The following is a 288,358-nucleotide window of genomic DNA, read 5'->3' as shown; positions in this document are numbered from 1 at the left end:
TAGAAAATGTGATCTCAGTGATTTTGACTGTGGCATAGGTTTGAGTATTCCTATAACTACTGATCTCCAGGGATTTTCACATAACAGTCTCTAGTGTTTACTCAGAATGGGGCAATAAAGAAAAAAACTCCAGTAAGCAGCAGGTCTTTGGATGGAAATGCCTTGATGATGAGAGGTTCAACTGTCCAATGGCCAGACTGTTTCAAGCTGACAGAAAGGGTACAGTAACTCAGATATCCACTCTGTACAATCAGCAAACACTTCAAATTTTGCTGCGGACAGTAGAAGAAGATGTTGAGTTTCACTTCTGCCAGCCAAAAACAAAAAAGCTGAGGCTGCAGTGGGCACAGACTCACCCAAACTGGACAGTCAAAAACTTCAAAAACATAGCATGGGCTGATGAATCGTGATTTCTGCTGAAGCACACAGATGGCACGGTCACAATTTGCTGCCAATGGCATAAATCCATGGATTCAACCTGTCTTGTGTAAACAGTCCAGGCTGATGGAGGTGGTGAAAGGATCTGAGATATCTTGGCACAGTTTGGGTCTGTTAATTCCAATCCATCGTTGCTTGATTGCCACAGTGTTCTTTGAGTTGCTGACTATGTGCATCTCTTCATGGCCACAATTTAGGCATTTTCTAATGGCTACGTCCAGCATTATATTGTGCACCATGTCACATAGAAAAATTATTCTCAAACTGGTTTCATGAACATCACAATGAATTTGTTGTTCTTCAGTAACATTCTCAGTAGCTTTACCAGATCTACATCCAAGAGTACACCTTTGGGATGCGGTAGACCAGATGACTCACACCATAAAGTGCACCTGAAACATCTGTAGAAAATTCCATGATGCAATTATGTTAACATGGAGCGGACTCCAAAAGGACTTTTTTTTTTTCAGAATCCATACCATCTTTTTTTTTACAGAATCCATACCATAAAGAATTCAGGCTGTTTGAGAGCAAATTGAGGCCCTAGCCATTATTAGTGTAGCATTTTTAATAAAGTATTCAGTGAGTGTAGATCTAAAAAGTATTGCTGTACCAGAGATGTTAACCAGATGTTATAGTTTTCTCCTCTGTGTTGCCAAGAACTACATTGCTAGGTTTCCTGTTAGCTTACAACTCGCTCGCTAGCTAGTAAAAGTTAATGATAACAATGAAGTATGTTTTGTGTAAAATATTTGAAATTGTGTAAAATATTTGAAACCGCATTTGAATGAATTTTCTGTCAAAGTGTTTTCCTATAACAGGAGATCGAACAGTATTTGGCTAAAAGGAGAATTGTATGTTTATATTAATGTGCTCTTCTAATATTTTACAGGAGGTTATATAAGACATAAGCACTGACCAGGGTTGCTTAATTCCACCTTAAATATAAACTGTTGGGAAAGGAAATTATTTAGATTTATATTATTTACTGTCCAGTGTCACCCAAATGAGGATGAGGTTCCCTTCTGAGTCTTTTTCATCTTAAGGTTTGTTCCTCATATCATCTCAGGGAGTTTTTACTTGCCATCATCACCTCAGGCTTTCTCATTATGGATAGAAGTTAGAGATAAATATCCATTTAATTTTAAACTTCTGTTTTTATACTTCTATGTAAAGCTCCTTTGAGACAATGTGGAATGGTAAAACCACTATACAAATAAATTGAACTAAACTGAATAATCTAAACCTCATAATAAACATATTAAAACTCATGCTGATATTCAGAAGCAGAAATAACCTTTTTCCATGTAAGAAGTTGTCTTACAAAATTGAAAAACAGCTAAGGCAACAATCATTTATAAAAGTTCTAAGTACTGGGCCTTGCTTACACTGAAAAACTATAAACTAATAAAAAAAAAGAAGTATGTGCATTTAATTTAATTACTGGAAATCTGCTGTTGTGTAATCCACTTCAGTTCAGTAATCACATCTTGTTGTTGATTATTCTCCTATAACAGCACATCCCAAGATGTTTTATTAATTAAACTTTAGCAACACCATGTTAACAGTCTGGATAAATCTGAGTCAGTCCGTCAGTCTGTACATCCTTCCTGATGAGTCCTGGAATTTGGATATTTTTGCATTGTTCATGATAGGATTTGATGATTGCAAAGAATTCATCTACAGATAATATTTAGTCTGAGTGAGTGCTCAAAAATGTACCAGAATCTCATAATGTGGAATATTTTAGATATACAAAAATACAGGGGGGGGAAATAACACTACATACCCAAGACAGTATCTGTATTTAAATAACATTAACTGTATTTTAAATTCGTTTATCAAATAGATTAGAATTACTTCTCATACTCGTTAGCTTATACTCGTACTCATACTCGTTATCACTGGACCTTGCGTATTTTAATAGCTTAACAACATGATTACATCTTAAAAGAAATCCTAGCAAATTTTACCACTAGGCTCATGGACCAGCCATTAGCGTTGAAAAAATGTCAGTTTTACTAAACACAGGTTGTTTCGTGCCCCTCTGTTCCCATGTGCATGTCATTTCCGCTCTTCTAAATACAGACCATCTGTTTTCTGCAGTCGCTCTCTCACTTTCTCTTTCTCAGTCTCACTGTCTGCACTGTCTGAAATCATTGTCCAAGCGGGAACGTGTCTAGGGTAGTAAGGCCTTGCTTTCAAGACACTACTCTGAGAATTATTAAAGGCTTAAGGGTTGCAGCTGGATGAATATTTAATGTGCTGGACCCAGAGTCTTTGCCCAAGCCCAGAACAAATACTTCGGAGGCAGTCCACTACAATGAGACAGACATATACACACACACCTCAAGTCACATGCACATTGAAATACAGCTGTTCACACACAGTACCTCACTAAGGATAGAGAAGAGAGAGAGAGAGAGAGAGAGAGAGAGAGAGAGAGAGAGAGAGAGAGAGAGAGAGAGAGAGAGAGAGAGAGAGAGAGAGAGATTGGCAACATCAGAATTGCTTTGTCTTCCACAAGCAGTCATCCATCTAAACATGTATCCAGACTATTTTGGTATATTGAATGTAATAGGCTTGAATTTGGGGGAGTTTTGACATGATTCTATTTGATCTGTGTCCACTATTGTCTGTGGTGTTTCTTCTTATAAAAGAAACATTCCCAGTCCATCCACGAGAAGGAGCCTTTGTAGCACCATGCTGCCTAATCGTCCAGTTCTGACCAGAGTCTTGTGCCAGAATTGTGCTCATCTCTTCAAACAGGTCTTAGAGTTCCATCTAGTGGTGTCTCCAAGAGTGAGAACACCATGGTAATGTGATAAGGTCTGGGTCCTGTACTCATTCTGACACGTCTAGTTCTCATGATTATACAGAGCCACATTTCAACACTGTAATGTTTGCCTTCTACACGTCTACAGATCTGATTATTTAGAATTGATATCCAGCCTTAGAGTTCTCTTTTGGTTACGGTTTTTCTTTCAAAGTTTCTTCCTTGTTTCATCTCAGGAGCTTAGTTATTAGAGGACTATATCCAAAATGCTGTAAAATTGAAATAATATCAGACAATAACACTGAAATGATTTCAACTGAATTATGTTACTGTACTGATTGGCTGTACTTACTGTATTCACTGGTAAAAGCTCTAGTCTACTGATTTGAGGAGTGCAAAACTGTGCACTGTGAGCTTTGGGTCACTGAGCAATTCTTTATCCTTCATCTGCTCCCACAGTTCTGCAGCACTGATGACCCTGCATGCTTTCTTCCAAGTTAAAATATACCGAGGAAAAAAATTGCCTTCTTTTCTTTTAAGGTAAGAAATCTTCTTGTGAATATAATACGATCCATTTTTTTTTTAATCCATAAAAAGAACTGATTCTTTGAGAACAAATGCCAAAGAAAAACAACAGACTATTGTCTCTAAAATTAAGCATATATTAAGATTATAAAAAATTCATAAATGTTATTCATCCATTATTCTGTTCCATTAATGAATTGTTTTTCCAATGTGTTCATATGACAATCTGTTTTAGACAACCTGGCCTAGGTGAGTACCCACAGTTGGACTCTACACTGTGCACTAAAAGAATAAATACATCGGGTGGAAAAACCGTTATTGTTTCTGTGCCATTTTCACCTTTGTTTCATTTTGGTTTTCATTTTTTTAGCAGCATTTGAAGCATTTGTATTTTATTGTCTAAGAAGCAGGTTTACAGAATCATAAAAATTCAAAATAAAGATTTAAGATAAAAATTACATTTACAGCATTTGGCAGACAACCTTATCCAGAGCCTCTTACATTTAAACTAATTTTATACAAGTAATTAATGGAGATTTAAGAGCCTTGCTCAGGGGCCCATCAGAGGCAGTTTGGTGGACCAGGGATTTGAACTTACAACCTTCTAATCTGTAGTCCAGTATACAGTATATATATACAGTAATAAGAAAGAGGCTCTCTATGAGAGAGACGATATGAGCAAGAAATCTTGAGAGGAACCAGATTCTGAAGGAATCAGATCCCATCCATATCTGTGTGACACAAGCGAGTGTGATTATAAATAATGTCCTTTCTACAACTGTATACAGTCAAAAACAAAATACATCAATATTTTGACCTAATTGTTTGATTTTAAGAGATTCAGGAGTTAAATATGAGCAAATATGAGCAAAGATCAATGTGAGCACTGTATTTATTGAGATACTGTACATCATTCAGGATTAGTCCACACAATGATACACATTTTTCAATAGAGGGAGCTATAACCTAGATACACTGTTTCTGTGTGTGCATGTGAACTCTGGACAGTTTGTCTAAACAAATTGACATTACCTGCCAATTACTAGCTGTAAAGCAGATTATTTGTGTAAAGTAAGGTGTTATTTACATTGCAGTAATATGCTAGCATGGTGCCAAATCGTCTTGCTCTCGGACATGCTCTGTAGTTTATGTTAATCTTAGATAGGATTCTAAATCTTGTTATATCCTGTATCTGTGAGGAATATCTGCCAAGCCTTGTAACTAGAACCATACTGAACCTTGGTTCTGGATTGTTTGTCAAAACGTGGAGAAAAGCATTCATATTAAATTTTCGAAAGGAAAAAAAGTACTAAAACGAATCATGTTGACTGTGTGTGCGTGATTGAATGGAAATCATGATCATGTTTTGAACTAGTTAGATCAACAATGACATCCCACTTCTGATGCCTGCTTCCTAAAAGCACACAAAATATTAAACCGCTGAAAAATGTTTTTCTGAAATTCAGATCACCTCACTGGATGAGCTCTGCTTTTCGTTCATCATTGCATTTTCAATTATATTCTTATCTGTACTTCCTATTCATGCCTGTGCATTTGTAAGGTTTATGTTTGCTCATTTCAGTATGTTTTATGCTCTTGGGGTCATAATGGTTCAGAACTTTGTTCAATATGAGGTATATTTTGTCTCTTAGACTTTTGGGGTTACAGTATGTGCTGTGTAGGGTGTGGTGGGGTTCGGTTTATTAGCATTCAGAGTTTTTCCCACTTGAGACAGCTGCTAAAGTGAAACATCTGTATCGACTCTGGAACAGACTGCAGACAATAAGGGTTGTGGGAAGGAAAGAAGGAGGCCTGATAAATATGATTTTGTATAGACAGTGAAAGTGACATTGGTGTTTTTTTTTAAAATAAAAGTCATCATAAGGGAATCTTTAGAAGTCTTTCTGAAACTCCTTTGAATTGCGGATTTACTATCACTGGAGTTTCTGTTATCTATAATGACAATCACTGGCAATCTGTGGGGGAAAAGGGGCAAAGTAAAGAAAAGCTGTGTGACATAATTAAGCTAGAGAAAATGATCTTGTTATTAAAAAATCTTGCATTGTGTTTTCATATGAACAGAGCTTTTTACATTAATATAACTCATAGTCCATGACCTAGTGAATCAGTATCAGAATGATTTTACGAATAGACTTCAAAACACTTCTGTAAGTCACTCTGGATAAGGGCATCTGCCAAATGCCATATGTAAATGTCAAAAATGAGAAAAGCTTTGTGATCATCTTTTCTGCCCTTCTGTGTTGCTTCTCACCAATCTATTACAAAATGAAGCCTTACAATACGATATTCAGCAGTACATAGAGTACATAGAGGATAGAGGAGTACATAGAGGATCAATCAGGAGACCGGAATTTCAATGAAGATTAATTTCTTTTTTGCAGAAGATCTTCTGACAGAGAAATACAGACATGTTATGCTATAGCATATTTGTTGAGGCTTGGCTGATACAACGTGTATCTTATGGTGGGACTAATTTTGGGTTCAGTACATTATTCTGTGGTACAGAATACAGTCAAAAATAATAAGAATCAGCATGGAGAGAATAAATAATATCACAATACCAACACGCAACATTCATTCACAAAATAATTAATCATGCCTACAATTACTACACGAAGAGCATGTGTCAGGACGCCCTTGTGTCTGTGTTACTTACTAGCTTTGACATTTATTTATACTGTCATAGCTAGTTTTGCTGCAGTCCCTGCTTTCACTCCGCACACAATGTACACTATCCTTAAGCATTATACGACACTAAACATCACTCTCTCTCTCTCTCTCTCTCTCTCTCTCTCTCTCTCTCTCTCTCTCTCTCTCTCTCTCTGTCTCTGTCTCTAGTCACACATGCTACTCCTGATAGGCCAGTGATCCTGACCCCTTCTGTTCTCCGGGCCTGCCTGATCCATCCAAATGCCCTACTTCTGATTGGAGTTGGAAACACTCACTGCTGCTGAGGTCGGCCTCACACGGACAGCCTAAAGATACAGTGACACTCACAAATCATGAAGAAGGATTTGGACCATTAACACTTTTGCACTCAAGTGTACGTCAGTGAAAAATTGACAAAATAGATTTCATGTTAAAACTAGAATGAATCTCCTGCTTATGGAATTGCACATTTTTAGCATATAGTGCATAGTTATAGAAGGGAAATTATTTATAATCACACTACCTGATGTCACTGGAGTCTGGTTCCTCTTGAATGTTTCTACTTAATGTCATCTCAGGGAGTTTTTCCTTACTTTATTACCTCTGATAGAAAATGTAGATGCTTCTTTAAAACTGTTTTGTGATAATTATCATTGTTAAAAGTGCTATAAAATTTTAATGAATTGAATTTTGACTAATCAAATTCCGAAATGCAGCTGTGCACCCTGCTCCTTCTTCTTTCTATTACTCTTTTCCTTCCTTTATGAGTTTTGTAAAAAAAAATCTTTGTTATTTTTTTTCCAAGGAGAGGACAAGCTGAGCTGTTTCTGTGTGTAACAGGAAGTATCCCACTTTTGGCACACTCTCTTCTCTCTCTCTCTGTGTGTGTGTGTGTGTGTGTGTGTGTGTGTGTGTGTGTGTGTGTGTGTGTGTGTGTGTGTGTGTGTGTGTGTGTGTGTGTGTGTGTGTGTGTGTGTGTGTGTGTGTGTGTGTGTGTGTGTGAGTTCCTCTGCCCAAACACACATTGTTCTGTGATTAGTATAAATAACAGAAGACTACACATAGGGTTTTTTAAAGCACGCACAGATGATGAATACTCGGAACTAAGTGTGGTGGCATTTAGGGTGGGTTACATATTGAGCATTAGGCGCTTCCTGGCACTTCTTCCTCACACGGTTTTGCATGACATTCATTTAACTTGAACCCTGGCCAAACTCTAATGACTGCGTGCTGCATAATTTTCCTTCAATTACACCTCCAACCTTTAATCAGTTCTCTGACTATGGAGTGTATTTACTGGCATTCTTCCTTTCAATACAGTACTCAATACAGCATTTGTCAAACGTTCTTATATGAAGTGTTTTGTAGATTCTGTCAATAATATCCGCATGCTAGTACAAAGTACACTCCAGGTCATGGTGTAAGAATATACTGTTGGAGGAAAAGAGGCTGGAAGGTCAAGCCGAGCCATGCTTGCGGATTAAAGTGAACAGAGAACCTTGCAAGGTTTAATCACTGTTGGTAGCTGGAGGTGAGGATCAGTGTTGTGAGGCTGGCAGCTTATAAGCATACAGTAGTATTGTGGTGATGTCGAAGTTGACTGTTTATTGCACACTATCCTGATTTTTAATTGGTGATGGCAGTAGGTGGTCAGTGATGCCACCTCACATCTCCAGGTTCACCATTTCTCTGAGCGACTTTTTCTCCCGATTCTGGACTCTGCATACGATTTGTGTTCCTCGTGCTTTCTCAGTGTTAATGTGAGTTTCTCTAGGTTCACTGTTTTCCTCCCTCTGACCACAAAAATATGATATTGAAAAGCGAGTTCACAAAGTGTACTGAACTGGATGAGGGTTCCATTCAAGGTGTATTCTTACCCCCAGAGTGTATGGTAGTGCTGCTGTTTATAAGATCTAGATTGCCAAACTCTGGCAATATAACAATGTTTCAGTCATTGTTCATGTGTGTGGCAAGCCTGTAACTGCCTATTAAAGATTTACAACTGAGCATTCGCTATTCATTATTGTTGAAATTATTAAAGCGCTTTTATGTAGGATGGTTTCAAGTTGCTAGTAGAAACATGTACACAAAGCACTGCAGTATTTACAAGACCCATCACCAAAACAAAACCTAAAATCCCATGTTCCCAAAAGGTTCAGAGATTAACTACACTCTATAATGCTGCTTCAGGGATTTTTCATGCTACAAACAGCACATCCCTGTTCTAAGATCAAATATGTAATCCTGAATTATGAAAGTTGAACAGATGTACAGAAGTTTAGTGGGAGTGCATCTACAAACAAACCTCCATGTGTCTGCCCCACCCTCCTCTTCCCTGCTGGAGTTTAGAGAAGTCTCAAGCTGCTCTTATGCAAAAGGGAATAAAAAAAACACTTATTCTGAAACAGCAATGCACACTGTAAGATACAGATTGTGTATTATATAATAGATCATGAGATCATGAAAAAACATCACCAAAATCACTGAACTTCCCTCTGAAATACAATATTCTGTTTCAGTGGCAATTAAAACCATGTGTGTGCATGTATTCAATTATTTGTGGAATCAAATGTCCACACAGTGATTGTGCAGACCCTTCAATGATAATGCTTTTTTATTTATTGGGTTTTTCCTTGAATTACAAAAAAGTTTCAGTTATCTTATATAACTATGATGTGAGTAAATATGTGTGTGTGCAGTCCTGCATGCATGTGTGCATGTGTGTGTGTGTGGCTGTCTGTGTGCACATGTATGATTTAGTGTGTAAACAAACTGACAAAATAACATTCATTAACGTAATGCTGTAGAACTGGTCTCAAATAAGAGATGATAGTGTGCCAGGGCAATTCCAATTTCCCTCCCACAAACAGGACAAAATCTTCCCAAAGCTAAAGGCTGCTATTACCATCTGCCCATTTAGACAAACGATACATTCATTTTTTTATAAAATTAATTTTGTGTGAAGTAGTGCCCAAAGGCATATTACAAATCATGAACAAGAATGTTGTTCATGCATCTGGCACTAAAAAAAGGTTTTACTGGAATTCTATACACATATTCATTTGTGACTGTCTTGGAAGCAAAACAAAGTTTTATACTATACATCAGAATATATATATTTTGCAGTAACGTGACTGAGATGCAGAAAAGGTGACCTACAAATGGATACCACGATTCAATTAGTTAGTTAGATAGATAGATAGATAGATAGATAGATAGATAGATAGATAGATAGATAGATAGATAGATAGATAGATAGATAGATAGATAGATAGATAGATAGATAGATAGATAGATAGATCAGACAGTTTTATTCTGTACCGCTCTATTGAGCTGCATAGTTGAGCTGCCTGTTTGCATTGTTTACCAAGTGTCTCTCAATGCTAGATAACATGACCTACCAATGAGATTACTTAATTCATCCCAGAGGGAATTTCACATATTACAGCACCACAGAGCATTAGAGAATATGCGTAAAGTGACATCCATGGATTTTATACTGTCCCTCAGAACAGTATGTAAGGGAACATGAATTGCACTGGTAGGTTAAAAGCTATGCTCCACCTCATGTCATGAGGTAGTGGTGGCTCAAGTGGTTAAGGCTCTGTATTGTTGGTCAGAGAATTGGGTTTCAAGCCAGTACTGCCAAGCTGCCACTGTTGAGCTCTTCGGCAAGACCCTTAACCCTCCCTGTTCCATGAACCTGTGCTCTGACCCCAACCTCCAACGTTGGGATATGCAAAGAAAGAATTTCACTGTGCTGTAATATATACGTGACAAGCAAATGCTTCTGCCTCTCTAAGTTATTGGTCTATAGAGCTGCATGACTAGAAAAGCTCTATGTGACATCTCTACTCATGGGTTCTATTCATATCACTCATATACACATATAATTTACCATACATATTTCAACATTGTATTAAGTAGATAAGCAAGATAAAACAACAGCAGTGACTCTAACAAGCAGCAAATTATGTCCTTTAGTCCTCAGACATTTAAATTCTCATTGTTTACTGGGTTTATCATAACTCAAATGGGACAATACTGCTTTACTGTACTTTAGATAATTATGACTTCTTTGAGCAAGTTTCTGGATGGAGAAATGACACCCTGGAAAGGTTTTCTGTCATGTAATCAGTGTTGTCCAGATGAATAACTTGATGTAAATTTTAATTTGCACTTACAAGCTTCCGCATAGGTAGGAGGGTCTGGTTATTGTGGCCTTCTATAAAACAAATGAGGAAAGAAAATGAGCATTATTGGAGATTCATGTGCTTTGCTCTGGGCTCCCATTGCACCCATCTGGCCAAAGTGTTTAACAAGCCATTTTGTGAGTAGTCCCCAAGAAAACATAAAGCACAGCCCTGCTTCCAGATGCTCGCTAGCCTGAGACACACACACACACACACACACACACACACACACACACACACACACACACACACACACACACACACACACACACACACACTTCATGTGAAAAATCCCTTTCCTGTGTTGGCGGAAACCAACAGAGGTTTACGATGACTAATTGGAATACACATTTTGCATTCTGGTGTTAAAGGGTTAAAGATGAAAAATGGTATTAAAATGCATCACAGAAGAGTTTGAATTCCTACACGTCTCTGCTTCTCACACATTAAAATAATAAAAATATATTCTGGATATGAACAATATAATTCTAACAAGTATATGGCATGCAGATATTTTGACAACATAGCTGAAAAATGACTGTTTAAATTCTATTATCCTTTGTGAGTCAATTTAAGGTCTATACAGATTTAGGGTGTGGTGAGAAGGTAAGGTGATAATGATCGTATGATGATATGTTTCATGCCACAGCTCAAATATGGCACCAAATAAGAAAGAAAAAGGTCTGTTTCACATTTCAACACAAACCACACTTACAGACATGCACCTCTTTATTGTAAAATCTCAAAAATACGGTGGCGGTTGTGCTTGTTTACAGAGAGGGGGACGGGGAGAACTTACACAAGCCAGTGAAAAAGTGGGTGTGGAGCATGAGAGAACATGAGAGAAAGAGAGAAGGGGTGGTGGGGGTGGAGTGGTGTAGTAGTGGGGCCATATAAAACCACCAGAGCACAAACCATGCTTTATCCTGCCAGTGTGTCCTGCACAGAACAAACTTAGTCACAGGAAACCCCTAAGCTCTCCACCAGCGCTCTAACATACACTCTCTCTCACACACACACACACACACACACACACACACACACACTGCAGCATGCTCACAGAAAGGATGGCCATGAGGAAAATGAATGAGATGTGCACAAGGATGGCTCTAACTTTAGTCTTCTATGTTCTGCTATTCCACAGTAAGTACTTGCCAAACTCTTTAGTAGATACTGATAATTAATGTTTTTTTGTTGTTGTTGTTGTTGTTGTTGTTGTTTTAAATAATTAATATTCTCACATGCTAACTTTGGGACCAGTCCCTGATCAAGGTATTTTCTAATTATTTCTCTATTTTGAGATCATTTACAACCATAGTTTTACAAACATTTTAACTCAACCCCCCATTTAAACAAAAATGATCAGAATAGCTGAATTAAGGCAGAATAGTTGTTAAAAACTCAAAATAATAAATGACAAGACATATTGATTCAATTTCACTAGGATGGTCTATAACTTCATATAAGGTTGTAAAATGTACATTCGTTATGGAAAGGAAGTAGCTTGAAAATATTTTACAGGAGGAGGCTGGTTTAAAAAAGTAGCGGGAAGTTGAAACAAAGAGGGCTGGATCAGAGTGGAAACTTGCCGTTGAACATAATTATGGAGTTTATCCTACTCGTGGACTGGGTGGAGCCGGACAGGCGCATGTGTAGAAAAAGGTGTGTGTGTATGATGGAAATATAGAAGGCAGCGGGCAGTAAGCAGCCATTTTCTACTCATATTAGCAAGCCATTTCAGAAGAATGACTTCTTAGTGTCTTTGTTTTTGCTGCACAATGAATGCGGCCATTCTTGTGTTTACTTTAAGCTCATCCAAAGGAAATGAGTGTTTACCTTACCGGTCGCTGTGATGGACGAGGTTGTGTGTTTGTTTTGCAATGCATGTCGGTTGATTGATTGATTCAATTAGACTAAGTGTCACTTACATTTAATATAAGGCATGCTTTTTTATTCCTACTGAAGGTGAGAACAGGAGAGCTAGCAGTGCTACTGGTAATTGCAGGGTGAGGTCTGACTTGGATGCTACTCTACATGTGGGAGCCCAAGTTAGTTTTTTTTTTCTTTTCTAAGTTTTTCTCGTAACTGCCTCTTGAAGCTTGGTGAAAGATTGAAGTAACCTTTATCAGAAAAGTAGACCTGGCAACAACAGGTTCATGGAACCACAACACTACACTGACATTAGTGAGGAAAACACTCACTACAATGGGTTGAAGTAGGACACACACACACACACTCACACTCACACACACACACACACACACACACACGCTTACAAAGCATGCACCAATTTGATGTTCATGTTAAAAAGGAAATGAAACTACCAAATCTGGCTCATTCAGAGTTCATATTTAGGTCATACATGTTCTGTCATTTAAAGATAACAAAATAAAAAGAAGGAGGTGCTAAATGTGTTTAGTCCATAGCACTAAACCTAATGAATTTTTAAACTGTTAGAGTTTACCAGTGAATTAAACATCAAAAAAATGTTGAACTGCCCCTCCCTTGCTCGAACCACAGCCTTTATCTCAACACATACAGTCATTCACACCAGTGTGTTACATTGTTGGCAGTGGTTTCCAATTGGCACTAATGTGAGGGAAGCTGCTTGGGGGTTTTCAATATTCACTTTCCAGTGAAACATGGAAAGATCATTAAATTAGTTAACTTGGCTCAACTTCAAAGATCTGTAGTCATTTCTTTAAACTGATTTTCCATCAAAAGTGCAATATTTGCCATATTTGATTATATCTACTAAACTTTAATCTCTGATCGGTGTATCCTACGTGGGTGAACTTATAGGTCTTAAAAGAGCAGTTCCTGGAAGTATTTCTGGAAGGTCATGACAGAAATCAGGTTCATCAAAGTTTGCATACATCCTAAAGATGATGGCAGGAGAATATGGGGCAGTCCGGTCCACTGCTGAATTAGCTAATAAAAAATAAAGGCAGAACTATTCTTTAAGTTTAAATTTCTCTATTGACTGTTTAATAACCTGTATTAGAGAGGCATTAATAATGGCTCTATGTCTCTAAATTTGTTTAAAATCAACAGATGCAATTCTTCTCACTCTTGCATCAATACAATTATTCAATAGTTAATTTTGTCATGGACTGGAATAGAACCTGAACCTCAGTTTTCTCAGTCAGGTGGCAGAGTAGTGGTCGTCAGAGTTTCTATAAAAAAGGGTTTCTAATAATCACTGCTTGGAGAAAATATGATGTTACTTTTTTGTTTGGTTGTGTTAGTTTGTTTTTTCATTGTATATTTAGTTTTGGTTAATTTATTATTTTTTCCTAGTTGGTTTCTGAAGATAATACCCACACCCAGTATGATCAGGAAGTAGCATGTTTCCATTGCTAATGTTGTTATTGCAACACATGTGGAAAAGGCCCAGTCCAGAGCGCCAATTACACACACAACACCCTTGGCAACAGCTGGGCCAGTCTGGAAAACATGGAGAAGCACAGCACTTAATCCACACCCAAGCAACCAGCTTTCCTGAAGTTTATTAGCCAGATTAGGATTGGGAAAATAGAGATTAGTCCTAACTGACATTTTTACAGCCCCCACCAATACCGTTCAGCTATTCACTGAAGAGCAGATGCTAAATTTCACATGCTTTTTGCCACACAAATGCACAAAATCTTGGCACAAATGAAAGGGAAGTCCTTGGATGCAAGTGTCCATGGACATTATTGTCACCTTACAATAATGAAAGCAAGACATATGGCAAATTTCAATATAAAATCCATCCCATGAGGAGCAGCGAGATCATTATGCTGCCTCATATCACTCGCATCTGGAGCATTCTATCTGACAGACAGTGAAGTCCCTAGCCAACATAAATATGAGCCAAAAATTGACATTCACTTTCTCATGGACTTTAGCTATTCATTTGAGTCTCAACTGCTCTGGCAAAATACAGTTCACTTCACATACATTCTGTGGTAGCACATTTATGTAAAAATGAAGTAGATACCCGTTAGTGTTGTGCTTTATCTCAAGGGATGAGAGGTGATGGCAAGTTGAATTCACACCAGCAGACATGTTCATTCCTTCATTTATTCAATTTCCTTCACTAATCACTGTATGGAAGTTGTGGATCTTGAGTCTATCCAGGGAGAACCCACCATAAGGTGGGAACACACCGCTCTACCACAGGGCTCCATGTACAGTACACACACTCACTCACTCTGCCGATGTGCTTCTGAAGACCTTATTAATTATTATCAGATTATTAGTAGTAGTAGTAGTAGTAGCAGTAGTAGTAGCAGTAGCAGTAGTAGTAGTAGTAGTAGTAGTAGAGCTCTGGATAAAAGGAAGATTGATAAATGAGTTCTGGATTTTTATATATTAAAACAAACACCACACCCTACATTGAACATTGCATCACTTCAAATACTGATACAGAACACACAACTTAACCCTAGTTTGCTAAAGATTTGGAAATACCATGGCACAGATATTAAAGCCCATATCATAAATTTGTGTTTTTCTGTAACAACATCATGTGGTAGTAAGAGAAAACATGCATCTGTACTTATTTCTTGTGTCTCAGTAATTGCTGTTCTCGTAATACTTTGTTCCCTTTTTTGTTGGCATAGTTATACAATTTTACAGTTGCTAGGCACTTAACTGAACACATGCTTCCTTCCAACACAGCACATTCATTTTGAATGAGAAATTCTGGCAACACACACATCCAAAGGCCTAAGTCAAAACATTAGAGGGTAATTAGCCCAAAGATACACACAACTCTGCTAACAATGAAAAATTTTAAACCATCAGAGTCTAGTGCTTGCATCAGATGCAGAACTTCCACAGCTATGGAAATTTAGGAAAGATTTGCCTAAGTTAATCCCAAAAAACATTACAACTAGCTTATGTAACAAGTAAATGATGTGTTTTTCTGAGGAAAATTAAAAGCACAAGAATATACTAATCACATATATTTTTTCTTTGCTTGTCATCACATTTGTATTTTTTCTTCTTAATGACTGCCTTGTGCTTTTTAATAAAGAAAGCTGACTAAACAATGTTGTACAAGCATTATGTTTGCAAGAGAAATAAACAAATAAAGACCCTTTAAGTTCTGTAGTAATTGCCCCAGGTAGTTTCTGTGGAGCAAGCAACACTGGTGCTATTTGATCTAATGTTCCCTAATTGAAAACATAAGATTGCATCCTTTTCCTGCCTCTGAGAGCACCAGGCTTTCTCATGGCTGCTTTCCCCATAACCACCATTTTTAAAGATCCCAAGGGATTTGTTATGGTTAGCCAAAAGTACGGGTGCAAACCCCAATCTCAGTTTTTTCTTTGTTTTCTTGAAGCCCCACAAATTGTCTGCTATGCCTTTTCCCAAAAGCATTGTGTAGATTCAGCTTGCAGTAAACCGAGGTTTTAGATACGCAGTTAGCCGATGGCTAGATGAATCTGTTGCATATGTCAAAGAACGAGAACTTGGATGCAAACCATGCACATGAGTGTGTGTTGTTAAGAGCAAATGGGGTGTGGGGTGTTGGTGGTTGTGGCTAGTTTTCTGACCAAAAGTAAGCCTTTATCTCAATTATAAATGAGGTCCTCCACAGGAAAGGGGGAAAAAAGGATTGGAGGTACAATTTTGAAATTTTTGAAGAAAAAAAAAACCCATATATATTGTATTTCATACTAGATGCTTAAACGAATCTTTGTATTTTGCATAACATTTCACAACAATCTAAAAAATACTAAAATCTGCATGTCTGAGGGTTTACAATTGCATGTGCTGTATAAAGACAATGTATTTGGTGGTTGATTTTAGGGGGTTGTGGTGGAATATGCGGCGTCCTCCCACATGGCATGGTCTGAGCATAACTAAAAGCATTGATGTCATAGCTTGTTTGAGGTCTCAAGGGGCTTAGATAACATTTCTCGACCAATGGTAATGTAATTCCTTTACTCTTGTTTTATTTTGTTAAAAAACAATTTGAGTATAGACTCCATATCTTCACAGTTAGTCTGCCCAGGTATATAAATAGGTCTGTGGTGGAGAGAATAACCAATGGGTTGACAACATTTCAAAAAGTCAAAAAGCAGCTATGTAGATAAATTTCACCTTACTTTATTGAATTTGAGCTGGCATTTTAAACCAGTGGTTCTTGATGGGACAAAAGGAAGCTGCTACACTGCTGCACAAACATCTGGAAGTCGGGGTTGACAGCAAGGATGAGGAAAGCTGATGTTCTTTCTCAGATCCTGGGTGGAGCAGCTGTGTGAGCCCTAGGCTTAGGGCCAAGACCGGGATTTTAGTGCAGAGTACACAAGGAGGAGAAAAGCTCCATGGAGACCTCCACATCTGCCGCAATGTAGAAACCCCTCCCTGCCAGATGCCACATGTTTAGTTCTGAGTGAAACATAGGGCTGATTACAAGACTAGTCTTCCTAATGATTCACCATGACCTTTCATTCCTCTCTAGCCTAGGTCATTTGTTTGTTTGGCTTTCACAATTAGACTACTGAAACTGGACACCAAAGGAATGGTGGGTAGAGAGAGATTGTGATTAGAAGCCAATCTTAAACATTTCATGACAGATAGAAAGAGAGAAAGAGAGTGTGTGTGAGAGAGAGAGAGAGAGAGAGAGAGAGAGAGAGAGAGAGAGAGAGAGAGAGAGAGAAAGAGAGAGAGAGTATGCAAAAGTAGTTGCCTTAATAACTAATATAATATTATTTATAAATGAGGAATTCACATGCAAATGTATCTCAAAGCATATTATTCTTTAAAGATTTATGATTTAGCAGCTTAGTGTACATTAAAATGGCTTGACTTTTTAAATATATTTGGTGGTTTGAAGGCTTAGGCTTGACTTTTTAATCACTATATTAATAGACTTTTAATTATAACTATATTACACCTACTGTGAGATTCTGTAGTTTAAATCTTTGTATTCTTTCGAAAGGCTAATTAAACTATATGCTTAACTGAATTTTTTTGAGGCCCGAGTACATGTTTTTTAATCCGAGTTGTCTTCATTCGGTTGTCTACTTGATGATAAGTCTGGCTAATATCAGCCATTATTTTAAATTCTACTGGGATTGCTGTAAATTCCTGGGAATAGTTTGGGTACTTTCAAGGGACCTCCTCACATCTTCTGTGGGATATATAATAAGATGGATGGAACGAGTATATTTTTCATCATCACACTGACTCCCTGTGTGTGCTGTTTCCAATCTGGAAAACACATTTAGACGTTACATCTCTCAGGACTTCTGAAGAACAGTGAATATTGTTGCGTAGTGTCATTATGTCACATAATAGACATGGAATAATGCACACTATAGTGAGTACAGTTGTACTTGAACTCGCAAAATGATCTTTTTGGGATGTTAGCTGATTTTTAAAATCAGGAGATTTTAAATCAGGAGGTTATGTGATGTATAAAATGACAAAAGCTTAATTTTAATTCAAAACATCTTGTCTGGACATTCTAGGGCACATAATGCCTTTCAGTCTTTTAGATAATATACAATATACAAACTATACTTTGGTGTGAGAACCACAGCTAGTTTCTATCTTACTTTGTATGTTCATCTCTTTTACGCTCAGGGTGTGGTTAGAAAGCTAGAGACCAAGTTTTATAAATGAAATTTGATTATTTCATTCACAAGACCACACAAAGACCCCAAATTGGGAGGGAATTTTTCCCAAATATTCAACTGACCAAGAGGATGTACCAAATTAAAGGAAAAACAGAAGGGTCATTTGTACTGTGCATAACATTTTCTGAAACCACTTCTTCCCTTGGAAGGAAAGGTATAAAATATTCTTCATTATACAAGTGAATACAGTACACAACTGAATCATCACATATCCTGATGGGAGTGGTGTCTTCCAGGATGGCAATGACCCTGACCTGCATTGTGATGCCTACTGAATGATTTGTTAAAAAATAAAAATATTTAATCATATCCTTTAGCTGGAGACATGGTTTGTACAATGACCTCATAGCTCTGGGGTTGGGGGTTTGGTTCCTACCGCCGGCTTGTGTTCCCTCTTTGCTTCAGGGGTTTCCTCTGGGTTTCCTCTTCCAGTCTAAGGACACATATTGTAGGCTGATCGGCATCTCTAAATTGTCTGTGGTGTGAGTGTAAATTGGTGTGAGTGTGTGTGATTGTCCTCCACTTTGTGCCCCTAGTCTCCAGAGATAGGGTCTCTGTGATCATTTGAAAGATAAGCAGTAAAGAACATAGCCCTTATAGTCACCAGATGTTAACCCATTGGACATGTTTGACAGAGGAGAGAAAATCTTTTGGAGAAATTATATTCTTCTCTCCAGTACAGGTCCAGAGATCCACAGAATCAAAGACAAAGCACATTAAAGCTAATATACTGTAGCAACTTCCAAAATCCTAAGACCCTTTATGTTGTTTTTTCCCTTTAATTTGCCAAATCTTTTTTCACACTGTATATATATTGTATATATCTTAAAATTTTGTAGACATGCTAATGACATTTGATGCATCAAAGATATACTAAGACATATGCTGTGCTGTTAAAAGAAGCACTCACTCATTTGTCAGAGGTTTGAGCAAGAGTTTTCTTAAAAAGTTATAGCTTCAATAAACTTGCCAGCATCTGGCCTACATGAGTTAGTGTGCTGTGTTAGAAACAGTAGGAATTAGGTTTAGTCCAGCCAGCATCGCACAGTGTGATTTTTCCATGAGTTATATTTAACAAGATGCCAGAATGAGGCCTCATTTGTATACAAGGGGTACATGTAGATAAACATACTGAGAAAGTTCATTCAATTTTTTAAACCTATCGATTTTTTTTATTCTTGAAGTATGATCTATAGTTTATTAAAGATGTTTTGGCAACTGCAATGTGAGGTCTAAAATTAAGGTCATACAATCAACATGGCCAGCAGCAAGGTTAAATTTTTTCACTTTACATCAAATCATAGATTTATATAGATGTTTGGGTTGATAAACACACTTAATATGGATCTAGTAAGCCTAACTGATTTTGATCAGTAAAGATTTTAAGATCTGTAAAGCTATAGTAGTGGCGGTATGTTCACTGATATTTGTAAGAGAATGGCAAGCCACCCTTAGTGTGTCTTGGTCAGCATTCTGAAGCTTAGGTGAAAATGAGTTTGTGGATTAGGGAATGTGGTCAGGAATGTCTTCAGCAAGGCTTTTCCTTTCAGAAGGCTCGGTGTCAGAACTGCACATACAGTAATGATGAATACATTGCATATCTGTATCATTTGATCAATAATTATTAGATACATCTCGACCTCATTATTATATGGATCATAGAAAACATTTACACTGCAGCTTATTTTAATATTTAACGTTCATGTCCTCATTTTGGAAAAGGTTTAATATATTAGACTTCTGTTACAGTTTCTCATGTTGACAAATGCAGCAAATATATCACAAAAAACTAACAGGATAATCCCAGAGCAATGCAGTCATCACAAACATGACAGCTTTACTACATTCATGTTTTAGTGATCAACTTGCCAAGACAATGTACAAGGCTTAGTTAAGAGAATCTGTTTTATTGCAACCAGGTGTCACAAAAGTGTGTAATTCTACACAATCCTCATTTCATTTAATATCAGTCTTTCAGCATTTAACCAGTCTCCAGATTTCTTTAGAAAAAAAAAAAACAAAAACAAAAATGAACCCAATTCTAATTTCTGTCCCACTCTGAGTTTTTCATTATATGCACCCTTGTAGTTTGAGCTAAACAGGAAAATCTTGCCCAAAGGAACTTTATTGGGGTTGGCAAAGCTAAAGGTCATGTCCTTTTTGGGCTAACATTGATTTCCCCAGGTCATGATGAAAATGTTAGCCTTACACATTGCACATTACTGAGGGTTCTTGAACAAAAAAAAAAAAAACATGGCACATTGTTTTCTTTCACCCAACCACAAAGTAAACATGCCACCCTTGTGAAAGAAACACTATAGAGACATTTTAGAAGTGCTGCAGCTCGTTAGCCTGCTTTGTTTGCAAATCCTTTACATGTGGTGCCAAATTTCTATTTGAGTTAGATTTTAAAGATCGTGTTGCAAGAAAGAAGATGAGGTCATCCCTTGTCCCCTATGAGACACTTATGTTAAGGAAGATGAGCTAATTTAATGAAAACTATTTAATCGTAGTAATTATCTCCCGCAGTCAAGTAATAAGGTTGATTAATATTTTAAATAAATCAGAATTGTTTTACTTAACTGAGATTACTTTATATAACAGTTAACACAAAAAAACTATAACCTTCAGCATTAATATACATTAAAAGCAAAGTAACTAATGTTTCATTAAAGAATCAATGTGTTTCCAGAATAAATTAAATAATAAAAATCTGCATTAATATGGAAATCACCAACACAGTATGTTAATACACTAATGTACATAATTGTCTTTTTGTTAACTGGAAAAACTCAAGTGAGACTGAAAAGCAAGATTTAACATTTAAGTTATAGACCTATAGGCTTTGTATTCCATAATGCGTCTCATTTTTTATATGTTCCAATCACAATCTTATATGCATTAGTGATTATTTGTGCAACATTTGCATATTATAATGGAAACTTTGCCTTGTTTCAGCTTTACAAATTCAACATTTTCTGTTTAGATTGTCAGGGACAGACTGACCCAACACTGGCAGGACCTACAATTCAAACAAAGGGGACAGATCCAAATGATTTCACTAAGGTTTTGAATGAAGATACATCTGTTACAAATTCCCCAATCTCCACAGGTATCTCATTTGCTTATGGTAAGATCTCTTCTAAATACACTTTCCATTTAACTGTGCTCATAAAAATTCAGTCATATTATTGTAGTGTGAGCATTTTAATAAACCATACATACTATACATAACATTAGTTCAGCAATTATGGATATAATTTTTAATTGAGTTTAATGAAAAACTGTATATTAAATCTAGAAAAGATGGAGCAAATACTGTTTATTTCACCTCTATGTACCTTTTTTACATAAAGTCGTCTAGTCTTGTCTCAGAGCATACAGTAAGATTGGGATTATTAATTCCATTTGCTCATTGCTAATCATAATATAGGATACTTTCTAATATCATTATTCATAATCACAACAATTATATCTTTTCACAGCTAATCAAGCTACTGATCACTCTGACCCTCCAATCAGCAATTCTGCACTTCCAGACAACAATGTTCAACAAACTTTTACAGATCTATTTTCTTCTGCGGCAACAACATCAAACTCTGTTGTGTCCACCGCTGTGACAGAATCACAAAGCACCACAGAATCGGCAGAAGAATTGGCAGAAGAATCACACAACAGCCCTGATAATGAAACATCCTACACTTTCGGAAATAACTTACAGGTTGGTTTGTTGATAACTCTAAAATTAATTTAAAAAGATGAATCGGCAAAAAACAAAAATCTGTATGTATATATATATATATATATATATATATATATATATATATATATATATATATATATATATATATAATGCAAAATATGCTTTCATTTAACAATTCATTTTGAAGGCCAGCTGTAATCTTCATCCAGTTGTGTGAATATCACACAGTAACGCTTTACAATGCTGTTTACATCATAGTTAACTATGCAGGAACTAAACAGGAACTAATGAGTTGTTCTTCATTAACACATTTTAATCCTATTTACTAAGAACTACTAGTTAGTTACTCATTTTAATTTTGATTTACTACCTACTAACAGTAGTCATGTTGGCAGGTCATAAATCACTATTAACTATTTATTTAAGTTCATGAGTTTTACATTTCTCCTGTAGAACTACTAACTAACTAGAACCCCTATAATAACAACAAATGTATTACTGATCACAGTACCATTTATTCCTAATAGCTAAGTCTAACCTTCCTCCTGGAGATCTCCTACCTAATATACAATAACCTATTCCAATACCTCACCGTCTAAAATGTAAATGTTTTAGAAATGAATAATATAGATCTCCTCTGAGGAGCAGAAAGTCAGATTACTGTTTTCATTTCTATTTATTTAAAAAATAGAAAAAAAAAATCTACATTTTGTTGACAATATCATATGTCCACAATATCATTTGTGATGTTAAACGACACAGTAAAACTTTAGTCAGTACTAATGAGTTTTACTGTGTTGTTTAAAATCACATGCAAAAAAGTGATTCATATTTGAAATGTATGATTCATCATTTAACTCAGTGATCATTTAAAAGATTGATTTAAAAGAAAAAACTAGCCCCCTCCCCCCAATTTATTGTATAATAATTGAAATTGTATAATGATTTTTTTATTACAAGAATTTAATTATTCTGGTAAAGATTTCAGAATCTCACATGGGTTTCTCTTTCTTAACCATTCTCACTACGTAGTTTTTGTTTAATTACAACATATATATAGTGCTCTAATTGATTACTAAATGGTTGTGTAATCAGAACTGTAATTACTCAGTCGTTATTTTAGGAATAAAGGGGAAAAAATATAGCTCCTGCATAGTGAACTAGTAGGATTATGAACACTGCACATTTTGGACAAATGTTCCCACTCTTATTAAAAGAAACAAGAAAGCCTTCATATCACACCGTTATTCCACAAGCACAGCTGAATTCCTAAATAAGAAGGTTGTCCTTAATTTTCTATAAACAGCATGGTCCTGACCGTATCTACCCCTCTACATAATTTCAGGTAGTGATATATTACTGAAATAAACTCAGCGTTACTTCTTTTAATCACCAGCAGCATAGTGTTAGGCAATAGGAAGTAGATGAATCATTTTAATCTCTTGCCAGCTAAAATGGATGTAAGCATGGGTTATTTTCAGCTGCAGTAGTCTCTATCTATGTCTTGCACATTGTCAGGGAAGGAAGCTTCAGTTAGGAAAGATTAATATGTGGCCCAGGGCAGTTTGTGGTGATTTTGAGCCAAACTATGGAGATCCTGTTCCACATGCCAGTACTAAATTTTCTTTTAACTGTTTAACCAGTGAAGGAACAGGTGATTTCAGTCCTAGTGGGTTATGGCCACCAAGATTCAGGAACTGGAGTGAAGGTCTGTGGAGTAGGGTGTTGAATCTGAAAAATACATTGTTCTATTGGTAGGGATGGTGAGAGTAAACTCTTACTTTTTAGGACAAATTTGGCCAATATACTATGGGAAAACTTTCACTCTGTTCTACTATGAGTTTTTTTACTGTTTCAAAAATAGATCTTTCCGCTGACCACTTTGAAAGCCACACTTGTGTCCGTGTGGAAGACTGCCAGAGGCTCCTCATATGGGAATGTAACAGTTGCTTACTAGAGAAAGGAATCAGCACTAATTTCTATTATTGTATCTCATACTTCATTCGCCATAGGAACCACATTACAGGCAAACATACATTAAACAGATGTTTGGAAAGAAGATAATTCACACAAAGGGGTGAACTGTTTGAATAGTCTAATGAAACCTTTATTTAAACAGGGAATGTGTGCACTATTCAGCAAGAACTGGAAGTACTGTAACTGTAGAAGAAAAGGAAAGGTGGCTGGTCAAAAGTATTCTGATGGTAGGACTATATCAGGCTGTGCCACCAAAGTTATCCTTATCCTAGTCAAACATTAAAAAGAAAACGCATAAGGTGCATGAATGTATCAATGCATCATAGGGTGACCAGCTAAAAAAAAACTCATGGTCTGTTATGCTGTAAGATGCATCTTCCTGCCGTTGTTTGGATCCACTTGTTCTCTTAGATTGAAAAGTCAATGCGATCGATACAAGGTCAAGACTGTCACAGTCAATACACAGTTGTTCTGTCTGCTTAAATTTATCCTATGATTATACATTTCTATCCTGAAATAGTCCAAGAGAACCTTATCCACATTCACAGAACAGGAGACCCCAGTGTATGAATTGAGGAAAATGAAACTGATATAAAAACCAAAAGCTATAGTTTTCATACTACATACTACTGGGTTCTACCCAGTTGAACACTTGAACGTTCGAACTGACATTTTGGTCTCTTTGGCTCTCCCTAACAACAACATATAGAGCCAGTATGAGGGACTATCTTTTTCCAGAATGGTGTTCATCACTCTGGTAGTGATAGTTAGAGTTTGAGAGAAACTTTACTATGGCACTTTATGTTCTTTGGAAATTATGTGATATTTTTTAAAGCCTCCCAGCTTTCAAATGATTACTTACTTTAGCGATGTTTAACTTTTTATATTAACTTTTATATAACATTTTAAATATGGTTTGTATGAGTCTAATGGCTTTTATGCATTAAAGCATAAAATAATTATGCTTTATGCTTCCAAGAATTAAAAAAAATCACTACCATGCCTACGATCCTACTGGAGGTACCATGATAAAAACACATTTGATTAAGCTAACAAATTTATATGAGACATAAAACTTGAACATTAAATAAGTCATCAGTATCCCAATGTGTAGTGAGACAGGGTCCGTATAATTATTGTCCAGAATATGTAATAATCCAAGCACAAATCACAATTATTTCAAAGTAGGGAATGGGTTTGGACTAGTTTAAGACTAGAGGGATATGTGTCAAAAATGGATTCAATTTGAAGCTCTAGAAATGATCACAGTGTTTTCATCCAGGCTTAAGAATATACTGTTTCTCAGGACATATTTTCTTGATCATAGCCCTGGGAGTATAAGTGAGATAAAAAAACAAAAAATGCTAATCTATCTCCACTAGCCCTATAATCCTCGACCCTTATGGTTTCAAAATGAGGGAGTGATTCATAAACGCTTCCAGAGGCATGTCAGCACTAATATCCAAATCTGGATCATATTCTCCCTTATACCACATTTTTTTGCCACATTAAATTAACTAATCCATATTAAATAACGAAACTGGACTTACTATACAAAAAAAAAAATAAAAAGCACTGTTCTTTATTACTATACTGTTTGCACCATAAAACAATAACTGAAAACTGCAAACAAATTAATTTAACATCTACCATGTAAATATGTTTGCAATGATAAACATTATTGATTATACTATATATATTGCAGCAATGTATTGTATATATATATATATATATATATATATATATATATATATATATATATATATATATATATATATATATATACACATATACAGTATGCAGCAATGATGAAGGTGTTATATAATTGAAAATATATTAATAGTGTTACATATTATTATTAACCATCAAGAAGCAACAATTAAAAAAAAAAACAATGACTACGTTTCTCTAAAACTGCGTAAAAATGAGAAAAATTCTCCTAGTTACAAAGCAAAGACACACGTTATCTTAACCTCATCTTCTCAGGTAAGAATGTGAAGCAAATGCCAAATCCAAGACAATACTGACAATAGAGAGACAAGTATTATACAGCCGTCATATAACCCCTGCTTTAGTGCAATGTGAAGCTTTGAAGGAAGAATTACATGATGTGTGAATTCACTGGGGTGAGGATTATATGTATTATTTTGTATTAAGAGCTGCGTGTTGAACTTTCTCCACCCAGCGGCCCGATATTGATATCAAACCCACCGAATAAGCTTGTTGCATGCAACCATCCCTACTTTATCCATTTCTCTCATCAAATTCGCTTTCACTCTTGTCCTTGTTTTCTTTCTTTCAGAATTTAAAGACATCTTCTGAGGCAAACTAGCCTATACTCTCATGCAAGCACGTTTGCACACAGTGGGCCTCGTTTCTCAATATTTTAGTCAAATATTTGTGCAAACCAAACTAAACTAAGAGTAAAACCTAAAAAAATTAAGTGGAATATAATTTGACTCACTACTGTGCTAATAAAGATATTTATTAATATATAATATTAATAATAAACGGCAAGCACAAAGTCCGGAGGTATGTTACGGCTCATGACTAATGATTAGTTTTATTTGTTTTATTTGTTTTATTTAAATTTTTGTTTGTTGGCTCGCTAACTTTATTTTTTAAGGCCAATAATATAAAATAACTGTTTTTTACCAAATGTTCTTGATTATATTCTTAGTCCCTGACCTAGCAGGAGGAAATGTTTTTGGTAAAGAATACAGAATACACTTCTGCTAAATGCTGTAAATATTATAAAAATAAACAAACTTAACAGTATATTCTATATACAAAAGTGCAGAAATCCATGTAAATGATGTGATTTTAAGTTAGTCTGCACACTGCGAATCCAAACGTTTCTCCAAATTTATAGAATTTCCTTCAATATCAAATTTCTTGTGTAAACACCAGTAATAACAACTTATGAATAAAGCTGTTCATATCCAGTTTGATAAATGAGGCCCAGTGTTTTGCAAGCAATATGGGTTCTAGATGCGCTTCATGCCCAGTCCTCGTGCCTGGTGTTAAACTTTAAGAGAAACTACAAAGAGAACAGAACGGTGGTTAATGAGCTTTCTGTACAACTCAGCGGCTTTAACAGTCCTCCTGCAGGCTCTAGCCTTGAAGGCATACTTACAGCGGCATAAAAGCTATCTGTGATCATGTATACTGTTACGAGCAACAGCAAAGCATCACTAATTACATTTCTAAAACTGCTATAAATAACTGTGGCTAATTCATTTGTCATTTTGTGTGCAATAGCAAACAAACATGGATTCCACTACGCAGGCGAATGTGTTCGTGCCCGTACTGGTGACTGGGTTAATCCTCGCTACTCTCATGATCGGAATATATGGTTGGAAGAACCACTGTCACACAAAGAAAAGTGCCATGAAACTAGTAAGTACAAATGACACAGAAACACAGAAACAAAAAATCTTCTTTTAACTCCAATAAATCAAATCCTTTCTTCACTCTAATAACCATATAACATAGTAATGGTCTATGTTTCACTTTCACAGTGTGTGTTGTATGTTTATCGGGTACAAAAATTTCATTTAAATCTCACGCCATGTGTGAATGACTGAAAGAAACTGTGATAATTAGACACACTAGCATATCACCAATTGCCAGTGTCTCTGGCATGCAGAGACGTCTAGAGTGCACAGTAATCAACGTTAAATGATTCTAACTGAATATATCTGTACTCAAAGACATAAAAAATTTGAGTGACACTTGTTAATTCATTAGAATGTCTATATAATAATTCAGAAGGCATTGAAGGCATTTTCAAGTGGATTTTGGTGTAAAAGCGATGTTTCCTGTAGAAGGCTTGTGATTAAGTGGCGAGAGAGCATCACCATATCAGAGCATCTGACACCATAAGAAAAGTTGCTGTGGTTTTTTTTTTTCAGCACAGATATCAGAGTGAATGCATTATCAAAGTGAAATATTTCCCACTGTATTGCATTGGTACTCTGTACATGGTTTCCCCTTCCTTTTGCACATAGTTCCCTGTAATCAGGCTCCTCAACCCTGAATAGGATAAAAGACACAGAAAATGGATGGATGGGAAATTATATACATGTCAAATTCCTTTTTTATATACATGTCAAATTGGTACACATGTATTTCAAGCTTTGAAACTCATTTTATAAAGTGCAAGGCTCTTAACTTCTAAAAAGACACTGAAGATAGTGGACATATTATTGCAATACAATACTGTACATGTACTGAAACATACCCATATTTATCATGTTGCCCAGTTAAGAAAAATTCTTTACACAGTGCTTGGTATTTGTTTTCCCCCAGGCAGAGGATTCCTACATGGCCGATGAAGAAAACCAGGGCAACACTCTGGTGTCTGTGGCTCCTCTAAACCCACCTGAGAACCAGGAGAAGCCAAGCCTGAATGGTGAGTCCCTAGAAGTCGTGAAGACCCAGAATCCTCCTACCTCCACTAATGGTCACTCTACTGCCAAAGCCGACACTGAGCTGTGAGAGTCCTTCTCAACTAGACAGGCTCTGGGTCAATGCTCACCGACCCACCCCTACAAACAACACTAGGGAACAGACAAAACAAATAAACATACTCCCTTTTTTCTCTCATTATCTCAAAACAATTAATACATAATAAGGTGTTATTGAATACATTATTGTGGTGACTATTATTATTATTATTATTATTATTATTATTATTATTATTATTATTATTATTATTATTATTATTATTATTATTATTATTTGGAAATGGCTCTTAAGCTGATGTTGACCAGGGGTGGGTTTCCCAAAATGTTTATAATGCTAAATACTATCTTGTTCCTAGGAATGTCCATTAATTAATGAGATCTTTCCAAAATCCTTTATGTGTAACATAGTATATGAACTTAATTAACAGAAATAATGATGAACCTAATCCATTTGTTTTCATTATACTTATTTATCATCATACATTACTAAGTACTTTATTAATTGGAGCTTGCATGCAGTTCTACCTCAAAAAGGCAGAGGCTGCTCATTTCTATACAAAAAAGCCTCACAGTTTTATGAAGTGTCTATGATCAATTGCCCTAAAGTTAACATTCTTAATTACCATCTGTGATGTAATGGGTAGCTTTGCTGACTGTGTGGGGTTACACATTGTTCATTATCAATCAGGTTAGCTACTCAAAACCAAATGAAGCAAACTGCATTTAAAACTGTGTTCATGTAAATCACTTCACATGAAACCAACAAGTACAAGAGATGAACATCAAGTTCATTTCATTTAATAAGGAAGTCTATATTCAAAACCATGGAATAAAATACAGTATAACACAGTTTCCCGAGCTCACGACAGAACCCAGGACTCTAGATTTGAGAGGCAATGATGTTACCCTACTACCACACATTAATTTAAATACTAGTCAGTATAGATATAATAATGAGACTCATACCACATATGTTAAAAGATTACATTAAACTTAGCAGCATTTCTAAACATCCTTGAGCAGCTACAGGGAAACCCACCCTACAATATCTGGTTATATCCCTTACCCTCCTTAAACACAATCAATCCATTTAAATATATCTAGTTGTTAACTTTGAAATAAAATAATAGGTTGTTTGGGTAATAATAAACAGTTAGCATTAAATTTGATATACTGTTAATATTTGATCGTATTATATAATGTCAGTCTGTTATAATGTGAAGGGTGTGAGTGTTGTGGTTTTCTGAGCAGATGAATACTGGGTGGGTGTCCTTCAATATGATCGGTGTCTGGCTTCCTCAAGTGTATACACTTATGGAAGCCAGACTCCTGGTTCTCCTGGACAGACTGGACAGAGTTTGTAATTTGTCCCTGTTCATGTCCCAGTGTTCCACAGGGTCCTAACCCTCCACATGGCTCTTTTTGGGTCATTCAAAGAACAAATGATTCAATTGACACATGTGGGAGCTCTGCTTGTTTGTATTTTTTTTATGTCCATGTATGAATTGTATTTCTAAAGATTGGGATGTTATGTGTGAATTAAAAATATGACTGATGCCATATTTCATTGTGTTGATATAAGCTTGTGTGCCCATGATAACAGTACTGGCCAACCTTTGTTTATAAAACAATGTGACAATGTGATGACTTGCAGAGTTAAGGTAATTGTACAGCACTTGTTCAGTGCTGGACTTCATTAGATAGCAATTACCATGAACTTCTTTTCATCACTGCAAACCACAGCTGACACCAGACTTGAAAACCCTGTAAAACAGCTACGGCTTTTAGGTGATTAATGACGGTGACCTCTTCAGTGGACCAAGACACACTATGGAATTGTATTTTTGTCCTAAACCAGTATTATGGGTTTTTTCTTTCTTTTTTTTTTTTTTGTAATATGTCTGGAATTGCATAATTGTTTTGTGGTCTATCCTGAAAATTCCCTACTTCTGTTATTTACATGCAATAATTAATTTTAAATTGCGGATCAGCCAAAGGTAAACACTGAACAATGCAGAGTCCAGCAGTTGGCTAAAGGTGTACATAGACTCCCACAGCAATAGTTTTAGCATGGCAGACATGATTATTAGTTCTCTGTCTTATTCTTTTCTGTCTTATTTAATTTATCCTCTTTCTATTTTTAACAATCCTCTTTTCTGGGTCTGTGTACTACAATTCGTATAAACTGAAGAACTTCTTTTGTTTTAAGTTTGGAATATGAATAAAGTTTTGGAAACTAAATGAGAATGGATTTTTTTTAAGCTATATAAGTTTAAACTGCTTGAAGCAAAACATTTTTTATGAAAACATATAGTTTTATATAGATTTCCTGAACACAGACATCAAAACATTAAGAATGTATGCTTATTCAAAATAAAATGTAAGAAAATAAAATAGCTTGCAGATCTGGAAAGGCTTAAGTGCAAACAGCTGGCCTGTATAAGTATGAGAAATGACATCATGATGGAGGGATTTGTCTCTGCAATGAACCCTAGTAAGATGTCCTCAGTAGGATCAGCTATCCAAGTGTGTTTTTATCTGAATTGACCTCTGAAATCTCTCCACTTTCAGAAACAGGGTGGGGTGAAACATTCAGTATCATTCATAAGCTTTTCACTAATAATTTTCCCAACATCCATAAATTTCACCCATTTGAAGACAGAATAAAGATCATTTACTGATATGTAAGACAAACTGCTACACCCAAGCTGAAAAGAAAAATCATTAATCATCTAAGTCTCTTTATTTCTATTGATAAAAATCTCTCCTCCGCAATCACAGGATGCTCACATGATCTCTGGATCCTCCCATGCCATCCACCATAAATCTGGCATGCTCACCAACAAGAACACATCATAAAATCCTCCTTAAGGCTTTAGATACATTGGGAGGCAAAAATTTGATCAAACTCACAGAACTCACAAGAAAAGTCAATAGAGGTGTCTAATAGGACCTGAGGCAATTATGTTAACATAAAATAAAAAAAAAATAAAATTAAAATGCAATATGAAAAGATTTGTGTGTGTGTGTGTGTGTGTGTGTGTGTGTGTGTGTGTGTGTGTGTGTGTGTGTGTGTGTGTGTGTGTGTGTGTGTGTGTGTGTGTGTGTTGGCAATAAAACCATTGATAACATCGCGGATATACTATCGTTGTAGGGATAGAAAGACGTGGAAGTTTGGTGCTGTGTGTGTGAGTGCAGATCACACACACACTCACACTCACACACACCAGGAGGGAGTTTTCCCATTGGGTGGGGGCCATTGTATGTTGTTGCAGCTGCAAGACCTGTCCTGCCACAGGAATGGAAGGCGCAAACTGGGAAAGAAAAACAGAAGAAAGGGATGTTTCAAGGTTCAGAAGAGCCTGGAACACCCCGGTAGTAGTAGTGTCCTATAGGTTTTCATGACATCATATAAATAAAAGAATAAAAGCCTGTCCTTGCTTTATACTTGCCATATTTGACCATGTTTTGTAAGGTACATGGCTCATACTGTAGATAGACAGACAGATAGACAGATAGATAGATAGATAGATAGATAGATAGATAGATAGATAGATAGATAGATAGATAGATAGATAGATAGATAGATAGATAGATAGATAGATAGATAGATAGATAGATAGATAGATAGATGGTGCATTGAATAATATTAAGGTACTGAGGGTCTCCTATGTATATTCTATGGTACACTGTAATCCTAGAGGGATAATATTGTATTCAACTAAACCTATTTTATTTACAGTTGACTTCTCAAATGGTGATTCATTTTCTGTCGATAATGTTGACTATACTTCACACCACAGGTTGCTATTAATATGATCAAATATATTGTAGTCATTTCTATCGTAAAGAAGAATTCACATGGAATTGTATGCAAAAAAAAAATCAATGACATAGAGTATTGTTTATTTCTAAAGTTCATGAAAGGTTCATGTGATCAGGCGCTGTTCAGGTCAGTAGGTTTTCCTGAGTGGACAGTAGACTGCCCTAAGACTGATCTTATTTGTTGACTTATTAACAATAAGTGAGAGAAGAAAAAAACTGAAAAGCTGGATAGGAAACAGCTTTTTATATCTCTTACAACACACAATATAACGGAATATATGCTAACAGGAACTGACTTGTCAGTGATCACTGACAATCACTGGTTAGCACGTTTGCCTCACACCTACAAGGTTGGGGGGTCGATTCCCGCCTCCGCCTTGTGTGTGTGGAGTTTGCATGTTCTCCCCATGCCTCAGGGGTCCAAAGACATGCGTGGTAGGTTGATTGGTATCTCTGGAAAATTGTCCGTAGTGTGTAAGTGAATGAGAGTGTGTGTCCTGCGTTGGTTTGGCACTCCGTTCAGGGTGTATCCTGCCTTGATGTATACGCCTGAGATAGGCACAGGCTCCCCGTGACCCGAGAAGTTCGGATAAGCGGTAGAAAATGAATGAATGAATGATTATTTTCCTAAAACAGCACAGCCTGTCATGTTCTATTTGTTAAAATTTTATATTTGCCATAAATAAGAACAACAATTGGACACTAACTCAAAATCTAGGGTTAACATACATATTTTATAGCACATTTGCAAAGCAGTGCAGTCTGTATGCCTTGAGCATTTACTTTCATTGCTGTAGAATTAATTTGCCAGTTCTAAACTTAGATAGAGTTACATGGATGGGTTAAACTAACATAAATTTCCCACTGATCTCAAAGCAATTACAAGCTTCCTGTGTATGCCTAGCATTCCATCTGCCATATTGACATAGTCCTTATCTGTGCAACCAGGAAAGGTTAAATATCAAGCCTGAGACACATGAGGAGCAAAGTGTCTGGGAGGCTGGTTTCCTCTCCCCTGGGTCAAAAGTTATCTCAAGTGAATACTCACATTTTGAATAACATGGAAGTAACTACTCCCAAAGTTAGAATTCAGTTTGGCTGTAAGAATCTGATGACACAATTAAGAGGGCAAAGAAATAACCAAGAAACTACTGAAAAGACTAGGAATGATAACAGTACTGGCTTGGAATCTCCATGAGTTGAGACCCATGGGCTGAAACCCATGAATAATTTTCCTTCTAAATGGCAAAAGCATTGAATCAAATATAAGTATTCCTTGTCTTTAACAGAAGTAACTAAAATTTTCATATCACAATATCACCGCTTTGTCAATACATGTTCATTTTACATGTTCTCTAATTTAAACAATGTGATCTGATGAATCTGATGAACTGAACTGAAACACACACATGACACACACACTTTTGTGACTCTTGACAGGGATATTGAAAAAACCAAAGGCACGTGGGGGGGGGGGGGGGCATGAAGAGGCACTTGGGGAGGGAGTGAGGAACACGGTGAGGCACAAATCTTTAAATCTAGCCATGAAAAATCCTCAGACAAAAAAGATAGATACAGGTCTGTAACATTCTCCACAGGCAAGAAGTGAGGTTGTGTCCCATGTTCCTCCATGGGAAACCAGGAAGTGAAGCAGCATCCCCCTCCGGAACAGATGCGAAGCGATGTTGCAGGTCACAAAGGAAAAAAACAAAAAAAATGACAAATCTGTCTGGTGACATCCACGTGTTTTGAGCTTGTCTACCTACTATGGTTGTTAAAAGTGTTTATTGTATAAAGTTTTTTTTTTGCATTGTGCCCCATTTTGTGTAAATGCTAGAGAAATCCCAGGAGATCAGCAGTTTATGAAACACTCAAACCAGTCCATTTGGCCCCAAGAACCAAGCCATGGTTTAAATCACAAAGATCACTTTTTCTTTATTCTAATGTTGATATGATCTGAAGCTCTTGCCCTGTATCTGCATGATTTTTTTTTATTTGCATTGTGCAAGGATTCAAAACTGATAGATGATGTAGTGAAATTTGAGCATAGTATATGTAAGTTTGCAGTGAAAGGGAAAGCCTTGGACAGATATCTTTAATCAGCTGTGCAAGCAAAGTGCTTCACTCCTTGATGACGATAGATTTCATAGCTGATGGCCAGACAAGGCTAGAGGCAGACAAGATTCGGCCCCTCCATAAATTCAGATAAGACAAAAGTCGGTTCTTCTGATTTGACTCGTTATCAAGAACAGGAATGTTATTTTGTTTTTCCACAATATTCTTTGTAAATTGTACACTGTTTTATGTGAAAATCCCAGGAGATCAGTGGTTACTGAATCACTCAAATCAACACTCTGGCATCAACAAACAAGCCATAGTAAAAGTCACTGAAATCACGTTTTCCACTGTTCTGTGGTATGATTGAATATTAACTGAAAATTCTGTATCCAAATGTATTTATTGATTCTATTCCTGTGATCATTGGCTGATTTGAGTATAGCTGATGATTTTTATTATCCCTAGTTTCTAAGACTCCTGTTATTCTTTTTTCTTCAGAGGCAAAAAGCACAGTAGTCTCACATTCGTCTCACATCTTACAGTTTGCTCAAATCAACTCAAATTTCGATGTATTTAATAAGGTTACTACAACTTCTACATATAAATACTAGTTTATTTTGGGGACATGTGCAGTTTATTTTTCATTGTCTATCATGGTTCTGAATACTTAATTTTTAGGAGTACATTAATCTATTTTTATATGCTCATCAAAGTATAACACTAATGTATTTTTAAATACATTGGTAACTATACTTGAAGAGAAGTAGTAGGTGTTAAATACTGTATTATTGTAGTTTTTAAAACACAGATATGATGAAATAAAAGTATAATCAACTTTCACATTTAGTTGCTATTTAGATCTTATCAACCGCCATTTGTATTTGGGTCCCTGGTGTTCCACAGTGGCCTGGGTTTATTTACTGGGCAGGGAACCGACCCAGACACTTAGAAGGTTACACAAGCCAGTACACTTGCAGTACTGGCCCATTGCCCAGATAAAAATGGGTTGTTGCGTCAGGAAAGGCATCTGGCATAAAACCGATGCCAAATCAAATATGCAGAGCAATGGTCCATTGTGGCGACCCCTAATGGGACCAGAGGAAAAAAAATAATTAATTGTTATATTGTATTTGAATCCAATGCCAAGTATGGCTTTTCTATGCAGCATGACTGATGAAATCTCATGTATTTTTTCACTTTGTTATTTTCCTACAGTATGTTAAAGCATCCATCCATTTATTTTCTCTATCGCTTATCCTATACAAGGTCAATGGTGCTGGATCTTATCTCTGGGGACTTTTTTTACAATAAATAGCTGAGAAAGATGAAGGACAAGGACAGTCCTGAATAGTTCCAGTAGTACTTTAAGTAGCAGAAGCATATTTAACTTATAGGCAATAGATGCTAAAGTATGCATGCAGTGGAATACCGCCATCTGTGGTAGCCCATAGCCTGGATGCTCCTTCTTCACAAATATGCATGTAAGAATCCACGTGTCATTACACACACACACACAGAAACAGACACAGACAGACACAGACACACACAGACAGACACACACAGACAGACACATACAGACAAACACACAGACACACACACATTCACAGTGGATGCTGATGTCCCTACTGGCACATTAAAGGAAGGCATGAGCAGAATTCTATCCTTCCTACGCCATTACTTTTACAGACATATCAGACATGATGATCTCAGTGTACATGGGTGTGTCTTTAACAAGAACTGGTTAAATACAAATACGCACACACACACAAACACACACACAAACACATCTGATCCAGTCTGACATCTGCGGGTCCACTCTGGGCTTGTAAAATTTGACATGGCTAGTTTAAAAGACATACATTGCTACATAGACGTCAAAGACATACATTCCATACCACATCTTTCATGATTTTTTAAAAACAATCACATAATACTTTCATCTTGTCTAAGTTAAATCATTCCTTGTAGCTTCTTAGCAGGATGATTAAATCTTTGCATGTTGCACTTCGTTCTTGTACCAATAACACTGAAGTAAAATATTAGTGATGGATATTTGTTGTTGGGCGTTCCCTTTCAGTTAGTCTCTGTTATTGTGTACAGAGAAAACACTGCTATTTCAGTTAAATGTATTTTAGAGCAGCAGTACTGAGAGATTGAGTTTGTAGAGGTTGTCATAATACTGTTGCCCAAGAGTATAGTTTAAGTTCGCTGCAAGGCATTCTCCATTGCTGTTCCACTTTTTGAATACAAAATGTCTGATGTCATTAAAATAACAGAAAGTACAGCCAAGTGTGTGTGCACCAAATGTGGGAGCCAGAGGAATCTGGAAAACAAGGTCTCTCCCACATTTTCACCATGACGCAATGTGCTTTAATTTCCTGTACGCTGAAGTCAAACGTCACTTCAGACAAGTCCTCCACTGCTCCCAATTCTATTTACGCAATCCAAGTTGTTTATGCTTTTTAGACATTATTAATCATATCAGATGTTACAATGTGTATTATTTACTCATGGAACATGGACATTTCAGCTGCCAAGCTGACAAATTGTAAATAGACATATGAGTGGGTAAAATATCTGTAACTGAATATGTTTATTCTTAACACTAGATCAAAATGAACCATTTTCATTCAACTTGAATCCTGAAGGATTCAGTGAAATATTGGTTAGACATGCATTTGCTGAATGTCGCCCTCTACAGAAGGACATTTTTCTGGCTGTCAGAAAAGTCACATGGGAACCATGTACATTCCCTTTGAATGAAGTTGAATTATTTAAGCTGTATTTGTCTAACAAGGAGCCATGGTGGTGGTGTTAGAAGCATTACTATCTCAGAGCTTTAGTGTCCCCAGTTTGACCCTGAGGTTGGATTACTAACTGTGCAGTTTTGCATGTTATCCATGTAGTTAAAGTCAAAGTAAATGATGTTAACAGACAGGGGAAGCAGTTCTGTGAGAAAAAACAGTCCAACAAAACGACTATCATTATAAAATGTACTGGAATATTTATGAGAAACATCATGCATTTTTAATAAAGCAATATTAAAACACATATATTCAACATTTATTCAAATACTTTCATATATTATTAATATATTATTGTCAAATGTAAAGATTACCTTTAAGAGTACTAACACTTAGTAGACCGTCTTAGCGTAAGAGGCTTCCCCTGAAACACAAGAGTTTCTGGTGAATACAGTGGAGTAAAAAAAAGTGTTGGCCCCCTTCCTGATTTTATCTTTATGCATCTTTGTCCCACTTTAATGTATCAGATCAAACAAATTTAAATATTAGTCAAAGATAACACAAGTAAACACTGTTTTTAAATGAAGATTTTTATTATTAAGGGAAAACTAAATCAAAAACCTACATGGCCCTGTGTAAAAAAAAGTGCTTGCCCACTAAACCTAATAACTGGTTGGGCCACCCTTAGCAGCAAGAACTGTAATCAAGCGTTTGCGATAACTTGCAATGAGTTTTGGATCATTGTCCTGCTGCAGAAGTCTGCTTCAGCTTGAGGTCACGAACAGATGGCTGCACATAGTCCTTCAGGATTTTGGTAGACAGTAGAATTCATGGTTCCATTTATCACAGCACGTCTTCCAGGTCCTGAAGCAGCAAAACAGCCCCAGACCATCACACTACCACCACCATATTTTACTGTTGGTATGATGGTCTTTTTCTGAAATGCAGTGTTACTTTTACACCAGATGTAATGGGACACACCTTTCAAAAAGTTAAACTTTTGTCTTATCAGTCCACAGTATTTTCCCAAAAGTCTTGGGGATCATCAAGATTCAATTCAAGTTTTCAATTCAAGTTTATTTGTATAGCGCTTTTTACAATAGACATTGTCTCAAAGCAGCTTTACAGAACATAAACATAGAGCAGAAGGTAAACATAATTAATGATAGGAAATAACGAATAATAAAAGTAAAAGAATTGACAGAAGAAAAAATTCTAGATTATTATTAGATATATATATAGTTCACAATTTGTATGTATTTATCCCCCTTTGAGCAAGTCTGAGATGACTCAGACAGCAGTGGCAAGGAAAAACTCCCTTAAATTGGTAAAGGAAGAAACCTTGAGAGGAACCGGACTCAAGGGGGACCCATCCTCATATGGGTGACACTGGGGGTGTGATTGTAATATACAGTCAGATAAAAGATGTTTCCTGACAAATCTGATACGAGCCTTTATGTTTCTTTTTGCACAGCAGCGGGTTTCATCTTGGAACTCTGCCATGCAGGCCATTTTTGCCCAGTCTCTTATGGTGGAGTCATGAACACTGACCTTAACTGAGGAAAGTGGGGCCTGCAGTTTTTAGGATGTTGTTGTGGGGTCTTTTGTGACATCTTGGATGAGTCTTTGCTGCGCTCTTGGGTTAATTATGGTCGGCCGGACACTCCTGGTAAGGTTCACCACTGTTCCATGTTTTCGCCATATGTGGATAATGGCTCTCACTGTGGTTCACTGGAGTCCCAAAGCTTTAGTAATGGCTTTATAACCGTTTCCATACTAATAGATCTCAATTACTTTCTTTCTCATTTGTTCCTGAATTTATTTAGATCTTATCATGATGTGTAACTTTTGAGGATCTTTTGGTCTACTCCACTTTGTCAGTCAGGTCTTATTTAAGTGATTTCTTGATTGCGAACAGGTGTGGCAGTAATCAGGCCTGGGTGTGGCCAGAGAAATTGAACTCAGGTGTGATAAACCACAGATAAGTTACTTTTTAACGGGGAAACAAACCCTTTTTCACACAGGGCCATGTGGGTTTGGATTTTGTTTTCCCTTAATAATAAAAACTTGCATTCAAAAACTGCATGTTGTGTATTACTTGTGTTTTAAATTTGTTTGATGATATAAAACATTAAAGTGTGAGAAACGTGCAAAAAAAAAATACTGTAAGGTATGATTTAGGGAATAGAATACAGCTAATATCTTGTTCTGTTATAAGTTATGCCTAATAAATCTTGATAAATTAGAATGTTCTAAAAACTAAATCAAATTAAATTGACTACATTAATTAATTGATTGTAAATAAAACATAAACAAACAAATGAATTCAATTCAATTCTCTGATTATAAATTGTTATAAACACCAAGTGGGTTATTATGAATAATGTCCTATCTAGAGTCACATACAGTCCTACTATTGTGTATTGATTAGGATAAAAGATAAATGCATACATACAGTACATTTGCAAACATCTTTTTGTATGATTATCCACTCCACAATTACACCTTTAGATAGATAGATAGATAGATAGATAGATAGATAGATAGATAGATAGATAGATAGATAGATAGATAGATAGATAAAATAATATAGTTAATATTGTGCAAATGTGCATTATGTGCATTGTATGTACAAGAGTTACCAAAAAATAAAAACATTGTATGTACAGATAATATACATAAATATAAATGGAGGTAAGCAATGAATTTACAGTTATAAACAATTGAAATTGGTAGAAAATATGTAACAGAATGTACAGGGTGGATTACATGGAGTGATATTATGATGTCACAATGTTTCTTATTGGGCTATAGTTAGTGTTTAAACATTTATGGGCTATAGTTAGTGTTTAAACCTTTTACATATATTTTAAAAATGCAGAGCTCAAAACTTTCCCTGCATATTGTTTTATTTTCAGTTACTCATTATTAATATATAGTTATTTCAGTTATATTCAGTTTAGAATTTATGGTTCAGTTTTCTTTAGCCAGAATCAGAAATCAATAGCAAAAGTGCTGTAACTGTACTAATCTGTTTTATATATTACACATTTTATATCTGAAAATCATAATGATGTGCTTCTTGTTTTCTTTCAGTTGTTAAGCCATGGATAGGGTGAGAGAATTGCTTTAGTTAAGATGGTTACGATTGATTAGGTATCAGATCACTTGTTACCATCCATCGATGTAAACATATAAACTCATTATGAGTATGTAAAATGATAAGAATTGGTTTGTGGTGTTAGTGATATAGTACTCAATACTTTTAAACGTCCACCTCGTATCTTAACAGGATGGACGAGGAAATTTAACATGTCAAAATTAGTCATTTTATCTTAGCTTTGTGTGTGTGTGTGTGTGTGTGTGTGTGTGTGTGTGTGTGTGTGTGTGTGTGTGTGTGTGTGTGTAATGGTAACTTCTTCCTGTAATGGCTAATCTCATATTCTTTGCCTTTGTTATGTGACTTTGAATCATTCTAAGTACAAATGTTAAACAACTGATTTTATGGCGACGCCATTAATAAGGTAAGACTGGTTAATTGTAGCTCAGACCTTACATAATTAAAATAACGTATTAACACTATTTTGGCATCGATAGAAACTACATGAACGCCTCAAACATTTCAACTGAATTGTACAGCTTGCTCGGTGTTTCGATGTAATGTGCAAACAACCCCCCCCCCCCCAATCACACACACACACACACACACACACACACACACACACACACACACACCCTCTGAATATTGGTATCGCCCATTTATAGACATTACAGGCCTTTCCGAATGCATCTATAGATAAAAACTACTCACTCGCCATCTGCTGGCCAAAGTATAAAAGCGCAGAGAATGTGAAATACAGAATATTCAAGAAAAGCAATAATAATGACGAATAAATTCAACGTTTATGAACTAATTTTATTGGACAGTTGTGTTATTTGCTTTCTTTAGTAGATTCTTTAGTAGATTCATTTGATAATGATGTTTTTGTGTATTTATTTTCTGGGCTAAGCTAATTGTTAGGTAAATTGTGAGGTAAATTGCAAATGTCTGTAGAAATTTTCCTTGTTTAAATTCGGATTTTCTGATGTAGAAGAGAAAGCAGTAGCAAAACTTCCTCCTAACATACTCCTGAAAATAACTCTTGAACCATACAATTAATTCAAATCAAAAACAGTATAAAAGTACACAAAAAATATCCAAAAACATTGGTTTCGTGGTTAGCATATTTTTATTTAATTGTTTTTGTTTATGTGAAAGCAAGTGATGCTCAATGCAGGTGAGAGATTAATTGTTTTGTTGTATTATAAAATTGTATTGCTTAAATAAATTTAAAAGGAATTCTTTATTACATCCCAATCAGTACAATGAATACAACATACACTAAGCAATATGGGTTTGACAACTTGAACAAACAGATAAATAGAATACACTTTATCGGTGGTTCTCAAAGCAGAGGTTCCAGGGTGTTAGGATTAGGCACAGAAATTGGAGAGACAAAGCTAAAAAAAAAAAAAAAAAAAAGACAGATGATCCATAACTAAAAATGCAAAAAAAAAAAAAAAAAAAAAAAAAATAGCAAAAAAAAACAATAAAACAATTATTTTGTGATCAATCGATTTCAACAAATCATGTGACAGCATCACAATTCATACATTTTGTGAATGAGTTACCTTGTTCACCTTAATGAACCTGAGATATAGTGAGTGAGTGAGTTATAACTAGTTATGGTACAATAAGTACAGTACTGTATGTTTCTAAAGAGAAAACAACTAAGACTGCAACCTGAAAATACACCACAGAAAAGCTAAGTAAAATTCTCAACTATGATTCAACATACAATATACAACATAGGGATGCAAACTGTGAAAGAGTATTCAATCCCACTCTGCCCACTAGTGAGACAATGAAATATACACACACACACACACACACACACACACACACACACACACACACACACACACACACACATATTTGAACATATAGTGCCCACATCTAAGGGAGTTTTCTACTCCACCATCTAATCTAATCTAATCTACCATTTAAGGGAGTTTTTCCCTTAACTGAGGTGACTCAGACTTGCTCATTGGGGATAAATACATACACATTGTGAACTAAATATATCTAATATTAATCTTGAATTTTGTATTTTATTAATCTTTATATTATTCTTTATAATAACATTTTGTTCTATGTTTATGTTCTGTAAAGCTGCTTTGAGACAATGTCAATTGGAAAAAGCGCTATACAAAATAAACTTGAATTGAATTGAATTGAATTGACAGTACTGTCAAGTTTTGTGAGGGAGTCTGGGCCGGTGGCAAGAGTGGGCAGGGGTCTTGCCCACCTAATTAAAGTTTGATCTTTAATTTTTTTTAGCCAAAGGGAAAAAACACAGAAAATATCAGCATGATTTATAACCTCTGATTGGGTTGGCAGACTACAGCTAATGGAAAATGATCTTTCTGCACTAGCCCAACATAAAAAAAGCCCCAGCCACACAGCACACAATAGTTTTTTCCACTCGCCTTATGCTAATTTCAGTTCATCACGCTTACAGGTTCTAGATAAGTAATGACTTTTCACCTTCTTTCCTCAATTCATGATTGCCGTGCAACAGATAATAAATGCTCATAATTTGACCGACATTAATGTAAGCCTATAAAGCAATACTAGTGATGCCTGCTTCTATGTTGCTAGCACATCAGAGGATACAGCTAATTCCAGTTTATCCTCCACACTGGTACTAAAAAGTTCTCAACAAGTTCCCCAAAGCAAACAGATATCTCGGGGATAGGGTGCATTGTAAATATCACTTATGGGGAGAACTGGATTTGGTGATGGGGCTACTATTTGCACCATCCCAAACCAATATAACTGGCTGGAACCGGCCCTGGGGGGAGGAAAAATGGTATAGGTCTGTTTTTCATGGTTGGACGAGGCCGATTGGTTCCATCAAAGGTTAATTGTTGCTTCCAACTTAATTGTTGCTTCCAACTTTTGAAATAATTCTAATTCAAATTAAAATTCATTTGTATAGTGCTTTTAACAATTCCCATTGTAAAAAAAAAATAAAAGAAAGGACATTATTTGCATTTACATTATTTACTGTAGAGTGTCACCCAAATGAGGATGGGTTCCCTTCTGAGTCTGGTTCCTCTCAAGGTTTCTTCCTCATTTCATCTCAGGGAGTTTTTCCTTGCCACAGTTGCCTCTGGCTTGCTCATTAGGGATAGGATAGATATATAGTATATTAAAATTTAATTGTACATATTTATGTGCCTATCTCAGGCGTCATAACATAGAACATGACAGGCTGTGCTGTTTTAGGAAAAATAATCATTCACTCATTCATTCTCTACCGCTTATCCGAACTTCTCGGGTCACGGGGAGCCTCCATCTCAGGCGTCATCCGGCATCAAGGCAGGATACACCCTGGACGGAGTGCCAACCCATCGCAGGGCACACACACTCTCATTCACTCACACAATACGGACAATTTTCCAGAGATGCCAATCACCCTACCATGCATGTCTTTGGACCGGGGGAGGAGACCAGAGTACTCGGAGGAAACCCCCGAGGCACGGGGAGAACATGCAAACTCCACTATAAGGTGTGAGGCGAATGTGCTAACCACTAAGCCACCGTGCCCTCTACATACTTATTTATTTATTTATTTATTTATTTATTTGTTTGTTTGTTTGTTTGTTTGTTTGTTTGTTTGTTTTCTTTTTATTGTTATTATGTATTTATTTCTTTTTTCTCTTTCTACTGTTTCCATACTTCTGTAAAGCTGAATTGAATAATAGTGCAACAAAGGATTTACGAAGTAGCTCCGTAAGAAGAGACGATAAGACTAGGAACTCGGAACACTGGGAGCGTGGGAGTGGAGAGAGAGAGAGAGAGAGGAGAGAGGAGAAAATTGTTAGGTATGATTTTAATCACATGATATGTAAATATAACAATGTAAATTTTGTGTAAAGGCAGAAAAAAGTGCTATGACAGCATAACTAAAAGGCTAGATCTAGAAGGTGACACAGACATGGGGGCTTCCTGGATGTAAAACGTCCCACCACTCCTCAGTCTGCAAACCTTGTGAGGGTGTTAAGCCAAAAGCATCCAGACATCCCAGTTCAGCAAACACTCTATGCCCATGAACCCTTCAGATCTACTATCTAAGAAAAGCTATTCATAAAAAAGCTAGACTAAACAAATGCGTTTTTTGTCTGGACTTAAACACTGAGACTGTGTCTGAGACCCGAACACTAATTGGAAGTCTGTTCCATTGAGTGCTTTATAGACCATTGAGTGCTTTATAGATTAATAATATTATTTTATAATCAATGCAAAACTTGACTCAGAGCCAATAAAATGAGAACAAGATAGGGATGACATGTTCATATCTTCTGGTTCTAGTTTGGACTCTGGTTGGAGCTTGTTTATGCTCCTACTGGAACCTCTAGACACTAAAGCATTACAATAATCCAAACTAGAGGTAATAAATGCATGACCTAGTGTTTCTGTCATGTAATGACATCATATTTCTTATCTTAGCAATATTTCTGAGATGAAAGAAGGCTACCCTTGTAATATTATATTATGTGAGTTTCAAATGAGAGACCGGTATCAATAATCACACCAAGGTATTTTACTGCTGCACATGATGTAATAGAAAGACCATCCTGAATTACTCTGTAATCAGAAAGCTTACTTCTGGCAGCCTGTGGACTTAGTAAAACACTTCTGTCTTGTCAGAGTTAAGCAGGAGGAAGTTAGTCTTATTAAGCTGGTGACACATCTGACATATAGCTGCGCATCATCAGCATAACAGTGGAAGCCAATACCATGTTTATGAATAATTGCACCAAGGGGTAGCATATATAGGGAGAAAAGAAATGGGCCTAAAACAGAACTTAGCAGAACACTGAACATTACATCAGTTTGTCACCATGATATTGATCCGATAAATAAGACCTGAGCCAGGAGAGGCCTGTCCCTTTAACACCAATATGTTCTATCCTATCAAGTAAAATAGCATGCTCAATGGTATCAAAAGCTGCACTAAGATTAAGCAAAACCAGCAAAGAGAGACAACCCTGATCAGAGGCCAGTAACAGGCCATTTACCACTTTAATCAGCACTGTCTCTGTGCTATGATGAGACCTAAACCCTGACTGATACATTTCATGAATATTATTACTATGTAGACATGAGCATATCTGCTGGGCTACAACCTTTTATAGGATCTTGGAGATAAAGAGGAGGTTTGATATTGACCTATAGTTGGACAGCTGGCTTGGGTCGAGGTCAGGTTTTTTAGTCTAAGGTTTGATAACCGCTAGCTTAAAAGATTTCGGCACATAGCCAGTGCTAAAGGGAAGAATGTATTATCTTTACATTGGGTTGGATAGCTACCGGTATCTGTTTAAAGAAAGATGTGGGTAAGGGATTCAGTATGCAGGTTGATAATTTTAAAGAAGAAATCACTGAAAATAATTCCCCTCTTGAAGGGGATTGAAACAGTCTTAAGTACTGACCAAAAACAGAAATATTATCCACAGCATTAACAGCTGTTATCAATTTTTCCATTGAAATAATTGAAGTCATTACTGCTACAAATAGATGGTGTGTTTTATTTCTAGTTAATTTTACTACAGTATTAAATAAAAATTTAGGATTATTTTTATCTTCAGTAAGGCTAAAGAAGTACACCGATCTAGCAACACTAAGAGATTTTTTGTAGCTCTGAAGGCTTTCCTTCCATGCAAAACATGGTAATAATTTAGTTTGACACATTTACGTTCTAATTTCCTAGCTGATTGTTTTAAAGTTTGTGTGTTGTCATTGTACCAGGGTGCAAGTTTTTCCTCTCTAATTGCTTTGCCTTTTAAGTTACAATATCTAGGGTGTAGCAAAACACTGACTCTAAATAGTCAGTCACAACCTTTCTTGTTTAAGCAAAGTTGTGCCTCGATAAACAATTCAGTTCAATTAAATTTTATTTGTATAGTACTGTTTACAATTGACATTGTCTCAAAGCATCTTTAAAGAACAAACGGTTATTATAAAGAATAATATAAAGATTAATAGAATACAAAATTCAAGATTAATATTAGATATATTTAAATGTGTTTGTATTTATCCCCAATGAGCAAGTCTGAGGTGACTGAGGCAGCAGTGGCAAGGAAAAACTGAATGGTAAAGGAAGGAACCAGACTCAAAGGGGAACCCATCCACAAAGTGAATTCCATAAAGATATGGATTTGAAGGTATGGAGGAACTCTTGGTGTGTTGATTGCAAGCCAGGACCGTTAAGGTGTTGGCTTACTGACCAGAAGGTCATGAGTTTGAATCCCAGGTCCAGCTACCACTGCTAGGCCCCTAGCCACTCATCCCTAAATTGTATACAGATGTTCGTTTAGCTATGTAGTGTATGTTCGATTATCAAAAAGCTGGATCCAATAGGTCCTTACAGAGGTAACAACTGATTTTTTTTGTTGTTGTTATTTTTAAGGATCATAAACGTTTTTAGAGACCGTTCTCGATTTAGGAGCTCAAAACGGTTTTATGGCGAGGTCTATTATTAAAATATTATATAAGTGATATAAAATAAAATTGAGTTTAACTGAACTTTGTGATCTTAACTATGCACTTTATCATAAAGCGGAAACTGCAGCTGCACGGTAGAACATTCTGGAGCTGCTCACTAGAATATTCACGCATGTCAAAATGGCTCCGCGACACGTGATCAAGTCGAGTGTTTGTAAACACGCGTCCAAAGCATGTGATAGTGATGACGAGGGAAGTCAGCGACCAATAGGAAGCTGGGGGTGTGTGAAAGCGGGGCGGGGTTCAAATGTGGCGCTGTGGAAATTGTGATGCGCTTCGCACAAGGTGTTTCGGACATCTCGGAAACGCTGGACGGACACCACTCTGTCCAGGGTGTATCCTGCCTTGATGCCCGATGACGCCTGAGATAGGCACAGGCTCCCGTGACCTGAGGTAGTTCGGATAAGCGTTAGAAAATGAGAGAGAATGAGAGAGGTGAGTGAACGGACACCGAACGGACACCGAACCAGTGGCGCACAAACAAAAAGCGAAACGATCCTGGAAGTGATCCACGATCATACGAATAACTTGATCTAGGTGAGTGACATGTTGATATGAGAAACCAGACACGATATTATAATATCTGTAGTGTCCACATGTGGATAAAGTTTTGCTCGTCCGGTATCCTAGGTATCGTTTATTTATTGATATTATATATGATTTTGCAGGAAAACTTTTGCTTTATAAGTTATACAGGGTTTACAGTTAAACGTTTTACCCTCTATATATCCTACTAACAAATGCCGCATCAAAGTCAGTGCGGTGCCCAAATCCTCCAGGCGCAATGGGATGGAATGATGTTTTAAAGAACGCCACTGATTCAGTTTGGGTTTTTACATTTTTTTTCTGTATAGAGGGGAAAAACAAGCCTATAGGTGGGGTTTGCCTCTGCGACATAGGTGTGTGTGTGTGTGTGTGTGTGTGTGTGTGTGTGTGTGTGTGTGTGTGTGTGTGTGTGTGTGTGTGTGTGTGTGTCGCGCATTTGATGGCGCGTTACGCAGTTCATATTTCCTCTTCTCCTATCCTTATGGACCATTTTACTCCAATGCATCTTTTATGAATCCAACAGTGAAAACAAAGCTACCTAAAAACCCTGTAAAGTGTTGATGTCCATTTTCCAGTATAATGCGAATAGAATTGATTTAGTTACATGTAGATAGCCTTAAACATGTAACATGATAACGTAGGTTTTATGTAATCTGTTTGTGCGTACTTAATGTGTTACGAGCTTGCTTTTCAGGCACCGTATGATATATGAGATGAGATGAGATGTGATTTATACATCGGGTTGTTAAACGCTCAGCTGAGTCAAGGCCAAATTGTTAGCCAAGTGCGCACCTTGTATTTCCGATGTAAACAAACCCGGTGTTAAGGACGACGCGTCGCTAGGTGTCGCTGCTGTGCGTAACCTCTGACACACATTGCGTTTACGTCAGCTTTCATGTGATAAGTTGAGGACAGTACAAAACATCCCAAGATAAATGGTATGGATGAGAGACAGGACTCAGTATTCTGACATCGAAGGTGTACTTTGAAAAGTATATGTGGTGGATGTGGTGGCCTAGTGGTTAAGGTGTTGGACTGCTTAACAGTTCAAATCCCAGGTCTACGAGCATCACTGCTGTGCCCCTGAACAAAGCCCTCAATTGCTCAGTTGTGTGAGTTGAAATAAATTGTGTCACTCTGTATAAGGGTGTCTTTTAAATGACATGGAGAAAGAGTAAAAGGTTTTTCCTATTCTTCTTATTTTTCTTCATATGTTCATTCATATGTTTTTTTTTCAATGGTTAAACAGTATTATAACTTCTTGTTACAAAGGCTAAACAATCAGTGTAAATATTTATTGCTTACAGAGGTCTTTATTGAGTGTGACTTGAGAAGTGATCACTGGACCACAGATAATAATAATAATACCTACAGTCTAAAACTCTGAATGTAATATAGCAAGATTTTTTGAGACAACTGAATGAAAAAGTTTTCTGCCTCCCAGATTTATGAGAAAAACAATTCTCTAGTGTCTATCAAACCTGTAACAAGATTGATCTAAACATTAGGACAATATCCATCCACCCACCCATGTTCTGTACCGTTTTCCTACACAGGGTTACAGGGAACCTGAAGCTTTTCCCAGGGGACTCCCTGGACAGGGTGCCAAGCCATCACAGGGCAGGCTCGCACACACACTCACTTGCACACTATGGGTAATATAGAGATGCCAATCAGCCTACAACACATGTCATTGGACTGAGGGAGGAAAGCAGATTACCCTGAGGAATCCCCCAAAGCACAGGGAGAACATGCAAACTCTGCACACAGAGCAGAGTCAAGAACCAAATCCCCAACTCCAGAGGTATGAGGAAAACATTCTAACCATGAATCCACCATGCCCTCAGGGAAATATCGGCCAAGTTATAAATCCTTGAAAATCGATTTATTCTGTATTAAAACCTAAACAACTTTATATTACTTCTGATAATGAGAGAACTAAATAAACTAAAATGGTTGTTGGTTAACACCTAAACACTTCTACATTTCTAAACACCTTCTTCCATGTTTTTTTCCAGGGCCTTTGGACTCATCGGCCCTTCTGCCAGAGACGTCTTCAGTTTCTGTGCTGTTGTTGAAAACCAGGTGGGAATGTACAAAAAGGATGCAGGTTAATGTAATGACCTCATCAGATTTGGACTCAATCCAATAGTCAAATAAGTTTAATATTTCAAGGAACCTGGATAGTTATTCATTGTGTTTAAGAAAGTAGTCAGTGAGTGAAATATTGTTGCCCTAGACAATGTCATTTATTAGCTTCAGTAGTGAAATATTGATGATAGAATGTGCTAAGAAAAAATGCATGAAAAATGTCTGTTAATCAATTACTGAATTAGTCAGGTGAAAATCTTAAATTCATATGTTTCGAATTAAATTAACAGGAAAGTACGAGCTACAATGTTCAATCATATGTCTTATGAAAGTTTGCTGGTCCCTCTGTTTGTTGACGTATTTCATGTTTTACAGTTAATCAAGAGTGGCGAGAGCTTCCAGGAAACCTTGGGGTAAGTGTGCCTTTACAATACCCATTTAAGAAGACATCCAGTAGATTTTATTAGGGCAGAAACAATTCCTGGAATTAACTGAATACTTGTTTTGCAAAATCTTACTAAATAAAAGTCTGCTTCAAAGCTTCTTCTTGTAAGATATGTATACACTTGATCCATAGAACAGAGCACACATACTTTAATTACTGTTGTACTTGACTAAGAGCTTGATGCTTTTTACTGGACTTCTTGAAGTACAAAGCATATGAACAATAAGGAAGCAACCACAGAATCATTCACTAAATAAGACAGATGACATTAGTTATTTGGACTCCTTTCAAACTAATACAAAAATATAAAGTGTTGATACACTAAATTTTGCAAACTGGAGCTAGAAATGTTCAGCTATTAAGCAGAAAACACAAACTTATATTGTAGACCAACAATGAGTTGACAAAGTAAAACAATGCAAAAGCTTGGGGAAGATACAATATTGAGCAGCCAATCAACAGTGCAGCGTTACGACTTATTAGCCTGCTATTCCCTAAGCAAGATTGCCACCCGATGCTGCCATGATCCTATATCTGTTACACCGTGAGCCACAGCAAGAAAGTTCGCTACAGCTGTTGCCTACATGGAGAGATAAACTGGCATGAGATTTTTCATCCCGTACTTTTGATCTGTATGTGGCGTGAGATGGAATTGAAATCCTTTCATCAGTCTGCGTTCCACGGCTTGAAATGGAGTACAAACGCATGGCAAGATTCATGCCGAAACCCCGGAGAGAAATTCTAATCCCAATACTTCTTAGTTATTATGACAACACAGAACTCACATTTATTCACTGTCTCATACACAGTCAGCCTGGCTACACCTGTGCACACAAACATACACACACTCCATGATACACACATTTACACAAACACATAATCCAAAGTCCAAAGTAGAAACACGATGTATGGTGGTGTAAGTCATGAAATCCAAATGAAGAAGGAAACAAAGTCATTTATACGTTGTTGTTTTGCTTACCATGTTACGCAAAATCTTGTTTCCAGTTACCTATTTGAACAGATAACCAGTTAAATACGTGCTTGGATTAATGAAGTTCAGAGCAATTAAGCTTTGCATTATAAACCTTTGAGTTTTCCTTTATATTTCCCCAGATTCTCCATTTTAGTGTTTGTTTTTTTAAAAATGCAGCCTTCGGTGGCTTTTGTGAATGGCCGAGGCAGAGGAAGTTCATGTGCGTCATTTGGGGCCTGGGTTGTTAGTGAGGCCATTCTGCTTTTCTTTCACCAGGCCCTGAGGCTCTTCTACTGCTGACGAATTGTGCTACAGGAAGTGGAACTCGCAGGAGAGATGACACAGCTAAAATTAACCAGCCTGTCACCTTCTGCTGAATGACAGAGTATAGAAATAGTAAAAAAGAAAAGAAGGACCTGGGTTAACATGCCTTATCAGCTAGTATGAGCTGCACATATTACGCACGTAATGAGTGTTTTATTGACAAGGCACTCAATAGAGGAAATAATGGTCAGTGTGTGAACTCATTATTATAAATGTTTGTTATTTCAGATGGAGGGTAAATTTCCTGTTTCTAAATAGCTTTGATGGAAGAAAGCCCATTGAAGTTGGCTCTCCATTGTTTGAAATAAACAGTTGTGTGTCTTTATGGTCAGTGATGGAAGTAAATGAGACTGGTTTTAATCTTCCATTTTTTTTTTATTTCCTACAGCACTGGCCAGTTGTTCATTAACTCTCATGAATTAATCCATAAACCTGTGCCAACAACTCCTTTATTGCTAAATTTTATTCTGCTCTGGTGCAGTGAAACAGCCTCTCATAAGCATATCAGAAACGTCTCCCGATCAACACTGCATCTGTTGCAGTATGCCAAGTTCACTATGGCAATTAATCCCATATCCTGCTACTGCGTTAAGCATGTCTGAGCACGTTTTCCACATAAGCCTTGCCATTCTTTCAACTAGACTGGAATTTATGCCATGCTACGTACCTTTTGAGATTCAGTATTATGAAATGTTTGGTCATAAAGTAAGTTGATTTCAATTCTCACTTCCTTATGTCTTACGTCTGTAATATTCTAACCCCATCTCCACCCACTTGTCAGGGCTCTGGTTACTTTAACCTTGTTGTTTATCTCATCTTCTGATAATATTATGTTACGCCAGCACTTTATGTCCGAAACTTCTGGGTGGTTTATGTAAACAGTATTATACCCATGCTGATCTTGTGATAATCCAGTTAAATGCTTTGTAGAACGTGCACTCATTATCCACTTTACTGGGAAGTTTAATAACTTTTATTATTCTCTAGCAAGGGTGGCAGGAAGAGGTAAAAGTGTGTGAACAAACACAGAGACAGCAGAAAAACACAGAAATGAACATTGATACTGCTAACAAGCTGATACTGTAGAGTAGAAGAGCAAGACTTATCCCCAGGGGCTGGACATACAGTATACACTCACAAGACACGTACACCTGCTCATTTCCATTTCCAGGAAAAATAATTATAGTTTCTGAGTTTTGAAGAGGGCTTCTCGAGTTCACAGGGCAGTCAGGCTTCTCTATCATTAAATAATATCATTTTAGCAAGTACGGTAACATTTAAAATGAATTAAAATCCTATGGTTTCAATGCATGAGATGCCTCCTGCTGACTGCAGCTCAACGTGTCTGGCATGTCCAGCTTTAAGCCACATGGCATCTCATCATCTACTGTAGTATATCATCCTCAATAATGAACGCACAAGGGAAAATCTGTTCCCTAGTTCCAAATGATTTTTGCTGTTCCATACTTATTAAGTTTAGTTTATCAGATTTATAATTCAGGGGGAAAAAATATTTCATTTTGAGCCCTAAAAACGTCTAACTCTTAAAGTGAGCTCCTGAGGAACTAGGAACAAATGTGGTGTAACAGACTAGTTTACAGTAACTTTGTTTAATAAAATGTTCTTCTAGGCACCGCGTAAATAAATCACAACAAAGGGGCAGCATTACAGCAGAGAAGGCAGAGTTTTGAAGTTGTCTGATCTGATAAACACAGCCCTAGCACCACACTTCTGGCAGTGTTGCTATATCCTTGGCCCAAGTTATTTCTCAATTCACTGATGTGACATTGTGGTAATGAGCCCTCAGTGTGCTGCATGCAGTGCCATACTTAAACTGAGCACTAAGAGGCTTATTGGTGTGCGATCAGCCTGCTCCTGTTAGCAGTGTCTCTTTCCTGAGCATAATGTCACAGAGAGTAGCATGCTGGGAGAAGTAGTCATGCCAAAAGTGATGGCATCAGAATTAGGAAAGGTTTGTTTTTATTATGCCTACATTTAAACTGCATTTCTTCTTTAGATTTCATTCAATGGTTTACCAAGGCTTAATCTTCCACTAAACAAACCGTTTGCTGTTTTTAACTGTTTAACAAATGAACATACTCAGCATCTGAGCATACTCAGCAACAAAAACCGTGAAATAACTCTCTGTACTTCCTACTAGCTGACAGCTTATATGATTAATCACACCAACTATACGCTTTGTCCATAAGTCAGCCATTACTTCAGGAAAACAACACTAACATGGCTATAATGTAAACATCATTATATTTACTTAGTAAAATGACTAATATTCTAACACGTTCTTTGCTATGCAAAACCTGTGCCTGTTCATGGGCTCATTACAAGAAGAGGAAGTGTGTGTAAAGTTCACAGGATGTTCCATGGTAGCAGAGCTTCCCTGTATTCACTCTCCGTGACCTCTCTTTTTCTCTGCCTGTGGCAAAAATGTCAAAACTGATACCTCTCATGTCTCATCTCATTTCATTTAATACACATCTATTTCCTGTTCTTTTTTTTTTTTTTTTGGCACATACACAAAGCAAGACATTTTCCTCAACAGGAGGTTCATTACTTGGTACTGACGTGTGCAGTTGTGCACTAACTTATTTCTATGTTTGCATTTGCTAAAGTGAACATTTGTTATCAACTTTTATTCATACCCTAATAGCAGGGATAGGCACCTTCCCTGTCTCCTCTGAGGGTTAGTTATTAATGACAAATGGCAGGTCTGTTATTAACAGACTGTGTCTGTCCTTCAAGGATGTGACCCAAGAGAGGGAACAAAATAAACAGAGCAGCCTGTTACGTAATGGCTGTTCCGCTAAGCTATGTGCCTTTAAAAGCTGTGGGATGTCAGGTGATCAGGCAAGCGCAGTCATCTCAGTTCACTGAGACGTGAGTGTGTAATCACACAAAAAGATGAGACACTGGAGTGCAGGAGGAAGAGCGGGAAGAAGAGAGAAAGAGGCAGCTAGATGGGCAGAGACCCAATTAAAGGAGGGCAGAGGCAAAGAAGGACAAGAAAGCAGAAGGAAGAAAGAGTGCAAGTAGCGAGAGGAAGATGGCCATGTCCGTTTAATTGTACAAGCGACTGCTCTCTCTTTTTATCTCCCTCATTTCTGACACTGTAGCACGAATGCCGTTGTGATGATGCTGGGTTGAGTTTCCCATGAAGAACGGCTTGCGTAGCCATAACAGAGAGACGGGAGAAAAGCCTGGAGAATTAAATGCTGCGTCACACTGTGCGCTAAAAAGAGGGAAAGCGTATGAGAGAAAGAGACGTAGAGCAGGAGAGAGAGGCATCGTGGAAGCATGGGTGTTTACAGCAGATATCCAATTGTTTGCTTGCAAAGTCTTTTGACATCTATTTGTATGGATGTGTATAAAAAAAAAACACAGCAAGTTATTCTGCTGTTACAAGCCAATGAAATCAGAGTGAGCAGGAGAGGGAGGAGTGATTGTGGAAGGAGGGAGGGTGATCAGGAGAGCAAGAGAGAGAGAGAGAGAGAGAGAGAGAGACCGAGACAGGGAGGGCAAGATTTTTGGATTAGTTGCTACGTCACTTTTTCACATCGAAAGGAAAGCAGCAGCTAGGAAGACAGGAGTCCGAGTCGCATGCTTCCAAGAGCGGCCGTGAGTGAGCCTCAGCCCTCTGTCTACTCGTTCGCCTCTCATCCTTCTCTTTTTCCTCTCCATCCTCATTCTCAACCACCCTTTTCTCTCTCTGCCTCTGACGCCCGAGTCCGCACTTTCGGAATCGCAGCTCTGGGTTCCAACACCGATGCCGAGGAAGCCGACATACTTTTTCTTATATCTATACATATTTATATAAATATATATATTTATAAATATATATCTATTTACGTCTGTATGTGATGGCGTCGAACGCGTTTCAGCAAGCAGGCGGGCACGTGAAGGGTTAAAGACAGAGCTCTTGTTCTAGAAGGTTCCTACTGTATATTCGAGGAGAAAGGTGATGGATATCCTTCACAGTGTACTAAATAGTATCGCAACACCCACAACATTATTTGGACCAATGAGGAAACAAGTGCTTACACCATGAGTACTGTGTGTAATTCTGTTGTAGGTGTGTGGGCTATTAGAGAAACGTATATATATATATATATATATATATATATATATATATATATATATATATAAAAAAGATATTCTTAGTAACATCTGAGCTGTACTTCATCACAGCCCAGTGACAGTTCAAGCCTGTTGAGGAAGAAGTGCATTTGGCCTGCTCATGCGAATAATGCATGTTTTGGGCTGTGGCATGAATATCTTGGCTGGGGATCAGGTACAGGTTGGTGATGATGATGTATGGGTTAAACTACTGTGAACAAGAGCTAAGCTTGTGAGGGCTACATTTGTGATCTTCTGGCACACACAGCAAAGTGGAATGTGCTGGTAAATTGGGGCGTTTTTGTTAGAATTGGACTGCGGCTCGTCCCTGTTAGCGTGTCCCTCAGCTGCACTCGCTTCTGCATAGCTACTGGAAGTAGTGCATCTGATGTGACTCAGCCATATCTGCTGCTTTCAGACTCCCGAGCATGGTATCTATTTTCTTCTGTCAGTCTCTCTATCTCTTGCTCTTTCCTGAATTGCAAGGATGTCTTGAAAATACGAGACTGTGCTGAAAAGGCTCTAAATGTCACGCAGGCAGATCAAGAGGAGAGAAAGAAAGAGAGAGAGAAATTGTTTACCTTGCTCTCTTGGTTACTGTGTTCTGGCTGGCGGCCAGTTCACATGCGCTAAACCTCCGAAAGCAGCCACGTCAGGCACCTGAGTGACAGCTCTCTCACCCTGTAAGGTTGTCTAAGCGCTTTTGAGACAGAATTCTATTGGACCAGCTCAAACAAACAGGTAGAGAAGTCCCTGTTGTTGGCCACAAGGTAATATTGTCCCTTTTTTTCTTTTAGGTTCTTGATTAACGATTAGACGGTGAGTTAAACCGACTTCATACTGACTAAACTATTTTAAAACATTAAAATCAGAAGGATAGCTGTTTTTTTTTTTTTTGTGGTATTACTTGATAAATGTCTGTATGTCTTATGATTGGTTTGATAAGAGCACAAGCGTGAAGCAATACTGTTGTTGTGTTGTCAGGCGCATGGCTGTGTGTGTCTCTGTGTGTGTGTATGAGAGTGAGAAGTGTGACGCAGTTGATCTGTGCTTGTTGCTCTGGTGTTTATCAGCTCCATTCTTCCCTATGCTAGCTGACCACTGCGTATCCAGTTTAGAGCGTTGAATCACTTTGCCTATTAGTTTCGCAGAGTTTTAGAGCATCCCTGTGTCATCTTAGATTATGAAGGAAAGCCGAGCGATTCTCCTCTCCCTTCACCCTTGACCAAAGGAGTTTCTATAAGCTTATTTGAGTCTTGGTCTTCTGACCACTTTCTTCCAACCATGGTGAAGTCCGTGATTATAATAAAAACGAGCTGGGATTGTAACAAAGCCTTTAGCTGTCAAGAAGCCGAGTGTTCCTTCAGAAAAGCCGTAATGCCACGTACAACTCTGTCTGCAGGTAGGACACGGGTCTGCGTGGACACCAGTGGCCCGCAGTGCAGCTGTTACTGCAGTCAACGCCACAGCCTGGCATGCTGGCTTGTCGTGGTGGGCACCACGGGCAACAAAATCATACCTTAGTCATGCCTTATAGATGAGGCAGGCCACGGAAGAGAATTACCCTGTGGGTGGTTTGCAAAGGGTTTTGGCCTCTGATGTATATAGGAATGAAAGCTGGTAATTTTCACTAATCTGCACAGGTTGTTCATCAAACCCATGGCATGTGTGTGCTTGTGTGCTTTTTTCGGCATTTTGCATTTGCCTTTAATTGTTTAGAGATTATAGGTGACATGGGAACTTGAAGTAGGAAAGACAAACTGTATCAGGCTTAATATTAAGTATTTGATAAATGAGCTTGGTAAATTCCATTCTATAATTTTCTTGATCTCTCGTAAGAACTCTATGTTTACACTAGTTTAAAGTAATAAATGTTATCTACTTTGTTTAGACATATTACATATTTAGTACAGAATAAATTTGTTGTATTTCAGCTCAATGTTTTATCTATTTAACGAGCTGTTATGTTTTCCACATCCTGGTCCCGTTGATTTGAATTTTTTTTTCCAGAGGAAAAAAAAAACAACACTGTTCCTTTAAATCCTTTATAAACATTACATAACACACTGAGGGCCAGGCTACAACAAACAAGCCCAGCAGCGCGAGAGAAAGAGGGGGGCTAAGCTCCAGAAGCAACCAGATACCTCCAAACAGCAACTGTCACCAAGATCCTCTGTGCTCCGAGCCCAGGAAACTCCCTTGAACATTGTCCCATCCTGAAGATAAAGCCTTCAGTGTGCCTCTCTGTCCTTCCTCCTATTGTAATGTCCAAATCAAACATGTAGTGTTTGAGCAGATCAGAGAAGGGAAGGGAAATGTTTTTTGGTAACTTATACCAATTCCTTCAATCTTCTTTAAGCATAAACTGTGTTCAAAGCAGACACTTTACTGAGGGAACGGGAAAAAAACAAGCTATAGGAGAAAAATCAGTGGGTTAGGGTGTGGTAGGACAAGTGTCCTTTTACCTGCCAGAATATTTGCCACGATTGGACGTGCTGTATCGTGAGTTTTGGCATTCCAAAGCATTCAGGTAAATGATTCAATCTCAGGTGTGTTAGGCAGTACCTGTCACCACACCTCTGCAGCGTCCTTACAGAATTCTCCATTTTCCCTAGTTCACTCCATTTTAGGAAAAACACATTCAACATATAACCAGCAGCAAATACATAAAAGCCAGAAAGCAACATCTTTTAGTACTCAGTGCCTCAGGTGAGCTAAACTAATCTTTTCACCTGCTAGGGTTAGCATTCTTTTGTAATCTGATATGTAGGACATTTTGCAGGTAGCATGCTGAAACACACTTGAATTCAGCGTTGCGATGTCACCTAGGAGCCAAAGGCACTGCCGTAGTACAGCCTTGCATTTCAGGCCTTGCCACAAGGTTGTCGGATTTTGCTGCCATAGTGATACAGATTATAACATTGATTGCTGATGCTGTTGTGTGTATGATGTTGCTGCTGTTGAATTTCTTAAAGAAGCAGATGTTGCTGTCATGTACAGATTTTTATAATATGTCGAATTAGGACCTGGTAAAGACCTGGATTGAATAGTATTATATCTCATAAATGATCTTTATTTGGTGATGTTTTAGGCCCCTGATCATATAATTCTGATCCGTTGATAAAAGTCATGGTAAGATCATGTTCTCACAGGAATTCTGTTGTTTGGGTTATTAACTCTATGGTGATTTTGGTTGGAATTTTTTTATTGTTTACAACTCGGGGCACGGTGGCTTAGTGGATAGCACGTTCGCCTCACACCTCCAGGGTCGGGGTTCGATTCCCGCCTCCGCCTTGTGTGTGCGGAGTTTGCATGTTCTCCCTGTGCCTCGGAGGTTTCCTCCAGGTACTCCGGTTTCCTCCCGGTACTCCGGTTTCCTCCCCCAGTCCAAAGACATGTAGGTTGATTGGCATCTCTGGAAAATTGTCCGTAGTGTGTGAATGCGTGAGTGAATGAGAGTGTGTGTGTGTCCTGCGATGGGTTGGCACTCCGTCCAGGGTGTATCCTGCCTTGCTGCCCGATGACGCCTGAGATAGGCACAGGCTCCCCGTGACCGGAGGTAGTTCGGATAAAGAGGTAGAAAATGAGTGAGTGAGTTTACAACTCGCAAATTCAAGCTGCATTTCTGAGCCTCCATGATCCAGTTCTGTTTTCATATTCATTGAATGCTCAGTAGTGAAAAGGGATGCACTGCTGGAATGTATTCACTTTCGTATGAACTATATGGCCTTTGATCAAGTAGATGAATACTTATAAACCTGGAATGAATCAGAAAGATTTATCTCTAAGAAAGACTACCTGAAGAGAATTTTTGGGGCTTTCATGTGGCCTGAGAGAAAAGCGTTTTATATTCCAACAATTTTTTTTCAGAGAAATTTTGTATTAAATGCTTGTAGTGCAGTTCATCTTTATTTAAGCTTGCCCATGTTAAATTAAATAAATGAGCTGTCAGCCCGTACAGTATTTTTGGCTATCTGCCTTTGTTATTGTTCCTCGTCACGTGTCTGCCCCGCCTTCGTCTGCTCCTCCCTGTCTCCACACCTGTTCCTAATCGTATCTCATTGTCTTTTGTATTTAAGTGAGTCGCGTTGCTGAATGCAGCGCGGGATCATTAGCTAGGTTTACCCTTAGTTACTTTTAGTCCCTGTTAAGTGTCGTCGTTTGTATTATTTTAGTCCTCGTCTTTTTACTGTATTTGTCTTTATCATTTATTAAACCCCATTCCTTTGAAGCTATCCTGTGTACGGGTCTGTCTCCTTCCGTCCCTGGTTGTGACAGAATGATTCCGCCCAAAACTAAGACCCGGCAGGATAGCTTCCAGCTCGGACCGGCTTTTTTTCCTTCTCCTTCTGGACTGTTCCGTCAGTCCTTCTGGCCCTTTTTTTCTTTTTTCGGTGACATTCGGGGGTGCTGCAGGCCTGTGGTGGTGAATCTTTCCTGCCCTCCCTCCCTTCTTCCTTCTCTGGTCATCAGGACATGGGTCTGGCCGCGGTGTGTCGAGGGTTATGTGCGGCCCTTCAGCTCGGCTGTGGACGTCACTCGATCCTTCAGCTCGGCTGTGGAAGTCGCTCGGCCCTTCTGTTCGGCTGTGGACGTCGCTCGGCCCTCGCTGGCTGCGCCGCCGTGTGCCTTGCTCCCCTCACCGGCTTCGCCGTGTGCCTTGCTCCCCTCACCGGCTTCGCCGTGTGCCTTGCTCCCCTCACCGGCCTCGACGTGTGCCTTACTCCCCCCATCTGCCTTCGCCGTGTTCCTCGCTCCCCCTATCTGACTTCATCCTGTTCCTCGCTCCCCCCATCTACCTTACCGTGTTCCTGGCTCCCCCTATCTGCCTTCGCCGTGTGCCTCGCCCCTCCTCCTGGACCTTGTCGGGCTTTGGCGCTTCGGGAGCCACTCCTCCAGGGGGGGAGACTGTCAGGACTCAGCCAGGACTTTTGGCCATGTGCCTTTTTTTACGTTCCTCGTCACGTGTCTGCCCTGCCTTCGTCTGCTCCTCCCTGTTTACACACCTGTTCCTAATCGTATCTCATTGTCTTTTGTATTTAAGTGAGCCACGTTGCTGAATGCAGCGCGGGATCATTAGCTACGCTTACCCTTAGTTACTTTTAGTCCCTGTTAAGTGTCGTCGTTTGTATTATTTTAGTCCTCGTCATTTTACTGTATTTGTCTTTATCATTTATTAAACCCCATTCCTTTGAAGCTATCCTGTGTATGGGTCTGTCTCCTTCCGTCCCTGGTTGTGACATGAGCTAATGAAGATTTTGGCTAAATTAGTATATAGTGTTTTGCATCACAGAGAATAATCATTCCTGAAAGACACTTTAAAGTATTCCCTTTTATCCTGTGCACATTTTAAACCTGCCTCTCAGCTCTTGTGGGAGGCCATTTTCGACGTCTGGTAAGGGAGAAGAATAAGATTAATCTGCTCTGTATTTGCTTTTCCTAGGTTCTCTAGAGTTGTTAGACTGATAACCATAATAGTCCTTTGAGGAAGGTCTGGTGTTTGGTTTCCTTGTGAAAAGGGGTGGTCTGTGTGTTTGGGGTGTTTTTTTTTCTTCTGTGTTGTCTCAGTCAGCTCACTTATTTCAGGACATGGGTTTGAGGTTGAGCTTCAGTTTAGTCAGGCGTACACATAATACATCCTATAGTATCATGCACTAGTACATCAGACCGGCACATTTTTATGAACAGCAGATATGTTAATCCCTTTCCACTGCTTCTCTCTTTGTACCCATCCCGAGGCATCCAGACATTGTACCAGCTCCCAACGTCCTCTGGGGGACGAAGCCTTTGGACGTCCGCTGAGCCGAGGCCGACTCTAAGAATCCTGAGACATCTCCAGTTAGACTCTGTTATACTAAGGAGATCCGAAGTCCTTGATCCTTACACCAATACAACATTTAACTGACTGTATATTACAATCACACCCCCAGTGACACCCATATGAGGATGGGGTTCCCCTTGAGTCCGGTTCCTCTCAAGGTTTCTTCCTTTACCAATTTAAGGGAGTTTTTCCTTGCCACTGCTGCCTGAGTCACCTCAGACTTGCTCATAGGGGGATAAATACATACACATTGTGAACTATATATATCTAATAATAATCTAGAATTTTTTATTCTGTTAATTCTTATTTCTTTTATTATTCGTTATTTCCTTTATCATTAATTATGTTTACCTTCTGCTCTATGTTTATGTTCTGTAAAGCTGCTTTGAGACAATGTCTATTGTAAAAAGTGCTATACAAATAAACTTGAATTGAATTGAATTTAAAAGTAACATCTCTGAGCGAGAAATCAGGGCATGATTGGAAATAAAACCTATAATGGAAAAAGATGATTGACAACATCTAACCATATATATATATATATATATATATATATATATATATATATATATATATATATATATATATATATATACACACACAATTGACATTGTCTCAAAGCAGCTTTACAGAACAAAACATAGAACAAAGGGTTAATATAAAGATTAATAGAATACAAAATTCAAGATTAATATTAGATAGATTTAGTTCACAATGTGTATGTATATATCCCCAAACTGTATTCTGATAAAGAGTAAACACAATTATTGGGCCACATGTATAAGTATTCCAAGTAATTATTAATTGTGATTTATAGTGAGTTATCGAGAGTAAAAGACCTGTGAAAGCCCTTTCTTTAAATGATTGAATATTTTTGCATTTATTTAGAATTATTGGGCTGAATTGGATTAACTGATTTTCAGCATTTAGTATTCCAGTGCATTCATAAAGCTTTTCACAACATCTGGTTCTATGTATGTGACATAACAATTTAATTGAATAAAATTTCCTATAATTTTATGATCAACATTAGCACTACAGTAGTTCTACATCGCTTATGCTTTTGTATTGCATAAAAAATCGCAAACAGTAAACACATGATATTGGCCAAGAGTGATTGTTAGTAATCGGCAAATGTAACACGGGTTAATGCTATCTTAAACATTAATTGCAAACTGTGGCCTTAGCATATGTCACGGGGAAGGCCCTAGGATCTTTTGAGCCGACGGGCTCATGTCCAAACTAGGCTAAAGGCTAACCCAAACACACTGGCCAACCTTAGCAGTCTACTTGCCAATATCTATTCACTGAACAACAAAATGGATCGTCTCAGACCAGGACAAGCTATCGAGCACAGATTAAGGGGCTACTGCTTATTAATTTTCTCAGAAATGTGGTACATTTGATTGTACATTCACAATTGTATGATATAATGTCAAAGTGTAGTAGCTCTAATACAAACACATGTAGCTTTTTTTTTTCAATTTGTTTCTGTATAAATTTTGCCAAAACATAAAGTTTACAACCAGAGGAGAAATAAGTTGGACCCATTTCAGCACTAGAAGACTGTTTTGATTTTACAAACTGTTCTATCTTCAAATAAGCAACTCCATATGTCAATACCATTGACTTTGACGAGTGCACAACGGCAAAGCATTCTGTGCCATGCACTTGTGATGTTGCATTAAGTTTGGTTGACATGGCAAGACTTAGGAGTTGTAACCTGCCACGTGCCATCATTGTGGCTCAAAAGATTTTTGTCCACTTTCAAAACAGCAGGGGTACAAGGTGTATGTGGCCGAGCATTTAAGCCATCATGTACTGTACCACGAGGTCAGTGTACACACCTGCTGCAGTGAGGGATCCCTCACTGGTGTGTTGAATAAATTTTAATCATTATTTGAGGCACAGAGCAGTGTACCTACAAGAAAGACTACCACCTGTACTGGGGACCAGGAACTACAGCTGATCTTTATCCAGGCTCAGTAATATAGTTCCTGGATCTAACAACATACCATTGTCATAATGTCCTCTGGCATATTCATACATCATTTCATATTCACACTATCACATTCATGATCATATCAAATTTATAGACCATATATTTGAGACAGTCCAGAAAAAAATGTTAGCAGTTGCTACAGCTAAATTCTGGAAATGATGTATTTTCTGCTATTGATATATTCTGATGTCTCCCTGCACAGGTCATGTCAAGTAAGGAGCCAGTTTAGTAAATGCCAGGGTAAATGCAATTGATCTATCTAAAGATGTCTTAGCTCTTGTTATATAGTCCCCTACAAAACTAGATTTAAGGATTTCAGTTTTTATTTTCTTGTAATTACATCTAGATGTGTTACACAGCATAAACCGTGTAACATTTTGTATTACACAATTTTTACACGAGCAGAAATATAGGGACAGATGCATCTTAAAGTAAATAACATTTAATATTTGCTTGCATGGCACTTTTTTTTTGCAATAGCAAGATCAAGCCTTTGACTCATTGGCATCACCAAATTGATGGGTTTACTGCAGCCTTTTCAGTTGTTGCTTATTGAGTCGTTTGTTTAGTTGGATCATTGTCTGGCTGCTAGTTCCTCTCAATTGATTTGGATGCATTTCTTTGCAGTCTGCCAGACAAAATGTTCCTGTAAACTTTTGAATTCATTCTGCAGCTATCATCATGTGTTACATCATCAATAATGATTAGTGAGCTTGTTCCAGAAGTAGCCATGCAAGCCCAAGACAGGACACAGGACACTACCACCACCATGTTTCACAGATGAGCTTGTGTGTTATGGATCGTGAGCAGATTCTTTCTTAATCCACGTTTTGGACTTTACATCACTTTCTTAGAGGTTAATATTGGTTCTAGAACATCTCATCTCTGGACCTCTTTGTGAAATCCAGTCTGGGCTTAAGTTTCTTACTGCTGATGAGTGCTTTGCATCTGGTGGTATGGTCTCTATATTCCTGCTCTCAAAGTCTTCCAACAGTGGATTGTGATATCTTCACCCCTGTTTTGAGGAGGCTGTTGGTGATGTCACTGGCTATTGTTTTCGGGTTTTTCTTCACAGCTCTCACAATGTTTCTGTCATCAGCTGTTGTTGTTTTCCTTGGCCAACCTGTTAGTTGTCTGTTACTCAGTACACCAGTGATTTCTTTCCAAATTACTCTATTGGCTATGTCGATTATTTCCCTCTTGTCTCCATCAAAATGGCTTGTTTTTCTTACATAGATTATTATGTTGGCTCATCTTTTTAACAACAAATGTAGACTTCACAGGTGAAACTGAAGGCTAAAACCAAGAGTAGATGTTCAGTGCTATTTATTGTTTAAACAGTCAATGTTACAGGACATGCCTGGGTAACAAGAAACACCTGTCAGTCGCATGTTGAGTGGTTTGGTACAAAGTGGTTATTCTATATTATTTGCACCTCCATTATCAGGTACTGTACAGTTGAGAGTTCTCAATAATATATTGTACCAAGATCTTGGAGAGTGCAATTTTGGTATACTGTATATACTGTAGCATGACTGGAAATGAGGCTCTCTAATTTACTCTATGCTACTGTACATTCGAACTAAACAAAGTCTTTCAGTATTTTTTTAACAGGGACTTAATGGGATTTATGTGTAATTCTGTCATCCACATTATTATAGTGTTTTCATAAATGTTTAGATTCAGGCCTGTATATGTGTGCACTGCAAAAAATGTTTATTTTTTTATTGATGACCACAGACAGCATATAGAGAAATCGCTGTAAATCTGTTTTGAGTTTGGATCTGTTTCGTAAAAGGAAACCATGAGAATTTTTTATTTACTTATCCTTTAAGTCCTGGCAACAACTGACTGGTTAGGTGCCTCCTGCTTGACTTGTATTGTGTCATTCCTGTCATATAGGAGCTTAGTGTAAGGAAATCTGTATCTGACTTACCGATTATCAGGGGAAAATCCCCCATAATTTGCCGAACCGGTTTTGTAAATGTAATTTGCAAATCAGCTGCACATCTGAAAATGAATGCATTTATATTTATTACCCCAGTAACAAGGAAGGGTCAAGTTTGGTATCTGTTTAATGAAGATACAGAAAGCATTTTCTTTCCAGCATCATGCAAATCATGTGATTTGTGGTGTGTCACTGTCTCTGGTTCCATGGACAAGCTTTAAGAAAAAGCTTCATTATATGTAATTCCTTTTCACCTATTTTGTAGTCCTGTATGAATTTTTATAACCTGTTGTCTGATTTTAGAGCAAAGCAACAAAAGAAAACTACAGCCAACACATAACCAACCTCCTTTTATTATTATTATTTTATTTTATATAATGGTGTAGCATGTTCATTATGATAATGTGCTACACATAGCCATTCTTTTCCAAACTCAAAGCCACATTAATTGGTGATAGTCGTGGGAACTGAAATTACAACGTCATATTACATAATTTAGAGGAGAAAGCCAAGTTTTGAGCTGACAGCAAGGCTTTGAGAACACAAATAACTACTCTTTACAATCTTTGTACACTGAAAAGCATCTCAGAATGTACAACATATGAAATGTTGAAGCTCCAACAGCAGAAGACCACCCGAGTTGCAGTCCTGTTAGCAAACCGGTACATGGAACCTGGTATAAAGAATCTTGTTTTCTGCTGCAACAGGCAGATAATTGTTTACATTTTGGCCTTAGCAGCTTGCACTTAATCTATGGTCTCAGCTAGTCTTGTGATTGCAGTCTATGCAGCTGGTGGTGGTTAACGGTCCCTACGTCATCGTGTCATTCTCACATTGTTTGGATGGTACAGTGTGTCTGGCTAAAGTTGACTAACCACTTGCACGTCCATTTACTACAATCAACTAATAATGCGTCATGTCACAAAGCAAATAAGTCAGACTCGTTCCATTGGACATGACAGTGAGCTCAATGTAATTCAACATGTGAGCAAAAGTATATTTAAATGTGTGTTATAATGACACTACAATGTCACATAAAGTGAAAATATTATTAATAATACACACCTTTAAGTGGCTGTGGACATCCATATAGAACCTCAATCTGTATGTTTGTTCCTCACATTTACAGTACAGTTGGTGAAATGGACTGTCAATCTATTGGTGTTCACGGACAATAGTATATCTTTTTGTGGTGTCTGTCATTACACTCAAATGAAATGAGTATTTCTTTATATATTGGACTAAGTTCATCAGAAAATATCACACATGTGATTGGTTGAACGTCTTGCTGTAGTGGATAGAATAGTATGCAGGAGTGGGCAGCATTAGTCAGAATTTCTTTGGAAGTGGGTGGGAGGTTAAAAAAATTTGGCTCGCTTGCACCGTTTTATGCCGACAAATCCAAAATACTGCCAATCATGTTTGTTTGTATATTTTAAAATATTGTGAAATGCTTTTTTTAATTAGTTATCCTGACATTACAAAATTTGTTCTTACTACTTAATGAACCTTCTCCCATGTAGCACAAAAGAAAGGCACCCACCCTATCAACTCGTAACTCACGGCAACACCAACCAGTCATGGGTGTCTGTGAGCTTATGCATGCAAGACAGGACAAATATCACCTTCCTCCAAGTGTGTTCCACTGCCCCTTATGTTCTATGGGAGGTAGTCAGCTGGAATCAGAGGAAGCACATGATGGCCTTTGTACTCCCTGGTTGGTTGATGTTGTGTGATAGGGGAGAGCTGCCTGTTGGGACTAAATTGGGGGAAAATCTGCAAAAAGTCAAAATAATATACAGTAATACACCTTCAAAAAATAGTTATTTAAAAAAAATATATTGATACAACAGTAACTATAGTAGTGGTGCCATATTGGTAACTGAGGGTTCTTCTTCATATAATTCCTCTTGTAATTGCCTTAATAAATACTGATGAAGGTCCAGTAATGACTAGTTATTTTAGCCTCTATTTCGTTCATCAGCACTAACATCTGGTAATAAATATTTAGAGTTTAAAGCACAAATGACATTTCAGCAGATATTGGATAGGCTTAGAACTGGATATTTGTTATGAAATTTGCATGGTTTGTATGCATGGTTTGCATCCACCCCTTGATATCAAGAACTCAGTAGCAAGCTACTTGCCAAGGACTGCTTGGACCCCGGTGATTGCCATTTGTAAAGCTGCATAAGTATTATTTCTACATTCCGATTCTGTTTCTCACTATTTTTGTCATTATGTTTTAACAGGGAGGTGAACATTGGGTTGGGGCAGAATGTTTTGCATTTTCCAGAAGGATCATCACTAGCTGGAGGCAAGTGAAATTTAGAGGTTTGTACATAAAAACATTTGCACAAGGTAGGTCTGGTCTGGTGAAAAGTGCAACATTTCAACCTCCTGTAGTTATAATTGTGAGCAGATGAAACATTGTGTAGAAATGTGTCTTACATTTATTTATTCCATTTTCTGTTTCAGCAAACATGAGCAGCAGAAAAAGAAGAAATGGTGAAACGTGACTCCTCTTGGAACCTGGTTTCAGATGGTGGCTTAGAGTGTTTCTGTCAGTGATCTAGCACCATTTGAAATCAGTGTTCTTGGGGTGGCAGAAACGTCCTACAGTTTGTAAAAACCTACAATGTTTTGTCTTTTTTCAATTTTGAAGAGTCGAGTTTAAATTCACTACTATACTACAGATCCTCTGCCTAAACATCAAGATCATGTCCTGTCACCAAGGCTGACCGATTTCTTCTGGTGTTCAGAGTCTTTAGGGGTTTCTAGCACCATTTGAAATCGGTTACAATGAAGGACAGAATCCAGCGTTTGAAGCAGAGACATGAACCTTTCTGCTGCCGCCTACTTAGAAGAAGAGATTTTTATGCGAAGTGGTAAGTTATAAAACCATTATTTAATAAATGCAGCAGAATCAAATCAGATATACATTCATTTACATGCTTTTACAAGAACATGCATCAAACAGAATTGTCAAGCATATCTTTTTATATCATCTCACAGTTTCAGTATTTATCTAATATTTGTCAAGTTCCATAATTAATCTGGATAAATAATTATTGACTCTTGATCATTGAAACTACTTAATAGTCCTACCGCTTTGTGCTTTTTCAAACAGAATGTTTGAATATTCAGTTCAGTTTTATTTGTATAGCACTTTTAACAATAGACAAGGTCTCAAGGTCTCAAAGTATGACATCGGCAAGTTTACATATTCCATTATAATTCCATCAAAAGTATATAGATCACACCAGTTTGAGCTTGATGGACATCTTATTCTATAACCATGGCCATTAACATAGAGTCGGTCCCCAATTTGCCTCTGCAGCAGCTTCAACTCTTCTGAGAACTATTCCATAAGTTTTGAAATATGTCTAAGGGACTTTCAGTTGAAAAAGCATTAGTGAGCTTGGGTACTAATGTTAGACAAGAAGTCTGGCTCTCAGTCAGTGTTACTCCAGTTTGTCCAATAGGTTTTCTGTGGGGTTGAGGTCACACTCTGTGGAGGCCACTTGAGTTTTTCCACTCCACGGTCATCAAACCATGGCTATCAAACCAAGCCATAAATAACTATTTCATGAAGCATTCAAAGCACTGTTCTTAACATGATGTTTACTTTCAGAGGCATTCTGACACTCTCTTGTGAGTGTTGCAACACTCGCAGCAGTCAACACCTCTGTTTTGTGCATTTTCTTGATCTATCGCTTTGTGATACTTTGTGGAGTTGTTGTAAACCTTTAGATGTTTTCATTTCACACTTACAGTTGACTGTGGAAAACAGTTGGCATCCTATGACAGTGTAACCTTCATCATTACTGAACTCTTTGCTCTTTTACTCCCAGTGTCTGTCTATGGAGACATCTAATCATTATGTTCTTGATTACAAAAAAAAGAAAAGCTGCATTTGGCAGTAGTGTTGTGTTGTCCAAGTTAGTTGTGTAATAGGACTAAGAAACATCCCAGAGAGGTCTAATGTTTTAATTTCATGGAGGGTTTAAACTATGTCAAGTGATCTAAGTAGCAGTTACACTGTACACATATCATGTTAAGACAGTTCCTAAAATCTGACACCAAGCTCTAGGAAAATAAGTATTGTATAATACAGTCAATGCAAACTCAGAGTATGTAACTTTTCCTAGATATTGTCTAAAGAGTTTGGGGGAAGGTGAGCCTGGCATTGAATATTAAAATAAAAGTTATTTGTCTATTGCTTAAACAAGATATTAAACGAGAATGCAGCTTTACATAAATCTACATAGAGTTTTGACACTTCCGCTTAGTACAACACAAGCTGTCATGGTTTGCTAAGGTACTGTAGGTGTGCAAGAACACGAATCAACATATCTGAATGGCATGAAATGGAATATCAGAGAGTTCCCTTGTTGCTGATTAGGCACAACATAATGTCCCATCAGCAACATAATAAATTTATTGGAAAGCATTTCCAAAAGAGTTGAGGATAGAATAGATGTTATAGAATCAACAGAAGGACCAACTCCATTTTAATGCCTGTGGCTTTGGTATGGGGTGTTCAGGGACAGATTAAAGTGTCAACAAACTTTTGACCATGTAGTGTAACTGTAGAAGAGAAAAGCCAAACATCACTGGGTGTTGAAAGAATGTTCAGTATGAGGATATTGCAAATAAAGTGTCCTGGAAAAGGCACAGTTTTAATTATTGCAAAATCACACCATCTGGCCATATGTGTCATTAAGGGATATTAACAGTGTCAATGGTGATTCATTCATCCAGTATCCAAGAGTTCTGTTGTAAAGATTAAGTTTCAGATGATGATGAATCTTCATCCAGGAAGGTTTATCTAAAAGAGAGTCTTCTTCCAAAACACTAAGAAGGTGGAAGTAAAACAAAGCAAAACAGTAGTGTGTGACCGTCGTGATCAGGTCACTGACTCCAGACACGTAGCTTATAAGAAGACAGAACAAGAAGATAAGCTTCAGACAAACCATAACCCTAACCAAGCAGAAGAGAAATGAAATGATGTGGGTCACAGTCATGTGATCGGGTCACTGACTCCAGACAAGTAGCTTATAGGAAAAGAGAACAAGAAGATGAGCTTCAGACAGACCATAACCTTAACCAAGCAGAAGAGAAATGATGATTGAGAACAAGTGAAACAAGAACTAACTTCTGGGGTGCTCCAGTAATGAGGCTGTGAGGTAATCATGCCTCTCTATGCTATCTGATAAAGATCCTGCAGATCTATGAAAAAGGAGGTCAGACAAATCTGCTGAAACCAAAGTAATCAAGAGTAGAGATTGGAATTCGGCAACAGGTCTAGAAGGATGAGAAATAGAGGAGTCGAGTTTTGCTTTGCTTTCAGTGGAATCTCAGTGACTAGAATGTGAGTGACCCGGCACTTGGACATGAAGACTGAAGTGAGTGCCTGAATGGTGGTGACCTTCTGTGCAAAGTTTATCGAAAAATTCACCAGAAGAGAAGAAGAAAATTAGGTAATCAGTGCCTGTAATATTTGTAAAGTTGCATTTTCTTTATTTTCTCAGAGAAGACGGTAATATGGAAATGTAATAGAAGATGGCAAAAGGATTTTGACATTACTTATGAATGTTACGGTATCAGTCAGAGGCAGAGAAGTAGCAGTGATGACACAGAGAAATGGTCTGACATATTTAGTGGAATAGTAAATTCCAATAGACAAAAGTGTTTTATGGATTGGTCAAGACAGGATCTAGGATGGTGGATGGCAGTGGTTTCTCTACCTAATGATCTGTAACATTTGGACCCATTAGGGTGTGTCCTGTTTGTTCTTTGTTTCAAGTAACAAAATGTGTGCATGCAAAAGTGAGATTTTTTCGGTTATCAGTCAACTTGACCCCTACCTATCAGTTACCTCATCAGCCTTGGAAAAAAAATCATGTAAAATTCTACAGGCAGCAACTGGACCTTGGGATCAACCTCAGGAGTCTAAAGCAAGGTAAGCCCATAATGAGCAAGGTAAACACTTCCACATTCAATATTTTGATACTTAACCCAAAAGTTATTGACAGTTTATCAGATAATAAAAATAATGTCATATAATAGTCACTGTATAGCAGGAATAGAATAAAAAAGAAGGGGAAAAAAAGGCTACAAAACAAGGACATTTGTAACTTTTAAAAATATCTGTAGTTTAGGCCGAATGGCCATAGGCTTTGGGGCCTATGGTTTATTCCTCCCCCCATTTTCACACATTTAATATGCATCTTGTTTCAAACATCCTGCATTTAATCCATGCCAAAAGACAAGATTATGCTGTCTGCATAATATAATAGAATAATCTAGAAAAGGGAATTAAAAGCGACTAAATAAGGATAAAACCCCAACTGCTTTCTGTAGAGAATTAGTCTCTGCATTTATATTTGTACCTACTATTTATATGCTATGTTTAGGCTGTTTATTAATTGTTGTAGTAATAGTAGTAGAATTATTTAGTAGTGTGGATAAAGACTAATGAACACCAACAAAAAAAACGACTCTGGAGCAGTGGAAGCATGTTTTTCTTTCAGTTATGAATCATGCTTCACAACCTGATCTGGATTTGCCCTGGTGCACAAAGCAATATCTATTAGAACAAGTCTGCTGTGGAGGATTTCCTGTGCCCTGCACAGTGCTCTGACCTCAAATCTGTTTAATACCTTTGGGATGAATTGGAGTATCAATTGCAAGTCAAGCCTGCCTGCTGAAGCACAGTTCCTCAAAAACCTTAATTTGAATGAATGGGCACATTTTCACAATAGATACTCCAAGTCTTGTAAAAAAAAAAAAAAAACTTTTCAGATCGATGAAGGCTGATAGACAATCAAATTGGCCAACTCCTGTTTAACGCCCATAGTTTTGAAATGGGAATCTCTAGCAAGCTCATGTAGGTGTGATGGTCAGGTTTGCGCATGTTTTGGCCATGCTGTCAGCAGAGCAGTCCTTACATGACAAGCCTCCCTTGGATGGAGGATGCTAGCAGCATCTGGGGCATTTTTTCCTGGTTGATTGCCTCAGTAACATCTGAAAAGGAGTCCAGTTCAGCCTCTTCCAATAAGATGATTGTAGAATTAGCTTCTTCTAGTCTGAAATATTTGCATTTCTGCTGTTTTTTCCCCACCATCCCAAATAGTCAAGATCTACCCACTGTTTCAACTAGTATTAAAGTGTGAGCTGAGATAAACCTACAAGATAACGTATCATCTTGCACATCAATAATAATTTCCTTTCAATAAATCTAATGGGCTTGATTTAAAATATTTATAATATTTTTTTAAATATTTAAATATAATACATTTAAATAAATGAATACATTTTTACAATCTCTAGTAGACAGGGAGGAAATAAAAAAAAACCCTTCGATGTGAGCCATTTTTCAAATGAATAAAGGAAACAATTTGAAACATAAAACACATTAATTATTTATTGCTGAATCAGTGCAGATAAATGTGGGACCAAATTTCACAGGTAGTTTTAATACACAGTCACGTTTAAAAACAAATGTATATATTTGAAAGATGTTAAATATATTTATATGTATATAAATAAGTATATGTACATAAATATGTATATATTTATATAAAACGCACACACTTTGTACAATTGACCACCAGATGTCAGCAATAAGCACATTAAGAAAAACTTTCATTAATACATCAAGCCTACTTTGTTTACAGTTAAAAAGAAAAGAAAAGCTGATGATCTGACCCCTGAAATCATGCATACATTAAAAAACAAACCCATTAAAAAAAACACAAAATGCATCAGAGTGGCTGGATGGTTACTTTTACAAGTGTCTGCTTTTTGATATTTGAATATGGAACAACTGAAAGTAGGAAATCAGATAACTAATAGGTCCTGCTGTGAGATGAATGTTTTGTGGAGCTAGTTACATTTATTCAAATAAGTCACATTAACAAATTAGTTTAGTTATTTCTAAACACATGTTGATTAAGAGTTTAGTGTAGTAAGAGTGAAGAAACAACAAGACTATAAAATGACGTTATTGTTCTGCTCTCATGCTTTCTGATTAAACTTCTCCCGATGTACACACTGATCGAAGAGTGATTACATTGCAGCATGGCACAAACGCAACATGAAGGTATCACTTCTGACACACATTCAGCATTTAATTCTATAAAAGCAATTCACTTGTGATTTTTGTTTCAATGAAGTGCTAAAGCAAAACAGGAGTCGTGCATTGAGGGTTTGCCTTTTATCGTGACACGTTGTTTTGCATCACAAATGAACAGCAATACTGCAAATTGTGTATTGTGTTCCATTTCGAGGGAACTCAATGCTGCATCATTGCTGACGCTAAGGGCCTTTTTACACCTGGTCACTTCATGTGTTTTCTCTGATCCGATAGCTATCTCATTTGTTAAAACTGTTCCATTTACATTAGGCCACATAAATGCGTCTTGGCGAATCGAATATCAATCTGATCTTTTTACTCCCGCCCAGTATGCAAATATATTTTACCTCATTTTCGGGGTAATTGAAATGGAGCACGCTTTGGTGTATGTGGTTGCTACAAAACACAGCATTTACTGTTTGCTGCATTTTCGCTGGCGGCAGCAGTGCATTTTAAGACCCAACGAGACACCTGGGTGAAAGATTGGAGCCAGCACTGGTTTTAAAACATATTTGTTTCTGGCACAATGCATGACTCGCGAGTCACCTGCGAGTGACGTACTTCCGTTTGGGAGGGCATTTACACCTGGTCTTTTTACGATCGGATAGCTATCGGATCACAGAAAACGCATGAAGTGACCAGGTGTAAAAACCCCCTAAGAGAATGCTCCTTGCGAAAGCGGTGTCTAAAGCTCTGTGTGAAATCATGCCAATCTATTGGCTAAGGAGGTCATGTGACAAAGCAGTGCACGCTAGCAAGACTGTAAAAGGACAACTACTGTACATCACATTACTCCGGCTTCTTTGTCTTCAGGAAGTGCTCTGTGTATGTTGGTGTAAATTGTCTGTCTCATTGTCTAAGAATAAGAAAGAAGATAGAAAAGGACTAGGGTGTTTTTTTCTTTATCATGGCAAGCTGATTGTGTGAATTGTGAGCGATTGCTCTTCGCAATCTCAACTTTGGCTGCATTACAGGCTAAGTTCTGTGTCTGTCAAGACAGTGCGTCAGCTTCGGTCATGGAGGTCGCAGGTTGAGTTAGTGGAAATGGAACGAGAGACTGTGAGTCTTTTTTTTGTGCTCACTGCTGACTCTAATGTCTCCGCTTCAACTCCTGGAGCTAACTTTGCAATTTTGTCCAACCCGAAGGGGGAATTATTATCGTTTGCATCGGACACTAAGGAACTTGATGTGGACAATGATGGGGCAATCACTGAAACAGCCAGTGGTTTTCATGCTGTTGATTATTAAAAAAAAATGGAGGGATGTGGTACCCTAGTGGTTAATGTGCTGGTCTGCCAATCAGAAGGTTGTGATTTTGAATCCCAGGTCCACCAAGCTGCCACTGCTGGGCCCCTGAGCAAGGCTCTTAACCCACAATTGCTCAGTTGTATAAAATGAGACATAGGTTGCTCTGGATGAATGTACATTTTAAAAAATTGTGTATTGTTGCTAAGCTCAATTCACACTTGTCTGGCTATTCCAGCCAAGCCCCTAACTCCTTCACGTCAGCTCCTGGAGGTAGTTTTGCAATATCTCCTGAACCGAATGTGGAATTATTATTTACTGCATCGGATTCTGAGGAGCTCGATGTGGGCAATGAGGAGCAAGCAGCAGTTGAACAGGTCCGAACACTGATTTGCGACAATAATCCTGAAGGTTGCCTATCTTCACATAGGTGTCTCGCCTGCTCTGGCATCATTGCATCCCAGGGCATCCATGTACTCAATTATCCAAACGACTGGCTCAATCGAGGGATGTGGCAGCCATGTATTGAGATGCTAGGCTTGCCCACATGAGGTCCCTATGCCTAAGGCTCAACCCAGAAATGTGTTTGCTTTCTCCTTCTCATAGAACCACCTTCTTTGGGATAGTTTGGGATTCAGCCATGATGTGGGCATGTCTGTCTCCCACATGGGGATTCCATCTTTTCTGTCATAAAGGACATCCGGCTAGGCTAATGCCTCTCTGCCGTGCAGAGGTTGCTCGGCTCATGGTGGTATAGCCCAAATATATTTCTTTGGGTCTGCTACATATGAGACCATTTCAACTCAGGCTTCATATCCTACTTATGTGGATAGACGCCGGTTCTCACCTTGCGTCACACACTTAGGGCGTCATCGTCGCATTGCTCATCCAAAGGACTCCCTCTAGGGGTGGGGAACGGTCTCCTGTCTTTCATGGCACACAGACTGCCTAAAGATGGGGGCTGTGATTCTACTACTGAAGCACTTCTTAATTAAACTCAGGGGCTACACCAGATTTTGCCATAGGTAGAGACTAGATTTCTCTTGCTGAGAACGATTTAAATTCCAGAGTGTATGATCAGGGAGCAAGCTTCTGCTGAGGCAGGGGCTGAGGCCCGGAGAATGGCTTCTCCAGCTGTGGGTGGTAGAATGCCTGCTGCAATTTTTGCCGTGCCCTTTCATGACCTCAGACATCTTCCTGGGTTTTGGCCTTCCCATAACTTCAGCCATGACCCCGCATCGAGTTCCCTTGAAAGAAAACTACACCAGGTTACGTATGTAACCCGGGTCCCTGAGAGGGAAATGAGAAGACATGTCACTGGCCACACTCCGGCTCTGCATTGATCCTGTACACTTCAGAAGGATCCTCTTTATAACCAGAGTGTCAATTCTCCTCATTGTGTCTTTAACCACTTCTGGGAGTTATTTCCAGGAGGCTCATTTTTAAAAAAGCTGATGACTTCTGTTGACACAACTAACAGTATCCAGTGGCGACTACAGTAGATGTGGGTGTGTTCAGCAATGCAACAAAGTAAAACAAAGAAAAGGTTAACTCCATACAAATATAAAGCAACATGTTGCAGCAAACACCAATGGGAGTGAAGACAGTAGAGCGCATGTTATCCGTGCAAAAAGGGACGATATGCATCTATACACTGCTGAATTTTATATACTGACACCAAATCTCACACCTGAGTGTTTAATTTTATCAGTTAGAAAACTGATTTGTAATACTACTTGTGCCACCCACTGATAAATGTTATTCCCATGGCAACCAGTAGCACGAACGTCCACTGGCAACTTCATAGTACAGCACCTGGTGATTTGCAGTGATAAAATAGGTGTATGTATCGGTATGATAAAGTATTTACTCTATCCGAGGTTTTTGTTTGTTTTCATTTAATTTAATGGTGTGAGAAGCCTCGGCATTTGCATAACACAGTTTTTTACAGCTAAAAAATTCACAAAAGCTTTTATATATACATTATATATACAAGATTCTCGCACAGAAATTAGTAGCTATGATTTAATTAAATCAATATATTGTTAAAGGATCTATGGCTATACATTCTTTCCTTAATTCATGTTTAATTGTCTCAATTTATGCCATTTTATTATAAAGATTGTGTATAAAGATTGTGTATAAAGTTTTGTGCTCATTTCAGCGGTGAACAGAGAATGAGTTATGAGGAGATTGGGGATTGTAGTGACTTCTCTTGGAGGCTGGTTTCACATGGTGGCTTGGAGTGTTTCTGTAACTCATCTAGCACCATTTGAAATCAGTGTTCTTGGGGTAGCAGAAACATCTTCCTGTTTGAAGAATTCTACAATTGCCAGATTTTATGTAAGTTCACGTCTAAATTAATCGTTTCAGATCTAACTCCAGAATTGTATAAAACTTAACCTGAGTGTTTATGAATTATGTTAGCGTGAAGAACAGAAATTCATACTTGAAGGTTATATATAAACCTTAAAGCTGCCTATCTCCTATTTCAAGAGATGCTTATGTGAAGTAAAATGGAAAGTTATAGAAGACTAAACGCTAATTAAATTATGAAATGTATATTGAACAAACGTCTGTTGTTGTTTTTTCTTATACTATATTATATATGTAACTATTCTGTAATGGTTTTCAGATACACATAGATAAATCTTATAGATAAATCATAGATAAAAATGTGTATATATAAATGAATGAAACATATAAATGAATGAAACATATATATGCATAAACAAATATATGCATAAACAAATATATATATATATATATATATATATATATATATATATATATATATATATATATATATATATATATATATCTTTATGTGCTCTTAAGTTTGAACAGATATTTTATAGATATTATACTCTTCAGAACCCTCATTCATCCCTGCAAACATGGACAAGCTACATTTAGAAAGTTATCAACCATACACATGAAAGCATAAGCCATTATGAAAAACATTAAAAAATATATATTTGTGTATTAGATTGAGAAATGAGTCACCTACCTAAACTTATATCAGACACAGCTATAAGTTATATCCATTTGCCATTGGGTTGGTCAGCTTTGTCCTCAGAACATCAGTGAATGTTTGAAAACTTAGATAGGAAGGAATTAGTGTTAAGTCTGTAATGAACTCAGACCTGTTAGTTCCTCAGGAGCTCTTGTTTGCTCAATTCAACTCAACTATAAACCATTGTAGAACGTATATTATTTACATTTACATTGTTTACCATCCAGTGTCACTCAAATAAGGATAAGGTTCCGTTCTGAGTCTGGTTCCTCTTAAAGTCTCTTCCTCTTATCATCTCAGGGAGTTTTTCCTTATCTCCAGCTCTGGCATGCGTGTTCATGGTGTGTGTGTGTGTGTGTGTGTGTGTGTGTGTGTGTGTGTGTGTGTGTGTGTGTGTGTGTGTGTGTGTGTGTGTGTGTGTGTGTGTGTGTGTGTGTGTGTGTGTGTGTGTGTCCACTGCTGTGTGTGTGCACTTTGGATGGGTTAAATGCAGAGAATGAATTCTGAGTATAGCTGCTTGTCACGTCACGTCACGTCACGTCACATCAAGTATTTGGAGACATCCGTGCAAGGATCAGAGAAAATATCATTTGAACTTTTATCTTGCAAGATTCTTTTACCTGCATTTACTAAGCATCACGGACTACATTCATTTTCTACATTTGAGACTGATTGTTCAATTTCCTATCGTTTAAAGGTCTAGCAGTGAAAACAATCAAACATAGTATAGTTTGGTAGTATAGCTTCATATTATATCACATTGCTGCTACAACTCTTTTGCACACCAAACAGGCTGTATACTGTTCTGTGCTATTTTTATGTACCTGTCTTATAGAGTATTGTGGTGTCTGTCTGCTCTGTCTTTTATCTTGCACAAGGTTGCACACATGCACTGTATCAATAGGTTATTTTTTTTATCTTTAGCCCATAGTCCTGTGTCTTTAGGTAGCACCAGAGTTCTGAAGGAAGTCCCCCGTCCCCCCATCAGCCGTGTATTGACTTGACATAACTGATGGATGAATATCAGTCTACTGTCTTTTGTATGAAACACATTACACTTTACAGTATAATAGTAGTAGTAATTTAATTCTGCTTACTTGCTGGCAGTGCTTGGTTATAAGTTACAACCAGATGTTTATTTGTATACAGCTGTGTGACATCATAAAATCTCAATTTTTTATTACAATATTAAGGTTAAGATAAGAAGTATGAGATTAAATATACACATCACAGCTTATTACACACATCTGATCCTCACAGACTACAATTTTCTCTGAATTTCAATAACAGGAGACTTATTGCAATACTGATTAAATGTTACTTTTTTTTTTACTTTTGAAAAAACGTTGTCTAAAGATGTGCAATAAATTCAAAAGTGATGTTTCTGGTTACTGACTTATTGTGTGGGAGGCAGCGATAAGATAACTCCAGGTACTTGTGTGTTTTATCACAGGGATTAGAGAAGATAGAGTTTACAACCCTGTCCAACCAAAAGAAATCATAAAAATATGACCAAGAATCTAAATATAAAACTGGCTTAACATTTCATTGAATTATCCTTGTATATCATCATAGATATAGTATGGTTTATTATTCACAAAGCATCTTAAGTCTGATGTAGCTGCTAGTTATGATGCAATGTCTTTTTATGATTTTGTATAAAATCACTGACATTTTCTGTAGATTAGAATCAATCTTGTGATGTGTATATCCTTTCATTTTCTATACCACATTTCCTACACAGGGTGCCAACCCATCACAAGGTATAATCTCACAAACTCTTTGTCTGTTCACACACTACAGACAATTTGAAGCACTGGGAGAACATGTAAACTCCACACACATGTGGCAGAGACAGCTATTGAACTCCCAAGCCTGGGGGTGTGAAGCAAGCATGCTAATCATAAGCCATCATGTCCTCTCAATCAGCCAATTTTCATTCATTCAAACAATTTGTCATCAGTAGAAGTGAGAGTTTCCTCTCTAACTATTTTAGAGCCACCATGGTAAAAGCTATTACTGGCAATAATTCTACACCAACATGATGCTTGAAGTAATTATACTGATATACTTGCCCCTTAGCGACACATGTTTTCAGATTTTGTAGGAAACCTTACGCGCCCCCACTAAGGAGTGTATCTTAATTTGCACGAGGTCGTGTTGGAAAAACAAGATCAACTATTAAAAGTTGGTCTTACCTTGAACGCAGGTGTCCTTCGAAGTCCCCTCGGTCTTCTAACAAAGGATCCTCTCCAAGGTCTTCTACTTAAACTATTGTTTGAATCTTTAAATGAAGGAGGCAGACTTATACCTTTTTGTCTTTTCAGGATCCTCACAATGGGAGGCCTTGTTTTTATTAAAAGTAGTGTAATACAAATAGGTGTGTGTAATATATGTAAAAGAAAAAGAAAAAGATTACAAATAAAAACTTCCTTCAAATAATCAAACAGTACTAGAATAAGTAAAAGGTATTAAGATGCAAAGATTATAACAAACCAAGAAACACTCTCCAAGTGTAAACTTGCATTTGTTCTATGATGCATCTAAAGTATAACATGCACTAAGGCTGCTTACAATAGAATGCACACTCAATGTGATTCAAGGCAGGCTTTTATACTTTTTTTACTGTGGCCAGATTTGGCTGTCAGGTTTGGTTGGCTTTGTGCCTTTTAGATGGCTACCATCTTATTTCATAAATACTTATCGGTTTCTCAAACATATCTCACCAGCCGACTCTGTGTGCGCTGCTTATTTCTTTTCTTTTCTAACCTCACGGTTAACACTTCTATACATGGTCATACTTCCTGCAACTTCTCAGGCTGTGATTATATAGAACTGAAGCTTTCTTTCGCCATGGAATTTGACAGCAAGCTATAAAACACTGCGCATGCAGGTTACTCCACGCGAATACACAGAAGGCTTTACTTTTAACAGCAGGCCTTGAAACACGTGTGTGCAGATACTCTCAGTGGTACACAGTAGGCTTTATAAGTGTTTACTACTAGAAAGTTTACAGTAAAATACACAAGATTAATCTCCTGTAACTCCATCCCGTACATGCCAGTGTCTGATAACATCTCTTGCATGCCGCTGGCTCACAACATGCTGTAAGATGTTTGCTGAAAGCAGAAAACATTTGAATACTGATCAGAAGGTCACCCTTTGGAACATGTTCTTCTGTATGTGCGTCCATAATTAGCACGGATACTGCTTTTTTTTTTAAGTAGGTATGGGTGAAGTAGACAAACTTGCAACAAAATAGTAGCATATGACTCAGGTTTCTGCAGGAAAAATGTAAGGCCTTAATGCTACAGTAAGCAGAGATTTCTTAATAAAAACTTATAATTTCTTAATAAGAATAAATCATAATAAATAAAAAGCCACTTTATTCATTCTTAATAAGAAAGTATACTTAGAGACCATTTCTGTCAGTAAATGTGTTTATAGAAAACATTGGCTTTTATCTTGAATATCAAATATTTGCTCTTACAAATTAACCAAGACAAGGAAGGTGCACTTAAATTGATAATCTATTAAGGAAATAACTGCACAGTCCTTGAATACTTTGTTATAAATGCAGTCTTTGTCTTTGTGGTAAAATGAAATACTATTTCCTACATATTCATACCACCTTCCCAATCAAGCAAATATACATGCTGCTTATGTGTTATGCACACACACACACACACACGTCATGTACACCCATGTCATGTACGCACACACACACACACGTCATGCACACCGACTTCATGTACACACACACGTTATGTATACCCATTTCATGTACACACCCACCCACACACACACACACACACACACACACACACACACCATTTACACCCATGTCATGCACACATGTGAGTGTGTGTGTGTGAGTGTGTGTGTGTGTGTGTGTGTGTGTGTGTGTGTGTGTGTGTGTGTGTGTGTGTGTGTGTGTGTGTGTGTGTGTGTGTGTGTGTGTTAGATATATGTACACGTACAGATGTGTGTGTATGCGTGTGTGTTTGTGTGTATGGTAAATATATGTACACGTACAGATGTGTGTGTGTGTGGGGGGGGGTGGGTGTGTGTTTGTGTGTATATGTGGTAAATATGTACATGTGTGTGTGTGTGTGTGTGTGTGTGTGTGTGTGTGTGTGTGTGTGTGTGGTAAATATATGTACAAGTACAGATGTGTGTGTGTGTGTGTGTGTGTGTGTGTGTGTGTGTGTTAAATATATGTACAAGTAAAGATGTGTATGTGTGTGTGTGTGTGTGTGTGGTAAATATGTATGTACAGATGTGTGTGTGTGTGTGTGTGTGTGTGTGTGTGTGTGTGTGTGTGTGTGTGTGTGTGTGTGTGTGTGTTAGATATATGTACACGTACAGATGTGTGTGTATGCGTGTGTGTTTGTGTATATGGTAAATATATGTACACGTACAGATGTGTGTGTGTGTGTGTGTGTGTGTGTGTGTGTATGTATGTATGTGTGTGTTTGTGTGTATATGTGGTAAATATGTACATGTACGTGTGTGTGTGTGTGTGTGTGTGTGTGTGTGTGTGTGTGTGTGTGTGTGGTAAATATATGTACAAGTACAGATGTGTGTGTGTGTGTGTTTGTGTGTGTGTGTGTGTGTGTGTGTGTGTGTGTGTGTGTGTGTGTGTGTGTGTGTGTGTGTGTGTGTGTGTGTGTGTGTGTGTGTGTTAAATATATGTACAAGTACAGATGTGTGTGTGTGTGTGTGTGTGTTAAATATATGTACAAGTACAGATGTGTGTGTGTGTGTGTGTGTGTGTGTGTGTGTGTGTGTGTGTGTGTGTGTGTGTGTGTGTGTGTGGTAAATATATGTACAATTACAGATGTGTGTGTGTGTGTTAAATATATGTACAAGTACAGATGTGTGTGTGTGTGTGTGTTAAATATATGTACAAGTACAGATGTGTGTGTGTGTGTGTGTGTTAAATATATGTACAAGTACAGATGTGTGTGTGTGTGTGTGGTAAATATATGTACAATTACAGATGTGTGTGTGTGTGTTAAATATATGTACAAGTACAGATGTGTGTGTGTGTGTGTGTGTGTGTGTGTGTGTGTGTGTGTGTGTGTGTGTGTGTGTGTGTGTGTGTGTGTGTGTGTGTGTGTGTTAAATATATGTACAAGTACAGATGTGTGTGTGTGTGTGTGTGCGGTAAATACACGTACAGAAAGCTCTTGTTTTATACCGAAAGATTATTTTTAATTAATGAAATCAAGAATTGTATTCAAGATGAATTAATTAGATTTATTTATTACTGTCGGATAAAATGCCTCGACGTCCTAAATGCCTTCATACACCTGTTGGTAACTGACCTTGTTACCATGGTTACCATTGTTTTCGCTAAACAGGAAATCAATGGCGGCACGCAATAAAGGTAACACTCGGATGATTTTTTTTTAATTATAAGTTTTAAAATCTTTAATTCAGTAAGATACAATGTTTTCCTTAAAGGGCTAACCGGGCTTTGCTCCGAAACTAGAGCTACGTCGCATTTCACTTATTTAATCAAACTGATGAGGTGTGAAACACTGGCGGTTTTTAGATAAAGCAAAAAAAATCCATATATATCACGATACTTTATTAGGAGCTCCTGTACACACACGCATTCATGTACTTATACAGTCAGCTACCGAATCATGAGGCAGCAGCGTAATGAACACAACCATGCACGTAAGCAGGCCTTTGTTTGTTTGTTTGTTTGTTTGTTTGTTTGTTTGTGGATTTTTATGCCTCAAATGGATGCATTTCTTGAGCCGGATGAGTTTAGACCGTGTCGAGTTTGTCAGGAATATGTAAGTTGTCTCTGAGATCACATTCAGCTCACACCTCTCCTGTTGATGTCAACATTTACTCGAGTTCCTGACTTTTTTATGCATGATCTTTCTTATGCATTGTGTTATTGATTACATAATTATCACCCAAATGAGGATGAGTCTGGTTCCTCTCAAGGCTTCTTCCTCATATCATCTCAGGGAGATTTTCCTTGCCGCTGTCGCCTCAGGCTTGTTCATTAGGGATAGGGACAGATATATAGTAAAATAGTTAAAAACGCTATACAAATAAATTGAATTGAATAATTGTACGTGTGTACAGTGTGCACATGCGTTCCTAATAAAGTGGCCAGTGAGTGTATATTATCCTATTAAACTGTTGCAGGGTCATATATTTTAACTTGTTTCATGTACTTGGTGTTATAATAATAATAATAATTATTATTATTTTTATTTTTTATTTGTGCTCATTCTTGGGTTTAATGGGATCCTGTAGCCACAATTTAATCCCAAAATCTCCCCAAGTTGATTTTTATGTCTTCAAATTCTTTGCAAAAGTTTCTACCGTGACCTTTGGGAGCCGCCAGGAGAGGAAGATATTTCCAACTCACAGTGCACCAAATCGCATGGGGAATGAGATGCTCACATTGCAGAGTTCACCCACGCCTGGCCCTGGCTGCTATGACAACCATGTGGTATGTATAAAAGCTCTTGTCCTTGGTACTAAACTCAATAATCAATGTATTGTTGTTAACAAATGTCATATAAACTAAAACATACAAGATATATTCTAATAATTTGATCTCATATCTGTTATTGCCCCATCAATCTAATGTTGAGGTCATGAGACTTAATATAGAATATATCTTTACGACCATAAATACAATATTGGTTTATTTAAAATTCTATTTAGTAATGTTACTTACAGACAAAGTGTTGTACTTTGTCATTCTACCCACACATTTATTAGCTTTTTACTATCTAAAATCTTGCGAGAACGACCTCTAGAAGACCTTATACAGTATGCAAGGCATTAAGGTTCCAACAACAGATCTGAGATCTTGTCTGAGTACCAAGGACCATGGTGTGCGGACACCTGACCATCACACCCATATGTTTGTCTGCCGTAAAGTTTGAACTATGCAATTGTCTAGGCTTAATTCTCGTGTTATCATATTGTATAATATTAATACCATTTAGAATTTATGGGAACTAAGGGGCCCAAATATGTTCCAGCATGACCGTACATAACCCTGAGCTTCATGAGGAGATAGTTTGTCAAGGATGGAGTGAAACATCTCAAGTGGCCTGCACAGAGACCTGACTCCCAGAGCAAAGTGGTAGCTGAGTGCTTAAGGTGTCAGTCTACTCATCAGAAGGTCCGCCAAGCTTCCATCACTAGACCATTAAGCAAGGACCTTAACCCTCAACCTGCTCAGTTGTATAAATTGCATCTTTAACGTAGACCTCACTAATTCTCTAAAATCTAGTGGAGAGCCTTTCCAGAAGAACAAAGAACTATAAAAGGATGTTGAATAAATGCAGATGGCTGGTACTTTTCAGATTGCCACATACTTTTGACCATATGATGTAACTCAAATGAGATTAGTCCCACCATCTCAGTTTAGGAATTCCTTTCATGTTTTCAAGAATCGGAATCAGAATCAGAAGGAGCTTTATTGCCAAGTGTGCTTGCGCATACAAGGAATTTGTTTTAGTGTCATACACTTCCAGTACACAGAGACATCACCACTACACAGACAAAAACACAATTGAAAAATAAATAAATTGTATGTTTACTTGTGCTATAGGTGATAGAATGGAATAGAATAGAATTGAATGGAATATAATATAATAGAATGAGATGCAGGGATGTATTAGGATGGAGGTGGTAACAAATAAATCTAAGATTATTTTACATTTTTTTGCGTAATGGGGGAACATTTAATTGTTCATGAGGTAGACTGCCTGGAGGAAGAATCTGTTCTTGTGCCTAGTTGTGCTGTATTTGGGGCTCTGTAGCGCCAGCCAGATGGTAAAAGTTCAAAAGTGGATGACTTGGATGTGAGGGATCAAGAGTGATTTTCTGAGCCCTTTTCCTCAATTTTGGATATATTCAGTTCTTCAAGGGTGGGCAGCGGAGCACCAATAATCCTTTCAGCAGTCAAAACTGTTCTCTGTAGTCTTCTGATGACTAATTTTGTATCTTAGCCAAACCAGTTATTAATGTGCACAGAACAAACTCGATGATGGCGGAGTGGAACTGTTTCAGCAGCTCCTGTGGCAGGTTAAACTTCCTCAAATGGCTAAGGAAGTACTTCCTTTGTTGGGCCTTTTTTTTCAATGATGTTGATGTGTGTGTCCTACATCAGGTCTTGGGAGATGGTAGAGCCCATGGTAGAACTTGAATGCCTTCACTGCAGCCAAGTTGCTGTAACTGCACCAGAGCCCCAGCTTTTTAACCCCCTGTCTGTAGACAGACTCGTCTCTGTCCTTGATGAGGCAGATGACTGTGGTGTCGTCCGCAAACTTCTGGAGCTTGACAGCCGGGTCATTAGAGGTTCAGTCGTTGGTGTACAGGGAGAAGAGCAGTGGGGATAGAGCATAACGTTGAGCTGGATTAGTTTCGTCTGGAGGAGTGTTGGAATGATGGTGTTAAAGCTCGAACTGAAGTCTACGAACAGGATCCTTACATAAGTCCCTGATTTATCCAGGTGTTGCAGGATGTAATGCAGTCACAAGTTTACTGTCATCCACAGACCTGTTTGCTCGATAAGCAAACTGCAGGGGGTCCAGTAAGGGTCCAGCGAAGTCTTTCAGATAAGCAAGAACCAGTTTTTCGAACGGCTTGATGATGACAGACGTCAGCGCCACAGGTCTGCAGTCGTTAAGTCCTGTTATCTTGACTGAAGCCTGAAGCACAGTGGCTGCCATGTGCAGCGCCATCACAGACAACATGTAAAATGATGTAAAATAAATAAAGAACTAAATATTTTACAGCCACCTAGGTAAAAATTATTACTGGCAAATTTCACGTTTATTGGCATCTTTTGAAGTTTCACCTATACTTTTTCCTGTTTCATGTGACCGTTTATTGGATAATTTAGATATAAGTCAAGTTTAGCAAATGTTTTTAAGAGACCAGAGTTTATCATGAAAATAAAAAGAAATACTTACTGTGAATAAGACTATTGTATCCTGATCCATTTCTTTGGTCTGGTCGACCATCAAAAGTAAACCTCTTTGTTCTCTGTAGATAGATGGTTTGGTAAGTAATAACATGACCGACATTACTAATGCTCACTAAGAGACTGTTTAGTTCTAATAGGTTTGTATTTCTAGCACTGCTTTATTCCTCAAGGTAATGAGAAACAAAAATGAAACAATTTCTTAATGATAACTAATGGCAATTAATGTTCTACATTTCCTTCCTGATTTCAGGTGGGTACGATTGTTTATAATCTCGAAAGAAGACCGGAGAGTAAGAAAGGCTATACTTTTGCAGCCCGCACTGCTCCTCGCTTCCTCCCCTCTTTCCAGGTATTTAATCCTAAAACATGGAGGTAAACCTGAAATGTATTGAAAAATATTTAGTTAACTTATCTAAATTATTTTGCTTGTTTTTGGTTATTTATATGATGCCTGTATAAAATTTCTATTAAGTTCTATAAACATTCATTTCCATAATCAGTTTATGAACTATACAGTTGGAAGCTTTATATTGTTGGCAATTGTAAGAAATCAGGAAATGAACCTATAGTATGAAAGGCTTTAGCCAAAACTTTGTAGTCCTTGATTTTTTTTTATACTTTAGGTGTGAGATAACGCTAAACGTTTATGCAAATATCTAAATGCCCATATTAAACATAAACAATTAACCAATTAAGATGATAAACAACACTGATCGCTGTAACCTTCAGCGTAGTCATTTGTTACTTGTAACAGACAATGTTAATGCAAGCACTTTCTGCCTACATTCTATGATTTACCAACAAATGGCCTACAATTTAACAGACAGAATGCTAATTGCAAAACCACCACATAGGAACTAGTAAGAATTCCACAACTGTTTCAGTCTAAAGGCCAATTCCGTTAGTTAAATTCAACTTTGTCAATTTATTTATAAATGTGTGTGTAGCAAAAAAAAAAAAAAAGAAATAAAATAAAGGAATTTATACAACGCAGGTTACAGATTCAAAGTTAAAATTCTCTAAATAAAATGTATCAATTGTTGTCAACCAAACCACATAGACCCTTTGTTAGTGGCGATCCTTGATGTCCTGTTGCCGCTCCCATACTAACGTTTTAATCAAGTTTATTCATTTATAGTTCTAATCGTATTACCTTATGATATGTAAGCCTGTTTAGGGATGAGCTCTTTTCGATGTGTATCTTGGAGTGGAATCTGGGTGCATTTATCTGTAATTTCTTACATGTTTTGGAGGAGGGGGTTGCAGTAGTGTATTGACCAGGAGCAAAATCAGTAATGAAAACCAAGGAGTTATTTGCTATTTTAGAGCTCACAAGCAGGGCTCAATTTTGTGATAGTGTAGTAAAGCATTATAATGTACATTGTGGCCAGTCGTGAGTAAAAATCTTCTCCCAGATGGCTGTCCCAGGGTGAACTTTGTCCGTGACCTAGATTAAAGGTTAAGACGTCACCCCAGACCCCAAGGCATGTATGCCATCTCTACAGTGTACAGGTTCTGCCACACGACTGTACAGGCTGGTGTTAAGATTAAATAAGCTTACATTTGCCGAGAGCAGCTCATCAGAGATGAAGAGCAATTTCATACCACTCTGCAGTTCTATAGAGTTGTCTCAATGAACCAAGATCTGCCAATTTCTGCCAAGTTCATTGTTAAGATGAACTTAAGGGCTTTAAGGTGATTTAAGATGCTTTTTTGCATACCAGTTATACAGAGTGGTTATTTGAGCATGTACTGAACTGATCGATTGGTTTATGATCGATTTGTTTATTGTCCTTTGTTCAGGTAGACAGATGGCCTGTGTTGAAATTCAGCCAATGTGGTGGTCAAAGTTTTTGAGTGTAGTAAAAAAATTTCTTGCCATTAGCTAGGACTATTAAAAAAGTTACTGGTTACATAGTAATTCAATATACAAATAAAAACTATAGCATTTTCCCCCCTCAGACTGTCACTCCATCACCTCAGCATTACCAGCAGGACTGGAGTGTGTCACAAATGTGTTGTTCTGAAATAAAAACACCATTTAACTCCACCACACCGAGGTTTATAGCCCAGTCTGCTAGAGTCAGCTGCAACCCTGGGTGAGCTTTTTTGAGTTATACTTAATATATTCAGCTGCTTAGACCGCATAAACCTGCTAAAAAGGCAGACCAAGAGTGATCTTTTAGGTTTATACAGTCTAAGCTGCTGAATCTTTTATTGTTTTGACATAGACTAGTAACAATTCATAACACTGTTAAACGTTTACAAGTTCAAACATTATCATCCAAGATATTATTGGATTTTGAGTTGTCATATACTTAGATTAGGTGCTTGTCAAATATACAATATAGAACTATGAGTAAAGTAGATGAAATGGTGTTACAGACTCACTGTGTTAAATGATGTTTGTTCCAGTGTTTTGACAACAAATTTGAAAAAATGGAGGTTAGACTTAAGTTACATATTAGACTTACTCCTACAAAGCATCACTGTAAGTGATGTATACCCACAACTAAGCTTATAATTGTGTCTATGCACAGTTTTAAATAAAAAAAAAAACAATTAAATAATAAATTGCAGACCTGGTACGTACATGCTTGATGGCCCAGGAAGTAAGAGGGTATCATGGCCGATGAAGTTTGGCTCCCCAGACTGGTCCAGAGTGCCCACGCTTGAAAGAAAAGCACTTCGAACAGAGGTAAAAACCCACAAATGACTGATAACTGATTATGCGCATGTTGTATTGATCATTTACACTTTAGGTACTGTATAGATGTTAATGCTTGGTGACATTTCTGACAATGTTTGTTTCATTGCACACAGCTCCCACGTGACACGGCGTTCCAGAAACATCGCAGCAGACTGGCATATCTACGCTTGTATTACCCCTAAATTTGCTTGAGCAAGTTAATTGTCCAAATCTGAGTTGGGATCTGAGCACATTGAATATTTCAATCAGATACTGGCATTTGTCATACTGTATGCTGTTCTTGTGTATATACATTGCTGTATCAATTGCTTTTATCCATAAAACTGGAAAGGGTTTTTTTCTTGTTGCCATACAAATAATTAAAGAAATAAACTCTGAAGTTTATGCTTTATTAAATTTGGTATGGCCTGCCAACAAAAACTATTTTAGAAACTGTATTGCCACAAATCACCATTTGTAATTTAAGATGCAGACACATTTCTGCATATTTTATATAATTTATGTAATTTTCTTTTGAGTATTGTTTTTGGTGTATTCCTTAAACACAGCAGCCCTCTGTTGTCAGGAAAGTGAATTGCATTGAAATTACAATAATTTCCTTTCCCTCCTCCAAACCACCATTAAATCAGTTCTCTCTGGAAGTGATCACTGCAGGCCTGAGAATGTTTATTTTAGTTCTAAAGTGACAAACTGTACCTTGTAATCAAGGGGAGGCAAAATCATATAAACACTTACAGATGTTTGAGAGTAATTTATTCTCATCCATTTAAACATGACAAAGATACATCATACAAATGTTTTGTTTTTGAAAAATCCAAGCATAAACCAAACAGTGATATATACATGCATATATCCCACCTTTAGGAAACACGCTGCAGTTGTTGAGCATCAGCTTTAGTATTAACCAAAGCCAGCTGTAAATGTCTCAATTAAATGAGAAGATGGATCCTAATTGCCGCAGTGGATGCATTTTTTGCTCTCCTGTTCAGAGGCACAATGCAAGCCATAAAACAGTATCTTTATTCTCACACTATTTCGTTGCATGATTGTCCATATATTTTTGCCGTTCATTTTTTCCGCCTCACTTTTGGTTTCTTGACTGGTCGAAGGTATGGGTTATCAATCATGTTTTCCTCACTGTTCTTCGCTGAAGGCACACTACTACCAGGTGGCAGAACTGAATTCTCCTTATCTGTTCCCGAGTCCTCCTGGATTAAAGAAAACAGATTAGAACATTGTGATGAATACATTTCCTCACAGAATTGGGCCAACATTGAACAACTCTGTACAAAGGCAACACATGTACAAAGAACTGATATCTATAGAATATACTAAACACACTGACGTCGGAAAGACTCATTAATTCAGTGTCAGATGTGCTAAACATCACTGCATGATCTAAACATGCACCGCAGTGCTTGAAAGTGACAGCACAGAGACGAGAGTTGTTATTCTCTTACGCTAATCATGTTGTTGGCATTGTTTTCAGTGTCTGTCTGGTCATCCTGCTCAGACGAGTCCGTCTCCTCCATGGACTGCAGCTCCAGCTCAGATGGCAGTAGAGTGCTCAGGTATGGGATGGCGCTTGGCTTTGCTGCGATCACTGAGAATAAGCAGGCAAGGCGTTACCATATTTTCACACTTTTACCATTTTTCACACAATTTTACATCTGACCACCCAAATGTGCAGGGGGGAAAAAATCGTTAAAAAAAAGAAAGAAAGAAACCAATTGATTTGCTCATTTAGAATTGTATTTAGAAAAATGTAAGCCATGTTCGTCATTAATTACCTTAATAAATCTTTACCTGCAGTTTGGACAATTAGCTGTCCCTAATAAAGTAGCTAGTAAATGTATACAGTATATTCCGCACTATAAGGCGCACCTAAAAGCCTTAAATTTTCTCAAAAATCGGCCGTGCGCCTTATATACTACCGGTATGTCACAAAACAACATTAGTTTCTTCCTAGCCATTATGCGCTCCACACCAGTCCAGTAGGTGGTGGTAAATGCACCTTAAGTTGGTTTGCCATCCGCCAATAAAAATCAGATGCTTACGAGGCACAATTCAAACTACAGGCTATCAGTTACACGGTTGTAAATGGGAATAGAGCAGCTGCGAATGAATTCAACATCAATGTATCTATGGTTCGGAAGTGGAGGAAGCAAGAAAATGTACTGCGCCAAGTTAAGAAAACACAGTAGATAAGGACTTTGATGGATTTGTGGGAGATTGATTAAAAAATAATGTGTGTGTATCGTTAAATAGTAGAATAAAGTTCAACTAAACTCACTGTTTTGCTTCTGTTACCTTTTTTGTAGACCGTATGTATTAGCATGCGCCTTATAATACGGGGTGCCTTATGTATGGGTTAAGTACAGAAATAGACCCTGTAATTGAGACTGTGCCTTATAATCCGGTGTGCCTTATAGTGCGGAAAATACTGTAATATACCTAAAAGCTAGAGTGTAAAAAAATATGACATTTGTCCCTGTACTAGATGAACTCAAAGCAGAGTTCGTGTAGATCTTCACTTCAAATGGACACAATCCCACAGGACCACCCAGCTTACAGATCTTTATCCACACCATTACTTTTAATCATTGTCCTTACACGGAAAAGCAGTGAGGTCATCTTTAAAGAGGCTATGTGTCTCGCCGGTCTTTGCCATGAAACGAGTGAGTGCTCTCTCCACATCTCGTCTCTGGGAAGCTGCCTTCTCCCTCAGCACCTGGTAGTCTGATACAGGCTCACGAAATGTCTGCACACCAGAAAACCAAAACATGGGGGGAGAAAGTCATCGTTTCTGCTCTTAATATCACCTACTACCTAAAAAATAGGGTACTAATTCAATTTCACTTTATCTAGCCCTGCGTTACAGTTAGTCAAATACATGATGTTTCACACATTGTCGTCTTACCGGGGTTTTAATGTAAGTATGAGGATCTGGAAATTCTGGGAAATGGCTAGGGATGTGTGGAGGATGTGTCCGCTTTTGTCCAGCAGCAAGAGACTTAGGAATCACTGGAGAATTTGTCACTGGAGCTGTTGCAAAGCAGACAAAATGACTTAACTGATAGCAGCAATAGAATAAAAATCAATCAAAATATAATTGGTGTTGAGTTTTTTTCTCAATTTGGAATAAGTAAAAGCACCTAAGAGTAAGGATGTGAATAGTTTGTAACTTACGAGCTGTTATGACCATCCTCTGTGATCTTTTGGCATACAAGGGGAGAGAATCTACGTTAAAACCTGTGAATGTTAGATCAGAGAAAAGCCATTTTTAATTGTCCACATTGGGGAGTCATATTAGACTAGACGCAGAGCTAAATTCTCACAAACCCCACATAAATCCACTTCCTTTCAAAATTCCCTGCCCGTTATCCCAAAGTTTTTACTTTGATTCCCTTTTCCCATTGCTCTACCTCAGCAATAACCTAACTGACTTGTACACCGCACATTACATGCATTACATATAGTGCACAGCATTGATGCAACTGGTCATTGCTTACCCATTTCCACCAACGTAATAACCACATCTGAGAGAGTAGGGCTGCTTCTGGCAGTATGCTCGCAGCTTGCTTTTGCACAACGTCCGACCTCAGATATGTCTGCAAATCGTATCATAACAGAACAGAATCTGTATCATTTGAGTGCATGAATACACAATCAGAAACACACAAATTCTCCAGATAAATAATTATACAACTATCCTGATTTTTTTTTTGGTTTGAAGCTAAAACCCCAAGTGTCACTACAGGCCATGGGCATTAAGTTTCTGAGTCAGTCACTTTAGATCATTTTCTCACTTCTGGTCCTGGAATATCACTGCACTGGGTCATGCAAAACACCAAATTGTGCAAGGCAGGGGGTACTCAAAGGACCAAGAGTGAGAAATACAGATTTAGATACTTATCCACATACTTAACTACTGGTTACACTTAACAAGACCATTTAAGATGTACTAAATGTAACCTGGTTATACTGCATTGATCACAAAGGTTCCAGGCAAGTGTACATGTTACGACATTACTATCATCATCAACCCTCATCTTTCACCCTGCCTTCCTACAGGACTCAATTCCAGCAGAGATGCTAGAGCTAATCAGGCAGACTGATGGCGATAAGAGATGTAGAATTTACTCATTGCATACTGTCTGTACTGAGCTTAACTAGATTATCATAATCACACACTGTACCTACACGCATTGTCCCTTTTAATCACACTCACTATACACATGCAGTTGCGTGACTTTGTCCCTTTTGATACATGCTCTGTACAACTTGTCATCCACTAAGAGGCTTTAAACACTGTATATTCTTATTCTTTATCGTACACTTGAATGGTGAGTGCATGAATATGTTACAGGTATATAACTACTTACTGATTACTTAATGCCCATGTTAAAGATGTTAACCATTTTGAATATAACACCAACAACAATGCTCTGGCCTCTGCTTTATAAGTTTTATTATGCAAAGCAACACTCGTGTGATGGAAGTAAGCTCCCCCACAAAACCTGTGCTGTGTTATTCAACTCTTATGAACAACAAAAAAAATCTGTCAAATCCATTCCAAAGTACAGTTTTTGCACAGCAGTTAAAAAAAAATGTAGTCGATAACAGGACTAATCGTGATACTGAAACGGCAGGGATACAAACATTATCCAATTTCCACCCCAATTTTGAAACGATGATTACGATGCAATGATAACACGTCATAGGCCTAATTTGACATTTCTGCTGGTGACTAACATTTCTCTCATTAATACAAATGAGCCCAGCAGTGACAGCTTGTCATTTGAACTCATGGTCTTCTGATCAAATGTCCAGTCCACTGTGCTACCACTGCCCCAGCTAACTTCCCCCTGAAAACAGACTTAATGCTCAAATAAATACGAACACCTGTACATCTCATTTATGCAGTACTCCAAAATCAGCCAATAATGTGACAAGAGCATTAAAATCACACAGATGCATGCCTCACGTACATTCTAGATGCACTACACAACAATGAGGATCGCTCTAATGTAACTCTTAAATCTTTTTATTTATTTATTTTTTGTTGTCCAAACATTTATCCTAACATACAGCGTGTGCATTGTGTAATAAACAATGTAAAATATAAGTGAAAAAAAAGTACATAAAATGGAGTGGAAAAAAAAAACAAAGTTAATAGAGGGTGTGTAGAGAATCCGACATGACAGGAAGTCTACAGTACATCAAATCAGCACAACTGCAGTAAGCAGAAAAGCAGCTCTAAATGCAAAAACACATCACACCTTGAGGTGGATAACAGGTTCTTACCTGAGGCTATTATAGGCACAGGTTCAAGCAAAATAAGCAGATAAAGATTAGGGGGAACCTTTTCCAGTCTTCAGCTGTCCAGTCTGGGCAAAGCTGTGCTCATGATAGCCTGAGTGAAGTGGGACCTAATGGGGGCTTCTAATTTTGTAGTTCATCCACTTCAAGCCTCAATGTTTTGTGCAAGCTGAGCTGCCTTTCTGCTCACCATGTTTATAAAGAGTGACTATTTTAGTCACTATATCTTTTTTTGGCAGCTGAAACTAAGCTACCCTTATCAACAAGTGACCACTCTGACATTGTTTCGGTGTGTTGACACTACTCAAGTTGGCGTGTTGTGTTATAAATGGTGCTGTTTAACCATGAATGTTTTTAGTGTAACTTACAACTCTGCATCATCTCTGTTAAAGTTTCCACAGCCGCTTTCTCAGCGCTTTCGAAGCCGCATTCCGTCAGCAAAGAACTGACCACAACCTGCAGTGTGCGCCGTCGGGCCAGGTAATAATTCTCAGCCGGATTTGTCGTTGGTTTAGTACCACTTGTCCGCTATAAAGCAAACAAAATAATGTCACTTTAGATGTTAATTTTGAACGAGTAGCTTACGTCTTATGAGCTGAATATATTTAGCTTGCTAGCAACCATCATCCAGTTCTCGGCTTCACACCGCTTGCTAGCCCTTAACAAGCTAGCCCTTAACAAGCTAGCCCTTAACAAGCTAGCCCTTAACAAGCTAGCCCTTAACAAGCTAGCCCTTAACAAGCTAGCCCTTAACAAGCTAGCCCTTAACAAGCTAGCCCTTAACAAGCTAGCCCTTAACAAGCTAGCCCTTAACAAGCTAGCCCTTAACAAGCTAGCCCTTAACAAGCTAGCCCTTAACAAGCTAGCCCTTAACAAGCTAGCCCTTAACAAGCTAGCTGATTGACCTGGGGCTAAAACGTGAAGAAAAGCTTACAACTTCGCTGGAGAACATATACAAATTCGATTAATTATTAATTATGTTCGATAAGGGTCAAAAACGTCCCATGCGCGACCAGTATATATCTAGATCTAGCTGAAGTTTGTCTAGCATGCTAAGCTAACTATCTGACAATCACTGGCTCGTTAGGAAACTAAATTACCATTCCGACGTTTAAAGATCCGCCGCTCGCCACCGCAGGGTCTGCCATCTCTATGTAAACTTATTTTTTACTGAACACAACATAAAGAAAGACCGCGCGATCTTATCAAAAAGCTAAAGCATTCTGTTTCTGCAACAGCGTAGCGATAGCGACTTCCGTTATGTACCAATGCGGCTGTGCATAAACAAGAGTCCTTTCCATAATAAAAGTCTTAAAAACATCCGTTTTACTGATGGTCCTAAATATGGTTAATACGTGATAATAAGATTAATAAATACTATGAAGCTGAAAATTAAGGGGTTAAAGCATTTATATTTACAAATCTCAAAAATTACTAAAAAAAAATTCTATGTAGTAAATAGAATAAAGAATAAAATTTCTCCCCCCAAATTGTGGATGTTTAATGCTGCTCTTCTTCACTTATATTTTACATTATTTATTACATAATGCACGCACTGTATGTTAGGATAAATGTTTGGACGACAAAAAATAAATAAATAAAAAGATGTAAGAGTTACATTAGAGCGATCCTCATTGGCTTTATAGCGGCGTTTATCAGCGTTTATCAACAAAATGTTTGAGCTGGCCAATCAAAACTCAAAGTAGGCGGGCTTTAGTGCATCTAGAATCTACGTGACGTTTCCGTTTAAATTGTGAGTTTATGAGTAATCAATTAATTTAATGAACGTACTTACCTGGCTTTACAGTCTGCTTTTCAATATATAAAATGATTTATAAAAATTAATTTAGGAGAGTTATAATATAGAGTAATAATAATCCTTAAAATGTATGTATAGCTGTATAAATATACTTTAGAAGTCTTTATTTGTGTGTAGAACATTAGTATACAGTGTACAGGTTTGAAACAACATGAGGGTGAGTAAAACATTTTGTCTGGCTAACACACGTTGTATCACCCGCAGCCTGTGCGTGCTCGTGCGTGGGCGCGCGTGCGTGTGAGTGTGTTGGTTGGCTGGTTGTGTTTATGGGTGCTCTGTATATGCAATATGAATATTACATACATGGATATTTGTATGAAAAAGTCTCTTTTAGGCATTTTATAAATCAGAATGCATCATGTGATATCTGAGAGAGAGAGAGAGAGAGAGAGAGAGAGAGAGAGAGAGAGATTTAGGCTATAACATTTAAGACAATGATCAGGGTTTTGCACAAACTAGAATTTATTGATCTGCAATCATAGAAAGCTCACTTAATAAAGACTAATAAAGACTTGTTACATCCTTTATAAATAATATTCAGCCAGTAGAAAATCATTACATCGTTTTAACAAACTTACAAAGTAACATTTGAGAACAGGTCACACCCAGAATTCCCAATATAAGCTGTTCAACAGCATTCAACCCCAACAGGCACTTTGCATTTCCTCTCTGTCAGACATACACAACCCTCAGTGCACAGGCAGCACATGCAGTGTGTTAGTGTGTATCTTAAGAGGCATGGGCCCTGAAACTCATACGCCGCTGCCTGGGCATGGGCAGTTCCTTAGTCTTGTCTTCCATCTCAGCTTCCTGTTCATCATCTGCTGGGATGATCGTCTGAGGCTCTTGAGTCTGAGTCGTCACTGTTATGGTCTCTTCCATCAGTGTCTTACGGGTGATTTCTTCCTGCTCTGGAAAGAGTGAACAGGCAGCTTCCACAACTCCACTCATGATGCCCAGGACTGCAAAGGTCCCTCCAATCAGATATACCTTCATGGCACCTTTTGTTGGTCGAAGACTTAGCATCTCCCTCGCAAATGGAATGATCTCCTGCGTCATCACCATTTTGTTTTTAATCGGTCAGTAGTTGTGTCTGTCAGGGAGGAAAATGCTGTTAGAGCTCATTACTTCATCTAAACTACTACTTTTACTATTCAAAATAAACATTAATCTTAGTATATATCCTGCATTTAGTACACAGTTTAGCGCAGTTGAGCACAGATCAGAGAGGTTCAGAATGTTAGTTAGAAAAGATAAGCTTAATAACAAATAAAGGAATAAAAAGTACTTACATTTGAAACAAAAGTGGAATCTTAGTTGATCTCTCTTGATTATTTCCAAGTATCAACAGACAACTAGCTGCTGTCTCGGCTGATATTTAAGGCCAGTGGCTTTTGTAGCCACACCCACTGATCATGAATATTCATTAGAAAAAATAAGCATTGCCAGTATGCTTGTGCAAGTTTTTGTGTGCTTCAGAGATCGGGTTTGCATGTCTAGTCACTTGAGTGACCTCTGTGTAGGCAACTTCATCCCCTGGTCATGTGACGATACACTCTGTTGTACGTGAGTAATGTGGTGAATCTGATGTTCCCTTAAATAAGATAGATAGTGATGTGATTTTCAAGTCACATCAAGAAGCTTTTATTGTCATTTCATCCATATATAGCTCTAGATCTAGCAAACTAGATCAATAAATTCTAGTTTGTGCAAAACACGGATCACTGTCTTAAATGTTTTAAGCATAAAAATCAATATCTCTCTCTCTCTCTCTCTCTCTCTCTCTCTCTCTCTCTCTCTCTCTCTCTCTCTCTCTCTCTCTAAAATGCCTAAGAAGAGACTTATCCATACAAATATCGATGTATGGAATATTCATATATAACCGGATTTTGCCATATCCATAAGCTTTGATGACTCAAAGTTCATTTTTATTGTATTTGTTTTAGTGGAACACACACACACACACACACACACACACACACACACACACACACACACGCACATGCACACAAACAAACTAACAGTCCTACGGTACAATTTAGGAGTCATGGATTTCATACAACATTTTTAATATTATTAAATTAAGGTAAACTTCGGTATACAGTATTTTTTTCTAATGGTAGTATTGTAATATAATATTAGTCAGTACAATACAGATTTGATTAGTGTGGCAGTTATATAAACCCATAATACAAATGTGCTGATGTAGAGTGTATTAAATCTTTAAGTATTAAAAAAAGGCTTAATGACTTTTACACATACAGCTTCTTAATATAAGGAGGCTGCAGTATTCTGTGGTAGTAGCTAAAAAGGTGTAACATAACTAGGTACACTACATTAAGTGTGTGTACTGTATGTAAAAGGAGATATTCCATGCAAAGCGTTGGAGTGAAGGGCAAATTAGGGCAAGATGACAAACTGTTAACCTTACTCTACTGGGTCCTCCGCCAGCAGTTGCAGTGTCAAAGCTGGTAAAATTAAAATGTCAGTAAACTCTGTTTATACTGAGATCAATAAAATTGCATCATCTTGAGTTAATGATCAGTGGCTTACCTGCTGCCTTGCCCTTGTTCTCTTTATATGTTGCCGGGCAATTCATTAGTGTTTAGTTGTATTAGTTCTAATAAAAGTGACATGCAACTCATACACACCGTCCACCAACTATTCATTCAGATTTTAACACAGATGTCACAAAGTCAGAGCTGTACTCTATGGCAGGATACCATTTCAACTGTTCATCTAGCACACACGCATTTCATTTAATTGGTAAAATAATGTTATTGGTCACATACACAGTGTGACTTGTTCTTTAATACCAATGATATAAAACTAGAATAAGAATAGAATTTACAGTCAAAGAGAATTTACCAGGAGGAAAATACGAGTACAGTTAGGGGGAAGAAACCGTATGAATGTACTTTTAATCATTTTTATAGTTGTCATATATATTATATAAATGTCAAATGTGCTGTTGACCTTTTACAACCATTTGGTAAAATCAAGTCTGCCAAAAAACTTTACTCATGTGTAAATGAGTGAGCATTTGTGTGTGAGGTGAAAGAGAAGAGGGACATTGAGCAACGTTATTTATTTGACTTACTCTAGACATGGCTTCTGCTGCACGGACAGCAGCACATCAGTGACTTCTGACCCACAGCACTAAGCCGTGCTATGGCCTGTCTCCCAGAAGCACAGACAGAGTTGAGAAACCTGGCCAAGCATGGTCACAGCATCACAGGCTGCACGTAACAAAATACAAAAGAGCAGCTTCAGCAAAAAAAAAAAAAAAGGCGTCAAATTTATTTCTTTATTTCTTTTTATTTTTTTTTTCATAACCTACTCTGACTTTGTTTCACACTTGCTTGTGTTTAATATGGGTGATTGACAATGATGATAATAGTCTCTTCTTTACTGTGCTATAAAAGCATGTGCCCTGAACAGATGCTAGTAAACTTAAGCTTGGGAAATGATATTGAGGTCAGAGACGTTCATGTGTCTGTGTTTTCATTCTTACCTAATTCTTCTGGAAATGTATCACAACTTTGGCTCATGCTGCCAGAGCTGCTACTGTGAACTAGCCTTCAATTTACCAGACAATGTAATATAATGTTACTATGGCAACATGTTTTTAATCCAAATAAACCAAATACACTTTCATTGCTGTGTTTTCTAATCATTAATTCTCTTCACATGGTACAAATAAAAAAATCCATTGGTCTTTGACCTCAAGGCTTTCCACTGTCAGCATGTCAAATCTAGCTCCACGTACCCCAGAATGTTATAATACAGACGCATTATAGTTGCAATATAAGTTGCATTATATTAGCTATTTTATATTATGGAAACTATGTTAGTCGCCATTTGGATTACTCATGTGTTCTACAATACTTCTCAAGACTTAGCTTAAAATATCTGAATGATTTTGCAGTCTTTGCTTGTTTTAGTCACAACCTCCTTATCAATATCAAAAACTGTGAAACTGTCCAGCTGTGAAATTGATGTCTGGTTTCAGTTTGAGACTCAGATATATCGTAATTGTAAATGATCATACTATTTTTATTTGTGAACATAGAGAGATGCTGCATTATAGAGAGATGCTGCAGTAAGAACTGCAATGTTTTTGCTCAGAGTGTTGAGTGGTTTATCAATTGATTTTGTTTGCATACTGCAGTTTTAGATCATTTCTGCCAGCAGCACACCCCCCACCCCCACCCCCCACCCCACCCCCCTTTGGGAAGGCCAATAAAAACCCTCCAATACAATCCAAATACACACTCAAATGTGTAGGGATTTTGTCTGACAAGCCAGAGGTGGGACTAAACAAGAGAAAGGTCTGACATTTCCCAGCCAACTATGGACTTAATAATAACATGTATTACATGCATTTGTATCACATATTACATTTAACAAAAAATGTTGGGATGTGGTGCGGTAGCTAAGGTGTTGGACTACCAATTTTGAAGGATGTTAGTTCAAATCCCAGGTCCACTGATCTGCCACTGCTGAGCCTCTGACCAAGGCCCTTAACTCTCAGTGGCTCAGGTGCATAAAAATGTAAGTAGCTCTTGTTAAAGGCATCTAGTAAATGCCATAAATGAAAATGTATCTAGCATGTACTAGTCACTTTGGGTTTCCTCATTTGTCTGACATATTTTGTGTGTTACATTTTGCCTGTAGAAGTTTCCTTGTGCTTCTTTGTCGCGTCATAACAATTAAACTGTTTAAATAAAAATAAAAAAAAGCTAGATTTCTATTATGTATACCATTCCATATACCAAGTACATCTGTGTACTTACATTAAGGTCTAATTAGTAAAGGAAAATTGTTTCATTTTCACATAATTATCACAATACATGGAAAGACAGTATTGTATTTATTCGTAAGGGTTGCATTGTATAATGTACAGTAATAGGTAGATGTCAAATATGTCAACACAAACCTGAAATGTTAGGACACTTATTCACTCTTTATGTCTCAAATGATAGAACTATATACAAAAAGCCCAAAAACATTGGCAAATTGTTATTATCAAAAAAAGGAAAGACATTCTGTTATGTTGAAAGGTATAGTGACACAGGTTATTATCAAACAACACGCATAATAATCATAATATACATATATTTCTTATAAAAAATAAACTTTGTCCCTAAGGTACATTAAGTAAATGAAACAAAATCTAAATATTACTTTAATGCAGTGGTTAGTGGGATCTTGCCAACTGCAGTCTCCTCATCTGGGTTGAGCATTTAAACCCTACTGAATAAATTTAGTATTTCCTCCGAGACATAAGCCAGAGGTGGGACTAAACAATTCAGAGTTAAATATCACAGCAAATTACAGACTAGTAGGAAATAAATAATACAAATATCGCATCACCAATACTCTCCATGTAATATGAAGCACACAAGTTATGGATAAAATGGATTGCTCTTTATAGATAGAATACACAGGGCTGGATTTACATCAGCCCCGAGGAACAAGCTATTTGTGCTATAATACCACCAGGTGCCTAAGAACGTTCTTCTGTTCTCAGAGGGTACTGTAGGTCATTGATATGATGATACGGAGGCACTCTTCTCATCTCCAATACATTGGTGAAACCGCAACAAGTCAGCTGTCTAGTTTCACTCCATATCCCAAAGGAGCCAAACCCCAAAGCATGCCAGCTTCAAGTAACCAGTGGCCAAAAGACAGGTCAAAGATCTGAAAACACACAAACACAAAGCTGTCCTTGAGAGAAGTACTTGCTAATATAATTATAGTTTGTTACTATATAATACAGTAAAAATTAATTTGTGTACATGTGACCATTAAACCATGTAATACATATAAATAAATAAAACAACTCATCGAACCACTTCTTACAAGCAGTGAGCAGAAATTCAAGAATATGAATTTGGGTGCAGACTGAAACTGGACAGGTGTAGAGTGGAAAAAGACCAGGGCCCATATTTAGAATATCTAGTGTAGAAATGTTGGTGTTTCCCCTTAAAATTAAAGAGATGATCATAGTAAAGATAAAAGTTTTTCATAAAGCATCTTAACTCTTAAAAGAGTTGTTAAGGTCAAAAAGTGTTAGGAGTAGTGAGGAGGACTTTTAAGAGGTTTAAGAGTTTCTTTGTAAAAGGAGAAAATGGGAGAAGTGTAAGAAATGTATTAAATATACAATATTTAATAATGATAGTGAGTTAATAAAATGAACCAGATTAGATCATGTAGGGATTATTTTTGTGACGAATCACATCAGAGATAACATTTCAGACACTTTTTTTTCCATCTCTTCCCTGCTGCTATGGCATTTATAGATACGCTAACATTTCAGAAACAAAGGCTAAATGCCATATTGGCATGAAAATGTAAACTACATAAAAAATATATATATAATCTCTCTAAGATTTTTTATCTCTAAGTTTTTGTACAGTATTGTCCTTGCTTGTACAGTATTGTACAGCTTTGTCCTTGAGTTGCTATGAGATTTGTCATGAATCACACTTAAGCTAAGATTCCTAGTTAGAAACTTTTAAGCTAAGTTACGAGCTCTCCTTTGAATCTTGGAATCTTTATGAATACGGGCTTCGTATTAATGTGTTTTGATTAAAATGGAGGAGCAGTTTAAAGTGTAGCAGCAGTTTATTCTGGGAAAAAATGAACTCTTGCTGTAATCTTTGACAATGATGCTCATCCTGAACATGTTGACTGTATAGAATACAATTATAGAAGATTAATGATTTATATTCCTACTAGTCCCACAGTTGAATGGGTCCTGCTCATTAGGACTCACCAGAGAGACACTTCTAAAGCATCTACCAAATGGAAAAAGATTATGCAAATGTATTTGCTTTACCTAATTATGTCCACTCATAATGCTGCAAAGGCCAGTCACATGACACAGCAGACACCAGTCTGAATTTTCTCCACACTGCGATTGGTGCCGGTCTTCTCATACCTGTACAAATAGGAGGAGATGATTTCTGAATCGCTAAACAATTCACACTTTCTACTTTGTGTGTAATTGACATGAGCCAATACTCATTTTATATATCATAATTCAGTATATAATGTCGCTATGGGATGGGTGTAGAATGAATTTGATTGGAAAGATCAATCAAATGAAATACAGATTTAGTGATCATTTAAGAATATCAATAAATATTATATAGTAAAAAGAAAAGATATTTTTTCATCAGCATGAACTGGTAAAGCTCAGTACCTATTTAGGTTTCCTGGTTCAGAGTGGTACACATGTTTGGTCTTCTCAGTGACTGTGAGCGTAACACTATGGCTGACCTTCGGCAGCAGGTACTGAGCTTTTGTTTCCAAGGAAACAGATGGCAATGTCATATGACCGCAAGGTATGTTGCCGTTGGGTTCTTGATTGCCATGGATTGGATGGTTGTCTGTTGCTTCAGGGTGAGGCATCGAAGTGACTTTAATGTCAGGCAGCTGAATCTGTTTCAGGCTCTGTTTGGCCGATGCCTCACCGTGCGCAAGCTGTAGCTTCTTCATATGGTTGATGGCCACTGTAGCATTGAATGCTTGCTGGAATACACAAATATAAAACTTGTCACATAACCTTCCTAATCTACAACTAAGAAAAAAAACAGGTCCAGACTGGTAAAAAAAATCACACAGAGGGCATATTTATGAGCGCTTGAGGCATACGAAAGGACCATTGCTGAAGCTGTGTTGTGTAATCAGGCCAGAGATCAGATGAATTGCCCCAGTGCAAATAAAGCAGAGAAGGCAAACTTTAATTAGTCTTAAGAGACTGGGTGCTTTTACCTTCCACTTGGACTTGGCAAAGTTCTTCTGGATCTGCGTGCTGACAGAATGGTAGATATCACGATTTTGGGCGGTTTTCCCGATGATCCTGAGGACAAATCCAGAAACAAATTTCTTGATTTATCACAGTGTTAAACAAATTTATATACATACATGTACACAAATCTAGATATATAACATGGAATAAAAGACAGAGATATAGCTTGTATACAGCTTGCTCTTTTATTAACTTTTATTTGTAAACAAATATGCAAAGAAGCAATTATTATAACCCTAAATGCAAGTGGACAAGTTCATAGATTTGCATGTAGAGATCACAAGAACATGTACAGATGAATAATGATATAACTGATGAAACAAGACTATAAAGTGTGCCGGGAAGCTCAGTGTGCACTGTTTACTCAATAAGTCACTTCCCAGTTGGGATAGAATAAACTGCTATATAATTTTCTATTAAACGCTTGTATCTTACCATGGATGTCTCAGCGCTTGCTCTGTAGTGTAGCGCAAATTAGGATTCTTCTGCATCATGTTGCGGATGAAGTCCTTTGCTGGAAAAAACAAAACAAAAACAGTAAACTCGAAGAATATGTATGTTTGCATATATAAATATAGGCAGTTTCGTTAAATTTCCAAATTGAGAAAAAAGAAAAGACATTCACCAGAATCTGAAATGTCATCCCAGAAGGGAGAGTCAAACTCATACTTGGCTTTCATGATCTTCGAAAAAAGACGAGTCTCCGATTCCTCGTAAAAAGGAGGATATCCACAGAGACTGCAGAGACACATCATTGAACAAGTCAATTACAAACAAATGTTACAAAAAGAAACGTTAATAGGAAATTAGCTGTTTTGCTGTAACACTCCTGTTTAATTTCCTCTTCTTAATTTTCTAGAGCAAATGTATACTGTAGCATGTCTGTGTTAGCATTATCCACTAGAGGGAGGTCTTTCACATGCGACTAAGCAGAGCAAGTTAAGAGCAGATTTTAATCTGGCTAGAGTTCAATGACATGGCAAAAACAGCTTGTTACTTACACTGTATTTAAGTCATTAAACTCTTAACAAGACACGAACCTTCATTTCTATCTTTCAATACCAACATACAATAGAATTGAAGCCTACAGTAATAGGTCCCATGGGGGATATAAACTCTAGTGTGTTTTATGTGTATCGTAGATTTAACAGTAAAAATTGTATTAATAATAGCAAAATTATTAATACTATTATTAGCATAAATAGCAAAATTATAAGATAGACGTCTTACAGTATATAGGTAATGACTCCAATAGACCAGCAGTCCACTGCTTTACTGTAGGGCTTCTGAGCTAATACCTCTGGAGCTAGAAGAAAAGAGAAAAACAATCAATATTCAGCACAAGTTTTACACACTTTTATTTTTGTCTTGTTCTTTGAAAAGAAAAATGTCATATGGCCTACTTACCCACATAGCCTGGGGTACCACAGGCTGTGGACATGATGCCCTTGTCCTCCATTTTTGAAAGTCCAAAATCACTGATCATTATCTTGGACTTCTCATCTGGACTGTAGTACAACAGGTTCTCAGGCTTTAGAGGTAAAAGAGATATTGTGCTTTACAGCAGGAAATGAAGCAGACATGATTCAAAGCTTAGATGAGTTTAAAAAATAAAAAATATGGACATTGTGTGTGTACCTTTAGATCGCGATGTACTATGCCATTCTTATGCAGGTAGTTAACTCCGTCGAGCACCTGCCTTATTACTAAGCTAGCATCCTTCTCTGAGTACACACCTCGGTCCAGGATCCGATCAAAAAGCTCACCACCTGAAACGCTGCCAGAATAAGAAGACAAAATGTTTTAGATAATAGCTGCTATGAGTAGAAGGTATGGGCTGAGATGGGCATTACTTCTGATAAATGCATTATGAAATTCTAATTTATGTTTTATATGTTTATTGATTTATATCTTATTTGTATTTGATGGAAATTGCTTTGTGTTGCAAAATTCTAAAGTCTAGTTTTCATGCAGATCTGGTGGACTGTCTAGCTGCTAGAAATTCTTTGTAGGGTTAAGACTTATAAATCTTATGAATAATGCAACGGTGCTTCTGAACCCTTGGACTCATTAGTCACTTTTGTCCAAGTCTCTCAAATCTCTATGATTTTATAAATTGATTTGGTTTCTTAGTTGAATGATCTTGGATTATAGCTAGCTGTTAAAATACAAATCAATCCAAAATACCGCATTTTATAATTTTTTTATGTTGTACAATATGTTGTAGTATTAACTACATTCACATTTAGTTAAACCATTTAGATTTTTTGCCTTGATTGTAGGCACAAACACGACTTACAGCTGCATGACGAGATAGTAATGAGTGCGGCTTTCGTAGAGATCTTCCAACCCCACAACATTTTCATGTTTAATCCTATAACAGATTCAGAAATAAATTGGTTATTCTGTGACCTTTTTTATATACATTTTTTTACACACAAGTATGTTGTCCAAAAAGTCTCCAAACGTAAGGGAAATGAACACTTTTACCAACAACCATGTCCTCCGAATTTGATTTTTTTTTGCAAGGTTGTCATGGACTTTAACATGGAGACAGACATTGATTGTGGACATCTATGAACATCTACTGCTGCAGCCACAAGCATATAGTGCTGCCATACATCGTCCCCTACGTTTGGAGTCTTTCGTATTACACTTTACCTCCTTAACACAGCAATCTCATTCTCCAAGTTGATGTCCTTTTTATTCTTTTTCTTCACACACTTAATGGCAAACAGCTTTCCTGTTTTCCTTTCCTTCACCATGAACACCTCAGAGAACGCTCCCCTAAGAGACAGAGATGAGCTTATTAAGATTTATCGGTTTAACACCGCTGACAAGAGGAGAATATAATAGAGAATATAATATAAGCATTCTGATATATTTTTGCTTCAAAAAAGGTTAATTTAAACGAGAATGTGCTTATGACCTTTTAATGCCCTTCCTCTTTTGCACTTCAATCAGGCTCAGTATGCATCTGTTACATAACACCTAGCCGTTTGTGACTGGATTTGGAAGTGATTTAAATAAGTGATTATCTTAAGGAAAATGTGAATTGGCTTGTTGACGATATAAGAGCCATAGCAATAGCTTTATTGTTCTCGGTGCCTTCTAACTGTTAAAAGCTGCAACCTGGAATACAGTACATGTCCTGGCAGGGGATTAAGCATCACAATCCCCTACACAACGGAAATAGTAACAGCTCAGGTATCCAAGGTGTGGCGCTTCGAACAGGTCGCTGAGCTCTCAAAGAAAGGATCAAATCCTTCTTGTTTTTTAGTGGTTTGGAAATCTGTACCTGTACCAGTTTCTATACTAACAGATCAGATTCATTTCATTCATTCTGATTCAGTAATTCATCCATATACAGTATATACAGAACTGCTTTAACTGTATACTTACTCTTCTCATTCATTTACAATCCTGATAATACACGTACTTAGTGTAAAAACTATTTTGTTGCATGACCCCCACTTGCAATGGCCTGTCTCACACTGTCGCTCACCCCCACAAACGCACACCTCCACGAATAACTCAGAGCATCACAGAATTGCTTTTAATTGCCGCCTCCGAGCTCCTCTGAGGCCAGCACACTCTCTGTTACTGAAATTCTGCCTCTGCAATTTTATCTTTGAATATAAAAGGTATGAAACCCTGAGACCGTAATTCACTACAGTCAGTAATTATAGCGGTACAATTATAAATGTTGGCATGATAGATTAATACATGCATAGAGTTGACCATTCATTTTGCACAATGCTCAGGGCTTATAAAAGGAGAGCCGATGATGACAATACGTCTCAATCGTAGCTACAAATTTGTTGCGATCTCATGCACCACATTATGCAGTGGCACATCCTCAGTGGTGCTCTGTTGAGGGATATTGGGATTTGGTTCAGGTTGTTTTTCTCACAGGAAATGGTCATCTCCCTCAGGCAAAGCATTTCTCACTGGTCTCATTGCCTTCATTTTTATAGCTCCAGGGATAATTGCAATGGATGCAAACGCTGCTAAGGAAAATTATGTACTGAATATCAGTGCTATGTTGTTCTGAAGGCTTTCATACTAGTTTTATAATCAAGACTGTAATTCACTAATTTAAATTTGTCCCAGCCACTCGATTAAGAGAGCCGATAGATAAAGTAAAACTCTCTCTATACAGTTAAGTGTTCTGAAAGTGATCCTGATTCCACAGAGTTAAATACGCCCAGCTTATCACAGTCTTCCATTTCTCGCAACTTGTCTCTGAGAATAGAGGGAAATGTAGAGGGTGTTGAAAACTGCTGTTTCTTTCTGTGCCAAGAATAAAGAAGTATAATTAGTAATTCTTTGGACGATGCTAATTGGACAAATTTGGACAATTAGTTTCACAACATTCCATTCAAATGCATACACTTTTAATAAAAAGCCTGAATCCTCAGTCTAATTAAGTCCACTCAAGTGCTCAATGCCCTGTTTCTATTAACTTTTGTTAATTTTATTATCATCTGTTCTGTCTATGCCAGTGGGTCCAGTAGGGTTCACAGCCACAGCAGATGTCCATGGTCCATAACCAGGCGGTCAGTGTTTTACTATAATTGTACACATTTAAATAAAAAGTGTCAAATATTTATTATTGATGTTCATTAATAAATCTGTTATGAGAAAAGTCTTTGTTATACAGTTAGCTAATCTTGTGACTAACCACAGCACATACAATCATGCAGATGCAGATTCAAGCCAAATGCTTTAGTAAGGTTTCACATTAAACACCAAACTGAAGAAAAATTTTTATTATTTTGTAAGTGTGGCATGGGTTTTGGGGCCAGATGGTCTGGTTTGAGTATTTCAGAAATTGAGAATAGAGATTTTTAGAAAGTGTTTTTTGAAAAAAAAAAAAAAAAAAAAAAAAAAAAAACAACAACATTACATGAGCATCAGTTGTGTGGGTGGAAATGCCTTGTTGACCCAAGACATCAGAGGAAAATCACTAGTTCAAGCTGACAGGAAAGATATAGTAACTTATAATCACTTATACATCTGTGGTGATCTCAGCATGCACAAAACATTGATCCTTTACATGGATGAGCTCCAGCAGAAGAAGACCACTTCAGGTGAGGCTGTCATGAGCACAGATCCTGGAACTAGACAGCTAAAGACTACCAAACGTCAACTCCCATTCTTGGCTGATCCCATCTAGCTTTGATGTGCTGTGTGTTTTAAGATGCTTTTCTGCTCACCTATTCTGTGTAAATTCTAGAGACTTGTCTAGTTGTGTGTGAAAATCCCAAATGATCAGCCATTTCTAAAATGCTCAAAGCACCCATCTAGTACCTGCATTGTGCATCTGCCAAATGATTGGCTGATTGAATAATAACACACTGTATGTAAGCTGGTGTACAAGTGTTTCTATTAAAGTGGATGGTGAGCATGTATTTTACAGTTAAATGGACCCCTAACTATCAAAAGCTTGAGAACCCATGGTTCTTAAACTACCCGAGGACACGGATCCTTAGCCATAGAATATGATGCTGTATCCTGTATGATACATTTGATCCAAAGAGACATTTGGACAACAAGATGCTAATTAAACATATACTATATTTATATAATGTGTAACAGAACATACTGTGTACATTTAGATCCTAATATATAATATTTTATTTCATTACAAAATTTAATCTAGGTGTGTTTTATAGTTATTTTTTTATTTGAGTTCGAGTCTTATTAGTTTCCTATCATAATATTTAAGCCTGCTATTTTACTGCAACAGAATTTGCAGTATGGATTACTATATTGAGCGTGTGCTAAGCTTGTGAATAAACGACTAATCTTCAAATGTCTGTGTAAGCTGAAGATGGAGAAGCTCGTGCAACTTTCATTCATTCAAAACAAACAGTAATAATACCAGCTGTACTGTTGTTATGGGAATAATTATTAAAACACTGTACTCACGATCCGAGCACCTCTATGAAGTCGAACACATCTTGAATGTTGTCAGTGCTCTTCTTCCAGTCATAGTCAGCCTCTTTGCGACCCATTTCAGTGTAAGCGTCTCCAGGGATTTCTACAACACAGGAAATAGGACACAGAGATCAATACTGTACCAACCTAGTAATCTAAAGGCTAACTTATCCAGTTTGAGAAGATAAACAGAAGTCAGAGATTGAGAGCATCAGAATTATATGTTGGTTGGGACTGGAAACAACTTCTAATATTCCATGAATTTTTTTTTTCTATATAATTTCTTGAGCTCTTCAGCTAGCTGTCCTATCTCTTGGATGTTGGTACTTATTAGCCAATTAGAATTCACATGTACAGAATTGAGCCCAAAGAATAAACAATGAAGAAATCGGCATCTGATTTATGAAGTTGTTATACAGCATCAAACCAAGCAGTGATTTCAGCACAATTATGAATAATCCTCAAAACAAGCTCCCGTTATCAAGCCTTTTATTTTCATTTTGTATAAATATGCCATGCCCAAATTTACATTCATAAGTTGATATTTATATGAAGCACACCCTAAAGAGCAATGCTTAAATCAGATATATGAATGAAGTAGATATTGCACAAACGTCTCTTTTATTTTATCACACCTATTTCTTCTATTTTAGCACAAGAGATAGTATGACGTGCAGAGAAACTAAACTCCTTATGGATGGAAATGGGTTAGCCTATCTACACTTGAAAGAACTGGAAAGGATTAAAAGTCAATTAACAAGCCTGGTGTGTCCAAAGGCTTGGCCTCTTTTCTCTTATATAACAGAGTAAAGAATCTTGATTCACTTAACCCCAAAGGAATTAACCTCCACGGGTCAAGAGGTCAAAGTCAGGACATCAAACAGATAGCTACCGCATAACAGTATGGACACTAAAGGGATGTGATATTATGTGAACACAAAAGTTGTTTCTTTTTTTTTTTAAATTTTGTTTACTCTATTTTAATTCAGTAAGCAAATAGACAGGAACTGGGTTACCTGTAAACAAAAAGAAGGTGTTATTATTTGGAAAACTCTACATGATGTGAGCCAAAGTTAAGCCTAATCGAACACTGCCTATATGTTTTATTTTTTCAGTTTACTTTATGACATGCTGTACAATTTATAGCACCGAACTTCTAGAGCATAAATATATGCTTTTTATATCCCTTTTTTTCTAGGAGAAGGTATGACACGGTTCAGTATGACACCCATGTAGACATACATTCATTCATTCATTCATTCATCCATTCATTCATTCATTCATACATACATACATACATACATACATACATACTTCATTCATTCATTCATACATACATTCATACATACATACATACATACATACATACAGACATACATACATACATACATACATACATACATACATACAAACATTCATTCATTCATTCATTCATACATACATACATACATACATTCATACAGACATACATACATACATACATACATACATACATACATACATACAAACATTCATTCATTCATTCATTCATACATACATACATACATACATACATTCATACATACATACATACATACATGCATACATACATTTGTGTATTAACAGTGCCATAAAAACATAGTTTATTCACTAGATATGTATTCCATATTAGTTTAAACACTACTATTACTTATGTTTGCATACGTAAATTACCCTCACTAAAATATTTTTTTATTTAATCGACCTTACCTTCTGGTATGCAAGATCTCCAGGTGTTAGGGCAGTTTAGTACGGGTAGACAGGGGCAACAGGGACAGCAGGGAGAGAAGACAGCACGAGAAAACCGGAGCAACCGATGCGCTGATCTCAGCGACACGAACATGGGACACGCAGCTGCGTGCAACGGGAGCGCATGACCGTGCAATAGTACCGTACAGTACAGCAGGCGAGACTCACAACTTGTTACCCACAGACTGCGTTTTGTTTAACAATGATAAAGGGACGCGTTTACTCTAACTTGCAGCTCGCACCAGTCTCACTGCTTTATGAATGAAGCGGAAAGAAGCTTATGTGCAGCTTTAACTTACCTACAGCCGAGGGGGGTATGAGATGCTCCGCTCTGCCTCTCCTGCTAAAGGCTTCGGACAGACTGCCTCAGTGGAAGGCAGAGACGTAAACGAGGGCAGAGACTGGATGGGGAGGGGTGGGGGGAAGGGGGAGTGCATCACTCTCTCAGTTGTGTTCACTTGTACCAGGTTAGTGTTTAAGCATGACATGTTCATACCATTCAGAGACAAATGAACTTATTAGAATGAAAGATGTTCCTTATGTCAACTTTCTTTCTTTCTTTCTTTCTTTCTTTCTTTCTTTCTTTCTTTCTTTCTTTCTTTCTTTCTTTCTTTCTTTCTGTCTTTCTTTCTTTCTTTCTTTCTTTCTTTCTTTCTTTCTTTCTTTCTTTCTTTCTTTTTGAATAACTTCTTTATTTAGTTCAGTTTAATTTTATTTGTACTTAAATTCTATACCACTCTGCTGCCCAGATAATTCATTTCTTCAAACGACAAAAATAAATTATTTCCAGGCACTGATGATTTAGGACATAGACTACTGTCAGTAAAGGAAGGTGAACAATGACAAACAGGTGAGTTGGCACAGACTTGGACAGGATATTAACTTATGCAGTCAAAGCATTACTGGATCTTGCCATCTTACTGATATGGCAGTATAAATGTTCCTAATCTTGTTTGTCGCTAGAGACATACAGGTATGCTGACTTTAGGCTTTCACAAAGCATGGTAAAGATTGTTTGGTTCATTGTGATGCTATCTACCCAGAACAGAATCTTTGTGCTGTAATATTCGTTCGTTCATTCATTCATTCATTCATTCATTCATTCATTCATTCATTCATTCATTCATTCATTCATTCATTCTACTGGTCAACATTGTGATGATTCTGAAGCTTATTCTAGAAACCGTGTACATAAGATAGAAATTCACCCAGCAATGCAAAAAGCATCTTAACAAGATCCCAGGAGGTTTCCCATACAAACATAAACATCCTACAGAAGCAGTGTCTCTAGTGAGGTTACTGTAGGGTTAAATGCAATAAACCCATGTGAACATGTTCATTACAAATGTGTATGTTTGATGTTGCTAAGGAAGGGAGATTGGAAACTAAACATAGATCTCTCTAGATACTTCTCATTTAGTGATGTGAATAGAGATGTTTGTTGATGTTCTGTGTGTCTTACACTATCCTATTTAAATTTTCATGAATGAACTTGCAGTTCTCTCCATTACGCATTGAGCTTCGGAAGAAATGGTTAAAATGGGTTACCATTTTACCATTGGATTTGAACTTGCAGCCTACCTACGATAGGGCAAATGCTTTTCTGCCGCACCCCCTGGGAACTGTTTACATTCATGCTTGAATCTCTTTTCTATTCAACAGTCTTGACAGCATCAGTATTTTAATTACAGAGACCTTTTACAAAGACAGAACTCCAAATTCTACTTCCTTTTGTTACAGACAACTAAGACAGTATGGATGAAATGATGAAGTTTTCCACCTTTGTTTAGTACTGATAGCAAAGTTTGTGACCCCACATAGATAGCCTTTAGAAGGTCCCTGTTAAAGTATCTTGCCAGTCTTGTAAAGCAATTGGGGAAGTGGATTCAAGATGTAAGGTGCTCTGACACACAACAAGGAGGATGGTAATACTAGTGTTTTAAGATATTACTCTTCTTGCCATGTTTAAATAAGAACCGGCATGTGTTCTGCTGTTTGTGTCATAAATTAGAAATTCATAACTAATAGTGTATTGTTTAACTTCCTACTATATGGGGAAAAACAGACAGGTTTAGGGAGTAGGGAGAACAGCATTCAATGCTTTTGGAGCCTTCAAGGAAGATAATGTGAAGTTTTCGGCCCCAGGAATAGGAATTGTGACTGCCTTAAAGATTTGGCAGCAGACACGAGACAAATGTAAAAGCTGTTAGCAATGCAACAGTGCAACAAAGTTCAGAATTCAGACATGGTTAGTACTGCTGTCTCACATACAGATGGTCTCAGATGTATTCTCAGTGGCTGCTTCTCATTCTCTATTCACTTGAATGATTAGCTCACACTGGCATGGAGTGTTGATAGCATGCCATTAGCTTGCTCAGATCACCAGAGTGTAAAGCAGGAGTGAGGCTCAGAAGCAGTGCTCATGTTAGAATAGAATAGAATAGAATAGAATAAAATTGAATTGAGTAGAATAGAGTAGAATAGAGTAGAATAGAATAAAAGCGTTTTTGTCAAATATACATTACAGCACAGTGAAATTCAATTTAAATTTATTTGTATAGCACTTTTAACAATGGACATTGCTCAAATTAGCTTTACGGAACATGAGACATATTGCAAAAAGTACAAAAAGGTTAACATTATAAGGGCCTTTTAAGGGCCAAACAGTAGCAGCTTAGCAGTGCTCGGGCTTGAACCCTAATCTTCCAATCAACAACGCAGAGCCTTAACAAGGTTGCCATAGTGAAACTGAGGTTGTATCTTCAACTCAGCAAAGCTGAACAATTGCTTAACACTAGAGTGACAACAATGCTTCTGGTTAAGAGACCAGTGGTCCAGGCTGATGTAGCCATGTAATCATTACCTGCTACAGTGGCTAACGAAATGTGTGGTGCTATAGGGAATGTGGATTCATGAAATATAGATGACAGAACTGCTGATCCAACAACAACACAAGCAGCAGTGCATTCCTGGAAGACTGGGAAATGCATTGAACCTGAATGGGACTGCTCTGGACTACTGCATTAGTTTCACCTCATTGGCTTTCTCATAATGGCTTAGTTGTGTAAAAAAAAAAAAAAAGACATTTATCCAACACGCTGAACAGTGTGACTTGCCATAACTTAGGAACAAATCCAGGGCTATCTATATGTTACATTTCCATTACATAACACTACTGATGCTGGTAGTGGCTGACCCTGTGGTCTAACCCCAACTTCCAAAGCTGGGATATGTGAAAAAGGAATTTCAGTGTGCTGTAATGTATATGTGATCAGACTGGTCAGAGTGTGAGGGGTTCATGTTTACAAGGTGACTTTCTTTGTATTGGTCCTTTTCAAGAAAACAGGAATTACAGTAAAGGGTTTTTTTTTTTATAACATCATAATTTAATATGTAATGTTAGAGATTATGGATCTCGCTGCTGATATAACTAAAAAAAAAATCAAGTGCGGATATTTATTCTTTTTATTCTTACAAGAAAATTCATTCATTCATGTATTGAACTCTGTTTACCTCATAGTCAAATACAATTCATAGGAATGGAGCATATGCCACTGATCTGGAGGATTAGTTGGTGTTGTCCTGTGTTGATAATGTCTTATATAACTAACACATGTAGAGAAAGGGTGGGTGGAAGAGGCAGTGCTGCATAATCCTTTGTGTTTAGTCAACCTTGAAAGAATTTCAGCTCAAAAAAATTGTATTCATTAATTCTCTATATGATTAAATCTTGTTTACAATTAATATTAATATTAATTCTGCGGGGGGCATGATGGCTTAGTGGTTAGCACGTTTGCCTCACACCTACAGGGTTTGGGAGTTCAATTCCTGCCTCCGCCTTGTGTGTGTGGAGTTAACATGTTCTCCCCGTGCCTCGGGGGTTTCCTCCGGGTACTCCAGTTTCCTCCCCCGGTCCAAAGACATGCATGGTAGGTTGATTGGCATCTCTGGAAAATTGTCCATAGTTTGTGATTGTGTGAGTGAATGAGAGTGTGTGTGTGCCCTGCGATGGGTTGGCACTCCGTCCAGGGTGTATTCTGCCTCGTTGCCAGATGAGGCCTGAGATAGGCACAGGCTCCCTGTGACCCGAGGTAGTTCAGTTTAGTGGTGATGTGAGAAGAGTAGTTGTTTGTCCAGGGCAAATCCAGCTTTACAGAAATATAAAAATTCAGAATAAAAATGATATAAATTTCAATTTATCTCTAATGAGCAAGCCAGTGGCAATAGTGTCAAGGAAAAAACACCTGAGAGAATGTTGTTCCTTCTCCATTAGAGATGGTCGGTTCAGATAAGTTAGTGCCTGAGGCTCTGAGGAAGCATGGTGCAAAGTATGTTGTTAGAAGACCTTTACGGTAATTGGATGCTGGCCATTTTTTGGAATTACAAGCATGCATCTGTGTTTTAAATCTGATGTGGAGAAGCTACAGAATGCCAGTGTGAGGAAATATTGTAAAAATAAGTGAAGATTGATGTTGCAGGGCACGGATGGTGTATAGTGGTAGACTTACCAGGATGTAATTGCAGTAGTCTAGTCTCCAAATTGACCCTTAGAGGCCTCTGTGGATAAAAACTGCAAGATCTCATCCTGTAGTTTTAAGGGAGAAACCTGCATGACTGTGTTAGTTTAGTGATGTAAAGTGATCAGAGTGGCTGGCTGTTCAGGACTACACCAAGGTTCCAGGAAGTGACAGATATACAGCAGCTCAGTTTTGCTTGGCTTTAGTCTCAGCTAGTGAGGTGCGATATATTACAGGCTATCTGCCAGACATGCTGAGATTCATGCATAAACATGAATGTCTAAGGGAGGAATGGAAAGCATTGATGTGCGATATCAGACAAGAGTGGACAGACTTGTTAAAGCTGACAGGAAGGCTATAGAAAAATCAATAGCCATTCTTCACAACCAGTGAGCAGAATAGCGTCTCAGATCTCATGTCAGACCTCGAAGTGGCCGGGTTACAGCAGAAGACTGTAAAATACACTGGGTTGAATCTGAGGCTACATCAGGAACCAGGTCACAGAAACTAGCTAGTTGAAGATTGGGAGAAAAACAATATCTGGACCTATAAATACATAAGTATAAAAAAATAGAAAGAATTCTCAGTACATATTTTTTAAAGCAGATTTACTATATCTGCAGAACAGTTGCATATCTCTGAGTACACAAATTAGGATTATAAAATCATACATAAAATGAGAACTTCAAATACACCTTTCAGTGTGTGAATGAATTCTAAATAATGTGATTAAAAAAAACCCCTAAAACTGCAGAAAGTCGTAGGAGGCAGGAAATAAAGGCCTGTTGAATACTAACACCTACCTCCGTTCCAGATTTTTCACAACATGCCACCGTTGCATCTGATTATAATGTTAATCATCCATATTACCACATACTCATTGTCATTTAGTCTATATATTGTATTATTAAATACTCATCATTTAGTCTATACATTGTATAATTACATACCCCTTGTCATTTAGTCTATATATTATATTACTATACATCCCATCCCAGCAATGGACTCTTTTCTTTGTTCCGTTCAGGGAGATGCTGCCGCTTCTTGAAAGCAAACACAGAGTGAATGAGGAGAAGCTTCTTCCTGCAGGCCTTTCGGAGTTTAAACCAAGAAACACCCAGGATCTAGATCTAGTACTGGACGTCTCCCCTTCACTGTTTTTCTGCACACCTTTTCTGCACTATGACACTTTAACTCTGGACTTGCACAGCACAGTGCCACTTTTTACACTTTATACACACTATACTGCACAATACAACGTATTAAAACCATACGTATTTATGTATATATATGTACATTATTTGTCACATATGTTTTCATATTTTCATATTTTATATAGTTTTTATATTGTTTATACTTTTTATTTATCTACCTCCTTTTAGTTTTATTTTTTTATCCCTAATTGCTTTCCTTATGTTTGAATATCGGACAGATGCAAAAAGCATTTCAGTGCATGTCGTACTCTGTATGTACTGTATGTGTATGTGGCAAATAAAATTTGATTTGATTTGATTTGATTTGATATGGACTCATTGTCATTTAGTCTATATATTATATTACTATAGACTCATTGTTATTTAGTCTATATATTATATTACTATAGACTCATTGTCATTTAGTCTATATATTATATTACTATAGACTCATTGTTATTTAGTCTATATATTATATTACTATAGACTCATTGTTATTTAGTCTATATATTATATTACTATAGACTCATTGTCATTTAGTCTATATATTATATTACTATAGATTCATTGTCATTTAGTCTATATATTATATTACTATAGACTCATTGTCATGTAGTCTTTGGGAGGCATCAAAAAGCAGAGCAATAAGAATGTGAGCTACACTGCTAATATTTCATCACAGATTCTGTGATGCAAAACGTGCTTCATTGATACAGACTGTAAATGTCATAGTTGTACATGCTGGTTATTGTGTCCCCTTCATTATAACTGAGCATGGCTTTGCAATTAAAGAATGATGGTAATAGGTCACAGTTTGTACTGGTTCGCTGTTCTCCCAGATGGTCCCACTGATATGTTCAGTCCCGATTATAGTATTTGATAGTGGTTTTTGAGAGACAGTCAAATTCAGTCAATATTATTCTTTCATTAATTCTCTCTCGCTCTCTCTCTCCCCCACCCCACCCCCAGGCGTGACCTGGCCAAGAAGGCAGCAGTTAACACAAAGTTTTTTTTTGTTTTTTTATAGCAGAATCAATGTCCAATATGGCTTCCCCAAAGTTATTTGTAATTGCCATAAATTCAAGTTTTAAGTTCCTGTAAACCTATCTATCTATCTATCTATCTATCTATCTATCTATCTATCTATCTATCTATCTATCTATCAGTGTACTTCACATTGTACAGCATGATTTCAGAAATGTACAGTGTTGAACTTCAGTCTCCATCTTGCATGCTTTCCCTCGTGGTGTCCTCTAGTGGTGTTGTAAAATAATGCAGACATACGTACACTATATCACTGTCCACAGTTACAGACAACAAGCTTTTCATTTCCAATCTTTTAACAGTACAGAACATATGTTAATACTGTTAATACAGTGTGTGCTTAAAACTTTTGTTTGTGTTCAGATGGATACACAATATACAGTATAGATTATACTGTGTGTTAAATTCTGGTGAAATATTACACTATGTTTGCAAGGCCAACAATTCTTTTGGCGAAATTCAAAACGTTTTTCAAAAAGGTTATTGGGGTTGTGGTCATGGCTCTGATTTTTATCTAAACCGTGTCTTCATGACAGAAAGGAAATTATTATCACTGTATCTGGAGTCACTCAGATGAGGATCTGGTTCCTCTCAAGGTTTCTTTTTCATATCGTGTCTGGGAGTTTTTCCCCACCACCATTGCCTCTGGTTTGCTCATTAAGTTTAACTTTTTTTTTAGAATTTTTAAGATGACTTTTCAGATTCCTAAACTAAACCAGACTAAATATCGGTGACAATAGTGCATTTTGAAACCATTACAAACTCCTTAAGACTTGAGTGTTAATCATTTTGAACTTTTTATTTCTGTTATTATATGTATTAGAAAGTGGGACAGTTGGCATCTCTTCAAGGTGCCTGTATTGTCTACCTTATTAATGAGGAATTTAAGGTATATATATCACTGTCTTATCTTTACACTGTTTTACAGGACATACTGGCTATGATATGTTCACACTGGACCTGAGCCTCTGTAAATACAACATGGTCAGGTGTTCATCTGGCATCAGTGTTCCTTGCTGATGGCCAGCTGTTTACTGACATCTGGGATCACGGAGTACTGACTGAAGAACAAAATGGACCATATGAGGCCAGTGTAGGGCATAACAGCGTTTTAGTTCATGGGAATGGAGTTGACATACAGTACACTCCTCCTGTCTGTTATGATGCTGGTGTCATATTGTGACACACTTCTTCTTTGTCTCTTGTCACTCTAAACTGTCAACCATGCAGCATGGATAACCTTTTGCACTTCCAAAACTCGTTCTTGTTTTAGAGCATGTACTCACCTGGTTATTGTAGATTTGTAATGAATATCTGCTGCTGAAATCATGAACAATGACCTTTACTCAGTGTTGGAGTTTAATAATATTGGGAGCCATAATATGATCCGATCACGTACTGTAACATACTATAATAATGAATGTAGTTCCTCTAATGGTTTCTTTCTTATGTTACTTTGAGGTCAGTTAACTGTTCAGAAATAAACAAAAAATGTTTCTGTAATTTCCGTAAAGATGAAGCAATAACTGTTGTTGAAAGCACGCTAGAAAAATTGATATAAATGAAATTTAAGCAGAACTAAACAAGTTCCTCACGGTGGGTGTTAATATAGTCTTTTGCACCACAACAGTAATAATCTTTGTACTAATGTTTTATAATATCAAATTCACATACTACTGTATACACAACATGGCTAAATGTTTGTGTACACCTGACCATCATACTTATTTCTTTTTGAAAATCTTCAAAACATTTGTCAGACTATACAGTATATTTATAGTCACACCCTCCAGTGTCACCTATATGAGGATGGGTTCCCCTTTGAGTCCTGTTCCTCTCATTCAAGGGAGTTTTTCCTTGCCACTGCTGCCTGATTCACCTCAGACTTGCTCATCGGGGATAAATACAAACACATTTAAATATATTTAATATTAATCTTGAATTTTGTATTCTAGTAATCTTTATATTATTCATTTACCAGACACTCTTAGCCAGAGTGACTTGGGCAATTGAGGGTTAAGGGCCTTGCTCAGGGGCCCTGCAGTGGCAACTTGGTTTACATGGGATTCAAACCAATGACCTTCCGATCAGTAGGCGAACACCTTAACCGATGAGCTACCACATCCCACATTATATTAACCTTTTTTTAATAATGAATAACCTTTTTTAAATAATGAATTGAATTTTGATCCTAAAGTTTATTGGGGTTGAGTTTATTGCTCTGTGCAAGACACTTGAGATTTTTCACTGCATCCTTGGCAAACCATGTCTTCATTACAGGAAGGAAATGATCATTAACCTATCTGGTGTCACCCAGATGATAATGGGTTCTTGTTTAAGTCTGGTTCCTTTTCTTTCTTTTTCATATCACAGGGAGTTTTTAATCCCGACCGTTGTCTCTGGTTTGCTCATTAAGGTTCAACGTAAGAATTTTTAAGATCGATTTTTAGATGCTTAGCCACAATGACCATTGTTAAGAGCACTAAACAAAACAATGTAAATGATTTGAATTCATAGTGCTTGCCTTCTGCACAGCGCCATGGTCATGCTGGAACTGGTTTGGGTCTATTAATAGCAGTGAGGGGATATTGTAAAGCTACAGCATACAAATGCATTCAAAACAATCGGTTGCTTCGACCTGTGTGGTAACAAGAAGCAGGTATGGGTGTGATGCCGTACATTTGGCAATCTAGTGTATATTTAATAGGAATTGGTTGCGGAAGAAAAGGCAAAACCCTGCTGGATTCTGGAAACAAGACATTTGCTAGTCTTCATGTTCTGTGTGCACAACTATATATTACTACCGCTTTAACAAAATCAAAAAATAATGAATTATAAAATTTCACATTTTTTCACTGTGCTATCTGCTATAGATACAAACTGGCATTGTGCACTATATAGTGAACACGCTGTAATTTAAAACAAACACGAGTCATAAACTAACTTTCTTATTTTGTATAAACATAAATCATAAACATAGAACAGCAGCCTCCTTTTCTGCCTCCTGACTAATTTCAACCAAAACTCTCTCTCAGCATTTTGTAGCTCTACTTCAGGACATATCAGCAGACAATATTACTACACTATGTATAACAACACGGCGGACATTCAGAGATGATTTCATTTATATGCAGTGTTTATTATGGTGTGAAGGACATGAATAAATTAACTGAAAATGATGAAGAAAACCTAAAGCAACAGTTCCACATTGGACCATTTTACAACTGTATCGGCTATGATTTATAAAGCAACACAACTACAATTCCATTCAGATGAAAATACAATACAGATGGTAGATCATGGCATGTCATATCAGAACAAAAACCCTGAGTCTATGGGTCAAATGGGTTTCTGTGGAAATAAAAATAATAATAATATTAGAAGAAGAAAATGTAGACTCTGTAAAGATGTAGTGAATGTATCAAATACATTCATAAATAATATGAAAGAATACATGAATTATTCATTTAAACCTTTTTTTTTTTTTTTTACAGCTTTTGCATTGACATTTCAGATTATGGCATGTAGTCAATAAGCAGCAAAATGACTAAAATACCATTTCTAACAAACACATTATAAATTTTATTTATTTATTTTTAGAAGTTTTATAATGACACTATGAACATTTAGCTTTCAGAATAGCTATGTGCTTGCCAGACAGCTGGATAAATATGACAGATATAATAGATTAATGCACATTCAGACCCTTTTGGATTAATTACACCATACTGTAATGATGCAATGTTTCAGTTTTACTGTTTGTTCCAGTGTGTGGTATATACTGTGTGTGTGTGTGGGCAAAGTGGTAGTCTAGCTACATTATAGGGCTTCCACTGGTCTGTGATTGGGCAGTAAAGGCTTGGGTGCTCATAATAATAAACGTTCCAGAGTTGTCTTGAATAATCTCTGAATCTCTGGTGTCTTTCATGGTTAGCCTCTGTTTTTGATTTGATAGTGTTAAACCCCTATGCACACACTCTGAATCTCCAGCCATGGATCCCGAGTGTGTCCAAGTGCACACAGTAACAAGTGAAAAGCTCGTACGCTTTTAAGTCTTTGGTTTGTGATGTAAAAGCTGAAGGGCCAAACGTGGTGGCAAGAGTACGTGCTCTGTGAGTACGTGCGTTTGTTCTTTCACGCCCAGTGTACCTGAGCTCCAGCGGTAGATAGTCTTTTGTTTTCCACCAGTGAGGAGCACAGCTGTTCCTCCTCCACCTCTTTAAGTCTCTTCTCCTCCAGGAAGGCCACAAGAGAATTCCTCATGTCCACCACATCCAGCATCTGCTGCAGGATTTGTTCCTCCTCTGCCCGTTGCTCTGCAGTCTTCTCAGAATCTATACACACATTATTTTAAACATGACTTGTATTTTTTTTTTTACCTTTTCTCTATAAAAGTACTCTGTTGATTCACACCACATGTCTAATTAGTGAATAATTGGCACCATGATGTGCAAAACTGTTTAATATACACTGGGTAAATTCTCTTTGTGTAACTGTGTGACAGTTAAAAAAACCTTTAAGTTTAAATACACCCTGCCAGTCCCCATATTCAGCATAATAAGCATTAGTCACTGAAATCTGGGGTTTCCAGGCATAATATCAGAGGACAAATGGTGTCCTGAAAGGATAAGCTATCTTAGCTTAACAACTTCCGTGGATTCCACTGTCACATCCTCTGACTTCACATGGCTATCACTGAACAAGCTACTTAATGGCTATTTTATGGTTACTTTTTCAAGCCTACAGAAAAACTGTTTTAAATGTTAAAATGTGATTTAAAAAGTGGTCTATAATACCTTCTATCTCCATATAGCGACGTAGCTCCAGCTCCAGCATGCCCTGCTTGTCCTCCAGTTCCAGCTGTCGAGATCTGGATAGAAAAAAGACGAAGCGTTGCATGGTGGGAATCAGTAAGGAGGCTGGGGTAGGGAAGTGTTATGGTATGTAAATGTATGCTAAATCTACAGCATGCACAAAGCAGCTTAAATATACCCTATCAGCCCGCATATTCATCTTAATATGCATTAAACGTTTAGAATAAAGGTTGCCAGGAGCAACGACACAGGAGGAACTGTGTCCTGAAAGACTTGTATTAATTAATGTAGAAATGACTATGCTAAATATAGAACAGGAAGGTTTAGAGGTGCTGTAAGCAAGGGCAAGCTTGACTTACGCCACCATGAGATCAGATTCCTCTGAAACCAGTGCATTCTTCTGCTGGACCAAGTCAATCCACTGGTCAATCATGACTGTTGAGACATCAGAGCCTTTGGAAAAAAGAACAAACATTATCTGGATTTGCTAAAATAATATGGATCCCAGTATATAACTTTTTTATATCGTTTAGTCTACTGATTACTTTAGTGAGACAATTAATCCACATGTATTTCCATATGGAGCATATCATGAACCTCAGTGAATGACACTCTGGGCTCCTGTCTTTAATCACATGAGGGCCTGGATGGAGTACTGGTACAGACAGGTGACAAATGAAAGGAAATGGCAGATATGCTTTGGAGGCATCTATCATCCTTAACGTTTGATGAAACATTTCTAGTCCTGATAGGAGTGCTATCTTCCATCATGAGTCCACATCAATCCACAGCACACAAAGACTATCTGTATGCCTTAATGAGTACGAGACTACATCATACTGCAGGTTATGGCTTTCAGTCACCACATCACAGACCGAACCAAGTGAGAAATTCTAGACTAACTCTTTAGACAGCTCTCTCTAACACCATCATCATTTAGCATAACACCGTTTAAGGAAAAAAAATTAGAAATATACAGTACAGTACACTAGGCTTTTCTCCTTCTAATGTGTCACCCGTTTACATCCATCCATCCAACCATCCTCTACACCACTTATCTTACTAGTTCACGGGGTATATCCCAGATGGGGCACAAGGCAAATTGCACCCGAATTCCACTCCAAGGTACACATCTAAAAGATCTCATTCCTAAGAAGTATCATAAGGTAATACGTTTAGGACTCTAAATGTATAAACTTGATTCAATTATAAATATGGGAATGGCAGCAGGACATTAAGGATCACCACGAACAAAGGGTTTACGTGACGGCGATTATCATTTCAAGTGACGCCATGTCAAAGGGTTTCCCAAAGTACGCCATGTATTTTCTCAATGCTATGCTGGAATAAACTTCTTGTTCTTCATTAAGATCTTCAACATCATCGTCTTATTTTTACACTACACATTTTTTTATTTCTTACAGCATTGTACCCCCAGGACAGGATACCAGTCTATCACAGGGCACAAACCACCACACACAAATACTACAGCCAATTTAAAGATGCCAAATCAGCCTACAACGAACTAAGGAAGGAAACCTTCAAGGAATTGGAAGAACATGCAAACTCCACATACACACGGTGGAGACTGGGATCAAAATCCCTGCTGAAGGTGTCAGGCCAAACCTCCATGCTCCCAATGTTCCTCTTCAATTTTCCAAATAATCTACTGTTTCTTACAATAGAGTGACTTTGCTAGATTAAAATTAATCACAATAATTATGCAATGTGTTGTTTTAGGCTAGAACAGTTTCTATTGTATTATCAGTTGATTTCTTTATACAGGCATGTGTTTTATTTAATGGTAGTTAATTGCCAACGGCACGTTATTTAAATTAGTTATTTTTTTAAATAATATTTTTATATTTAACATGTACAGAACAGCACAGTACAATAAATCTATACATAAAAAAGTGCTATTTACATGGAAGCATTCTCGCTTCCACAGCTCCACAATTTCTGAGACCATTTTAGCAAGACAGAGGCGAAGAAAGTATTAGAAGATGAACAGACATACCAGCTTCTCTTCTGAGTGATCTCTCTAGCACTACGCCCTTCTCCTCCAGGTCTTTAAATGTCACTTCAATCTCCTCCAGCCTCCTCTGGATAGACTGCAGATCACACATGATAGATTCCATTGATGATTACATCCCATATTTCTCATCATGATACAATAGTCATGTAAGAGACTGAGTAGAATTAATGTTGCACTTTTGACTGGGGGTGTTTTGACATTTCAGGATTACGGCACGGTATTAATGAGCAGCAGTACAATGTCTGCTTGACTGGATTCTGTTTCAGCTACATATAATGTGAGGACCATTTTAATGCAGGGGCAAGAAGGTTTAAGTAGGGCAACATTTTCCAAACAGACATTTAATACACTGGTGCAGAACAAATCTTAGCATATAGAAAGAAACACTGTATGTTAATAATGAGTGTGTGAAAAAAACAACAAACATTTGAATAATGATCCAGTTAGTGATCGGGTGCTAGTAGAGAGAAAAGATGATGTAATAATGCGCTGTAAATGAAAGCACCATTTTTCTTATGCACCACTGATTTATCCCTCATGATTCTCCATTTTAATAGAGTAATAATTGAATAAATAAATAATTAAATCATCCTTTTAAAAAAAAACCTGTGCAGTCAGGTAGTTTTTTTTTTTCACTTTTCATTAAACCCATTTTCAGGGACCAGAACATGAAAATCGTGTTATGCTGGAAATCACTTTCTATGTATTTTCACCATTAATATTTTCGAGTCATACTTGCAAGAACTGCATATAGCTTATTATGGTACTATATAATGTAATGAGAGTAAAGGTCACTGGATATCACGGCAGTTTAATACCGTGTAGATGATTAAACGCTTATATCGTACAACCTCAGTGCTGAGGCATGTGTTTGTGTTTGTGAAGTGTGATAAACAGAAATAATGAATGTGAGTAGTTTCTCCTGTTGTGATAAATCTCATTTTTATATCACAAAAGCACATTTACTTAGTGTGGCAAAAAATAAAGAAATTACTAAAATGAAACCTGTCCTCTTTCTGGTTGTGGTCAACTGCATGAATTGGATTTCTTAGCATTCATGGTGCATTTTTTTTTCATTAGTAGACATCATGGAAAGGCAGATTTGTAAAAAGCGTAAAGAACAAGAGCTAAATAATGCAGTTTATGATGTTTACACTGCGATTTGTTCAAAGCGATATTGCCAAAGCCTACATCTAAAATCCCTGGCCTGCCACTGTGTTACAATATGTCATGTGCTATTTCTAACCTGAGCTTTACGCAAGCGCTGGAGTTCGCTCATCTTGGCTCTTCGCTCCAGAGTCCTCATCTTCATCAGCTCCTGTTTCTCTGCTTTGGACAGATTCACTGGTACAGCCTGAACAAACAATTTGAGTTAATACTTTTTAGCCCCAAATCAAAAGAAAACTATTTTTTTTTTAACAAGGGCATCTTTCCATTTGGGGAGAAAACAACAGTTTAAATATGCACAAATCATATAAATATGTATTCTTTTCTCAAGGGCAGATCTCCAGCCAGTGCCTGTAGAGTGAGACAAGCATACGACAACTGATTTATTTTCCAGCATCTAACCTGGCTATCCGTGAAATTCTCCAGAGTAAAATCCTCTTCATTCTCTTCATCATCTTCTTCTTCTTCATCATCATCATCACCATTGACATCATCATATGAATCCTCCTGACAGATTGCTAGTGAAACAAACATCAAGAATGAAAGATTTAGGCCACACCATTCAATCCTGGAGAGTTTTAAGGCTTGTTATTTTAGTCAACATACAAAGATACAATCATTTGCTAAACACTAATAGTGCAGTCACAGTTTGTAGCCCACAGTTTGTTTACCCCTTTGACTACTAGCTATTACATTTTTTGTGCTCACAAACACTGTTTAGTTTATTAATTCATATTCATGCATAAAATAAACATCTACATCCAGTATTTTTGTATTCACACCTAGCTTAAAAATGTCCCATTTTACTCCTAGCTTGTAAATTTACTTTGGAAAACGTGTGCTTAATCTAGCCAATCTGTCCATCCATTTCAGCTACTTTTTGCTTGTTTACTGCTGGTCCTGATCATTTGGTAATAAAACATGCATGAGAAAGTGTATTGATGTCTGTGACTTGTAAATGTACTCCTTTGCAGAAGACAGGGGGAAGTTAGTAGAGTTTACAGCATGAGGTTGGAAACATAATATACACACAGCAATCAAACCAATAGGTACAATAATAGTATACACATCCACGAGAGTTCTTATTCACTGAACTGGTCCTCACTTTCTGCACTGAAGAATAAATAGAATAATTCTGATCCTGTACCGATGCTGAGATCAGATATTTAGAACGCCATGAATATGCAACATTTATGTGTTTACTTTACTGAGTATGATTAACAGTAAATGAATGTAAACATTAAGGACGATATTCCCGAATCACTTTTATCAACAGTTGTAACTGATGGTTTCATGTCATTATACATTTTAAAAGCTAAATTTAAATCAGCTAGAAGAGTAAGTTCCATTAAGTCTGTACCTGAAGGATGGATCTGCAGCACACTGAAGCGATGCTGTAGCCGTGGTGAAGACAGGTTCCAGGGGGAGAACTTGGATCGGACTCTTCCCGGGTGAAATTGACACTCTCTCTGAACCTCTTCTTTCCTTCTCAAACCCCGACGAAGCTTTTTCTGTCGAATGTGGCCCCATGATGCTCCCCCACTCGAGTAACCCTCCTCTTCCGCTCCTCCTCTGTCCTGTGGCCTGGAGGATGAGGATGTAGACGACGAGGACGCCGGGGTCTCTGAGTCCGAGTCCTGGCTGAAGGTAAGGTTTATGAGCTCCGTCTTTTCCTCGGCTGTCAACTGGAGTTTCTTAAGCGATAGCTTGGGTTTGGATTCACTGTCCATTTTCAGGCTGTTGTCAGTGGAAGGAGTTTCAGAGTCCTTGTCATTTTCTGGAACGGTGATTGCCTCTGATGTGAAGCCAATGAGGTCTGGGGTCAGATCTCGGTTCGCCTCGGTTTCAGTAGGCAAGGACACTACGTTATGGATGGTGCGAGGTTTAGGGACAGGCACTCGGGAACCGCGGGGTGCTGGCACTGGCACGGGGATAGCAACAGGACAGGAAGACACCTCACTTTTTTGGACATTGTTGTCCTTTGGCTGTGTCTGGCTTACTGGCCCCAATTCTGTAGGCATGCCAGACATATTGGTCACAACATCTTTGGCACGACTCAATACCAGCTGGTCCTCTTGCTCTGTGAACATATTAGACTCTGTGGTTTCATCACAGTCTGGATCGATAGATATTTTATAGGAGCCTTTTCTCTTTACAGAGCGAAACATCCGAGGTGTCACATTAAACACACTCTCTTCCCTGTGCTCGTTTTGACTCGATTCATTTTTCCCATTTTGTTCCTCAATTTGCTCACTGTCTCCGTCCAGTGGCCTGTTAAGATCCTGCAAAGAGGGAAGAAAATTCTATTGCATTTACACTGACATGCGGCCATTTACAATACACTCTCATACAGTGCACCAATAGAGAGCAGTAAAGTGGAGTAAGGGATGGTAGACTGCAGAGCTCATTCCACTCCTAAGCCTGGAGACCAGCAACATCTCATTTCAGGAAAAATTGTTAGTAAGAGTAACATTTAATATGGCACTGATTTGATACCCAGGGTTCCAGGTTAAGATCAGCAGAAAATGCTGCATTGGATAACAAAGGATTAAAATACAGTATGAATGTCTGTGTGTGTGAGTGTATGTTACAAAATGCTGCACATGTTGAAGCTTAGTAGTTGAAGATATGTAACTGATTACTACTGACTTATATTGAAGGTTTTAGCAATGGTATTAGAAAGAGAAAACCTGCATCGTGTCATCTTTAGTTATGATTATATGTTCAGTTTAAAAAACCGTTCTGTGAGGAATAAAGGGGGCGTTGTGTTAATCTGATTCATCTGACAAACAAGACATGTTTTGTAAACTAAGCATAATACTGCTTTAATACTGAAATGTCATAAAACATCTAGAATATGATTCCACAGGCAATAGGTCTACTTTACAGCACTCCTCACATACACACTCAATCTCCTTTATAATCTTTCCTCTCTCTGCAGAAACTACATTACACGATCATCACAGAAATACAAACCAGGCATGCAGAAATGCTTGCGTTTCGCAGTGAAGAGGAAGTAATATTTCATAATGAGGTATGGTAGAGCAAATCTCCCAGAGAAACACAGAACACAGATTTGTATTATTAATCAACTTTGTGACGCTAATGGAGTAGACTGAAAATGATGTGAGCACTAATACATAATTAGTGTAATCATCTGTGATTATTTCCATACCTCTGCACCTGCAGATTGATCTGATTGCTCTCTTTTTTTCTTCTCTTTCTTCTCCTCCTCTGGCTCAGAATGCTGCTCGCAATAAAACCTCCCTGTGGACAGAGCAAAGAGTAAACTGCTGAAGCTGGCACAACACGCTGGCATGCAATCATACTGCTCGACACAGGAGAGAAGATATAGAAATGTAGGAATTAGGCATGCATTTTAAATTGTTTGTGCACATAACACTTGAACACTTGAGCATGTTTATTTAAAAAAATATTTTTTAGCATCTTGTAATCAAAACATTTGAGATCGGTTTACATATTTAATCAAAAATAAAATGAACCTCTGAATATTTGTTCCTTGACAGTCATGTGTGTAGCTCAGTGGCATTTACGTGAAATGCTTAGCATTTAGTGACAAATGATGTACAGTGAAACGGCTGACCTGTGTCGGAGTGAAAGGTGTATCCTCCCTGGCGCAGTGTGGTGCCACATTGCTGGCATGTGAAGCAGCTGCGGTGGAAGAACTTGCCCTCAGCGCTGCCCCTCTCCAGCAAGTAGAGCTGCTGATTGCAGAAGTAACACAGCTCGCTGCTTCCTACGTCTGCCACAGGCACTGTGGGCACGAGCTGCGGCACGAGACAGAAGAAGTATGATGTGAAAAGTGATGTCTACGCACCTACTGTACTGAAGGGTAAAAAAAACAGCATTCCCTGACCACAGAGCTTGAAAAAAATGGGGGAAATAAATCAAAGCAAATGTGAATCTACAGTCTCACAATATACAATTTGTTTTGTACAATTTGTGAAAGGTCATTAGTATACAAACACCATCCATATTCATGAGGCTTATTTTTATCTGTGCTAATCAGCAAGTTAAAAAAAAAGCGAGGAAGAAACTGCTCTTTGAAGATAAAGCTGTAGCACACATACATTGCGATGGCAGGGACTGTCTCACATGCGCTTGACACACACACATACATCCCACATTAAAAAGGCAGTACTCACGGCTGTCTTTTTCTCTTCCTCCCTCATATCTCGTTCCTTTTCTTCTCTCTCAGCAGCCAGACGCTCCTGTGGGACAAGTCACATGACCTCATTTGTTGCTCATGTTATGTAAGTCAACCAGACAAACAATGAATTTAGTGTTAATTTGCAACTGCAGTTTGATGGATGGGAAAGACTGTAGCGTACGATGTGAACGAGGCCAGGTGTTTGGTGCTCACCTTGCGTCTCTGGAGAGAGTTGTGCTTCAGCTTGTTCAGGAAAAAGACGGCGGAGCGGGTTTTAGCTAAGGAAAGAGACTTCCAGCTTGCTTGCTCTGTGAAACACAGGATAACAACAAAGTCAGCAACTTCCCTTAATTCATAAGTATGGAAGAACTTTGAATGCTTTGCTGTGGCAAACAAAGATATAAGAACAATATTGAATAGCAACTTAATGGTTTTCTGTTGCATGGACATTTTTAATGAAATTGATGTAAGCTCCACGGTTTATCATCCAAATGTCTATCACGTCTGTAACGTATTGGCACAAAAATCAGTTCAGTTAATGTGAATCAATATCAGTAACCTAAGGGCAACTGGTTGATTCTGTAATAAATACATAAAAATATGAAATATGATTATATAGTGCAAAAGCAAAACATTAGAAATAGAATATGAGCCAGTAGCTTCTTATTGAGCTGATATGATTTGATTAATTCGATTTTGAATCGATTCTGATTAGGAATAGATTTAATAGCGTCTACACGATATAACCGCTTAGAATCCTTTCGACCCTTAAATTTGATGAACCTGGCTAGCTGTTCAATAATGAACTCGTCAGTATAAAAAGATTCGTTATTTACACATCAGTTGTTTGATACACATCATCTTTTTTCAACAATTACAAAATTCAGTATTGATCAATTTCCATTAGGCATTGATGCATATATCATCAGCAAAGCTGCACTTGGTCAACTTTCCAAACACTGGAGCATTTATTCTTTATTTTTAAATCTATGTGACATCAAACCCATAAAACTTCTTTGGTAGCACAAAAACCACAAGTATGTTTTTTTTTCTTCTGAAGGTCCAATTCAGATGGAGAGCTTAAATAATAAATACTTGACTGCACAATTCATGAAACTGTACAAAAAAAATGCTTTCATAAATCCCCCTGAATTAGTCTCATGAAATATTTCTTTAAATTCCTGTATCTGAATTGGAAAAGAATAGCAATCTAATTGATATCAGGCGAATATAAAGCAAGCAAGTTAAAAAAAAAAAAAATCTGTCCATAGAAGTACATAAAAGTATGGAGAGGCGATACGGTTATTTGAGAAATATAAAATATTGAACAGCAAAAAGAGAACTAGGTAGGAAATAAAAGTTAATAATTCACCTAGTACAAGTTATTGTGTTTGCACCGCACATCATTTCCACATTTCTTGACCTTAATTAATGTTTCCTAATCCTTGCATAATCAAATCATGAATCATCATTTTAGGTGAATACAAAAATCCCCTCCACCCCTCAACCAACTCCACATCCCACCCCCCCAACAGATGCGATTCTGTTCTCCTGAATGCATGCACACTTCAGTACATCCATCATTCTGTTCCAGTGACAGCTCTACCTGCACATCTGGCTGGGATTCCAGATGAACACAGCAAAAATGCTGGACCTAGCCCATTTCCCAGAATGTGAAATCATTCTCCATCCACTAATACCTTTCTTTTCAGCTTAGACGACGCCAGCTTCCCATCTTATGGAATGGACGAGTGTGTGTGTGCGTCTGAGTCAGCTGTAGCAGGGTTGGGAGAATCCCACCCTACCCCTGTCGAGCCATTTCTCATTCGAGTTCTGTGTTTCCTAAATGCTGCGTGTGCTGCTGCAGCAGCACTTGAGATACAGAGCCGCACACAGAACAGCCCATTCAGAGCAGAGCATGCTGGGAAGTGAGCTCTTAAAGTGGTAGTGCATCCACGAAAGGACACACTTGCTTCCACTTAGTTCATCTGCATTAGAAATGGCCAGCTGTCACCACACACCCACTAACACAACCTGCAACATAGCATTTTACTATGATCTTTCTGGACTTACTGTATATGCTGATAACTATGATGATCTACAAGGGGATATCATTAACACCATCCGTCTGCTCATCTTCACATAATGATAGTGTCACGCTTCTGCTGTTCTGTATAATTACTGCATGTAGTTACGCACTATGTATTCATTATATTTTGTGTCGCTTGTCATGTGTTGTACATTCTTTGTACATTTCTTTTCGTTTTGACACCATTATAGTAAGTGTAGTTCTGTTAAAAGAAACAATGCACTGAAAATAATCTTTTGTTTTACTCCATGTAAGGACTTGAATGCATTAATGGAACGTTTTATTATTTTTTTTCAGCTAGACATGGGACGATTAATTCGATTGTATCAAAAACTACTAAATGTTTATTATATGTGTTTATAATTGTGTGTTGCACAAACAACAAAGAGCCATCTTTGTGTGCTAGCCTATTAGCTAAAGTGTTACCGATCGGAAAGTTGTACAGCCGGGTCCCTGAGCGAGGCCCTTAACCTTCAATTCCATAAATGTAAAAAAAATAACAGCAACCAACGTTGATAAAGCATCGCCATTCAAACACAAACACAGATGGGCAGCACAAAACGTACTTTCTATAAATGTATGAAAGGAAAAGATATCCATATTTGGCAGTGGTGTGTATTTGTAATTAAAGAATTACTATCCTAAAGGCTGCCCTGTGCCCATATCTGGATGATTATACTGAACAGGCTATCAACGCATTCGTTAATGATTTATAATCTGTGTCACTTTTGAGAGTCTGGTTCTTCTCAAGGTTTCTTTCTTGCTGCTGGTTTACATTTACATCATTTAGGCAGATGCCCTTATCCAGTGCGAGTTCATTTTTTTCTCAAATAAACAACTGAGCAGTCTGGAGTTATTGGCCTTGTTCAGGACTCCAGCTGTGGCAGCTTGGTGGTGCTGGGATTTGAGCTCACAATCTTACGATCAGTAGTCCAACACATCAAGCACTGAGCTACCACTGACTTGCTTATTAGGGATCCAAATAGAAATCTGGATTTCTATAATGCTGCTATGTGACTATTGTGATTATTGTTAGAAATGCTAAAAATTTGGATTGAATTTGAAATGTAAATAACGAAAGGGAAAAAAAGATCACGTCCTAAATCACATAGTACTTTAATAAGGATTTTGACATGTTCTGTGGTGATTTGGGATTAGCCTTGCTGCCATGTCAATCAATTTATGCATGCAGTGCTATTTCTCTATTTTCGCAAGAAAATAGAGAAATAGGTAATGTGTGTGTGTAAGCTGTGTCATTTGCATGGCTTTGAGGGTTTCCTGCTGCTGCTCCAAGCTGTTTTTCTAAATGGCCTATGAGTGAACTCTCTACTGCTAGCCTCAATAATAGCTTGTTTACTTGATACTACTGAGGGTTGATTAGCTCCAAAAAGGCAGGATAAATCTGTCCATAGGCTCTTAATGATGTGTGATGGATTACAGAGCCCTGGTACTTTTGGACTTATGTTTTGATTAGTGAACGTTGTATGAATATGAGATTTTTTAAGGTTTGTACATCTAATGTTATGCTGGTGCTGATTACGCATCTACCTGCTGGCTTGGGAGCCTGAGTGAAGGCATTGTGGACCTGAGTGAGGTAGAGCACCACAGACAGTTGATCAATCTCCTTGCTAGAGGCAATGTCACTGGAAGACATGATGGGTGTGATGCCGAACTCCTTCTGGAGAATGTCGAAAGCCATCTGGTTGTTGTATGCAGCATTATTTTCATCCAGAGTGGACACGTCTCTGCAAGCGAGAAAAAAGCCTGGTCAATCCATGACAAAATACTGAATCTTAATATCAGGTAGAGTTTCAAAACATGGCATAAATCTCACAGTGCTTGTGTTGTATGAAAAAGATGTGGGTGTGATGTAAAGCGGAGTTACTGTTACCACCTTAAAGGATTATTTTCCTACAACGGCACATCATGAAGAGCTTTATTCTTTTTCTAAATTCTGATTCAAACAACTTTTTATTGATGAAAGAATGAAAGGACACTTTTTAAACAATAACTGTTACGTTTAAGGTTGAGCAACTTCAGTAAAAAAGGCTCATAGTATAGCAACTACTGTACATGCAGTCATTCCTTCACTCTGTTTTTAAGTAAATTTGAAAGAAAAACACAGATTTACATACCAGTAAATCCTTTCCTTCATACTTTACTGAAATCTTCACCACATCAATGAATAGATTCTTTGTCAAATAATTGCAAATCTTTAAAACTCATTTATTATTTGGTGTGAATAAATTGTTACTGTAAAAATATTACAGTACAATACAGTGCATTGATATAAGCCCGTGTTCTGTCAGAACCGCTGTTAAAGAGAATGAATAAACACCAATTACGTTCAAGAACACTGCTATAACCTAATATAATCACTATGTTTTCTGAGAATACTACTTCACTCTGTCCTGTTATGTCAGTTGTGCATGTGTGTGTTTTAAAGACTGGATGGAAAGGATTTCATTTGCTAGAACAAACAGTAGGGTTTCTCCAATGCATTTCATAATAATTTAAAAAAAAATTATACACATATATTATAAATGTTACACCAGGGGTTTGTGTGGCTTGGTGGTTAGCACATGTGTCTCACACCTCCACCACGTGTGTAGTTTGCATGTTCTCCGGAAACTCTGGTTTCCTTCCTGAGTCCAAAAACTTGCGGTGTAGGTTAATTGGCATCTCTAAATTTTGCCCTAGTGTGTGTAACTGTGCCCTGTGATAGACCAGCATCCTGTTCATTGTGTGCTCTGAGACTCTGATGATGGACTCCAGGCTCCCCGCCAACCCATTAGGATAAGCAGTGAAGAGAATGCTTGAATGGATGAATGGATGGATGGATGCATGTGATTCCTTTTTTTTGAATGATAATACTGTATCAACCCACTGCACCAATCATCTGAATCTGTAGTCATAATTTATTTTGTCCTACAAAGAAGCCTTACATGAGTTTGGGTCTGAAGTGCTGGATCAGGGCGCAGAGTGCCAGGCCAGATCTCCATGACTGACTCAGGTCTTTCACCTTGACCCTATCACACCAGGCTGTGTGTTTCTGACACCAGTTCAGCAGGTCCACCACACGTCGCAGGGAAGCTGCACACAGCACAGAAATCTTATCGCTCACTAGGTGCAAATTAAATAAATACCCCAAGAAGGAAACATTGTACTAACCAAAATGTAGCAATACTATATATTACTATAATGGAGTGTGGGTTGATTAGGTCAAAATTTTTTATCATAGGTCATGTAATTTTACGACAAACAGTCTACCTTATGAGTGTGCAGTGTGGTTAGTGTATCGTTTGAGCTTGAGACATATCGAATTCGACCAATACAACACTATAAACCATATCATTATACTAATACTGTTTAGGGAAAAAAGGACAGGTTTAGATTTTAAACAGTCAGTAAAGTGACTGTGGAAGTACAGTGAAATTAGGGGCAAGTGATTGTGTCATTAACGCACCTTGATATTTATTACATAATGAAACTTTTTCCTTTTGGCTGGATTTGTTGCTATCCAAGTAGTCCTCAAAATTATACAGATGCTGCACCTGAAGTACACCAACATACACCATACAGATCACAAACTATTTAACAGGTACTACATATATACAGGTTAATACATATATTTAAAAAAATGTAAGTCAAGCAAAGGTTCAGTGAGCAAAGTAAATATTTCATCTAATTACTTGTGTAGGTTTCATGGAGGACATGTTCACATTGGGGTAACGGGTGCTGGGATTAATGCTGTAGGCAGAGTAGTTCTTGCTCGTGTTCTCAGGTGTGGTCTGTGATAGTAACTGATACACACTTTCCCTGTTTGGTTCAAATAATGGAGATCTGATCAGTCTTTTTTCTAATAAAGCCTGTTTAAGCTACATGTGCTCAGAAGGAGACTATGTGATGCTCCCAGCATATTGACACATTTAGTAGCTGTTGTAAAATCCTGATATTATCCGATCATGTAGCACAAACACAAGATAGAAAACCAAATATTAGCAGAGGATGTATTTATTATAAAGATATTAGAAATATTTGCACGGCTCTCTTTACCTCTCTGCAAGAACCTGCATATGTGGCTTTCCTTTTCCCCAACTCCTCACCATCCATGCAGTGTCAAAAGCAGCCAGGAACCCTCGTGCAATTCCCGTCCCCAAGGGCCAAAAGGGCTACACACATCAAAAACTGGATTAATTCAAGGTGGAAAATTTAGCTGTTTCAACTATAATACTATACTTCAATCTACTAGCACAGTCTCAGTCAGTTACTGCAGTTGTAATTCAGCTAAAGATATAACTGTTAGTAAAAATAAAACTGATGCAGTGTAGGTGTAGATTTGGCTGTCACACCTCCACCAGGCAGTCTCCCACCAGACCAATGAGGAGTTTCTTGCCTCTGCGCTCCATCACCATGCAGGAGTTCTCGGCACGGTGCATGCAGGTGAAGTCGAACATGGCTATGTCGGCTTCTCCCTTGTAATTCTTTGCGAATTCGAGGTTAGGAAGTTTGCGGCCTGTGGAAAATGAGGCAGCCTCATATGCATAGTTCTGTAAAGCTTTACTGTCAACGTTTGCAGGGTCTAACAGCTGCTCCACGTTAGCGTGGTCCTGAGAGAACGAGATAAACCAGAAAATCAAGCACATCATTAAACGTGTCGCTTTGCTTCACAGAGTTTGAGACAGTGTCTGCATACAGATGGGTATGAATTGTCTCAATTCAGGTCACTTTTTTTGAGAGAGATGGTTTATTGACTAACATTAATACTGTGACAGGATTAACTGAAAGGAAATGGTACGACATCAGATGTTTTAATGATATTCATTTTTCATACTATGCTGATGAGCTTGCAGTTTATTCAAGTTTAGCTAAATCTGTGTCATTTTACATGTACTTATTAAGAATTGATGCATAACATAGTACGGTTAAATAACATTGGAGTTTAAGGCATTATTAAAATAACCTGCAGATTAAATCCAATCATGTAAAAAAGTAATACTGGAAAAATTGATAATGAGAACCCACTGAGGCTAATGTGCAAACTAATGTGCTCATTTCAGATCAATGTAATGCTTACTTCCTTGATGACCCCCTTCTTCAGTAGACTGTTTTTCTTGGCAGTCATGACAAAGTAGTGAGTGTCATCTTTATAGTAGACTATGTTCTCCAGATCAATACCTGATCAGTCAAAGGAGAGAAATGAAACAACAGAAGAATTCTTAAAGAAAATTGAAAACCACGTTTATGGTTGCATTTGCTACCAGTCAAAAGTTTGTACACCCCAATCATAGAACGGCTAATTTCCTTTACTTCCCTAATATTTTTCTAATAATTTTGAATAATAATGAAGACAAGGATAAAACATATAAAATTAATTTGGTGACAAAAAATGTAAAAAAAAAATCAAATCTACTAAACTTTCAACACATATTTAAATTATACAATTAAATTTTAAATTCTTAAAAATATTCCAGATGACATTTTGAACATTTCTGCTACATTCCTAACCAAATTTGTAAAGAACTTTACTCAGTTACCAACTAATGTGAGCCCCTACCTGCTTTATAAATAAATACTGAGTTATAAATAAATAAAAACTACATGCTTAGGGGGAAAAAATGGCATGTGCAAAAATGTAAATTAACAATTTTTTAAAGATTTTTTAAATAGTTTATTGCAGAGGTTGTGTTTATTTCTTTCCACTTAAAAAAACCCTAAATATTTCCTTTGTCCAGAAATGACCACAACTTTTCCATACAGCTGGATCTTAAAAATAAATTTCAATCATATTCCATGTACATTTATGGCATTTGGAAATGGCATTACAGAAAGGCTAATTTAAGTACTTCAGTAAGAGCTAGAGGCAAAAACAAGGTAGTTAAAAACAACCAGTGACTCAGCTGTTTGAAAAATCTAGGGGTAGCACATTTCACCACCTAAATACCAGAAAACAGTAGAGATTTGATGCATATCTTCCTTGTACCAAGAGAGAGATGGACCATGAGGCATTATACTAATATTTTACTGATAATTAAAAATACATAGTTTACTGAGTCCTCACCTTTGACTTATATACATATTTCTGTGTACATTACGATTAGCATGTATGTGAAGTATGTATGTGTCAACTATGTGTACACTGTGTGTGTCTGTTCATAAGTCCACTTATTTCCATAATGTCCTGCTTCCATACCCATCTCTGTTTGAAGCTGCTGAAAGAATTTCTGGTTGTAAATGCGTGCCACGCCACTGATCTCTGGCACCTGAGCCTCGGCTGTGGTGAAGTGGTTAATAAAGTTAGCCGTGATACCGATGGCCAGCCTTCCTCTCAGCTCTTTTCTCTTAAACCCTGACGCACACACACACACACACACACACACACACACACACACACACACACACACACACACACACACACACACACACACACACACACACACACACAAATTGACTAATCTAATAATACACACTTGTACATCAGGTAGATCAGTACATCACTTGTACATCAAGTAGATCACAGGCCACATCAGATACAGATGGAACATTCTGGTAATAAGAATTTAGATAGTTCTAACAATTACATCATTTGGCACACTATTAAAACTGTTATAGTGTGTATATTGTTAACAAACGCAAACTTTTAACACCTAGGTGTTTTTTGTCCATTGTCTGTCATAATTTATATATATAAATATAACTTAAATAAATGTAACTTAAAATCAGTTATTCCTCTTTAGTAAGCTCATTATCCTGATCAGGGTTGATCCTGAACTGATACAATCTTTAAAACCTATTCACACTACATAACAATAAACATAAGTACTGCACTGCATGCATGAGAGAAGACTATAGACTATTATTTTATATATAATATTCAAATCACAAAAAGAAGAGTTCAAACGAAGAGTCCAAAAAAGTGTCTTTAGCCAAAAATAATATGACTTTCAGACTATATACTTTTAGAATAAGTTACACACTCGTGTTATTGAAATAAAACAGCTTTACTTACTCTAAAATCTTCTCCTACTTCGATCGGCAACACGAATTAACTCACTTATACTAGGTGACTACATTTAAATGTGGGCTTTTAGCCTTTGAATATGGAAATATTATGAAAAGTACAAGTAGCATTCTCACCCTAGTCTTTACAGACAAATCTTACCATCAGGTACAAATCTTCCTCCTCCAGCTGAAATGAAAACGTCAAACTGATAGGAAGAAGCAGGGTGAGACTCGGGATGCAACAAAGCTCTCCAGCCTGAAGGAGAACCAGTGTTAGAGTTTCCAGCTTTTCTTAAGGTCACACTTTACCACAAACATGCAGTAGAATTAATTTTCTTATTATTTCAGTTTATTCTATTTTAAGGAGTGGCTGGATTTTCATTTCACTGCAAGTCATATACTTTTATAACTGTGTATAAGCCAAAAACAATCATGACTCTTAAAGTGAATGCTTTGTATATAAACTAATGACATGCCTGTTCCTGATGCTTGAGGTTCAACCAAACCATTATAGGTCACTCCAGTGTGAACCTCAACCCCCAAGAGCAGAGCCAGCTTCAGCAAAACCAACTGCAACTGCCGGATACCTGCATATGCGAAATAATTACAAATACAGACAGATAAGTGTTTTTGAATTCCACATTTAAATATATTGCTGTTTTGTGCTTTGTATTGTTTTCATCCAGTAACACTACAGTGATGGACAAATAATACATATATTAGCTATATATGGCGAAAGGATGATCCAGTGTACCCCAGTACCATGGTTTGATTGGTCAAACCATGGTCCTGGGGCTAAATCAGGTTAATCTGACCAGGCTAAAAAAATGCCTGACGTCCTTGTTCCGAGTTTCAGGCACATCACGTTTCTGTAGGTTTCTTTAAATCACCTGTATAGAAAAAAATAATAAAATCTAATCTGTCTAGCTTCTTTACTTTTCTGACTGCATATTGTGCTTGCAAAAGAGTTATACATATATACATATTTCTGTGTACATTACGATTAGCATTAGTATGTGAAGTATGTATGTGTACAAATATTGTGTTCTTTGTTCTTTTTTCAATTTTGGTGGTTTTGCATGTTCTTGTTTCCAAAAAAGTTCATCTGTTATCCATGCATGCTGATTAACTTGTCAGCAAGTGCAGCAAATGGCAGGATTTAGAAATGCATGAAGCACATTAGTTTAAACACATATGCTAAACAAAATGGTTGTTGTGTAAAGTTCACTAAAAAGTATGCTTTTTCCCCTAGTAGACTGGAACAGCAGCATTCCAAGTGTGTCTATACTGTATGTATGCCTACACTTGGATGTTTCACATTTTGGTAGCGCTCCACTTGTCCGTGTACGGCTGGTAAAATTTCAATTCTAGAAATGGTCCCACTGAAACAGTTAGTGATCTCATCAGCAGACACACCAAACTTTTCTATTTAATTTTAATTGTATAGCACTTTTAACTGTCTTAAAGCATTAATGAGCAATCCTGAGACAATGATGGCAAAGAGAAACTCCCTAAGATGCATACATTTTGACTGGAAATATGTACACTTGTCAGATAAAGATAAAAAAGAAAGAAGGGAAGTCTGTTTCAGCAAGATTGCACCTCGATTGTGAGCTAGCTATCACTGACTGTGGCTTCTTCAGGATCTAATTCCAGTGGTGGAGCAAAAATAAACAAAGTTTTTGTTTATATATTTATATACAAGTGTCTGTTGTGGTTGCACTTGAAATCATTCATTGTTATGCTTAAAAAGAACACGGCTATGATTGGGCTGTAGGCATCAGTTTAACCTCACTTTTACCTGGTGGTATATAGCTTAATTCTGCCATGTAAATATGTACTATGAATAAATATGAACAAATTAATAGTCTGGATGTGAAATGTCCATATTCCAGGCAAATTAAGCTACAATATTGTGTGCATTTTTTTTTTTTTTTGCAGATCTGAATAAATTCTATGTGCCCTGCACTCTATATAGAGTTTCTGACTCATAATTAACACGGCATTAATACGATGATGTCCGTGCTACAAAGCTACTAGCTGATTATTAATTAGAATGACAAATATGGTATTTGCAACTTAATAAATTTACAAGAGGTAAAATAAGAACACTCACTAATGTGGTCGAGAGAACCTGAGCAGAATTTGCCATAGAACTTCTTTGCACCAAGATTACGTAAGTCTCGAATGGTATATGGCCACAGATGCAGGACATTATTCCTGGAGAATGATGTTCTCTTTTCCAACAAGACTACTTGTGCACCTAGCAGAGCTAACTCTATTGCTGTCCTCAAGCCACATGGGCCTGCTCCCAGAACTAAACACTGTAACAGAGGAAACATGGGGGAAAAAAAATTAGACAAAAAAAAAAAGAGAATAAAAAACTGAGTACTCAATATTCAGCATTATTTCTTTGAGCAAATGTTCATACCTTTGTATTGGCACAGGATTTGCCCTGCTCATAGTCTGGGTGTGCTGCCCTCTTGTCAATTTTCTGCCAGAGTTCCTTTGCTTTCCAGTAGTTCAGCCTCTCCTTTAGCTTACTGTAAAAGTGGCGGTAGTCCTGGGCGTCCAGCTCTAGATGGCGACATAACTCACCAAATTTCTGCTGCACCTCTTTGCATGTCTGAGCCAACGCAAAGCGTTCAAACACGGCATGTCCTGAATTAACAGGTTCAGTCATGCTGTGGGTGAAGAGCACAATTCATGTCAACATGTTTACTGACTCACATTTCTTTTTGCACTGTTGAACAGAAATGTGTGATCATTATTAGAGCACACACAGGTCATTATCATTCAGAGAATAGCACTAGATAATACAGCGATAAGGCCCAATAAGCTCTTCTGAACAGGTGCACAAAACACAATAGGAGTTCCATATGAATAAATCTAGCATGCTGGCATTGACCTTTGAACTAGCAAAACAGGTCGTGTCATAATAGCTGTTTATGTAAACTGCTCTGATAAGGCAGATGGCAATGCCTGCTTGAGTTAGACAATCACTGCGTATTTGTCTGGATGACAAGTAGATACATTTTCTATAATAATTATTCACCCCTACTCATTTCTTGTTTTGCTTGAGTGCATCATCAAAATTTAAGTAGAACTGAACAGGTTTTGCTCTGGCCAGATCAGCCCAGACTTGTCTGTACCTTGCCACAAACTCTAGGTCCTACTGGGGGGTACCGTATATGTTCTCTGTGAGATAGAATCTTTACAGTTGTTTCTAAGTCTGTCCCAAGGGTTTCTGCCCAAATTGACATGGCTGACTCTAGTGGGAGCCAACCAGGGGAAATCTTTGTAAGGTGCATGAACCACTTAATCTAAGCTGGCAGCAGCTCCACTTTCTTCCTACCCTGGATTGCTGAGCTTCTGGACCTACAACAGGGCTAATTCTAGCAACACAGCAGATGAACCAAATTTCCTCTCTTATTTTTCTGGCCTCTATTATTTCTAGCTTGTTACAGTGGGTGAGGCAGATCACATGGACACAAAAATAGAGAGCTTCATCCAAAAACTGAGCTTCTGCTTTATAACCACAGATAAGTATCACAAGTACAGTGACTGCAATACTGGTACTTCTGATCATTTGTCATTTGTCTTCATTTCATATTGATAATCTCATAATTAACAAGATCTTGAGGTAATTAAATTCCTCCACCAGAGACAAGAAGCATCTCTCTTTTGTGGGAGAGAAAACCATGATTTTAGACCGAGTACTGTGGATTATAATCCCCTTTATGGATTAAGGCAAGGTAAAGGGGTATACATCAGAGCTACATCAATGGGAACCTAATGCTCCCTTTAGAGAGAGCCTTGGGGAACAGATCTGAGGCAAGAAGTGACACCTTCCTAAAGACCTTTGTAAAAGTAACAAAAGGTTTGTAGGTGGTGTTCACCAACAGGGGAGGGTCTGGTGATGCGGTTATGTGGTCATCACCATCAAACTGGGCATATGATAGTACTAGCTAAACTATTAGGGAACATATTATTATTATTATTATTATTATTATTATTATTATTATTATTAAGTTGCAGGACAGCACTTGTGAACAATGTGAATCACACACACACACACACACACACACACACACACACACACACACACACACACACACACACACACAAGTAAATACAGCTATCTGGACATGTAACCATGTTTAGAGTAAAACAACCACAGTGGAAACGTTGCTAATTTCTCCAACCTGACTCATAGGTTCTCTTTGTTAGTACTAGTCAGAGATGCAAATATACTCCCGGTCACATGCTCCTAAACAATTTTGAAACAATTTTTTTCCTTTTTGAAACAACTCAGTTAGTCATTTTACACTTTATACCTTGGAGCAAGGCAAGTTAAGCCACAAAAAAGCACTACTTTTTTTCAAATCTACAGATTTATAACCAAAAACATTAACAATACGAGGCATTTTCATGAGTATGGCATGATAAATCTACATGTCATTAATATTGTGCAACGGTGGAAACGCCTCTGATGCGAGATGTTTTCTGTTTCTGCTGACTCTTTTCTAATGGTTATTTGGAAAACTATAAATCAGCATGGCCTCTCAGGACTCACCTCTGTTCTGGGCTGATTATGTCCACAAAATGAATGCAATTAAACCGCAGGGTGGCACAAGATAAAAGAGTACAGAGTTTTTACAAGTGGTTACTCAACTGTTTTTCCCCCAAGTAACACCACTTCCTATCCATTCACTACTGTTAAGAAACAGCTTAGGTAAGGTGAATGACATCAGTGCCATAGAAAACAGGTAAACCCATTAAACAGGTAAATCCATATCCCTGCTTCCAGCTGCATAAAATTTCTTGTTTACAAAAATTTGGATAAGCAACTTAATAGTCATGACTAACTGTGACTAACAAATTAATTCATGGCTATAAATAAGACTACAAAATGTATTTAAAAATGTTCTCTCTCACTGGTGCCTCATGCTATCACTTTGCACTTACACCACAAACTCTCAACAGATGAAACACCTTTAAAGCAGGGAGAAGATACACAATATGGTCCAAATTATGTGGACACAAGACCATGGAGTATGCTTGTTCAACACCATTCTGGACAGGCATGGAATTAATAAGGTGTTGCACTGGTTTTCAATAGGGTTCAGGGGTCAGGGCTTTTTGCAGGCTGTTGCTAAAAAAATACTTCCTCAGCAAACCAGATCTTGTTTGGAGCTCACTTTGTGATCAGGGGCGTTGTCATGGTGGAAAAAGTAAGTTAAAGACAAAGACAGTCTAGACTTGTGGTCTACTACCCATTGCGATGGCCTGGTAGATCTTTAAATAATAAACACATAAAAACATTGACATTTTATCTGAGTAATGATCAGTTTTGTCTATCTGTCTCTCTCTCTGTCTCTCTCTCACATAATTCAAATCGATATATTTGTATAACACATTCATGTGTTTCATATCTGTTTCAGTTGTGGCAAAAGTTTGGGAAAGGCCCACATTTGAGGTCACAGCCAGGCAGCTACATATTTTTGGGTGTATAGTGTAGTTCCGTCAAATCAGTTGGTATCAATTAGTGTTTTCTCTTTTTTCTTTTTTTAAACAAGTTACAGTATGTTAATGAAAGTCTGTGAAACTGTTATGAGTGATCTGCCTTAAGAGCCACAACATAAGATCTATAGGGGGTTCATGTTAAAGAACCATTTTTGCTGAACTTTTTTGAGAATTTGTCTCGAGCAACTGAAATACATTACTGGAACCACATCGGTCTTTCGTCCGCCGTGTGTGTCTATACCGATGACGGACATTAAATTCTGTTTTCAATACAAAACACTCTGCAATATAGTGGATTCTGTATAGCATTATTTAAATCCTTAACTTCCAGGTGACATTTCTGATGGATGTCCTGACACATCTTCATTAAACAAATCTCAATTATAAAAACTACAAGAATACAAACAGCAATTCAATTTGTATTATGCAAATACAAAAAGTAAGTATACAAATACCGGAAATTTTTATTTATATTATAGAGGATGTTGCAAAATGTTACAAAACACAAGGCTTTATAGCAGTGTTGTAATTCTGACTTTCTGTTAGCTAGGTGTATGTGGTCACTGTGTGTTATTTTTTATACATCCATCAAGCAGACACACTCACAACCACTTCCTGGAACTGTAATGTTCACAAAAGGCTAGACAAGTTATAAACAGCTTTGTGCATATACTGAACACGCTCAAGAGCCTCAGGTTATCTACGTATCTATTCAGGATAAATATTAACTACCACACTTCCTTGTTTCATCAGATACTGGATAGTATGGAAGAGACTTAAAAACAAGGAAGCATAAAAATATGCAAGGAAATTGTGACTCAGAGATAAGTAACTTTAAACCTTGATGATACATTGCCCTCGGTTTGTGCTACATATTCATATTTAGTAAGCGTTGGTTATCCCCTTTCGACTTAAATAGGAAAAAATGTTTGGAGGTGAAAGGGGGAGTTTATTTTTTCAGTGTCAAGATCATGAGGAGATTAATAGATGCTTGAAGGACAGTAGTCAACACCATTCAAAGTCCATTGTTACAGGAAATTGTGTTGGCCTGGGAAAACCCTTACCATGAAAAAATTCATTTAACATTATATTAAAGTTCCCAAAACCATGGGGTCCCCAGAACTGAAATATATTTCTATGTATATTTCTGTGCATTTATTACTTGTTGAAAATTCAGGTTACACCCAAAGGAAAAAATTGTGTAAAATACATTTAGATATTCCATTCTGATTGCATCACAGTAGATATTGTAGCAGCTACTATGTGAGTACCAACTAAATTAAATTGCCATCTGTCCATTTTAATAGTCTAGACACCCTTGTTGTTGCCAGTTTACCACAAAGTTCGACAGTAGTTATTTGAGCTCAAACAAGTCTGGATATTTTCCTCTGACCTTTCTCATCAGCAATTCGTTTTCATCCACAGAATTACTGAATGTTATTTTTTTTTCCCTTTTTCACACCATTCTGTTTAAACTCTAGAGACTGTTGTGAGTGAAAGTGAACAGATTCTGAGTGAATGGCACTAACCTCTGTGCTTAGTGACTTTGACCAGAGATCACATTTGGTTCCCCATTCAGATGTTTGTTGGGAATATATAACAAGTGCCCATATTAAAGTGGCATGTGAGAGTACATTTAGCGTGTTTTCACACCTAGTTCGTTTGAGCCCTCCAAACGCTCTCGGAGCGGTTCTGTGTGTATATGTGAACAAACCATGTGATCTGAGACCCCTTAAAAAGACCCAGAAGCGAACCGTACTCAGAGGTGGTCTGAGTATGGTTCGTTTGTGGGTTCATTTGTGGTCCGATTTGTGTGCGACATGTGCAAGCAATGAGGTCCCGGTCCGCTTTGCATTTCTTTTCGTCCCTGGAGTCTTACCGTACCTGCAGCCGTGTTCCATCACTGTGACTGCTGAAAACACAAAACTTCTCGCCATGGCAGGTCGCGGAGTCGTGTGGTCTTATGAAGAAAGCTGGGCACTTGTTGATATTTGGAAAGAGGATGGCATTAAACGCTAACTATTCTCAACACATAAAAACATAAAAGTACAAAAAAACTGAAGGAAAGGGGGGTACAAAAGAACAGCACTACAATGTCGCATAAAATACCCAAAATCCATTGCTGCACAGAATTCCCGGTTCTGAGTTCTTATGAAGTTGAGGTGTGAACACAAAAAGGTCTGAGATCACATCAATACTAAAGAGGACCAAAAAGAGAACTGGGTTCTCTTTTGAGTCCACTATAATGTGAACACCAAACGGACTGAGGTCACATTCGGCTAGTTCCTTTTCGGGTTCACTTTAAGTGAACTGGGTTTGGTTCTTTTAAAACAAACTATATGTGAAAACACCCGAAGTGTGTGCAAGGTCAAGAGCTGCAGTTAATATTTAAATCATATATAAAAATGGTGAGGGAAATGGAACAGAGGTATGTTACATTCCCAACAGAGTGTTTTTAGAGTGATGGTACTGTAAGTAGTTAACCAGGTATCAGGATGAATTTATTGATAAAAACTTCAAAGCATTTCTGGTAAGTCCCTCATGATTAGGGCATCTACCAAATGCCATAAATATCAATCTAAGCCAGCTCATAAGAAAGAAAGACAGCAAGATAGCAAGAAAGAAATGTTCTGAAAACAAGTTCTTGCAAAAATATACAGTAATTTAACTACAGTAAAATGTTATGCAAAGCATAACCAGGTGGCTGACTACCCATATAGATGATTTACAAACCAGTGTCTGAGCTGAGACTGGACATTGGTATATAATTTGTGAAGGTAGGGATGATATACCTGCATAAAGAGATCTGAAATGGTAGTGAAACCCTGAATTGACTCTTACCAATGAAAATAAAAATACAAATATCAAAGCTCAGTGTATAGTACCCGGTACTGTTCCAATGTTGACTTCCTCTTAATCAAGCTGACTCTAAGTAAAATATTAAGAGAATCCTGTCATATTAGAAGATCTGTTAAATCTAATTCCCATACGGATAGAGTGTTTTGAGCAGTATCAACTCTGATACATTTATGAACAGTTATCATGTTATCCTACCCATGGTCTTAGAGAATACCTTATCCATCCAGTCCACCATTATACTGTCAAATAGGCTTTTCTGTTCATTATAGATATACTGTAGAGTGGTTATTAGAGTTACTTTTGTGACCGTCAGCTTGAACCAGTCTGGCCATAATTCTCTGAGCTCAATCATTAACAAGGCATTTTTGTTTTCCTTCTAATCTGATGTTTAATGTAGAGTTTAGATTATGCCCATGAATGGCTAATCATATAAAGGCAAGAATAAATACACGTATTCCTATTAAATTAGCCAGTGAGTGTATTTTGTTAACAATCAAGTTCTGCCAGTTTCATTATCTAAACAACAGTTAATTATATATTAAACAGATATGCCTAAACATAGTGCCTACACACAGTCACTATTCCTACTCTAACAAGCTAATACTAGCATTCATTTCATCACCACCTCTCGCTATTATGCTTCTCTATTCAAATAATGCACCCTGGGGCATCATTTACAGCTCAGTACAGATCAATGATTCAATAAGGCAGGGGTGTGTGCTGTTAAGCCATTGCTTTCCTTTTAATTTAGTTACACTGCATTCTGTTTACCCAGGTTTTTCAAAAGAATAGCTTAGCCACCCTGGCCAAAGTGTCTCTGCTAAACCACTTGTTTGAACATGTGTGCATACAATAAAAACATCTATTTAGCATCTAAATAAACCATTTTGAATGTAAACAATCGGCCAAAGAGCAGCAAGTATTTTAAGAAGACGGCAGCGCGAGCACATCACAGGGCTTAGTGTCTCTCCACATGTCCAAAGGAAACACTGTCTGCATCAAGCTTGCAGTATTCTTAAAGTCTCCTCTCACTCTGCCCTTAGATTGTTTGTCCCCTTTCCCTCTGGTAGGTGCTTCAGGAGCCTCCGGACAAGTTGTGTTTCCTTGTATTTGTGTAATGACAATAAAGTTTAATGTAATATAATCTAATCTCAAGTATACCCTTGAACTGAATGCTGTTTGAATTAAAGGTTAGAGATTTCTTACTTTCTCTAAGATTCAGAAAACAAGCTGCTGAACCCTGCAGAAACTCGAGAATGTTTAAGTAAATGTTGTGCTCGTTTTATTTTCAACAGGCATTCCCACAGCACAAACATGCACCATATGAACAAAAACATGTGGATACCTGTCTCACATGTGCTTGAAAATTTTCCAGTGAAGCGAAATTGTTTGGAAAAGGCCAACTTATCAGGCTTATGGTCAGGTGTCCACATACGTACAGTACTTTGAGCCATATAGTGTAGCAGAAATATAAAAACATAAACATTGAGTGCAAATGGTAAATTAAATGTACCTATGTGCATGAACAGAAACCAATATTCACCAATGGTTGTGATACCCAAATGATAAACTAATCCAATACCATTCATTCCTCTACCAGAATTGAACTAATGTTTAACTCTCTCCAATCAACTACATTCCTGAAAGACATTGGTTATTGAAAGTGGTACAACAGAATTCGCTTTCTAGCATTCATGCTAACCAGATTTGCCATGTTTCTAAAGCTTCAGTTCTTCTTTCAGTCAGCTACATTTAAAGCAAACAAACTGAAGTGAATGCACTGTCACTGCTTTTATCTTTAATCTGAGAGGAAATGTAAAGTGCTAGCTTACCCTTTTTATAAGAGCCCTCATTGCTTCTGCCATTAAAAAAAAAACCCTAACCCTAATCTTCTCATTCATTCCAGTGAAACCGTATGGAGATAAACTGTGCTATTTTTTGGATCTCTGTGGTAAAATTGTAAATGGGAGAAGAGATACCTGGGCTGGATGGGTTTTTGAAAACAATGCATCCCTGTCTCCTAACTTATAAGGTCTTTCCATTTTTCCTCCTTTATTACACAGCCTATAATGTACTTCTCAGTCATCTTTATAGTCTGTTATTGTGTTCAATTGGCAACATTTTTCCTTTTTTTTTTTTCATTGCTGTAAATTAAATATGGGCCATCAAGAAGACGCACACATAGTTCTGTGTAATAATACACTGCTTATAAACTGTCACTCTGTTGTTGTTTCCTTTACACACGCACACTTAAGAACATGTTACATGCACTTCCGACCAGTTTGACGTATATAGTTGGTGCTCGGTGTCGCACCAAATATGTGAAAACCTTTCAGAAAAAATATTAAAACCCCTACAAGTTTTGATGCAAAGCAACACCTTACAAGCTGATGTGCAGAAACTCTGTAGCTCTGTAATGTAAGTTCTGCCACAAGTTCCTCACATTTTGCAGAATGTAGCAGCAAGGAAACTATGAAATTTACTGCATCATGTTTGCCGTTGCCTCTGCGGGCAAGTGGTTAACAGTGTATTTGGGACTATGTGACTGTAAGACACAATGTGGGAAAAAAACATCACACCGAACAGATGCTATTGGTTAAAAAGTAAAAAAAGTAAAGTAAAACTGACCATTTCCCCATTGCATCTTATGTATGTATGTATGTATATATATATATGTACAGTATGTATGTATGTATGTCTCCATGTGAGACATTACACTTTAAACTTAAACTTTATTAGCAATTACTAAAACAGGGTCCTCACGAAGAGAAATACACAACAACAACAACAACAACAAATTATTTAAGTGTGTATTATAAGTTCACTACAGCATCCGACACTGTATAAATAGCAATAACAGGAAAGAGTTCACAAAAAAAAGCACTGAGCTCCGCCTTAAACCCCTCACATCACATCTAAAAAGCTATAGAATCTACTGAGAGACATTTCTGAATAAACACCAAAGTACAGTCGGTGTATTTATTTACCAAACTGATGCAACACGAAACGCTGCAAAATCACAATATATGTTTTAGAGGCTGTAAGTTTTAATTCAGACCTGAAGGACGTTTTGTCAGAAAAAGTAATACTCTTACCTCAGTTCAGTGGTGAGAGCTTGTAGATCTTCTGACCCTTAAAAACGACACCAAGCTTCTTGTCTGGCTACAAGTTTTACCTGCATTTCTCACAGACACAGAAAAACTACCAGAAATCTCTTCCGGCTTGTGAGTTTAAAGGCGGCACCTTGTTCACGTTCTGCTCGTTCTCACGTCGCCTTAAACTATAGTTCATTTACAGTAAATACTCGGGGGGGGGGGGAGATAAACACGTAATTTTTTGTTTGTCTCTTTCAAAATAATTCAAGCATATAAGGCGAATTGCGCCATTTCATGGCAAATTTGCATAATGGGAAATGCATTTATTCTAGGATTTATACGGAAGAATTAGACTTTAAGGAACGTGTGTGAGCATGTGGTATTTTATTCTTTAAAAAACTTGATTAAATAACAAACTAATCAATGATTTAAAATGTTTGAAACATTTTCGTCTACATTTTTCCCTATAAGTAATGAATAAAGATTCTTTCTAACGATCTGGCGGCCTCTTGTGGCAAACTACACTTTTTTGCACAAACTATCTATCTATCTATCTATCTATCTATCTATCTATCTATCTATCTATCTATCTATCTATCTATCTATCTATCTATCTATCTAAAATAGTTTCCCATTGGTTTTACTGTATCACATTAAAGGTGGAAAATGATCTGATGTGATTTTTATGAGATTAATCCTTTACATCACAAAAAACTTAAGACAGGGATATCTGAATGTTTTATGTCGACTATCTATCTGTTTTTCTAATATCTGAATAACAGAAAAACAGATAGATAGTCGACATAAAAAGTTTACATATCCCTGTCTTAAGTTTTTTGTGATGTAAAGAATGAATCTCATCAGGGAATAAAGGACAGTGAAGTGACAATGCTATCTGCTGCGTCATGATTCTGTCATCCATTTATCCATCCATCCATCCATCCATCCATCAACCTGCAAGTGTGATTGCTTACTGTAAATTGCCAATAGATAAGAATGTGTGTGTGTTTGTGTGTTGTCCTGCAATGGTGTCCCATGCATGATGAATTTCATGTCTGTATTCCTGAGTTTCCACAGAGGTCTAGAACAGGATAAATGTTACTGACGTTAAATAAATTGGCATAGGCATTTTCAATCAGACTTGTTATTGCTTCCTTTGACCGCTGAACGCATTGAATAAAAAAAGTTTTATTTTCCACTTAAGGCTTTTTATATACAATGTATGCTCACAGAAAAATACAAACATGCTTCAAAAATCCAAACTTAAAAATTTTGTTTATTGCACTTAGAAAAAAGAAAAAAAAAACAATGTATCGACAGTTGAAGTATACATCTCGCATTACAAAGTCTTTATAAGGAACAGGTCATTAAATGACAAAACTGTACAATAAGCTGTAAGCAAAGGGGAAAAACTGTGAAAAAGACAGGAGTAAGAACTGCATAGGCTAATTACATCAATGCCTTTTGGGAAGACAACAGCATGTTGTAAAACCTTTTTGCAATCTTTGCTCTTCTTTGCTATAATTGTAAAAATAGAAGGTTAAAAAGAACACATTTGAAAATATAAGGCTGTGATAATCATTATCAATAAAAGTCAAATAACTAACCATCAACCAACCGCACATACTGTATTAACACATTAACCCTGTCAGATCTATTCCTAAATAAAATACGTAAATGCGTGTGCGGGATTTTAAGACACCTGATTTCTTACGCAGATTGCTGAAGTTGTAGTTGAAGTAGAAGTTGAAAACCACTGCCAAGTGTGGGATTTGAGATAACCATAAGGGACAAATTAAATAAGAATCTGAACAATATGACTATGTACACTAAGCATGAGCAGAAAGTATTTACAACAAACTGTCCAGTGTCATGAAAGCACTCAAAAGTGAGAAAAGCAACCAATCACAGATGATAGGAAACAGTGCACGAGTGACTACCAACTCCCTTACTATTACTATTCACAGATCCATTCACCATCGTATAAACATGTTCCACAATTATTACAAAACTGTTTAACACTCCTAAAAAAAATAGATCAGAGGCAAATTTTAGGAAGAAGGCTGGCTATAATAAGAAATAATATAAACAGCATATAAACAGAAATACAGTGATGTATAGAATTTCATGTTTCAGTTATTCATACATTTCAAGTCAAATGCAAGCTTACTGATGGGCTTTGAAAAACATATGTACTGTAAGCATTAATATTTTTGCCCTTTGAAATTCATATGCAATGTTAAAAAATTAGCAAAATGTTGAGGCCATAGCATAATTTAAGATAAGATTAAGAGTAAGTCGATCCTGTTTTTTTTTATTAAGACTGTTACAGGCTCTAGACAATACCAACCAGCATTTATACAGGCCTTTCCCAACACTGAACACTTTACAGGTGCCCAAAGCCACATCGTTTGGTCATTTGAGGAGACTGATGTTCCTGACTTACAATTCAGACTAATCTACAAAAACATCTGATAAATGATATAATTAAAAATACCATTTTATATATAGTAGAATTGTACAAAACAGACTTGTAAGCAAAACACAGTTGTAAGAGACTTTGTCAGTAGATTAAAATCTTAGCAGAAAACATTGGATAAAATTACAACATAATATTAAAGGATAGAAATCAGAAAAAAATGAGAAGGCTGTATTAAAGGCAGCTGCTTTATTTTGGAGTTTGGAGTCTCTAACACTTCATTTGCTTGGTTTATTGAATGGTTCATCTGCCACATGATCTTGTTAGTGTGATTCAAAAATGCTCGCTGTTTGATAGTCTTTGTCCTTGATCCCAGTTTAGACAGGACATCCTCTTCTAGGAAACATTAAAGCAGTTGAATAGGATGTGGATTGGAAGACAGTGACAGTTTAAGACATCTTCTCATGTAAAAGAGAGCTATAAAATAAAATTCTATCAAGTGTCTTAAAGGGCCTACCCAAGTTGCTGATGGTTTTATATTTCGTGAGAAATAAAAGGATTTGGTGACAGGGCATGCTGGATGGAGTGAACAGGATGAAGGAGCTTTTTGGAGCATGAGACTGGGATCATCAAGAGGAAGAGTCACAAATCTCCAGTACACTTGACAAGAGTCAAGAAGAAGCTAATGAACTGACCTACAAAAACAGCTATGGTAAATGAGAAGTAAAAACATCTCTATTAGTTGGACTTGTTTTTACAGTCGAGGTGAATGTGTTGGATTTTTTTTTTGTGGTAACCATTTTGAGGCAAAAAAAAAAGTTACCACAACACTGAAATATAACAAATACATGCTTGTTAGAAATAAATCAATGTGACATATTCTTTAAATCATTGTCACCTATTTAAAACTGCAAATACAATATATAATAAAAATAACGTGTCAAAAATATTGGAGTTAAAACAAAGACGTGGTTGCCTTTTCCTTTTAATTACACAAGTCAACTGTAACCTAACACTTATGTTGTCTTTACCAGCAGTATATTTTCAATCCTGATTTTGCCCATTCTCCAGAATCCTTCTTCTTCTGTGAACTTAATGCTATTTTATGTTTGTTATATCAGGACTTGATTTTAAATATTCAGTACTTAAGTCATTAATTATGTAAACTGGTGAAAGCTGCTGTTGTCTCAGTTCTCTGTATAAATGAACGGTCACATGGCACCTGTCGTCTGTTTTAAAGAGAGCAGTTTAACACAGTCCCTGATTCTCTCCGGCCTTATCCATCATCCAGTCTGCTGCAGTTCCTGAAAATGATCTATGACTTTAAAATTTAAATATTGATTACCTAGCCTCAGCACTAGATAGAAAATCAATGTTCATGTAAAATGTCACTTTAGCACTCATGCTCTCTTTAAGGAGCACAGGACAGAAAGCCTTCATCCTCTTCCCTGCTTCCAGATGAAATCGCTTTACAGCAGTTTCTTTATAGGTTTTCTCCTGGCTGGTACTGTGGCTCAGTGGAGGTAAAATAGTCCTCCAGAAAGCCTTGCAGATATTCAAAAGTGGGCCTCTCCTCGGGTTCTTTTCTCCAACATGTAAGCATGAGCTCATGCAGCGATTCAGGGCACTCTGCCGGGCACGGCATCCTGTAGCCACGCTCCACCTGATCTAGCACCTCACGGTTCACCATGCCTAAGAAAAACACAGAGGAAACACAGCTAACAAAATATTGATTCAAATATTCATTTTCTTCTTGATTATTCAATCAAATATATATATTAGCACATACACCTGACACTTGAACTGAAATAAGTTTCTCGTTTCGCCCACAAGTCACAAGGAAGGTTTCTTAGCATTTAGTTTCTGGTTAAACCCCAAAATAAAAAAAAAATGAGAAAAGAGAAATGTTCCTTTAAAGATTCTGTTGTGATCTGGTAATGTCACAGACATTTTCAATATATGGTTATTTTATTTCTACAGTGCTTTTTAACAATAGACAATGTCACAAAGCAGCTTTAAAAAATATTGAAATTCAGGATAAAAATAAATTTTAAATTAACATCTAGTGAAAAATAATTGGTGTAAATAAAGGACAGTGTTCTCACATGAGAAAAATTTAGAGATATTGAGAAGGACATCCAATAAATTTGGTATTATAACATTTACAACCGTTCAAAACCCCTTATGAGGAAAAATATAACAAAGGTCTGTAACGTCACCCGGTATGGCGCAACCGGGGCCCCACCCTGGAGCCAGGCCCTTGGTTGGGGCTCACATACGAGCGTCTGGTGGCCGGGTCTACCCCACGGGGCTCGGCCGATCTCCTGTGGGCCCTCCACCTGCAGGAGGGACCGTAAGGGGCTGGTGCATTGTGGATTGGGTGGCAGTCAAAGGCGGGGGCCTCGGCGACCCAATCCCCAGACACAGAATCTGGCTCTAGGGACATGGAAAGTCACCCTGCTGGGGAAGAAGGAGCCTGAGCTGGTACGGGAGGTTGAGAGATACCGACTAGAGATAGTTGGGCTCGCCTCCACGCACAGCTTGGGCTCTGGAACCCAACTCCTCAAGAGAGGCTGAACTCTCTACTACTCTGGAGTTGCCCGTGGTGAGAGGCAGCGGGCTGGAGTGGGCTTGCTCATAGCCCCCCAGCTCAGCAGCCATGTGTTCGAGTTCACCCCGGTGAAAAAGAGGGTCGTTTCCATACTCCTTCAGGTCGGGGATAGGTCTCTCACTGTTATTTGCGCTTATGGGCCAAATGGTAGTGTAGAGTACTTGATCTTCTTGGCGTCTCTGGGAGGGGTGCTGGAAAGTGCTCCATCCGGGGACTCCGTCGTTCTACTGGGGGACATCAACGCTCACGTGAGCAGTGACAGTGACACCTGGAGGGGTGTGATTGGGAGGAATGCCCCCCCGACCTGAACCAGAGTGGTGTTCTGTTATTGGACTTCTGTGATAGTCACAATTTGTCCATAACGAACACCATATTCAAGCATAAGGGTGTCCATCAGTACATGTGGCACCAGGACACCCTAGATCAGAGGTCGATGATCGACTTTGTGGTTGTTCATCTGACCTCCGGCCGTATGTCTTGGACACTCGGGTAAAGAGTGGGGTGGAGCTGTCAACTGATCACCACCTGGTGGTGAGTTGGATCCGATGGCGGGGGAGGAAGTTGGACAGACTTGGCAGACCCAAACGTACTGTGAGGGTCTGCTGGGAACGTTTGGCAGAGTCTCCAATCAGAGAGATCTTCAACTCCCACCTCTGGCAGAGCTTCAACCAGATCCAGGGGGAGGTTGGAAACTTTGAGTCAGAGTGGAACATGTTCTCCACTTCCATTGTCGATGCAGCCGCTCGGAGCTGTGGCTGTATGGTCTCCGGTGCCTGTCCTGGCGGCAATCCCCGAACCCGGGGGTGGACCCAGGAAGTATGGGATGCCGTCAAGAAGAAGAAGGAGTCCTATCGAGCCTGGTTGGCTCAGGGGACTCTGGAGGCAGCTGATAGGTATCGGAAGGCCAATAGAGCTTCAGCCCGGGTGGTTGCAGAGGCAAAAACCCGGGTCTGGGAGGAGTTCGGTGAGGCCATGGAGAAATTCTGGCAAACCGTCCGGCACCTCAAGAGGGGGAAGCAGTGCCCTGCACACACTGTTTACAGTGGGAGTGGGAATCTGCTGACTTCGACTGGGGACATCCTCAGACGGTGGACTTCGAGGATTTCCTTGACCCCACCGACCTGTCTTCCACTGAGGAAGCAGAGGCCAAGGGCTCAGTTGTGGACTCGTCAATCCCCCAAGCTGAGGTCACTGAGGTCACTGAGGTAGTGAGCTCCTCGGTGGCAAGGCATAGGGGATGAATGAGATCCGCCCGGAGTACCTCAAGTCTCTGGATGTTGTGGGGCTGTCTTGGTTGACACGCCTCTGCAACATTGCGTGGCGGCTGGGGACAGTGCCTCTGGACTGGCAGACGGGGGTGGTGGTCCCTCTGTTTAAGAACCAGAGGATGTGTTCCAACTATAGGGGGATCACACAACTCAGCCTCCACGGAAAAGTCTATGCCAGGGTACTGGAGAGGAGAATTCGGCCGATAGTCGAACCTCGGATTCAGGAGGAACAATGCGGTTTTCGTCCCGGTCATGGAACACTGGACCATCTCTATACCCTCGCCAAGTTGCTGGAGGGTTCATGGGAGTTTTCCCAACCAGTCCACATGTGCTTTGTGGATCTGGAGAAGGCATTCGACTGTGTCCCTCGTGGCAACCTGTATGGGGTGCTCTGGGAGTACGGGGTCTGGGGCCCTCTGCTAAGGGTTGTCCGGTCCCTATATGACCGGAGCAGGAGTTTGGTTCATTTTGCAGGCAATAAGTCAGACTTGTTCCCGGTGCATGTTGGACTCCAGCAGGGCTGCCCGTTGTAACCAGTAATGTTCATTATTTATATGGACAGGATTTCTAGGCGCAGTCGGGGGCCGGAGGAAGTCCAGTTTGGGGACCACAGGATTTCGTCTCTGCTTTTTGCAGATGATGTTGTCCTGTTGGCTTCATCAAATCAGCACCTACTGCATTCACTGGGACGGTTTGCAGCCGATGTGAAGCGGCGGGGATGAGAATCAGCACCTCCAAGTCCGAGGCCATGGTTCTCAGCCGGAAAAGGGTGGCTTGCCCCCTTCAGGTTATTGGAGAGCTCCTGCCTCAAGTGGAAGAGTTTAAGTATTTTGGGGTCTTGTTCCCAAGTGAGGGAAGGACGGAGTGGGAGATCGACAGGTGGATCGGTGGATCCTCTGCAATGATGCGGTCGATATACTGGTCTGTTGTGGTGAAGAGAGAGCTGAGCTGCAAGGCGAAGCTTTCTATTTACCAGCCGATCTACGTTCCTACCCTAACCTATGGTCATGAGATTTGGGTCATGACCGAAAGGACAAGATCCCAAATGAGTTTCCTCCGTAGGGTGGCTGGGTGCTCCCTTAGAGATGGGTGAGGAGCTCAGTCACTCGGGAGGAGCTCAGAGTAGAGCCGCTGCTCCTCCACATCGAGAGGAGTCAGCTGAGGTGGCTCAGGCATCTGTCCCGAATGCCTCCTGGACGCCTCCCTGGGGAGGTGTTCCGGGCATGTCCAACCGGGAGGAGGCCCCGGGAAGACCTAGGACACGCTGGAGGGACGATGTCTCTTGGCTGGCCTGGGAACGCCTCGGTATTCCCCTGGAAGAGCTGGAGAAAGTGTCTGGGGAGAGGGAAGTCTGGGCATCCCTGCTTAGACTGCTGCCCCCGCGATCCAGTTCCGGATAAGCGGTAGAAAATGGATGGATGGACATTTACAACCAAATTGCTAAGAAATCAAGAGAGATTATTCTAATTCAGTTAAAAATAGGAATTAATAAAAACCCAGCAGTAACTTCCTACAAAAGACAGATACTCTGGATTTAATAAATAAAACTGATTTAATGGGAGAAATGTGGAAAAAACAAGCAAAAAAAAAAAGAGAATATTTCCAAAATAAATCTAATAAAATTCACTTTTACTAGGTATCAATATCAAATTAATAGAATTAATTTAGTGTACCTGGATATGGCACCCTGCCTTTAGTGGCCAGCTCAGTGAGTAAAACCCCAAATGACCAGACATCAGATTTGATGGTAAAGCGGCCGTATAGAGCAGCTTCTGGTGCAGTCCACTTTATAGGAAACTTAGCCCCTGTGTATACAGATAAGGAAGTGTATTAAGATAATGGGAGTGTAAACTTTGCACTGTGCAGAGAGAGAGAGAGCTCTAGCTGTCTCACTCACCTTGCCTCGCAGTGTATTCGTTGTCCTCTATGAGACGGGCGAGCCCAAAATCGGCCACTTTACACACCAGATTCTCTCCCACCAGGATGTTGGCAGCCCTGAGGTCCCGATGGACATAATTCATTCTCTCCACATACGCCATGCCAGAGGCAATCTGAAGACAGCACAAGAAGCAGCACAATAAACAAAAGTGTCCTGCACAGACATTTTAAGAAAACCTTAAAAAAACTGGTTATTTATATAACCCAGAAGGTTGGGTCATTTTGCTGGAATTTAATGTCCCAGTTAAAAATGAATAAAAAAATACACTGGCTCGGTTTTGTATAACAGCACTACTTTATGTGATATTTCTTATACAGTATGTCAGCTAGACTACCATCAAAAGCCATATTAGCTTATTATCGCTTATTGCATATTAGCTAGTCAAGTCAAATCAAGAAACAATGAAATCAATGAAAACAATGTTCCTCCAGGACCAAAGTGCTACTTAGACACATAAAAGAAAAAAACTAACAGCTAAAAAAGTAAAATATTTAATTATTGTTTTTATTATTATTCTTTCCTTACTGGTTAGTTTGGTCCCAAATGTTAGCTAGTGACTACTGGTGTACCTATATGGGATTCTGTTACCTGTGAGGCCATGTCTACAAGCTGAGGTAACCGCAGCATCTTCCCCATGTCTCCTTTTAAGAAGTCTAGCAGACTTCCTGTGTGAAGGAAAATCAGGCAGCTTTTATACACCATATACAGTGGTGTGAAAAAGTGTTTGCCCCTTCCTGATTTTTTTAATTTTTTTGCATGTTTGTCACAATTTAATGTTTCAGATCATCAAACAAATTTAAATATTAGTCAGATATAACACAAGTAAACACAACATGCAGTTTTTAAATGAAGGTTATTATGAAAGGAAGTCATCTTTGCAGAATTGTTGCAATTCAGCCGCATTGGAGGGTTTTCTAGCATGAACCACCTTTATAAGGTCATGTCACAGCATCTCAGTAGGATTCAGGTCAAGACTTTGACTAGGCCACTCCAAAGTTTTTATTTTGTTTTTCTTCAGCCATTCAGAGGTTGACTTGCTGGTGTGTTTTGGATCGTTGTCCTGCTGTAGAATCCAAGTTCGCTTCAGCTTGAGGTCAGGATCAGATGGCCACACATTGTCCTTCAAAATATTTTTGGTAGACAGTAGAATTCATGGTTTCATTTATCACAGCAAGTCTTCCAGGCCCTTAAGCAGTAAAACAGCCCCAGACCATGACATTACCACTACCATATTTTCTGTTGGTTCGATGTTCTTTTTCTGAAATGCAGTGTTAAATTCATGCCAGATGTAATGGGACACACACTTTTCAACTTTTGTCTCATCAGTCCACAGAGTATTTTTCCAAAAGTCTTGGGGATCATCAAGATGTTTTCTGACAAATAGGAGACAAGCCTTTATGTTCTTTTTGCTCAGCAGTGGTTTTCGTCTTGGAACTCTGCCATGCATTTTTGCCCAGTCTCTTTCTTATGCTGGAGTCATGAACACTGACCTTAACTGAGGAAAGTGGGGCCTGCAGTTCTTTGGATGTTGTTGTGATTTCTTTTGTGACATCTTGGATGAGTCGTCCCTGCACTCTTGGGGTAATTTTGGTCAGCTGGTCACTCCTGAGAAGGTTCACCACTGTTCCATGTTTTCGCCATATGTGGATAATGGCTCTCACTGTGGTTTCCTGGAGTCCCAAAGCTTTAGAAATGGCTTTATAACCTTTTTCCGGACTGACAGATCTCAATTACTTTCTCTCTCTTTTGATCCTGAATTTATTTGGATCTCATCATGATGTGTAGCTTTTGAGGATTTTTGGTCTACTTCACTTTGTCAGTCAGGTCTTTTTTATGTGATTTCTTGATTGCGAACAGGTGTGGCAGTAATCAGGCCTGGGTGTGGCCAGAGAAATTGAACTCAGGTGTGATAAACCAGTGTTATGTTTTAACAGGGGGTTTGGATTTTGTTTTCACTTAATAATGAAAACCTTCATCTAAAAACTGCATGTTGTGGTTACTTGTTATCTTTGACTAATATTTACATTTGTTTGATGATCTGAAACATTAAAGTGTGGCAAACATGCAAAAAATCAGGAAGGGGGCAAACACTTTTTCACACCACTGTAACATTGTATGCAGATGTTAATAGACTGCAAGTGTAATATATGTTATATTTTTGGTGGGTGTGGTTCATTTGGATATGTATTTACCAACTACTAAATGTGTATTTACCAACCATGTATTTACCAACAAAAGAGATGTGATCAAGGATAACAGTCATTTTACTTCTATGATTTTATCTATTATAATTTTTATTACAGTACTATAATCATCATCATCAACATCATCATCATCATCATCATCATCATCACAGTATCCTTGCAACGATGTAAAGCTGAGAAAGACCCTCACCTTGGCTCATGTACTCAGTGACTATATAAATGGGCTCTTCAGATACCACAGCGTAGAGCTGCACCAGCTTCTCGTGTCGTAGTTTCTTCATGACCTGAGCCTCCTGTAAGAAGGCTTCTGGAGACATGGTGCCCGGCTTCAGTGTTTTAATGGCTACTCGTGTTGTCCCATTCCACGTGCCTAACCAGACATGTGGATATTACTTACTCAGCATACCACCAGACATGCTGAATTATGAGCTATCCTACAATACAGCTAATATACCAATATAAGAATCTCAGATTGACATTAAAAGGTATGTAGGATATTAGACAGCCATTAAATGTGAGATGTGGTAGCCTAGTGGTTAAGGTGTTGGACTACCGATCGGAAGGTTGTGAGTTCAAATCCCAGGTCCACTAAGCTGAGCAAGGCCCTCAACTGCTCAGTTGTTTAAAATAAGATAAAAAATGTAAGTCACTTTGGATAAGGGGATGATTCAAATGATTGGGGATGTGGTAGCTTAGTGGTTAAGGAGTATTGTTGGACTACAGGTTGAAAGGCCATGAGTCCAATTCCAAGGTTCACCAAGCACCCACTGCTTGCTTGAACCTTAACCCTCAATTGTATAAAAAAATTAAATAAAATGTTAATCAAATTTCATACATTTTTACATTGAATACTGATCATATTGGTTACCTTGCCTGGAAACTCCAAAAATGTGATTTCTAAATAAGTTAAATAAGTTAAGTAATCACAATTATACACTATGGTGTTGGTGTTAGCGATCATTCATGTTTGTAGGTCCTGGTGTAATTAGGGTAAAGAAGTACAGATGTTCCTAAGCCATTTTTAGTTATTTCCTTGTTAGTACAATTTCAGAGGAACAGAAATATCTAATTCAAGTGAGTAAACTTATCAAGAAGTCGTTTTTGTTTTTTAACCTGTGAGCAGATGTCACCAGAAAATTCATCACAGTCAGCTATGTTGTTCTTACCCATCCAGACTTCTCCAAAACAGCCCTGTCCCAGTTTCACGTCTAGACGCAAAGAGTCACGAGGGATTTCCCAGGCATCCCGAGCCAAACCCTGAGTCTGTGGTGGCTTCAGCACTGGACACACATCAGTCAGGCAGTGGCACAAACCATCAGCATGCTCTAGAGAAGGAGAAAGTGAGAATAAGTGGGAGAAAAATGCTAATTGTCATTGCTGTTAATGCTAACCATAATTCCTTCATTATTTATGTATTTTTATTTAATTGCAGCATGGGAATATTACATGCATTATTTATTTCTGTTCATACAGAATGTGACAAATATATCTCCCTACCAGAATGACAGTGATAAAATACAAATATGCCTTTGGTAATAAATTTATCAATGGCAAGAAAGAGGAAGAGGGGAAAAAAAAAAAAAAACACTGAAAAGCAATACCTTCATTGCTTTGCCCTTATAAGACCTGAATTCTGCATTGAAAAACAACCAGAAGGGTTTTACTTACATATTAATTAGACTTAAACACTCCTCTATAATTCCTCAATGACCTGTATTTCACTTCTATTAGAATGTGGAGGTAAATAAAAATATAATCAACTGCCCTTTCACAGCCTTAAGCCATTTTTAAGGTAATGTCATCTAGATTAAGGAACACCTTTAGGCCTCAATAGTTCTACGTTCAAACTGCATTCACTGTTGATCAATACGATCAGAAATAGAAAATAATAAAAAAAAATATTTTGATGCAGCAATATTTAGCAGGATTTAGACATTAGACACCACATTTCTCAGATTTTTGTGTATCTGTGTATCGTATTTCAGTGTTTTAGTGAATTTTGCTCTGGTGAGGAATTTTCTTAGAAAAGTAGAAATTGCTATTGCACACAGTCAGATTTTGTGGGCTAAAGCCACTGACTCACTTCGATAGTGGTTGACCAGCTGCTGAAGGTTATTAAACTGTGTGCGAGAGGTAATGTAAAAGCCGCCACTGTCCAGCTTCCGGATTTTATAATGCTTCACGTTCAGCCCTTTAACGTTGTCATAGTCCAGGACAGACAGACAGTAGGCACCTGGAAGATTGGTTTGTCAGAAACAGAATGGTGCATTAAATATCATTAAAGAGAACAAACTACAAAATGTGTATCTGCAAGAAAGTCACTAGGGGGCAGTGTTACAACAACAATGACAATGTACTGTACGCATTTCATTTTCTGCCTCTTTCTTTCATTCATTCTCTCTAACATTCATTCATTCATTTTCTACCGCTTTATCCGAACTACCTCGGGTCACGGGGAGCCTGTGCCTATCTCAGGCGTCATCGGGCATCAAGGCAGGATAGACCCTGGACGGTGTTCCAACCCATCGCAGGGCACACACACACACACTCTCATTCACTCACGCATTCACACACTACAGAGATGCCAATTAACCTACCATGCATGTCTTTGGACTGGGGGAGGAAACCGGAGTACCCGGAGGAAACCCCCGAGGCACGGGGAGAACATGCAAACTCCGCACACACAAGGCGGAGGCGGGAATCGAACCCCGACCCTGGAGGTGTGAGGCGAACGTGCTACCCACTAAGCCACCGTGCCCCCTGTCTCTCTAACATTGTCTATTTATTTTGCCCAGTTCCTGGTAACTTTATTCACATAACAGTATAATTCAAAGCTTACAAATTGGGCCATTACATATAACCACCCCCTTTCTTTTACTCTGATGCGATACCTGGATATTCCTGATCCATCCTTATGCTCTGCTTCATCTTGGAGACCCTTTCACTGGAGTCCTTTGTTGGTGCTGAGGATGGCTCTGCTTATCTAGTCAAAATTTGCTGTGCGATTGCTGTGAATGGTATCACACAAATATCCTAAAGATTTGTGTGGATGTTCAAGCATTGGCTTTTGTATCCGAGTTTCTTTCTCATGTTGGTTTAGGGAGATTTTCCTTGCCACAATTGCCTCTGGCTTACTCATCAAGAACAAATCTATATAAAATCTCTATCTGGATTTCTCTAAAGCTGCTTTATGTCTATGTCAATTGTTATGGTGCTATGAAAATAAATCACTTTTTATTGAATTAAATGAATATGTATTTACTGTACAGTGTCTTAAATGATATTCAAACTCCTACTGTATGTGAGCCTTCTTAAAAAGTTACAGGAAGTTCCCTTCATTGAAACTAAGGGGCCTGAACATATTCTGGCATGACAACTCCGATGTGTACAAAGCATGGAGACAGTATTTGAAATAGTTGGTGTGGAAGAACTTCAGTATTCTGCACAGAGCCATGAACTCAATGCCACTGAACACCTTTAGGATGAGCATGAACGATGACTGAGCCAACCGTTGAGACAATGTGAATTGATTTAGTGAATTGAATTGAATATATATGTGTGCTAGTTCAGATGTGCACATATTTTTTGCCATATAGTGTATATCTATTGCTTCATGTCGACAGCAGGATGATAACCTTCTTTATGTCAGTTCACCACCTCCTTTCTTTACCCTGGACATCCCCCATTTTTACCTCCCACCTCTTCATACTCCATCACTCAGAAAGCTTAACTACGCACTCCCACATACACTGATAGACTGACTGATCTTTAATGAGGCCACTTGCTGTACAGATTACAGGGTTTAACAGGAATGCGTTTTCTCCACACAAAAAGCGTTGTTGAAATCTTTGCTCTGTGTGATGTGGAGCTTTCTTATATACATATTTCTTATATAGCATTCATTCATTCATTCATACATACATACATACATACATACATACATACATACACACACACACATCTACACTCACCTTTGGTGGTCTCACTTTCTCGGACCAAGAAAGTTCCCCTTCTGTTCTCAAGACTCAACAGCAGGCGTTCAGAGTCTCTACGGGTAATTTTACCAAAGAACCACCTGCAACGAGGGAAAACAAGACAGTGACAGTTTATACTACAGTTCTGTTGAACTCTCCAATCTGATTAGTCAGAAGCTTTGTACTTTCCTGTTTCTTGTCTCGTTAAATTAAATGGTCATTTATAGCTGTTACAACTATGACTGTAAAGTGATTAGTAAACTAGGTGGATAAAGGATAAAAAGTAGGACAGGCAGTGACCACACCGCCACCTTTTGACTGTCTCACCCTGTAAATTGAAATAAAAGTAATATAGCTATAACTGAAAAATTTGCAAATGTACTGTACTGATTTTACTTCTATCCACCTTCCATTTGAAAGAGTTCAACAGAAAACTTCATATCTCAGAGCAATACATTAAAATTCTTGTCCTTGGTGATCACACATATGCTACTGATGTAGTAGCTAGAGATTAGGTTTACTGACTGGATTTAAAGATGATACTGTGTTGTAGGTCCAATTGTTTCCATTTTTGTATGTGGTGCATCTTTGAGGGGGAAAAAAAAGGAAGCGGTAATGATGAGATAGTAATAATGAGTTATAGTAAAAGGGAAGTAGATACTGTCCCAGTAGTAATTGTGTGAGTGGGTGTGACCAATTGACTTCAGAAATGCTGTGATGTGTTAGGGGGAAAAAAAAGAGAGAAGGTGCTAGAAAATCTGTTTCTCACGCTAAATAAAGAGAGCATGATACAGTACATGATGAATAAGCCTTTTACACAGAGGTAAACAAATATAATTAAATAAGGGAGCATTACTGGAGGTAGGTGTAGTAGACAAAGTAAAAAAAAAAAAAACAAGGAAAAAGAAAGAAAAAGGAACAGTTACTCTTCGGCTTGGATGGAGTCAGAAGGAGCGACGTAGTTGCTGGGGATGTAGCCTCGCTGTCCTGTGGTCAGTGAGCAGGCTAGCCACCAGTCTCCTTCCCTGAAAGACACATACACATGGTGTGTAACTTCTCAGAAGAGCTTGTTTGTGTTCGTTCTTACAAATCTGAAATCAGGATACCTATTTTAAAGCAATAATTAATAGTTATCTATAATCGCAATGCTAATTGGTCAGAAAGTGTTGATGGATGGATTTGCTATAACAACAGCTCTGATAGTAACAATAATGGCAAGGCACATCACGGGTTTATATTAATGCACGCAGTCTAATACATTATTAATGGCTAATTCACAGTAGACACAATCTGCATGAATGGATTAGAAAGCATGTAAATGATGATATGGTGAGGTTTTCTATCAGGAGACATTTGTTTAGAGTTTATGAAGGACTCTTCAGTGTCCAGCACTTTATCAACTGTCAGGTGATGCAGGGTGTTTTTGGCTTCTGATGTTTGGTAACATGACAAGCTGCATCTGTTATAAAGCAAGTGATAACAGGAACTAACTTGATTCATGGATGTTCCATGATGTAACTACAAACAAGACAACAAATGTAATCGTTGACTCATTGGTGTGTTGTGTGACTTTACGATCTGTTCAAATACACAAACAGAACAGACTACAAAAATGAGTTTGCTGAATGAGAATACAAATATTGCCTCTTTTCAGCTGTGAATTATTAACCTCCTTGTTGAGTTGTCCTCATTGAACTTCCTTAAAGGAGGTTCCTGATTTAGCCTCCCCTAGTTGGAGCAATAATGCTGGCATTTTCACATCACAGTTGCTGCTGACTCAACACACAACCTCCTATGAGTTCTTCTCAATCTCCCACATTCTTAAAACTCATTACAAAATGTCTGTTAGCGCATGATTGATAACAAGCATGACATCACAGTGTTTCTACATAATAGAGAATTATTCACAACGAATGAGTGTCATGAGATGTTTAAACAGTCTATCTACTATGTCATATGGTTGCAAAAAAAAAAAAAATAAGAGCAGAAAAAGCTGTAAATGAATTAATAAAGAAAATGAAAGGCCAGTACACTTGAGATCTCAATTAAATGGTAAAAAAGTAAAAAAGACAAAGTGATCAGAGACTATTAATTTTGAGCAACAGTGACTGTTGCCAACTAGCAACACGTCAAAGCTGAGAAAAGTTTAACTTTATGCAAAAATGGAGCACCTCTGTGCAGCGACTACAGACTACTTGATCTGTGACAAAAAGCACACACTTCTTCTCCTTCATCTCGTTTATGACACATATATGGACCATATAGAAACACAGTCCCTCCAGAATATTTCATTTTAGCTTCAAGAAAACTGCTGTGTCATCAAGTGGAATGCTAGTTTTGCACAGACACATCAGTATATGTGTGTGGGCCTGGAAAAACCCTTCACATTCTGGTTACACCCAAATTATGTCTTCTTAAGGATGAGGTGTCAAAGTATGCTTTAGGCCGAAAAAACTATTTTGGTCAGCTTTTGTTTTTATTTGCAGAACTCGGCCACTACGATGGGTTTTCCCAGCTTGCCATGCACTCGTTTTTGATAAACAGATGATCATGAAAAAATGATGTTGAAGACGCAGACATAAATCAAGCAATAGATGAAAGCGAGCAGTATTTACCTACCTGCAGTTCAGCTTTCTCCTGTTTTAAACAGTGTCCGCACATAAGAGAAGATATGGAGGAAGGAGGTGTGAAATAGGTTTGTGATTAAAAAACAGACATAGCAGGAATTAGAGCAAAGCCACAAAGCCAAAGAGTAAAGAGACAACAGGAACCACATTGCAGTGCTTGACTGACCAGGTCAATAAAAAAAAAAGAAAAACAAAACACAACCTATTTAAATGCATGTATTCTTCTTATTAGACCTTGTTTAAATGTAATGAGGAGCAGACATCAGTGTAAAGGTATTGACGCGTGTGTGGTATGTGTGTACATATGTGTGTGTACGTGTGTGTTTGGTGAGCAACAGCATCATGCTCTGCTGCTCTTCTTTTGATTCCACAGTAAATCAGTCTTCACATTCTTGGCCCTGCACTTTGACCTGATGAACTGGCCATTTTAATATTTACGTTTTTAAATCATATTTATATGAGAGATTATGTTGATGGTGATTTTTGGCTGTGTTCTATTGCCTCGCTTTCTCATTACAACACAGTAGAAGAGGATTATAATGCCATTTCTGACAACCGCTTCCCTTTACACGTGTAACAAGGGATTTTAATTTGATTGCCTTGTTTCTGATTAGTGCAGATTTGCTGCTTTCTCTGGAAGTGATCACTGGAATAACAGAATGTGCAACTGCCTTTCACTCTTAGAGAGAAAGAAAAAAAAGGGGGGAAAGGGGGAGGTCGGGGATTTGTGCAGCTGTGAGCAGAAAACCCAGAAAAAGGAGTGCAGTGAAGAAAAAAGTAAGGAAAAGATAAACAAAACCAAAAACACCATCTCCAGCCTTTAAAGGGGGAGCCTGTTCCTATGGTTACCAGACATCGAAGGGGGGGAGGCTGAAGGGGGAGGTTATACACTCTTTAGTGGTGCAGACAGGATAGACGTGCGTGTCTGTATGAGCACTTGACTGAGGGAGTATGATCATAATATACAGCATGTCTGTCTAGAAGAAAACGTGAGATCTTAGTAATGATGGCAACAGTGTTTGTACGAGAGAGAGAGAGAGAGAGAGAGAGAGAGAGAGAGAGAGAGAGAGAGAAATGGAGCGAGTGTGTGTGTGCTTACTTACGTGTTGTTCACTATCTGAAGCCGTTCTCCTTTCCTGAATGACAGATCAGAGGCAGTGCGTGATTCATAGTCATACAACGCCACAAACGTAGTCACGCCTCCTGCAGAAAGACAAAAATAAAACAATAATTCACAATCAGTTCCTATTTTAGAAACATTTTACAGAGAAGGACAAATAAATTCAATAGCCTGGCTATCGTCCAAGTGAAAGCCTCCAATGTTCTTGCCCAGTAGTACTTTCTTGGCTGGAAGTCAAATTAACTAGGTTAATGTTCGCTAGTATGATGAGCTCATCTTTTGCACTGACACAGACAGAAAATTAGCAAGTGCTGGAATCCCTTCGAAGGTCGACTTTATATAGCCATAGTCCGTATCCTCCCATGATAATGTCGCTCAATACTGTGTCATGGACAAAAGGTAGAAATTGTTTGGCTAAAAGTTCACCTACAGTATGAACTGTGCTGCGGTCTCATCATATGTAAATACGTTATTTAGGTCTGGTTAGCATCTCTGTTTTAGACTGATGAAATGTTTGAAAGGTTACAGTGATGTGCTAGTATTATAATTAGGGTTTATGTTGTGCTATGCAGGATTAAGGTTTCCAGTATTAAACACTCATATTCTGCTTGTCATTCTAAAAAAATAATATTGGAAATGTACTTTCGGTTAGATGAGAATGTAAAGATTTCCCAGCAGACCATCTGAAAGCCTAATAACATGGATTCAGTGCAGTGTTTTAAATGTAAATACATTTTAATCACTAATGATGCCCCTCTGTTCATGGTGAAATGCCTTAAAGGTCTATTTACCTTGGTTGACAACTTACAACTACCACCTCATAGGGATAATCCCACTAAGAGACATATTTATTCTTAAAAATTACAATGAAGGCAGTATTCGTTTAATAATGCTTTAAAAAAAAAAGAATCATACACAACTAGGTTGAACCAATTTCGCTCGTCTCAGAGGAGCCACATCTAAAGGCCACCTTTCCTAGAATGCACTTGGATCTACATTGACTAAACTTTCACTGACATTCCTACAAACAAGATACAGTGCTCTCAGTATATTTTAAAGTGAGCATTACTAATTTAGCTATTTTTCTACACCTGCTGTTAATGTGCTTCGAAGAGGTGATGTGAGGCTGTTCATGGACTCCACTCCTCCAAACAGGGAGAAATCAGCATTATTAGCGATGCTTTGGGCACCATGTCGTGAGCCATCCACTGCAGGGGTCCGGTTGGGTGTGAAGTTCTGCTGACATGAGTTGAGGTGATGCCCCACAGTGCTGCCACCCCCACTGTTCATGCTAACGGTGCCATCCAAACTCCGGGAGTTTTGGCCCAGCTCTCTGGGTTTGCTCTTATTTCCTCCCATGGCTTAAGCCTACAGAAAAAAAATATAAACAGATATTAATACAAACATACTGTACAAACTTGAGTACACAATAGAGCATTTTGTAAATGATTTAATAAGCACCTTTGCCAAAAATAAATATATGAATTACTTAATTCTGCATAAACAATATGGTGTGGTTAACACTGCTTCCTCTGCACTTTCTTTTCCTTTTTGCTGATTTTAACTGCAATGAGCTATGACCTCTAGTAATTCTTCGGAATTCACAATGCACTCTAGTGTAAGCTTTGCCATACTGTACGGGCGTACAGCTGCTTCCCTTCGCACGGCACTGCCAGCTGTTGCAATCTGATCTTCGTGCTGTGACATTTTCTGAGATCCATTTTACACACACCACACATGCAAACATTCACATTATAAATACCTGTTTGGCATTCTATAATACGCCCTTATGCTCCCTCATAACCACACATACATTTCTGTTTTCCATTTACCCTGCTAGTCCGATCAAGTCTCTGCTTGCTAGTGCTACTTCTAAATTCTCAGTTCTCACTTTCCCTTAATAACACCAGTAGAGTGGTCGCTTTATTGTTTTGTACAGGTGTACTAGTTCAGTGACCTTTAAATATTTAAAACCCAAAACATCACCTTCCTCAAACTGCTGCCACAAAGTCAAAAGCACAAAATAGTCTGGAAATTGTTTGCTGTAGCTTCAATTTTCCTTTCCCTAGTACTAAGGGACCCAAACATTTTTAAAAATGACAATGCAGCTGCACAAAATATGAGCTCCATTAAAACCAGTTTGCCGAGATTGGTGTGGAACAAATCTATTGGTCTACACTGAGCTCTGACCTTAACCCCACTGCAAACCTTTGGGACTAAATGGAAGGCCTTCACACTCCCTACATCAGTAGCCAACCTTAGTGCTTTTGTGACTAAATTTGAAATTCCCACAACCATGTTTATACATCTGTTGGGAAGACTTCCCAAAAGAGTGAGGCTGTTTTAGCAGTTGACATGACTGCCAGACAAGCTGAGATTTGTGCTGAAACATGAGTGTCTAAAGAAGAAAAAGAGAGCAGGGGTTATGTGTCAGCAGCATAGCAGTGGCATGAAAAACCACGAGAGAGTAGGCATAAAAGTAAAATCAAAAAGGACCAAGCACTGTGTCATGTGGTTCACCAGTGGAGGGAACTGCACAGAGCAGATGTGCATCCCCTCCATGCCCGTTAATATTAAAGCTGCTTCATGTAGGCATCAAACCACTACTTGTATTGATTCATGGACAGATGAGTAACAAATAATAGTTTGCAGATTTAGGACTTTAGGACCATTTCATGGAGAGACCACAGATGTTAGTATGTTTAAAAAAAAAAAGAACCACGACAACTTATTGTAAAGAATTCTTTAGAAAAAAAGCTAGACCAAATTAGCAGTTGGTTGTTTCCCATGTTTAAGCCATCTGGGCTTTTTAAAAATGGAAAGACCCCCTGTTGTTGTTGTTTTTTTTTTTGTTTTTTTTAAAAAAAAACAAGGCAATGACTAGATCTAGGAGTTATTTGCTATAGAAGTGATAAAAGGGTGAAAGAGATATTCTGGAATATTGCTAGAAGAGGTCATTTACTGCCACTTATCAGTAGCAAGAGAAGATGAGAGATTTGTTTTACCTTTTATACACAGGATAATAAAACAAATCTATTATTTTAAAAAAATATTTCTAATTAGTATTCCCTAGTGTCATATGTTAAAAATCATACATTCATGGACTGTATATGGCCACCAGAACATTTGCATTTGTGTTTTATATAAAGGAAAAATAATATACAGTGGCTACAATAAATCCAGCGATTTTGTGTCCTTAGCCGACTCTACTGGAGCTGATCCACATAAATCAGGATCAGCACTGACTAATCTAACATTATCTCATGCAGGAAGAACTTCCAGCCCTGGCTACAGTTCATTTATTTAGTGCAGTTGTTGTTCTCTATAATCAGAATGGTTGACCCTGTTTACGTTCTGTTATGTTACATAGACCTAGTGGTTGCACAGCACAGTAACACGCTGCCAGATGGGCATGATTTCTGCAGACACTGTCCGCACGACTCAGTGAATCATTAGTTTAATCCAGACACAATTGGCAGACTGATCAATCTCTCACTTTGCACAAATAGATTTTGGATGTCAGCAATTAGGGGACAAGATACACAGTGACCTTCCACATTCAGTTTTCAGCCTCGGGCTATGAAAGTGCCAGTCTCAATTAAGATGGGTAGTGGTAGCAGCAGTCATGGTTTGTTCAGAACTTTTGCCTAAATGGCTTGTTGTGACAAGGCCTAATTCTGCCCTAAATGTGCTGTGTGCTAGTGCTTTTAGGGAAAATGAAAGTAAGTGTCTGACCCACTGTCTCAAAATGGCAGGATTAGAGAGTAAAGATTGAGAAGAAACACAGCTGAAACTGGAACTAGCAACATTTTTCATGTGTCAGATGGTACAGCCCTTCCTAATATGATAAACTGTCCTGGAGACAACAGCATGGAGCTTTTTCTCTTATGTGCCAGGTGAGGAGATTCCATCGGATCAGCGTTTCATGGCTCCAAGCAGCTGTTTCGAGAGGGAGCGATTTGGGGGTTGGTGCATGTCTCCAGTGGGAGGAATTCGGAAATGGGGCATGTTTCTGTTAGGAGGAATTCTGGAGCCGGTGCATGTTGCAAGCTGTATGATTACATCATGGTCTGTAATCCATGCTTGTGAGTTCATGTGGGGGAGAGACATTGGAGCAGCTAAGAAGACTCCATCAGATTTTTATAATGTTATGTATTTACTGGCATGCATCACAGAAGTATGCCCTGGTATCTGCAATTGAGCATGAATAAAACATTTCTCGAAGGGGCTTTATCGGGTGGAGGAAGCAACGTCTTCATGATTATGCTCCACTTGCCAAGACATGCAAGTAGTATGAGACACCTCAACTTAACCTTTATGACTGAAAACCTTCCCAGACAATTCTGTACACAGTTTAACATTTACAGTGAATGTTTTTTAACTATGGAGTGGCACTTAAATGAATAAAAAAATCTTTTGATTTAGTATTTGCTTAGACCATACAAACCCACACAATCTGCAGCCCTTTGCATTATATATCTATTCACTATTATATACAAATCTACAGAGAAGCTTCTTCTACACGTCAATATAAGTATTCTGTTGTCTAGAAAACTGTGCTAAGTCTCAGGAGAAAGAATACATTTCCAAGATTTTTTTTTATTCAAACCTTCAGTCACTTGAGCGAAGGTGGAAAAGGACAAAAGACTTGAGCATTGTTTCCCTCAACTACAGACAAAACAATAGTTACAGCAAAATGCTCTAAAACCTGGACTCTCTTTAAGGTAGAAGGCCAAGCAAATTCAGAGCTTTTTAAAGTGTTGTCTAGCTGGAACTAGAAAAAACCCTCAAACTAGAAATTGCAGTGCTTAGCTCTAACTAAACCAAAATACTGTATATTGAAATCTATTAGGAAAACACTATACAATACGTCACATATACCAATATATCTATATACACACTCAATGGCCACTTTAATAGGAACACATACACAGTTGCTTGGTTATGACATGATCCATTTAACTAATCATGTGACACAATGAGAGAAAATTACAAAGGGGAAAAAATGTAATTTCAAACCAGGTGTTGTTTTTTGTCCAATAGGTTTAACCAAAAACCTTGTGCTCATTGAATTCCCAAATTCCTGCTCTTGGCTGAAAGTAATGGAACATTATGTTGTCTTCTGCAGTTGTAGTCCATATGTCTCAGCATGTGGACTGCTGTGTGTTTTATGACACTTTTCTGCTCAACATGGTTGTATAGACTGGTTATCTACGTTACTGCATTACCACAATTTTGTTTCTTATATGATTTTGCATATGTTTCTGACTGCATAACTAACACACTCTGGATGTTCGTTACTGATAAACTAGTAAACTCCAGTCACTCATGTGCAGGAAAAAACAAAAAGATCATACTGTAAGCTTCTGAAATATTCAAACTAAACTTTCAGGCAATAACTGCAGTGCTATGGCCATAGTGAGGTCATAAGTCATAGAGATCACATTACATTTCCCCTTTTACTGTGTTTTGTGTAAACATTGACACGACTTTATGCACTGCATCTATGTGAATAAAACAAAAGTAAAAATTAACAACTGGTCCAATGTTCTCAACATCTGCTTCCCAATGCCTCATTCCATGTATGAAAGTTTTGTGAAAAAAGTTAAGGATTTTTGGTTTCAGTTAAGTCATGTAGATTTAATGTTGATGAAAATATCTGATTGAAGTCAAATCGATGCTTTTTAATTTAAAAATATTATACTATTGGTACAGTATGCAGAGTGATGAATATTAGAACTGTTAAAACTTAGCAATTACAGAATAAAAAAAAACATGATCAAATGATTTTAAAAATAAACATCAATCATGTATATCATTTATATTGTTTATTGTATATTTATATACATCCTGCTTCATCCTGGTTAAGGTCATCCTGGTTAATCTCAATGCAGAGATTATCCTAGTAACTGTAGGGAGCAACATGGATTTTTATCCATGATGGGATACTAAGACAGGTTAATTGTCTTGTTCCACATGACGTTGCCCTGATGTTTGAGCCCATTAACACAAGATGAGTTTATTGACAGGGTAGTAACTGGAATATTCACACCTTACAAGACTGAAAATATCTTTAAAATGGCATGTTCTTTAAGGTCTCTGAAATGTTAAAAGTGGTAAATGTGATTCTAGTGTTACTGCTGATCTGGGGCCTTCTTTAATTACATCCTACTCACTCAAGCAGTTTATCACTCAGGCGCACAAAGAAAAGCTCTCAGAGCAGGTACAAAACCTGCAGCCTTCAGTAAGTGAAAAACAAAACCACCATTTTGTCTCCATTAGTCTGAGTGCCACTGTGTACTTGTGACATTTAGAAAAGAGCAGAACACCATCACATATTGTACAAGGAGATAGCCACCTTGCTTTTCATGCATTTGCATTAATTCCACATTGAATGTTTGGAACAATTTATTCAGCTGTGGTGCAGGGAACACCTGACTAAAGGCTGCTGTGATGAATCTTGTATTATACGGTTTTGAGCCCACAGGCTTAGCCGTTACCCTGATACATTTCTGGGTCATTGGGGAAGGCTTATATGACATATTTGTTTTTATTTTAAACCAAATCACTAAGAGGAATCAGATTTACACTCCTTAAAAAAAGGTTGTAGTGTTAAAAACAACTTCATACCAAGGTCTATTCAGACACATGTTTATTAATATTGTTGGTTAATATAACTATAATTATTATTTCTGATTCACATAGAATACTCATCACACCACAATTATGTACTAACAAGGCCAATGCTACATAGGCATGCTACATAGGTATAAATGGTGCATTGGCTATAGCTACGCAAAGCTAACAATAACATCTAAAGCAGCCTAACTGTGTCTATTTGTTTGAAAATTGCCAGTTTTTAGGCAAATGACTCTTAAAGACAGGATATATATATATATATATATATATATATATATATATATATATATATATATATATATATATATATATATATATATATAAAATGTAACAGTATAAAATATATTACCTGAGAATATCACTAAGGTAAAATACAGCATAATCTTTCCATGCATGGTATATCCATCATTTGAAAAACTGACTAACATTACAGCTTCAGATTGGATAATAATCTAAAAAAAAAAAAAAAAAAAAAAAAATAATAATAATAACTCTACCTCCTCATATAAAATGGATCAATCACGGATAGGTTTACTATCCTGCACTTGCATTCACCTTGATATTCTAGATGTAAATTACAGTATAGTATTGAAAACTAAATGAGTGGCAGTGAAAGGTGGTGCCATGGTAGCATTGCTGTATCCCAGTTTTGGGTGTCCTGTTTAATCCTATTCCTGAGTTACTGTCTGTAGAGTTTTGCATTTTCTTCCTGTCTTTCTCTGGTTCCTTGCCACTGTTTAAAAAATGCAGGTAGTTAAACAATACCAAATTTCCCCATCTGTGTGAATGCATGAGTGTTCATGTTGCCCTCTGATGAACTGGCATCCCATCCATAGTGAAATATCCCAGTGTTGCAGGGATAGACTCCAAATTCATTGGGACATAGTCCAAGATAAAGAGATTACTGGAGATGAACGAATGAATAAAAAGTAGGATGCTTTCATCCCATGCCATGACAATGGCGATCTAATCCAAATGCTTGCTCTAGCAAGATTATCTGCCATTTAATTCTCTAATCGCATTTAATGGTCATGGTCAAATCCCATCTGTGGTTTGCCAAATAACACCAGTTTTGGTGTTATACAAGTTCTTGAGTTATAACAATATATCCATCATTGCATATTGTATATTTACAGCCAAAGAAACTGGCAAACAATGCAAACATTTATACATTAAAAAAAAGAAGTGTCACTGTTTAAGTTTGAATTAATTAGCGTAGAATTACAATGGTATGGCCTTGTATAAAAACAGAACAAACAGTAATATTCAACACAATTCTGCTTCATATACACTCTAATACACACAGCACTGTACACACAAGACTCCACTGTTGACAAAGTTAGCTTGTCCAACTCCCACTCACTGTCTTCTACAGACACAGGCAGACACGAGGTCAGTTTCAGTTTGTTATTTACATTACACAACTCTAGCAAGATGTCTGTACACTATGTCTCTTTCACAAATCTACTAAATGAACACAGCTACTGTATGAAGAATAGGTTTTTTTGTTGATTTGAAATTAAAGCACTGTTTAGCAGATTATTAATCCAAGGCTGAGTGAACAATGGTACGACTAAAACCTTCTGAATCTTCCAAATGAAGTGAGCTTGTCTTTATTTCTGAACAGTCTATTATATAGTATAGTATAGAAGGAAAACAAATTCACTCCACTTTTGGTATAACAAAGGATAACACCTCTGCACGGTCATGATTACAGTGCTATCTTTGATCAACAAGGATCACTGTGACAGGAGGTGCAGGAGTCAGAGGTGAAACAGGTCAGGGTGTTATGGACAAGAGCCAATGAATTCCTGAAACCAAGCATTTTCTGGTCTTTATAAGAACGAAGTAGAATAACAGTAAAACAGTCTGTGATGAGGATTTAGAGAAATATGGGTCAGTACCGTACATTTGTGGTTCATTGCATTAGTAGTATTATGAAGACTGATGATCTGCCTCTTCCTCTATGACGTGTGTTTTCTTTTTCCAGAGGATGTTTAAAACATCCCCATGCAGTCGTATGTGAAATGGTCAACAGCTGTAAGATCTTGAAGTTCTTACCATCCAGCATTACATAATGTAATTTACGACATAATAAAATACTTAAAAACGCAAATAAATAAACAATAAATAAACAAAAATGCATATGTTCAGATATCATGTTTGGTTTCTATACGATGTCTGATGGAAATAATCAGAAAACCTGTATGGACAGTTGTTAACAGCTGTTTCCCAGAGACATTGTTCTGCATACTTGAGTCACTGACACATTAAATAATTAGGGTTTATAAAAAAATGATCTGGGTCACTTGCTATAGCAATCCCATGAGGAGATTCTTCCCCTCATTTAGTGGTTCCTGGCCTGCCATAAACACTACTTCATGCAAATGAATGTAAATTACAAATCACTCATTATCCACAAGCTTGTTTGTAGTGAAAATCTCTTCAGAGCTACAGAACCAAAAATTCTTTTTGACCGGAATATCTGTTTGCAAGACGTGTAACCGAAATGAAGTTCCTGGTAATCCTTTTCAATGTACAGGAATAAATTATGGAATGTGGAATGGACATTATGTGTAGAGAGGACAATGTCTGGGTAATACACATCACAGCAGGACATCTGTTTTATAGCAGCCAGCTAATGAAAGCACTGACAGCAATCAAAGCAAGCTATCACAGGAATGAAGTGAAAGGATGTGGAACACTGAGACACTGTCAAATAGAAAGGAGCTTTGGTTGCATCTGTGTACTACTATATGCACTAAATTCATTGATGCACCCTTAATAATAATAATAATAATAATAATAATAATAATAATAATAATAATAATAATATACAAAACCAGTAAAGACATTTTTAAAGACTGGTGTTGCATCTTGCATTTTAGATTTCTAAGTTGAAATCCGCATGTAAAGACAGTGCTAATAAGTTCAGCACAACCTTAAAAAGGACCTTGGGACCCAGCATGATTTTAGCGCTTTGTTTGGAGAACGTCCTGCTGTCACTGAGGAGGGGAAAAAAAAAAGGTATGTGGACTTATGATTCATGTCTACCAAAAGAGTCACTCACCACCCCAGCTGGCTGTCTATTATACCGAGACACCGTGGAGGCTCATAAATAAAAAAATAACTCAAAACGAACTTGTTTACAGAGCCACTGAGCAAATAGTACTCATTAAATATGTACTGTGCATTCAGAAAGTATTTCAAACATTTTATTGAAATGATGTAGCCTTATATATAAAAATTACATTTTGAAATGATGTAGCCTTATATATAAAAATTTGTGTTGCTGCAAATTTATTACAAAAGGAGAAAAAACTAAAGTATCAAACTGAAATAAGATCAGACCTAGAAATCAGTACTTAGTTGAAGCACCATTTGCAGCAATGACATTTTTGAGTCTATTTGGGTATGCAGTGACAAGTTTTAGAGATGTTCACCTGGGGTCAAGTCTGGGCTTTAGCTGGGTCACACAAGGACTTTTACAGAATTTTCTCTAAGCCACTCTTAAGGGGTCTTAAATTTATGCTTATGGTCATGGTCCTGTTATTCTCCTATCCTGACCAGTGCCCTATTCCCTGGCCCTAAAAAAACACCCCGACCACATGATGCTGCCACCAAAATGCTTCACAATTAGGATGTTACTTCACAGGTGATGAGGGATGTCTGGTTTCCTCAAGACATGACATTCAAGATTGAGGCTACACAATACAATCTTCATTTCATCAGTCTTAGAGACTTTTAGGTTTTTTCCCAAGCAGTCTTTCACTGAGGAGAGTCTTCTTTCTGGCTCTGCCATAAAACCCAAATAGGTGGAGAATTGCAGTGAAGGGTGAGCTTCTGCAAGCTTCTTTCATCTCCACCCATTGCAGCTCAAACAGAATGACCATCAGGTTCTTGGCCAACTCTCTTACCAAAGCCTTTTTTGTTTGCTTCGACAAACAGAACTCTTCCTAGAGCTGAGCAAACTGAGCAATCAAGGGAGAACCCCTGATTGCTCAGTTTGCTCAGCTCTAGGAAGAGTTCTGTTTGCCCAAGCAACTGAATTTTCCACTCCAAATTGTGTGTATGTGGCAAAATTTTTTATTATTCTAAAATTAATTATTTTAACATTATATATATTATTAGCATTAGGAAAACTAATATATAACTGCAGTTGGTTCCTTCTTAACTGAAAAAAATGTTACTGTGCAATACATTAAAATCCTTAGCGCCACCACCATCTGTAAACAATCATACTACTACTGTTCCTCTTCTTCATCTAAATATGGTCATGGTGAATTCAAAGAGCAATGATCTGTGGTCATGCATGTTGGGGATGAGTCAAGAAACGACAGAACAGAAGGGGGAGGGTGTGTGTGTGTGTGGGCGTATGTGTGTGTGTGTGTGTGTGTGTGTGTGTGTGTATTAAATAAAACCCAAGATTTTCCTCTTCTTTTTTTCAAGACTATTCATTACTGCTCTTAAAGATTACCTAGGGGTGAGAATAGAATAATAATTAATAAATATTCATTTCTATCAGTTGAAGTAGACTATAGTTTCAAACGCTTAAAATGTACAAAGAAATACAAACTGCAGGACGTTTTGCTTTTAATGCTGTTAGCAGTAACTAAGATGACAACATTAATTAATGATGAAACATAGCCTCTAAGATCTCAAGACCTCTTTAGATCTCTATCAAAACTTTGTTATCTTGATCGATTCTAAACCTGAAACTATCTGAGAGAGAGAGAGAGAGAGAGAGAGAGAGAGAGAGAGACAGACAGACAGACAGAGTGTGTGTGTGTGTGTGTGTGAGCGTGTGTGCCGGGTGGACTGTAAGTGACTCATTCCTGTCCCATCTGAAGAATGCATAGCTCGCTAAAAGAACGAGTCTGGACACCCACACACCCACACACACACACACACACACACACACACACACACACACACACACACCACACACACACAGCCTCTGGTATGCTAGTTTACTAACTCACACACAACTACACATATATTAGCCCAGAGGGGAAACCATTCTTTTCTTCATCAATCGTCTCGATGCAGATCCCAGTAATTTCTTCAGCGTCTATCAACAAAAACTGAAACACAACCCCTGCAATTTGATTAAGCACCTAAACAGCGGCGTGTTAACATGCATAATCAGGTCACAATCTAATGCATTCTCACAGATCATCATTCCAAGTGTTCACACACACAACAGTTAGGATCAGCTGACTAGTGAATGCATCACTGTACTATTGAGAAATTTTATATACTGTAATCAAATCAGCACATGGGCAGTTCTAAAAGTTTATGCATTTAGCGGCAATGTCTAATGTTGGTGACTTAAGTTTAAAATTTTGCTGGAATATATAGAGGGAAAGTTCTCCATATTCACAATCAGGTTACACACATGCAGACCATTCAGATTACTGGATTCATTCAACAAATATTTTCCATCTGTGTTAATCAGCAGCTTATAATATAGCACTTGGTGCAGCACATGCTGTTATATATTTTGCTCCTACACAACACTACAGCTATTAATATGCTGAAGTAATAAAATAATCACAATGTTTTTGTTAATGTGATGTGCTTTCCCATCATGAGATCATTCTCGTTGTTTGAAGGATAAGCTGACCAGGCATTCATCTGCCATGTTTACAGCTATACCTCTGATTAGGATGCCCTCTTATATGATGTTCCCTTTGTAGAAAAAAAAAAATGGTTAAATTTAAGAGGGACATAAGAAGGGAATACTAACCTAATTAATTACCAGTAGCATAATTATTAAATTCAATTATATTTATTTGTATAGCGCTTGTCTTGAAGCAGTATTTGATATTTAACATTACTATTTATCTCTAACCTCTATTCCTATTGACAAGCCTGAGGTGACGGTGGCAAAGAAAAACTCCCTGAGATGAAATGAGGAAGAAACCTTGAGAGGAAGCAGACTCAGAAGAGAACCTCATCCTCATTTGGGTGACACTCTACAGTAAATAATGTAAATGTAAATAATGTCCTTTCTACAGCAGTTTATGGTTGAGTGGAATTGTGCAACCAAGAGCTCCTGAGGAACTAACAGGTCTGAATTCATTAAAGACTTAACACTAATTCCTTCCTGCCGAAGACTTCAAATGTTCCCTGATAAAGACCAGAGCACAAAGCTTATATTTAAGTATTTAATATAGGCAAATATTGATATATTAAAATATTGGAGCTAAATCAAACTATCTTGTGCAATATCGGACTGAGCAGGTAGCAGTATTACTGGGTCTCTGAAGTCATAATTCCATGTAACCAAGATATGCCACGGTTTTCTCAGAAAACTCTGTGCCTCATGCAAATCCTGTGCAACTGTCTATGTCCAAACCAAATCCATAGCTGCATGACGTGCAAGTTCCTTATTGACTCCTCACCATGTGTCTGTAACTCATCTCCGAATACAACCCAACTGCCCAATGTGCGTATGTTATTCATGCTTAGCACAGCTAGAGATGTGTACAGACCAGAACAGTTAGATAGGAATGCATAAATTAGGTCTGGAAAACTTATGATTATGCAGATTATAAAAGATTTCTTTAAATGACAATGGAGTGTATACACATTTTATGCACTGTAGTCCATTAGTACTGTACCTTCCTTATGCATTAAAGTTAACTGTGAAAAAATATTGGCTGTACTTCTTACCTATTTTGCATGGAATATGATACCTGCCCCATCTACATGGGAGGTGATTTAATTATTACCCCTGTGCATCTAGAATTGTAGTCTTTTCTGAAATGGCCATATCAGCCATTTTTTAATGTATCTGGAAAGATGATACCATATTGTGCCTTTTATAAAATAGCCCAAGCAGTATCCTGTTTCCATTTCAGTCCAAGAAGATTCCATAATATATTGTGGGAAAAGATGTTTCGCACTTCCTCATGCCTTCACCACTGGAAGAAGGAGGCATTGTGCTTTCGGCTTGTCTTTGCGTGCGGGCCTTTTTCCGTCTGAGATGAGTGTTCTTGACTGTGATTCATCATGTACAAGTGCTTAAATGTTAAGATTTTTAAGGAATTAGGAATTGTCACTGAAACCAAATAAACTGATTCGATTTCAGAACTGATTTAAACAGGGTTACAGTGAGGTCAAATATTTGAAATATTTTTTATTTCTTCGTGTTTGAAGTGTATGTATGTCAGGCATACACACTAGTAACAAGACAGCCTACAGACAGGTTAATGGTGATGTGACTTACTAGTGATCAAGAAAATATTGCACAGCACAAGTCCTAAAACAAGTAATAAAGATCAAAACTTTCATTTTGTATTCAAATACGGTGTATGTAAATCTTAATAGAATACAATGTATGCAGTGTTGCGCAGTAACGGGCTAGTAATGGGCAGTTGGGCTAGTAACGCGTTACTGTAACGCAGTTACTTTTGACAGTAACTAATACTCTAACGCAATTTTTTTTAAATAAAGTAACTCCGTTACCGTTACCATATGGTGCGTTTGTCCGTTACTTTTATAAATTAGTTCATTTTGGCTGAAGTGTAACCTACAGTCTAACCTGTTTACAGCAGCGACTCATTGTAGGATTGGTGGATGCCAACCACTGTAAACATGAGGACGCACTGTGGGCTTGTTTCCGTTTATTCAAGTATGTGCGGCAGTAATGGCGAGTCAAGGCGAGAGCAAGAAGAGTTTCTCAAAGTGGAAATATACTCGTTATTTCACTTTAGTTGAGCATAAAGACAAAAACCTTTTAGTCAAATGTAAGCTGTGTCTTTCTGGTTCGAAGGTCCTATCTACTGCGATAAACATCAACTCCAATCTGTCGAAGCACCTCCAGAAACTATATGCCTCGACAAAGCTAGAATCTAACCGGTGTCGGTGGACACACTTGAACCGAGTCAAGCTCCTCTATCCAAACAACAGCGACTAGACTTTAACCGGACTGTTAGCCAGGGACAGATCAACAAACAGTTTTGTGTTTGTATAGACCATAACGCATAAAAGGGAATTAATGGGAACATTAAAGAAGGTAAAGTAACTAAAAAGTTACTTTTAACAGTAACACGTTACTCTTTGGTGTAAGTAATCAACAAAGTAATTGAGTTACTTTTTGAATGAAGTAACTAGTACCGGTAACTAGTTACTATTTCTTAGTAACTACAGTAGCACAACACTGAATGTATGTCATGGATTTTACATACAAGCATGAAGACATTTCCATGTCTGAGTTCACTTAGCCCTTGCAAATCAATCTTAATTATTACAACCTTACTCAATGGTGATGTACAGACATCATAGTACTTAAGGTTATTATGAACTAAGAGAGAGTGCCTACTGCAAAATGACTGCTATGACCTTTACTAGAAAATCCTAGATGAAAGTTTCCTTTCCGTGCAAGTTAAGGCAGAATAACTAGGTTACATGCCCGTGACATTTACGTAGGCTACAATGGTGCTAGAAACATTTATCAGTCTTACATTTGTGAACCAGCACAAAAGCAAGTTTGGGTAAAGGGAACAGTCAGAGCTACCGGTTGGAACTTTTATTATGACTTTATAGGTTGTGTCAACATGCAAGAATCTCTCGCCCAAGTCAAACTCGCCCAAGGCAACAGCAAAAAGGACGAGCACATATCCTCCTCCTGCCACAAATCCTCCTTCTGCCACCGGAATAATCAGTCATGACATTCAAACTGAAATACAACACAAATGTTGCATCAGCATAAATGTCAGCCATTAGAAGGAGCCAGCAGAAAAATACCCAGATCACAAGGTTCTCTCTTGTAATGTACGGTGTCACGCACAGTCATGAAACTGACTCACACCTTCTAGATTTCCATACCAGTGTGTAGGCTGGCGATCAAAGCAGAGCTGTGATTTACATCGCAGCTCGGCTGATATTTTGATATACAAATGACTTCCTTCAAATTCATGCTTCTGCTAGCACATTCTGTCTTACACACTAAATCACTAAATGGACAAAACACATTTGCGTATACTGTCAGAAGCTCTGAAGCAAGATATTCTAAAACGTGGCATAGCGAAGCCTTTTATTTTTTTAATTTATTACAATATACAGTATACCGAACATCACAACACTGCCAGGTCCTGGTTCAGTTTGGGATTTTTGGTAACTGAGGTTTAGAGACAGGTGGTTTTTTGGGAACTTGGACAATTTTTGGGGACAATTTGGACTGTTTACTTCATTCACTTTGATGTCAGACATGTCATATTAGTACTACTTCATCCTGTACACTTGGAGATCTGTATTATGTTGTTCAAGCACCAGTAAGGTGATACACACTAGAGGTCCTTTATTAGAAATATTGAAGTAGAGTACTATAAAAAATCCCCATCTACTTAGTAGTTATGATCAGAGCAGAGCTTCTGCCATGTTACGGTGCCACTAGAGCAGAGAAAATTAAAGGCCATGCTCGAGTACCTAACAGCGGCAGCTCGGCCATGCCCACGCTTGAACTCGCAACACTCCGATCAGAAGGAAAGATCCTTAACCAATGAGTCACCATGGCCGTGTAGATATTAAATGAATAACAATATTTTTAAACAACGTTATGGATAACGTTATTTAAAAATATCTTTATCAATTTATTGGATTCCTGTTTAAACAATTTTTAGGGTGCTGTTCTAATCGTCAATCTTCCTGACAATCTTTTGCAGAATATTTATATAACACTCAAGACACAAGATATTTGTATTTTGGTTTCCAGGTTTTTCACGCAACTTCCTGTTTTATTCCATTTGATACTACAGCAATCTACCAATAATTTAAATCTTTGATTGTATTTTTTTATCCATATTTTATTATCACTTAATGTTTGTAGAACATCCATGAGACAAAATGTAAGCTGCGCTTTTTTGAAGAATTTCCATTGCCAGAAAACATTAACTATTAACAAAGCACTGACGCTAGAGACTCCTTCTATAAGTGTCTCGTCTATCTCAGTATGTATACATTATTACTATGGAATCCTAAATAGATTAAAACTACTACATGAATATAAACCTGTGATTTGAAATACAGCATTAATACTGTCAGAGTTGTTGTAGAAAATTTAATTATCTTCTTTCCAATCTAAGTTAAGCCTAATCAAACCTGCTTCTAATTCTAGTTAGGAGAAGTTAACACTGCTGTAGTATAACAGATAAACACAAATTATTTTGTTGTTAGAAGCTACCAGAGCGATTCTGTAGGTACAAATTTCTTAATTAGAGAACTGTATGGAAACAAATTGACAACATGGATGAAGTAATTTGTGTGCGTTATAATTTTCTGACCTTGTTTTAGGATTTCATGGCCAAGTTTATTTAAATCATGTGCACAAGTTAATACTATACACAATTTTCTAATACAAAAAAGAATTCAGCCTTTTGTGGCCTCTCCAGCCATTGAGCACATGATCATTTTCTGAACTCCTGTTTATTTTTAGCTGGCTGGAAATCTGTGCAGAGAAGAATAAAATGACCAGTGCACTCACTATTTTATATTAATAACACAATTAATATTAATAAGAATATGAAATGAAAAGGACCTACAGTAAATGTAATGGATGAGGCATAAAAGCTTGAAGCTCAGAGAGGACCAACAGACATAGTGACCTCACAACGTGTGATTGTAGAAACTAGTTCTAAAGGACGTGAAAATGTACAGAAATAATGTAGCCACAGCAACAACTGTGGCAGAATAAATGCAGAACTTTACCCTTAATCGTTTCCCGTTCATTTGCGTCCTATTGCGTCCAACCATAACGGTATGATATTTGACAAATAAATTGAGAAATGATGAATATTTATCAGCAAAAAGTAATCAGAAAATGAATGAAGAACAATACTAGAGTTTATTAAGTTCTATTGAGAGGTTTGGCAGACAAACAAAGAATTCACATACTTCTAAAATAGATTTTTTTTTAAAAGTTTATATAAATTTATTTCTTCACCTTAAAGCAAAAAGAAGACTAGAAATTGGCTCCCAGTTACACACACTGTCATCATCATCCATGCATTTCAAAGATGTTAATACACCAACTGGCTCTGTGTAACAATATGGCCTTGACATTGAGCTACAGCCATAATCAACTGCAAAGCCTTTATAGACAAAACAACATCTAAAAACAGAAGGATTTTTTCCAGACTATTTGTGATCTTACATGAAGAAGAAGCCACAGGTTCACATAAGGACCTCTTAGTGCACAATGACTTCTTCAGGGAGCTAGATTTCTATACTTATACAGTACAACAAGAAAAAAAAAATAAGGCTTCTGTCACACTAAATCTCAACTTGCCCTTTATTCATGTCGCCCGAGTGCAGGAAAGGTTGGGGGGAAAAATCAGAGGAGAAAGAAAGGAGAGAACAGAGGAGGAATTGAGAAGAGATGTACAGCTTCTGTGGCTTCTCTCTTCTCCCAAGCTGACAGGAAGTAAACCTAAGTCTGTGAAGACAGAGTCACTCTGTGTTCCTCGCCATGAACTCTCACATCGCATCTTCCATTCTAATGGCCCTAACATGTGTATAGATGCAGATCTCTGGTTGGTTAGCCACAGAAGATTTCTCATGTCATTTTCGCTTCCTAAATCTTCCCACAAGTTTTTTTTAATTCATTTTAATTCATTAAATAATACATTTGTCGAATTCTTAACCTACATTTTTTTACTACCATCCAAGAAATCCATCTTTGTCGCTAGTAGTTTGTCTGTTGTCTTATTACATGAGTGCTAATAAGAAGTGGTAGTACTCAAAATATCAAAAGTTTTATAAAAAGAAATAAATAATATTCTTTGCTGTAAAAATGTGTTGTCTAGTTAAAGGGCTAGTTGATTTAAATGCCATGCTCAGCTTTGCTCTTACATTAATCTACCTGAATGAATTTGCTCAAGAGCCCAGCAGTCAAAACAGCTTCAGACTCTTTCCCATCTCTAAAAGGCAGCTTTGCCACAAACACTGATGCCACTTTCCCAGTTAGCTATGTGCCCTTGAAAATTACACTGAGCTAATTAGGACCATAAGTGGGCCAGTGTGACAGAAAATGATTAGGCAGTTACGTATTCTGCCAGAAGTGAACTGTCTGCACTACAAAATACACCAGTGCATTGGAAGACTACAGAATCTCTATCCTGGTGGTTCAATATATTTTTGAAATGCATATTTTACAGATTGAGCACTACAAGCCTAAAGACTCAGTTCAGGCACATCAGAGATTCAGGTACAAAATGTTCAAGTCACATATAAAAAAGGAAAATTTTTGTTGTTATTCAAACACAACATCCCTGTCAAAAACAGAGCTGTAACAAGCTGTAACACACACGCATTCACACACGCACACACAATGATTTCAGAATAAATATCCTGATATATATTTCCAGATGTGTTAAACAAATTAGAACATTGCACATTTGTAATTTTTTTTAGGTGAGCACAAATATTGGAATAGGAGGTGGCCAAACTACATAAAAAGTAAATAATTACTTACAAGATTGCCTGTTATAAAAACTGCTCAAATCAACCAACTGGCATCTTCAAATTAGTGCAATCTTTGTGATGCTTTTCCTCTGATGCTTTATTTAAGAGGGTTTCTCCCTCAGTCTCCTCTTCAGGATGTGAAATACTACTCAAATAGATGTACAGTAGGTGTTGTGAGAGACCAGATTGGTCAGAGTAAAACTATCCAATATTTTTCTCCTGATAAAATGTTGAGCTGACATTGTGTTTCTCATCGTTGTCAGGCTGCATGAGGACGTACCTCTGTTTAAATTGGATGCATTTCTCTGTAAACTGGCAGACGGAAAGTTTCTATAAACTTCTGAATTCATTCTGCTGCTACCATCATGGGTTACCATCATCATTAAGTCCGTTTCAAAAGTAGCCATGCAAGCCCACACCTAGACACTACTACCAACATGCCTGAATAATAAGCGTGTATGTTTTGGATCATAACCAGTTTATTTCTTTCTTCACACTCTGACCTTTTGTAGTTCATCTCTGGACTTCTTTGTGAATTCCAATCTAGCCTTATGCTTGCTTCTGTGTGATTTGTATCTTGTGGTATGGACTCTATATCTCTGCTCTTAAGTCTTCTGCAAAGACGTGATATCTTCTCCCCTGCCCCGTAGAGGCTGTTGGTGATTTTACTGACTACTCTTTGGGGTTTCTTCTTCACATTAACGCTAAGAGAGGACCAACAGACATAGTGACCTCACAACATATGATTTTAGAAACAAGTTCTAGAGGATGTGAAAATGTACAGAAATAATGCAGCAACAATTGTGGCTGAATGAATGCAGAACACAAATCAGCTGTTGTTTTCTTTGGCCTACATCTCCTAGTGTTTTTTTTTTCTTTTTTAAGACATAAGAAATTGTTGTGTTAGAAATGTCTAGTGGTTGTGCAATAGCTTGGATTATTTTCATTTTTTTCTAAGCTTCAGAATGGTCATAGGTAACTCTCTGGTTTCCATGTTAGGCCTTTTTGTCTACATTTTCCACATGTAAAACCCAAAAGACAGTCAGAGTTATTCATTGTTTAAACAAGCAATCTAACAGGGCACTGCTGGGCAACCAGGAACACTGTCAGTCACATGTTCCAATAATTTTGATCAGCTGAAAAATGGATGGGTTCAAATAACTGGTTGTTCACTACATCCATCATCTTGTATTAATTTTTTGATCTGAAATAAGTTTTTTTTTTTAAATTGCATAGCAAAAACAAAAGAATTGGCCTTGCTGTTCCAATATTTTCAGAGGGGATTGATATAATCAAGTGTGCGCTGTGTAGAAAGTTGCCATGTTGTGCCTAAAAAGGTGCTGCTTTCATAGCCAAAGAGTTTCAGTAACATCTAAGGAGGCAATGGAACTTGTTTGCACTGACAAAGCATTTTCACTGCAGTCACGGCCTCTGTGCTAAAAAGTAGAGGAGGCTGGAGAATGATTTATGGTGAATAAAGAGGGATTGTGAAGTTTTTGGGACATCACAGCCAGATACAAAATAAATGAGACGTGGAATAAAAAATTAGGTAGAGGGTTATAGATGGTAATGCATTTTAATCAGGATTTTGAATAACTCAGTGGTGATGTAACCATCCAATTATATATCGTGAATAAGCATGAAACCATGACATCGTAACAATCCTACTCTAATCTTGAAAGACGTGGGCAGATAAGACTCATACTGAGATGACGGACTTTAACTCTGTAACTAAGTCCCAGTGATGAAAAAAAATTATAAATTAATCCCTAAAAGGAATGGGGAAAGCTGTTAAACAATAATTTGGTACTGATAACTGCTAATGAAAAATTGGTCATGAAAAGTAACTGAAAATGCATAAAAACAGCAAATACTCATCAAAAATATACTGATTAAATTAGACATAACAAAATTTTTTTTTTGCATAATTATGCAGAGGGATTTTAAAGAATATAAAACAAACAATAAAACAGTTTATAAGAGCATTAAGACATTTACACACTTTTGCCAGTCTGAGGCCACCTACACTGGCTAGAACACTGACTCAAGTTTTAAAAATAATGGCTTAAACACAACTCATGCATCACTATTAAATTCTGTGACTGAGTACTTTTCCTTGTAAATGATATGAATTTACTACCATATCATAATGTGCAGTTATTTGTTTAACCTCTACAACTACACACAATCTAATCTAAGATAACTTCATTAATAAACAAAGTAAACGACTCCAGAACACACAAGTTTTAAACCTTGAGTTCATTAGGTTATACAGTATAGTCGTTTTTTAATAAACTCATCTCAAGTCCCCAGTTGTACTTGAGGCTCTTGTTTCCTTTCTTGATCTCCCTCATACACATCTAAAGATGAAGCTACTTTTATCCACTTGCCAGATATCCAACAAATTTGGAGAAACAGCAGAGCCATTGATGGTGTGGCCTAGTGTATCCATGGACAGAGAGTTTCAGTGTATTTCATACAAAGGCTCCAGTACATTGGCATGCTTCCAAATTAGCAGGAATCTTGCCTTCAAGAGCTGATTTTCCAGTGATCTCATTCGAGGCTGGCGTAAATGTGCATAGCTTTCAGTCTGAGGCATTCACAGGATTCCAAGAGACATTAAGCTCACCTAATTGGCTCTTTGCTCCCTTTTCCTAAGTTCTGCACTGGTATGATTTAAAAAAAAAATCTAATGAAGGACCATTAATTCACTTTAAAAATCACATACATGAGGTTACTATGAACATGAAAGAAAATGCCCGTGGAAACATGGCATAGCTTTCATTATTTAATCTCTTTCTTTTAATGTATAGTAGAGACAATGCATTTTAATCATCAAAAATTCTTTTCACATAAACTCTTTCTAATGAACGATAAACTTGATTTGAAGCTTGGCATGCAATGGAAAAGAGGTGCAAAGGATTGCATGCAATGGAAAAGAGGACAGATATGACACATCTGTGCCTATTCTGTATACAACCCTACTGAAAAATCCAGCTACTAGCTGCTGTTTTACTAGCTGCTTGTACCAAAATCCAAAACTGACAATCTGTACACACAGATTTATCCATCCGTACATTTTACTGCATTTGGAATATTTGTGAAACAAGTTATTTCCGGTTATCCCTTAATTTATAGCAGCTATAAACAGTTATTGCATTCTCTCTCTCTCTCTCTCTCTCTCTCTCTCTCTCTCTCTCTCTCTGTTTACTAGATCTGGCATTAGTTTTGATTATGCTAGTCAATTTAACTAATTAAGAAAAACAAAAGGCAGGCATTTACTGAAACAAATAAAAGGTATGACTTACTCTCTTTAGCTCTTGCAGGTTTTAAAGACAGGTTTCCTTAGATTTAAGAAAATAAATTGAACATCACATTGTAGAGGGATTTAGAGGCTTATCAGTCTATAAGCACTGGAGCATCTACTGCATATTAAATGGCTTTTTAAACCTTTTTTTATCATAAAAAAATCTGTAAATGTTCCTTGGTCTGGTCCTTAATCAAAACAAAGCTTAAAAAAAATCCCAAGCAAAATAACAAAAAACAAAAAGTGTATTTATTTTAAGTTAAGGATGTTTTGAGTCATTTGGAGTGGGTGCATAATCCTGGGCACATGACAGTGCAGGGAAATAAAGTTGCTTCTTCATTAATGAGGGATTTAAAAACCCACCATAGTTATAGCTCCTACTGTTCAGGAAGGAAAAATAAATCAGATTTGAGAATGAATATAGCGTTTTATTTAAAAATGCACGTTTCCCTGTAGTTTCATTTCAATTCCTGTTTCCACAGGACACAAAGCATAAATGTAGGTGTATATAGTCTACATCCTAAACCACATACTAAGGTAGTTAACTCAATAGTACTCTGTGTTAGAGAAGTAGGCTGCAGCACCACATATAGCAACATGCATTGGAGATAATAAAGAGACACACACACTCACCCCGGCGTTGTCCCTTTTGCTGTACCGGTCTCTCGCTTCACACACACACACACACACGCACACACACAGCAGTAGTTCCAGAAAGACCCGAACTCAGATGTCCATCCTCAAAAATACACAACAAACAAGACGACAAGCGACGGAGAGAGATTCATTGAAGAAACAGGGGAGGGTTTGTGTGCTCATAACTATCCCTGACCATCCACACGCCAGCTGAAAACATCCTAATTATGACCAGGTTTTCCGACTGAAGGGGATATCCGAGTTAGCTGTAAACATCCTTCTTTTGACTGTATACATATATATCTGCTGATATTATATGTCATTCAAAGGCTACCCAATGTTACTGCATGTAATAACAAATAACCGTCGCCGAAAAGAAGAAACCTGTTACAATAAGGAACTGCCCACAATGCTGAGCCTTAAAGCAAAGGAGAGAGAGAGAGAGAGAGAGAGAGAGAGAGAGAGAGAGAGAGAGAGAGAGAGAGACTTTCAGACTTTAACCAGCAGGGGGCGACAGATACAGTCTCTCATAGTTTTAGTTATTGTGCTGCATAACGTTAGAATTTTTCCAAATCCATATATAGTCTGAGATAAATATATATTTTTTTAATATTTAAACCAAAGTATAAAAATCTTTACAGAAGCTGCACTATTTCTATAGATTCCCCTTTTAAATAGAAGCAAATGAGCATGTCAGGTGCTTTGTACAAAAAGCCAGATTTTGCTCATGCAACAGTCTCATCTACTGAAGTATGTTAATCTCCAAATGAGTCTGGTTTCTTTCAAGGTTTCTTCTTTATATCATCTAAGGGAGTTTTTCCTTGCCACCGTTGCCTCCGGCCTAGAGATAATTAAAATAAATAAATAAATAAATAAATAAATAAATAAATAAATAAATAAATAAATAAATAAATGTGTGTGTGTGTGTGTGTGTGTGTGTGTGTGTGTGTGTGTGTGTGTGTGTGTGTGTGTGTGTGTGTTTTGGTACAGCTGCTGGTACAATTATCACATGTACATTAACTTTTTGATTTTTATCTCTACCCAGTTTCCCTATTATTATTATTATTATTATTATTATTATTATTATTATTATTATTATTATTATTATTATTATTGTTATTATTATTATTATTATTATTATTATTATTATTATTAATAAAACTTGCTGTTACAAGTTGTAGGTTTATAGATTACATCTTTTTTTCTTCAATTTGTGCCTGTCTAGCTCAAGGTTTGGCCATCTATCCCTGTCTAGCCCATTTTGTAGAAAAAGCCCAGAATATTCAGTTCATTATTTAAAATGCTATGATTATATGCTACATTTAAAGGATACAGTTTTTCTAATATCACTGAACAGTACACTAAAACACATTATTCTAAGGCCTAATTGATTTTAAGTTTTATATTAAACCTATTCAAACCTATTTAATCTACCATAATAATAACTATAAAATGGCAATAATAAATAGATTGTAATAAAAAGGTTGTAATTTCCACCACTGTAATAAAATTAATTAAAAAAATTGTGGACTGGCTATTCTGAGAATCATTAGCTTTGTTACAGGAATCATACTCAGAACAAATGATGTCTTGCATCACTTTTCAATAACCTTTATTTAATGACTAGGCAGCATAGCAGATTCTGCCCATGTGTACTGGTGTATACAGTATATGTCAGGTACTGTGATAGAGAATGGGTGTCAGAAAGTGTAGGTAGGTGGGTAGGGGTGAGAGGGCTGGTAAACAGATTTTTTTTAGGTGAACACAACTTGACAAGGGCATTTGAAAAGCAGTATTGTTTTATCTCTAATCTCTCCCAGTGGCACATACGCTCTACAGATATTTCCCTATCAACAGATGTCACACATTCTCATACCACTGATCAATGAATGTTAGGTCAAATGAGGTGAAACGCAGGCCAGGCTGGTTGCCACAGGAAAAAGAACAGCTGCTCCATTGTCTGCTGAAATATGAAGTGGTTGCTTTGGCTTATATAAGGAAGTAGCTCCAATAAGTTAAATGTTCATTTGAAAGTGGAAAGAAAAAGAAAAGGCTAGTAATCATTGCAATCAAATTAAAGCATAAGATAAAGCCTTAGTTTAGAATTTATTTTTCATTCATCTTTAAGTTCTGGAAAAAAAATAAATTACATTTATATTAGTTTTCTGACACTTTCAAAGTAAAAGGTGACATAAAAGGGTTAAAATTTGACTGGGCTTTGTTTTTATGGAACAAAAAATATTTTTGTCTAATTACTTCAGCTTTTAATAGATAGAAGCCTTTTTTTTGTTCCATATAAATTATAGCACAGACTGCAATAGAGTATATCACAAAGTATGTGAAGGGTTTTGGGGATCTTATTTTACTTCATGTGCATTCTGTTAATAACTGAATGACAGTCATAATTAGTATTTTAAACTAGAATATTGGGCTTTGTGGGACTTCTACATTAAGTTAAATGATACTGCTCTGATGGCTATTTTCTTACATTAACCTCCTTTAATCAATAACACAGTCAATATCTTTACTTACTCTTTGTTACTCTGACAACAATACAGTACGTGTCTTAGCCTAGGGTAAAAATCCCTTTATATTACTGTGAAAAAGCCTAATACAAATTTAAACAAGCTTACATTCATAATGTATCATACTGTACATCACCTGATGCTACTTAACTTCATCATCTGTTCACAAGGTCAGCTAATTAGCTTGACATTTTCTTCATGTTCAGGTCTATGATTCACAGGTAGATATATTTCTATCGCTACTGTATATATATATTTCAATTTCTATTTCTAAATGCATGTGTAATATATGTAACAGAGTTGAATATGAAATATGTAAAGATAGTGACTAGCTATTAGAAGAATCACCAAATTAGATGGAAAAGTGCTTGTGCTCGAATAAGCATAAAATATTTGCGTAACTGCTAAAAATACTTTAAAATTTAAAATTCAAAAGATGGAAATTCTGCTGTTTTATTGAATTTCCTTTGATTACAAAGAATTGGACCAATGTTAAAGAAAATGTTGTCTTATGCTTACTTTTTTTCACAGAATTCTATAATGCATGAAGAAACATTACATTTACCAGGTTCAAATATTCAAAAGCTGGTGTAATTGTTTTACTTTCTCTCATAATCCTTAAACCTTTCACTGTAATAACAATTGCATCAACCTGGATATTATGCTGCCCTCTGGTGTTCACTATGACCATAAATCATGCAATAACAATCCAGAGGAGCAATTAATTATCAAAAGCATAAAAGAGCTACATATACCTTGTACCCATGAGAAGTTGGATGTAAAGAGTAAATTTGCACCAACACAAATCAGAACAAATTTATTCATTTGTTACTCCATGTAGGGAATCAAGCTTCAAGTCATTATACAAAATGTGACTTCTTTATTCATTTTGGAAACTTGTCAACAGTAATAGAGAAGACAAGACCAGTGACCTTGATGGTGTTTACTGTAGCTTATGGGCATTGTGCTTACTGTAAATAGCCTATAGTATAGGACATTAACTTTCTTTTGATTCAAACTTGTGCTGTAAGATTGGCAGTATTCAGAAATTTTATGAGGAATAAATACATACATACGATATACTAGATTACAGGTTCAAACCTTCTAAGGAATACATAGTTTGCTTCATTTCTTAAACATGGGATCCTCTTCTGTGTTTTCATATCATGGGTATCGTGATTAAAAAGGAGAACAATGTAATGTAACGCATTTTTAAAAGGGTGAATTCAGATATGTTGTACAGTTTATTGATTTACCACCGCTTTTGACCATTAATAAAACATGTGATGGAAAAATATTTCTATCATATTCTAAGAAGTATGGCTTACCATTTTGTTAGGAGTGACTGAGAATCATTTTGATGACATGTTTGATCATATGGGACACACACTATATGGCCTACATTTTTGTGGAACCCTGACGCTGACACTCATATGTGCTTTATGAACATCCCATTCCAGATTTGTCCCGCCTTTGCTGTTATTATAACCTCTACTCTACGCGGAAGTCTTTTTTCTAGATCTTGGCGTGTTGGTGTGAGCACAAGACTATGACTCCAACTTTGGCCAACCATGTCTTTACACTTTGTGCTTAAGGGCATTGTCATGCTGGGATTTTTTGAGGCTTCTTAGCACAAGTAAAAGGGAATATTGTCATGCTACAGCATACAAAGGCATACAAAGGCATTCTAGACAATTGTGTGGCAAATGTTTAATGAAGTGTAACTTTTACAGTCAGGTGTCCACATACTTTTAGCCATATAGTGCACATTAGCAGGGGTTGGTATATCTTTGATTTTATTTTTTCCAAATTCATACACTGAAAGCTTATTTAATTGAACTCATTCAAATGCGAACATTCGTTCCATGTTACGGGTCAGGGCCGTTCTACTCGAGCTGCTGTATCGCTGTACTTAAAATTCCCATTAGTGCCAACAGTCTCGTGAGATTCTACATTTACAGTTACAGCATTTAGCAGATACCCTTACCCAGAGTGACTTACATTTTACTTCAATTTATACAACTGAGGGTTAAGGGTCGTGCTCAGGGGCCCAGCAGTGGCAGCTTAGTGGACCTGGTATTCAAACTCATGACCTTCTGGTCAGACGTCCAACACCTTAAACACTAGGCTACAACATCCCCAGATACTAATGTAATTGGCTTACGCTAAAGATGCATGAATTACTCATTCTAGATAATTAAATGTATTAATTAGAAACTGTTTAAGATTTGTATAAGCAATGAAATCACATGATGCTGGAAATCTTTATGTAAACTATAGGTAATAAGTACCCATACCAATACTTCTTTTATGTTCATCATATAGAAAGAAAGTACAGAAGCAGGAAACCATCACTTGAAGATGTTATTCATCTGATATACTGTACCTGAATTCACCCTGTGTCTGTTAAAGGCTGACTTCTTAAATACTGAGCCCTCTGGAGCTCATTTTCAAGAGTGACGACCTAATTCAGACTGCTGAATGTGTCTGAACTGGACATGTCCTTATTCACTCCATTTGTTTTGTTTTTATTTGTGTCTTTATTTCAGTCATCTAGGTCTCTCTGATCAGACGAGGCGCTGGGAAACAGAACGTCACTGTCTAGTGACGCATTACTGCCAAGACCAGGAACGCGCCCACGCAGAAGGAAGTGAGTTCGCCGCTGATGGAGGCGCTGCTGCTCCTGCTTCAGCTCCACGTAGGACCGGGAGAATGTGTGGAAGATGGATGTCACGGGGAAAGCCATCAGTAGGATGCCGCTCAGGATGCTGCTGAGCGCCACCACCTGGCCAGGTATGCTGCGTGGCACCATATCACCGTAGCCTACTGTCGTCATTGTGATCACGGCCCACCAGTACGTGGCTGGGATGCTGCTGAACTCCTGCGTGGCAGTCACCTCGTTCTCGATGAGGTACAGGAGAGGGGAAAAGAGTGCGATTGCAACGCATAGGAACAGCAGGAGCAGGCCGAACTCACGCGTGCAGCGGCGTGCGGTAAGGCCAAGCGTCTGAAGGCCAAGCGAATGACGCGCCAAACGCATCACGTACAGGATGCGCAGAGCCCGAAGGACACGCAAAACAAGCCCTACTTTGTCCAGATAGCTGCTGCCTGAGCCTGTGGAAGTGCCGTCCACAGCCAGGGTGATGTAGTAGGGTAAGATGGCAACCACGTCAATCAGATTAAGCGGGCGACGGAGGAAGGCCAGCTTGCTGCGGTCCTGAATGAAGCGCAGTGTGAACTCCAGAGAAAACCACGCCACACACACTGTCTCCACGATGAAGATGTTGTAGCACATCTGGGAGCATTTGCCCTACAACATGCAACAGAAGCAATTAGTATTTCATATCTTTTAAAATAAAGTGCTGTTACAATGCAGTTTAGTTTTCACACGTGATTATGTGGGTAAAATGTGACCGGGGGAAAAAACATACAAATGCGTTTCACTATTGAGTAATGAAACGTTAATTCAAGTAAACACGTGACACCGTGTGAATAAAAAGAATGAATCCAGAATGAAACAGGTAAAAAAAAAAAAAAAAAAAAAAAAAGACCACCACACATGAGAACATAAAATGTCTAAAAATACGTGATTGACATCTGTTAACATTTATAATGTAGCCATAAGAAATCATCTTAGTCTCAGCTTTTCCCATTTGCAATGCTGAAAACACAACAGCAGAGGGAAGCAGTACCCAGCACTTTGCCACTTTACCCACACAACATATTCCAGCACTTTACCACTAGACCATATATTCCCTTTTCTTAGCTTTTTCATCCATTAAAAATGTTTTCTTTATTAGCAATAACCAGTTCTATGTCCACTCATGAGATTTTGCGCCTTTCCACAAATTAGCTGTGTCTGTCATAGAAATTCCACCACAGAATCATATGAAGTCATATAATGATAAGCATATCAAATATTAATAGTTAAAATGCTGTTCTGTAAATATAGTATCATATATCAAAATGGCCATTTTTAAACCACATTCCAGATTTGGTATAGGTTGTTTATTCATATGAGTGGATTTAAATAAAATCCACAATCAAGTATACAAATGTATAAATGGCCATAGGTCAGAGGTTCACATGAGCACAATTTATGAACATCTACATCATAGGAATTTAGGCTGTAAGAAAATTCACAGAAAAGTAGAACGGTGGTGTAAATATTGACTAGGATGCTCTTGGTGGGGTTAAAAAAACAACAACAACTGCATATTGAATTTTTTTCAAATTCTACATATACATGTGAACAGAGTGAATAGTACTTATTCTTCTGCCATTCAAAAACAGACTGACTATAAAAATAAAAAGGAGATTATGAACAAACGTTCATAAGGTTTACTGTCTACAGATTAAGCGTTGTTTTAATACTACAACCATTTTCTACATTTGTCTTATTCAGTGCCATTTTCTGTACTGCATACGCATCTTCATTCTTATCAATTTCAATATCGCCCAAAATCAATAACATCCAGATTGTACCTTGGCAAAATCTGCCCATCAGCAATGTGTTGATTTGCTCTGCAAAAATGTTTGTGTGATGATGCCTGCATAGGAAACATTAGAAATGACTAAGCATATTGCCGTTCTAACAAGGTTTCCACAGATGAGCAAAGGACATTGCTATTACATGTCTCCTGGGAAGAAACCCCAGACCATCTCATTCGTAATTGTAGATTGAGATGATTTAATATCCCTATCCTTTTTTTTATTACAGGTGGTCCTGAATCCAGCACTTCTTCTGATGTTCTCTTTAGAAGAAAGACTTTAGTGTTATGAAACAAACTCCCACAAATGCAGAATTAGGCTAAGTGGTACTGAGGTATTAAAGTGATGCATTAAGCTCAGTGCATTTACTACTTGCTGCAGAAAAGGTCAAATGTGAAATTATACACGTGTTGAAAGCTTAGGATAAAATCGAATTGTTTATTTTAACCATACACAATGTTGAAGCTTTTGCCAAGGTAGAAAAATGTTTGAGTAAGTCATAATATAATTAAATTGCCCTGTTACTCTTTATATCTGACAGTAGCCATTAATATTCATGTGGCGTCTAAATTCAATTAGCATGAAAAGCTGCTGAATCTGAAAATCTGTGTAACTGCAACACTTTCATGGTTTAAATTTTTCTTGTACCGAATGTCCCTGTAAAACTGTTCTGTTCTGTTCTAAGAAATGATACAGTGTATGCATCATTTGGGGAATTCTTTTTCACCAGGAAGACTGAACAAGTTGTATACTTCCTGTCCCTCTTCAAGACTTGGTGTAGCTGAAACACAACGTGGGAATTTAGGTGTATGCAAAGGGATATCATGCTGTGTAGGTGTTACCACTATAGAGCATTAAATCAAGCTATTTGTTCGCTGTGTCTGCAACAACAAAGGGCCAAAGTGGATTAATTACCACAGGGAATACATGATTACTAAATGCAGACTGTTTTCATTAATCATGAATGACATTATATCTGAGATTTGCTAGTTGGTGTTGTTCGGGGGAACATTTAAACATGTACAGTAGACACTAAATGATACTGATATAAGATTGGTGATTGCCTTTTAAATTTGCCTTTTGAAGCAAGATTTAAACAAAAATCTTGTAGCTGTTGCAACAATTGTACAGGATGTCTTTGTATGCTGCAGAATTAAACATGTCATTCACTGGAACTAAGAAACTTAGCTCAAACTTATTTCAGTGTGACAATGTGACTGTGCACAAAGCAAGAAGCTGAACACAACCCATTTGAACACGCTTAGATTAATTGAAATGCGGACTGTGTCCCAGATGTCTGACATCAGTGCCTGACCACACTAAGGCTCTAGTAGCTGAATGGACAAAGCCACAAAGCCACAGTTCAATATCTAGTGGAGGTTATTATAATTGTAAAGAGAGCACTAAATCCAATGGGATGTTCAAAAAGCACATATTGGTGTTAAGCGGTTAAATGTTCAGAAACTTTTTGGCCATATACAGTAGTGTACAATTCCTTCAAGATTGCAACCATACTGTACTGTATATCAGGGGTGACAAAAGTCCAGCTCAGATGCAGCTCATGGACAGATGTTAACCAGCTTCTGTAATAGAACGCATGAAAGGTAATCTGCACAAGTCGGCGCAACATGCTGAAGTTTTTCCTTTCACCTGAAAGGTGGCAGCCGACTGTGTTAAAATAGATAGCTGAAGTTCACAAGCCTATTCTTCCTCCTCTGAATACACCTTTACTCTGCTCCTACTCTATATGTTACTCTGACTTCCAACGATGATAACACTGTCCTGGAAATTAAATAATTTCCTGTTATTTTTTGGATATGGAGATTCCTGAATGTTTCTGGTGTTTTCTGTTAAAGCAGCGATTAGTCTAAAGGTGAATAAACTTTACCAGGCCAGCTCACTAAAGGAGTGAAGTCACAGGACATAAAAAATGTGTGCGTACTTCTGCTAGTGTTTACTGTTGCTTTGGGCTGAATTTAAGATTTATTTTTTTAATACCCAGGCTATGTAATCAAATCTGCTGCATTTGTCACAATAAAGAACAAATTGTTGTAAGGTCCATATTAGGATGGGGCCAATATCTGCATTTTTTTTTTTATTGTATCTTACAATTCCTCCATAATATGAAATCATAACATGCACATACGCCAGTGTTTTACAGTTTTGATGAAACAGGACCACTGTAGGGACCACTGCAGAACCCTGGCATGTACGATTGGGAAGGAGGTCAAGCTTTTTGTTTCTTAAATTTTTACCTCTTTGCATTTAGTTTTTATGCTTTTCACCATTTTCGATGATACAACACATAGAATTAATCTCAGCTATCTTTTTCTGGTGCAAGGCATTCCCTAAAAGACAAATAAGCCAAATACAAATTAATTCACCATGATCACACATGGATATCATCACATGTCATACAGCTGATATTTGACCAGGTTCATGCTACTTCACAAACCCATATTTTTCACTGTTTGTTTTATGTGTATATTTAACAAAAATTAAAAATATGTTGCTGTGGATAAAGGTGTCTGACAAATGCCATAAATGTAAATGTAATTATACTATTAACTATATTTACATGCCTAAATGTTCATATATCAAAATTCCACATGGGCCGATTTTTAAAAAGAAAATAGCCCTACATAATGATGTTAATACAATTTTTCACTCGATTTGTATAGTTGGTCAAACATGATCTTTCCAATAATTAAGTTTAAAAATGTATGTGAAAAAAATGCCTGGTTAAAATCTGGTGGGTGAGAATTCAGCATAGAAAAATAGCTATTGTGAAATACTAATGTTTACTTGCTAAAGAATGCTACTATTCTGGGCAGGATGTCAGTATTTGCTCATTTCACATTTGCATCATCCTGGGAATCATCCAAGCTGCTTAGTAGGATGCCTGAAGCTTTCATATAAGTTTCATTCAAATGGGTCTTTCAAGCATGGTGAATTTAATTCAGCTACTTAAACTTAGACTCAGGTTCTAGTAAATCAAATAAATCTAAATAATCAAATTTACCATGCACTACATGTCTAGTCTTTTTATATTTCATTGAAATACTAGTGAAAATATAAATCACATAGAGCTAGAGCTCTTAAATCCTGAACGTTATTTGTGACCAATACATAGTGAACTTAATTATGGATTGATTGTTCTGCAGGTATGCTGTTGTAGTAAATTCAGGAACTTACAGCTTCTTCCTCCTCTCTCATGGCAGGCATGGTGCTTATAGATAGATTAATGGCTGTAATGGTGACAAAGAGCACTGAGAGGCAAGCGAAGATCTTTCCAGGGAGACCCGAGTGCGGCCTTTCCACCATGTCCCTTAGCTTGACCATGCAGAGGCCAAGTCGAGATTCTCTATCCAGTGCTTTTTCCCTACCACCTCTGTCACTTTCATCATCTTCCACTTCTTCATCTTCCTCTGCCACCCTCTCAAGCTCATCACGCTCCTCTATGCGCTGAATCAGACGTCTTCTGCAGCACCACTCCAGCTTTTCCTCTGGGACACCCCAGTACAGCAGTTCTTCCTGGAAGGACAGAGCACAAGTGTCCCTCAAAGCACGCAGCTTGCCGGCACGCAGGAATGTCAAGATGGCTCTGAAAGCACACGGGCTTCGGTCAAAGAAGAACTCATTGTGTGCTACATCGTAATCGTCGCACACACACATGATCTCGTCAAAGCTTGTACACAGACGCAAACGGCCTAGCCGTGACAGTGGGAAGTCATCCAGGGTGCTCCATGGCAACTGGTAGCGCAGGCCACCCACATTGATGATGGCATGCAAGCGATGGGTGCCAGGCAAGAGGCTGGCATCCGAATCAGGATCCTTGGCAAGACACCGGGCTCGTTTGTAATAAACACCCTTAAGGGCTTCGCTTTCCTGGATGGGTGGTGGGTTCAGTGAGGTGTCCGAGATGCAGCTTAAGGCACTGTAGTCATAGTCTGAGCCATCGCCAGCCAGTAAAGTCATCTTTCACCCAGACACCTCCAATCTCACAGCGCCTCACATGCCTGGAGGCCAGCAATTATTCACTGGCTTTCACCTACACAAGGGAATGATGAACAAATGAATTAGTATACAGTCCATATGCATAAAGCCAAATCCAAAATTATCCACCCATCAAAGAATGAGTAAAAACTATATAAAGTAAATAAACTAAACTTTTAAAAATCGAAGCTACCCAAATTTAATATTAAATATTAAAAACAAAATGTATTTATTTTAATATTTTGTAAAGTAATATATTTTTATTTTTATTCTTTGGGGAAATACAATGCATCTGGACAACTATGCTGTTCCTTTATTATCTAGCAAGATGTGACTTTTATCGCATGGTTGGTGTAAAGATTGATGGCATCAATATCTTAAGCCTAAACCCAAGCCACAGGAATTAAGATCTGATCTAATCTCCAAAGATTATTCATTAAGAGATAGATACTGAGTTTAAATGTATATCTAAATCAATACAGAAATATTTGAAGGAACACAATATCGTGGGGCATTGTGTCTCTGTATACAAACTTATGTTGCTTATGGACATGAAATAAGTCATTGGCTGTTCAGCAGTAATAAGAAATAGTTAGTAACAGGTAGTGCATTTTATCAGTGAACCCAAATGTACACTTTAAAATATGGCTAGATGAATATTATATGACTAAAATGTTCTCATGGCGAAGAACATTACACTAACTCAAATAAATAGAGTATTCCCTAACAGCTGTCTACGGCTATTTTAACCATGCTGCCCTTAGTTTCCTAATTTAATTTTGAACATTTCATATTACCAATTAGAAATTTCAGTTTTCTTGTCATTCTGCATGGTACAAAGGGTATAAAAACATACAAACACACTGAATTCTTTATAATGAAATTCAACTATGTACCATACAATTTATGGCAGAAAGTTTTTTTTTTTTTGTTGTTTTTTTTTGGACAACTGACCATCACACCCTTATAACAGCCTTCCCCTCCACAATAGTGTAGAAAATCTATGTATGCTGTAGAATTGCAATATCTCATTCATTGAAGCTAAGAGGCTCAAACCTGTTCCATAACAATGCCCCTGTGTACAAAACATACTGTAGAACATGAAGACATGGTTAGCCAAGAGACTTTCTCACCAGACATTAGCATGCTGACTATCTAGGTATTGTATTCTAAGCTCGATTGTTTGTGCCTAACCCTGGAAAGTCTGGTTACTTTTTTCAGTTTGATCCTGAGTTATATCAAGTGTAGGGTTTCACATTCTTCTCATGCTTTTTTGGTTTCCTCCAGATTATCTTGTTTCCTCTACATGTTCAAGAAACATACTAGTTGGCAGGCTGATTATGCTAAATTGGCTGTACTGTAGGTATGAATGTGTGTGTGTGTGTGTGTGTGTGTGTGTGTGTGTGTGTGTGTGTGTGTGTGTGTGTGTGTCTGTGTGTGTGTGTGTGTGTGTGTGTGTGTGTGTGTTTGAATGGTGTACAAGGTTAAGAAATGCTCCAGATCCGGCATAAACTTACTGAAGATGAATGAATGAGTAAATTTGACTGGTCAAATTTACACAGCATGGGAATGGGAACTGAATAATATTTTTTTTTGGATATCTAAAAAAATGACTGAATCTGATTTGTGAAAAATGAATGTAGATGCTTAAATAATAATAATAATAAAAAAAAACACACTTTTAATATGAATCTCTAAACATGGAAATAAACGGCTTTGATTTAAGTTAATTAATTAAAGCAAATAAATACAGATGTGTTATGGCAAATGTTTCAATTGCTATAAATTTTGTAATGTTTACATTTCTTTGTTAAAAATGTTAATGGATAAAACAGATAAAACTGTCTTTTTTCTTGCTTTCATAACAGAGCCTCACATGTACAGTATAGTATAGTATCCTGTGTAATCCTTCAGACATTGTAAGGTTTGCTGCAGAGTACATTTCCTTTGTAAAGGAATGAGTGCTATCTTATGTGACCACTGCAACTCTAATTACCCGCCCAAAAGAGCTTGTGGAACAAACAGCTAATGGTATTATACTGAGTGCTTGGGTGTAGAGAACTGCTTCCTCTGTAATGCACCAAAACGCACTTTTCTAATAGTGCCACTGCCCTTCAGCTCAGCACCAGGGCCACTGCTGGCTTTTTAGGGAATGGATTGTGATTGTGAATCAGCGTCTTAAAGTTTGAGAAACTGGAGCATCCTTGTGGAGGTCCTTAAACCACATTTGTATAAATTAAATAATTGTAAATGGCTCTGTATATATATATATATATATATATATATATATATATATATATATATATATATATATATATATATATATATATATATATATATGTGTATATATATATATATATATATATATAAATGACAATGTAGTTTCTGATGCAAAGAATACTATATGCATGCTCTGAACACATTCATCCATACATAAAATATTATCATTATAATATGCATTTGCAGAATGCATTTATCCAAGTCTAATCTAGTAGAGACTTTACGTCATCAAGATTTATCAATTTAAGATTTTAAAGATTTTTCAATATACGATTTAATAATTGATATAAGTACTTATTTATGTTTACATGTCCTTTTGACAATACAACTAAACATACAACTAAACAGTAATCATAAACCGATACTAATAAATGCACATATCTTTAGCAATGCATTCCAGACCATGGTTACAAAGGCATTTCACACCACAGTAGCTCAACAACTCGGCCGGTGTCCAAACTAATTAAATTAATTACTGTGATTAAGAAGCAGTTGGTTCACAAGTCACAAATTAGTGTCTGTACCACAGCACATTCATGCTAAAATCAGGGATTAAGATAGGGGTCTTTGGATGACTAAAGCCAGGGCAAAAATGCGTCACTGGATGCTTATTAGGCACCTGCACTGTCAGTCAGCACAAGATAATGATTACATTTGGCCTTTTATTTCCGGCCCTGTCAAATTATGCCCTTTGTGCTATTGGGCAAGGTCTGCTGTGTCAACGCTCTCCCATTGCTTACATTTCTTGCCACCCTTCAATCCTATGGAGGGCTGTATGCTACAAGGGAGGAACAATTACATGGGAGGGAAGCATAGACACATACTGACGATAATGTGTAACAGAAGAAGGCAGTCTCAACAGTTACTGACACTGTGGTTAAGAGAACCAAAATATCCAAGCACTTTGTTTCAATAGAAACCTTTAAGGTAGAAAGATGCAGTGTTTTATTATAGACCTGTTATGTTTCCCAGACTGGCCCTCAGGGCAATTTAGCTTTAATAATTAACAAATTGAACTCAATACTGCTTGGCTACACACATTCATATATGTACTGTGCTGTATATGTAATTTATTTCCCTTCCTAAAGAACAGGAGGGTCTGTTCCATCAAACCGAGTATGTAGTATAAAGTGAGGTTAATGTAAGCAGATGTTTCATTACACATAAAAAGGATGTGTGTGTGCCGAGGCACCATGTCTGTTTTACATCAAAATGGTGGTGACTGTAGTGAGGATGTTGCTGTTTTTGCTGTGACCTTCTGAACTTGTTAGATTGTCTTGTCTGTCTTGAGTCTCAGGTTCCAGTGAAAATGAAGGGACATGCAGGCACAAAACGTAAGATTTAGTAAAGTAAGATTTATTGGATCTTTACACAATCATTAAAGAGAGATCAGTCTAACAGGCTTTCAGTCTTCACACAAATGCACTTTCTGCTAACTATTATACTCCTGAAGGAAAAAAGACTGTCTGCTAATCTCTCTCTCAATGTGTGTGCCGAGGCATCAAGGTCATGTACAGTAGAGGCTGGGCCTTTCAATCATGGCTAATAAGAACTGTAATATAACTAAAAATACTTATACAATCCTTCACCTGATCTGATGAAGATAAATTGAAATAAGGTATTACAGTTTGACAACTTGACAAGTTACTTTAATATTGTAGATACTTGCAAGTTATTTAACCGAAAAGTCTCTAAACACTGATTCAATAAGGATCTGATTCACCGCATTGAACTGAAAGAGACAAATAGCCTTGAGTAACCAACAGGACATGCTGCATATAACCTTTTCAACTATTATTAGAAGTGTAGCAATAAACTACAGTACATTGTAAACTACATTTTTACTGTTTACAATATATTTTTAATCAGTGTGATGTGTAGCGACCTGTCACTGTGGAGAAAATAGTTTACCTCAAACGACTTGATCTAAAAAAAGAATAATGCCTCTACCTTGTAATGGGAAATGTGATTAAACTAAGGTATTCACTACTGGCCAACACTAAGATTAACACCTTTAAAGAAAGGGTGTCAGAAACACAGGGTTGAAGCTCCCACCAGTTTCCACAACCACACCCCCAATCATTTACACATTGCTACATGCCAATTGGTATGGAAGTGGGCGAAGGAGATTCAGTTTCATAAGCTGAATTTACCCCCTGTGAAATGCCTTTCCAGCACTCTGAAGGCTTACCAGAAATGATAAACAATTCAATAAGTGTCTGTACAACTCCCCAATAATATATATATTAAACTTACAATTGGTGTAGTGCATACACTACTTCTTTGGGGTAACCTAATTTCAAGTTTAGGTTCTTTGTCACATACAGTTTGTTATACAATGCAAAGGTTTAAAAAAAATACTCCATAAATATTCATTCAAATCATGAATATGACCATCAAGGGGCCAGTCTATTCTTTCTCTAAATCGCTTCTACTGGGTTATGGGGAACCTGGAGCCTAATCCATTAGACTCAGAGCACAAGGAAGGGTACACTATGGACAGGACACCAGTCTATCACAGGTCCCAACTGCACACTCACTACAGACAATTTAGAGAGCCTTTATACTGTACTGTATTTATCAGCTTACAATTCATGTTTTTGGCCTCGGGAGGAAACTGGAGTACCTGGAGGAAACCCCAGAGGCATGGGGACAACATGGAAACCACAAACCTGCTAACCACTAAACCAGCATGTCCACATTTCAAATAGTGAAGACACATAAGGCATAGACATATTTTTTATACAGGAAAAATATCTTAACTTTGCATTGCAATATGCACGTCAAATCTGATATATATATATGTGTGTACACGAATGCCTTGATTTACAGTATTGTAGTTTGAAGGTCGAAGGTTCAAGGGTCTTTATTGTCATTACCACCATATGTGCAGACATACAGAGGAATAGAAATACAGTTTCTCTTCTGTTATATTATGTGTTTCATTAGTATGTGATGTGTGTGATGCGTGTTCTGTTGGAATGAATAATATGTTAGAACAGTCAAGGTCCTTGTAAGAGCAGCTTAGCATGTCTGTGAATCAAAGATTCTAAAAAAATTAAGCCTGATCAGAGGGCCTATTCAAATCTTCAATCACTTGTGGAAAGTAGCTCTTCCAGAAACACTGTGTTGATTCTTAAACTGCAGTAGCAATTGCCTGAGCACAGGAGTGAGAAAAGGCTGTGGTTTGTGTACCTTTTTTGTCCTGCTTGCCTTCTGTCTGCATTACCAGATGTAACTGAGGGCATCACTAAAGCATAAGCAAAGCAAAGATAGATAGTCTTATGCAGTCGAGTCGAGAGCTCTCACTCTCTCCCTATCTCTCTCTGTAGCAGTGAGATCACAACATTGCTCAAGGGCTTATCCTCTGCAATTGCTTTGGACTCACAGGTTTGAGATTTTGTTTGAAACAACTAGTATATCTTCCCACTTCATACTGTTCCACTCACAGATGGTCTCTGGGTCCATCTCATTGTTCATGCTGCTACCTCAAACATGCCCCAGGTCATTTACACTTGCTGATGCTTACCAAAATGGTGTAAACAAGATTTACTGAAATTAATGGTTGGTATAAAAATGCTTGAAGAACCACTAGCATTTCAACAATCCAGTCGAGTCATTATACCATGTTGTATGTGAAGATAAAGTGGTCATCGAAATTGTCTTCTCAAACTCAGGTACTACTGATCATTCAAATAATTTGTTGTTTCACCACAGGGGATGCAACTGATGATAGACTCGTACAAAAAATGCAACCGATGACAGACCAGTAATAAGAATCATTTATTCATTTAATCTTCAGTAAGTGCGTTATCCTGTTAAGGACTGTAGATGACCTATCCCGAGAACACTGGGCATGTGTTCTATAGCATAATGCACATGAATACAAATTCATTTACCCTTATTTAGAATAGGCAATTTACCTACCAGCATGTTTTTGGGAAGTAGAAGGCAACCAAAGAACCTGGAGCAAACCAACATGGACATAGTGAAAACATGAAGCTCCTCACAGACAGTAAGCAAAGTTCAGGATTAAACCCTGGAGCTGTGAGGTGGAAATAATAGCTTGTGTCATTATGGTTAACCCACGTGAGAGTAACATAAAATAAGTTTCAGCACACTAAATTTGCATCTGATATTTATGTTTTTGCATGTTCAAAAATGAATCAAACATTTTAGACAAATTGTAAAGGTGCTATGTCTGTCATGTAGGGTATGCTCTGATTGATGTAACTTCCACTTATCAGAATATCTAGCTCTTTACTACCATGACCTTTTCAAAACAATATCCTTTCAGACCTTCAGACACACTCAAAATATGTCTTGGCTCATTGATTTAAATGTTTCTCTCCAAACCTATGCAAATGTAAATTCTAATGTTGCGTTACTGGTTGCCTGGTTAATGTTCAAGGCTGTAACTCAGTCTATTTGTCACTGTTGGACACTGTTTTCCTGCTTCCTGGTGAGAATGCTTGGCAACCCTGGTCCACCCCATCCCACGCATTTCATGCTCTGAGCAGTTGCCTCCCACCTATCCGGCTCCAATTCTTTGTTCACATCCTGGATCTTTTATTTCTTTTTCTCCATGACTTCTGCTCTCTGTTCTCCCACTCACCAAGGCTCCTTACCCTTGAATGGATCCTCTGGGACATTTCGCTGGAGGACTTTCTGCTTTCTCCACATGCTAGAGTGTGTAGTGATCTCTTTTTTCCTATAAGTGCTGTTGTTCAGATTTTTGTATTGAACTGATCTGTCATGGCTCAATTCTCTTAATTTTGTCCCTGAAATTTCTTGTGGACTGCAAAAAACATTTGATGAAATTCCAGTATATATGCAACCAGTATCTGTCATTTTATGAATATTTATGAGAATGCAGTCATTTAAACAGAACATTCGGTCAACAAGTCAAAAGGGAACTCGTTCCATTTTAACCTCTACACAACCTTGCAGATGGAAGCAAGACGACCTTATATGAGAAAAAAACGGAAAACCTACAATAAATCCACTTGCCGCCTTTGTACTCTGTTGAAAAGTCCTTCATAGCCCCTTTAGAGCACCGACATGGTGAATATACAAGAAGATATATTTTTGCGCCGTGCCTCAGGCTACACACGAACATCTCTTGGGCAATATCTTCTCTTATAATTCTTCTTTGAACACACAACACATGTCAAAATCAGTTTCAAATGTTAAAATGTTTAGGCCAATATATGCCTGTAGCCAAAATCACATCGTAAGACCTTGGCTTGTACCCTCTAAGGCAGAGAGGAAAGTACACATTTTTTTAGACGTTGTGGGTGGAATTAATAAATCGCTGAATATATTGAAAAGAGCAGCTTTCAGGGCTACAATTGCATTCCCAGCCTTTATCATGGCCGACCATAGATAAAGAAGCAGTGGATATTCTCTGTGGATGTATACGTCTCCGTATCTGCACTGAGCTTAACCTTTGGCACAGTGATGCTTCTGTTTCAGGCTGATTTTTGGATGATTCATTCTCAGAATATGTATACTGTGTGCTGCTGTGTACATCCCCAGTTATAGTCAGTTTATTAGCATGTGTCTACGGTTGTGTAATGTATCTAGATCGATTAATTTCCATTTACAATTAAAGATGCATCACTATATAAAAGTCACTCATTTTATATCGTATTTATCCAGTAATATTTTATATCTAAATTAAAAATGATAAAATAATTGGATAGCAACACATTTCTTCCATTATTTAGCCCTGAATTTCAGTGCGAGAGATTTCAGCTAGATAAGAACATTCCCCTCGTTGATCCTGAAAATTTACTAATGTTTCCCAGCTTCTTTCTATTATGAGTTTTTGTTTTCTTTTTGTATCATTTGTCAAGTCTTACCAGTGGATTGTAGTGGCTGTTGTAGCAAAATACCTGACATCAAATTGTCTATTATTCTCTCTTTGTGGTCCTTGAAACCTCTATGCCTATATACTGTAGTCATATGCTATAGTATATATATATACAGTAATCCCTCGCCACTTCGCGGTTCAAGTTTCACGGTTCAAGTTTCACAGCCTCAGTGCATCACTGATTTTTCAAAAGTATTCATCGAAAAATAAAAATAAAAACGGTTTCCCAGGATGCCAGACAAAGAGAGAAACTCTCTCAGAGGCTTTGTACATACCCACAGGCTCTCAGACAAGGTACATGACGGGTTCCCGGCACGAGATCTGAGCTCATTGGCTGCGCATCATCGCATCCTCTCCCAGCTTCTTCCCTTGTTGTATCTCGCCACTCTCGTTCACGCTGTCAACTGTGTCTCGCGTATTGTGTTCGAAATTAACTTTTCGTTAAGCCCTCACAATGCCTCCTAAGTGCCGTGCCCCTGCGAAAGATTTCTCTAGTGAGCCCAAGAGAAAGAGGAAGATGATGACTATCAGTGAAAAGGTCAAACTTAGGGCCAATCCTACTTCGCGGATTTTCACCTATCGCGAGGGGTTCCAGTCCCCATTAACCGCGATAAAGGAGGGATCACTGTATACTATATACCAGTCTATATACAGTAGTATATATCACATATATATCAGTCCTGTGTTTTTTCCTTCAAGACTGAGAAAAGATTCTTCCATTATCCAGTGTAGTGGTCTAACCTCTTAGATTATTTGTTGTTGCCAGGCTTGGCAATGTTTCTCTTTTGAACTATTTATATTAGAAAGTTGTTTTTGTGTGTGATTCATTTATGTTTCTATTTTGTTGCCTACCTTAAAGGCATCTGTGATTCTTTGGTCAGTATATTAAGAAACAGCAGTAGCTGAGGCCACTGTAAGCCTCAAAGGTAGATCTTTTGTGTACACCTTTGTACAAAAACATGTAATTGTCCAAGAAACTGAGATATCAATAGTTTTTTTTACCTCACATGGCCCATATAAGATTGAACAGACTTTCTTTGCTTTCAACAACTAACAACTAACGATTACTGATAAAGAGAATCTTTTTCTTGAAAAAAGTCAATTCCATTATTATGCCAGACAATTTTTAGGATTTATGCTTGTACCTTTTTATACACAGACATGAAGTATGTAACCTTGAGGTGTGTAACAATGGAACCTGATTAAGCTCAGGCTATATTCACATCAAATCTAAAGGCTAAAAGTAGTAATTAACTAGACAAGGTAGGAGAAACCATATAAATGTTATGTATTAATCCTGTTATTGTATAAACTCCTCATTTTGTTTCTGTATAAGAACTCACAAAGAATTTTAGCACTTCAGACAGATGAAATAAGAAAAAAATCCTACAGTTTAAGCTCTCTTGTAGTCAAGCTAATGTGGGTGATATAATTAACAGGAACAAACATTTATGGGTTTTTACAGCTACTGAATAAGCCAGTTATGGTCTAGATTATTCATCAACCATCTGTAACAAAAAGGTCAACCCTGCCTTTTCTTTAATTTAGCATGTTCTTAATAAATGGCCCTGCCTTTCATTATTTTTGTAATTAAGTTTTAAGGAAAACTGTAAGTTAATAACTGTAAGTGTTTAGTGTCCTCTCCTGTTATTGACTATCACATGTATCCGTTGATGATGACCATGTAACACTACAATATTTTCAGTCATCATACATTTGATGGTTTTTCAGACAATGGGAATAACATGGAGGAAGCCATATATGAAAATGTGAGTTGTCAGAAAGTAATCTGAGCTCCGGGTTGAACCTGGGACCCAATACACCGTTATACACAATCGGGGTGTATAAAAAGATTAACCTGAATTCTGGTCTGAGATTAGAAGATGGCATCATGTTTCATCATGAAAAATGAACATTTACAGAAACTGGTCACAAATAATGGAGAAAATTGAAGTAAACTAGAGCAGTCAGATATTTTTTGGTGTTGTTTCTCTTTTCTGGAAATTGTTTGAGATTTGTTCTGAATATTATATTGCCTCCTCTCTGTTTTAACTTCATGCCATTTATCTCTAGATCATGAACCTGTACTCACACAAAACCACAACATAAAAAATACACAAGACTTTATGCACCAGCCACATGCATTAACATAACTTCTGTCCAGTTATAGTCCATCCTGGGTGGGTGACAGCAAACGCAAACCAGTAAGCTCATTGCTTTCTGGGTGGATACACTCCATTATGTCAAAGTACTTCCCGGAATTGAGACTATGGTGGTCTGTGGTGGGGGAAATTGCATTGTGCTAGGATATCGAAAGGAAGATGACATGGGACCTGTGGTGAGATGAATGGTGAGTTTGGGAAGGGCCAGTAAAAATATTGAGCATTATTTGATGGTGTCAGTGACCTTTGAGAAGACTGGAGTGCACTTTAGCAGATAAGATGGATTAAAATGGCCCTTAAACTGCTGAAGAATGAGCAGTGAGCACTGTGTGAGCGGTGAGCACACGCAAACACTGAGCAAAAGGTGAAGTAATGGATTTGGAGCCCCTGCAATCCTACAAATGCCATCTAAACATTTCCTCCTGCCTACATGAACTTTAATGTGCCTAAATGTGATGGTCATTGATTGATCTTTCACTAGTGGCTAAAATATTATGGGGAAAGTTAATGGCTTAGTAGCATACTGTAACTGGATAGAGAATCATGACATAACTTGTCTGCGTTTAATTAGTTCCTGCAGTCCAATTCCAACTCACTTAATTACCCTGATTAATGTTTCATTATGATTATACCACAAAAATAGAAACCAGACAACCATTTATGAGAAGACCAATGCAAAAAAATGTAAGAAAAAAATGAGCTTGTGTAGGCAGATTTTAGATATGCATGGAAAGATTCAAGCATAACAGAGTAATTGAGCATGTTGTAACTGCAGGTCAGTGTACAATTTTAACATGATGTCCAGACAGCCCATGATCTAAAAAAACTGAGAATTGTGATCGATAATTATGCCTGTGGTGTACTGCACACTGTTCGATGGCCATCGAGGTACAAAAAGCAATTAGCTGAATATAATATAATGAAATTTAAGGCTTGTACAGTACATGGTAAAAAAAAGGCTGCAAATAATCAGACTACATCACTTCCAAGGAGATGAGCCTTTTAAGCTGTGTAAACGAGTTGGACATTATTGACTTGAAGTCAAAAGTCAGAATCATCTTCTAGCTGAAAATGGCCATTAAAAGATCAAAGGTATGGATCGAAAAGCATTAATGTTCAAAGAGTATAACCAGATATAAAATACATTAGTACATTTTGCACTTTCTCTAATGATTAAAAACACTCTAACTTGAATATCGTCATGGCTGTCCTCAAGTCACACCACATGATCGCAAAATGCACCACACAGTTCTGTTGGTACCAGATTGACATGTATGTTTAATAAGCACAATTTATCTTGTACAACATTCAGGGTCTAGCTTTTGTATATTGTATTCTGCTTTCTGGACCTGCCTGATCCATCCTCATGCCCTACTTCTGGTTGGAGTTCTCATCAATTGGCCATCCATTGGACAACCTAGTGATACATGGGATTGCTGTAAAGAGTACCACTTTGAAACCATGGAGACAGCTTTGGACTGCAATTTCCATGAACAGTTTCCATTTAAGTTTCCATCAGTGAAACTTCAACAAAATAGATTCGTGTTAAAACTAGAGAGAATTTCCTGGTAGCACAATTGCACTTTTTTTTTTTTTTTTTTTTTTTTTTTACCAAGGACGACACAGTAATAGAATTGAAATGATCTAGTGTCACCCAGATGGGGATGAGATTCCTTTTGAGTCTGGTTCCTCTCAAGGTTTCTCCTAATATTTAGAGTAGTGTTTACTTTAGATTATACAACATTAGTTGGATAAACCAATAACACTGACAATACAGTTGACAGTTTTGTGAATGTAAACACTAAATAATAGGAGCTTGAGAGCCAAAACACTTTATTCACACACTTTATATATGTTATTCAGTTGCACAAATTTACTGAATCCTTTCATTATTCAGTACAATGGATATATATATATATATATATATATATATATATATATATATATATATATATATATATATATATATATATATATATATATATCCATTGTACTGAATCAGAAGTATATATATATATATATATATATATATATATATATATATATATATATATATATATATATATATATACTTCTGATGGTTTCTAAAGACATGAATAAACTAGCTTGATAACAGTATGAATCACATCCATTCTACTCCTAAACTATGGAACTACTGAAATGATGAGCGTTCATTTTGATCAATGTCAGAACTTGACTTCAACTGTGTTCAGGGGCGTTCACTTTTGCTTTTGTACTTCCACCAGGTGGAAGGTCTAGACTTTATTGGCATTTATCAGACACCTTTATCCAGAGTGACTTAAATTTCATCTCATTTTATACAACTGAGAAACTATGAGTTAAGGGCCTTGCTCTAAGGCCCAGAAGTCGCAGCTTGGTTGACCTGGGATTTGAGCTTGCAACCTTGTGATCAAAAGTCCAACACTTTAACCGCTACCACATCCCATAGATAATCTACAAATTTATATGGGGTGCTGAGCATGCTGCCTTGAGAACATCTATCATCCTGAAAGGGGAGCAAAACAACAGATCTCTTATATCTGTCAAACAACATTTTTTTTAAACTATCCCCTAATAGACGTAAGTTGTGAATGAGTGCTTGTTAAAGATTAGAATTTGTTAAAAGCCTGATATTAAGTACATGCTTGGGCTCTGTCCTATCTGCACCTAAGGACACACTACCACTAGCTTGAAAGGCTCCCCTGTGGTGTCTAACTTCCCACAGGAATAACAAAAATAGCAACCAATAAATGAGCAAAAAAACCCCAAAAACATTAAGTGCACTGATTCTAATTTTTATCTTACAAACTGTTGTAGAAAGGACATTAATTACATTTATATTATTTTTTGTCCAGTGTCATCCAAATGAGGATGAGGGTCCCTTCTGATCCTGGTTTCTCTCAAGGTTTCTTCCTCATATCTTCTAAGGGAGATTTTCCTTTCCACAGTCTCCATGGGTTTGCTCATTAGGAATAGATGTTAGAGATAAATAGTCATTTAATTTTAAGCTTTACAATTGTATTGTTTCTATATTTCTGCAGAGCTGCTTTGAGACAATGTGAATTGTTTAATGTGCAATACAACAACATTGAATTGAATTATTCAGTGCTTTCATACTCACCTGTTTTTTTTTTTTTTGTTTTTTTTGCTGTTTTTTTTTTTTTTTTGTGGAAGCCAAATCATTGATCAATTTATTCTATTTTTTACTGTGAGAGTTAACTGAAGATAGTTTTCACAGGATAAGAGTGTGCACATGATACTATAGATACAAAACCCTCAGCTAGAGGTAAACTCATTTTCATCGTACTTGTTTCCATACTTGAAATTCATGACATGCAAATCGCAATCTTTCCCACCCGCAAGCTAGCCATTAGAGCTATTGCAAACATTGCTCTCTGGGAGTTGGAAGTTGTTGTGAAGGTTGATGGCTGGGTGGGTGTTCAGACTGATGTCCTATAAGTGCTATACCTCCTCCGATTAATGTATAGCTACTAGCTTTTTTTTTTTTTATTATTTTACAAAAGCTGTCTCTTCACTGATGGCTAGCAATGATGACCCTTTGCATCTGGGGAGAGAACATTCTGAACATTTCCACTTATTCACAGGGCGAGTTGCTGCTCACTCAGACACCATGCTTTGCAAGAAAAAGTAATTATATGGTGCATTTAGATAAAAGTGACTTATGCCTAAAAAATTCCAAGCCACCAGGAGAGAGATTTATTATTAATACGTTTTGATGAGAATAATGTCATTTTACCCAACATTAAGGTAACATGAATCAATAATGCCACACATTGTAATTAGGCATGGATATGCATAAAATAAAAAAATACATTTGCAGCATTTGCCATAGAACAAAATGCCTCATAGTCAAAATAATATTTATTTTTAATGAAACCCAAAATTTATTTTATCTTCTGAAACCCAAAAATCCAGCTCAGGAAAGAGTCCTAGACCCGATGGATGGAATGTGTTAAATGAGGGGGAATAATCAATTCTGCAGTCTGGTGGCACCTTAGGACTAGAGTCTGACACTCCTGCAATATAACAATGTTAACCGATGTTGAATAAATATTATTCTGCCACTCTGAGTAATATTCTTGTTTCTATGCCTGTGATAAAACGGACGGATCTCAGAAGTGTGTGACTCCAGACATCTTTTCATCTGCAACAAAAAATCATATTCTTCCTCAAGTGCAATTTTTTTCCTGATGACCAAACATTATCAATACTTCTGTCTCGGAAGCAGAACAGCACAATTTTGTGGTTTTCAAATTTTGGACACAACACAAAAACCCAACACTTAGAACTTCAGCTATACAGTATATCAACTCACAGAAGTGGTTTTAATGCCTAATGATGTAGTATTGATGCATCTTAGAAGCTTGTATTACTTCTAAAAGCAATTTATTATCATGGAAATAACCACACCATCATAAGGAAAAAAATATAAGCAGTGAGGCAGAACAAATGTAATTTTTTTCTTCTTATTTGAATGTTAATCTTTTCATTAAATCAAGCTTATCATAAATGTGAGTCATAAGGATGTGATACAAGAACATCTACACCACCATCTGCAACAAATGTCTAATATTAATCACTTCCATATGGTACTTTTGTACACGTTTGTAGTGTGCAAGATGGTTGTTGTATAAGTATATGGTGCAATAACACCATACCGTCACTTACAGGCTACTTTAATAGGAACACTGCTCATTTACGCAATTATTCTGTTCAGCCAATCAGGTGACAGCTGCACAGTGCATCAAATCGTGCAGCTACAGGTCAGTTAATGTTCACATGAAACATCAGATTGGCGAAAAGCGTTATCCCTGTGACTTAAAGTGTGGCATGCATATTGGTCCCAGATGGGCTGGTTTGAGTATTTCGGAAACTCCTGGGGTTTTCACACACAACAGTCTTTTTAACAGAATGCTGAGGGAAAACAATATTCTTACAGTGAGTGGCAGTTAACACTGAACACCACTTTTCCACCATTTATATGTGCAAAATCTATAGACTGTTGTGCCAGGAGATCATAATATTGGCATGAGTCTCTCTCTCTCATTTTATATGCATATATGTGTATGTATACATTACGTGTGTGTGTGTGTGTGTGTGTGTGTGTGTGTGTGTGTGTGTGTGTGTGTGTGTGTGTGTGTGTGTGTGTGTGTGTGTGTGTACTACCTCTGAAACTGGACCCTGGGCTTTCTTACCAACAGACCACAATCTGTTAGGATCAACTACCACACTTTCTCCATCCTAATCTTAAACACTGGTGTACCTCAGGGCTGTGTGCTGAGCCCAATGCTCTACTCCCTTTTCACCCAAGACTGAATTCCTGTGCATGGCTCTATGTTCATAATCAAGTTTGCAGATGATACCACGGTGGTTGGCCTGATCACTGGTGATGATGAGACTACCTACAGGGATGAGGTTCAGAGCATAGCAATGTGGTGTGCCAACAACAACCTTGCTCTCAACGCCCAGAAGACAAAAGAGCTAATTGTAGACCACTGGCAAACTAAGAAGGACCATGCACACACTCCCATCCACACTGATGGAGCTGAAGTAGAGCATATGACTAGTTTGAAGTTCCTCTGTGTCAATCTCTCTGAGGATCTTTCTTGGACCCTCACCACATCTATTCTGTTCAGGAATGTGCAACAGCACCTTTATTTCCTTAGGGAAGCTCACATGGCCCCCCCACATCATGTTGAACTTCTAATGCTCACTATCGAAAGCATTCTTACAAACCTGCATCTTAGACTCAAAGTCCAACTGCAGTGGCTAGTGAAAACTACCTAATACATCACTGGTGTTGGACTACCTTCTATCAAAGTCATTCACCACAAACACTGCCTAAGGAGAGTGAGAAGTATTCTCAAAGACTCCTCTCACCCAAATGTGTACTATTTACTCCTCTCCCATGTGGGAGACATTATAGGAGTCTTCTTTCTTGCACCAGCAGACTCAGGAAGTTTCTTTCCCTTAGCTGTCAGCCTACTGAATTCTAATCCCAGATTCTGAACATTAGATTCTAGAAGGACCACCTAATGTGTAAAAAAAAATTCTCTGTCTCCCTTGCATACTTACAATGTTCTCTAGTATGCCTCCTGATATTTTGCACATTCCTTTGCACACTTCTATTTCCTAACACCTTTTACACTGTTCAGACCACTGGTCTACAGAAATACGCTATCGATATACTTCACTCTGATCATTTATCTTCGTGTTATATTTGTTTATTTGCACCTTATGTAATATTTAGTTATGTGCATTGAACTGGTCTCAGCTTTTTTACCTCATTAATTGCACTATGTACAATAATGTATATATACATATATATTGTATATATAGTGTATTACTTATATTTATTTATATGCATTTGTATTTGCATTTCTGGTTAGATACTATCTGAATTTCATTGTCTCTGTACTTGTACTCTGCACAATGGCAATAAAGTTGAATCTAATCTAACATATAAAGCACATGTTCATTAGTTGTGTACGTAACATCATGATGCACATATATAAAATGCTTAACTTTTTTGACTAGTTAGTAGTTATACAGTTTTTTATACATATATATTTGGAAGGTGTGATTTTATTAATGAATAATGAATTTATATTACAAGGGAGAACGCAGTTCTCACATAATTGTCTGTGTCTATCAGATGAAGTAACAGATCTTGTTTTTCTGAAATAAAGCATCGACTTGTCTAGAGTCTATAACCAGAGTTTCTACACACAGATGAAATACAACAATTTACCAACAAAAAAAAAAACACTACTACATAATGACACAATTCCAGTTACTAAATGTTTAACTGAAGTACACATGCAATTTGTTTTGCAGTTGAAACTGAAACTAAACCCACAAGAAAGGATGCAAGACTTGAACGCACTTACCACAGGGTTGGTCCGGTTTGTCTGCAGCCGAATGTGCTCATCGTGTTTATGTATTTGAAAAGATGAAGGTCAGAGGAGAGAAGATAAAGGTCACAGAGGAGAAGAAAAGGAGCACTTGTGAGCTGCTGCTCTGAGCTTCAACTCCACTTCGTCTGTGTTGTTCAGTGAGTGCTAGCGGCACATCTGAGGAACATAAGCAACAGGCTACAGCTCCCCGCCCTCGCTCGCTCACACTCACACACATCAACAGCTCTGACATCAGAGGTGGGATGTGGCATTATTCTAAGAGCTTTTGAGAGAAATCCATAGCAACCAGGCTGGAGCTACAGGAGGATTCCCCTTGTCAACCGGGATAATCATGGCTGAGGAGGTTGAGTGGCAGGTTAGTGTATGTTGCCATATGGATTGTTCTATTGATGGTAGAGAAGGTGCTTTTACTACTCACCCATTCATGCTTTTTCTGCTATTTCAAGGCCCCTCGACTTACATAGGTTGCATTATGGCAAAAGAAGCACTATGAGTTTGCATCACTGTAGTGTAAAGGAAATGTTGTTACTGTAGGTATATGTGTGTGTGTGTGTGTGTGTGTGTGTGTGTGTGTGTGTGTGTGTGTGTGTGTGTGTGTGTGTGTGTGTGTGTGTGTGTGTGTGTGTTTTAGAGTTTTACTTCTCTTTAAGAGACATTACACCTTTCTATTGTTTTGATCTGCTTAGTGATTCATTTGATAAATTGCAGCTTGTTTATTCTTATTAAATATTAGCGGTTGTTTGCCACATTGACATCATAGGAGGATCTTGCCAGCATAGTTACAATGTTGTTTAATAAGAGAAAAAAAAAATCAAGGATCCCAAATTTAAGTGATAATGGGATTAAAGGGATAAAAGAATAAAAAGAAGAGAAAAAAGACCAGGACCTTCTTTTCTCACTCACCACACATCTGTACAACTTTCAATATCTTAATAAATAATAATAAATCCAATGCAAATTAGTGGTGATTCAACATCCAAGAACGTAATGGAGTTGTACAGATGAGGAGGACTACAGAGCAATTGTTTCGCTGTTCTTAGGCATTAATGAAGCAACAGACTAAATTCCATTAGTTTTTCAGGTAGCTGATATAATCAAAAAAGTAATAAATATAAAAAATAGAAGAAATGGAACAATACTACAAAGTTGACTAGAAATTCATTACAAAATAAATTGGCGCCACTGAAGACTTCACCTTAATTATCAAGATGAATATTCAAGCTGTTCATGTTTACGATTAAAACACTACAGTAGTAAGTAGTAAGACTCCAACAGTTTTCAAAATGAATTTTCCAGCTAGTATAGTCAATGCATTTTCACAAACTATAAGTAATAACATGCAAACTGTACTTTGTTTAACAGATGACATTATCACTCTTCTGGTAAACCAGTTAGTGACACTGGAAAAACAATACTGAGTAACTCAATATGCTTTTGTATGCATAGCACGTACAGCAATTTGCCAGCAGGCATTATCTCAGCAGCCCTGTCTGTATTAGCTGCCTTCATATTGATTTAGTTGCTTAAAACTGTGTTTGCATACCTTAAGAAGGTGGACATTGAAAGCTAATTAGGGTTAATAAGACCTTCGATATCACCTGGAAAAAAAAACCTAAACACATTAGCACTGACTTTTCAGCTCTACTGAAAATTGTTTATTTTGTTGGAGATAGAGATGGAGATTTATACTTTACTCTGTGCCATGAGAGGATTTACTTCATTTTCAGTTTGAAGTTAATCTGCAGTAAGTTTTGATATGCAAAGCAAAGCTCTCACTTTGAATTTACTGAAATTTTACTGCTGAATGAGGACCGAATCAAAGAATCTCAATGAAGCTTTTATACCTTTTCACCTCTAAAAATAACTCCACAAGTTCATGTGGAGGCCAACAGCTAACAATCACTCAACAATACCCTTTCCTCCATTATGCAATGTTGTACAAAAAATTTTCATTTCCAGCAAAAAAAAAAAAAATAAATAAATAAAAACACCAAATCTCATTTTGAACCAAATCACAAGCGAAGAACATGTACTCTTCACTGCACCATGATCATGGTGGCATGCTGACAATAGTCCAATGTCCCTGGGGTTTGAAATTGGGTCCAGAACCACTAGAGGATCTTGAGATGGAAAGCAACATCTAGTTATCATGCGTTCACTGATTCCATGTAAATGTCATGCCCTTTTATAAATGACTGCCTCACAGGATTTTGTACTCTGAAATGTCTAATATGTCTAAAGCAAATCACAGAATTCTGATTAGACATATTTCAAAAGACCTCTACAATTCTTTTACAAACACAGAATCTTACATAAGCATTCATGACATATCGTTTTTCATGATATGTTAAATACATTGACTTTACATTGCTTTAATCTTCTAACACCAACAAAATTGTGAATTGAAACATGCTTTCGTTAATTAATGGCATTTTGCATTTTTAACCATTTATAGTTCCATTTAATATTATGGAATGTCCAATAATCTTATATTAAACTAATATGTTAACTTGTTTTAAAATCTGTTTATTATAAGCCATGAAGTGTGTAAGTTGTTTCTTCTCATCACATTGATTCTGATGTTAAGTCAATGTGCTCTCTTTACACAGATTCTCAATGTCAGTCCCGATACTTTTTCCTTGAATTAAAACTTTCATAAGTATATTCAAGGACCTACATGTGTGGGATTGAGAACCATTTCCTAACACCATCATCTAGAATAACTGATTGAATTGCTGTTATATAAACTCCAGTTAATATGCCTTTCTAAAGGAAGCTACACTATTAATGTATGAACAAAAGAAAGCTTTTAGAACTATTTGGTAATACTTTTTAAATATTTAATTCATAATGATTTACAACTGTAATTAGAATTCTTTGTAATTTGGTAATGTACATTTCTGTCATTAAGGCATTAGTTATAATAGCCCCAGCTTGGATGAGTTCTCTACTTGGTCAGAATGTTGATAAATTTACTATAACAGCATCACTGAATACAGTGACATAATATTCCAGTACTTTATCTTGCTTGACTAGTATAAAAGCTCATTCACTGGCACTTATATAGGGAATAATCTACACAATCTAAGCTTAAAAATAAACATATTTACCAGTTCTCAGTAACCTGGCATGCTTTGATATTTGTCTTATTAACAGAGAAAAAAAATGAGGCTGGTGATGGAACATCCAAAATTATTATGCGTCATTTATTAAAAAAATAAATATCGTAATTGTTGCCATACTGCTGTGGTATAAGAAGATTTAAACAGTTTATGACATGTTGTAAGACTCCACTTTGCATCACCATCCCAGTGTTGATTATTTTCTTCTAAAAGCTTGCCTTGTGTTTTATTCATTACCGGCTGGATCTTCATGAGGCAACTTAGATTGTATAAATGCTTGAAAATGAAAGCGTTATTTAAAACAATTGACCAGGGATAGGCAATCAGGTAGAAGGACTGTCAATCCATCCAGATGATGAATGGACAAACTAGTTATTGATTAATGTGAGCCTGATTGTAATGCACAATGAAAATGCAGCATTTGCATTGGCATGTTAGAGATCAGATCAAGTTTAAAAGCGTTGCTTTAATGTACTAAAACGACATTGGTATGCAGAGCATGAAGCAACATTATATACAGAAGCAAACATATATTGTTTATATCAGGTTGTATGTTTTCTTCATATTAGACAGTAGAAATACTGTAGGAAAAACAATACTAAGTAGTTTTAACCCAAGAAAATGTGCATGAAACATGAACACTATTGTTCACAACAAAAATCATTGGATTGGTTGAGCAAACTTTAAAAACAGCATGTGTGCTTGGATCTGCTTTCACTTAATCAGGGCCTTAGTTTTACTTTTAAAATAAATACTTGGACATCGATGCAAATGCAAAAATTTTGCAAGCCTGAGCAGTAAACCTTAGATGTAAACTGTGTACCTCCACCCAAACCTAAAAATGTACTCTCTTAATATTTACTACATCAATGTTTGAACTAAATGACTCTGTTTAAAATACACTTGAGACAGATGACCATGGTCCTGAATGACCATGTAAATATTGATACAGTGTACATGATTTTCTAGCTGCAATAGTGACTACAGAAAAGCATAGATCTTTGTGGCTCTTACGCAGCAGGGCAAGCTGCATATGCTGATATTCAGCGTGTGACAGATAAGGGTCCAGCAGGGAGCAGAGCCATGTGTTTCCTTTGATGGGCTTTTTTGTGAAGAAATCAATGAAGGTGCTACAGGGTTCAGGCAACATGGCTAATCGGCTCTCTGGCAATATACAGAGTTCAACCACCTGCCGTCAGAGTGATTGAACTGAATTAAATGCATGTCACGTTTGCAAGTTGAAGCTCATGCCAAGGTGGAAATCTCCCCTAATTTAAGTGCTAGTGCAATCACGCATCTCACTTTGTTTAGACTCTTCTTCTTTTGTACTATTATTTCATAAAAGAAACCCATGGGAAAAGCTTTTAAAAGCTTCAATTAGTATCAATCAGTGTCTATCGTTACTAGTCCAAGCTAATGATGATTACTTTGGCAAATGAATGGATAGCATCTTTATTTAAAAAAAGGTTTACTGAATAATAGAATACTGCTACATGCCCCAAAATGATGCTATTGCTATTGTTGTTGCTGTCCTTTGAATGCTACCAGGTCAGGGTCACCACAGGGGATCATCCAATCCGCATATATTAATTTAACATAGGTTTTACACCGAATGCCCTTCTTGGTGCCACCCTCCCATGTCATCCATGCTTGTGACTGCCATTGAAGTTTCAGTGGCTGGGTTGGTTCCCTGCCTGTGAATTGAACCCCTGCCACTTGACCACCAAGAATTATTATTATTATTATTATTATTATTATTATTATTATTATTATTATTATTATTATTATTATTCACTCATTCACTTTCAGTAACCACTTCATTATGGTCAGAAAGACGATACGTTATGGGTTGCCAGTTAATTGAAAAACATACAATCATACATGCATTTATACCTACAACATATTTTCACAGCTTAAATAAAATTTAAAAAAGTATTATTTCACTGAAACAGAATGAAAATGTGTAGTTCACAGTTTAATCTTGCCTAGAATTTCTTCCTGCAAAGACCACGCTGTATAAAAAGCCAGTTCATCAAATGTGATGCCAAACCCAGTCAGTCTGCCTAAAGATGTCTAAATCCATTAAATCCATTAGACTAAAAAGAATAATTTCATCACTGTAACATTGTCTAATGAGAACAAAATGCACAAACTTTTTCAAAGGCTCTTTTTTCGACTCATGCTTTGTGTGACCTAATGATGAGTGCGCCTCTGGCACAATACCACATTATTATGGAGGCCAAGTTCTCTGTGTGCTCTTTATTTCTGCATGCTCAAAAATGTCACTGGAGATGAGATAGTAGAGCACCCACCTTTCCCAACACAACACGGTCACTCTTTTTCCCCTGCTGACAACATGTGGCCCATATATACACAGTATTCTCTTAAATCTAATGAAAAAAAAAATAAATAAATAAATAAAATAGAGTTTATAAGTTCACATGTTGCATATCTAAGGAAGACCTAATAAGGTACCATATTTATATACCCTGTTGTTCCCCAAATGTTTTTGATATTCTAGAAGATCTCAGAAAATGATAGCTCATGCTAGGTGCCTGGATAAAGGCAAATTCAATTTATTCATGCTGTACATGACAGGCTGATTGTGTATAGCCGTCAGAGGCAGCCATTTCAGGAAATGTCTGTGAAACAAGCAGCACAGAGTTGTGTATCCCTCAGTGCTTATTTCTAAGAAAGATAACATTGCACCACCTTAATGCATCCAAGAGGTCCAAAAAAAAGGTGAATCAAGGAATAATGTAAATGAAAACGTACAAGTTGAAAATGCTTGCCAGACAATTGTGTCTGATATTGTGTCTGGCATGTAAATGCTGGATATTTTTGGACAAAAAAAAAACTCTTTTCATTCTTCTACTTCATTCTATTGATAAATCGATGCATTTTTTTTTTCAATTTGTGGTAGGATTTTTAAGGTGCTGTGCATAAACAGATGCCCTCAAAATGCAATGTTGTTAAGAAGAGTGGGCCAGAGTTATACAAAACAGTGTGAGAGGCTGATAATGTTTTACTGGGTCTACATGTTACTGAATTATAGTGTGTTTTTCTCAGGTTGGATTCAGAATGCTTTGCGATTTTAAAGAAATGACTACATACTGAAATTTATTTATTTATTTATTTATTTATTTATTTAGTTAGTTAGTTAGTTAGTTAGTTAGTTATATTTGACACTTTCTTGATTTTTAGGCCCTGATAATATAGAAACATAGCAAAGATAAAATTGATGGATGTTCTATTTCCTCATGACTGTATCTACAAACAACATTTATTTAGCTATTATTCAATTTATTGCTATTTTAAAATAGTTCAAATATTGTTTATATCAAGAATCTGTGTAGTTATTGAATACAGTCTCTGATGAACATGAACATAGAAAAAATAAATAAATAGAGACCAAAAGAAAGAACATAACCCATCCAATGTTTACTAAGAAAATATGTTTAATAGAGCATAAACTGAGAAATCACTGGAGTCGTCACAGACCTCTCAGCGAGTCAGCATCCTGCCACATCTCTCATGATAGATCAATACTTAGTGAGAAAGGAAATCCTTCCACTGGGTGCTTTCAAAGTGAAATATTGACATGTACACATATACAATATATCAAAACGATACTGAAGTACGTGTTGCTGCTTTTTTAAATACAGAGACATCCTCTTATCTGCTATCAGACTATCAGATCCTTTTAGCTTATATGTTATTTAAGATATTTATTTAACATATTTTTTTTAGTACGTGTTTTACTAGAGAAAGAAAGGCCTCAGGAGGTGTAGGTCTCTGCCGTTTTGCAAGTCTCAGATTCTCTGTGTTTCTCTGCACTAGTTGTGTTGATCACATGTAAAATGAGAAAAATAAAAAGTGCTTGAAACATGATTACAATGATTACAGAAATGGTGAAAAATAAGTCAGAAAGACAGAAGTGGAGTTTTTTCAAATCGAGTAAACATAAGACGGGCAAACCGGCAAACATGGCCGTTGCGGTCTACAACAGCCGCTGACGTTCTCTCGACCTCAATCACCAGACTTTTATTTAATCTCATCTGTTCCCCTTTTCCTGTGTTTGATTCGCCTCTTATTAATCCCTGTGTTTCAATACGTCGGCAGCAGGGTATACATCATATCAGTTTTCTTAAAATCTCCAGAATCCCTCAAAAGTCTCAGTTTTTTTTTACAAAAAGTTACCAAAAATAATAAGAAAGCACACTTTACACAGGTCTTTGTATGTGCATAATAAAAATGCACCACCAACACATCATAGATGTGTATATTAAATAGTAACTGCCTGCTTATCTTAACTTAAACAGGATAAAAAGGTATTTTTATTATGTATCTTCTTTCTGCTCTTATGATGGCATTGTCACAACTTTCTGAATTAGATTACATGTAATTTCAACAAATAAAAAGTCCATATTTTACCTGAAGGATAGACTTTACAGTCCCAAGCGCTATGGAATTTCAGACTTTATTTATTTATTTATTTATTTATTTATTTATTTATTTATTTAATGAATGAAATCATTATTTAACGGTCTACTTGGTTATCATGCATGTTTATTTAAATCTGACTTCTTAGAAGAAATTATGACTTTTTAGTATTTGCAAAAAGCTTTTGTAGCATTTTCTGTAACAGGCTAAAGCCAATCTTTAAAATACATGTACATTCAACCAGTTGTCTCTGAAATGCTGCTTGTACTATTTCTCTGCCATCTTGGTGATAACGAACACACTTGATTTATAATTGATGATGAAATGTCAGGCCTCTCTGTTGCATGCTCATAGACGTAAGACCTGATTGAGCGTGTGACTCACGGTGCGGGAGAATGTGGCAATTGCATGATTGAGCACGTGAAGATGAGTTTACGACATGTTGTGCCTATTAATTATATGTATAAATATTTAAATTGATATTTAAATGTAGTCAGAATAGCTCCTAATAGAAAAAAAATTGAAAATGAGAAAGTCGCTAAATTTGGTGAAAAAAATCTCTGGATTGGCCACACTGACACTTATTGTGTTTAGATTTGTGACGATATTAAGCTTTTTTGTGTTTATTCCTGCCTTTATGCATGCACCTATCTTTGTAAGTCTGCCACATCACACTTATTCATATATTTATACACACTCGGGAGCATCGGTTGGTTAAAAACTTTGATGCAGTTTGATTGAGTCCCAGCGTTGTTTAAGCTCTACCACGCCATAAAACCTTTACAGAATATTAACTTCAATCTTAAAAGCAAATGTTGATACTGAACAGGATAGCTGATGGCTTTTATTTTTCAGGTATATATGCATGATCTTTAATGAGAGGTTATCATGGCTAATGGAACGGCAAGGCTCTTAAGTGTTCAGGTGCATGAAATCATTCAATGCGTTTAGTGTCCTTTTAAATGCCATGAAGTATTGTGAAATTTATTACACTAAGGTGTGACTTGTTTACTTTGTTGATCTGGCCCCAGAAACAACTGTTTCCATTAAAATGAGAACATGGCCTGTAGAAAATGTTGGTGTCTGAGCGTATGCACTGCTTGTTAAATTCCAAAGCTGACAGTGCACTTGATATTCAGAGAGGATTTTAGTAGAACAAGATGGTGTGTCAGAATCAATTAGCACTCAGAGACTATAGCAATTGCAGATTTGCAGGGTTGTAATTATAACCAGCTGTGGCAGTTTTTTTCTTGACAAGAAGATTGATATGCACAATAGTGGAAAGCAGACAAGAAGTGGTAGATCTAGCAGGTTGCTTTTTGTCATGCTGCTAAAATGAGACAGGAGGCTCAAATTTGTTCAATAATGCCATCAGTTTGATGTTCTGTTCGATGGACTTACATTAAAGGGTGAAACTCTGATGGCTTATTGATATTGTTTTGCAGTAATACAGTCATGCTAGAGAGCACACGTCTTTGGATATTCTATTCTATATTGGAAATGGTCTGCGTGATAGCTTTTTTTATAAACATCATTTATGTTCGCACACCATCACATCACTTCCCACACTCAGACAAATAATTATAACAATCTGCTAAATTAGGGTGTTTGTCTGTGATGAAAGCATAACCTCATATGCAGAAGCCACTGGAATAGGAGGAATCCACATGGCTAGACAGATTAAGCTGTTTAGACCTGTTTAAAGCATTGTGAATGAAAATATTACATGATGTTTAAAAAACTGGTGTACTAGACTAAACATGCAATTTAGGCACCGTGCACCAAACCTTTGTGCTGTTTTGCATGTGTTTAAGAATGTGTGTAATAGAAATGGAACAAATTACAAACATAGCAATCAGAAGATGAACAGATACATGAAACAGGTACAAATAAAGAAGTTAGGAGGTTACACTATTACTTTTAGCGTCCCAAAATCTCAGGGTCACATCAAAATGATCACATAAGGAGGCTTTTAATTTCAAGTGGGTTCAGGTGAGCAGTTGAATTTGTTGGTGGTCCTTAGTAGCTGCCTAATCAGAATTGTGGTGCTAACTTCATTGCCCACTTCATGCTCGAAGCTTGGGCTTTTTCTATGACATTAATTGAAATCACAAGTTCTGTTCTCTGTGAAGACAATCAGGCTTGGAAGTCACTTGGTAACCTGGGTATTTTCAAAATCTCAGATCTTCATCATAGAACATTTGATGGTTTCATCAAATCTTAATAATAAATTCAGAAATTACATTGATGATCACACGTATGTTGCTCCAAAACTCCTGGTTACGGCATTGCATTTGACTGTATAGTTATAGAAAGGAAATTATTTATAGTCAATCCACTGTCACCTATGAGAACGGGTTCCTTTGAGTCTGGTTTCTCTAAATGTTTCTTCCTCATACATTTCCTCCTAAATACAGGAAATGTGCTTGTGCTAAAATCTAGTCTACAGTAGGTGATCTAGTCTCCTTTCACTCTTTACTACAATGGAAAGGATGGCACGCACAATATAATTTACTCAGTGTTGTATAAAGTACTAGAAAGCAATACTTGAGTAAAAGTACAAGTATTGTACTAGAAAAAGACTTCAGTAGAAGTAAAAGTTACCTTTTACAATATTACTCAAGTAAAAGTCTTAAAGTATCTGATATTTACTGTACTTAAGTATCAAAAGTCATTTTCTGATATTTACTGTACTTGAAGTATTTGAAGTAAAATTAAAAAGTACAATTTCCGTGATTTTCGGTAGGCATAAGAGCAGGGGCGGTTCTAGGGTTTCATCTTTAGGGGTTTTAGGCCTCAGTGAGAATTTAAAACAAGAAGAGTTTTATATTATATAACTACCGTTAGGACTCTGGCCATGTGCGTTTTGTTTATGTTTCTCGTCACGTGTCTGCCCTGCCTTTGTCTGCTCCTCCCGTTTCCCATTGTCATTATCATTATCATTGTCTGTCTATGTAACTGTGCCGCTTTGCCTTGTGCAGCGCGGAATCTACTGTTGTCTTGTCCGGTCTTTACCGTGTCCTGTTTAGTGTTCTTTTGTTATAAAACCGTGTTTATTTCGCCATCCTGCATTTGGGTCCGTTTTATTCCCACGTTCGTGACAACTACATAGTAAGCCAAAAGTTATGGTATTATTAAATGGCAAAAGTGGACACCAAAATTTTATGCATGATGTAATGATGAGAGTCTTGAATCAAATCAGTTCATGTATGTGTGCATTCTCTACAAACAGTGTGTCCAAATGAATGCAGTCATTAATAAAAAATGCCTCCAGCTCCGACTGCGCGTGCATGCTGCGCGTGCCTGTGCTTCTCCGTGGAGCGTGCGGACGTGCGTAATGCAATCTAGGAGCAGTGATTCGCCAAACCTCCCTTATTGCAGTCGCACACAGTTCTTCTGATTTTATTTTGTAGTAATGAGTAACGAAGATGCTTAGTGGAAATATAGCGGAGTAAAAGTAGGCCTACAGCCTTTTTTAAGTGCCCTAGTATAAGTACAAGCTTGATGGAATTCTCCCTTTTACCCTATCTAGAGTTGTGAAAAGTGTTGCTATGGACTGGTGGACTCTGTTGTTACTATGGACCTTGGTCTTCTGAAGGAACAATAGCACATTGACCTTGTTACCCTCCTCACACACACAGTATGCTCATGTTATATTATCTCAGTATACTGGCTGTGTGGCTAATGGGTCTTCCCATTAGAATTATTATATTCTAAGGTTAGAGTTAAGAACCAACGTACAAAAAGCAGACGCTTCTGTCTCATGATCTGAACACCACTTAATAGTGTGAATAAATACACACTAGGCCAGAGTGTCTAGACTAATATGAGGTCTTCACGAGAAACACCAAAAGAATTTGCAATAGCAAAGATGTTTGCAATTAATCATACTGTTCTAGCATGGCATCAATAAATCTGAGTCTTAATCAGTGACAAACAAAGCTGCTTATCACTGGGTGATTGTGGACTACAGGTATGCGATTCTACTATCTGAATCTGTTTAGTGTTCTAAATATTTGTATCTGTATCTGTCCTTGAAGTGGATGTGACAAAAAACTGTTTTTTAACATTAAATGTAAACTCTATACTACTCTGATTCCAGAAACCCTTTAATATCGGGATTGTCCTGACAGGTCCTCAACTACTTTCTATCACAGGGGAAATTGTGTATGGTATTGTTTTTTGATACCACTTACAGTTGTTATTTTTCTTTGAAATAATACAAATGTTTGTCGATTTTAAGTCCACCAAACTCTCAGTCATAACAGTGAGATCTGAAGCTGAACCAATTTCCTTTTTCCTGGCTATTTGACTACATTGAATTTTACTCCTTAGAAAGCCATACAGTAAAAATTGTAAACCCTTTTGAAGAACAAAAAAGTCAAGATATTAAATGTCCTTAAAGATGCAGCTGATGGAAAATCCAGAGTCAAATTCCAAAATCCAGAGTATTCATTTATCTGTTAAACAGAGTTGTTTAAAATGTTTTGAACCATATGGTAACTGACCCAACAGTGGTACTGAATAATTTTTTACCAATATAAATTTTATCTGTGATTTTGCTGTTTGTTTTCCTTAATAGTTAGGGTTAGATTAATGTTTGGGTGGATGTCCCAGGGTCTGAGCACACAAGGGTCTCACTTGGTTGACTGGGGAGGGTAAGGATTGGAAAAGTCATTCACTAGTAGTGTTTGTATAACTGGCTTACAAGTGAGAAGTCGATTGAAGTTCAGTGTATTCAAATAACAGATTGGTGAAATTGGCTGAATGATTTGTCACTTAAGCCAAAGGAAATAGTGTTTTATAAATTGTGCAGTGATTATACTGTAGATGGCAATTCTTTGAGATACAGGGCCATGTTGACATGATTGTACTTCCTGCAGATGTTTCAGGTACACTTTATGGTGTGAATCATCTGGTCTACCACCTCCCAAAGGTGTTCTATTGAATTCAAATCCTGTGCCTCGGAAAACCACAGAACAACACTGAGCATCACAATGTTCAGTGTTCTTCTAATGGGTAAATTGTGTGCATGGTCAGCAACAATACTCAAGAACATGGTGGTAATCAAGCAATGGTTGATTGGATTTAATGAACCAAAAATGTGCCAAGAAATCATTCCCCACACCATCACACTACCTCTGTCAGCTTGAACCTGTCTGTCCATTCTCTGTTGAACTCTTTCATCAACAAGGCATTTCAATCCACAAAACTTCTGCTCCCTGGATATTTTTTATTGATAGCCCCGTTATGAGTAAACTCTAAAGAGTGTTCTGTGTAAAAATCCCAGGAGATTATGAACAATATAACAATATTATTATGAATAATACTGGCACCACAAATCATGGTACAGTTGAAATCACTGGTTTCAGCTACTGCAATAACATAAAACGAGGTAGAGAAAATTTTAAAGGATCCACTGGGTCCATCAAGGCATTCAAACCTGATTGTTGTGCTTGGCAGTCACATTGTTGCCGTCGCTACACAGACATTTGAAATCTAATTCAGGTTAAGACTGATGGGGTCAGAGCAGTGACTCCATTCAGCTATTTCTGAGAGAGTCCGAGATTTGTACTTTTAATAGAATTACATTAATCTGTAGGTAGCAAACTCTGCTGTAATAGTAAGACTAAATAAAGTAAATCTATAAAAAGATAACAAATTAAATGTGTATAAATAGAAAAACTGACTATTGAGGCTTATCAATGAGAATAGTGGTATGTGTTGCATATCCCTGACAATTTTCATTCATTCTGATTCTGGTGTTTAAAAAAAAAGACAAATTACACACGCATCCATAAGGAACAGTTATAACTCAATTTGTAAGACAATGTAATTTCACCAAATGAGTTCCAGTACTGGAGTTTCATTTGAGCTGGGGGTGTGTAATGAGCAAACGATGCCAATGATCAAATAAACCATGAGATTATTACAAGAGACAAAGACTAATGGTGTTTAATGTTGAAGAAACGGTGAGGCGACATTCAAAAACGTAGTTTAGCTGAAAACTGCTTGCAAATTGAAATGTTTCGCTTCAATATATATTTTGCAATGTATCTTTTTTATGGGTGGAATTGGCAAATGATGTATCTATCAGAGAAGACCTAAATTGAAAGGTGACATTTTCTCACTCTGTCTGTTGCCCGATATTGGCAACCTACATACAGTATTAAAAGAAAACGGTTAAATAGACACCTACAATTGAAAATGAGAGAAATCCTGTTTGGCAAAAGAGAAGAAACCGATATAGACACACTTTATTTTAAGTTTATACCTGTTTCTATGGATACGGCATTGTTGCTATGTGACAGAGAGTGGATAAACCATGTGGCATGTGGTTCAGACTTTGAACAGCACATGTATCCGACATTCACAAAATGAATTTCAATCTGTGATCCATCTGATCACAGTCTCATACCGACAGTCAGCTGCAGCAATATTGCTGTCTGAAAAACATTCAAACTGCATTGTGACCGCAGCACTCTGTTCTGACAGAAAGCCTACATCTGTTATGGTAAACAAATGATTTTTTTGTACATCGTACAAACTGCTAATACAGAATTTAGGATTTAGAAATGCTGTTGTTCATTGTGGTTTGTTAGGAGATGAGACCTTAAAAGGGGGCAAAGACATCAGGATTTTAAAATGCCAACAGCCTAACCTTGTGAATATTACAAACCGATTTTCAAGCACAACATAACAAATCACAGCATGATAATATTTGAAAAAAAAAATCATTCATCAAAAAGAAAATGATGCACGTTAGTTTGAAATCTAATTCGAGTTGAAATAGGATAATTTGCTGTAAAATGTCGACAGTGGAGCTCAGACTTACCCTAGATTCACAACATATACATCATGTAAGTGTCCATTCACGTGTTCGGTTTATTTCAATCAAGCAGAATGTAAAAGTGTATGAAGTTTGGGAAGTGGACGCAGCTGTAACGAAAACATAAACATGACACAAAACCGTGAACAAATAACATATGTGTCTCTCTTCCAGTTATCCAAACTCTTTGATACACTTTGCCTCATTGTAGAGTGTAATTTTAAATAAAATTCAGACTGCATTGAACATGTGGTTTAATGATTTCAGTGTATTCCTACGGAGTCTGTTTACCTCACTGATGTGCATACTGGAAGTGACACAGTTGGTGACACGTGGATATTTTACATGCCTCTGGCATACAGTAGCTATTGTGGATTGAAACATTTGTTAAAAATGGAAGAATAACCGCTGCATATAACAGGAACATCTCACTCTTGTTGAAAATAAATCTTCTGAAACATGATTTTCTGTGATAGAGTCGGCATACATTATTAAAATGATACATTTTACATTATCTTGTATAAAATGTGTGCAGACAAAAATATGAGGATGTACAGTTCCAATAGTCAAAACACCATAAAAACACAAATTAGATGTGGAAGTGTTCCCTTGGGAAATATTTGTCCTAAGTTATCAGTCACAATGACTTTTAGGCAACAATACTCTCCTAGCACTCACCATTTTTACTCACTTACTTCGTCAAAACATCCCACATCCCACCACATCATCTCAAGTGTATCCGCAAGCCCAACCGTACACAATATTATCACATCAACATTGAAAATTTGGCATTTTGAACAGAAGATTTGAATTAATGTTTAAAAGCATCAGGCGACCTGAGATGATGTGTGCTATTTTACCTTGAGATGTTGGGTTGAGCTTTTCAATGTGTCTGTGTGTCTGTGTCTGCTTTTATATATTTCCAGAGATTAAAGGATAGTATTCTCATAAAGAAATCAATATCAGGCACTTTTAGCTTTGCATTAAGTGGCTGCATAAACAATTATGACAATGGAAAGTCATTACAAGGATTGTCAGACAAATGTGTGTATATACTGTACATGTGTTTGTTTCAGCATTTAGTTCATAAACATGTGAACGGCAGCTAAATATAAGCTAAAAGGATGAGTTAAGCCCACTGAAACACTCTGTGCCGTTCCTCCTTTGAAGTTAATGGACTTCTTTGGTGTGATTTGTCTATCATGTGTGATGGACAAATCTCCCACGGAGAAACAACCTCCTCTGATGCTTTACATAGACAGAGATATTTATAGAGTGAGAAAGAAGAAAAAAAGAGAGGGAAAAGCAGACCATTAGATCTTGATTTCTATTCAGGCCCAAGGTTATTCACACCATTCTGTCTATCTCTCTTCACACTTTATTACATCTATTGCGCTTTCATGTACAATGTATGCTGTTCTTGTCAGTATCTTGAACAAGAAAAAATCCAAAGAGATAATACTAGCCAGGTTGGGCTTGGCAGACAGAGGCTTTCTCCTTTCTAATAAAGAATGGATCACAACCAATATAGACTCCAAGAAACCAATCACATATGACAGAATGATTCATGAAAGTGAGAGTGAGGTCTTGGATAAAACATCACCATGCTGTAAGAAGGTTTTGATGAAAACATAATAACTGTTCTTCTCAAACGTTCTCAAACTCTGTTTTACCTCAAATGTGAGAACTCATGTTCTCTACTAAGTGTCCTTTTCATGCTTTCCATATAGTGTACACTAAGCAGGGGCAGGGTTTCATTGGTTATTTGAAGCTGGAATCGTTATGTACTCTTATTAATTTCTAAAGACAATAGAGCTTTGCATTTAGAGAACAATCCTGGGGCAGAACAGAAAGATCATTAAACAGAAGATTATGAGTTTTAATCCCAATGATACCAGTCATTATTGCACAAATGTTCTTTATGGGGACAGAGGGCATGCTTTCTTTTCCCTGTCAGTCACAGTGAATGGTGAATGTCGCATAGCTCAGGGGTGTTGGAAAAAGCTCATGCTGGTAGCTGTCTTAAGATAGGGGAGATCTGACTGGCTGCTCTTCCCACTGGCGGCACGGCAGTAGCACACAGCGGCCTCTCCGGATTCAATACTTTTTGGTTTTTATTTACAGTTTTTAGCCCGACCATTGCTACTACATGGATGCCAGAGACAGCGGTGTTCATGTATACAACCACCAGGACCTAATAAAGTACAGAAATCGTTTAACAACCAAGCTGCACGATGATGTACTGGATAGGCTACGTGACCTCGGCTTGCTGTGGAGACCAGACCTCCAGTCCCCGGTGTCGCCTGATACCAGAGACCAGGAGAGGGGATGGCGAAAGCGGTGCACGAGGAAGCGGAAGCGCGGTAAGCGGGCAGGTGTCCGTGCTAGGCTAAAAACAAACCCTAGCCGGCCGGCTCTCCTATCCATTCTACTCTCCAATGTTTGCTCCCTGGACAATAAAATGAACTACATCCGACTCTGAACGCTCTACACGGAGAGAGATTAGAAACTGCTGCGTGTTTGTTTTCACAGAGACGCGGCTCATCGACAGAGTTCTGGAGGCCGCCATTCAGCTGGACGGACTAACTTCATTTAGAGCCGACAGAAATGCAGTGGTGTGTGTGTTTATATCAACACGGAATGGTGCAAGAACTCTGTGCTTGTTTCTAGTTACTGCTCATCTTCAGTGGAGTTTGTGACTGTTAGATGCCGGAGTTTACATTCCTCCTAGAGCTATACGGAGCTATTAGCGATCTACTGTTTATCATAGCCAGAGATATCAACCATGCAAATCTAAAGTCAGTGCTCCCTAAATTCCATCAACATGTGCACTTTGCCACGGGAGGTGAAAGCACGCTGGATCTTGTTTACACAAACATGTGGCTACTCAGACCACATCACTGTTATGCTAATTCCAGCATACAGACCACTCGTCAGACGCTCAAAACCGGTTCTTCGGGACTGCTTTGAGTGCACTGACTGGAATATCTTCAGGGAGGCTGCAACCAACCATTCTCCGTCAACTTGGAGGAGTACATGTCAGCAGTGACGAGTTACATCGGGAAGTGCATTGGTGACGCTACTGTCTCCAAGACCATCACTACACACTCCAACCAGAAGCTGTGGATGACTGCTAACGTGATTGCACTGCTGAGGACTAGAGACCTAGCCTTCAGAACAGGAGACAGGGCGGCCATAAGAACAGCAAGGGCCAAACTGTCCCGAGCCATCAGAGAGGCAAAGCGCACACACGCCCAGACAATCCACAGCCACTTTGAAGACAGCGGGGACACCCGGCACATGGGGCAGGGCATACAGGCGATCACAAACTACAAGACAGCTTCACCTGCTTGTGATAGCGACGCCTCCCTCCCAGACCTCACTGGACCCCCTTCAGTTTGCATATCGTCCAAACTGCTTCACAGACAATGCCATTGCCACAGCCCTCCATTTAGCCCTCACCCATCTGGGCAATAAAGACACTTATGTATGAATGCTGTTCATAGACTTTAGTTCAGCATTCAACACAATCATCCCTCAGCACCTGATTGGGAAGCTGAGCATGCAGGGACTAAACACCTCCCTCTGCAACTGGATCCTGGACTTTCTGACTGGGAGACCTCAGTCAGTCCAGATCGGGAACAGCATCTCCATCACTACCACACTGAACACTGGAGCATACAGAGAGGAGGTGCAACAGCTAACTACCTGGTGTAGAACCAACAACCTGTCTCTGAATGTTGATAAAACTAAAGAGATGGTTGTTGACTTCAGAAGAGCACAGAGTGACCACTCTCCACTGAACATCGACGGTTCATCGGTAGAGATAGTCAAGAGCACCAAATAACCTGACCTGGTCACTCAACACCAGCTCCATCACCAAGAAAGCCTAGCAGCGTCTTTACTTCCTATGAAGGCTGAGAAAGGCACATCTCCCTCCCCCATCCTGACCATGTTCTACAGAGGGACCATTGAGAGCATTCTGAGCAGCTGCATCACTGTCTGGTTTGGACACTGCACTATCTCGGATCGCAAGACCCTGCAGCGGATACTGAGGACAGCTGAGAAGATCATTGGAGTCTCTCTTCCCTCTATCATGGACACAGCTAACAGCATTGTGGATGATCCCACACACCCCTCACACACACTCTTCACCCTCCTGCCGTCAGGAAAAAGGTACAGAAGCATTCGGGCCCTCACAACCACACCGTTTAACAGTTTCTTCCTACAAGCCATCAGACTCCATAATAACTGAACTGAACTGTACTGAGCACAACATACACACTGTATGGACTGCACAGACCCACACCACACGACGTGACGTGACATACGGCTAAGTATGGTGAACCATACTCAGAATTCGTTCTCTGCATTTGACCCATCCAAAGTGCACACACACAGCAGTGAACACACACATACACCGTAAACACACACCCGGAGCAGTGGGCAGCCATTTATGCTGCGGCGCCCGGGGAGCAATTTGGGGGTTCGGTGCCTTGCTCGGGATTACAAGTCAGACTCTCTAACCATTAGGCCACGACATACACACACTTCTAATATACATTGACTTGTTTACATGCTGCTTACATTCATCAAACTGTTTACATGCTTACTGTTTACAAACTGTTTACATGCTGTTTTGCACATTTTTTTTTACTTTTTTGCTCTTTGCACACACTGTCTAACATTTCAGTCATTTTGATCATACTGTACAATATTTCAGTTGTTGCTGTTTTTTGCACAATCTTATACACTATCTCAGGGACCTGCTGCTAAGAAAGGTGTGTTCATTCGACAGTGTTCATTCGAGTATTACTGCACGCAATATTGTCTGAACTTACAGTATTTACATACAGTATTGACACTGGTTCGTCGGCGCTGTTTTTTTGTTTACTGTCTTTTGTGTACTGAATTTTGTGTATTTTGTATTTTGTGTATTGTCTTGTAAACTTTTGTCTGCACAGTCTTGTCTGTCTTGTCCTGCACTGTCTTGTCTTGCACTGTTTGCACCAGGTTGCACAGCTGCACTTTATGTGGCTAGGACTACTTACTAAGTCCTAGCTCTGTCTTTGTTTTATGTAGCACCTTGATCCTGGAGAAACGTTGTCTCATTTCACTGTGTACTGCAACAGCTATATATGGTTGAAATGACCATAAAAAGCTTCTTGACTTGACCTCTTGACTTGAGAAATGGTCAGGGGTGGTGGTACAGGTTTATTGTTGTCAAAGAGATGATGCTTTACACCTTTCCTCTTGTCTCATTTAACCATCTCCTCTTTTGAATACCATGCAATTTCAGTCACATCTCCAATCAACCTTGTTATCATTGTTATCTACCACCCTCCTGGTCCTCCTTTCGATAGCTCCACTCTGATAGTGCTTGGTGATTTCAACCTCCCCTCTGACAAGCTTCAATCTTTTTCCCTCCTGACTCTTCTCGACTCATTCGCCCTGACACTCAACAGCTACATCCCCACACACAAAGGTGGCAATGTCCTGGACCTGGTTTTCACCCATCCTTCTCCAGCTACAGACATGACTGCTATCACACTACACATCTCCGATCATCACCTGGTATCCTTCACCATCACTCTCCCTAACTCACTATCCTACCTAAAACTACCTCTCACCCCCTCTCTCTTACCCACCACAACCTTCATTCTGTCTCCCCTTCTTCTGTAGCTTCTGGCACTCATTCTTCTTTTCCTGATCCTTTTCCTCATTATACCTTGGACTCGGCCACAAATACTTAACTCTCATCTCTTTCCTCAACTATGGACCTTTTCTCAACCTTATGGACCTGTCCACTAAACCCAAGAAAACTTCTTGCTCTGCTCCTTGGCTTTCAGATGTGTTGTGCAACAGTCAAAGAAAGCTAAGATCATCAGAGGGAAAGTGGAAGAAATCACAACTTGATGCACATCTTGATTCTTACCGTACACTCCTGGCCAAGTTCTCCTCAGATGTGACTTCTGCCAAGACTTCCTTCTACAAGGAAAAGTTTGAAGCTTCATCACAAGACCCTCAGAAGCTCCACAACATCATCTTTTCTCTACTAAAGCCCCCGGCTCCACCTTCTTCATCTTTCCTGACTGCAGAAAACTTTGCTTCTTTCTACCATGAGAAGATTGAGGAAATTTGTAGGACCTTCACTTCTGACCCGACGGCACTTCCATCTCAGAGTATGGATTCCCCCACTCCTTCGTTGTCGCATTTCTGAACTGTAGCAGCAGAAGAGATTTTACAACTCATCCAGTCTTACAATCCTACCTCGTTCCCATTGGATCAACTCCCTTCCACTATGCTCCAGACCTCACGAGACCTTCTGCCCTCCATTACTACTATCATCAATAGATCCACAGCATCTGGTCAGGTACCAACTTTCAAGTTAGCAAGGGTTATATTCCCATCCTAAAGAAACCTGCTCTGGATCCATCACACATCAGTAACTACAGACTGGTATCACTTCTCTTTTTTCTTTCAAAAATTCTTGAACGCATTGTCTATAACAGTGTTTCTCAAACTTTTTCAGCCCAAGGACCACTTTATCTTCCAATTTTTTTCTGAGGACCACCTACAGAATCCCACTCTAACACGCCCCCAAAAACCAACAAAATAGGAAGGATAAGCTAAATTTAAGTTTAATATGCAACTGTTTCAAGTCAAAAACTAATTATTCAAACACAAATGCAATGATATGATCAGAAATTATTATATAAATTTTTATTTAATTTGAAAAAGTAAATGTGAAATGAGTTGCAGCTTAATATGAACAAAAAACTGCACATGTGGGAAAAAAAATGCAATTAAACATACTGTAACAGCCTAGGTTCCACTTAATGCAATTCCGAAGAGCCATTAGTTTAAAACTGAGGTGGTGGGTATAGGAAGTCTATGGTTGTAAGTATGTTAACAATAAAATCTGAAAAAGAATGTTCCCCTTAATGTCCAATATCACTGAAATTACTGGGATTTTACACATGAAACAAAAACTAGTACTTTACAAAACTAATAGATCTGTGGATTGTGATATTTTCACCTAACTTTCTCACATGGTTTTCCACGGTGCGCTAGCTCCGTGGTATGCGGGAGTGTTGTGGCTAGTGGCCGTGACTCGGTATCTTCGGTTCCGGCTTCAGTGGGCCTTTGTGGTGCTGTAGTTTTGCTGCATTCAGTGGACGCTTGATCTTTTCTTATGACTCCTCTTTGGTTTAGCCACCGATCCATTTTTACATTATTAAAACAGAATGGCAAGAACTGTTTCGCAAGTACATTAAAAATCAACTTAAATAAGTGACGATTTTATAAACACTTGCCTAGTTTAGGTCATCTTTTCGCGGACCACTAGGGGTTGATGACGGACCACTAGGGGTTGACGGACCACACTTTAAGAATTACTGGTCTATAATCAACTGTCTGTCTACCTCTCACAGAACAACCTCCAAGATCCCAACCGGAACGTCCCTCCAAGATCCCAAGATCCCACAGAACATCCCTCCAAGATCTGGCTTTAAAGCAGCTCATTCCACAGAGACAGCCCTTTTGGATGTCTCTGAGAAACTACATGCAGCTAGATCAGCCAAACTGTCATCCGTCCTTATCCTCCTTGACCTTTCAGCAGCATTTGATACGATCAACTACAGTACAAGACTCTCTTGTCCACCCTCTGGAGTCTTGGGATTTGTGGATCAGCTTGGGAATGGTTCGCTTTCTACCTGGAAGGATGCTCATATCAGGTAACATGGAGGGGAGTGACATCTGCTCCACGCAGACTCTCCACTGGTGTCCCACAGGGCTCACTACTTGGTCCTCTTCTTTTCTCCTTGTATACTCACTCTTTTGGTGAAGTTATTTCCTCACATGGGTTCTCTTACCACTGCTATGCTAATGAGACACAACTTATCTTCTCTTTCCCACCCTCAGATACCACAGCTTCTGGTTGGATCTCAGCATATCTGGCAGAAATATCATCACGGATGACTGCTCATCAATTAAAGCTCAATTCTAGCAAAACTGAACTGCTGTTCATCCCAGGTGATTCATACCTATATCCCTGCACAACGATCTGACCTCACCTTCAGCAACAGCACGCAACCTTTGGGTAACCATGGAAAATCAACTGCCCTTTTCCTTTCATGTTGCTAATGTGACTGGCTCATGCTAGTTTCTTCTCTACAACATTAGAAGGATTTATTTTTGTCCATACAGGCTGCTCAGGGTTAGGGCTAGTCTCTTGTTATTTCAAGACTGGATTACTGCAACTTACTGCTGGCAGGTCTACCTATAAACGCAATTCGTCCTCTGCAAATGATCCAAAATGTAGCTGCATGGCTTGCTTTCAACCTGTCTAAGTTCTCACATACTGTACCACCCCACTGCTGCGATCCCTCCACTGGCTTCCGGTAGCTGCACGCATCAGATTCAAAACACTGATGCTGGCCTACCAGCTCCCTCTTACCTCAAAGCCCTCATCACTCCTCCAACTGCACCCCGCACCCTAACCTACCAGCACTGCTCGACTGGTTCCACTATCTCTCAGGGTAAGAGGCAAGTATACTACAAGACTTTTCTCTGTTCTGGCACCAAGGGGATGGATTGAACTTTTCCTAGGGTCAGGACAGCTGATTCACTGGCTATTTTAAAACGGCGGTTGAAGACCTAATTATTCAGGAAACACTTCAACTGGCACTTCTTTCTCTATCTTTTGCATTTATAAAAAAAAAAAAAAACCTTTGACACTTTTAATTGTAGCTTTGAACAATGTTTTAAACTCATTGTATCTTAAGTATGTAACCTAAGAATTAATATATCCAATGATAGAGATTTAAGCACTTATGTACGTTGCTCTGGATAAGGGCGTCTGCCAAATGCTGTAAATGTACAGTAAATGTGGTATGTGGGAATTGAACAAATAAGGGAGAAAATGAGTTAAAAATGTGAGGGGTGTCATCTTGGTTGACTGGTTTTCTCCTTCTTTTTAAAAAAATGTTGGTGACTGGCTGTGCTCCTGTGTGTAATTGAGAGCGACCAGCTTATAGTGGTTACAAAAAGTAGGTGTGAGTTTGATGTCCTATATAATGAAAACCCACCCAGCAAGACAATAACAACTCTGTTGTCATTTTTTTATGAATATCCAAAAATTAGACAGAAATGTTGTTATTTTGGATATATACATAAAGCAAGCCAATAATTAGAAGCAAAACAAGACATGTCCATTCTGATTTTTACTGTGACATTAACGGATGTTCTTGACTTTACTGTTCTTCTGCCACATGATAGGCTGATTGAATAATTACATAAATGTACAAGTGTTCCTAATTTGTCCCTGGTTGTCCAGTGGCATGATTACATGCTTTCCACCACCACGGCCCAGGTTCGATTCCTGGGGCAGGCAACCAATCCAGCCACTGAGGGGTTAACTGGGAGGGTTAAACCAGGAAGGATCTCCAGCATAAAACCTGTGCCAAATCAAAATATGTGGCTTGAATATTCCACTGTTTGACCCCTAATCAGGGAGCAGCCAAAGGACAAGACTGGGTATCTCTAATAATGTGTCCAGTTAGTATACATACATACTGTATGCATTTTTTTCCCTTACATAAATATGACTTTTGATTTGTGATATTTTTTTAGTCATAGGCAACACAGCATTAGCTAGTTTGAAAAGAGCAAGGCTTTACAATGAGTACTAAGACCTGGGGCTCCATGGGCTATTAAGGCACTACTTATGTTAGACTTATTGTGATGCATTGGTCTTTACCATCTGCTTGTCACCTGCCTTGGATGTGGTTGCCCACATTCAGCATAAATGGGATTTATTCCAGACAACACTGCAACTCCTCCAAGACCAGATTGATGGTAAGTGTGTTGACTTCATTATTCCACTGGTTAATGTGAACTTCTTGAAAAAAGACTGAAACCTGGTGAATCTACTTTGGTGAATCTACTCTGGTGAATTTTCAATTCAGAAGTGTCCACCTCCACCACAAAAGGCACAAGGTAGGATCCAGTTGGCTCAGTTGTAGTGAATGAGTGTTTGAAGCCTGCGTGAGGTGTCCTTGAGGAGAGTAGTCAGAAGAGCTTTAATATACTTAAAACTCTTTATGTAGAACCCATTGAAGCTAGATAGTATTGGGGTGTGGCCATTCCAGGATAGGTTGAATTTTACATCCCTGAACATCCACACCATAAGGAGAGAACATGCACAAAAAAGAAATGGTAGTTAAATAAAATTCACATTTCCCAGCTTTTATGGACAATTTGTGTTTAAGCAGTCTATCCAACACACCTCTCACTGCAAGTTACCTCTGAAACATTTGACCAGCAGCTGATCTATTGAACTTCTATTAGCTCTAGATTTAATTATCCTTGAGTATCAGAATTCAAATGTAATCTAGCCACAGTGTTTGCAAGCCAGTGAGCTGGTCCCAGGCCTGGATAAATAAAGATGTGCAAGTAATAGGGTTGTGTCAGGAAGGACATGTGGTGCAAAACGTGCCAAATCTAAAGAGGCCTGGGTTAACAAAAAACGCCACCGGCATTGATGACCTACAGGGTGATAGTGGAAATTGGACTACTGTTGTCATGAAAGGAGAGGAGGGATAAGGGTTCATAGACAGAGAGAGAAGAGAAAGGTAGGAGTACAGTACAGGTCTGAGGATAGGGACACTTAACGTTGGCAATGACAGGGAAAGGTAAAGTGCTTGCGTACATGATGGAGAAAAGGAAGGTAGACATACTATGTGTGCAGGAGTCTAGTTGGAATGGGAGCAAAGTACATAGTATTGGAGTGGGATATAAACTATTTTATTAGGGTGTGGAGGAAGAGAAATGGGGTAAGAGTGATTCTGAAGGATGAGTTTGTGAGAAATGTTTTAGAGCTTTTAGAGTCAGGGTAGTTTAAAGTTAGAAATTAAAGGGGTGATGTTGAATGTTGTCAGTGATTATGCTTCATGAATAGGCTGTGAGTTAGAAGAGGAGAGATTGTGGAGTGAGTTAGATAAGGTGTTACAAAGCACTCCCAGATGGGAGAGAGTAGTGATTGGAGCAGACTTCAACAGGCATGTTGAAGAGGGGAACAAAGGTGATGAGGAGGCGATGGACAGGTTTGGTGTTAAGAAAAGAAGATAAGGAAACATGGTGGTGGAACAAGGAAGTACATGACAGCATTCAGAGGAAGAGGCTAGCTAATAATAAGTGGGACATAGAAAGGACAGAAGAAATAGACATGATTAAAAGGAATCACAGAGCAGAGTGAGAAGGGACACAGCAAAGGCCAAACAGAAAGCATACGATAAGAGTGGATTCCAGGTTATGCCAGGTTAAACACGAAGGAAGGCTAGAAGGACTTGTACATATTAGTGAGACAGAGAGATAGAGATGGGATAGGATGTGCAACAGATAAGGGTGATTAACAATACAGATGGAAAGGTGCTAACAGGTGATGAGAGTGTGCAGAGAAGATGGAAGGAATATTTTCAGGAGCTAGTAAATGAGGAAAATGAGAGGGAAAGACAAGAAGAGGTGAATATTGTAGAGAAGGAAATATCTTGATGTGAATCAAGAGTTGAAAGTCTGTTGGTCCAGATGACATACCTGTGGAGGTGTGGAATTGTTTAGGAGAGACAGCAGTGGGGTTTCTATCTAGGTTGTTCAACTGGATTTTAAAGCATGAGAAGATGCCTAAGCAATGGAGGAGAAGTGTTCTAGTGCTAATCTTCAAGAACAAGGGCGATTTGCAGAGTTGTAGCAACTACAGAAGTATAAAGTTGATGAGCCACACAATGAAGCTATGGAAAAGAGTAGTGGAAGCTAGGCTGATGCAATTTTTGCTCTGAGAATATTAATGGAGAAGTACAAAGATGGTCAGAACTAGTTGCACTGCGTCTTTAGAGATAGTGTATAACAGGATGCTGAGAGAGGAGTTATGGTAATGTATGAGAGGAGTATGACAGCAGTGAGATTTGCTGCAGGTCTGACAAAGAAGTTCAATGTGGAGGTGGGGCTTCGTCAAGGATCAGCATTGAGTCCCTTCTTGTTTGCTAAGGTGATGGACAGGTTGACAGATGAAGTCAAACAGGAATCTTCATAGACAATAATGTTTGTTGTGACAATGTAGATCTGTAGTGAGAGTAGAGAGCAGGTGGGGGAACACCTGGAAAGGTGAAGGTCTGCACTGGAAAGAAAAGGAATGAAAGTCAGTAAGACAGAAAACATGTGTTTTAACAAGAGGGAGGGAAATAGAACAGTGAGGTTACAGGGGGCTGAGGTCAGTAAGGTGCAGAAGTTTTTTTTTTTGTTCAGCCGTCCAGTGCGACGGTGAGTGTGGAAAAGAGGTGATGATGTGAGTGTAGGTGAGTTGGACTGGATGGAGAAAAGTGTCAAGTGTGTTGTGTGACAGAAAAGTGTCAGCAAGAATCAAAGGAAAGGTTTACAAGACAGTAGTGAGACCAGCTATGCTGTATGGGTTGGAGACTGTAGCAGTGAGGAAAAGACATGGGGCAGAGATGGAGGTAGCAGAGATAAGGATGTTGAGGTTCTCTTCAGGAGTGAGAATCAGAGGAACAGCTCAGGTTGGCTGTTTTGGGGACAAGGACAGAGAGATTAGATTGAGATGGTTTGGACAGGTACAGACAGGGGATATGGTTATATTGTTAGAAGGATGTTGAAGATGGAGCTGCCAGGTAAGAGGTCAAGAGGAAGGCCAAAGACAAGATATACAGTATAGATGTGTTAAATGAGGATATGAAAGTAATTGGTGCGAGAGTAGTGGATGCTGAGGATAGAGTTACTGTAGGTGGAAACAGATGATATAATAAAGCAGGAATTATTTTAAAAGCAAATTCATTCACATGGAAAATGTTCACAAAGTAAATGCCCAGCCAGATAGACAGCGAGATGCTGGTAATCACCGCATGGCAATTTGGATGGGTTTTGGAGCACCGCTCTTAGTCCAGCACTGACTACTGGCTTTGTTAGTTCCATCCTCTGATTGAAAATTGCAGGGCATATTCAAATGCAGTCTCACAACCTTGGATGAATCAATATTGCATACAAAATGGTATATTTAAAGATAAATATTTAAATTAAATATTTGAAATATTTATGACCTGTTTTATAAACAGAACTTTAATTTATTCTCACTTCTCATATTGTTCTGCATCACTCCTCTTTTCTTATTAAAAGCCTATTGATTGTGGACTCCCAAGACACCAAATCCAGATGATTTGAGACGCCACTAATTACAAAGCATCGAGTTAAGGAAAAAAGATATGGGGGTGTGTAATTAAGGTTCCACTGGCACTTCTGCCACTAATCAGTGCCTGTGTGTGTGTGTGTGTGTGTGTGTGTGTGTGTGTGTGTGTGTGTGTGTGTGTGTGTGTGTGTGTGTGTGTGTGTGTGTGTGCACACTGGTAGTTGTAGAAGGTCCAAGCTCTTGAATGACTGCTAAGGACAGCGGATAATTTGAGCATTGTGGAAACATGTGATTTGGGTATCTCAGAGTCAGCAGCTGTGTGACCTTTAAACCACATGAAGCCATTTTTCATTGTATCTGTGTGTAATCCATAAAAGTGCCTTCATGGCAATGCCACAAAATGGTCAAAATAAGTCTGGTGTATTTAAATTTAAAAACAAGATTTTGCCAAATTGTGTGTGTGTGTGTGTGTGTGTGTGTGTGTGTGTGTGTGTGTGTGTGTGTGTGTGTGTGTGTGTGTGTGTGTGTGTGTGTGTGTGTGTGTGTGTGTGTGTGTGTAAACATGCACCTCTGAAGCTTGGTGACAGGCATTGGTGTTGACAGCACAGATGGCTCTAGCCTGGCAGTACATGGAAAGTGTGTAAAGATATCTAACTCTTTTCAAAGTATTAGAAACTTGGACACTAAATATTAATATAAAATTATTTCCAAAATGACTGGATGACTGGTGTATGGTCAGTTGTTTGCTATAGAAATGATGATCAAATTATGTACATGTCATAGATGTCTTTTTGAATCTCCATTCTTATGACTAATTGGACAGATTGAACCACATGCTCACACCATTGGGTGCCCTAGTTAGCAGCAACAGAAGCAGATATTAATTCAGATCAGATTCAGTGGAATGGGTGAGTAACTATATTATTCATGGATATACTAGCACCTGCCATAAAACTCTGAATAGATCTCCACCTGGAGTTAAGAGGGTGGTCTGGGGTGGTTATGGGCACAACTGTTTTATCAGAACTGTTATGATGCTGCTCAATTTGGATTTTAGGAAACAAAATCTATTCATTTGTAACATTATTTTCATCACACAATTCTAAGCTGCTTGTTCCTAACTGAATTTGTCCTTTCATATTAATATGTTGCTAAAAATTAAACCGTTTAAGTTACTGTAACTGTAATAGAGCATGAATTGGTTGAGAGCAGTGCCAGCTCTCAAAGAAAAGAAAAATCTTTTCAAAATATATACATATTATAGATTTAGAGATTATCTTATATTACATATTGCATCATTGGATGCATCTGGATTTCATTGTAAATAAATAAATACATTTAGCATTAGGAGTAATTCTGTTTCCCTTTAATTACAATATTAATACTTGGGTTTATGATGGGGAAGCACTATAGCATTATAACATAACAATCTTGTAAACACACTAGTTAAGGCTAAAACAAACACACAGTTTAGATCACATGCATCAGTTTTTAATTTGAAGATTGTATATGGAGAATTAAACAGGTTCAGATACTGACAGTGTCCTTGCAATGCACCCCTTATATATTTAAATTTTATTAATCTGATTACAGACAGACAGACAGACAGACATGTTAGGGACCAAAAGTTTGAGATAAAAAGAAGATTTTAGAAGTTTTAAATACTGAGAACAATGAAAGTAAATTTTCAATATCTTATGTTTTTAATATTTTTGTTAAGATATTACATGAGTTGTCAGTGATCATTTGTAATAAAAAGTTTGTATTAAATTAGAAAAGAATTCAAAACCCAAGCATTTTCACTACTGCAGAAAGACTGCCATTGCCCTTGGGAAGAACCTTACTGTCGAAAGTGCTGCATACTTCTAAAGCATAAAATTACAAAAATATTTCTGCAGAATAAATCTTTCAGTCAGTTTATTCCTAGGTCTGCTTTTTATAACGTTTTTTTTTTTGCTTATTATGTCTGAGATATCAGATGATCAGCTAGGTCAGATGTAAAATGACCACAGTGGCAACATGCTAAGCGTTAGCATGTTTGTCTTGCACTTTGAGGGTTGCTCTTAAGATTCCCGTCTCTGCCTTGTGTGTCGAGTTTGCATGTTCTTCCCGTAGGTTTCTTCCCGCAGTCTAAAGACATGTGTTGGCATCTTTAAAGGCATGCGAGTGTGTGTGCAGCTTAAAATTTGAAATTTGTCCATGTAGACAATGTGTAATTAAGTATCCATATCATGTGACCACTCTACCCCAGCTCTGTGTCCCACCTTAGTCTCTCCAAGCAAAATGTTCTGGATCCACCACTGAGAGTAGCACTAATGACTCACTCATGCAGTCTGATCAGCATGTGGACTCTTCCAGGGGGCATATCACACACTCTGTCTCAGCTTCTCTTTAAATTGCAGCAGATTTCTGTCTGATTCCGTACTTGCAAATTACGCCCGTCTTTTTTTTTTGATGTGGGGGATAATTACATACTTTAAATCTTAACTAGGCCTTTTGAATCCATGATAGAAAGCAAAATATGACTGATTATATGGTATTTGGACCATATACCACTGCTCTTATTACAGTATTTGCTGTGCCAAAATATATATAAGATAATGTAATAATTTTTACATTAAGATATTTTCAAGATAATTTTTATGTATAAAAATACATAAGTTATGGTTATGGAGTATACAAAGACACCCTTGTTTAATACTGTAACATAATCTGATGTATTAGTGAAAGCTGACTAATGTTAGATCACAAGTCAGATCAGTTCTAAAATATACTTGTACTATGCCTCTAGAGCGGATAAAGCTGAACTCCAAACGCTGTTACAGTATATTTCAGCCACCAAAAATGAATGAATGAGACCTAATTAAACTTCTTTTTTTGTTCTGCGTTGTTTAAATGTCATACAAAACCAACCTAGCTATTATTCATTTAAACAAATCATAACATAACTTCTCTATGATCTACATTAAGCTCAATATTTCCTCTTATGTTCATTTTATCTCCACTTGTTTATGTTCCAGAAATGAACATTTGCCATCTCCTGCCACCTGAACATAATCAACAGCCATGGTTTCTTGAGTTCAGACTGTGCTGGACTAAATACTAGAGAGAGATTGCCAAGTGATCATCACAACATCCTGCAGTCTAAGCACAAACGCAGTGTAGGAGTAGACAGTGAAACCTAACACGATGCCTAAGAGAACGATAGGGCGGCCCTAGCTCACTTTGTAGTTGGCAGAATTTAGCTTTAATGCAAGGATTCTTTCAAAGACTGCTCACTGAGAAAATGTCTCCTGTTATAATGATGATAGCTGCACATTTACTGCTGCAGTAATTACACATGGAAAAAAACAATCCCTGTGGAACAATGCCAAACAATCTTACAGTATTCTGTAGATTTACTCTGAAGAAGACACACTTTAGGGATTACTATGTCCTGCCATCTGACCTACATTAACCACAGGATCTTTTAAATAGATTATTTGTTATCTGTTATTAAGAAAATAACAATGAGAAATTCTCAAATCTTCTAATAACATTTTCTTTGGTGGTTTATGCTGTTATTACCACAAAATTATTTCATGTTTATTTGATATAAATCATCCGTTTCTTCAAACCAGTGCCAAGATATGTGAATGCATCAGTAAATAAGTATTAATTTAATTCAGGGGGAAAAAAACTTAATACTGAAGAAAAAAATCCTGCCTGCTGTGAAGTGAGAAAATAATGGACAACTAATGAGACACACACTTGTTTGCAATATGTCAAAGGATCTGATCATTAATTCTATGCAGGAAGCAACTGAAGTTACATTTCTAAGTAGCTAACTCAATTAACCACTTCAGTTAGTCAATAGTTAATAAGCAGACAATCCATACAAGTGCATATTTATAAAAATGCATGCAACCTTTGAATGAACGCTCATGGCAGTCCTCAAGACGCAGATATGGCTGATATCACAAAAATTAATAATAATAATAATAATAATAATAATAATAATAGAAAAGAGGAAGTAGCAACAGCATTTATGTGGGTGTTAGATTAGCATTTTTAAATTTAAAATAATTGAACTGCAGCAAGTCTTTTTGTTTTTGTTTGTTTATAAAAATGTTTGCAAACCGCAAACCAGTGCCAAGATATGTGAATGCATCAGTAAATAAGTATTAATTTAATTCAGGGGAAAAAACCCTTAATTAAATAGAATTTAAGAATCTTGTATCCTCATTTTCAGAGATTCAATTATATAATTGAATTCAGGTTCCAGATTCAGTTATATAAATATTAGCGACCCTGACTACAGTATAGCTAACAAGCAAATTTTAGACATCGATTATTTAGCAGCGAGAAGTCGTGGTATATAAAAGCATTTCAGATGGTTTAAGTTAACCCAACTAATACAAGAAAGGACATTTCAATTCACATTTGATTTGTTAAGATCACCCTTGCAGTGTGGTTATAGGTTTTGTATAAAATAATCCGACTCAGACCTGGAGGGAAATGAACTGTAGGTGGGTGGAAAGAACATGTGTGGTGGAGTTCAGTACTGGGTAATCTATAAAAAGAATAACAAGAAATCTGTCAAACGATAAAATTCAAAAGGAAAACACTATAGGAGATATTTTTGTTTCTTGGTGGAAATGACTTAAAGCCTTTAAAGACAGAGTTCAGAAGAACAAAGAACAGGGATCGATATATAAATATTAGCGGCAACAACAAGTAAAATAAAAAATAAAAAAAATTATTTGAATTGCATGGAAACAATAATTGATTTAATACAGAATGAAGCTTTTTAAATAATTTGATTATATTAAAATATCTTAAGAAAATTAGAAAAAGAAGTATACAATTTAAATGTATAGATTTATAAATTGATAAGTTTGGTAAAGTTCAGAAATTTTACATATAGTGTAAAAACAGCAGAAACACTTCTTATACTTCATACTCTCATACAAATTTAGTGGTTGTTCAATTGTATTTCTGAGCTCGAACAGAGATTTAAACGTCATGGGTTGTTACATCTCCCTCTGCTGTCCATCTGCCATCATGCTAAGAGCCTGAAACAGTCCATTATTTCATAGTATAGCCACCATGGATATAATAAGTAATTATTTACAATACATTTTTATATAGTTACAATACATCCAAAGCTGGAGTATTAAAATCTATTAAAATCTATTCATCTATAAAACCTGAACCTATGTGTTACTTTTCATCCCTTTTGATTTATTTGAAACAAACTTGTGAAAACTGCCTCTCAACATAGCCATAATCCACCACATTCTTAGTCAATCCTAGGTTGCAAGTTCTAATCCCAGGTCCACCAAACTGCCACTGCTGGGTCCCTGTACAAGGCCCTTAACACTCAATTGCTCAGTTGTATATAATGAGAGAAAAAATGTAAGTTGCTCAGGATAAAGGCATCTGTCAATGTCAATCTCCACTTTTGATTGGGCTACTAGCCAAAGTTATAGTCCTCACCTGCTCCTGTAAGTCTGCTCACATTTTGTCCTCACCTGCTCATCTTTGTCTCAACTTTTTTCTTCAGTTCTTTGGCCCTTCTTCTGCCACTTTATATATTGCATATTTAGAAAATTTGAGCTCAGTGTCTTTTGTTTTGAGTAGTTCAGAAGGTTTTTCATGCACCTCATTATCTTTTAAACAATGAAGCAAAGAAAATAAGAATGCAATGAGCAGCAATTCTGTAGGATGAAGTGCCTTGTTGATGAAAGATTAAAGAAACTAGCCAGACTAATTTGAGCTTACACGAAGGGATTTGATTACGTGACAAACAATGGCAGGAAATTTGTTGGAGTAATGCTTAATATACCCAAAGGGTTTAAGATATTTGGTTCCGATTATCTCAGCAGCATCATTTTGACCATCTTATTAACCTACTCTTATCACATGTGTGTGGTATACATTCAAGATATGTAGAACTGGAAAACTGAGAGAGGTGTGTGCCAAGAATTCATTTACCATTGAAATACATTGCCAACAGCCAAGACACCAAGCAACATTGACACAAGGATTCATGCTGTTTACACCAGATTGTAGCCATGTCACAGCATAAAGTGAGATTCACTGTTCAGGCAGAATGAAGTCATCCAGTTTTGTCGATCATATACAGTACGCAGTGCGTCATCATCATCATCATGATTACAAAATGCAGTCATAGTCTTGCACATTTATTTATCTATTTTATAAACACTTTTTGTATTGAGCATTAACATTTACATGATAGTATGTTAAAACAACAGGACATGACAGGACAAGACAAACCACAACTGACTGAAAGAAAAAAAAGGAATGTTGTGTATCATAGTGTGAGTATCATAGCATGTGCAACACAGATCACCTATACATTTGTTCATAGTTTATAAATATAGATTACAAACATATTTTATACATATAACGTATATTAATAAGACCATTGAGAGAGCTATGTCATCCCTCCAGTTATTTAACATAAATTTTTCTTTTGTAAGGTCTTGCACACTTTTTTTATACTATGATTAAATTTACAGTCGTAATTTGTCGTATTATGTTTCCAGTTGTATTCTAGTTGTCAGTGTTCTGGTTTTGTGTTCTCACCCTTTATTTGCATTAACATTGTATGTTAAAAAAATAAAGGGAAACCTAAATAAAAAGAGCTTACATCCATCTGTCTCTGGCTTAAATTCACAATAAGAATGTTCATTTGTTTGGTTAATACTAGCCAACACTGACATGACTGTTTTAAAGCTTCTATTTTTAAAGACATCTTTCATCACATTTCACAAGAAAGAATCAACAAAAGAAACTGACAAATTACTTAATATCAGACGTCATATATTGCTTAACTGGAGTAATAAATTTAAATATCATCTTTCCCTATATGGCATTTGACTAATACGTCTAAATAGTATAAAAATGTCTAAAAATAATTGTAACCAGATTTTCTTTAACTGGATACATGACTCATACTGTACTCTTGTATATTCAGTTTATTTTTTATCCTTCAATCCAATTATAAGACTCATTTTCATATGCAAGCTGAGCTGAAAAGATGACAACATTAGCAATCCCTCAATAGCACAAGTTGGTAACTTTATACCCAGGACCTGAAAACAATTCTGAAATGAATGAACCAGTTCATGGTATTGCCAAGTTGTCTGTCCATGTTAGTGAGGGAGTATACATAACAGATGTAGGATTGTTGTATAATGATGGCCTCATGTTGAGCATCCAATGACATGGTGCCATTTACTCTCATAAGGCATTTAATTCAAGCAGGATTTATTTATATATCAGGAGTCTTATGGGTATCAATACATGCACTTTGCAATTTACGGTGGGATCAACATTCACATCATCATCCAGAACATTAAAAACACATGTCTAATATTGTGTAGATTCCCCTAATGCCACCAAAACAGCTTCAAGGCATGGACTCCACAAGTGAATCTGACATGTGAATCTGGCACCAAGATGCTAGCATCTGGTCCATTCATTCCTGTAAGTTGTGAGGTAGAGCCTCAGTGGATCGGACTTGTTTTTCCAGCACATCCCAGAGCTGCTCTATCGGATTGAGATCAGGGGAGTTTGGAGACCAAATAAACACTTAGTAGGGAGCATCATCCTGCTGAATGAAGCCAGCGTACTTTACTTGTTCTGGAGCAAAACTTTAGGTAGATGGTAAGTTCACATGAATGCCAGGATGAAAACTTTCTCAGCAGAACATTGCCCAGAACTTACACTTGCATTCTTCCCATAGTGCCCCCTGCTGTCATCTTTCCCCCAGGTAAATCATGCACACACACCCCCATCAAGCTACACGATGCAAAAGGATGATAAATGTAGCATTGTTTGGTCTTGAGAAAATTAAATCCAGTGCACACAGTAGATACGGCCCTCAAAGCGATGCATCGGCTAACTCAACGTGGCTAGTTCACTATTATTAATTATTACATAAAATCCTAATTTGTAGTCCTCAACAAAATATATTGAATTTACTGTTGTAAGGAGATTTTACAGCTTTGAGTCATGACTGACTGAGATACCATTTACTAGGTAACTGATTATGCATTATTTTAATCAAAGCACAGTAAATATTAGTAGCTAATTTAATCTAATTGAAAAAAAGTTTTTTTATTAAAATAAATTTTGATTTTTTTTTTTTTGCTCTGACATTTGCATTAATTGAAAGCAAAATAAAATCTTAAATGAATGTTTGGCTGCTTCATCATTCACTAATATGGGAGATGCTGGGGTTAAAAATTGTACCGCAGGCAGCCACTAGAGGACCCCAGAAAGATTTTGGCCATTTGAAAAGAACCGGTTGAATTCCCATTAAACATCTTGTTAAAGACATAAATATTCTCAGTGGCCTTGGGAATACAGTCTGGATTCAGCTGGTAAGATATTATATTGCAGAATGTGGGATGTATAAGAAGTTAACTGGAAGAGTTCAAAACTGTATATACTCTGTGTTCTTGTTGTTTCCAGGTAATGATACACATTATATAATGCATATATATATTTTTTATGCAAACATTATGGACAGCTTGTTCGAATGTAACGTGGCTAATGGACATAAGGAGGTATTTAAATAGCTGATGCAAAAAAACTGAAAAATAATAATTGACAGGCTCTTTGCTGCAGTGTTCCCCTACTCCATAACAGCATCTGTGCTTATCCATCTGTGCTTATCCACTACCCATGATCACAAGACCTGCACGATACCATAATCCCGGTTTATTCACATCTTTATATGTGCCTGACTAAATCTCTGGCTTCATCATATATTATATATTTGTTTACCCATGTCTTTTCCTGTTTGCTGATCACATGACCAGTTATCCATCTATAGTTTTTGAATGTTATCTGATCCTGCTGGTTTGTTTGCATTGACTTATTTTAATAAAGCCCAGACCTGTACTTGCATGCTGCTGTTTACATTTTATTCCACAATCAATATTTATTTATTTGTTTGTTTGATTGTTTGTTTGTTTATATAAAATTGAGCACAAGCTATATTTTAAAAGCATTTAGAATAGAGAGTGATTGGATTTCCTGGTCCTAGTTCATGTGTCTAATCTGATCCACAAAGGGCCGGCAGATTTAATCAGATATTTATTTAGCCACATAATTATTCAGTTGATCTGTGTTAGTAGGCTCTCTGTTCTCCTTGATGCAATGAAAGCCTGGACCCACACCAAACCTTTCTAGATAAGACTGACATTACTACTCTAGGCATTATTCCCATATTATCCTGATTTGGTGTAATGACTGTAATGCAATTTGTCTGATTAAATTTCAGTTCAACTTCATATCTATAGCAATTCTAGCAAAAGCATTTGTGCAGGGAAGTGATGTCGTCCTTGAGAGATCCTGTACAGTGGGTTCATTCTTACACCATTGTATGTTTTCTTTAACCTTTAGTTTCCTCTTCCAAGGAAAGTTAGTGACGTTTTCTGATACAATATGGAAGAATGTAATGTTTGTTCATTCCAGGTTACGTAAAGGAATTAATTTAACATGAAGTTAAAAGTGAAATAATCAAATGATATGATCTTTTCCTAATAATCTGCATGACAACTTTAATAACTCTCTTTATTGTCTTTTAGATCTTCTGGACTGTGTAATAATCACATATATTATTTCTTTTAAATATTTTTACCTATTCTTTATTACTAGACATTGTTATATTTCTGCCACTTGCTATAATTCTATTGAATATAACCTCATTTTTAATCAGATTAAAGATTTCATTTTAAACTAACTCTCTCTCTCTCTCTCTCTCTCTCTCTCTCTCTCTCTCTCTCTCTCTCTCTCTCTCTCTCTCTCTCTCTCTCTCTCTCTCTCTCTCTCTCTCTCTCTCTCTCTCTCTCTCCAAAGCAAAGTTGCAACATGTAAACTCCAGACACACACAGGGGCAGGAATTAAACCCATATAAAATTGAAATAGCTATGAGTCATGGATGACTGAGCCACCATTTGCAAGCTGGCGGACATGAAATATGAGTAGCTAATTTCATATTTCAGCTGAAAATAAACTGCTAAACATTGAAGTCAACACAATATGCCTGTTGTGGAAATATATCAATTAAATAATACATTTATTACAGTATTTCACAATTGCTAAAACACTAAACCCCATTCTCTGAACCCAATGCTCAGTGGCCTAAACCCATTTGCCGAATCAATCACTTTGTAGGCAAAACCTTAAACAAGTTCAGGTTAAGTCACTGTTTGCAAATCTCATCCACTCTTTTTGCAAAACTCTAAACACATTCTTACTCACTAAAACACATTTTGCAACATTTCTGTGTTGCAAAATGGTAAATACATGTGGCAAAAAAAAACACAATTACAACACAGCTGTCATCGTTTACACACAAAATTGTTCACACTTGTTTCTAATGATGTGATCAAATCAGTTGTCTAGAATATAAGCCATTTCAGAGTATACACTTCCTATACATACATATATTGTTCATGTACATACACTTTCGCAGAAGTATGTCTTTCTGTGACACTTACAAAACCATTTATTTGTCTCTTTTCTATATAGAGGGTGTTTGAAATGGATTCCATGGAAAGGCCCCATGAATATATTTTTGTAGATGAAGCAGGGTTCAATCTGGCGAAGAGGAGAAGGAGAGGCTGGAAAATAATTGGCCAACATGCCATTGTGGAAGTCCCTGGCCAGCATGGTGGCAATGTCACTCTATGTGCAGCCATAAGCAATGGGGGGTTCTCCACCATCATGCAACCCTTGGGCCATATAACACTGACCATCTTCTTACATTTCTGGGTGGTCTTCAGGATGTTTTGTTTGCAGGATCATCAGCAGGCAGTGCATCCTGTCTATGTTGTGGTTTGGGACAATGTCAGCTTTCACCGTGGTGTCAGAATACCTGAGTGGTTCAACATCAACCAGCGATTCATGAAAGTTTGCCTTCCACCATACAGCACTTTCCTCAACGCAATTGAAGAGTTTTTCTCTGCGTGGCGATGGAAGGGCTATGACATGGCTAACACATATACAAGGGTAAATGTTTTACAGGCAATGGAATTGGCCTGTGATGACATAGGTGTGGAGTGTTGTCAAGGCTGGATTCGGCACACGAGAGGGTTCTTCCCCCGTTGCCAAGGAAGCGACAACATTGCATGTGATGTGGACGAAGTCCTCTGGCCGGACCTAGCACGAAGACAGGATGCTAAGGTGGAATGAGTCTCTCATTGACTTTGATTTTGCAATTGCACAATATTTTGTGTAAAACGATTTTCATTTAGAGTTGTGTTTGTTCTTTGGGCTTACTTTATTATTATGCTGAAAATACAGAAATTCAATACTGTATTACTTGTAGTACTTGCAGTATGCAATATATTTGCTGTACTGAGTTGTGAATTATTTACTTTTATTTATAGCAAAATTATTTTCTCAATGCAATAAACATTTTTTCTCTATAACTACATGTCCTGGACGCTGTGTTCTCAATTTTTTTGATGTAGTGTCTAATGAATGCTGATGAGTGTTTATATATATTGACTGGCTGGGTTTATGTTTTGAAAGCATTGTTTGATTTTGAGCACAGATCAAATGGTTTTGAGGCAAGTGTTTGATTTTGCCAGAAGAGTCGGGGGTTTTGTGAATGTGGTTTAAAGACTGGGTTTAAAGTTTTGAGAATATGGGTGAAGGTTTCAAGAAATGTGTTTTAGCAATTGTGAAATACTGTATAAGGACATATTTTTTTAAGGAGATATAAAATCAAATAATCTTGTGAACAATAGAATTCCTGTAAAGATATACGTTTGGCTCCTTCTCCATTCACTAACATGGAACTGGGTGAACCCCAACCCCAGAGTTGTGAAGTAAACATGATCACCACTAAGGCATTGTGTTCCCCATAAAGAAATGACCATTTAATCTGACATAACAATACAGGTTTTCTACTTGATTAAGTGTAATTACAAATGGAAACAATTCTTCAATCAGATTTATTGCTTATGTTCTTGACAGACATCAACTATTATTAAACATTCACCTCATGACTGCATTAATAAAACCGGCAGGTATAAAGCCTCGAAGTTAACAAAAGATATAACAGCTTCTCTTTAGGCAAATATTGGAATTGTCTTATATTAATCTAAAACAGCGAAACTATTTTGCAGTTCATATATTATTATTACAACCCTGGTTACATGATGGTAAATGACAAGACAGGAATTGATTTGGTTCATAAACATAATAAAGATTTCCTATTGACTAGTCAGTAAATGTAACAAAGTAGAAGTAAAGAAATATTTTATACATATTTAGGAAAGCATATTTACAGATAAAAATGAGTCGACATTCAGGGGATTGCTATGATGTTAAGAGCACCGTGCTTAGATAATGGCTCCAGTAAAAAAAATATATATATACATATAGACGGGTGAAAAGGTTCAATGAAAAAAAAAACTAAGTAAAGTGTCTTAGTAAGGTGTTCATCACGGTCCACCAGGATATCTTTGGCATAGCTTCTGGAAATTTGGTGTTTAAAGGAATGAACATCATTCTCCTATAAAAAGTTTGGTTAATTAGTATCTGGATGACGATGACGGTGGAGGAGAGTGCAGTCTAACCTGTCAGTCCAAAATCTCCCGCAGGAAAGCATATGAATTATAGTTTCATAATCAGTAATTCATTCAGGGAGCATTTGTCACCCGTTTATAAATATATCTAATTATACGATAAAGAAATAATTCTGCCAAAAATGTACAGATACATTAAACATTACTCTTATCAGAAGTGCTTCAAATTTCACATCTACTATTTTTTTTATATCCCTTTAAAAGATATTAAAAAAAAAGAATTAAACTTTTTTTCTTACTAAATGTGATGTAACAGGATGACACTTATATATTTAAAGATTTGAATTTAGATGAATAGATGAATTGAAACATATCATGTATCATATATCATATCAGATCATATCATATATATGCTCAGCATATTATTTATGGCAAAACCAACTCTAAGATAAAACGATAAAAAGATAAAAAACAATACATTTATAACAAGGAAACCTCATGTGCAAGCTGTAGAATTTATAAAACTGATGTAAAATAGCACTAGAAAAATATTTAAAAAGTTATAGACATATCTATATCAGTAAGACTTTAGGTAGAAATACGAAGCAGAAGAAGTCGAGAACTCCAGTTGATGTTAGAGTCTGAATGTAGTGCAAGACACGCTAATCTCTGTTAGATATGAAACCGTCGTTCTGCTCATCTGTAAACCGCTACCAAGTTTTTGCTTACAGCTTCATAGCCAAAGGCACAAGATATCAAAATATAGTTTGCTAGAGAAAAAGAAACTCAGCTCTGTATTTTTCAGCCCCTATAGACACTCACACATTAGAAGAAAATGTACAGATGTTGTAAAAATATCTAATTACATCTTGTCAATAAAAATCCAATTTTGAGTGAAACTATATACAAGACAATATAATTCACTGGCAGGAAGTGCACACTGTGCATTAAAGGAATCTCTGTGAGAACATTGCATTTAGTTGCAATTGGAAAAAAAGTGAAGCTTTTATCATAATGAAGATTTGATAGAAAAACTGGTAACATTTAACAAAAGTAAGAACTGTGTCTTTCTAAATTAAGCAGTCTTTCTATACACAGTCTTTCTAAATTAAGCAGTTGTTCCAGATGAACTAAACTGAGAGTTTACCAAAGTGAGCTATGAACTATGAAATAACAAGAATAAAAATACACTGAACTTTTTTTTATCCAAAATTGTTTAAGGCTATGGGAGCATAAGATACTGAAAACTGACAAATCAGGTTAATCCTGGCTGTATTTCATGAGCAGTCACTGCTGGACTTTGAAACTACAAGGCCTTTAGGAATGAACACACTGATGCTAAAAAAAAAAAAAAAAAAAAAAAGCTGGTTTCAAAGATATTTGTTTGCCTGGGCTATAAAGCATAATCTACTTGGTGTCAGAATGTTCTGAGGTCAAAAATATTTCGAAAAATAGAAATAATCCAAGTGAGTGCTGGTGACAGTGTCTGCAAACTGCAAACAGATCCAGGGAGAAGAAGGCACTACTGCAAGTCCCACACACTTCCTGCGGCATCCTTTTCCTTATGTCTGTGCTCGGCCGTGCACGCCTGTCAGATCCTTCCTTATGATCTCATTAACTGAGGAAGAGAAAAAGACGAGAGGGTCATTATGAATATGAAGAGTAACTGCATTACTTTCAGAACAAATGCAAGTCAATGCTCAAGAGACCCGTGCTAGTTAATTAACCCATGCGAGTTCAATCACAAACCCTCTACCATTAAAAATTCTGTATACTTATTGAGATGTGGGAAAACATTAGTTTTGGATAAAAAAATATAATTTTTTTTATCCAAAACTAATGTTTTCCCACATCTCAATGTTTCTATTTAAAACTGCGAATCATTTAACTGCACTGACAAGAACTGGCCACAAGAGAGAGCACACTATTTGACTTTTACTTTGCCTTACTGTAGTTCATTCAGCAAAGCTCCGTTTCCACTTGTTCCACTAACCTCACTAAAAGGGAGGGCATACATGGAAACTTTTACAGCTCCTGCATGCTAAGAATAGCAGTAAGGTGTATGAGGTGCTTTGCATAATCCTGACACAGGAGAAGGGGGACAACTGACTTTTATGATCCAGCACAACTGCCATGAGTGCAAAGTTGCATGTGTGAAATTTGGGAATTAAGTCTGTGACCTGAATTTTCACACTGAATTCAAAACATTTTATCGGATTGGAAAATTGTCGGGGAAGAAGGAGGACTCTTATATGGCCGAGAGCATAAGAAATGGGATTAGGTATGCTCTTATCCTGCTGTGCTTAAAATTTAAAAATAATAATTGTGAAAACCTACAAACAGGGAATCTATACAGTACAGCAAAAGTATGTTGAATCTATGAAGTCCAGAGGGTCTGTGTTATGACACCTATAAATAAAATCCTGTGGACTCTAAGGGCAGTTTTAACAATTTAATAAATAATAAACAATTTGATTGTTACATTGTTTACATTTTCCTTTACGGTCCACCCACAGAAACTATTTTTATTAAAATATTATTTATAGGTGCCATAATATAATTTCCACCATTACAGACACTCTGGACATGCTTGGACATGCTTCTGAAGAATGACAGTTCCATTACTTCTGTTGTATACTTGTGAATCACGTTCTGCCTCCACGTACAGTATGCTACATGCATTGCGTAATGAATAACCCCCTAAAAAAGTTCATGTCCAAGCCTCACCCTTGTTCCAGCTCTCCTACATACTGCATAGTTGTAGCTAAGAACTGCTTCTGTAATTATAGCAACTATGATCGCCACACTTGATTTTAACTGTGGAAGAGTAATAAATGATCATTTTAATACCTGTTTTCATACAGAAGAGGATTAATTACAAAACCAGCATCCAGATATCTATAAAGTTGCTTTATGATAGTAAATATAGTTAAAAGCAAAAACTACATAAAATGAAGCAAAATTGAATTATTTGAAAAAATACAACTAGCATCGATGTCTTCCACTTTGACTAAGCATTTAGTGCACCACATGCACCAACATTTATCCCTACTGATAATGTCTCAGAATGTGAATATGAGCAACACATAAATACTGAGGGAAAAAACCGAATGCTGAATGTATCACATAAAGAAATAACTCATCTGGCTTGTATTTTCTATTTGTCTAAAACGTAAAAGCTAAATATGAGCCTCATTGTATCCTTCCACTCTTCACACCATGTTTGGTGGCAATACTTATGTTGCAACCACCTGAAACTGCAGCAAAATGCTAAAGCCTGTGTTATTATCAGTGACGGTCACAACCCACACTAGTAATAGGCTTCAGGCATCACTTCCCTTTTTACAGTGTAAGAAAATAAACTGTTGTGTTGTCATGTATGTTGTGAAACTTGTATGAGGCCTTTATGCAAGACAGACTGTTGCGTTGGTTTAATTATTGATGGTGATTTGAATATTTTATAGAAGGCAAACAAGTGGAGTCTGTGCATGGATAAGCTACAGTACATATGTTTTGACATTTATTTGCTCAGTATTTATGATGCTTGCAAATCAAATGTTTACCACACTACTCGATAGCTGTCAGCCAATCAAGAAGAGATGAGTGAATGCGAAAGTCCCTTCTGACAAACCTAGTGCCTTGTGGTGAGAATCTACCAGGTGATCATCATAGTAAACCGTTTTCCCTTTTTTAACACCGACCTGATGGTCATATTCATGTCAAAATAATTAGACAAGGGAAAAGGAACTGCTGTAAATTGTGCTGTTACAGTGTGCACTCTGGGGGAAGGGGTGGTCTAAACATGTGTATTGTATATGTCTATAAAACGGGACGAAATTGGACTTGTCACTGGGGTAGAACTCTAATCTATGGTACCTTTAATATATAACCTTTACCTTTAAACATGCATGGAGTCTTTAAACACATTTACTGTGCATTATACATAATTAGATTTTTTTTGTAAAGTTACAAAAAATTAGAGTAAAATTAGAGTAAATTTTAAAGATACAGTACACATTTCTTTCATAGACACTTGCTTTGGATCATCCTAGGGACATGAAATGTTTCGTTTAGTACCCTTCTTTTCTAAGAGTGTAGATTTAAACTGTTTCTAACTTTCAAAAGGTTTTCAAAAGGACACTTTATAAGGTTTTGCTTGTAAAAAAAACAAATCCTGGTTCTTGATGATTGAGCTATCAAGCTAATTTATACTTTCAGATTTGTCCACATTGTTCATTTTTATATTGATGTAAAACAATTCTCATATATCCAGTGGCATAACATCTGGAGAGGGTTGTGGGAGCTCAGTGGTTAAGACATTGCACTGGTTGGAAGTTTGTGAGATCTGTGCTGCTTCTGAACCACTGAGCAAACCCTTAACCTTGGGCTGCTCAGCTGATATAAATTGCTCTGTATGAAGCTGTCTGCCAAATGTTTTAAATGTATATGTACAAAGGTTTGGGGACACATGACCAACACATCCATACTGCATCTTATTCTGTATTTAGTTTCACTTTTGCTTTAAGAGTAACCTCTTCGCTTTGAGGATTTGCCATTCAACCACAAGAGTTTTAGTGAGTTAAGGCACTAACCTTAACTTTACACTTTAAATGTTTGTAGGTGGAACCAATACCTTGACACCTCTGCAGCAGATGGGGGCCTTTTTTCAATTCTTAACCTTAACTTTAAACCTAAACTAATCTCTTATCATCAATGAAGAGTAAAGATGATAAAAGGCTATATAAGTATTATATGAGCGTTCTGAAGGACCGTTTTGTTCTAAAGTAAAGGTGGAGTACAAAATGGATCAATGCACAGTTTATGTAGAAAAACGAGGAGGTGGGGGGGGGGGGGGGCGTCTACATGTACCTTGATGTCTAAAAGGAAAAAAACGAACGAGGCATGACCTGTTTGAAATAGTCTAGTAGAGAGAGAAGTTGCTTGTGCGTGAGTGTAAGGTGGGGAAGCTAAACATCAACAGAAAATAAAGCCACAGAGAAGTTACAGTGATAAACAGGAAGAAACTAAACCACTAAAGTCTGGTCAGTAGACAATGTTTCTCAAAAAAAAAAAAAACACCTGTCCTAGAGACCGAAATACAGAAATTAAGACAGCAAAGATACAGACTGGGAAATACTTTTTTCACCTTGACCCTTAGCCACCTTGACCATATCCTGTTCAACAATGATGTCACACAATATAAGGAAAGTTTAACAGGGTTTTAGCCTTGTCACTACAGAATAATTTCATTATTTTAGCAAATATATTTCATTATTTTAATAATTTCATTATTTTAGCAAATATATAGTTTATAGATATAGTATATAGTGATGTTTATTACGCCCATTACACTATACTAATCAGGTCAACAACCTGATCAAAATGTGACTTTCACTTTCTGAGGAAATCTTACTTAGCAAAATTCCGACATTTTTAGGCAGACTGACCGCTTTCACCACTGTGCTGGTTAAACTGGCTCCTTACTCACCATGATCTCTAATCCGCAGAACAAAAACAATATAAAATATTGTTGAAGGCAAATTTTCATCATTTTATGGCTCGCTGACATTCCCTGACTGCCCATATACTGTACAATAAAGTATCTTGTGTATCTATGCTGATGTCTGTGTTATTTGTTTACCTCATAATGTAAAAATCTTCTTTTTATTCCTTGAGATAATAAACGTACTCAAAATGGGAGAACTCTGGACATTTAAACTGAATATCAGAGTCTTTTGTATGTAGATAAACAAATCATATGATTGCTCTCTAAATGCTTTCTAATTGAAAAACCACTTGGTGTCAACCACTTGAAAAAAAAAACTCTATTTCCTCAGATCCAAACATCTTTTAAAAAATATGTTTTTTTATCAAGAGACTTTTCTTTACTTGAATTATTATTATGTACAAGCCTAAACCCAGTTTGTGAAGGATCCTGATGACCCGCAACTAATGTGCACCCCTTACGTGGTCTATCTAAATAACCCAATTCTCAATCTGGAATAACTTTACCTCTCTTTTGCTTTAGGGTTAGATTTCTGTCTTGAAAGCCTTATAAACTTGAGGGAAGAAAAAGAGCAAGGCCTATTCATTTCCCTCAGTAATCACAGACATTCATTAAGAAACATGTACATTCTGGAAAGCTAAAATGACCTAAGTGCATAATACATAAATTTCATAATCTTTATATATATATTATATATAGCCAATTTTACATGAAATGGTTTGCAATAGCAAGGTAGGCTGGATATCTTAGTAAATCTCATGAGATGTGCTTCATTGCTCAAAATGAAACATGAATCCTCACAGTTTCTGCAGAAAGTTTCATATGAGAAACAACCACAAAAGCCCTTATACCCCTTAGCAAAGCTTCTAACAAGATGAAAGACCTGGTTGACTCATATGAAAAGTGAGTTTGTGTGAAGGCTTTGGAGGACATCAAAGACATAAATGTTTGTACTGTAGGTGGAACCAATACCTTTACACCTCTGCAGCAGATGGGGGACTTTTTTCAATTCTCATCCTGCCTGTCACTTGAGAAAGACCTTCCCCATATAGAAACTGCTATGCCGTGTACAGGACAATGTAATGGTGAAAGCCTATTTTGAAAATATTCACCCTCTACAGACCCCTGTTACCCCCAAACAGTGGCTCATGACATGTCCAGAAAAAAAATTATAATTCAAAAAGTGTTCTTTTGGACATGAAAGCATGGTGACTAATAGCACAGTGTTACTGCCAGCATTAAACAATAAAAACAGCTCAACTTTGGGGTGTTCCTCTCATAGTAACTGGCCATGAATATGGCAACAAGAACTCTGTTGCTGTTCACTAAGGGAAATACTATTTGGCCATCCAGTTCCAAATTCTCTCTGTAGTCTGTAGTTCTTTTTCCTCTTCGACTTCATATTTTCCATCTGTGCCTTTTCCTGTAGAGTTTGAAACAATCACTATCTTACTGAGTTTGCTGGCTTTATGGAAGAGCGCAGCAGCTGCAAATAGGAATTCTGCATGCCACATTGGATGGAGCACGTTCAGTGGAAAAAAATCTTTTCGTGGGTTCTCCCTGCAGAACTGAGACCTAGGGGAAACCCTGGCCAAGTATAACAAACAAAGAGGCTTTCCTCAGCTCGGCCAGGCAGCCAATTCCACTGCCTCGACAATGGTTGCCATAGAACTTGTTTAGCACATCATAACAGCATCAACATATCCAAGAAATCCTCATCTGTTGTTTTATTTATTTATTTGATTTGATTTGATTTCTGTCCAAGGTTAAAAAGCCCCCATTACTTGGTCTAAAGCACTCGTTTGATGGCCTATAAAACAGTTATTATTCAACTGAACTCTCACAATGAAAAGAAGAACATTCATGGAGAGCAAGTGATATGTATATATACATTGAATGTAGCATATTAATTATGAATAATCTGTGACCAGATTACTATCAGGGCCTATATCAAGCATATTATGCTAAATCACACAGAACACCTGATTCGATACTCATGCTTCCTGCTGTTGTTTCCATAGCAGAAATGGTTGACGACATCTTTATGTCACCGGTGAATAACACAGAATGACCCTTTATTAGACTCCTTATTAGGCAACTTATTAGTACACTAATTTAGTACACAAATAAAAAACACTATTTATTTGACATGAGCTACTAAAGTAGTAACTAAGTAGACTCACCATCATCCAGGTAGGCTTGATCCAGGTTCTCCTGCTTGACAGTGACTCGTCCAGGAAGAGAGGTTCTCTGCTCCTCAGCAGAGGAACACCTTTGTGGATGGACTTGCCCAGGAGGGGACCTATCCTTTGGAAGCCTGTTTGTGTAGGGCTGTTGATGAATGACAGTGGAGTAATGCTGAGTTTGGGGGGCTTGTTGTGAAGCAGGAGAACGTGAAACCACTGCTGTCTGAGTTCCTTGTGGGCTGTAGCCCTCACAATAGAGGTTCTGATGTTCCTGGGCTGGTGGAGTTATATTTTCTCCCCCTCTTAACAACTGATGGTTGGTCGGGGAAAACTGGATGACAGGAGGCTGACCAATCAAGTGAGAGGACTTGGATGCAGAACCAGTATGGACCAGGACAGAGCGATGGGCTTCTGGCACCATGACTCCGGTTTGGATGTATAAGCTGGACCCTAGGTTCTTCTCAGCACGGGGATACACAATGTGCTGCTGCAAGCAGGGGTCTGAAGGAGAGATTCCTGAATGATTCTGGTGACAGGAAGCCATGATGGGAATTAAACCATTATCCGAGGTGGGGACTGAACGGGGGTTGTGATGGTAAAAGGAGTGCGGTGAAACTCCCAAGGTCTGGGACATCATATATCCAATGTGTCCAGATTCATATTCATCCAATGGTTCTGTTTTGATGGAAGAAACTGTGGAAGATACTACAAAAAAATTTGGTACTTAATTGATGTCCTGTAATAGATACATAAGGTACACTACATGTAATCTGCACTAAACATTGTGTAGCACATAGATTTAGTAAATACACCAGACTTCAGATTTGACGCAGTTGTGAGGGATTATAAAAAAGCTTGACTTGAGCAGAATACCTGGCAGAGGTGTATATGTGAAGTGCTGAGGCTGACTGCGTTTTCGTTTCCCATTGATCACATAGAAGTTCACCTTAACGGGATGGCAGATAGTTGGGTCTCTATAAGGAGGCACTTCAATAAACAGCATGCTCTGAAAAAGAGATAAGAGGGGGTTTTTTTTTGCATCAGTGATTCATGTATATCTGGTCTTCAAATGACTGTAGACAGTCTTCATTGATTTTGGCAAGGTTATGAGTTAAGTGTCTTTGAGGCAGAAGCAGGAATGTCAAATATTGTAAAAATCTGGAAGTGAAATAAATAGTCTGTAGCCTTGTAGCCTATTGTCTAGACATTTGTGTAACCAACTTTGTCAATGTCTAGTTTTACTTTTATTTGTAACTGCTGAGAATTATCACTACGATTCTTAGTCCAGATTAACTCAAGCACTCTTGTGGGGTTTTTTTTTATTTTATATGACGTGACGTGACGTGACATACAGCTAAATATGGTGACATATACTCAGAATTCGTTCTCTACATTTAACCCATCCAAAGTGCACACACACAGCAGTGAACACACACACACCGTGAACACACACACGGAGCAGTGGGCAGCCATTTATGCTGCGGTGTGCGGGGAGTAGTGTGTGTGTGTGGGGGGGGGGGGTCGTTGCCTTGCTCTAGGGCACCTCAGTCGTGGTATTGCCGGACCAAAACTCGAACCCACAACCTTAGGGTTAGGAGTCAAACTCTCTAACCATTAGGCCAAGACTTCCCCATAATAATCAAATATCAAGCAAAATATTAACTAAGGGACAAACATCAGCCAGTTATGTGGTGTCATGTTGGTAAAGACATTTGTCTTTACTGTACTTACTGTCTGGCTTTTGTCTTTATCAACTGTGGCTTCCAACTCCCAAATTTGCTGTCCATCTATAAATGGAATAAAGAGAGCAATAAAGAGAAAGGAAACAAGAGATTGATTAAGACTCATATTGTAAGATCAATCCACCTAAACTGTCGTTTTCATGGTGATGATGGAGAGCTAGCAAATTAAACCCAAACCATGCCATCAATATCACCCCACAACTTAACAGGCTCACTGCCTTTTCCGTTAATTTGTCACCTGTTGTAAATAAACTTGGCATGGAAATCTGTTTAGTTATTTATTTAAATAAGTTTTAGGTGATATATCGGTACAGTATGGGTATATTACAGGCTAACAGGATTGTTCACATATAAATTGTTCATTGTAGCAAGTGTGTCAACTCATAATTTTTGTTATGACAGGTGAATGTAAGTAATGTTTTTTTCTCATTTGTCTGTCAGTACCATAGCTTACAGTGTCACCTGACTCCTATGCTCAATACAATAGAAATGGTAGAGAGAGATCCTATCTCTAAACTCAACCGCTTCCTGTAACATGTCTGTTTAGTCTGTGAATTTTAATGGAATTCCTCAGTGAGTTGGATATTAAATGCAAAGGTGACTTTTGAACTTTTATACAAATGTCCATAAACTAAATATACTGGCAATTATACTTCATAATTCTATATGCCATTTCTCAAAGCGTTGAGCTTATGAAATTACCAAATACAACATTCCAATAGGATTATTCCTCAAACAGTAATAATTTTTACTTTTTTTTTTCAGCAATTCTGGGAAATCCCTTCTATGGTTGAAAATGAGACACATATGGCTCAAATGAGTCACAAGGAGATGGGGGGGATTCCAGAGATGTTGCCAGGTTAAATCAGCTTCTCAAGGTTTTATGATTAACTTGCTCCATTTCACGACAGGTGGCGACCGCAGTTTTCTTAGTTTTCTTAGTGTTTTTGTTTGTTTGCAGTTTGTTCCAAAGCCCCTTCTACAGGAGCTCTTTTTTCCTCTAATATAATGCAGCATGGATATTGTTTTAGGGGAAGGAAGCCCAGCTTTGGCGTAGTTGCTGGCTCACTGAGTACTGCAACATCAGTCATAGCCAAAAAGAAAATGCTTGCCAAAGACAGCTGTCTTCCATTCAGGGGGATTTCAGAGTAACACAGTTCCAGATTATTTTGTCATCCAGAGAAACCCTCCAAAACAAAGGCAATCCCTCCTTGAGCTTTTTTACTTTCTACAGAATTAGCTGTCACAGTACAGTAAAATCATGCTGGACGGAACCCCAGAAAAATGCTAAATTTGCTAAATACGAGTGAGTGAGTGAGTGAGCATACAGGAGAGTGAAAGAGTTCATGTTGAAGCAGACCCCAGAGGGTTCATGTCTAAATGTCTCAAAGCTGCCCTTGTGTTGAACAGACAGCCTCTGGATTCTCTGAGTCACAGCTATTCACCGGCAGTCTAAGCACCTTACCATAGACCTGTATCCTCAAACACCTCAGAGAACCATAAACAAAATCTAGTCATAAGCCAGACAACAAACAGAAACTAGACGACGCACCTTGGATACGCAAGACAGCGAATGTATGATTTTTTAAAAAAGAAAACAAACAACAAACTATGAGTAATGCAGGCAAAAATATACCAGGCATGTTTGCTGTAGAACTTCATCATTAGCCCTCAATAGGACCTTTAGTGTTTGGTATAATGCAATACATGACCTGTTATGGCCATCTTTCTAAACAGAGCTGCCAATAACACCCTGTATTCCAACTCAGATGAAGGGCAAAGCAGCATTTAATAATCTATCTGTTTCTCACAGCCAAAGCATGTCATGCATGATGGACCAAATGTGTGCACAATAACAGTTGCACCTGCAGATAACAAGCACCATCACTCATGACCACCTACTCAAAATATAAAAATACTTCGTAAACCTATTATTTAGTTAGGTGGCCACTTAATAAGCTATTGATTGGTTGATCGATTGATTGATTGATTGCCTGCTGTGCATTCATTATAGTTTGCTAAGACTTTTGGGTTTGAGCACAAGACCGCACTGTATCAGGAATCTAAATGTCATGCAAATGTGAGCAAGGAAGATTAGAAAAGGTCATGATTCAAATGTCAATTCTGCACACTGGTGTTAGAAACTTAGCTTGAGGCCAAGCTACTAAACTGTTAGGGTTAGCCAAAAACTGATGAGTGAATAACACTAAGTATGTATTATTAATCGGTTTAATAACAGTCATGTTTAATGCCATTAATAATATAAAATGAAGTTTTTGTTCATGTGCCAAAAAATGTAAATGCTACATTTTCCCTTACAGATGATTTGTGATGTAACTAACTCCTTATAATGTATATAGCTACATGTAAATCTCACTAAACAACCAGGTGACAAATTGAAGGCAAAAAAATGACTAAATGATCTTAGGGTCTCAGGAACAAAAGGGAAAAAGAATATTTGTTAGCACTCAAGTGGTCCCAAATCATACTTAACACAGTAAACTGAGTTTTTTTATTTATTTATTTGATTTTTTTCACCTATTTGTATCTATTTGTACAATGTTCTGTTCCATGGAGCAGGGATTTCCCAAGGAAACTTACTAAATGTTCTTAGTTTAAATGCTAATGGATTGCATCATTTTGTTTTAACAATGTCATTCTAAAAGACTTCTAAAAGACCATAGCCTCTAGTGTGCAGGATGCTACTCACCAGGGGTCTTCTCGGTAAACATAACTTTAGAGTCAGCACTGAAATTCTGCCCAGTCAGGATCATTTGCTGACCTCCGAGCACTGAACAGCTGTCCATGTCCTGCTTCTCCACCATGGGCAGCTCGTGTGCAGATCTTTGAGCTGTAAGGAGGTACAGATTTAGATGATTCAATGAATAATGTTCTCGTTTATCTGTTTAATGTTTTAAAGCAGAAACATTTGGATTTTTTAGTATGTTCTGAACCACAAGATGAGTGTAAACTGACTCAGTTCAAAGAAAAACAGTTTGTATAAACCAGCATTGGCTGAGTAATGATAGTCAATTCTGTACATATATTCTGACTGTGTGATTTGTTACCACTGAATTTTGACAAAGGTTTTAAGGAGAAATCTCATGATAAAGCATCTTGGTACAAGTGAGAAGCTTTAGAGAAATATATGTAGTTACAAAAGTCCACTGATGGCTCCTGTTAAGACTTAAATAATGGCTAACAATAAAAATCAGAAGTAAACAATTTGTCTGCACTATGGCAACTATAACGCATCAATCACTTTGCTACTGCCAGTGTGTCATGACTCTGCAGTGTTTGCTTGCCATCACGTTAAAGGATGCCAAATCGGTTCCTCATAGCTGTGACAACTTGCTCTTATTTGTTCAGCAAAAAAAAGCAAAGCTGGTAACTGCTGAAGCTATGCAACCATGAAACAGCTTCTCCTAGCTTATCATCTCACAAGTCCGATTCAATATCCGTTGAAGCAAATTCAACCAAATAGCAGTGACCTTTGGACAGATGTGTCAGGCACACTATGATCTGAGTCAGTCATGTGAATAATACTTAGGAAACAGGGCTCCTAAATAAGGCAGTGACGGCTGGCCTGCATGGGAGGACTGAGCAAACAGCAGATTGCATTATCTGGGTGATGTCCTATTCATGAGGCTTGGGTTTTGCATCCTCTTTCTGTGCACAGTCAATGTCCCTCTCTCTTCCTCTATTTTTGTTCTGGTAGTGAGTGTAATCAGAGGACAACAAACAATTTTTTCCCCCAAATGTTGTGCGTGAGTTGCATCCATGAGATTTTGTTTTTCTGTACACTTTACATGAAATCCAAGAAAAACACTGAACCCCTAACCAATGAGGAAATAAGCTAGCCATATCCTGTCTTTTCCTCATTTGACACAGGATACTGAAAATGACAGAATAACACATTTAATGGGTATATATAACAGAATCCACAAAAATCTAGGAGAGCAAAGTCAATATTTTCCTGAATCTGAGCTTTCCATGCTAATACTTTTTACAGCAGGTTAATCTAAGCACAGAAGCCCAGTGTATGAACAGGAACACCACTAGTTATGTTGTAAACATTATGCACTACATCTCAGCGAATGCGAACACGAATATGAAAAGGAAGCTGAATTATTTTCCAATCAAAAGCCATTTTTACTCACAACACTCAATGGGATGAGATGCCACTTGGAGAGACAGGTATTGACCCCCTGGCTGGGGGATGTGGATGCGGAACACCAGTCGCACACGGGTATTCTTCCGTCCGATATCTGTCTCGCCTTTCCTCAGCTCAATATCGGCGTTCCTGAGCTTCAGAATCCCAGCGCAGTCGATTCTAATACAGAGTCGTCAAGCGTGGTTAATTTTTTTTAGAGTTTTCATTTCCTTTATGAAATGTACTGTTTTGATCAGAGGTCATATTTGTCTTGATACACTGAAAGATGTCTTTATATTTAGCTTGCTGACAAAATGCACAGTGAAAATATTTATTTAAAAGAATTCTTTCTCCCTTTGAAGCAAAAACTGAACCAAACTACACCAGGTTACTTACGTAACCCAGTTCCCTGAGAAGAGAACGAGACACTGCATCAAGGCTGACGCAATGGGAACGCTTCTTATAGCATCAGCTATTGACACAGTGTAGAGTTCCCCCGAAAGGAAAATCTGGGTATTCATTAATATGTTAACTTGGAGTTGGGATTTGAGTATAGAAAATGTCCTATAACTACACTACAATTTTGTAAATCGTTTGATTCTTTACTGTTGGTTATTAAGTTGTTATATTTTGGTGGTAGGTTAAATAACTTTTATATAAACAGTAGGTCTATGTTTTTTACCATCCTGTTAAACTATCTACCTTCACTGGATAGAACATTTATTTGTTTCCTTTATTTGTATGCTAAAAAAAATCCCATTGTATAAAAGAAATGATATTTTCCATATTTTAATTTTGGGGGTTTATTGACAACCATTCTCTCTTTAATTGCTCTCTCTCTCTCTCTCTCTCTCTCTCTCTCTCTCTCTCTCTCCCCCCTCTCTCTGTCTCCCTCTATCTTTCTTTGTGTGTGCGTGTGTGTGTGTGTGTGTGTGTGTGTGTGTGTGTGTGTGTGTGTGTGTGTGTGTGTGTGTGTGTGTGTCTGTGTCTGTGTGTAATCTAACCTAATCTTATCTTTGGATTGATTGATTTTAGGTTTTTGAGAATTATGAAAATCCACCATGCAGTATCAAAGTCAACTCTATTCACATCAAATACACTTCACTTGATTCAGGGTTAAAATAGTTTTCACTTCCAACTCTGCTTGAGACTAAAGCCTAAATTCCACGTACGCATATCTGACTTACATTGCTTTCATGTTGTTCTTTGGCTCTAGAGGGATCTCTAACACTTTTGTGCTATTGATTATCTTCTCATAGCTGGTCGTGGTCACGGTCTTGCCTGTGATGCGGTGCACCTGGTAGAAGGCGTGGGGCTTCAAGATCCGCTCGTCAGCCGTGCCGATAAAGATCTGCAGCCCGAGCGGCTCTTTGCCTCTGTATCCATGTAGCTGGAAAAAAGAAATAAAATACAATTCCTTATTCTCTCTAATTAATTAATATGTCATAAAAGATAATAAAAATGATAAAACATCTGGCCTGATGTGTGGTTTCAGTTCCTTACAACACATCCTTTTACCAATCCTCAACTAAAATCATAGCGCAGCTTAAAGTTAAAAAGTTACAGACTTTCTTCTTAAGCACTATGGACAGTAATGAAGTGAAAAGGAGGATTTCAGCTGCACAGATGATCATACACTATGCACTTTACCCTCCTTCTGAGTGAGCAGTTAGTTGCAGTGCACCGTGCTTGCCGGTGTACTAATTTAGCCCGACGTCTGCACACGTGGTTGAACAGACCCAGTGCTGGAAATTTCTCCTGCAAGCTTGAATGCAAGCCAGCAGAGTCTGTACTGTCTTACAAGCCACAGATGTTTTCTCTTTGCTGTGCCTTAATCTCTAAAAGTCTGCAGGAAATCCACAGGTCACTAGTGAGGGCTCTTTAGGAAAGCTTTCACAACCATTGTTATTATTACTACTATTTTACCTGGAATAACCCACTAACCAGGAGGACATCAGCACTCTTAATATATCTCTACACTCTACATTATAACTTAACTAAATTACTGATGCTAGAATTAGACCAAGACAGACTCAATAGTCTAGTTATATTTAAAGGTGAAATCAGTCTACTTTTAAAGGCACTATACAAAATAAAAGTTTTATTATTATTATTATTATTATTATTATTATTATTATTATTATTATTGTTGTTGTTGTTGTTGTTGTTATTATTATTATTATTATTATTATTATTATTATTATTATTATTATTTAAATCAGGGTATTCTAATCTAATCTTTTCTCTTCATAGAATATTAACACTTTCACTAGAAAATGTTCTTTTATGTATTCTATCCTTAAAGTAAATAAAGGCCCTGTTTAACAGAAGGAAGAAAGGGGGAATTTTCATATGCAAAGCATGGCAGCGCCGTGACAGAGGAAACATCTATGATGGCCACCTCTGTAATAAAAAAAAAAGCTCAGCAGGGCAAAACTAATACAATAGAGTAGCAACATAATATGGAGCAGCAGAAAGAAAATAATACGTATTGCTCAGCTCAGCTTTCATGCAGGAAACATGTTCATTCCCAATAATTTCTTCTGTAAATCGGATGATGTCTTCAGAAATGGTCAAAATACCTTTATAAAGTAGGAATTAAATGACAGGGTCATGACATTTTATTTCTACATCTGGAAGGGTTTTATGCCAATTAATAAATATCTTTAAATAATATTCTTTTTTTTTTTTAATTGGTTATATGTTGAGTTACATTTAATGCCGTGGAACATCAACAAAACTCTAACACTTACTTTAGAGCAGCTGTTACATTCTCAGGAATTTTTCTTTCTCTCTTAAGACAAAAAATGCAGTATGTCACATTACCAAGTAACTTGAATGCCCACTGTTGTAAAGATGCCTGAATGAATAAATAAACTCCTAACAGAAACCTCCTTACTTTCCTTAATAAATAAATAAAACATACACGTCTCTGTGTAAGTCTATATAGTACAAGCACATTAATGCAAAGCTTTTAATTGCTAATAAACTCTGTCTGCTGATGGGTTTGTATGATAAACTTAAGATGAAATCTGAGAATCATTCAATCATTGCTATCAGTCTAAAAATCACTAATCACAAGCAACCAGAATCACCACAGCTATATCACTCTCTTTTTCACCCCTATACACATGCAATCATAAATCATACGTCTATACGTCTTCACATCTCACCCTCACACCCAAATCAGGTGGCAAAAAAATAAACTGTGCATTGTGAATACTTTTGTAGCAGTGCTCAAGATATCTCCACTAAATTCAGCGTATGGATGAATATGAATTATTGTCCGGCAGGAAAACAAACATCAGCAGCCCCTTTTTCTTTGAATTTAAACAAAAACTATCAAGCATCCTGATTCATAAAAACTCATGAGATTTTAAGAATAGTTAAAAGACAGACATGTGAATTCTGAGAAGGACACACACACATCCACGTACTGTAACACACACATCCACCCACACACACAGACACACAAACACATACAAACTAGACACGAATTAGATCAGCACTCAACTAAAACCAAGGGACTACATCGGAAGGAAGTGTGCAAAAACCACAAAGCATGAAGAAGCAACTAAAATTATCCAAACCCCAAAAGCACAAATGCACAGTGGCTAAACGGTTTTGCATTTATTCTGTCAGGATTCACACAGACACACATGAGAATTATTATTGACCCTTGATTCAACAGTGTAGTCAGTAAAAAAAAAAAAAAAAAAAAAAAAAAAAAGCAAAGCACGTTATAAGGCTGTCAAGGGAAACAAGGTCATAGAGTAAGACAGGTGAGACGTGACGTGACGTGACGTGACGTGACGTGACGTGACGTGACGTGACGTGACGTGACGTGACGTGACGTGACGTGACGTGAACTCAGATCCACATCATGTCAAAACAAGAACTAGTGTAAACTTTAGGTTTGAATAGAAGTTACAGTAAATGTCATGAAAATGAAATGTCAGTCTATAATCATCTATGAAAGCACAGTGAAAGCACTGCATCTCTATCTTAACTAAGCCATCAAAGAGCTTGGTCACCATGAAGACACGGACAATCAGTAGAACTTTGTATTAGTTTGCAATACCGTCACAATAATATGTTTTTTTATGGTATCGAGATAAACTTATATAACAGTGGATAAAAATAACAGTGAAATCAAACTAATAAAATAGCAAACTACTTTATATAATGCTGAAATCAATCAAAAACAAAGACCCAGTCTCTTCAACGACATCATAAATCTTAATAATAAGGTGTATTTAATAACAGAACACATCTAGAAGTGGCATCAAATGTGTGTGTGTGTGAAAATCTCAGAGATTTCTATGCTGAGAAAATAAAGAGAAACAAGAGGTCCTGATAAAGCTGTGGTTCTAGGAACAATGATTAAAGGTGCAAACAGATTAAAGAATGCAAGATTACCAGGATTAACACACACACACACACACACAAAACCAAAGGGCATCTGTGTCAATATTACTTTTTCATAATACAGTGTTTAACCTGTAAACAGAATATTAAATAAAAATTCACGTACGAGATCATGTTTATTATGTCTAATATTTTGAGCTACTTAAGAATAATACAAGGTATTTAACTAAGATTTTTGAAAAAGTCTGAACGTCTACAAAATCCTGGAAGGACTGATTACACAGCAAATATAGATATCTCAAATTAAATACAACCCTTGCTGCATTACGTAACTAAACTGTGGGTAAAACTCCTCCAATATAAGACCAATATAAGCCTATTTCTAAAAAGAGGAATTAATTTCAGCCTTTAAAATTGTCTTTCCAGATAATGTTGTAGAAATAAACGTTTGAAATGAGGACTCCTGGACCTCTGTTCGGGACATACTCATGTTCTACTTCTGCATAATGCTTCTACAATTGTGACTCTTCTGCTGTTACGGATTCCAGAGAGTTTGCCCCAAAAGCTTTCACTTCCTAAACATATCATGCCCATGGCCAATTGATTCATTGGAATATAGGTAAGAACTGCAGCTATCATCATTATTGCTGACCTCTGCTTGTTCATTCTCATACTGATCATGATTTTAATATCCTTTTAACTCCTCTACTCTACACCTGCTCTATATGGTACTGATTAATAACTGCATATCTGGGCTTAGAAGAGGATGGCTTTACTTTTGAGTCTCAAGGTCTCTTCTTCCTCTGTCTTTCACTTCTCAAAGAAGTCTGATATCTGCAGCAAGCTGTAGGTGTGATTAACATAAGACACCGAAGGTGATGTGTAACCCAAAACCCAACTACCACAAGCAGAGCTCACTGTGACAGACAGAAAGTTTCCATAACTAACGCCATGCCACTCCCACTCTTATTTGTTTGTGTATGTCTTTCTTTGTCAGAGCAGTTTTTTTATTCCATCTGTTGTAGATTGCTTGTTATTTTATTTAATTTTTTTTTTTTGTGACTTTGTTCTTGGGGTTAGAAAGGAGCTTCAATATCTGAGACCACAGTGAACATAAAAAATTGGAAATAAACAGATGGGTTTACAATTCTTTATACAAATATTTATAACATGCCATCACATAAATATGCGGTATACTGAATCTTTGATATTCAAGATTCTTAACTATTTCTAGATCCCTATTTAAATATAAGAATTGTTTGACTGTGTAAAATGCTTTGTACAAAAGGTCAGATTTTCCTCATGCCTATTCTCTACTAGTGAAGCATGTGTTCAGAAGACACGGTGGATTTGATCTAAAAATGGATCATGAGGTATTGCACAAACTTGTAGAGTCCATGCCAGCTTGAGTGTACACTGTCATGACAGAATACTAAGCTCTGAAATTCATGTCAATAATTTAAAGATTCTAGTTTTTACGCATGTTGTCGATAATATAATGAATATTGTTGTGAGATTACTATGCTGTATTATATAATATTATGATAAAGTTAATAAGCTGTTTCATTGATAAATACAGCTTGAAGTATCACACACCTGGACCACTGGATGTCCACCAGTTGGAGCTTTAACAGCCCCCCGGCTGCCCTCGGTCTCATAGTGTGCCCTGTGGTGAGGTTTGGGCTGCACCTCGATGTGCAGCTCATACTGGTCTGTGCGGCTGGGCAAAGGCCACTCCAGAGAAGGCAGAGACGTTATAGGGATGCTGTGGGGGGAAAAAAACACACAGATTTCTTCACCAAAAATCCCCAAAACTTTCAATTCTTTACTGAAATGAGTGTTGGAATGATGCAGATACAGTTACTCAGTATGAAAGTCTTCCAGGAAATGGTATCTACGTGTTACATTTAATGTTAAGTGTTCATTTGGTCTGACTGAATGTGAAGATCTGCCTGTGCTGTATTTTATGCAGTGGGACCTGACTGGAATCTACCTGCAGATCCCAGGCACCAGCTTATTGGGCCAAATTGTTGGAATGACAAAGTATGGCTCTGCTTTGGTCTTAACGTCTTGTTCCACCAGGTAGCTCTCTCCATGGTCGTCTGGGTATATAGTGTAGGCTGGCTGTGTGGTTCTGACAATCTTTGTGGGTACTGACACCGGCCCAAACCCGTTGACAACTTCTTTCACGCTGTTGGAGCCATAATGGGTGCCGGTATGACGATCATCATGGCGGCCATGTGGTGAAGGACTTCGTGATCGAGCAGCAGCCACCAGATTTGGGTTCCTGTACATGTCGTAGGTGCGTTTGCCCTGAGGCGAGGTAGAGCGAGAGCTGGGCCTCGGAGATGAGATTTCCTCAGTCAGGCTAGTGTGAGGTGATGTGCCTGGGCTGGTGCGAGGAGAGCCTGTGTGGATGTTTTGGAAGCGAGGACACAGCTCACCAGCCACAACCTGCCCACTACCTGGGGACACACAGGGTGATGCGAAAGGCGAGTAAGTCTCAGAGTGCCATGAGGTTGAAGAGTTGCTGCTGGCTGGGCTCAGGCACAGAGGCTCACGGTAAATGGCACCATCCAGACCAGGCACAGTGAGTGTAGGCCTGGGGCTGGCATTCACCAGTGGGTCATGGAGTGAGTTGGTCCCATGGCTGTGATGCTCACGTGATGGTGTGATCTCAATCCTGGGGCTCACAGCTTGGGGACCAGATCTTACTTGCTCTACGTAATTTTTAGGCTCCAGGTGCTCATAGCCAGAAAGAGCTTCAGTGCTGCTTTCAGTGTAGGGGGAAGTCTCGCCCAAGGGGTAAGGGTGTGCGTGTATGTGGAGATCGGTGTCATCTGAAAAACAAGAGGACATAGATTAATATGGTCATTAGCAGGTTTGGACAATATGGTAAAAAAAAAAAAATCTGACCTTCCTTTAAATATTTTTACATCTTACACCTTTGTTTCATATTTAGGTTTGAGCTAAATATATCAGAGTTTAACATCTAGAAGTATAAATAACAAATGGCATAGAGAAGCAGGAAAATAAAATGGCACGGAATTTATTTTACCATCTAATCAGCTACTGTTTGATTATTTGAGTATAAACGTGAAATAGTGACATAAAACAATAACACAAAAGAAAACATGCAGACTTATGAGTTATGAATTTTTGGAACTATCGAATTGAGAGTAAAGAGTGAAAGAGCTGATGTTTAAAGCAAGTAGAAAATCGCACTTTTCTTAACTACAATTTTGGAATTGGCTTTTAAAACATAGCACATATAGGGAACAAGAAAATGAGAAATGGCTCTTGGGTATTTCCAAACATTGGTAATATGTCATACATTCATTTAAATGCCATCAATCCTGAATATCAAAAACTATACCCTAAACAGATAAGAAACAACAATAAGTAAAATGCTTACACTTAAAGACATCGCAAAGACAATTTGTTCTGTCTAAAGCACCGTGGCACACTTTGCAGTGCCACTGCACCTCAATTAAATATCAATAACCTATTCCACACACCCCCACACACCCTTCCACAAACCACAGACATAAAAGACTATGTAAAAACAGACCTTTAAGATCTCCAGAAGGAAAGTTGCTGTCAGGTGGCTCATAGTTAAACAGGTAATCAAACTCCAGCTCCTCGGAGTTCACTTGAGTGAGATCTCCAGAGAGCCTTAACTCACTCTCCTTCTCTTCTTGGTAAAAAGAGCTCATCTGCCTTATCTGCAAGTTGTCTCAAAGTCTGAACCATAAAATTACAGAAGAATGGTCTAAGAAACTGAAAAAATGTGGAGTGTAAATGTGGAGATCAGGGAACCAGAAGCGCTCTGTGCGTCAAAGTGATGCAGCCGTGAGACGCAAACACTAACTTCCGCCATCAGTTTCAGAGGATAGAGAGAGTGGGAGTGTCTGTGAGCTTAGAACTGTACAGATAGAAGATATAAACGCCTCCTGTTGATATCTGACGCTTCCTAACAAGCGTTTTAACGGTTTTTGAACGCAGCCTGTGATCCTACATGTTGCTGCCCTCGAGTGTTCAACACAAAACATTGCCAGAAAAAGAGCATGAAACCCATCACCGGTTCATATTCTAACCATGTGGCACTTAACTTTAAAATGTACTATATTATATTGTTAAAAAAACGCACTCTTATGTGCGTTAAACATGATTCTATCTAAGCATCAAATATCATCCATAATAAATCATTTTTCGATTTCCCTGATTTTCCAGTGTTTTGAGGAATTGCAGGATGCCATCATGTATACCAGGTCATAGTGGCATGGGTGTGCCATAGTGTGCCTTAACCCATAACACTTTTTTTTTCCAATAAACAAACACACAAAACGATTATCCCAATAAATTTGGCTATCAAAGTGTCTTTCAATATTTTCTATTGTTGATCCATCCATCAAGACCCACTATATATACACTATATATACTGTATACAAATAAGCAAGTGAGTAGTCTTCATGTCCATGTCTACCTGCACTCATGTCATGTTACTCCTTGAGTATGTCCTTGAGTATGGACCCGCAGCTTCTCCGTCCGGACGGACAGACGTCAGCAAAATGAACTACTTGAAGAAGGAAACCTCATAAGCTTATGGCGAAGCGCCTGGGACAAATGATCCCTGCTTGTGCTTGTTCGTGTAGTTTTATTACGCATCCTCGTGCCAGCGCAACACACGTAAGCAAACGCAAGGTGCGCGGGTGGGCGTCCTGTGCGCTATAAAAGCAACGGGCTTCCCTGACCACCTACTGACACGTAGCACACACCAGACATAAGACATAATAAAGCCCTGCGTGTTCTCTGAAGGCACTTTAATCCAAATGCTTGGCAAGACTAAGGTACAGCTTAGTGAGCCACGTGTGAGGTTAAATAAACCCATTTTCTATATAAGGTGTCAGATCTTTAAATGTTATGCTATAGGAGAATGCTGTTCACACGCGCGATACAACGAATCTTGAATGACTCTGTCGTAGAAGTTACTCTTAACATGCAGGGAAAGGTCTACATAATCCTGCTTGTGTCCTGCGGTCATGCAACTTGTCAGGCATTATATTTTCGTGTTTCAGCTCAGGACACCATATATCAGTTAGCAAATATGAAATAAACAACAACAAATAAAAATCAAATACGTTGATTACCAGTTAATCACAACCCTTCTGCACGCGCCATCCATACCTTGATCCATCGACCTCATGCTGTGGTATTGCGCCAGTCTCCAAGTCTCTTTAAACATTTGGAAGGAAATACAGTTCGTAAAAAAGGTAGAAAACCAAATATATAAAAAAAAAATCGAGAGAAAATATAATCCCTCAGATCAGATGTGTATATAAAAATACTGGAGAACTGCAACTGACTTCTTTCCCTTGTTGCTCTGAGGATTTACTGTGAGCAACGAGAGCGACTTCCTTCTCAGCTCGGGCTGTTTATAATATGGGCCAATGCTGTAAAATAACGGGATTCCCTCAGTGTTTCCTCCTGTTTATGCGCATCTCCATGGAGACCCTGGAGCAGCTCCATGTCGGAGGCAGCAGGGCTTTTCCTGCGAAGCCCACATAGCTCAGGAATCCATGACGTAGGCGGTGCGCCTTCGCCAAAGAAGCCCTCGCTCTTGCGCGCTGCTTGCGCACAAGAAGCTCATTGTAGATCGAGGGGAAATCAGTGAACGCGAGAAAACAGGAGCCATGTTTAAATACATACACACAAAAATGCGAATTAGTCCCAGCTGGGTTTAAATTCGGACGGCGAATTCTAACACAGCCATGTCTTTCATGATCTGGGCGAGAAGAAGGAAAATAGTGTGATTGATTCGGTTACGTTACTGCATTTCGTTCATTTCAAACTTTCCATTCAGGACAGTGTTTCCTAATGGAAAAATTTAGAGATGCAGGAGATGGGGGCAAAGCCGCAGCTGGAAAAAAGGTTATATGATGTCCAAGCTAGGGCTGGAAAAGGTATGGCAGAATTCATGAAATGGTCACCAAATATCAAAGATTTCAAAAGATTTTATACAGAAAACATGGTTTTCAGACATTTACCTTTTCACATTTTATCCAGTAATTAAGACTTGGCTTTGATCTACAGTCCAATGGCAGCTTGAGGCTACTAGGATTTGAAATCCCAATCTTTCAACCAGTGCCTGAGTAACCCAACCACTGCACTGACATTTTACAGATTTACACAAAATTACATAAAGACATGAACTACACTATATTGCCAAAACTCTGTGGACGCCTGACCAATCACGCTCATATACCCTTGCTGTGTACACCATTTTTGGAATGTGGCTGTGGGGATTTGTGCATCTGGGATTGTGCATCATTAGGATCTTGTGTCTCAGTTCATCCCAAAGGTGTTCATTAGGGTTGAGGTCAGCATTTTGTGCAGACCACTTGAGCTCTTCCACTCCAACCTTAGCAAGCTACGTCTTCATGGAACATGTTTGGACCTCATAGTTCCAGTAAAGGAGAATTCTTAATGCTTCAGCATATAAAGACATTCTAGAAAAATGTGTGCTTTAAACTTTGGGGAAGACCCACATATGGGTGTGATATTCAGGATTCCTCACACTTTTACACCATATAGTACACACTCACTCACACAATGTGTAAGGCCAACACACAACCAGCTTTCTTTAAAGAGGTTTGACGTAGTTAGATTCTTTGTTCTTTGAGGTATTAATATAACATTATTAATTATGGTCTTTAAGCTAGAAGGTCTCTGGAAAAAGGTATGGGTCCTGGTCAGGGTCATGGTGGATCCTGTGTCTCAACACATAGGAACACTGGGCATGAGACAAGAATACATCCTGTAAGGGACACCAGCCCATCACACTGATTCTACCACTATATTTTTAGGATGTTGGAGAAACCTTAGGAACATTATGGACACAGGATAGAACAAGTAAATCACAGAGAGAAACCTAAACTAATGATCAAACAAATGAGTCTGGACTGTGCTAAAAGTGTTATTTCTGGTTAAGGATACTGCTAGAGTTATTTGTTCTATTTTATAATATTTCTGATGATGCCATATGTAATCGTATATTTTTAATAAAAAAAAAAGTGATATCTAGACCCCTTGTGGGTTCTTTTGCTTAAAGCTACAGCTTATTAAATTGTTTGCAAAAATCTGATTTGAAACTGATTGAAATTTTGTCAGTTACAACCCAGCGAGTGCCAGATATTGTTCCATGAAATCCACAGATCCACTCCAATTGAAATATTTTATTCACAGAAACAAATTATTTTTGTACTCAAAAAATTACTACTGTATGTACGATTTAAACTTTGTGCTGTTTGATTTTGCTATGTTGTTTTATTTTTAATACTTTGAATTATTTTGAGAAGTATTCACATTATTAAAAGAAAACAAAGCTAATATTTCATAAATAAGCAAAGTTCGCATACATTCTATTCTACACGGAGAGGATTTAATAGATCTGTAGTTGCAAAAAACATTCAAGAAGGAACGCAACTGACATGTCCACTGGGTTTTACTGAACTTAATGGAGTTTTTTTTTTTTTTTTTTCAAAAAAATTTTTTTCATTTATATTTTCATATCATTTAATTAGTTATAAGGGTTTGAATCTGTTTTGATTAGAACATGTCAGATTTTCATAGATTGTTATTTCTTTCTTGTCAAAATTGTATTTGAATTTATTTAGTCAGCACTTTTATTTAGCTCACCGGAAAGTGATACTCTACCTCAATCCTGTGTATTGAACCTGACAAGTTACCAGCAGATCAAAAACTGAGCACTCAAGGTAGTAATTTCATAATATTAAGCCAGCGTAAGGAGGAGCAGTCACATAACGATCGCGCTCTATCCTGAAACTTCAATTGTTCATGAGCTCTAAAGTGAGTCTAAGAGTTTCACACTGACATGGAGCTAAATTGTCCCTTCTCTGTCTTTGAAGTACATTTAACGATAGTCTTAGCAAGTTATTAAAATTCAAAGAAGTGAAATAAATGTGTTCTGGTAATCTTCCACAATGAATGTTTCAAGAAAATGTAATGAGGCACATTAACAGCTTCTCGCAGTGCCCTGTGGAGGAAGCTGCTGAATGTTGGGATATCATCACAAGCCAAGATAAATGACACAGAGCTTAGGGCACAGACTAGGCCCCTTTAGCTTTTTAAAAAAAAGTTTATGCTGGGAAAACTCAGTGATATGTCACGCTTAGTTTTTCTCAGATGAACAGAATAAAATAAAATTCTTCATGCTGGAGTGCATCACACCCAATCTTGATTATTTTCCTATACCATATATATGTATTGAGAAAATATCTCAAAATTGTTTTTATTGTTTTTCTTCCCTTATTAACGTTGCTTTCCATAAGAGGAAACTTTCCATAACTAAACCTGCGTTGTTTGAACCTGCAGTGTTAATTCTTCAACTTCCTGACTGCGTGCTAGTTTAAGTACAAGACAATAAGGTTGCCAAGTCATATGTTTTTTTGAGAAAACAAAACATCGTAGGATTCTTTTCTGGCAAAGAAAACTACATTTGAAGCATCTTTGCTAACAACCTTAATATATTTTGAAAAATTATTTAAATGTATATTTAAGGCAGATAACAAGTGCTTTGATCGTTCATTGATTTATTTTCAGTAACAGCTATAATCTGGTCAACGTTACCTGAATCTGGGTCTCATGAGGCACCGTGATGGGATGCCAGTGCATTGCAGAGCTCAACGCACACACTTTTGCTTACTTCTTTACAACATGAGTCAATTTAGAGTAGCTGATCCACCTACTGGCATGTTATGTGAGAAAAGCCACATAAATACTATTCACACCTGGTATTAAAACACATCCTATTTCAAGTGAACAGTACTAAGTGGGTGTAAACAGAATCCAGTGCATCTCGGAGACACCCTGTGATCCAGTCACACAAAACACCTTTGGAGGTGATGTGGGATACGTAAGCTGTTGTTGGTCTATTAGCTGCTCCCGGTTTGGGGTCACCACAATGAATCACGTGATCTGCATATTAGATTAGACACTATCTAGGCTTGGGGCCGGCACTCTTCAGTAGCTGGGTTAACACAATGCCCAGGAACTGAACCAGGGCCAAGACAAGAAGAGTGCGGGATCTTGCCGCTGGACCACCAGGAGGATGTTGTGGGCTTTATCTGATGCGTAATATTTGTGAACACAAAAGCATCTCAATGTATTACCTAATTGACTAAAGAACGACCTAACTGACCTAACCAGAAAATATATAATTATTGTGAGATGGTTTGTTCTGTTGGATGTCTAACGCTTGTGTCTCATTTATAAGTTTCATTAGTTGCATTTGATTGGAACAGAAAGTACGGTTATATTAAATAGGATTCAGAGGATTCAGGGGACATTTTTGACTAAAAACAAATGTAGTGAAAATCTGATGTAAATTATGTGCATGATAACTTTCTCCAGTAAAAATGATGCATGAAATCCAGTCACAAGTGATCACCAGAGAGGCTCTTAAAGTGCCAGGTGTAAATAGCTATATGATCAGATCACACAAGATGGATGTTAATACCAGGTGTGAACGAGGCCACGGAAACAAAGAGAACGCATGAAACTCCATGCAATAGTTACTC

The 288,358-nt window shown here is 37.6% G+C and overlaps 10 protein-coding genes and 3 long non-coding RNA genes across 22 annotated transcripts; 6 read left to right on the top strand and 7 right to left on the bottom strand.

Moving 5' to 3' along the window:
• The first annotated feature begins 11,516 nt into the window (after nt 1–11,516).
• cd34 (CD34 molecule) lies at nt 11,517–30,629 on the top strand. Of its 2 annotated transcripts, none has more exons than XM_027145234.2 (5): nt 11,517–11,745; nt 21,226–21,351; nt 21,725–21,960; nt 27,181–27,318; nt 28,231–30,629. In XM_027145234.2, the coding sequence occupies exons 1-5, from the start codon at nt 11,655–11,657 to the stop codon at nt 28,417–28,419; spliced, it is 780 nt and encodes a 259-aa protein (XP_027001035.2). In that variant the 5' UTR covers nt 11,517–11,654; the 3' UTR covers nt 28,420–30,629. The 2 variants fall into 2 exon arrangements, with proteins under 2 accessions (XP_027001035.2, XP_027001034.2); XM_027145233.2 differs by having other exon boundaries at nt 11,518–11,745; nt 21,226–21,369.
• A 16,234-nt stretch (nt 30,630–46,863) lies between these two features.
• Nucleotides 46,864–55,120, top strand: LOC125140024. Its single transcript, XR_007139226.1, has 5 exons — nt 46,864–47,162; nt 48,728–48,975; nt 49,190–49,256; nt 49,638–49,675; nt 50,957–55,120. It is a non-coding gene; the product is annotated as an uncharacterized LOC125140024 (long non-coding RNA).
• A 20-nt stretch (nt 55,121–55,140) lies between these two features.
• On the top strand, nt 55,141–58,354 carry LOC125140026. Its single transcript, XR_007139228.1, has 2 exons — nt 55,141–55,954; nt 56,538–58,354. It is a non-coding gene; the product is annotated as an uncharacterized LOC125140026 (long non-coding RNA).
• A 9,157-nt stretch (nt 58,355–67,511) lies between these two features.
• Nucleotides 67,512–89,642, top strand: LOC113642037 (protein pitchfork). 4 transcript variants are annotated; one of them, XM_027145301.2, is made up of 6 exons: nt 67,512–67,794; nt 83,655–83,791; nt 86,538–86,636; nt 88,250–88,386; nt 88,868–88,985; nt 89,111–89,642. In XM_027145301.2, exons 1-6 carry the CDS (start codon nt 67,743–67,745, stop codon nt 89,177–89,179), a joined length of 612 nt encoding a protein of 203 aa, XP_027001102.1. In that variant the 5' UTR covers nt 67,512–67,742; the 3' UTR covers nt 89,180–89,642. The 4 variants fall into 4 exon arrangements, with proteins under 4 accessions (XP_027001102.1, XP_047662811.1, XP_047662810.1 ...); XM_047806855.1 differs by lacking the exon at nt 67,512–67,794 and adding an exon at nt 82,545–82,699; XM_047806854.1 differs by lacking the exon at nt 67,512–67,794 and adding an exon at nt 82,850–82,995.
• Nucleotides 73,584–78,695, top strand: LOC125140025. Its single transcript, XR_007139227.1, has 2 exons — nt 73,584–76,634; nt 78,232–78,695. It is a non-coding gene; the product is annotated as an uncharacterized LOC125140025 (long non-coding RNA).
• A 91-nt stretch (nt 89,643–89,733) lies between the features above and the next one.
• LOC113642035 (transcription initiation factor TFIID subunit 8) lies at nt 89,734–95,618 on the bottom strand. Of its 2 annotated transcripts, none has more exons than XM_027145299.2 (8): nt 95,420–95,618; nt 94,688–94,847; nt 92,510–92,608; nt 92,187–92,249; nt 91,918–92,042; nt 91,611–91,758; nt 90,458–90,600; nt 89,734–90,205 (listed from the first exon to the last, which is right to left on the bottom strand). In XM_027145299.2, the coding sequence occupies exons 1-8, from the start codon at nt 95,465–95,467 to the stop codon at nt 90,065–90,067; spliced, it is 927 nt and encodes a 308-aa protein (XP_027001100.2). In that variant the 5' UTR covers nt 95,468–95,618; the 3' UTR covers nt 89,734–90,064. The 2 variants fall into 2 exon arrangements, with proteins under 2 accessions (XP_027001100.2, XP_027001101.2); XM_027145300.2 differs by lacking the exon at nt 95,420–95,618 and adding an exon at nt 94,941–95,077.
• Nucleotides 95,619–96,582: 964 nt separating this feature from the next.
• g0s2 (G0/G1 switch 2) lies at nt 96,583–97,231 on the bottom strand. The gene has a single exon (XM_027145302.1). The coding sequence runs from the start codon at nt 97,201–97,203 to the stop codon at nt 96,868–96,870; it is 336 nt and encodes a 111-aa protein (XP_027001103.1). The 5' UTR covers nt 97,204–97,231; the 3' UTR covers nt 96,583–96,867.
• Nucleotides 97,232–101,005: 3,774 nt separating this feature from the next.
• On the bottom strand, nt 101,006–112,087 carry camk1gb (calcium/calmodulin-dependent protein kinase IGb). Of its 2 annotated transcripts, none has more exons than XM_027145298.2 (13): nt 111,967–112,087; nt 109,892–110,003; nt 106,619–106,744; nt 106,257–106,331; nt 105,596–105,734; nt 105,365–105,488; nt 105,188–105,263; nt 104,583–104,695; nt 104,393–104,471; nt 103,921–104,008; nt 103,349–103,677; nt 102,983–103,084; nt 101,006–101,841 (listed from the first exon to the last, which is right to left on the bottom strand). In XM_027145298.2, the coding sequence occupies exons 2-12, from the start codon at nt 109,975–109,977 to the stop codon at nt 103,018–103,020; spliced, it is 1,302 nt and encodes a 433-aa protein (XP_027001099.2). In that variant the 5' UTR covers nt 109,978–110,003; nt 111,967–112,087; the 3' UTR covers nt 101,006–101,841; nt 102,983–103,017. The 2 variants fall into 2 exon arrangements, with proteins under 2 accessions (XP_027001099.2, XP_027001098.2); XM_027145297.2 differs by lacking the exon at nt 111,967–112,087 and adding an exon at nt 111,629–111,953.
• Nucleotides 112,088–121,536: 9,449 nt separating this feature from the next.
• On the bottom strand, nt 121,537–151,359 carry mical1 (microtubule associated monooxygenase, calponin and LIM domain containing 1). The gene is made up of 24 exons (XM_027144990.2): nt 151,180–151,359; nt 142,131–142,383; nt 141,816–142,023; nt 140,176–140,286; nt 139,860–139,955; nt 138,891–139,046; nt 137,775–137,875; nt 137,050–137,307; nt 136,754–136,869; nt 136,390–136,516; nt 136,164–136,251; nt 135,643–135,790; nt 134,246–134,442; nt 130,822–130,916; nt 130,604–130,669; nt 130,042–130,225; nt 129,613–129,704; nt 127,798–128,719; nt 126,840–126,955; nt 126,517–126,624; nt 125,253–125,346; nt 123,595–123,688; nt 123,218–123,291; nt 121,537–122,755 (listed from the first exon to the last, which is right to left on the bottom strand). The coding sequence occupies exons 2-24, from the start codon at nt 142,380–142,382 to the stop codon at nt 122,556–122,558; spliced, it is 3,903 nt and encodes a 1,300-aa protein (XP_027000791.2). The 5' UTR covers nt 142,383; nt 151,180–151,359; the 3' UTR covers nt 121,537–122,555.
• Nucleotides 151,360–152,437: 1,078 nt separating this feature from the next.
• Nucleotides 152,438–192,811, bottom strand: src (v-src avian sarcoma (Schmidt-Ruppin A-2) viral oncogene homolog). Of its 2 annotated transcripts, XM_027145143.2 has the most exons (13): nt 192,389–192,811; nt 170,433–170,709; nt 169,325–169,424; nt 168,214–168,231; nt 166,521–166,619; nt 165,592–165,695; nt 163,704–163,853; nt 162,787–162,945; nt 161,811–161,990; nt 160,005–160,081; nt 159,375–159,528; nt 159,151–159,282; nt 152,438–155,290 (listed from the first exon to the last, which is right to left on the bottom strand). In XM_027145143.2, the coding sequence occupies exons 2-13, from the start codon at nt 170,698–170,700 to the stop codon at nt 155,082–155,084; spliced, it is 1,650 nt and encodes a 549-aa protein (XP_027000944.1). In that variant the 5' UTR covers nt 170,701–170,709; nt 192,389–192,811; the 3' UTR covers nt 152,438–155,081. The 2 variants fall into 2 exon arrangements, with proteins under 2 accessions (XP_027000944.1, XP_027000945.1); XM_027145144.2 differs by lacking the exon at nt 168,214–168,231 and having other exon boundaries at nt 192,389–192,810.
• A 2,556-nt stretch (nt 192,812–195,367) lies between these two features.
• On the bottom strand, nt 195,368–220,768 carry kcng1 (potassium voltage-gated channel, subfamily G, member 1). Its single transcript, XM_027144628.2, has 3 exons — nt 220,632–220,768; nt 202,603–203,458; nt 195,368–198,226 (listed from the first exon to the last, which is right to left on the bottom strand). Exons 2-3 carry the CDS (start codon nt 203,383–203,385, stop codon nt 197,462–197,464), a joined length of 1,548 nt encoding a protein of 515 aa, XP_027000429.1. The 5' UTR covers nt 203,386–203,458; nt 220,632–220,768; the 3' UTR covers nt 195,368–197,461.
• A 126-nt stretch (nt 220,769–220,894) lies between these two features.
• On the top strand, nt 220,895–259,830 carry LOC125140009. The gene is made up of 2 exons (XM_047806767.1): nt 220,895–221,013; nt 258,799–259,830. The coding sequence occupies exons 1-2, from the start codon at nt 220,990–220,992 to the stop codon at nt 259,459–259,461; spliced, it is 687 nt and encodes a 228-aa protein (XP_047662723.1). The 5' UTR covers nt 220,895–220,989; the 3' UTR covers nt 259,462–259,830.
• A 379-nt stretch (nt 259,831–260,209) lies between these two features.
• Nucleotides 260,210–284,166, bottom strand: nfatc2a (nuclear factor of activated T cells 2a). Of its 3 annotated transcripts, none has more exons than XM_047807391.1 (10): nt 283,947–284,166; nt 280,753–281,599; nt 280,356–280,524; nt 275,579–275,781; nt 274,399–274,571; nt 272,949–273,089; nt 270,228–270,283; nt 269,370–269,502; nt 268,494–269,201; nt 260,210–262,422 (listed from the first exon to the last, which is right to left on the bottom strand). In XM_047807391.1, exons 1-10 carry the CDS (start codon nt 284,002–284,004, stop codon nt 262,367–262,369), a joined length of 2,544 nt encoding a protein of 847 aa, XP_047663347.1. In that variant the 5' UTR covers nt 284,005–284,166; the 3' UTR covers nt 260,210–262,366. The 3 variants fall into 3 exon arrangements, with proteins under 3 accessions (XP_047663347.1, XP_047663346.1, XP_027001053.2); XM_047807390.1 differs by lacking the exon at nt 283,947–284,166 and adding an exon at nt 282,331–282,642; XM_027145252.2 differs by lacking the exon at nt 283,947–284,166 and adding an exon at nt 282,331–282,642 and having other exon boundaries at nt 268,494–269,189.
• Between the last annotated feature and the right edge of the window lie 4,192 nt (nt 284,167–288,358).

The sequence above is a fragment of the Tachysurus fulvidraco genome, chromosome 23 (assembly GCF_022655615.1).
Source record: "Tachysurus fulvidraco isolate hzauxx_2018 chromosome 23, HZAU_PFXX_2.0, whole genome shotgun sequence".
Classification (NCBI taxonomy): Eukaryota; Metazoa; Chordata; class Actinopteri; order Siluriformes; family Bagridae; genus Tachysurus; species Tachysurus fulvidraco.
Note: the sequence above shows the minus strand (reverse complement) of the source record. Positions and strands in the feature narration are given on the sequence as shown.

What these genes read in the sequence shown, in the direction of transcription:
- kcng1 (XM_027144628.2), bottom strand. Translation starts at nt 203,385, where the DNA reads ATGACTTTACTGGCTGGCGATGGCTCAGACTATGACTACAGTGCCTTA. An exon ending in TGAGAGAGGAGGAAGAAGCT is followed by an intron (nt 198,227 to 202,602) that starts GTAAGTTCCTGA and finishes TGCATGTTGTAG; the next exon opens with GGCAAATGCTCCCAGATGTG.
- mical1 (XM_027144990.2), bottom strand. Translation starts at nt 142,382, where the DNA reads ATGACTGAACCTGTTAATTCAGGACATGCCGTGTTTGAACGCTTTGCG. An exon ending in CCTCCATGAAACCTACACAA is followed by an intron (nt 136,252 to 136,389) that starts GTAATTAGATGA and finishes GGTGTACTTCAG; the next exon opens with GTGCAGCATCTGTATAATTT. An exon ending in ATCAATCTGCAGGTGCAGAG is followed by an intron (nt 128,720 to 129,612) that starts GTATGGAAATAA and finishes CCCTCTTTGCAG; the next exon opens with GATCTTAACAGGCCACTGGA.
- nfatc2a (XM_047807390.1), bottom strand. Translation starts at nt 282,475, where the DNA reads ATGAGCTCTTTTTACCAAGAAGAGAAGGAGAGTGAGTTAAGGCTCTCT. An exon ending in GTGGACATCCAGTGGTCCAG is followed by an intron (nt 275,782 to 280,355) that starts GTGTGTGATACT and finishes TCTTTTTTCCAG; the next exon opens with CTACATGGATACAGAGGCAA. An exon ending in GTTTACCGAGAAGACCCCTG is followed by an intron (nt 270,284 to 272,948) that starts GTGAGTAGCATC and finishes TTCCATTTATAG; the next exon opens with ATGGACAGCAAATTTGGGAG.
- LOC113642035 (XM_027145299.2), bottom strand. Translation starts at nt 95,467, where the DNA reads ATGGCAGACCCTGCGGTGGCGAGCGGCGGATCTTTAAACGTCGGAATG. An exon ending in GAGGATGGTCATAACAGCTC is followed by an intron (nt 92,043 to 92,186) that starts GTAAGTTACAAA and finishes GCTTTGCAACAG; the next exon opens with CTCCAGTGACAAATTCTCCA. An exon ending in ATGCCAACAACATGATTAGC is followed by an intron (nt 90,206 to 90,457) that starts GTAAGAGAATAA and finishes TCTTTAATCCAG; the next exon opens with GAGGACTCGGGAACAGATAA.
- g0s2 (XM_027145302.1), bottom strand. Translation starts at nt 97,203, where the DNA reads ATGGTGATGACGCAGGAGATCATTCCATTTGCGAGGGAGATGCTAAGT.
- camk1gb (XM_027145297.2), bottom strand. Translation starts at nt 111,761, where the DNA reads ATGTTCGTGTCGCTGAGATCAGCGCATCGGTTGCTCCGGTTTTCTCGT. An exon ending in GAGATCTTGCATACCAGAAG is followed by an intron (nt 110,004 to 111,628) that starts GTAAGGTCGATT and finishes CCTGTGTTGTAG; the next exon opens with AAATCCCTGGAGACGCTTAC. An exon ending in TTCATAGAGGTGCTCGGATC is followed by an intron (nt 106,745 to 109,891) that starts GTGAGTACAGTG and finishes TCTGTCTCTTAG; the next exon opens with GGGAGCGTTCTCTGAGGTGT.
- LOC125140009 (XM_047806767.1), top strand. Translation starts at nt 220,990, where the DNA reads ATGGCTGAGGAGGTTGAGTGGCAG. An exon ending in CTGAGGAGGTTGAGTGGCAG is followed by an intron (nt 221,014 to 258,798) that starts GTTAGTGTATGT and finishes TTTTCTATATAG; the next exon opens with AGGGTGTTTGAAATGGATTC.
- LOC113642037 (XM_027145301.2), top strand. Translation starts at nt 67,743, where the DNA reads ATGAACCTTTCTGCTGCCGCCTACTTAGAAGAAGAGATTTTTATGCGA. An exon ending in GCTTCCTCCCCTCTTTCCAG is followed by an intron (nt 86,637 to 88,249) that starts GTATTTAATCCT and finishes TTCCCCCCTCAG; the next exon opens with ACTGTCACTCCATCACCTCA. An exon ending in GAAAAGCACTTCGAACAGAG is followed by an intron (nt 88,986 to 89,110) that starts GTAAAAACCCAC and finishes CATTGCACACAG; the next exon opens with CTCCCACGTGACACGGCGTT.
- src (XM_027145143.2), bottom strand. Translation starts at nt 170,700, where the DNA reads ATGGGAGGAAATAAGAGCAAACCCAGAGAGCTGGGCCAAAACTCCCGG. An exon ending in TCGAAGCACATTAACAGCAG is followed by an intron (nt 169,425 to 170,432) that starts GTGTAGAAAAAT and finishes GTCTTTCTGCAG; the next exon opens with GAGGCGTGACTACGTTTGTG. An exon ending in GACTCCATCCAAGCCGAAGA is followed by an intron (nt 165,696 to 166,520) that starts GTAACTGTTCCT and finishes CCCTCGTTGCAG; the next exon opens with GTGGTTCTTTGGTAAAATTA.
- cd34 (XM_027145233.2), top strand. Translation starts at nt 11,655, where the DNA reads ATGCTCACAGAAAGGATGGCCATGAGGAAAATGAATGAGATGTGCACA. An exon ending in CTATGTTCTGCTATTCCACA is followed by an intron (nt 11,746 to 21,225) that starts GTAAGTACTTGC and finishes TTTTCTGTTTAG; the next exon opens with ATTGTCAGGGACAGACTGAC. An exon ending in CTTTCGGAAATAACTTACAG is followed by an intron (nt 21,961 to 27,180) that starts GTTGGTTTGTTG and finishes TGTGTGCAATAG; the next exon opens with CAAACAAACATGGATTCCAC.